The sequence below is a fragment of the Delphinus delphis genome, chromosome 6 (assembly GCF_949987515.2).
Source record: "Delphinus delphis chromosome 6, mDelDel1.2, whole genome shotgun sequence".
NCBI lineage: Eukaryota > Metazoa > Chordata > Mammalia > Artiodactyla > Delphinidae > Delphinus > Delphinus delphis.
The window spans coordinates 63,934,650-64,223,007 of NC_082688.1; the positions used below are offsets into that span (position 1 = coordinate 63,934,650).

The 288,358-nt window shown below is 39.1% G+C and overlaps 2 protein-coding genes across 3 annotated transcripts; both read right to left on the reverse strand.

The window, feature by feature from the left end:
- Positions 1-12,422: 12,422 nt before the first annotated feature.
- Positions 12,423-15,083, reverse strand: CER1 (cerberus 1, DAN family BMP antagonist). Its single transcript, XM_060013461.1, has 2 exons — positions 14,577-15,083; positions 12,423-12,737 (listed from the first exon to the last, which is right to left on the reverse strand). Exons 1-2 carry the CDS (start codon positions 15,081-15,083, stop codon positions 12,423-12,425), a joined length of 822 nt encoding a protein of 273 aa, XP_059869444.1.
- A 22,003-nt stretch (positions 15,084-37,086) lies between these two features.
- On the reverse strand, positions 37,087-190,401 carry FREM1 (FRAS1 related extracellular matrix 1). Of its 2 annotated transcripts, XM_060013462.1 has the most exons (36): positions 190,162-190,401; positions 185,061-185,155; positions 182,050-182,351; positions 180,478-180,674; positions 175,832-176,155; positions 175,328-175,436; positions 156,915-157,046; positions 154,476-154,820; positions 148,534-148,676; positions 136,838-137,034; positions 136,028-136,118; positions 134,514-134,681; positions 130,749-130,957; positions 127,762-127,855; positions 124,384-124,636; positions 114,513-114,692; positions 110,497-110,682; positions 105,056-105,252; positions 101,370-101,592; positions 96,644-96,788; positions 91,753-91,894; positions 88,997-89,192; positions 84,510-84,774; positions 76,359-76,773; positions 70,516-70,717; positions 69,654-69,798; positions 60,772-60,901; positions 58,143-58,215; positions 51,594-51,743; positions 49,888-50,126; positions 49,151-49,198; positions 48,713-48,877; positions 48,405-48,533; positions 47,855-47,967; positions 39,294-39,379; positions 37,087-37,478 (listed from the first exon to the last, which is right to left on the reverse strand). In XM_060013462.1, exons 1-36 carry the CDS (start codon positions 190,399-190,401, stop codon positions 37,279-37,281), a joined length of 6,528 nt encoding a protein of 2,175 aa, XP_059869445.1. In that variant the 3' UTR covers positions 37,087-37,278. The 2 variants fall into 2 exon arrangements, with proteins under 2 accessions (XP_059869445.1, XP_059869446.1); XM_060013463.1 differs by lacking the exons at positions 47,855-47,967; positions 51,594-51,743; positions 84,510-84,774; ... (20 more) ...; positions 185,061-185,155; positions 190,162-190,401 and having other exon boundaries at positions 37,469-37,478; positions 76,359-76,823.
- Between the last annotated feature and the right edge of the window lie 97,957 nt (positions 190,402-288,358).

The window sequence follows — 288,358 nt, forward strand, 5'->3', positions numbered from 1 at the left end:
CTCTACACTGCAAATAATCCAACTCCCAATCTCAATTCGTATCTTCATCAAACATCAGAGATATGCTAAAACCTTCCCTCTTCCCACTCAACTCAGCTGAACAATACTTTGGGAAGGTTAAAATGTTTGCAGTAACCTGGAACTAGAGCTTTGTGACTGCATGCCATGAGAGGAATAATGTGGGAATGGAAGAAATACTACCTGCTACATAAAATCTGAACTCTTTATAGAATGGCATTGAAAGCCATTCTCCACAAACTGGTCCCTACCTACCCCTCCAGTCTTACCTCTAACTAACTTGATTCTTCTGCCCATCCTAGAATGCCCTCCACCTTCCTCTCTGATGATCTTAATTCCATCTGGACTTGGGAGTCAGCTCAAATCCTGCCAGCCCCGAATTCCCTCTCTCTCAATATCACACACACTGTAGCTTATTTTGGACCCTTATGTTACCTTGCATTACTAGGTAGTTTAAAACATGTTATGTCCTGGTTTCTGAATTAATTACCAATACCTCACAACCTTAAAGTCCTACATCAGTGGTTATCAGCATGTGGTTTCCACACCAGTAGCATCAGAATCACCTCGGAACTCATGAGAAATCCACATTCTCCAGCTCCACCCCAGATCTACTGGATCAGAAACTTTGGGGATGAAGCCCAGCAATCTGTATTTTAACAGGCCTTTTAGATGATTCTAATGCATGCTCATTTTAAAATTACTGAGTTAAAATATTATCTGTTAATCCCAAAGGAACTCATTGGTAGGGGTTGATTTGACTATATGCAAGTTTTATTGCTTTTCAGATTGAGAAGTAAGCTCCTTCGCTCACGAATAGCTAGGTTTGAAGGCAGTCACACTTGCTTTTGGAAGAATTATCATTGATTTTCATAATGCTTTTGCTGTTGTAGGATTTTTGTAACTGGGTTTGTTTGAAAAGAAAGAAGTAATAATGATAACTAGTCACTTTGAGGAAGAGGAAACATGGAGTTTTGCCCCCTAAACCCTGGTGCTGAATAGCATATTCTTTTGCTCTCTCTTTGCATACCCTTGTGGGAGAGAATAAGCTGTGGCAAATGATCTCAACAGGTGCCAAAATGAGGCTTAGTTGATGGGCATGTGAATGCACATGACTATTGGAAGTGTACATATTTTTCATGCCTTTTTCTAATGCTAACCTGTTATTAGCCAAGTCAGTTCCACAGAGACTTTTCTAAGAAAGGCATGGAAGAAGTGGCAGGAAAAACATTCTCAAAATCATGAGTCTTTTTCTCATGGGCAGTATCATCAAGGGCCTGTCTCTTGCACTGAAGGTCAGGTCATAGCTGTCTCATTCATGCTCAACATTGACTGTATTGTCTTGCAACCCATATACTTAGACACCTGTGTTAAAGTGAGAGAATAGGAAGATATGGCATCATATAATCCTTTTGAGGAGCTTTTCTATTTAGTCTAAGGATGGAGAAAAGATATATGTCATGCACTACTTTTTCCCTCCAGAATTTTAGTCTTCATGGTGCCTGTGACAGACTGAAATGTGATTATTAATCAAACTAAAATTTATCTGGGAATAGAAAAAGTAGATGAGGACAAGTGGCATTGCTGCCACTGCCAACTTGGCTTCTCAGCAAAGGCACGGTCAGGGCATTTATGTGGACAAACTCAGCCAATGACTGTGCTGCTGTGCCTTGACGGGGGAGGACAGAATTTTATTGCAATTTCCTAAAGTCAGTGAAAGTACAGTCCAGAGTTTAATCAGTACTGGCAAGTAGCCCTTGGCAGCTTTGGGTGGATAGAGTTCTCCACCTGCCCAGCTGGGTACCATGCCCTAAGCACCCACATCTGATGCACATTCATGATTTCTGGGTTGTTTGTATTCCTCTCCCCCATCTGTTTGAGTGGCAGAGTGCCCATTCCACAACAGTCTAATATTCTAATAGTTATTCTTAACCTCTTTGGGGTTACACATCTCTTTGAGCATCTGCTGAAAGTTGTAGACCCTCTTCCCAACAAGTTACACAATTATATAACGTGTACATACAGATGTATACATAAAGTTTCACAAGATACTTCACCTTCCCATGTCCCCAGACATGAAGTCATGAACTTCAGGTTAAGAACGTAGAGAGTTCTATGTTCCCCAGGACGTAGAGAGTCGGTAAAATAACACTTTTCCCCCCAAATATCACGGATAACTCTAAAAAACACTGCGTTCTTAGGAGACCGAAGAAAAGCAATGCTAACCAGAGGCATAAACAAAGTGCTATGGGAATGCTAAAGAAGCAGCTGGTAGTGTCAACAGGCTGATTCGGGAGTGGCTTCCTGGAGAAACTTCTTGCTTCAGATAAGTGAGAATAGGACTTTGATTGGGACAGAGGATCCCTCCAGGATGAGGGAAAGTGTAAGCAAAGGCATGGAAGTGTAGAAGTACAAGGGTCGCTCTGATGTGGCTCAAATGTGAAACACATAGAAAGAGAGGAGAATGGAAAGGTAGAACAGAGCCAAATCATGGTGAGCTTCAAAGACAATGAGATTTCCAATGAGGGGCCATTAAGCTTTCGGAGTAGGGTAACAGACCTGCTCTAATCTAGAAAGGCTATTTGTGAGGGCAGTAGCATCATCAAAAGGCAGAGTGGTGGGGCATTTGGAAAAGTTCTAAATATCCTAAACTGGAACCTGGGAGTGAAACCACATGGCTTTGCCTCAACTTTTTAAGGTTGCTTGATGTCTGCTCTAGAGTTTTCTATTAAGTTAAATCAAGATGAACCCAAATACTTACAATTGGTTAGGTGGGGAAATGTATTTCAGTGAGTTTAGAGTCTGGGATGCTGAAAATCTGTTTGGAATTGAAAGAGGGAAAACCAACTTGGACTGAAAAGAGAAAGAAAGAAAAAAGCCCTGCCACTAATCAGGCTGGGAGGACAGACACAGATGAAGGCAGCTGCAACGTTAATAGAAAACACTGTTTCTGCCAAGATCAAGGAGCAGTTAGAAATTACAATAACGACCCTCTCTTTGGGTGGTTACTGACCAGCGATGCCCCAGACCACGTGCTATTTTCATTTCTTACTAGGGATACCCAATTGCTCAGTCATCTTGACACCTTCACTTCATGAAAACACCCAGTTCCTAGTTAATTGCCTCTTTTTCTACTCGTACCTCAAAACAACAACCAATGCGAAACTGATCCCTGCTTCCCTTAGACCTTCTTCAAAGTCCTTCAGTGAGAGCCCAGTTCACAAAAGATGCCTACCTCTTCCTGCTTGTCTAGCGGCAGGCACTCCTCTGATGTGCCCTCCCTTTTTCCAAGGCAATAAATCTGCTTTTTTTTCATGCTACAGACTAGTTCCTGGTAGTCTTTGGCTGAGTACGTTTTAAGAACCCATTTGATAATGAAAGCTCCCTGTTGTCAGGACTCAAAAGTCAAGGTTCTTCAGGAAAGAGGTCTCCCTTTCTGTGTCAAAGGCACAGCAAAGTAGCTGCCATTCTCAGCAATGAGACTCAGCAGTCTCACACGTGGACTCTTCCAACATGGGAGGAAGTGATGCTTTGGGCAGATCCCCCTGATCCTTCATCCTTTAGAGAAATATGGATTGAGATAGAAGGTTTTTAAATGCTTTTAAAAACTATTTTTGTGAGTGGTATTTTCAGAAAACAGCTTATTCTAAGTAAATGGGATTAACAGAATTCCAAGACAGAAATAAAATGGGTCTAGAAAGATGATGGCAAGTTCTGCCCTGATTCGATGCAAACAACGTATTAAAAATAGGGCAATTTTGATGATGCTGACCTCTTTGCATGACAGAGAAAGATTGAGTGAGATTTTCATCGAGAGATGTTATTATAAAGAAAACAGCAGAAAGAGACGGAGAAAACCGACAAGACAAGACCATAAAAACAGAGAAGAGGAAGACAAGTTAGAATTGGGAGCTTAAACAAAGTGAAAGGCAGGAGCACCAGTAGAATCAAGAGTCCAAATAGGAGGGTTTTCTTTGGTAGAGAAGAAACAGCTGCTTAATTCTCAAAGTCAGAGCAAAGAAGAGCCAGAGGGTGACCAAGTGGGAAATCTTGAAGGGGAGAGGAGGGAGGCTAAGAGTTCAAATTCAATGGCTTCCATCTTTGTGCAGACACAAGAACAGTAGGTGCTGGGCTCTCTGAAAGGGGAAGAAAATAGGGGAATATTCAGCACTAGGAAAGGGGATGAAGAGACTAAAAGGGACAGCCCATGTGACTCATGTGGAGATAATGTTGACTAGGGGGATAAAACAATTTCTGAGTCCTTCAAAGAAAACCCAGATGCCAGAGATAATAAAAATAGTACTTTCTGCTGTTCTGCATAATAGTACTTATGGCTGTAAAACACTTTAGAGGATTTACTTTGGTTGTTTTCTACATATACTAACTCAACAGACCTGGTTTGGATTCATGGAATCTACATCTAATATAGATGAAAAAAATTGAGGCCACGAGGCATTTCACCTTTTGACACCCTGCAGTGCCACAGCAGGAAGCTGTAGCCTTAGGTGGTTAAAAAAAAAAGTGTAATTGACATGGGTGCACCACCAAACAGAGATGCCTGGGAAAATTCCATAGGTAATGCAGGCTCAGAGTGTCACAGTGGAGAAGAGCATGGGGCAAGCTAATGCGTAATTGAAGAATTCAGTGCAAGCGATGGTGAAAGACTGATGTACTATTAGAATGTGCTGACCACATCTTGGGTTTATTAAATACCTGTGCTGCTTTGGATAGCCATACCTGCCAAACTGATAGACATGCACGGCACACACACACACACACACACACACACACACACACACTTCTGTTGATATCTTTGTTCTTTGCTCTCTTAGTCAAGGAGTAACTTTCACTGTAACTGCATTACAAAAACAAAAAGTCTGTCCCAAGCTGTTCTAGCAAGTGACCCCCTTGTTCCCATCACCTTTTCCTAGTCCACTTTTGCTGTTTGGGGAGAACCTGGAGATATGACCCTACAGAACCATGTAGGCAATAATGAAATGGTGCCAACCTTAGGTTTAGAAAATCCTGAACCCAGGAATCGTCCTCAGGTCTGGATTTGTGAATACCAGCATTCTGAGAGACTTTTTCCTGAAGATGTCTGATCATGGTTGTGCTGTCATTCATTACTTGCCACAGAAATCACTGAAATCTTCTACGGGCATACTGTAAATATTAAAGGAGCATGTTAAACTTACACTGTGTGCAGCAGCAGCAGTTGATGCTGTTTTATGGAGAGGATATTAGCAAGCATGCAAAAGTATCACGCTACCACTCCCACCATCCCTGTCCTTTACAGCTCCCCTGAAGCCTGACGCTGGACCACAATTTTAACTCTTTAATCACAGCAGAGAATCATTCAACATCATTTCCACGGAACCAATCTTACCCCTTAAACTGGGATTGTAGTTAATGATTGTAGATACCTTTTGGACACTCACCACCCAACTTTCTATTTTAAACATAAGGGCAGGAGGATTTTCTCTGAAGTTTCCCAAGGCAGGAAACAACATTTCACCTTTCTTATAGTTCAAGCCAGTGTGCGGGAGTGCACCCTAGGAGTTGTATGACCTGTCTGGCTTCTCTTAGGCTTTGTGTCAAGTGGAATGCGTCTTCTGGCCAGCTGGGACATTGGCCTGTCCTGATTTGTGAAATCTACTCAGAGCTAACTCAAGACTTATTTGGGTTGTCTCATAAGTCCTGGTTGCTCCCCTGGGATCTCCTCCACTAGCCCACCATAAAGTCAGAAATTTCCACCTCTATACTTGAGAGAGTGAGCTAGATCCAGGAGACATCAGTTAAAATGCAAATAACTTAGTAACATGTTGGAAATATTGCTAATTTCCTTAGGAGTGATAATGATATCATTATCTTTATTACATAGGAAAACATCCTCATTCTTGGGAGAGGCATACTGGAGTATTAAGGGTGAAATGTCATGATATCTGTGATTTACTTTTGAATGGTTCAACAATATAAAAATATGTAGTGAGCACACACATACACACATTCATACAGAGAGATAAAGCAAATATGGCAAACAACAATTGTTGAATTAAGGTGGAGGCTACGGAGGTATTCTTGGATCTATTTTTTTCCAACTTTTTGGTACGTTTGAAAACCTACATAATGAAAAAGTGGAAAAAATGCAGGCTCCCAAACATATCTCAGACCCAGTGAATCGGATGCCCTGGGTGTGAAACGAAAAACACATTGCTTGTGAGCACCCAAAGTAAGTTTTAGACACACTAAAATATGAGAGTTATTGAATTAAAGTGCTAAATGCTAATGGAAGCATACATGCAATAGGTATAAGAGAAAAAGAGGAAACGATTTGGGGGAGAAAAATCAACTCAATTAAACACCTCTATTTCCTGTGGGCAACAAAGTGGAATTTAGTTAACCGGGTGAGAGTAATGCTACTCATAAATTGCATGAAAATGAAATTTAAAGAACTTAAAAGAGAGTTTTGGTGGAGAACAACAGGAGGATCAAGAAGGTCTGGGAGAACAGCATGATGTTCTTGTTCTAGAAGAAGTCTGAGCAAGTGTTCAGAATTCCTGTGACCAGAATTCTGCAGTGGCTCCCACCTACTCATTATCTGCTCTGGTGGCAAAATCACCAGTGGAGCTTTCAAAAATATATCGACTATTACCTGCTGTACCCAACCCCTACCTCCAACTATTAGAACAGAATTTCTGTATTTAAAATGCTCATGGATAATTCTAATACACAGCCAAGGTTAAGAACTAGTTACCTGTACAATGAAACCCAAACTCTCCAGTCAGTAAATTCTGTCTCCTTAAGGACGGGAAGCTGTCAGAGCCATCCTGGTACCCCAGTGGGTCAATCCATTGACCCACTTAATCCGCTTAATCCATTCTAAATAGATGTTAATTGGATGAATACGCTGATGAGCTACATAGATGAATGGACATGAATTGGGAGCCCTGGGCAACTGTAGATAATTTGAATATCCTAAAATCAAGGTGAGAGAGGGAAGGGAGCTCAAGGGTGAGGCAGAAAGAAGGAAAAGTAGACACCAAAGAAAATTCCACCTGCTTTGCCATTTTCCTTAGAGCTATGCCAGGACTCATGATCTCCTCTGCAGACGAACAGGAGAGTGAGGGACATAAAGCCTCTTTTTTCAATCTCTGCACATGGGGGAGCCCCTTCCATGATAGGTTCACACTGTGTTCTCATGGTCCTGAAAAGCTCCAGGATATTATTTTTGTAATGGTCAAAGATTACTAAATCCCATGGATCCCAGGGCCCCTGATGGAGGCATCCTTAGTTCTGCTGTAAGATGTAAAATCTGTGTATCCACTTAAATATTTATCTATTTCTTGCCTGAGGTTTGGGCAGGATGCAGGTTTCCTTTAGTAATGGAATTGTGACTTATAAAGAAGCATGTACTGGAAACTCTTGTTCTTTGTATATTGAACATAAATAGGTGTGTTTCCCTTAGCTGGTAGACAAGAGGAAGTTGTGATCATTTCCTTGAGAAACATTAACCCAAGTCCCCACCCAGAGATGGGTCACTGGTGATTGTTTCTTTTGGATGAAAGGAGGAGGAACAAAACAAAATAGGAGAGAGGAAGGCAATAAAATGAAAATCTGAGCTCTCTCCCGGATATGTGGGTGGATAAGTGGGGCCTGGCTTTGGAAAACTAGTATTTCAGGAAAGTCCATTCCTTTGCTCAAGGTATTATTACTCACCCACTTCACCATTGCCAACTCCTGAATGTGAACAGTAGATTAAACAAGGTGAAGAGGACCCACTGACTTACACTTAAACCTTGTCCGCTGTTCCTGACATGGAAATGTGACTTTCTTGACATTCAGGCAGAAGAGGTTTGTGCACATGATTTCCAAGCTTTCTTCCAGCTCTTCTGGCCTCCACGCTTTCTCTCCATTCCAATTGACCAGCCCTACTGTTAAAATTTTTGGCTCATGGAAATTTTGTAGAAGCAGAGGAAAATTCTGGAGATCTCCCCTGAAGTATGTCCATATCCACAATATTTGTGCACACTTCAGGTGGGTCATGAGCCCCTCTGAAGCTACTGTTGTAAATCCTTACCACCTAATCTGCTCAAAAACCTTCAAAAACTCCCCATGGCCTACCAAATACATGCTTAAGACCTGGTGGCTGCCTTTCAAAGCGCCCCACACTATGTACCCTACCTATCCTTTCAAGAGCATCTCCCAAAATTCATTTATTTAGCTTTACAGGTAATAAACATCTATTCCTTACAAAACATTAAAGTTATACATTGTAGGCATAGGTGTATGTTCATGTATACATGCAAATATATCAATCTCAGAATATATAAATACATGATATTATAATATATACAGAAATATATCTGATATATCTAATAATACATTACAATAATGTAATATATAAAATATAAAACATATTAGAAATGGAAGAATAACAAAGGTGTATAATATACAGGACTTGCTCACTATTATTGCTTTATAATTTGCATATATTTTCTCTGCTACTATATTATAAGCTACAAGGTAGGGGGAAATGTGTTTTATCTATCTTTGGTTAACCGAGGGTCCTCAGAATACTGTCATGTATAGAATAAATGATCAGTAAAAGTTCAGAGAACACATAACATTCTTAATTAGGAATTAAATTGACAGGTTAAGGAGACTATGTACACCAATAGCTTTGATAAATTATCAAAGCTAAGTTAACCACCCTCTGTAGGGAATACTTAATGCCAACTTCCTAGAATAGAGATAAAATATATGGGAAAAAACAGCTCTAAAAACTTTTGTAAAAACAAACCAGAATCCTACATGGAGAGAAGAGTAACCATAGAGCAATTTATATAGAATATCATGCTTGTAATTAAAAACTCAGCTTTATTGTCACCCTTTCAGAAACTATTCAGTCTAAGGTAACTAATTTCTAGCACACTCCTCTATTTTCATTCTTTGCATATCACTTACAACCATCTGATATTTTTCCTTTTCAGCTGATTGATTGATGAATTGATTGATTTTCAAATTGCTTGTCTCCTCCCACTAGAATGTGAACTCTAGAGGACCAGGGACCTTGTGTGACTTGTTTCCTCGCTATAGACACAACTATACACCTACAGCTATATCTTGCACAAAGCTGGTGGACAAATAAATATCTGCCAAATAAAGGAACACATTCACAAAAATAATACTATGTATTATCTATGGATGTTTATGTACCTTTTCAAAAATATAAAAGGTATTGGAAGGGTAAACAAGAATTTTGGTGGGTGGGGTAAGTATTGAGCGGTCAGAGTCTTGGAGGATAGAACTCAGCACGGTAGTTAAAGGAGACTTTACTTACATGAGAAATGGTTTATTTCTTTAAGAAAATAGACAAGAAGCACGAGATGACAGACATTAACTATTCTGGTGGTGAGAATTTGAGTGTCTGTTATATTGCTTTTTGTACTTTTCTCTATCTTTTAAATTTCTCAAAACAATTTTTTTTAAAGGTCTGAATAGAGAAGAGTGAATTTATCCTAGCTTTACAGGATCTAAAGCTCTCTGATGTGCTGTTACCTATACTTGATCATTACAGTAATTCTGACGTAATTATTACCAGCCTTATTTTATACAGGAGGAAAATGAGACCAAGCTTGATAAGGGGGCTTGCTGATAAGGGCAATGCTCGGCTGAGAACCTGACCTAGGGATGATTTCTCTTTCAAGAGATAACATCACTGCCCCATCAAATATGAGGGCTAGACCAGAGGTAAAAAAAAAATTAGCTTTGAGGCCAATAGGCAAGAGACCTAGAAGAGTTAAATCTAAATTGACAAACAACAAATAGGTAAATATTTTAATACAAATAGAAAATATGCCTCACATGATCTTAGGCAAGTTGCTTAAAATTTTAAGGCTTGTATTCCTCTCCTATAAAATACGGTATTTACTTACCTCATTTGATTCTTTTTTTTTTTTGCACTGGGTCTTAGTTGAGGCTCGCGGGCTCCTTAGTTGTGGCTCGCCGGCTCCTTAGTTGCAGTACATGGGCTCCTTAGTTGCAGCAGGCAGGCTCCTTAGTTGCGGCTCCAGGGCTCCTTAGTTGTGGCTTGCCAGCTCCTTAGTTGTGGCATAAGAAGTCTTAGTTGCAGCATGCATGTGGGATCTAGTTCCCTGACCAGGGATTGAACCCAACCCCCTGCATTGGGAGCATGGAGTCTTATCCACTGCCCCACCAGGGAAGTCCCATTACCTCATTTGCTTCTTGTGAGCATTGTATAATTTAAGTATTTATGTATGACATAAATTATATTATATATAAAAGACACAGCATAGTATCTGGCACTTAATAGATTGTTCAATATTTGTGTGTTTCCTCTCAGTTTCTTATGCTGCCATGTATTATGTTGAACAGTTAGAAATTGCCTTTTTTTTTTTTAATAAAAATCATCGAATATGGACAATTTTGTGAGGTTCATGCTGCTACTCTTTGAATGTGACCTCTGATAACAACCATCATCTACCTCATCTTGAATTCACACATGAGGGAAGGGCAGAGCAGAGTTTGAATAAAACTGATGATTGTTTGGGGCTTGGGCTGGAGAGTCTATTTGCAAGGACAGATAAAAGGGATTTGCAAGTGTGTAAGGAGGAGAAGGATAGTCCAATTGGCAGAGAAGGGTTTACATAATCAAGGTTAGGCAATTGCAAGCTAGACAGCTGCTCAAGAGCTTTTGGCACCAAAATATATTGACCAGCTGGGATATCATTAATGCTTAACAGTTTTACCCTCACGACCATACCTTGGCCAATTAGGTTGTCTTTGACCACCGAAGGGTATGATATACTCTGACGTAAATGCCACATGTGTATCTGTGTAGCATGTATCCTGTTGCTTTGATGTGTTGTAGAATATACACTAAATATAAATGCATTCGTTTCTTCAGAACACACGATTAAACAGTGTGATTAAAGAGGAATAGAATTTAAATAGGCATTAATTTCTTTTAAAAAACAATTATTATTCTGAGAAATACTTTTTTGTATATTCTGAGAGTAAAGGGATTCAAATAATATTATTTTTAAGATGAATTTTTAGAGAATGATTTTAGAAAAAGAAATATGGGTAAGGAAAGCCAGTTCTGCACATTTTTCATACAAATAAATACAGACAGGAGAAATGTAATGACTAAAAGACAGTGATTGAAGGACCTTAACAGAAAGCTGTTTGCAGTGTTAAAAGAAACACTTGGACCAGTGTCATTAGCCTATGAAGCCGTTTCAGAAATGCTCTTACTAGGTAATTTCCCAATAGTGTCTTTAAATTATGGGACAGGCAAAACAAATAAGGGCAAAATATAAGACAACTGAATGCCACAACATTTCCCAGAATACTTCATACACTAAAATTTAATACGTTAGAATATTTGGAATATTTTCAGAATTTGCAACTGTGACATTGGCAAGTAAAATTTGTAATACGGAGTTTTTATACAGTAGCAAAAACACAGTCATCCAAACACAGAACCCTTACTAAACTACCTAATCCAAAATGCATGTGGATAGGGTTTCACCCATAAATTGTTTTTTAAATTTTAAATCATTTGCAGTTTATTTAATTTGACATCTACTGGAATTCCTTGGTCACTTGCATTAGCATTTCTGGATTAACCTTTAAACCTGGTACTGGTCATATATTTTTCCTTCCCCATATTTTAAGTACTAGTTTGGCTACTGATGACTGTTCCTTATCCCTATGTAAACCACTACAAGTAACGTCAATGTTCCTTCTTCAAAGCTGGAGATCTGACATCAAGAATTTTATATGGGGAGTATCAAAAATAAGGAGGCAACCAAACAAGTTACTCCTTCTATCTATGGAACTACTCAATCATCTGATAGAAGTCAAATAAAACACGGCCTGAGGGCAAAGGCAGCTATAAGTATGAGGAATCCTTTCTACAAATACCATACAGATATGTATATATACATGCATATACATATATGTCTAAATATATACATATAGTTTTCTGCTAATGCTTTGATAAGCTATTAATAAACCCATTTTTATGGTCTAGTTTCTTTTCTTTCTCCAGATGGAAGGCTTTTACCAAAACCTGTAGACAATAGATCATGTAATACTAGTAGCGGAAAGGACCTTAGCTATCATCTAGTTCAAGTCCCTCCTTTACAGATGAAAAATTTAAGGGGGAGAAAGCCTTTGCAACTTGTTAACATCCTACAGCCAGTTAGCGGCAGAGTCAAGACCAGATCCCAAATGTGCACCGATAACTAGATGAATGCCATGACCTCTAAATCGTTCTTACTTTGTAAACCACATTTCTCTTAAAATATTACATACCCACTTAACATTTCAGACTGAATAATCAGCAACTTTGCTGATAATAGTGGGATGGCTTTTTTTTATGTTGAAAGTCCTGGGATAAAGGGATCCTGGACGTGAAATTCTGCCTGGAAGCCAGCCTGTTCGGGGTGGCCATGCTGTTGCTCTGTCTTCACCTTGCACTGACACTCCTCCACCAGCATCACCAGCTTGACCACGGGGGCAAGGCCAGTGCAGTTGAGCTGCAAGTGCATCGTGGTGAACTTGTCAGGCAGGCAGTGGGAGCAGAAGGTGTAGGGGTGCTGCGCAGCTTCAGGAAAACGAACAGACCCGCATTTTCCAAAGCAAAGGTTGTTCTGTACAACCACTTTCTCACAGTCTTCATGGGTGATAGTCTAAAAGACAAACACATCTCCATTAAATTACCTTGAGTCATTTCTTCACCATACATGATGCTGAAGCTATAGACTGTAAGCGAGGATAACTTAGACTAAAATTTAAAAGTCTTTCCAAGGACTTCCCTGGCAGTCCAGTGGTTAAGACTTTGCACTCCCATGACAGGCGGCACAGGTTTGATCCCTGGTCAGGGAACTAAGATCCCACGTGCAGTGCAGTGGCCAAAAAATAAATAAAAAGATTTAAAAATCTTTCCAATGTTGGATACAGTTTTCAATAATCAAGTGATGGCATCTCAAGAGCTTGGAGCTACCTTAACTAAATTTTTTATTGGATACATTAATAAATTAGCCTGTAGAAAATAACTAAGGTAATATGAAAATATTTTACTCTACACTTAAATGCCAAACTCTAAGACATTTTGTCTAATTGGGTGTTACCTGTCTGAAAATTCTAATGGTTAGCTTCTTATAAGTAATGTGCCTTACCCTTCTACTCTTCACAGTGCATTGTACAAAATAAATTCTCAATACATGTTTGTTCAATTGCTCATAGAATAGATCAGAACATCCAGAGTTTAATTCTGTCCTATTTTACAGCGCTTATAGTACATTCAAATCTATTAAGTTGCATGGAGCAAAGTTGCAGCACCTGTGCCTCTAAATCATCATGCATGACATCATCTTTGCGTCTCCCATAACCCCATACACCTAGCTTTATGTGCCCTTCAAAATATATGAGCCAAACACCTTATTTTTAATTTAATTAGTGATAGAATTCAAAATAAGAGTTCAAAGGAAATTTGATTGCCCAATTCTTAGGAGCAATTTTTTAATTATACATGGGCCAACAAAGCAGTCATTATTATTTGATCATTGACTTGTCGTTGCTACATATCCTTGCCTTTTCAGAATACTTAACTGCCTTGCACAGTCAATTACCTTATAATACTGCCTGCTTAATTGTGTAGCTTTACTGGACTGTAAAATTTTACTCTATCCTGCATTGCTTTTGGTTCAGTATCTTTGTGTTTAAGGACCTGATGCAATTTCTCAATTTTAATTTAACATTTGGAGTGTGGGCTTTGCCAGGACTGACTGGAGGCAGTAGATAGTAGAATGCTCCTTTGTCTTAATAGTGTGGAATCAATCATAATAACTGCAAATCAGCCAACCAACATGAACTGGGAAACAGGTGTTTCTAAGAGGAGGAAATGTGATTTCACATCAAGATTACTTTTTGAAAGCTTATGAGAAAATACGTTAAATCATTTTTGTGATAGTAATGCTAGAACTAACATGGCAACTTCTGCCTGACAACCTCAACATATTTTATAGACCTACGAAGTAGTTAGGTGTGAAATACAGGGGTTAAGACCACCATACATGCATGTCTGGGGAGGAGTCCAATGTATCCCATCTTATCTACAGATGGAATCCACCTGTTCATCCATGTCCTAATAGAGTGTAGAGATGTAGCTAGAGAGAAGTTCTAGTGATTGCTCTAAATCCCCAACTTCCTAACTGGGGGTACAGTCAATTACCTCTCCAGATAAGACCACCCCGATGTAGAAATAAATAAATACATCCCCATAAAACAAAGCTCTATGCCATCAATATGAAGTACCATCATACCATTCTTGCAGCATTTCCAAGGTTGGAAGGAAATGTAGGGAGTATGATCATCTTTGCCAAATCCACTGATGAAGGCCCAAGGACCAAATCTGGGAATGAGGTGAGACTCGGGCTCCTGGCACATTCGTCCCCTACTTTCCACCTGTCCCAGCTGTCCACCCGCTCCTGAAAACCTGGATCCCCTTCCCCACCCAGAACAAATACCTGGCTGAAGGGCACCGTCCTACAGGTCTCCCGATGCACTTCATGGCTTTTGATGGGCAGGATGATCCCCTGAGAAGCTGGACTCATTCTGAACATGAAATGGTGCCAGAATTTCTTGGCTTCTTCCCGAAGAGGAGATTTCTCCATTGGCATCCCATCCTCTGGCTGAGTGAGACCCTGGGTCCCAGGGAAGAATTGCTCACTGACTGAGCCCTGGGGTGGGTGCAGCTCTCTCTCAGGCTTCTTCCAGAATCTCCCAAACCTGGACAGCATCTTTTCTCTCTGCCTCTGGCCTTCCCCTGCAGTGCTGGCATCTATTAGGTGTGGCACTGCCACAAACAGATCTGGCTTCTCCTCAGCTTCCTCATGGTTGCCCAAGGAGAGCTCTCTGCGATGCCTTTCTAGGAGCAAGAGAGAAACAGAATTCTGACTCTGGCGGCCATCCCCATGCCTTGCAGCTTTCCCTAGAGGCAGGAGTAGCAACAGCTGAAGGAAGAGAAGATGCATGCTGTCGGGGCCGAAGCTTCTTGCAGATTCACAGATGGTGAGGCCCTAAAAGAGGTTCACTCTCTGCAGGACTGTGAACAGGGAGATGCTATATATAGATACCTGCCTTGTGGGATGGGAAGGCAGGTGGTCAGTAGCCAGGCAGAGTAAACACATTCCTTGTTTGCTTGAATTATGTAGTGCTAATGGTGTCCTGCCTTCATTTTGGTTTTGTGTATTTTAGAAGGCCTCAGTGAAAGCCGGGGACCCAGGGGGTAATTAGCTGACACTTTATCGTCTGAGATTTAAAGAGCAGTATTTGTGAAAACAACACATTCTTTGCCCGGATTTCCCATCGCTGTTGTTAGAAGGACCAGAGTAAGGTAATATTTGTGGTGCATCTGCTTTGTGCTGGGATAGAACAGACATGTTTTAAGGAGAGAAGTATATCAGATAAAAATTAACGCATACATTTAGCCAAGATCAGGCTGTTAGGCTCTACACACACACACACACACACACGCACACACACACAGAGAAGCAGCCAAAGAAGTATATAAAAGTTGTAAGAAAGGAAGAAATAGAGGGATGTTAAGTTCGTTGAGCAGAGGACACTCCCCGTTACTGAGATGTGGTTAGGGTTGTTGATTTTTGCATGGTAACAGTAAAGGGAGTATATTCTCCTTTTCCACACGTGGAAACTCACAATTCCCAAGTAATCCCCTCACCTTAAGAATCAAATACTTGGTGCTAAATTTCACAACTGGTCAATCATCAGATAAGCTTTTTCAATTGTTCACAAATTTCTCAACAGGATCCTAAGTAATAGACTGACAGCTCATTAGCCCTCACTGAGGATGGGGAAGTGTCTTTCCCTCAAGCCACCCTATTGACTTTTTTTTTTTTTTTTAATTTCTCTAAACAAAGAGCCAGACTTGAGAACGTGGATTCTAAGAACCAGGTTTGATAGCTCTGGGCATGAAGCTGGCTGGTCCATTCTTTACCTTACAGAATCCACATCATCTTTATTCTGCAGTAATTGATGACCAGGTTAAATAAAGATGAAGGCAAACATGACTTTTCAGGGATCAAAGGAAAATTTGTTAGATGACTATCATTCAAAAATGTTATAAATCAGATGAGGGTATGAGAAAGAAACACATCCACAAAAATGGAACCCCAGAGTTGAGTTCAAGCTACCCTCTACACTAACTGAACAGTATTTCCATTGGGAATTGACTCAGTACTTGCTTGTATTTCTCCCCTTTTAATTTAATCACCATATTGTTTGCTTTCAGTAACACACGTAAGCCTGGAACATGCCCCTCTCTTTTTTTCAGTACCGATTAATCTTTCTTTCCAAGAAGTGATCCATTTGAATATTTTTTCCAGACACTAGTGTTCTTCTTAATAGTCAGGCATGATTTCTGTGAGACAAAGCGTCAAGTCCTTTTACCTACAATAATGAATTATTTTTAAATGAACCATCATTTTTCCAGAAATCTATCAGAAGAGATATACTTTACTTGTACCAAGTACCCATAGAACCTGTGCTAGCATTACTTAAGGTACAGTTGATTCATACTAAATGAACATTAGTATTTGCCATTTCTTTTAAAGTGCTTTTTAAAAGTTGCCTGCTGTTTGAATTTCTTAATTTCCCTCAGCCATCCAATGCAATAGGCCTTCCAGAGCTAGCCACTCTAAATATAAATGACATAATTTATATTAGCTGACCACTTAATTATAAATATGGTGTGGGAGCTAACTATGATAGGTTTCCTGATTCCTTTTAGACTCTACGTTTTCGTGCCTGAAGTTCCATTGCCATCAATCACAGTTTTTCCCCAGACTGAAGACTATTCCAGAAATTCTACTCGGGGTCTCAGGTTGCTTGTCTCTAAACATAGGGTACAATTCAAATAATTTCTTTTGAATTAAAATTTGTAGAAGACTCACTTTGTGGGCCAAGCATCATATTAGATACTAGAATATGATAGAAAATGATGAAAACTTACTTCCTGCCCTCAAGTAGTCTAGTGGTATCACACATTTTATAACTTTATTCAATTAGCTGTAGGGATGTCAGTTACGCCTATTTATCCTTTCCTTAGTCCTAAACCCCTCTTCTTCTGATACTAATTTTGGTGTTTATAAATGTCATTTAAAAATTACTCATGGAGCATTTCCTTTTGCTGTTCTGTCACTCCTGTTGAGAAAATGTGCAAATATCTTGAAGGGTAAATCTAGCAAAGTAAAGCCTTCTGTGACGAGTACTACGGTACAGGAGTCTACCTTCAACCCCTGCCTTTTACAGTTAACAGCAGATGACATTCTCCTTTCACCACTGCGTCCTTACATCAGTTCTAAAGCTGTGTATGTGGTACATTATAGTTTATGCTTAAAAACATAAACATTTTGGTGTGGGTCTTCAGTCATACAAGCATACAGTGACCTCCCAATTTGGATGAAGCCAAATGGAGATATAGGTGTGGAGGGGGTCTCCAGACACAGCAGGGAGCCGCTGTGTGGAGACAGCACCACAAATTGCTGGTGTCCTTAGTACCAAATGCCACAGCGGAAGGCAGGCCTGAGCTTTCATGAGCCCAAGTCTGCCTAAATCTGCTTTCTGGGACCACCTCAAGCCTTCGTGCGAGCCAGAGGGTCCAATCCCATCCTTCATTCTTTCCGATTTATAACTCACGCTCCGCGTGATCTGAACTCTGAGTTCAACTTGACCTGGCTTCCTAGGCACTAGGATGTCTTCAGGACTGGGTGGAGCTCCCAGTGTGCCTGTGAGAGAACAGTAACAGCTATGTTTTCCTGTCCCTCTTACAGACTCTCAGAAAGGAGCTAAAAGCAGTCCAGTGCTCTCTAAGGGGAAACAGAGAAACTCAATTCTTTTGTAAAAACCCCAGACCTAAATCAACAAAAGGTGAGAGGCAGCGTTGGGGTAGGAGATAGGCATTAGAGTTAAAACTGAGAGACAGAAAGGGGAATTTGGGCTGATGGCTTTGTGGAAGAAATCTGTCTAGGGTACATGCCATTGCCTCAAAACTCTCTCTCTTTTCAAAATAGAGAATAACCACAGGACCATGGGAGTTTAGATTATTTAAAAAGAACTCAAAAGAAGGCAAAATCTTTCCCTTCTTTTCCAAAGGACAAGGAAGACAGCAAATTAGGGTACGTGGTTTCCCCTTAAACCTCTTATCATGATTTAGTTTAGTAAATTATTTAAAACATAGTTCTCTCTCCCTCTCCACTCCCCTCCTTTCCACTTTCTATGGAAAGAAAACATTAGGAAGGCCTACCTCCCCAAAGCTACTTCACTTATTGAACTCATGGATACACTCATTCATACAGCATATATCTGAGTGCCAGCTCTGTGCTAGGTCCTGAGGATAAAATAGTGAGGGTGTCCTTGTCCAGGCCTAATGAAGTTTGCAATCTAGAGGGAGAGTATAGCTTGTTCAAAATGAGTTACACAAGGAAAACCTAGGCAGACAACATTCCTAGCACTAATCAGGGACTTTCAGGTAGATCCAAATCCCAAAGGCACCGTGGACTGTCACACTGTGTTTCTACTAATTTTATTCAATAAACATTTGCAAATAAGTATTGCACCAGGTAGTGCAATAGATGTCATGCAAATTTTTTCTTTTATTTTTGATTAGGTAATAAATAGGTGTAGCAACAAAATTGAGATTATACAAAAAATTGTATGGTAAAAAGTAAATATTCCTCTGAACTCCCAGGCTTCCTGTCCTGCCGTGGAGGCCATCAGTGTTGTCAACTTATTTATGTTCAATCGTTTAAAATTGTTACCGCTTATGGGCTGAATTGTGTCTTCCCCCTAATTTACATGTTGAAGTCATAACCCCCAGTATCTCAGAATGTGACTGTATTTGAAGATAGGGCCTTTAGAGAGGTAATGAAATTTAAATGAGGCCGTTAGGGTGGGGCTTCATCCAATAAGGCTGATGTCCTCATAAGAAAAAGAGATTGAGACAAAGACACACACAGAGGAAAGACCATGTAAAGACATAAGGGGAAGACGGCTGTCTACATTCCCAGAAGAGAGCCCTCAGAAGGAAACAACCTTACCAACACCTTGACTTTGGACTTCCAGCCTCTAGAACTGTGAAAAAATAAACTTCTATTGTTTAAGCCACCAAGTCTGTAGTACTTCGTTATGGCAGCCGTAACAAACTAATACATCACTCAAAGAGAAAAAATATGTAGACAATAGAAAAGGACAAATACCAAATGGTGTACCATATTATAAAATTTCCCCATTTCCACTCTTCGGCACTGATCTCAGCATTACATTTTAAGGTCAGATTATTCTGTTAGCAGTTTCAGTGATCTTATTGCTCTCTGTCCAAAACACTCCCACACCGTAAAGAAGCATTTTACTTTTTGCAACTGGGGATGTATCTATTACTATGCACAAGTCATGGACAATACCTAAATTTGACAAATAAGCTACTTACCAGGATCTCATAGAGGGCTCCTACAAATCTGAGGAGGCCAAGGCAGCCAAGGCGACTTCACTATGTGCCCCACCGTCCACCATCCATCCATCCCCCACTGCCTACAGCCTCTATTTATAGCTAGTCCAGGATGCCTTCACTGATGATAAACATCTGTCATGCTCCTTCTTCCTAATCCTTAAAATTTACCTGGATCATTTCTCATTTTGCAGAAAGCTGCTCTCAGAAAGAGTAATGTAAGTGGGAGTAACTCCAGATTTGAAGCCAGAAAAACTTTGGCTCGGCCTGACAGTATATTAAGCCTCATGATCTCAGGTACTTAACTTCATGTCCCTAAACCTTGCCAGAAAAAATACCACCTGCCATGCTTTCCTCATCTGGCTCATTGCCTTTCTTTTCACCCCAGATCCTGTTATTACCCTGGGTAACTTCAGGATTCACATGGATGGGTCTGACCAATAACATGCCATCAGTATTACATGATGTCCTATTCAGTACCCTGGCTGAAATCTGATGATTCCACTCAGCCTGGCCTCTCCATCCCCTTTACATTCGCACCCGTTATTCCCAGGAATTGCTCCACCTCTGACCGGTAAATTTCACATTCCGCTCTCTCAGGACAGACAACCTTCTGTTGTTTCCGGTCTCTCAGCTGTTTCCACAGCATCTGTTTTCTGCTTTGCCCTTATAATAGTGCTACCACAATTGCAGTTAAATAATTACTTCTATGAACATTTGTTTAACATTTGTCTCCACTTTAGATTTTAAAGTCCATGAAAGTAGGGGCTCTGCCTTTCTCGGTCACCATCTCAGGCCCTAAAAGAGTTCCTTCTGTGTAATAGATGCTCAAAATATTTGTGAATGAATGAATATAAATCCTCTGGTCTTCACTTCCTTCCCTACCCAGCTTGTATCCATGGCCCATCACTTCAAATTTTTGCATTATTCCCAACTTCCTCATCCCTTTTTCTTTCTCTTGCATGATCTAGTAAAATTCCAACCCTGGAAACACCCAGCTGTCCCTCTTTCCTGGACCACTTCTGGGCTATGGAATTCTGGCAGAGACAATTACAAAATGGCGAAAATTGATTCCATATAAATGATCTCCCATCTTAACTGAACCCTCAATTCTGCCCAGCAGTCTTTTGTATGACTCTAGTCAACTCTCTCTTCATTTTCCAGGTAGACTATTTAAAAATCTTCTCTGATAATCTCAAACTTTTGACTGCTCTGCCTCTTTCAACATTTTCAGCAAATGAACTCACCCCTTCTTCCACAGAGAAGGACAGAAGCCATCAGATGGGAGCGTTTCCTTTGACTTTATCATCAAACCACAACAATTCATTCCTCCTTTCCACTCTGCTCTTGAAATCCACCCTTTCCAACCTACTTTATTAATAGTCTCGTCCCATATCATCAAACTCCCTTCACTCCACTGGCTGCCTCTTACTAGCATTTATATAGTGTGTGCTTGTTTTCAAGTTTTAAAAATGTCTCTTTGATTTCATAAAGGTTTCCAGGTTCTTTTCTTCAGTATTGTCTTCTGCCTTCCCAGGCAAACTTTGGAAAGAATTGTCCAAACCCAAACTCTACTTTCTGACGTCCACTGATGTATCAACCCACCGAAGTCTAGCTTTTTGCTGCAGCCCTCCTTTAAATCTTTCTTCCCAGGATCACCCATGCCTCCGTGCAGCTATTGGAACTCTCTGCAACATGAAACTCACTTCTCATGAATTTGGCCCTAAATAAAATGGAGAAAGAAAGGGAGGTCAGAGTAGGCAAAAGAGCTACAAGAAACCTGAAATTTTAACCTCCAAGAGCAGATCTGCCATCCAGCCAGCTTTCTGGGGAGTAGAGGATTTACAGGGAGTCACCTCTCCCATAACACCAGGATTTATTTGGGGCTCCGGAAGCCAAGTCCCTTCTTTACTCTGCCAGTTAGCAATTCCTCAGCATTGATTTAATTTGGCTGCCTGTGTGTCTTCCCAACCGGGGGAGAAGGCTCCTTGGAGGCAAGGTCTGTGTTTGCTGGAGACTGCATTGACAGCAGTCTGACACAGACTTCGAGAACAGGGATTTTGCTTAATGTATTTTTGTTTCTTTCCTGTTCCTGGCTCCTTGCTCTACACTTAGGTTAATGAAAGTTTGCTTTTTTTTTTTAATGAATGTTTGCTTTAACATATCAAATCCAGTAAAAATTTTGGACAGCAACTTCTGACATGGGTCCTTGTTGTGCTTTACTTTCTAAGAGGTATCTCTTTGTCCTGGAGAACTTATCCTTAATTCTCTGTGTTTAGACCCTATTTTAAAATCAAATTTCCACTGAGTCTCGGAAGACTCAGAATAAAACTTTATTTCCCAGCCTGGCCACAGTCTCAGAGTAGGTCTTTGAACTTTGTCATACCAGCCACGGTTCCCAGGCAAATCTCTTCCGAAAGATAATTATACTTTGAAAAAAGGCAACTCAGGCCAGTGGACTCTGTGTTAGTTAACTTTATGCAGCTTGTAAATTGTTTCCCTCCAGTTGGAAGATGGGGATGGTGTATCACCAACAGAAATGAATGTAGGGGGCAACTTCTGAAAACTGTTCCCCCACTGGCCACCTTGCCAGTTTCTGCTTATACAATGCAGGCAGATTGGGGGAAACATATTGTCCCAATAAGCTCATAACACATGGACAAATGATTAAAAACACATGGAAAACAGTTCCACGGCTAAGCTAAAATTCAGATGGGAATGGAAAATCAACTTGCAAAGCTTTCAACTGTCTCGGGGCCAAATGTAGGACAGAATGCGAGGAGAAGTTGCCAAAAGAGAGGGAAGTTGGGGAAAAAAGCAAGTCGTGGATAGGAAACCTAAAACAATGGTACATTGTATTCACAACGCTTCTCTAAGCCTCTCCAAGAGTAGGCACCAAAATCAACTCTGGAAATATTAAGACCTTTATTTCACAAAAGATTTTAGACAGATTTATATTTTCTACCCTCTATAAATAAAGGTTGTCTTTGCTCTCTTGGCAACACCTATGCAGAAACATAATGTTAAGTATCTGTAATATAAATATTAAAATATTACACATTTTTCCCTCCAAGGTGTGGGAATTAAGTAACAAGGTGGTATAAGACAAACCGTGAAAAATCGTGACAATAAAATGCAAAAGCAAAGCAGAAACTTCCGGTAAGGCTTGCCTTCTATTGTGTACCTGACCCTGGGTCCAAGTTTGCTATAAAATTGGGCACACCTTAGTCACATGTGCAAAAGTTCAAATGTGACTCTTGATTCAAATCTGAAACTCTTAGAAGCCTGTTATTCGCAGCTAGTCACCAAAATGACCTAAGGATTCTGCTGGGTGGGAAATCTGTAGGCAAGAAGGTGATTTACTGGGAGCCAGTCTCAGCTGGCTTTCTCTGTCCTTCAGCTTCTAGTCTGAATCCTCCCTGACTCCTGTACACCCCAAACCACATTTTTCTCCATCTAGCTCATTTACATATTCATTTGGAGGCCTGATGAACACTCAATATATGCAGCAAGTGTGTTACTTTTGTATGTAAAAGGGAATTTTGAAAATATGGCCTCACTGCAGAGCCACTCTTAGAAAACAACTATCATCCAAGTCCTTAGCAACAAACAATCCTTTAGCAAAACAAACAATCCTTTCTGTCAGGGGAAAAACTATCCCCTAACTTGTCTCTCTTTACAATGAGATTTGTGTATCATAGATCATACCTGAAAGCAAGGCATATTGAGGTTTTAAAAAGAAAGAAAATTCTGGATTTTTCCAACAAATGGAAACATTTCTATATTCAACAAAATATCCTAATACATGGGAAAGTTCTTACCGGAAAATGCAACTTTAAAACCCCAACTGTCTTACTCTCCAGCTCCTCCTTCCCTGCTTACTGGTAAGGACAACACTGCTTGAAGTTGTCACCCTCTTCCAAGTACTGTGCATTACACACACACACACACACACACACACACACACTCACACTTCATAGCTCTTCAACTCTTACAAAGTTACCTTTCATTGAATGCCTACTCTGTCCTAGGCATATTCTTCATAGTTTCACATTTAATTCTCACAATTTTTTAGGAAGCTATTATTACTCCCACTTTCTAGATAAGAAACCTAAGTTTAGGATACATAGCTAGTCAGTGGTGGGATTGAGATCTAAACCTACCTCATGCTTTTCTCTGTGGTCAGTTTGCCTATTGCAATATAGCTATTAAACTTGTGCATATATTATTTTAAATTCTGCTACTTTAACATTATGGGATAGAATTATTATTTTAATGGAGGCAATATTCCATTAAGCATTCTTCTGTCATTGGACATTTAAATCATATAACTTTGCTCCAATATTTTATTGCCCTGAAATAAAGATATCCTCATGCATATAGCTTTCATTTTCTTTTGAAAAATTTCCACTGTGTTGTAGAGATTATTTCATTGTTTCTCTTTCTTTATACTGCTTTATTGAAGGATAAATGATAAACAAAAACCAAAATGTACTTAAAGTGTACAGTTGGATAGATTTAGACATATATGTGCATAATTGTATACACGTGCATATCTGTGAAACTATCACTACAATCAAAATAGTGAACATATCCATCACTCCTAAAACTTTCCTTCTGTCCCTTGGCAATCCCTTCCTCTGCCATTTCCTGTCCTCCTCATTTATTCCCAGATAACACCTGATTTGCTTTTTGTCAACATAGATTAGTTTGCACATTCCAGAATTTTCTATAAATGGAGTACATATACATTATATATTCTTTTTTGTCAGGCTTCTTTCACTCAGCATAAGTATTTTAACAATCGTCCATGTTGTAGCAATGTCTCATTTGTTTTTATTCCTGAATAGTATTTCATTGCAGGGATATGCTATAATTTATTTATCCATTCACATGATAATAGACAATTGGCTGTTGACAGTTTTGGCTGTTACAAATAAAGTTGCTATGAACATTTATGTACAAGTCTTTGAACGGAGATATGTATTTTCTTCTCTTGTATAAATTCGTAGGAGTGGAATGGTTGGATCATATACAGTTTAACTTTTAAACCACCAAATTGTTTTCCAAAGTGGTGGGGCTGTTTTATATTTCCACCAGCAGTATATGAGAGCTCCAGTTCCTTCACATCCTCACCATCACTTAGTACAGTCGGCCTTTTTAATTTTAGCTATTCTAGTAGGAGTGTAATACTACCTCATTGTGGCTTTAGTTTATAATTCCTTAATGACTGAACAATAGGAGAACATATTTTCATGTATTTATTTGCCATCCATATATCTTCTTTGGTGAAGTATCTGTTCAAATCTTCTGCCCATTTAAAAAATTATTATTGATTTCTTAATAATATAATATAGTCTTTTTTAAAAAATAGATCTTTATTGGAGTATAATTGCTTCACAATACTGTGTTAGTTTCTGTTGTACACCAAAGTGAATCAGCCATATGCCCAGCAAATGAAACCATAAACAAGACAAAAAGACAACCCTCAGAATGGGAGAAAATGTTTGCAAATGAAACGACAGAGGATTAATCTCCAAAATATACAAACAGCTCAAGGAGCTCAATATAAAACAAACCAAGCAATCCAATTAAAAAATGGGCGGAAGACCTAAATAGACATTTCACCAAGGAAGACATACAGATGGCCAAGAGGCACATGAAAAGATGCTCAATATCACTAGTTACTAGAGAAATATAATATAGTCTTATATTCTCTATATTGGAGTTTTTAAAAAATATGGTTTGGATACAAGTCCTTTATCAGATATATGCATAGTAAGTATTTTCTCCTAGTCTGTAGCTTGTCATTTTCTTAAGTGTCTTGGTCAAGATGTATTATCCTTTTGTATGTATTGTTGATTTTAATTGGTAAAAATTTTTTAGAATTTTTCCATCTATATTCATGAGGGATGTTGGTCTGAAGTTTTCTTTTCTTACAATACTTTTGTATGGTTTGCTGTCAGAGTAATACTGGCCTCAGAATGAATTAGAAAGTATTCATTTCTCTGTGATTTTCTGAGTTTTATAAAGATTTGGTACTATTTCTTCCTTAAATATTTGCAGAATTCAATAGTGAAGCTATCTGAGCCTGGAAATTTCTTTGTGAGAAACTACAAATTCAACTTTTGTAAGAGTTCTAGGCTTTTTTCAAGTTACCTATTTTTTCTTGACTGAGCTTTGGTCGTTTGTCTCTTTCAAGGAATTTGACCATTTAAGCTGTCTATTGATACAAGTTGTTTATGATAGTCCCTTATTTTTCTTTAGTAGCTATAGAATATGTAGTGCTGTCACCTGATGTCACTTATCATTCCTGATATTAGCAATATGTGTCCTCTTCTCATCTTTTCCTGATCAGCCTGGTTAGAGATTTACCAATTTCATTTATATTCTTAGAAAATCAGCTTCGGTTTCACTGATTTTCCCTATTGATTTCCTGTTTTGCTATTTCATTAGCTTCTGATCTGGTATTTTTCATTTCCTTATTTATGTTTTCTTCTTTTTCTATTTTCTTAAAGTGGAAGCTGAGAGTAACACCTTTATTCCTTTCTAATATAGGCATTTAGTGCTATAAAATTCCTTGTAAGTACTGCATGGTATCCTACAATCGTTGATGTGTTTCCATTTTAATTCAGTTCACATAATTTTTAAGCTCCCCTTTGACTTCTTCTTTAATCCAGCATTAAAGAAGTCTATAATTTAGCTTCCAGACACTTACGGATTTTCCAGAGATATTTCTGTTACTGAATTCTAATTTAATTCCATTGTGGCCAGTGAACATATTTTGTATATCGAGACCCATTTTATGTCCCAGAATATGGTCTGCCCTGGTAAATGTTCCATGTGCACTTGCAAACAATGTATATGCTGCTGTCTGTGGGTAGAGTGTTCTATAAATATCTACTAGGTTAATTTGTTAACAGTACCCATACTTCTCTGTCCTTACTGATTTTCTGCCTACTTGTTCTATCAATCATCGAGAGAGGGGTATTAACATTACCGACTATAATTAGAGATTTGTCTATGTCTCCTTACACCTCTATTTTTAATTTTGTTATTAGCTGCATGACTATTTAGGATTATTATGTTTTGTTGATGTACTGGCTCCTTTAAATTATAAACTAACCTTATTTATCCTTGGTAAATACTCTTTGCTCTAAAATTTTCTGATAACATAGCCACTGCAGCTGCCTTTTTGACTAGTTTTAGGACAGTGTATTGTTTTCCATTTTTCTTCTGTAGGATAAGTTGGCAGTGATTACCTGTAGGAAGCAATAATACAGATGGGGATAGAAGTGAAAGGTGAACTGATACTTCATTGCTTGGAAAAAGTATTGCAGGTTACCATAAGGCCTTTAATGGAAGTGTTGGTTGATTTTTGTTCCTTTCTGTCTTAGGATAAACTAAACTGTATTGCCTAGCAGAATATAAGACCCATAAAAACTGTTCAAAATGAACAGTTATATGTGTAAGTTATGGGGATAGTCTATTCATTTCCTGCGCAATCCTTTCTGAAGACTTGTAAAATAAATTTTAAGAAAATCATGGCATTCTGGATATTACAGACACACTCCGCCATCAGTAACTGTTGTCCCATGATTAATAGCGGGAAAGAGGAGGAAGATCAATAAAGCAGTACCTTAAATTTTAAAATATGTCGAATCAGTATTTTCTTTCCCTTAACCAACTGTATTAACAAATAAAAAACCTAAGAGAGACTTGGGGCAAAGACTGGAAAAAGTATCTTGGATGAATTACGTAAACACACAGCTAATACATCAACACGCTTATAGCTCTCTAAAATACATTTTTATGTGGTGATTTTTACTAGCGTTTTTTCAGAAATATTTCCTATAACATACAACTTACCGTTTTTTAAACATCTTTATTGGAGTATAACTGCTTTACAATGGTGTGTTACTTTCTGTTGTGTAACAAAGTGAATCACCTATATGTATACATATATCCCGATATTCCCTCCCTCTTGTGTCTCCCTCCCACCCTCCCTCTCCCACCCCTCTAGGTAGTCAAAAAGCACTGAGCTGATCCCCCTGTGTGATGCAGCTGCTTCTCACTAGCTATTTATTTTACATTTGGTAGTGTATATATATCAGTGCCACTCCCTCACTTCGTCCCACCTTACCCTTCCCCCTCCCCGTGTCCTCAAGTCCATTCTCTGCATCTGCGTCTTTATTCCTGTCCTGCTGCTAGGTTCGTCAGAACTTTTTTTTTTTAGATTCCATATATATGTGTTAGCATATGGTATTTGTTTTAATCTTTCTGACTTGCTTCACTCTGTATGACAGACTCTAGGTCCATTTACCTCACTACAAATAACTCAATTTCGTTTCCTTTTATGGCTGAATAATATTCCATTGTATATATGTGCCACATCTTCTTTACCCATTCATCTATTGATGGACACTAAGGTTGCTTCCATGTCCTGGCTATTGTAAATAGTGCTGCAATGAACATTGTGGTACATGTCTCTTATTGAATTATGGTTTTCTCAGGGTATATGCCTAGTAGTGGGATTGCTGGGTCGTATGGGAGTTCTATTTTTTGTTTTTTTGTTTGTTTGTTTGTTTGTGGTCCACGGGCCTCTCACTGTTGTGGCATCTCCCGTTGCGGAGCACAGGCTCCGGATGCGCAGACTCAGTGGCCATGGCTCACGGGCCCAGCCGCTCCGTGGCATGTGAGATCTTCCCGGACTGGGGTATGAACCCGTGTCCCCTGCATGGGCAGGCGGACTCTCAACCACTGCGCCACCAGGGAGGCCCTATTTTTAGTTTTTTAAGGAACCTCCATACTGTTCTCCATAGTGGTTGTATCAAATTACATTCCCACCAACAGTGCAAGAGGGTTCCCTTTTCTCCACATCCTCTCTACCATTTATTGTTTGTAGATTTTTGGATGATGGCCATTCTGACTGGTGTGAGGTGATACCTCATTGTAGTGTTGATTTGCATTTCTCTAATGATTAGTGATGTTGAGCATTCTTTCATGTGTTTGTTAGCCATCTGTATATCTTCTTTGGAGAAATGTCTATTTAAATCTTCTACCCATTTTTGGATTGGGTTGTTTGTTTTTTGATATTGAGCTGCATGAGCTGCTTGTATATTCTGGAGATTAATCCTTTGTCAGTTGCTTCATTTGCAAATATTTTCTCCCATTCTGAGGGCTGTCTTTTCGTCTTGCTTGTGGTTTCCTTTGCTATGCAAAAGCTTTGAAGTTTCATTAGGTCCCATTTGTTTATTTTTGTTTTTATTTCCATTTCTCTAGAAGGTGGGTCAAAAAGGATCTTGCTGTGATTTATGTCAAAGAGTGATCCTCCTATGTTTTCCTCTAGGAGTTTTATAGTGTCTGACCTTACATTTAGGTCTTTAATCCATTTTGAGTTTATTTTTGTGTATGGTGTTAGGGAGTGTTCTAATTTCATTCTGTTACATGTAGCTGTCCAGTTTTCCCAGCACCACTTATTGAAGAGGCTGTCTTCTCTCCATTGTATATTCTTGCCTCCTTTATCAAAGATAAGGTGACCATATGTGCATGGGTTTAGCTCTGGGCTTTCTATCCTGTTCCATTGATCAATATTTCTGTTTTTGTGCCAGTACCATACTGTCTTGATTAGGGTAGGTTTGTAGTATAGCCTGAAGTCAGGAAGCCTGATTCCTCCAGCTCAGTTTTTCTTTCTCAATATTGCTTTGGCTATTCAGGGTCTTTTGTATTTCCATACCAATAGTGAAATTTTTTGTTCTAGTTCTGTGAAAAATGCCACTGGTAGTTTGATAGAGAATGCATTGAATCTGTAGACTGCTTTGGGTTATAGTCATTTTCACAATGTTGTTTCTTCCAATCTAAGAACATGGTATATCTCTCCATCTGTTGGTATCATCTTTCATTTCTTTCACCAGTGTCTTACAGTTTTCTGCATTCAGGGCTTTTTTCTCCTTAGGTAGGTTTATTCCTAGGTATTTTATTCTTTTTGTTGCAGTGGTAAAGGGGAGTGTTTCCTTAATTTCCCTTTCAGATTTTTCATCATTAGTTTATAGGAATGCAAGAGATTTCTGTGCATTAATTTTGTATCCTGCAACTTTACCAAATTCATTGATTAGCTCTAGTAGTTTTCTGGTAGCATCTTAGGATTCTCTATGTATAGTATCATGTCATCTGCAAACAGTGACAGCTTTACTTCTTTTCTGACTTGGATTCCTTTTATTTCTTTTTCTTCTCTGATTGCTGTGGCTAAAACTTCCAAAACTGTGTTGAAAAATAGAGGTGAGAGTGGGCATCCTGGACTTGTTCCTGATTTTAGAGGAAATGGTTTCAGTTTCTCACCATTGAGAATTATGTTGGCTGTGGGTTTGTCATATATGGCCTTTAGTATGTTGAGGTAAGTTCCCTCTATGCCTACTTTCCGGATACTTTTTTATCATAAATGGGTGTTGAATTTTGTTAAAAGCTTTTGCTGCATCTATTGAGATGATCATATGGTTTTTATCTTTCAATTTGTTAATACAGTGTATCACATTGATTGATTTGCATATATTGAAGAATCCTTGCATTCCTGTGATAAACCCCACTTGATCATGGTGTATGATCTTTTTAATGTGCTGTTGGATTCTGTTTGCTAGTATTTTGTTGAGGATTTTTGCATCTATGTTCATCAGTGATATTGGTGTGTAGTTTTCTTTTTTTGTGACATCTTTGTCTGGTTTTGGTATCAGCATCATGGTGACCTAAGAGAATGAGTTTGGGAGTGTTCCTCCTGCTATATTTTGGAAGAGTTTGAAAAGAATAGGTGTTAGCTCTTCTCTAAATGTTTGATAGAATTTGCCTGTGAAGCCATCTGGTCCTGGGCTTTTGTTTGTTGGAAGATTTTTAATCATAGTTTCAATTTCAGTGCTTGTGATTGGTCTGTTCATATTTTCTATTTCTTCCTGGTTCAGTCTCGGAAGGTTGTGCTTTTCTAAGAATTTGTCCATTTCTTCCAGGTTCAGTCTTGGAAGGTTGTGCTTTTCTAAGAATTTGTCCATTTCTTCCAGGTTGTCCATTTTATTGGCATATAGTTGCTTGTAGTAATCCCTCATGATTCTTTGTACTTCTGCAGTGTCAGTTGTCACTTCTCCTTTTTCATTTCTAATTCTGTTGATTTGAGTCTCTTCCCTTTTTTTCCTTGATGAGTCTGGCTAGTGGTTTATCAATTTTGCTTATCTTCTCAAAGAACCAACTTTTAATTTTACTGATCTTTGCTATTGTTTCCTTCATTTCTTTTTCATTTATTTCTGATCTGATCTTTATGATTTCTTTCCTTCTGCTAACTTTGGGGTTTTTTTGCTCTTCTTTCTCCAATTGCCCTAAGTGTAAGGTTAGTTTATTTGAGATGTTTCTTGTTTCTTGAGGTAGGATTGTATTGCTATAAACTTCCCTCTTAGAACTGCTGATAGCATTTAAATTTTCTTAAATTTACCAAGGCTTGATTTGTGACCCAAGATATGATCTATCCTGGAGAATGTTCCATGAGCACTTGAGAAGAAAGTGTATTCTGTTGTTTTTGGATGGAATGTCCTATAAATATCAATTAAGTCCACCTTGTTTAATGTATCATTTAAAGCTTGTGTTTCCTTATTTGTTTTCATTTTGGATAATCTGTCCATTGGTAAAGTGGGGTGTTGAAGTCCCCTACTATGATTTTGTTAGTGTCGATTTCCCCTTTTATGGCTGTTAGCATTTGCCTTATGTATTAAGGTGCTCCTATGTTGGGTGCATAAATATTTACAATTGTTATATCTTCTTCTTGGATTGATCCCTTGACATTATGTAGTGTCCTTCTTCGTGTTTTGTAAGAGTCTTTATTTTAAAGTCTATTTTGTCTGATATGAGAATTGCTACTCCAGCCTTCTTTTGATTTCCATTTGTATGGGATATCCTTTTCCACCCCCTCACTTTCAGTCTTTCTGTGTCCCTAGGTCTGAAATGGGTACCTTGTAGACAGCATATATGTGGATCTTGTTTTTGTATCCATTCAGCTAATCTATGTCTTTTGGTTGGAGCATTTAATCCATTTACATTTAAGGTATTTATCGATATGTATGTTCCTATTGTCATTTTCTTAATTGTTGTGGGTTTGTTATTGTGGGTCTTTTCCTTCTGTTGTGTTTCCTGTCTAGAGAAGTTCCTTTAGCATTTGCTGTAAAGCTGGTTTGGTGGTGCTGAATTCTCTTAGCTTTTGCTTGTCTGTAAAGGTTTTCATTTCTCTGTTGAATCTGAATGAGATCCTTGCTGGGTAGAGTAATCTTGGTTGTAGGTTTTTCCCTTTCATCACTTTAAATATGTCCTGTCTCTCCCTTCTGGCTTGCAGAATTTCTGCTGAAAGATCAGCTGTTAACCTTATGGGGATTCCCTTGTATGTTATTTGTTACTTTTCCCTTGCTGCTTTTAATATTTTTCCTTTGTATTTAATTTTTGATAGTTTGATTAATATGTGTCTTGGCATATTTCTCCTTGGATTTATCCTGTATGGGACTCTCTGAGCTTCCTGGACTTGACTATTTTCTTTCCCATATTAGGGAAGTCTTCAACTATAATCTGTTCAAATATTTTCTCAGACCCTTTATTTTTCTCTTCTTCTTCTGGGACCCCTATAATTCGAATGTTGGTGCATTTAATGTTGTCCCAGAGGTCTCTGAGACTGCCCTCAATTCTTTTCATTGTTTTTCCTTTATTCTGCTCTGCAGTAGTTATTTCCACTATTTTATCTTCCAGGTCACTTATCTGTTCTTCTGCCTCAGTTATTCTGCTATTGATTCCTTCTAGAGAATTTTTAAGTTCATTTATTGTGTTGTTCATCATTGTTTGTTTGCTCTTTCGTTCTTCTAGGTCCTCATTAAATGTTTCTTGTATTTTCTCCATTCTATTGCCAAGATTTTGGATCATCTTCACTATCATTACTCTGAATTCTTTTTCAGGTAGACTGCCTATTTCCTCTTCATTTGTTTGGTCTGGTGGGTTTTTACCTTGCTCCTTCACCTGCGGTGTGTTTCTCTGTCTTCTCATTTTGCTTAACTAACTGTGTTTGGGATCTCCATTTTGCAGGCTGCAGGTTCGTAGTTTCCGTTGTTTTTGGTTTCTGCTTCCAGTGGGTTCAGTAGTTGTGTAGGCTTCCTGGTAGAGGGGACTGGTGCCTGTGTTCTGGTGGGTGGGGTTGGATCTTGTTTTTGTGGTGGGCAGGGCCACGTCCGATGGTATGTTTTGAGGTATCTGTGAACTTATTATGACTTTAGGCAGCCTCTCTGCTAATGTGTGGTGGTGTGTTCCTGTCTTGCTAGTTGTTTGGCATGGGGCATCCAGCACTGGAGCTTGCTGGCTGTTGGGTGGAGCTGGGTCTTAGTGTTGAGATGGAGATCTTTGGGAGAGCTTTCGCTGTTTGATATTATGTGGGGCCGGGAGGTCTCTGGTGGTCCAACATCCTGAGTTCTGCTCTCCCACCTCAGAGGGACACCAGGCCAGAGCACCAAGACCTTGTCAGCCACACGTCTTTTGGGAAGTCTGAAGTCTTCTGTCAGCATTCAGTAGGTGTTCTGTAGGAGTTGTTCCACATGTAGATGTATTTTTGATGTATTTGTGGTGAGGAAGATGATCTCCACGTCTTAGTTCTCTGCCATCTTGAAGGTCCACCTACTATTATAATGGGCTGATAATGTGGTTTCTCCAATTCCAAGAGAGAGGCATACTGTACAGTACTATAATTCTTTGAAAGTGACAAATATGTGGTGGTGACAGCAGTTCCTGCAGTCACTGTGAGCTGCTGGTGGCTCTGAGGGCAGCAAGGGCATCTCTAGATGCAAGGCTCACGCAGTGGTGGCCCTTTGGATACAGCCCAGCTGTGCAGTGGCCTAGACCTCGGCGTGCTGAGGGCTCTGTGCGAGCTTTACTATTTTGAAGTGTGCACTTCAGTGATGGTTGTGCAACCATCACCACTATCTAATTCCAGAACATTTCCATTCCCTCAAAAAGGAACCCTGTACCTATAAGCAGTTAGTTCCAACTTCCCCTTCTAACAACCGTCTGGCAACCACTAATCTACTAATGTGGACAATTCATATAAGCAGAATCACTCAGTATGCAGCCTTGTGTCCATCTTCTTTCACTTACAATAATGTTTTCAAGTATATGGTTAACTTCATCATAATCATCATTGAAAGATATCTTACTTGAACATAATAAAACCATTTGCTCAGAGTGGTAATAAACACATGGGATAATTAGAAGAGATCCAGCCTACGATTTGGAAGACTGTAGCTTTAGTGCTGATCTCTTCCTACTTTAACATCTGAGGACTTCAGTCTCCTCTGCTATACAAAAGGGATATTAGATGAGATGACATCAAAGGTCTCTCATTTTCATTCCTGTTACTCCAGGAATCTCAAAGACACACAGACACACGCTGCTTGTCTTCTTGGAAAAAAATAATTGTTACAAAATTAATTACCTAGATTTGAAAACTTTAGTTCCTAACTTGATCTGGAGACAGAAAATCTGAGACAGCTGCTATCAATAACACTTTGACCAGATTATATATTCAGGAAGTTAACACCAGCTTCTTAATCAGTTGAGAAATAAAATAAAAGACAGCCTGAGCTCTTTGTGTCAGTGTGGCTTTCCCTCCAGTTCTGAAAAGGGATAATGTAATCAATGACTTCCTCCCTGATTAAGAAAAAGAGCTCCATGCTTAAAAAGAACTATTAGAAATTTGCATATTTGCACTATGCCTTTATACTTTTACCTTCCTATCTCATTCACTCCACGTCTCCAGTATCCAGAACACTATCAGGTACAGGGTTGGCACTTCATATTCAATATTTGTTGAATGGATGGTGGATGGATGGATGGATGGAATCTGTATAATGAAAGGCTGATCCAAACAGTAAGGATGAAACATACATGTTGACTTTTCTTCTCCGTTTTTTCTTACAATGGGTAGAATAAATAAAAAATGTTAAACACTAAAGGGACAGTGATTCAGAACCAGAAATAAGTTTGTTTTATTAATTTGTATACAACTCTAGATACAGTATATTTAATAAGCTGCTTTGTCACAGAAATTAATCAGCACCAGCTTATGATTTAAATTACACAGAACCATAGTGTTAATGAAAATATGTGCATATTCTTTTTGGCTGTCTTAAAAATAAACACAAACAAAAATGTAAGTAAATGTCACCTACTTCATTTTTACCACTCCTTGGAAGGAGATGAAGTGATTGTCATATGTTTTTTAAGTTTATGCTTAGCAAATATATACTATATATATATGTATGTTTTTGTTGAAGACCAACGGTACAAGATTCTGAAAAGCTACACACTATTGAGCTGAGTTAATGCCCTTGGATTAACTGGGACTTTTCCTGAGTCGGTATTCAAGTCTGGGGAGAAGAGTTGGGTGGCATTCAGGTCCTTCTTTCTGATGCTCTCTTTCTCAGCTACAAATCAACCCTCATCTCTTCCTCCATTCTTCCCTTTCTTCTCCTTTCGTATAACCTCCCATTGCCATTCTACCATCACTCCATTTCCTTCCTTCCCACTCCCACCAGAACCTAAAGGATGACAGTAACCAATCAAGGTGGAAAGACCCATGACCATCATTTACTTTTATTTCCCCATCAGTCAAAGCCCAATCATGAGAAGGAGATGAAGGTCATGATGAATACTGCCCAGCACCTACACTTGCCTGAATTAATGTTTTCATGATCAAGAATATTTTAAATATTCTTCTAGTATTTCTAGTTGCTATAAAAATCAAAGCAGTCTCTCTTTGTGCTAACATTTGCAATTACATTTAAATATCATTGTCATGGCAGGAATGTAAAATAAAATCTACCATGCTGATCAGGTTCTACATAGTTGCCATGGTTCTGGATTTCCAGTTTTAAATAGTTAATATAGTTCTATAGTTCTAGTATATTCCTCATTCCTTGAACTTTTACTTTCCCTCCTAGGATATAGCCCTTTAGGTAAACAGCTCTTCATTTCTTTCTTCGGCATCCCACCTTTCCACATTGCGGAAGCCAGTGGATCAGAAGGGATTTGAACTGATACAGAGAATGGGTTTTACTTCTTTTGGTTAAACACCAGAAACTACTTGTGTCATACAGAAGGCCTGTGTATCACAGCAGTCCAGAGCCTACTTGTGATATCTAAGGTAAGGAGTCTCCCAACTCCACAAAGATGTTGGAATTTAATAAGATGCAGAATGTCTAAATCTCATTCCAACCTCTTTTTGTAAATATTTCTATTAACCAAAATCTTGATAAATGAGCACAAATAAAATAAGCTGGTCATGTTTTATAACCAGAAACGGGACTGAATTTCTTCAGTCACTTTTAGTTTCTCTCAGGGTATTTTTATAATAAAACCTGCACCAAAACTTTGGTCCACTTAGTAACTCCATTTTGATTCTGAAGTGACCCTGGTGCTCATATAGCAAGTCACATGTGGCATAACCATATTTTTCAGGGATTATGAAAAGAGGAAAATTTTGAGTAAATGGTTTAGAAATTAATTTTTAATTTCCTGTAATTAAACCTTGATTTCAGAAGGGAGTCCTTGCAAGGCTGCAACATGCATCACTGCTACAAAATGTTTCACTCAGCAGCCATTATAAATTAATAAGGTACCTTTTCATTAGGGAATCAGGTTAACATGGCATTTCTACAAATATTAAATATTTAAGTGCTCAAAATTGTATCAAAATCCTTTCTGAGAAGATAGGCTTTCAAGAGCTCTGTTTTCAGTATTACTTTTCTTTGTTCATCAGCACAGTTCATTGGGACACTTTTGAGAAAGTCATATTTTTCTCCCATATGTTAATCATCATTCATATATGCTTTTTATTCCAAATGTCCTTGAGAAATGCCTGTCAGTACTATAAACATGAATGAAGAGAAAGGCTCATGTTACTTCAAATTTCTCATGACCCTGTAAAGCTGGGGAAACCCAAACATTTGCTTTGGAATGGTGCACCATTCTTATTAGAAAAGGAGATCTGTCTTGTGAGTAGTGATGGGTAGACCTCAGAAGGACAGGTAGCCCCTGAATTCTTACCTGAACTAGAGCTTTGCAGATGAGTTTCCATCTGCCAGATTCTTCCATCTAAAGCCTTCCTTTTTCACCACAGAGAATTCTCCTTTTTATCCACAGCCTCTCAGCTTTCACATGTGAAAGGGCTCCAAAGGGACAAAGCAACCCTTTGCAGTTCAACCTTGATTTAATGAACTGGCAGGGTGAGCTTCCCTCAGATTGAAGTAGTAGAAGCACCTGCAATATAGATTTCAGAATGGACTCATTTGAGGTATTGGGACCAAAAACATCCAAGGACCATGAAATTCGTATTGACTGAAATATGGAGTGAGGTCTCCGGAATAATCAAATCTTGTGCCATATAATACTTGGGGTTTTATTTTGGAAGGTATTGAGATGCAAAAATTTTATCTCTTCCTATAAGTAACATTCATTTATCAAACTTCCCGGAACTATTTAACTGTGTTTCTTCTTTACTAGATAGAATCCTTCAATCACTATGAGTAAAAAAAAAAAAAAATGTACCAGTCAGTCATGACACCCTGTTTTCTATTGAGCCATGTGCACATATCCTGGAAATAAATAGGTAAGAAATCCCAAGTGGGCACCTGTAGGGCCAGTTACATTTAGAGTTTCCTGGAGCACATATAATTGTGAGATCTGCCCTTCTTACAGTCCTTTGTTTGCCATTTTCCTTGTCTTTGAACCAAAACACAGTTCTTGCCAGGCTTTGAACGTTGAGGAGGCCCTCTCCTCCAGTTGGTGAAGGTCACAGGTTCACCGCCGATCCACTCCCAGTGGCCAGCATGCACTTGGTCATTCAAACCTAATGTGAACCAAAGAAGTGCGCCATAGGATTTTATTACATTTACAATTGGACAGCATATCAACCTGTTATTTGAAGTTAAGTAATCACATACAAATGTAGGCCTACGTTCTAAAACAAGGACTAGGACCTGGGAATCCTATGAGACACAAGTGAGAACACAAGGCTTTGGGGTCAGGCAGACTGGAATCCAAATCCTAGCTCCACCACTTGCTAGTTGAACATCTTTGGGCAGGTTATTTAACCTCTCTGAGTTCTGTGAGTTTTAGTTTTCTCAACTCAGAAGTGTATATCTAAATATATCCAAGCCTGTTTTGAGGATTAAAACAGATAACTCATATAAAGCTCATGACATATAAGTGTTTAATAAATAGCAATTATTATTCATAGTATCCTACAGGCAGAACTCCTATCACACTCTTGTCTATTCTTCTCCCTCACGATTTAAATGTCTCGGTTTTTATATTTGAAAGTAGCTTACTAAGTATTATTTTTAGTCTGGAGCTTAAGGTTTTTTCAATCTGCTACAGTTCTAATAAAAAGCAGCTTTTCTCAACTTGTCTCTCTACTCCCACTGGCAGTTTTTTGAAAATTACACTTCAATGTTGTAAAGCTCTTGTAATTTTTCTTAAAGAAGCATTCCTCCTCCTGTCTTTCAGAATAGAAATAAAAATAATAGCATGAGAAAAGAATCCTCTGCAATAGGATGGCCTGGCAGCTCCCAAACCAAATTTGACCATGAAAACAGTCTTTGTTACATAGCATGTAACCCTCTCCCCACTGGTTCTCATTCTGTATTTTGGGGTAGAATAAAATGAAGTATTTTTGGTTGGGAATGACTGTCTCCTCTGGACTGTTTCTTTGAATTATTGATCAGGTGATGCTATGCCCAAGGACTTTTTGGGGATAGAGCCTTGACATCAGTCATTGTGGACATAGAGAAAATTTATCTTCCAGCCTTAATTTAATACTCTCAGATGAGTTCAGAATTAGACGCTCACTGAGTATTACAGAGATTTTGAGAAGCCAAGAGTGCATTTATTATAATTCCCTGAAATACAATACCTTTAAGGAGAGATGGTAAGAATAGTAACTTCAGTGCACCCTGAGAATTCTATTTCTAAACTGGCTTGAAAAGATTTGTATTACTGTTAAAACTGTAGAAAATATTAAAACTTCAGAAAACAAAGGATAAAATTAAGATCTATAATTCTTAACTGGAGATACAAAATAAATTTCTAACTTTTTGGCTTATTTCTTTTTATGTCTATATATATAAGTATATATGTATATATATCACACATACATACACTTCTTTTTTATTCTAAATTATTTCATGCTTCATATGGCTGTAGACAGTGCTTTTTCACTTAGCACCTTGCCACAAATGCAGTGCATTACATATTTTATATGCAATATGCATTCAACATTGAATGAATTCATAAACATAAGGTATTTTGTCATGTCTTTAATATTTGATGCCTTACAAAAGCATTAAATATTAAATATTCTTTCATATGGCTATACTGTAATTTATTTCACCATCCCCTATTTACAACTGTTTCTAATTTTTTACTTTTAGAAATAACATTTTAAAAATTCTCTTACTTATAAATTGAATCACATTCCACATTATTTCTTGGAGCTAGATGCCTATAAATGAAAGTATTATGTAATTAAGATGAGTTTTAAAAGACAGACTGTCCAACTGTCTAACCATTGCTTATTATTGTAAACCACAATTATTTGGCCTAAGGAAGGGAGACGTTCTCTTCGCGTTCTTGCCTTCCCCCTCAGGGCAGCGCGGATACTTGCCTATCCAAAAGGGCTTTCTTCCACTGATGTCCCAAAGCCATTGCATATGCTGCCTGGAGAGGACAGTTACAAGGCTGCCCAGGTGACTAGGTGCAAACACACGAAAATGAGAGTGTCAGTGACAAGGAATTCAACATTTCTGCTGATGTGAAATGCATAATGCAAATCAAAGATAATTTAAAATAGAAAAAAAGCTATGTATGTAGAAAGAACTTTCCAAGATTTTAATACTCTATTTTTTTATATTAATGAGTATTTGCAGGGTGGGGTAGGTGACAGCAAAGAAAGTGATATTGTGTAATAATATCTGGGCTTTAAAGCACAAATTCAATGGGTTTTAAACATCTTTTGAGAAAATCAGCAACTGCTTACTTATATAGATTAATTACTTAATGCCAAAAAATGACTCTTCTCATGGGAAGTGTATCTCTAAATGGCACAAATTTTGCAATTTCCCAGTTAATTTGGCCAGTAAGGTAACCCAAACTATTCGGATAAAATTACTTGAAGCCGACATTTTGAGCTTTGCATGTTTAGTCAAATATCCCAATATTTGTGACTCTTTCATCCCACCCAGAGAAACAGGCTCAGCCTCACTGTCAAACCTTCGTATGTTGTGCAGAAGTTAAAGCACCTGTTCTTACAAATATATATAAACATTTTCCCCAAAATATAATTCTATTTTTAATAAGTTTAAGGTATACAGCATAATGACTTGACTTACATATATAGTGAACTTTGATTACCACGATATGTTTAGTTAACACCCATCATTTCATACAGTTACAAAAAAAAAAAAAAGAAAAGAAAAGAAAAAAATGCTTTTCTCCTTGTGATGAGAACTCTTGGAATTTACTCTCTAAACAACTTTCAAATCTACCACACAGCAGTGTTAACAATAGTCATCATGTTATATATTACATCCCCTGTATTTACTTATAACTGGAAGTTTATGTCTTTTGATTACCTTCATCTAACTCTCCCACTTCACATCCCTCACCTCTGGTAACCACAAATCTGATCTCTTTTTCTGTGACTTTTTGTTTTTAGATTCCACATGTAAGTGAGATCATATAGTATTTGTCTTTCTCTGTCTGACTTATTTCACTTAGCATAATGCCCTCAAGGTCTACTCGTGTTGTCCCAATTGGCAGGATTTCCTTATTTTTATGGCTGAATAATATCCGCGTGTGTGTGTGTGTGTGTGTGTGCGCGCGCGCGCGCGCACGTGCGTGTACCACAATTTCTTTATCTGTTCATCTGTTGATGGACACCTGGGTCATTTCCATGTCTTGGCTATTGTAAAAAATGCTGTTATAAACATGGGGGTGCAGATACATCTTCGACATAGTATTTTCATTCCCTTCAGACATATTCCCAGAAGAGGAAATGCTGGGTCATATGGTAGTTCAATTTTTAACTTTTGAGGGGACTCAATACTGTTTTCCATAGTGGCTTCACCATTTTACAATCCTACCAACAGTTTACAAAGGTTTCCTTTTCTCCACATCCTTGCCAGTGTTTGTTCTCTCTTGTCTTTCTGATGACAGACACTCTTAACAGGCATAAGAATTCCTTATGAATTATTTTCTCAGCTAGCTGAATTATTCCTATAAGCAATATTTGATTCTATCTAATTCCCCAACAGTGTTCATTAAAAGCTCTTTAAAATGCTTTAAGTAAAAAGCCAATAAATAATTATTCTTTTTCTTTTCTTCTTTTTCTAATACAGAAAGTCTCAAAAAAAAAAAAAAAGAAACAAACAAAATCACCTTGATCTTCTTGCCTGGTTAATATCTACTGATATTTTAAAAAGCAGGAAACATCATTAGTAATACATACTTGTCACAAGTTTAGACTGTTGAATTTTTTTTCATTTTGCCTATATCTTTCCAAACTTTAGATTCATTTCTCTGCTTTTCCAGATCATGTAGAGTGAACATAATCTAACCTGTCTCTTAATGATTTTTTTCCTACTAGTACAGTAGTTTAGTTTTGTATGATGCAGTGGTGACTTCAGGGCCTTCTGAGATAGGTAGGCTCTTCCCCACATTTCTGAATGTCCTTGGGCTGCCGGATTTGGGTTGTGTGACTTGGTTCTGACTTTACTACTTACTGTCAGCTCCTATCTGACAGTTACAGCAGATACGATAGCCAATTTTTCTCCCCTCTCTCTCACATCCAATACGGTAATTCTGAGGTGCTGCGGGTTTAGAACATGGAATATGAAATGTGTATAAAATATAGACTGAGGGAGGGCTTGAGGGGCTGCTTCAGTCAATGTGGTGTATTAGACAGAACATGGGACACCTGGGTTCCACTTCCTGCTCTGTCCCCAATTTCTTTATGGATGTAACTTCTGCCTCAATGTCTTTATCAGGAAGGAACAGGTTTTATTCAAGGATATTTAACATCTCCTCCTGCTTTAAGATCCTTGAAACTGTCTTTAAAAGATACTTTGTAAAATCCATTTTAGCTGGTCAAGTACAAGTTTGATTTCCTTTTTGATGCTATGAGAAGCAAAAAGTCCCAAAAGAGCAAGAGGGGAAAACAGCTGTGTTTAGGCTACGTAAAATGTTAGACCATAGTTATTTACAAAAAAAATATTTAGGCATTTGTATGTTGATTATTTTATAAAAATACCATTCATTTTCTTTTATACCCATATACAAATAAAATAGAGAATATTAACTATATAGATATGTATATATTATAGAGATATAAAAATAAAATATAGAGACACACACAAATAAAAATCTTTTGACAGCTCTGAAAGTTGAAAGCATTCAAAGTGTAGTATTAAAAACAGAAACCTTAATTTTTTCAGCTACAGAAATAAACACCTACTTCTTTGAAACTTTTTGATTAAATATAGATGTATTTTAGACTAAATCTTTAAGGATAGGTCAGCAGGGGTTCCAGACATTCCTGTGGGAAAGCAAAATGGTTTCATAGATAACGATCTATAATAATAGAATTACCAAATGTACAATGACTGCCTAAGGAAATGAGCAGATGAGATTACAGTATGTAAATTCAAGAAATACCTAATCTAGAAGTCTGGCTCCTCTGGGCTAGAAAAATAATAAAACACCAATGGGGAGCAAAGGAGATTGGAGATAAAGATTGGGTTGAGTTAGCAATCTGATTAAGGACAAAGGATAGAGTAAAATTTGCTGTTCTTCTTGAAACACGGGTGCTGTAAATGACCATACGTAAAGGACCATCAGGTAGCAAGGGAGCCTGAGGAAACATAACCGAGAATTGAAAAATGGTCCCTGAGACCAAACAAAAACACTCTAGATGCATATTAATTCTAATTATAGAATCTAAAACCATCTCCTAAAAATATTCATGAGAAGGTAAATAGCCAGGTTATAAAATGTTGAAACTATTAATTTTACATCACAGAAGGAATCGATAATTCCCAGAGGAATATTTATTTTTCAAGAGAAAGAGGTTGGAGAAGAGGACTAAATGAACCTGAAAAGTAATGGGTGAAGGGAAGCAGAGAGGCCCATAGAATGAATGAAAACATGTTGGATGACAGGGGAGGTCTTGGGGTTCAGAGAAAAATATACTGAGGAGGTGGCCTTGTCATCCAAAAGTGTTCCTCTTAAAATGACTGATCCAAAAGAACGTGCAGATCTTTTATTTTTGTTTTAGTTTGCTTTTAATCTGCTGCTAGGCATTTGCTGGAATGCCTGTAACTAGTATTAACTGTTCTTGGGATCATCATTCTTATTGTCCTTTTGAAATAAAATGCATATTGAAGTATCATACAAAAGCCATCAGGTCAAATATTCATACCCATTTTTCACTTAAAATTTGAAAATTAGAAGCTTTTTATGATATTTTTAAAATCTCGGGCTTCCCTGGTGGCGCACTGGTTGAGAATCTGCCTGCCAATGCAGGGACACGGGTTCGAGCCCTGGTCTGGGAAGATCCCACATGCCGCAGAGCAACTGGGCCCGTTAGCCACAACTACTGAGCCTGCGCGTCTGGAGCCTGTGCTCCGCAACAAGAGAGGCCGCGATAGTGAGAGGCCCACGTACCACGATGAAGAGTGGCCCCCGCACTGCAGTGAAGAGTGGCCCACACTTACCACAACTAGAGAAAGCCCTCGCACAGAAATGAAGACCCAACACAGCCAAAAATAAATAAATAAATTTATTTAAAAAAAAAAAAAAGAACAATCTGCCTAACAATAAACTGATTAATTTAGGAAAAAAAAATAAAAATCTCACACCAAATATATTTTATCTCTTACACACCCTGGAATACCGTCAGAAATGGTATTTGATAAATGCTTTAATTTCTGGACCAATATGGTAAATACATAACATGTAAGTCAAAATAGTTTATATTACTGATAGATACATAATGTCACTCTCTAAAATATGATGGAAAAACTCCAGTTGCCCCCTGAAAACTTTCTCTTGTTCTGAAAGCTGTCTCAGTTTTACATCTAAAAAAAGGTCTCAGTACTACAGTTAAAACAATTCCCTGAAACCAGAGGTTTATAAAATTAACTTCACAATGATATGAAAAAGTTAGTTCTGAAACTGCTTATAATGTTTGATCTGCTATATACGATCACTAATCCTCTTGAATTAATAGGGGAGATAGAAAATTTCCGTCACTATTATACTGGATTTTATAATAGTTTACTGCAGAACAAAATACCTATTTATGTATTTCTTAATACCATTATTCTGAGATTATGATCTTCTAGGTTTTTGGTGTCAAAAAACATTTCTTGTGAAATAATGGCAATTTAAGGTAATATTGTTGATGTCTTCATTTTGACAACCCTGTATTAGTCGCCCAATATCTTTTTTATTTTATTGATCCACCTAATTACCCAAATCTGTTGTATTTCTATACACTAACAACAAAATATCAGAAAGAGAAGCTAAGGCAATAATCCCATTTATTACTGCATCAAAAAGAATAAAATACTTAGGAATACCTAATGAGGCAAAAGACCTGTACTTCGAGAACTATAAGATGGTGATGAAAGAAACTGAAGATGACAAACAGATGGAAACTTATACTGTGTTCTTGGATTGGAAGAATCAATATTGTTAAAATGACCATACTACCCAAGACAATCTACAGATTCAGTGCAATCCATATCAAATTACTGATGGTATCTTTCACAGAACTGGAACAAAAAAAAAAAATTTAATTTGTATGGAAACAAAAAACACTCTGAATAGCCAAAACAATCTTGAGAAAGAAGAATGGAGCTCGAGGAATCACACTTCCTAACTTCAGGCTATACTGCAAAGCTATAGTAATCAAAAGACTATGGTACTGGCACAAAAACAGACACACAGATCAATGCAACAGGATAGAAAGCCCAGAAATAAACCCACGCACTTATGGTTAATTAATCTATGACAAATGAGACAAGAATATACAGTGGAGAAAAGACAGTCTTTTCAATAAGTGGTGCTGGGAAAATCAGACAGCTACCTGTAAAAGAATGAAATTAGAACATTCTCTAACACCATATACAAAAATAAACTCAAAATGGATTAAATATCTAAATGTAAGACTGGATACTACAAAACTCCTAGAGAAAAACATAGACAGAACACTCTTTCACATAAATCGCAGCAATATTTTTTTGGATCTGTCTCCTAGAATAATGGAAACAAAAGCAAAAATAAACAAATGGGACCTAATTAAACTTAAAAGCTTTTGCATGGCAAAGGAAACCATAAACAAAATGAAAAGGCAACCTATAGAATGGGAGAAAGTATTTGCAAATGATGCTACTGACAGGGATTAATTTCCAAAATATATAAAGAGCTCAGTATCAAAAAAAGCCAAGCAATCCAATTGAAAAATGGGCAGAAATCTAAATAGACATTTCTCCAAAGAAGACATACAGATGGCCAACAGGCACATGAAAAGATGCTCAAGATTGCTAATTATTAGAGAAATGCAAATCAAAACTACACTAAGGTATCACCTCTCACTGGTTAGAATGACCATCACCAAAAAGCTCACAAATAATAAATGTTGGAGAGGGTGGGGAAAAAAGGAACCCTCTTATACTGTTAATGGAAATGTAAATTGGTGCAGCCACTATGGAGGTTCCTTAAAAAACTAAAAATAGAGTTACCATATAACCCAGCAATCCCACTACTGGGCATATATCTGGAAAAGACGAAAACTCTAACGTGAAAAGATTCATGCACCATGGTGTTCACAGCAGCACTATTTACAATAGCAAAGACATGGAAGCATCCTAAATGTGCATCAACAGATGAATGGATAAAGAAGAAATGGTCTATATATATACAATTGAATATTACTCAGCCACATGGTATATATATATATATATATATATATATATATATATATATATATATACACACACACAATGGAATATTACTCAGCCATAATAAGGAATGAAATAGTGCCATTTGTAGCAACATGGATGCAACTAGAGATTATCATACTAAGTGAAGTAAGACAGAGAAAGACAAATATCATATGATATCACTTACATACGGAATCTGAAAAAAAATGATACAAATGAACTTATTTACAAAACAGAAATAGACTCACAGACAAAGAAAATAAACTCATGGTTACCAAAGGGGAAAAGAGGGGGGGAGGGATAAATCAGGAATTTGGGATTAACAGCTACACACTACTATATATAAAATTGATAAACAATAAGAACCTACTGTATAGCACAGGGAACTATATTCAATATTTTGTAATAACCGATAATGGACAAGAATCTGAAAAAAAGAATATAAATATATATACATATATATGTAATTTGCTGTACACCTGAAACATTGTAAATCAACTATACTTCCATAAAAAATAAATTTGTAAAATAATATTTCTATATTCTAAAGAAAAAAATTAATTTATCAAGAAAAGAAAATTTGTCTATTCCCTTTTTGATGGAGAAAATATACACAATTCCTATAAATCAATAACAAGAAGACAAATGACCCAAACTACTGTTATTAAAAAGGTTACTAATGAAATTCTTGTAAGTGCTTTTTTTTAAACATATATTATTATTTCTCTTGGGTAAATACCTAGGAGTAGAATTGCTAGGTCACAGGGCAGACGCATGTAACTTTATAAGAAACTGCAAGACAGTTCTACAAAGAGGTTGTACCATTTTACAATTCCACCAACAATAAATGAGAATTCCATTTGCTCTACAACATAGTCTTTGTGATTTTAACTATTCTAGTGGGTGTGAAGTGGTATTTTATTGTGGTTTTAATTTGCATTTCTCTGACATCTAATGGTGGTGGGCACCTTTTTTCATGTCTTTATTGACCAACTGTCTCTCTTTACTTGTGAAATCTCAAAGTCAATTGCTATTTTTTTTTAACATCTTTATTGGAGTATAATTGCTCTACAATGGTGTGTTAGTTTCTGCTTTATAACAAAGTGAATCAGCTATACATATACATATGTTCCCATATCTCTTCCCTCTTGCGTCTCCCTCCCTCCCACCCTCCCTATCCCACCCCTCTAGGTGGTCACAAAGCACAGAGCTGATCTCCCTGTGCTATGTGGCTGCTTCCCACTAGCTATCGGTTTTACATTTGGTAGTGTATATGCTATTTTATAAAAATCTGGTTGTCACTGATTTGTAGGAGATGTTTATATTTTCTGGACTTGAGACCTTTATCAGATACATGATTTGAGATGAGCTTTTCCCAAATGTGGTCTAACCTTTCATTTTCTTAATAGTGTCTTTAGATGAACATAACTTTTAAAATTTGATGAAGTGCAAAATCTGACTGATATCCACCAGCAATTTATCTAGTCTCAATTTCTAGCCATGGAACATATTAGTCTAATTGCATTGCTTTGGATAATATCCAGGGAGGCAAAAAAGGAGGGTCAGAGATAGTTACATATGCATTTTTAAAGTCTGCCTCAGCTAGATAAATTTTGTTGTCATTATCTGACCACGAGTCATCTTTCATTGAGTGTTCTGTTATCCAATCACCCTTTGTCCAACTCGTCTGGTTTCATAATCATCAATGCCTCTTACATTGTTATAGGCCTGATGCCATAAGACTTTTCATTGCTATATATTTTCAAATCAGTGGGCAGGAATTACTATTTAATAAATCTAGAATCTGCAACACTGCTGACTCAGAGAATCTCCTTCTGACTTTCTCCAAAAGTTTAAGATAGAGAGGCTAAAAAATAGAACTGTGATATGGGGATATATGTATACGTATAGCTGATTCATTTTGTTATACAGCAGAAACTAACACAACATTGTAAAGCAATTATACTCCAATAAAGATATTAAAAAAAAAATAGAACTGTGGCAATGGCACAGTTTTATCATAAAAGAGCTAAGTCAAAACACATTATTAAGGTCAGCCCAAATCCATTCTGAACTACAGAGCTCCCTCCAAAATCCTAAAACAAAGCCAGGTAGATATCAGACACTCAACGCTTGAATGAATGAAGCAACATTACAGTTCCATGAGAGAACAGAGAAACATCAGCAAAGAAACATCAATCAAATGTGAAACAGGGTTTCTTACTGTTCCCTGCAAGCTTGGGCGGCTACGATCCAGGTGCCCTTCTGCTCTGTGATCAAGGAGTGGCAGTAGCCTAAGTGATGGTGCCACCCAGCTGGGCATGATTTATCTTCCACCTGAAAAATAGTTGTCCATGTTCACATTATAATGGTCTTTACAATCTAGAGTCTGTTCTCAGCATAGCGAGTCCTATGAGTCCCCTAATGTGAGTAATTTTGTCACCAGAAAGGAGGTCAGCCTTAATCCCAATCCTCTACTTTGAGAAATGCAATGGCTTTTTATGGAACACACTGGTAAAGTCAGCAGTGTTTTAATTTTACACTTTGACATTATGATAATTGAATAAAATAAGTAAACATCTTTTCAAATTGTATTGCTTAACTAATGTGTTTTGTGATTTTTAAAACGCCAACTGGCCATCTTTTCCTCTTCACCTTCGAAGTGTAACAGAGCAGGCCGAGGTAGCAGGAGTGGACAGGGCACTCCCTCTCTCTCAGCTTATCATGGGACATGCTGCAAGTACAGGTACTTGGCTGCTCGGCCTGTGTCCCACCTTGGTGTGAGGGCTCCAAGATTTCCAGGCAATTCCATTGCACTTATACAGCTTTTGGAGGCTTTCTTCAAAGTGGAAGAGTCCCTTTAATTCCAGTGTGCAGTTCTTTGGAAATGAGGGCAAACGGTCCTATGGCAAAGAAAGGTGATTCAGACTTGATGTAAGTTGATCACACTTGTACCTCTTTTAGGTCATCCTTTGTTGAGTAGCATTTGTATTGCATCAACTATCCCCAAGCCTGAAGGCTGTTTTATGACCCAGAACACAGCTTGTTGTAAAGTGAATAGGAAGTGAAGAGATTTTCATACCTGTTGGGGGAAGTGTGAGCCAGTTGTGGATTCCTCCTTATCTGCTTGAGGCAGTTCTGCCACTTTGATTGTCTTTTGTGGCTGACTAACAATGGATACTTTGGCCTTACTTTTGTGAGTTGAGGAACTGTCATCCTCCAGTTTCAGGGAAATCATTCCATGATACTTGAGGAAATCAACAAACAACAATAAAGAAAAAATAAACACCAAGAGAGCAAACAAAAACATTTGTTGCAAAAATGAGCAATCCGAAAATTGGATCAAAACAAAAAGATAAAAGGTGTATTTTTTTTTCTGACCACCCAAGCTTCTAAAACAAATTTCAAAACATGTTTTTAAGAGAAATACATAAATATAACAGTTATGAAAGGTAGTTTCACTAAATATTTTGTATCCATAAATACAAGAAATTTAGCAATTCTCTCAGACTATGCTTACATTGTAGATGATGTCTGTTCCATTTCTATAAACAGAGGATGGATGGACCTGAAATCAAGAGAGAACAAAATATGAAAAAAATTGACTTGAATAATAATTAGCAGTAGGGTAAAACCCTTCCAATAAGATATTTTTAATGACTGAAAAATTTTTAAACATATATTTTTCTTAAGATTTTCCATGCCTAAATCATTGGAATTTTTATAAAATCACTGGACCTAATGGCACTTTATCAATGTTGACTCATCTATTCTTAGTCCCAGTTAGAGAGAAAAAACATCCTTATTTTTTTGGTACATCTATACTACACAGAGGTCCAAGAAAACACACACACACACACACACCCCCATGAGTGTGTGCCTGGTTAGAAAACTAGGCTGATAATGTCAAAGCCATTGTTTCCACACCCAAGTAGATCATTTAATCTCATTCTATTTCAGCGTCACTGGTCATTCCCCATCTGTCTTGATCACAAAAGGAACCAAAGCAGAAATCAAATGGATGAGTCAGTACATCTATCACCTCAGTCAGTACAATAAATGAAGTAGGTCGGCATTATGATATTTGTATACGAAAGGCACTTCATGATGGTATAAGGAACCGTGAAAATCACCATGGCCCTCAGTCACTGTGAGAACCAGAACAGCTTCCACAGTGTTTCAGAATACTTATTAAGATCTTTTGATCCTTTCAGTATGCACTCCACACATCAAAACCAAAGAGGTCCCCATCCTTACTCTTTTGCCATTCCCTTGGGTCCTAAGCTTCATGACAGAAAGATCTTCAGAATCCAAGTCCCGCAGGGTGTCTCCCTTGGCGACTGCTAGCTGCTTGGAAGACGGAAGGGGTCTTCTTTCCGGATGAAAGGAACCAGAAGTGGTGCGTGAGGAAGCCCCTGGGGAGAGCAGCCTCCAAATGCCCTTCTCCCATGCATTGGGCATGTTTGCATTGAAGGCATATGAAGGATGGCACTGTCCTGGAGGCGCACAAAATGGCAGGTCAGTTCATTTTACACAAACAGATAAGTGATCACATGGAGAAAGTCCCTGGAGCAGCTTGTCATGAAACTCAGACGGATGATTTTCCCACCAGATGTTGCCTTCTGCCATTTGCCAGAAACCCCTTTACTCTTCATCAGTGTTCATCCAGAAAGGCTGTGCCCTTCTGCACATCTACAGGGTGACTATAAGTCATGAAATTGATTTCACGAACCACAGATGAAAATCACTGTCGTGATTTTATAATCATCCCTTCTACCTGGGCAATAGCCTCCCTTCATATTATAGAACTCCTCCATATTATCGGGTTTACTCCCTGATCAAGTATCATTGCACAAACACTTTAAAGTGTTCATCCTTTCCCCAATCTCCTAGAGGGAGAAACTGGAATTGTTTGAAGATGTCAGTGAAATCAAGTTAACAGTTATAAAAATGAGCATTTAACTGTTACAGAAAAGATCCAGTAAATCTTAATGGAGCTCCTTTGATTAGAAATATTGCCAATTAGTATGAAAAAATGCTAAATCGAGCAGCCTCGTCTGGATACTTTACACTTCATGCGTAAAGTGTGTATTTTATGTATTTATGTACTTAATGTGACCAGAAAATTCTACTGAAAAAGAAATGAATTTGGTGAGGTAAGGTGGTATGGGAGAGATGCTATGGTAAAGGAAAGAGGATAGTGTCTGTTTTTATTATAGGATGAGAAAGAGGAGATAATAAATTTCAGGTAAGAAAAACATACGGCCTGTAGGGCGTGATGTGTCAAAATAGGAAGGTGAGACCAAGCATAGTAACTGGACACTTGTCAACTGCTAAATAGACAAATAAGTAAAAGGTATTTGGCAGGAAAAACGTCAGAGCACCAAGACTTTGGGCTGCTTTTTATTTTATTTAGTTCACACGTTGCTCTTTAGCATATACTATCCAGGACCTATTTGGCCGTGCAACCCAAGGTTATTAATTAATATTCTCCAGCTGCTCCTGAATCCCCAAGCCAGCTGCATCTTTCACATCTATTTTTCTCCAATTCCTTCCTCTCAGAATTTTCGGGGTCACGCTACAGTGGGGACTCAGATTTTAGGCATTAAGAGCTCTCTTTAACAGAGGAAGATAATTACAGCCCTATAAACTCTGGGGGGAAAATAATTGTCGATAGATTCTCAGCGACATTGTTTCCCCCTTGGTGAGAACAACAAACGGGTGAGGAAAAAAACAACGAAGCTCTGACTTGTTGCTTTTCTCAAAACGGTCGTTCTTAGCAGGAGGAAAACCACATGAAGCAGAAACCAGAATAAAGGGCCTACATCACGACTGGGGTTGCTTTCTTGACAAGAAATTAAGCATTTTGATTTGAAGGTGTTATCAAGCACACTGGCTGTTGAAAGCAAGCAACTACAGTGCCAGGACTGCTCCTGATTTCAAGATGAGGATCAAAAGAATACCTCCTTTTGAGTCCAAAATTTTCACTGCCGTTTTTGTCTTTGTGCCAAGAACCGCATTCACGGGGGAGTTCAGAATTACTTCAAAGACCTCATCATCTTCCTCTAATCCGTCATAGGTAATTGCTATATTCCACATCTTAGTTGACATTCCTACAAGAAGTAAACATTTTAATTACTCTTTAATTGCTATTTCAATCACCTAGGTGTCAGAGAAATATATTAATTAACATGTCTACAGCTAGACTGCAGTAGCCTGAGTGAGCTATTGTACTGCTACCAACTCGCTGAAGTCGTGCTGTTCTCCTAAATAATATTAAGAGACCACATTTGTTCCTGGACAATGATGTTTCCCTTTAAATGCAAACACTGTAACCAAAAAAGCAAGCTGCATTAGGCAAGGGATGAACAAAAAATGGTGAGCGGTTGAGATCTAAGACAATTTTTTCCTGACCTGCCCCTTCTCTCCTTAAGAATAAACAAGTACTGCAATCTTTAAATCTTAATAGTTTGAAAAACCTTAAGATGTTGATGCAGACAGTCAGAAGTGATTATTGGATGGTACTTCATGCTATTCACAGAAATGATTGATTTCTAACGACAGCTGCTTCCATCGGCTGCCCTACTTCCTGAGATCCTTCTAGCCCACAAATGCTTTTTCTGATGATGTAATACTCAGGAGTTTGATATCCTCCTACAGAGAATTTATAGGCTGGGGGGGTTCTTGAAATAGACGGAGCCAATTTTTTTTTTTTTTCTTTCTGTCTGCCTCTGTTCATGGAGTTACAATCAAGCTTGGTTCACAGTAACGTTGCGAACTTAATGCAAAAGAGCTTTGATGTTACAAGCATATCCCCAGCTATCCTGTCACCACCAAGATGGGACACAAAGCAACCCCAAAACCACAAAATATTAAAGTGGGAAGAAACTTCTGAAATTGTCAAATCTTGACCAGTTTCCAAGACGTGGATAGCAGGACATCCCCCATGGGTTTATTTAGAAGAGCTGGCAGGAAGGAAAGAAAGTATTGTTTAGGGAAGAAAGATGGCTCAGTTTTAAGGGGAAAAAGATAAACTTATGGTTTAACCTTTGAGGACTAAGTTTTGAAACTTTATTCTGTGTCATTTACTCATTGGCTATTTGAGTGATTTTATTCCCATAAACCCATCTATATAAGCAGTTAAACATTTTTTTCTAGGCTTCTCATCTGAAAATTGGATTCTTTTCTCCTTGCAGGTTGTTTTCTACAGATGTATTTTGCAGGTTGTTTTCTACAGATGTATGCCTCTCAGTTGTGCTAGCTAGATGATGGCCTCCTTCTTGAAGGTATGTTGCTTATAGAGTTCATCATGGAATCTAAGTCTCATCAATCCCCGACAGAATCCAATGGAAAGAGGAAACTGTTCACTTATCCTACTCTTGCCTGCACTTGAGAGAAAAATTAAGGGTCTTTGAAATAATTTTATTAAAAAAAAATAGGCTGACAGGTAAGTTGTTAAGCTTTCAGTATCCACTGAGTTTTTCTTTTTTTTGAACTTTTTTTTTTAATGTTTTCAAGTCTCATCCATGTTGTAACATGTATTAGTCCTTCATTGATTTTTTTTTTTTTTTTTTTTTTGGCTGCGTTGGGTCTTTGCTGCTGCGCGCGGGCTTTCTCTGGTTGCAGCGAGCAGGGGCTGCTCTTTGTTGCGGTGCGTAGGCTTCTCATTGCGGTGGCTTCTCTTGTGGCGGAGCACGGGCTCTAGGCACACAGGCTTCAATAGTTGTGGCTCGCAGGCTCTACAGCGCAGGCTCAGTAGCTGTGGCGCACGGGCTTAATTGCTCCGTGGCATGTGGGATCTTCCCAGACCAGGGATTGAACCCGTGTCCCCTGCATTGGCAGGTGGATTCTTAACCACTGTGCCACCAAGGAAGTCCCTCCAACTGAGTTCTTAAATCAATTACTTTCAGTCTTTACAAAGGCAAAATTTGAAGCATTTAATATAAACTACATAACTCCCACCTCGTGGCTGGATGAATCAGTCCATCAAAATATATATTTTGTATTATGTGCTTGCCTTTGGTGGACGCTAGGGAGAATACTAGAGGTATAACATAAGGAAGCCCTGGCATAAAGGAATTTAAAACCTTCTTGAAGAGACAAGATGTAAATACCAAAAAAGTCAATTATTCCAGGTTGTGTATAATTAGCTGCCACAAGGTACAGAATAGATGGTAAATACTACATGTATGTGGGCTCCAGAGTTGGAAGGACCTGGGAGGAAATGGGAAAACAACAGAAGCAAAGTCAGTTAGATAGCAAAGCAGAGACCTTGATCAGGAGGGCTGAGCAGATTACCCGGCTGGAGTAGAGAGGTCACGCCAGGGAAGAGAGGTGGTAGGTATAGCCAGACTGCAGAGAACCCTCGACACTAGGTGGGTCAGACTCAGACTTTAAACCACAGGCAACAGGGAAGGCTCTTGAAAATGGATGTCTTAAAAACATGAACCTGAAAGTGGTATGTGGGAAGATTTAGGGGCCCGGGCAGACAAGCAGAGAGGCTAGAAGTTGGGAATCCACGTAGGCAGCTGTTGTAATAAATTGGCATGGAGAGAAAAGAGACTTGACAATGAAGAAGGCATATGAATACTAAGGTTTTAATATTCAGAGAGCTGTTTTGACTCTCAAAGCCCATAAAGTTAAGTGTTATTCAAATAAAAATCCAATACAAAAAAAATTTTTTCCCCAAGCCCCAACCATTTGCCTTCTCATTTTAAGAACTGTTGAATAAATTATAGTACCCCTTCCCCCCACTGCCCCACCCACCCCCCAAAAAACCTTAAAGTTTTTGTAAAACCTTATGAAGTAGAACCAGATGGTTAGAGAAGATCTATTCCAAGTTTCATTTAAGTACTTTTGATTGGTTTGCTGCATTTCAACTTTGTTTATATGTCTACCAGGTAGGCACACAGGACCTCCTTTTTTAGGTTAATGAGATTAGAAATCAGAACTTTCTTAGTTTTTCTTTTTCCTTCCTCTCCGGCCTTCAAGGTGCAAAGTATTTGTGAAATCACGGTGATTATAAACAATTTCAGAAGGCATGAACTGGCCCCCTGTTCCCATGAAACAAAAGGTGCTGAAGAGGAGAGAGAGGTGTCAGGTTATGCAGACATAGCCCACTTTACAGAGTGAGTTAATTCCTGGATATTTTCCTGCAAAACACATTTCACTATTGAAAGACATATTCTCAATGTTTTTCAGCAAATGCCACGTGAGAGAGCTGTTCTTTGGAAAACATTTTGACTCAGGCACGATGAAGTCTCAATTAAGAATGCAGCAAACCTCTGAAGAACATTTATTTTAAAGGAAAACAATCATTTTCTTAAGAATATTTGCACTTTGACTCAAGATTATTCACAATAGCAGAAGGCAAGGTAGTCAGGGTTAGCTTTTGGTTTGGTACAAAGCTGCAAGGCAAGCTTACTTGAGTGTAGCTCACTAGACTGAAAAGTCCCTCAGTTTCTCTTCAGCTCCCTCCAAGAGCTCTCAAACCCTATGATATTCCACTGTCTTTGATTTCTCACTCTCTGTTTCCTCACCAATCATGGAAGCTGCTGTTTTTAAAGAAATGAACAGATTGCTTTGGGTGAAAGGGGTGGTAATGGGGATGAAGACACCAGATCTGAAAGAGGCAAGGATGAACAAGATGGGAGTAAATAAGTATTTACAGGACCTGTGGACACGGGGAATTCTAACATTCTCTAAAGGAAGACATCAGCTTATGAAACAGTTTCTGGCTAATAAGTTCCAAAGCAATGAACACCCAAGTGTTGTTTCTTTTTCATTTATAAGCTATATTTATTTATTTTCTTAAAATGTCTAAATAGGGACTTCCCTGGTGGTCCAGTGGTTAAGACTTTGCGCTTCCATTGCAGGGGGCACAGGTTCAATCCCTGGAAATGGAATTAAGATCCTGCATGCCGCACGGCGTGGCCAAAAAAAAAAGTCTAAATAGGGCTTCCCTGGTGGCGCAGTGGTTAAGAGTCCACCTGCCGATGCAGGGGACATGGGTTCGTACCCCGGTCCGGGAAGATCCCACATGGCGCAGAACGGCTGGGCCCGTGAGCCATGGCTGCTGAGCCTGCGCGTCCGGAGCCTGTGCTCTGCAATGGGAGAGGCCACAACAGTGAGAGGCCTGTGTACCGCCAAAAAAAAAAAAAAAAAAAGTCTAAATAATCTCTAAAATTATGACGATTTAGACCCTCAGAAGCCTTTAGTATCTACTGGAAGCAGCATGTAAACTCTCTTGAAAGCAAATGGGCATTCCCTCACCCAGTGGGACTTGCAAGAGTTAGCTTCCAGGAGCTCCTCCAGTGTGATATCTTCTAGTCCCTATCAATCCAAACAGAGAACCTGGTGGGCTGCTCAAAATCCACCAAAAGCCAAAATCACTCCTGATCTTGGGACAAACAGACCTCAAATAATAAAGGTGATATATGACAAGCACTCTTGCCTCTTGAAAAGAGGAAAGGCCGGACCTGCCTTAACATGAAGTACATAAAGAGCACAGAGCCAATGCATCAAATCCTTTCATCTGAGGGTTGATCAGAACCAGAGCCTGCAGCAACCCGAGGGTAAACTTCAAATACATAACAGGAATAGCTCTTCTCCTCAAGGGTGGTCAGTCTGAGGGACAAAATTATGCAAGTCAGAAACTTAAATATCACAGGAAGGAGGCCAATAACAATATCGGGATCGTTCCATGTCAAATGTAAGGCTCTCTGTTATAGGTTGAGTTGTGTCACTCAAAAATCCCTATGTTTAAGTCCTAACTCTCAGTACCTCAGAATGTGACCTTATTTGGAAATAAGGGCATTACAGATGTAATTCAGATGGAGTCATACTAGAGTAGAGTGGACCCCTAATCTATTATGACTGGTGTCAGTATACAAAGGGGAAATTTGGACACAGACACAAACAAGAACATCCTATGGAGATAAAGGCAGAGATCGGGTGATGCAACAGAAGCCAAGGAAGGCCAGAGATTCCAGCAAAGCACCAGAGCATGGAAGAGAGGCATGGAACAGATTCCCTCTCAGCCCTTAGAAGGAATCAACCCTGCCCACATCATGATCTTGAACTTCTAGCGTCCAGAACCATTAGAAAAATAATTCTTGTTTTGAAGCTACCAGATTTGTGATACTTTATTAGGGTAGCCCCAGCAAACTCATACAGTCACTAAACATCGTACAACTTGCGGTGAACTGCAGAAAGGCATTTCTTTTCTACGTTTAATTTTTTTTTTTTGGTTGTGCTGGGTCTTAGTTGTGGCAGGCGGGCTCCGTAGTTGCGGCTCACCGGCTCCTTAGTTGTGGCATGCGGGCTCCTTAGTTGTGGCATGTGAACTCTTAGTCGCGGCATGCATGTAGGATCTAGTTCCCCAATGAGGGATTGAATCCAGGCCCCCGCACATTGGGAGCGTGGAGTGCTAACCACTTCGCCACCAGGGAAGTCTCCTCTATGTTTAATATTAAGGTTGTCAGTTTTGGAGTGGTAATGGTATTCAGGCCATTTTGTTTTGCCTTTGCCCAAAACTTCATGTGTCAGTGGCAGACAATGGCTAAAGTCTTGATTGGATGGCCTGTTCTCAGAATGCAGAACACCTCCTCTGCAGGGGAGCAGAAAGCCACACGCCCTGGCTGCTTCTCAAGGCCTTTTCCTTTTGTCCCTGGACAGGTGATCTAGGTCCATTCCATACCAGAGGGAAAGAGAGACAACCATGCAGTGCAGTGAGGAAGAGCTACTGGTTCCCATCTACAGAAACCAGGGAAAGGGGGCATGGCTCCCGCCTTGGTACTTAAGGCACAGTTAGCCAAATGAATGTCTGTCCTGCAGTTTAAGTCCCCTTCTTCTGCTACCAACTCCCCCAGGAAGTCTTCCAGGATTTTCCTTAGCCAGAACAATGGCACATCCTTGGGGTCACAATGTACTCTATTAGTGAGTTGTTTTCATGTCTATATTTCTCACAGGATAGAACATCCTTGAGAACAGGCCCCATGCTTTTGTATTCCCTTTTGCACCTAGCAAAATTTTTCCAAACGCTTAAAACAAAACAGGTGTTATCTAATTAAATAATAATTTCCCCTGGAATCTGTTCATATCAGCCTATTCCAAGAGAGATAATTTAGAAATGACCCTTTAGGAATCCACATGACTATAACATTCAAAAAATTTCCATTAAAATATGAGGCAATTACATTATTTCAGCTTTGTGTCAGACCTCTGAATAATTTTTTTAAATGGCATTTTATCTGGATTTTTGGATGTTTGCCTTAATATTTTATATATTTTATTTGTTACGATCTCTCTTCTCATTTTAAATAAATACTCACTAGTAATAACATAAAATATGAGGGGCAAAGCCTCAAGTACAAACTCATCTCTCTGGGAGAGGGGTGATCCTGTGCCCTGAGGAGTTTCTAGTTGGCTGAAGTTGCATAATAGTCTGTCTTTTCCACCATCTCCAGACTTTCTTACAAAAACATGAAACAAAGTGTAGACGCAAAACGTACCTGGGTCAAACTGAATCAGCTTAGATGGAGTCATAGTGAAATCCTTTCCAGCTGCAGCTGACACTTGGTTGACCTTAAGAGGGGAAAAACAAAATCTTTTTTTTAAATAAAAATAAATATTCTGTAATAGAAAAACATCTAGTCTGATCTCATACTAGACTAAACTCATGCTTTTAAATCTGTTTTTAACATTAAGTGTTTTTTTTATTCTAATACATCATTTTTGACCCATCTTCCTTAAAGTTAACTTTTTCCTAGACTAATATCAATGGAAGTAAACATAAAACTTTATTTTTTTCTTCTCCTTTATAAATGATTTGGTTATTGGAGAAAGTAATGTGAATTTTAAACAGTATATTTCTCTTTGTTGCAAATATCATTTTATTTCATGGCCTCCCCTCTACCCCAACCAGGTCCTAAAATAATGCCTTGGAGGAAAGGGAGAAGGGCAGTGAAGAGAAGGAAAAGTGGGTACTGCTGACAACCGGGGTGCTGATCTGTCAGCCAGCTTGGTGGTATCCTGCGAGCTCAGGGCACTGAAAGCCTTTAGACCAGATGAACTAAAACAAGTCTGGTCCATTTTCGCATCTGGATGAAACCATTCCTCTTCACAGACATGAATGAGGGCTCTGTGGGAATGACAGTCCTGGGGAACAGCCACACAAAGGCCATCCACACCCAGAACCAAGGGCTTCAGAAGCTCCTTCAAGTAAGTTGTTAAAAAAAAAAAAATTGGTCCAGTCTAAAGAGACAATTGGCTGACCCCTTTTTCCCCATCCCCCAGGGCTAAAGAACAGAGGTGATTTAAGGGCTCTGACATCTCGTGCCCTTAACTTCCCCCAGAGGAGCCTAAATATGTGTGAAGAACACATATTTAGTTTGAAATATGGTTGAAAAGGAGTTTGAAAAAGAAGCTTCAGCTGGTTTGAAAAAGAGGTCCTTGAATGAGATGTTCAGGAAAGTGAGTTACTCTATTCCTTCACTTTCTTACAAAGGGATGAAGGCACAAGTAAAAACTTGCAAATTCCTATTTCTTTGGCCTCAGACATTATCTGCATTTCTAACCAAAGGCCCTAGCATGTGTCAGTGGTCTGTAGTGGAAACGTTTTGCTCAAGAAGAGTACTGCCTCCTAAGCTCCCATTTCTTCTTTCTCCACAATGCCAAGGATCCTCCCCAACAACCTTTCCCTGTGGAAAGGCAGCCCATTGCACACCTGTACCCATCATATGCTGGGAGTTATATTTCCCCATGTGGTTCTTGCACGTGCAATTACCTAGTATTTACCACCACTGAGCTTACAGAATCCTACGTGGGAAAAGGAATGGGCTGAGTCAAGGTGGCTGCAGAAATGAGTCCGGTGCAGGTGTGTGATTCAAACCAGGGCAAACAACGTAGGGTAAGAGTGCTTTCTTCTCCCTCCTCCCAGCCAAGCAGCCAATAGGCTCCAGGCTAAAGCAGCAGGCTGTGCTGTAAGCAGAGTGGTCCCTGAAGGACTCGGGCTGTTTGCGAAAGGCCTGCAGACTCAGCTGGCAGCGTCACTGTGTGCACTCAGCTTAAGCAGACAAAAGGTTCCGTCACACTATGTCTGTTATTTCTACCTGGCATGGTGAACGGTTCTGTGGCCCGAAACTCCAGACTGGAGCATATGGTGCTTTTTATGGAGGACCAGAAGAATATTAGAAAACCATCCAGGCGGGTTCTTTCTTTTTCCATAAACTATCTACTGGGAAGGTAGAGGGGATACCTAGTTATCTGATGATTTAACAATAATAAAACACCCCAGATCAGGGGAAAAGACCCTATGCCCACTAGAAAGATAAATACTGAGTCTGGATATAGTAGGATTTATGTGCACGAGGTTGTGAGGGTGATTTGAACTTATTATTGTAATTGAGACTTAACTGAGATGGCATTTTTTTCCCAGAAGCTAGTATCACTGTTTTTTTCCTTAGATTGAGGAGGGGAGTCTTTCAGGCTCATTCACCAGCATTCGTATGTACAGGATTTTCATGTTCTCGTTCACGTGAAGTGCAATTTTTATAGTGACTCCTAAAAAAATCTTTCAATTCTAGAAGCCATAGGTTGTGCTTCACGGCCCATGGCAGTGTAAAGAAATAGCAGGTGACTAGTCCAAAAATAATTATTGAAAATTCCTTATATTTCAGGATGCCTGTATTGATACATGGTCTCTTAATTTTGCGTGACTTGGGTGAAGCTTACGATAGGTGTGTTCCCTGATTTTTTCATCCACTGAGACCACAGGAAATGGTCCTGGTGCATACTAAGAGAAAGCCATTTGGGGACTTACATTTGCCTACAACTCTCCTTTCCAAAGCAGAGTTTGGCCCAAGTTCACTAGGTTGGGTAGATCTCCCTTGTGAAATCAAACTTCAAGAGTTAAAGACCAGATTTAAAAACTAAAAATGGGTTAGAAATATCCTATCTAGGAGCTAATGCACCTAGATAAGTGATGGAGGGACAAGGAGGTTTTGTACTTAGACTCTTGGGAATAGTGCAACACTCGTGCAGTTTGAAATTTCCTTAGTTACTCTGAATTTTTCTAAGGAAATAATCAAAGGCACCAACCAGTAACCGAGGTTTTAGCTTGAAAATTGACAGACTTGTTACCTTTACACTCACAAAGGCCGAGTCCATGGAATATCCCTTTCTGGTAATTTCCAAGGGCAATACGCCCACATTCTCGCAGACCTCATATTCAGTCTGTGACCACTCGATATGAGACCACTTCAGTTCCAAGCTATGCATGTAAGGAAAAGAAGAAAGAAAATCATGAGAAATGCATAATGGATGCCTGGGGGGCTCCTCTGCTGGGTAGCAAGCTGAACCACTGGTCCACACTGGGAGACAGAAGTGGTTCATCAACCTACACCAATGCTACAAGCTCCTTACACTTGTTTGGGACGTTTTAGCTCACAAAGAACTTTTACTGTCACTGTCTCATTTATTGCTCTTAACAATGCTGTGATGTAGAGCACGGATAAGAATTCCATTTATAAATGCAGAAATAAGGTTAAAAGTCTATCAGAGGTCTTACAATTATTAGTGATAGAAAAGAGACTCCTACTTGCATCTTCAGAAGAGAAAGGAGCAGGTGTTAAGTTCAAGGAGAAGTTCATTTTTGGAAAGGACATTGATATGAAATCTTCTCTATCTTTTGGTCTCCTTCATCAATACAACAAGATCATTTCCAGGCACAGGTCTTCTCTGAACTTGGGTTCAGTTTAATAACGAGATATCTTTGAGGATGTGCCTAGGAGTTAGAATGTGCATGTGTTTTAAAGCATTATCTGTCCCTTCCTCTGTGCGTATAAAAGGGCTACGCTAATATGTACCTTGGATGCAGCTATACAACTGAATAAACTTGCTAAATACAGGGTGGTCTTTTTTCCCCATGCTATATTTAGTAAGCCCGACATTTGATGGAAACTGACTTCTTTAATCCTCATAGCATGGAGAGGGACTTTTTCTTTTCTTTTCTTCAGAAAAGAACACTGAGCTTAGAGAGGTTAAATAACTACCTCGAAGGCAAAAAGCTATGACAAAGCTAACAGACAGCAGAGATGGAATCCCCAGTATAAATCTGAAACCAAATGTACTATTCCTTCTCTACCATTCTTCTTCCCAACTGAAGTTCTTCATGACTCTTGCAGTCTGAGCTCAAGCAGGGGACTACAATTTTATCTTTACCCTGAAGTGTTTCCCTTTCTGAGGTGAGAAAACTTGAAATGTTTCACCTGAACATTTCTCTTCAAATATGTTCTTACATCCTTTACCCCCTGTAACCTTTCAGCAATAAAGACATAAGCAATCTTCACTATGATCATCTAACCCACTTCCATTGCTTGTGTTTTATTCATTTCCCTTTCATTCTCCATTCACAAAACCCTCAGTGGTTGCCTTACTATATTCCCAAACTTTCACTTAGATTCAGGCTCTTTCCTCTAGACTTTTTAAGTTACTTTACAATTTTCTTTTCCTTTCAGAACTAGAAATTCTGGGTGCTACTATGTAGAGCATAGAATTCACAAATTTCACAGGGCTCTCCAGACTTTCCTGTAGATCATTCATATTAGAGAGTAAGTTTATCCTCTAATAATCACTGTATGTCCTTGTACCAGTCATGTGTCACAGTCACATCCTATAGATTAAGTTCACGAGCGAAACAAACTCAGTAGCACTGTCTCCTACTCCACCAACCCTGGGCCAGTGGGACAAGGGGGAGAGTGGGAGGGTGGAATGGATTTGTATGAATGTTTATTCAATCAATACATATGAAATTTATTATTATTGGCATGCTGGGCTTCACAAAATTTTGACATGAAAATAGGATCCTTATATTCAATAGTATTCAAAGACCCCTCATGGGTCTTTGACGCAACTGATTTCAAATCAAGACATAAAGAAATAAGAGACTGCTTAAAGAATCACAAGACAACAAGCAACAAGGATAAATGCTATAGAAATAACATAGCATATGTTATGTTAAATATAGTTATAAATGCTAATAGAAATAACACATTGCAAAGAGTTCCTAAAGGATCCAGATAAATGAGAACGGAGAACAAAATCAGCGAGAGGGATTAGAGAAAGATAAAAGAGGAGGAAACGGGAACAATGGGAAGGGGTGAAATAGATACACAGGGATGGATTTCAGCTAACTCTCAGTAAGGTTCAAATGAGTTTCAATGTTCAACCTTCTAAGAATCCATCCATTGCTAATGCTAACCATGACCAGCAAAAATTCATCAGTGTCACTCTGCAGGTCCAGGTGACCCCAAGGCCTAAAGTGAAATGTGATTTGATTGCTGATCTAGATCCATAAGGGGACCATGCAGAGTGTTGTTCAGCTTCAAAGCATTAAGGGTCTTGGTGTCTGGGAAAGTGCATACATAACCCTGATACACCATTAGAATGCTTCATAATGCGTAGAGGTTAAGATTGTCATTACACAATGTTCTACTTTATTTTCTTAAAACTGCTCCCTACAAATAATAAAGATCTATTGAAAAGCCATGAAATTTAAGCCGGGCTATATATTTTCCAGAAAAATACTTAAGTCACAAAGCACTTGCATACCTAGAGGATATGTGTGACACATGTTTTGAATGTGTTTTTTGTTTTCTGCAGTATTGTATTGAAGAAGATCTTTCTACACTGAGACTGCAGTTGCTAAAACTCTACACAAACACCTGAAAGAAAAGTAAGAGATGTAGCCAATCACTTGGGAATTCTCCCTGAAAGAAGCCACACAGACGTATGCTTGGTATCATGTAGGTAACAAGGTGCAGGACCCCATGAAAGAAATGTGGGAAGCTCTGGATTGCGAGGTGTCATGCAGACAAGAGTTGGTTCAAATCTTCACATTTTAATGATCCCTCCCTTCTATTATCACAAAGTAAAGCTTACTCTAAAGTCAGAAATTAAGTTTATAGATACACTTTCTGTGAAGCCCACAACGCAATCATTTCAAGTCACTTAGCAGGACATGAGAACTCCTTAAGGCCCTAGGTCACGGCTTCTCAAACTTGACGCTATCGACATCTGGGACCAGATGATTCTTTGTGGTGGGAGGCTGTCCTGTGCATTGCAAGAAGTTTAGCAGCATCCCTGGCCTCTACTCGTGAGATCCACCAGATTTAGCCACACCACTCCCCTCTGGTTACAACAATCAAAACTGTTTCCAGAACTTTCCAAATGTCCCTCATGGGGAAAGTCATCCCCAGGGGAGAAACGTTCCCTAAGTGACTGTGGGGACTCAAAACAATAGAACATTTTATTTAATGTATAAGCTAAATTTTGGTTCCCAACAACTATCGTGAATGAAAGACACGGGATGGAGGAGTAGAAATTAAACGGGATGGGACTTCCGGTCCCTCTCTAACTCTAAGTCAAGCACGAGAAAATCCGTTTAATCACTCGATTTAAAATTGCAATCCGTCCCCAGAATCCAGTGTCTGTGATCCCCCTTAATCTGACCAACTTTCATTTTCCAAAGTACGTATCGTGTATACCATACTATTTACTTAGGTACCAAGGAACTTAGCTAAGTATTTAGGTACTTAGCTCCAAGTAAACAGGGGTCTTTGGTTCACTGATGTATCACCAAGTCCCTTCTAGAGTGACTGAGACATAGTAAGAGCTCAATAAGTATTTGTTAAAGGAAATAATGAACCTTGTTTAGCTTCCTGTTTGAAAAGCTAAGTTGACCACTGAAACTTTTTTTCTCCCCAGCCCTATTAACATATTTCACACAGTCTGAAAAAACAGCTAGACTAGATGATCCTCACGTGTTTTTTCTAGCCCTGACTCACTCTGGATTCCTTAGCTCCTATTGGACTAGAGAGAAAGGTGGCATTGGTAAAAGAGCATTCTATCATAAAGCATGATTTCTTGTTTTCTGAGGGCTGTGCACGCTTCTCAACATCAGACAATGTCTAGAGACAGCTTTGCTTTTCACGATGGGAGGAGGGTGATACTGGTTATATAGCAGGTAGAGGCCAGGGATGCTGCTAAGCATCCTTCAATGTATAGGACACCCAACTCACCCTCCACCACTGCCCCACAGCAAAGAATTGTCTGGACCAAGTAGTCAATAGTGTTGAAGTAGAGTCAAAAATATATACTTTCTGATATTTTATTCTGTGGCTACTTGGTTCATTTATATGAAGGAACAATGGACCAGAAGAACCAGTTGGGATTAAAACTCTACTTTGGGATATGGGACATTAATCCAGGTTAACAAGGGTGTGTAAAAAAGGTACTTGGCTGCTCTATGCCTCAGTTTCCTCACTTCCCGAAGCGCAATAATAATGAGTCTGTACTTCAAAGAGGTTAAATGAACCTTAATGAATACTCATTAAGTACTTTGAGCTTCTCAGTGAAAGGTTTTATAGTAGCTAAAATTGTGATTAAATTATTCTTATAACTAGATCTTCACTTATAATCAAGTAGCACATGACTTAAGAAAATAGAAAAGGTAAAAAATATTTTTCCAAGTGTTCAATCTAAGACATCAACTCAAAGGGGATGCTATTAAGCTCAGTAAAAATGCTATGAACACCTGCACTTTCATATTTGTCTTTCTCGCATGATAATGGGGAAACAGTGTTTAGCCAGGAAGCAGCACAGCTAGTACCCCAAACAAGTGCTTTGGAATCAGACACATCTCACAACCACTTATTAGTGTGTGATTATGGTCAGTTAGTCTCTCTGGACCTCAGTTTTCATTATCTTTAAAATGAGGGGAATCATATTCACGTCAAATGATGCAAATTAAAATTTGTTAATATGTATAAAGCACCTGTACACAGTGGGTGTTTAATAAGGGCTATTTCCTTTCCCTTCCTCTGTGGTTTCTTAGATCTCGTCTGGAGATAAATACTTTAACTTCTGGCTTGCAGGTAACATGAAAGCTGAACCTAACTAAGAGTTTCAAACTCTCCCCCTACAATGTGTTTCATAAAAGCTGCTAAAGCATTGCCAGGTTCGCCTGCTAGAAATTCCTTTTCTTTTTTGATTTCTTTGGCTCTTCTCTTTTAAGGCCAAGGATGAGTAACAGAACAGCTAGAATGAGGGTAGCCAAAGGCAGGAGAAGAATCAAAGTGCTTAGAATCATGAAGCAGCTACTGAGTTATGCAGAACTTCAGCAAGGGTCAACTTTTCTTTTGAAGTTCACCTTTTTGCAAAGGGCACAAGAAAGAGGTCAACCCTGAATGCATGTTAAGAAACTGGCTTGGTCAGAAGTCAGCTATATTCTGTGGTCTGCAGAGGTGTTTTACGTGGTCCTGTGTAACTGAGTTTGGGTGGTATGCAGACCACCTTGAGATTCACATCGGACTAGAGAACTGTCGTGGGCGTATGAGCGAATCACGCCAAGGCGTGAGCCGATAAGATGAGCACTCACGTTGAGGTCAAGGTGCACTGTGGCCTCTGCCATTCATTCACTTAGTGACTTCTGGCCAATTACTTAAATGCTTTGAGCCTGATTTTCTTATCACCCTCAGAGGATTGTGTTTTGTAGATTAAATTGGACAACATATGTAAAAGCGCCTAGCACAGTGCCTGAAATTTTGGCACTTAACCAAATCTAAATCTTGATGCAAATTTCCATGGATTTCAGTGTTCTAAAATAACTTCTATTTACAATAAAATGTCTCCCAGATGTATCCCTTGAAAAACTTGTTTCATGAGCTATTCTGGGGTAGGGTGGTCTTGGTTCTATAGTCAAATCAGGTTGAGATATGTTGTACACTATACCCCTCTCTCGAAGATTCCCAGTGCATACAAGCATCTTCGTGACTCTAGCATTTGATGCATTAAGCAGCCCGCAAGCTAGCTAGCAATAACTTGATTACATTAAGATTTGCAAACACTATTTCTAACGGAATATCTATTGACCCTTCAGGAATGATATTCTATAGAAATGCTGCCATGGTAAAAACTTACTAGCAATCAAGATTCTGGGACAATTCCCCCTGAACATGGGTCCTTCTTGTTCTTTAAAGAGCCTCCATTTTGCTCCAGATTGCACGCACCTGTCTCTTCAGCTGTGTTATAGAAGGTCCCACCCCTTTAAACATGCAGAATATTAATCTATTAATACCATTTAAGCCAGAAAAGAACACAAAGTTCCACAGCATTTAGCTGATTGATTAACAAGCATGTGGATTATTCACTTTGTGGATCAACGCAGAGTCAAGTTCTAACTAGAGATGGGCTTGAGCTGGCCACCAAATGTCTCTGGGATCCTTCTTCAGTCAATTGTTGCCCCCTTGTGAATGAACAACAATAGTAATCACCACCACAGGTCCCATTTGTTACTGACTTTAAATATAGAAGATGCTTACATATGTTTTACCTCATTCGTTCCACTGAAGAAATTGTAGTACTCCCCCCACTTTACAGATAAGATAACTAAGGTAAGTAAGCCTTGACCCAGGTCAGTGGGAGAGCCAAGGCTCAAACCCTGTTCTTTGGCTCTCAGTCCAGTGGTTTATTGTATATTATCTGTCCCATAACCCCCAGTGCCTTAGCCATGGAGTACACACTCATATTGAAATGTAATTTACATTTAAGGTCTTGAGGAGTAAGTATTCCCCCTTTCTTGTTGCTTTGGTGGCCAAAGACTGGAGAGAAAGAAGGGAGCTGAGTCTGTTGCTTCTTTTCCTATAGGCCGTTTCCGCACACTCATTAAAAGTGGGCAAAAAGTCCTTTAGCGCAGCGAGGAAAACCATGGACTCAAGAACCGTACTTTCTGGACCTAAATCTTAGCTCCTTCACTAGCTAGGCGTATGAGCTTGGAAAAGTCACTTCCTATCTCCTTTTGCGTCAGACTCTTCACCTGTAAATGCTGGATTATGATAGTACCTAACTTAAAGGTGGTTTTGACGATTAAACAAAGAGCAATGAACTAGAGCAGAAACCTACATTGTAAATGCCTGTGATTTATAATGTATGTGTAAGTAGCTTCCTGCTGGTTGTCATGGGAAGACAGACCACTATTCATAACATTTGTTTCCTGCTGGGAAGAAAAAGTTCTTCTTGTTCCAAAAAACATCTACTTACAAATGAGGTTAGGGCCAACTATATCCTTCAAAATGTATACAGATAAGCACTGAGTAGTTTCCACCTCCCCCCACCCACTCTAGAGGAGACAACTTAATATATGTCAGATCAAATCAAAGTTATCTGGGATTAACCATCAGCAGGCATATTTTACTTTATATTCCACTGGTTCCAATCATTACAAGCTGAATTAGAAACAACTTCAGCGTAAGTACCTGAAAAAAGGTATCCAGTACAAGTAGGAGCCTATTTTAAAAGCCTCAAGTAAGGTTATAAATTCTGTGATTCTGCAATAAGTTTGAGGATTACTTAAAATCATAAATCATCTTCAAAACAATGCCCTTGGTAACAATGAGGACTGAAAAGGGTATGTAGGTGAAGCAGTATCAATCTAGCTCTATTTTGGGAAAAAAATTCTCTGGCACCTATGCTGTGTTCTCATGTGGAAGACCAGCAGTCAGCATTTGATGAGTAGCAAGTCTGATCAATATTCTTAGGTTTTTTAGTTGAACTATTAAAAAGCAAGTGAAATCAATTTATTAATATTTTTGGAGCAGGATTTAAAAAAAAAATTTCCTTGAAAATTGGAAGACATTTGTCTGAATTGCAAGTAGGTAATATATTTTCTATAAAGATTGTAATCCCGAGGCAAGAGCATTTTAATGGTAGGTGGGCAGCTGTTTTACTTTTATAGCGCCATGATTGTATTTTAATGTCAGGGGACAGGACTTCCTTGCTCATACCTATTTCCCAGCTTCTTGTACTGCACACCTGGCCTATAGTAGCCACTCGGTAAAAATCTGGACCAGGTACTGCAGGCAATAGAGGTGGGACCCTGGGAACATGTTTTGTTAAAGACGTGTTTTTCTAACAATGACTACAGAGACCTCTGCTGGCAGATATTGGGACTACAATTCAGGATTAGAAAGAAAAAGCAAGAATGAAGGGAGCAGAGGTGAATTTCTCAATTTTTCTTTTCTTCCTTTGTCCATATTCTGTCATAAAAGCCCCATAAAGGAGCTGTCCTCACTTATGGGACGTAGTTTGACTAGGATAAGGTAAATACTAAAACTAGGATAAATGAACAACTTTCCTTCGAGGTGACTGGGAAGGGTATCAAACTTAAAAAGAAAGAAAAAACACTGCACGTGGAGAACTGGGCTATGACTAACCTTTCTGTGATCATCTGACAGCTGGCAAGTTACTCAAGGTACACCTTCCAAAAAAGTTTAGAATAGGGACCTGGTGAGTGAAATTACTATGGTCTGTGAATATTGTTAATTTTGAGGGTTTGTTACTCTGGTTATTCTGAAAGACATACACTTTATACAAATTCTAAGTATCACTTAATATCTCCCCAAGTCTGTTTTCCTCTTTGTACTGTCTTCACCTTACCTAGGGTAGGTTTACTGACTTACTAAAGCAGTCACTAGTTATTGCTTGGGTTTTTGGGAAGAGAAGATGTTTTGCTAGCATTTCCTGACTTCCTCATTCTTCCCAGTTCTAGACATTTTAGAGATTTAGATTTAGGAAACTGTGGTTACTAACACGGTCCTAGAGTGACCTCTTGCTGCATGGTTTGTACATGAGCCTACAAGCTCAGTCCTGGATGCCAGTGAATCGTCAAGACAGAAACCTCCGTGGGTGTGAAAGGATATGCATTTGTAAATGCATGCATAAAATGAATGACCCAGTTAAGTTAATGAACTTAACTTTTTAACGTTTCCATATTCTGTGAAGCTACTGGCTTTCCCATTATCAAGCAGTAATAGAAGTTTCCCTCTCCAAAATCAATTCTATGAGCTTGTGAAATAATCTATCAATTTGTCCTCTTAGATTCTGATTAAAAAATAACATTTCGCTTTCCTAATAAGATACATTCTGGACATTATATGCAGGACTATTGAATAAGCAAAAGAATTTACATTTGAGGAGTGGCAGAGTTCCCCGTGGGGTCCATGACTTGAAATTCTATGGTATCTGAATTTACTTCCAAAGATGGGTTTATGATGTAAAGAACGGTCTTACTGTTTAAGTCCTTTTGGCTAAATTTCTCGTGGATAAATTCACCTACAAAAAAGAAGTAAATGAGTTTCACTGGTAATCAAACAAAATATTAGGTAAGAGCTGATACAATTTTATGGCTATTTTATTTCAAACTCCTCTTTAAAAATAGCCAAAGTATATTTTTTAAAGAAATTAATAAAATGTAACTATCTTAAAATTCAAATTCAATGAACTTAAATTAGGTTTCCAAATTACTTTGTCTCAGAAATATTGTACCTTAAATATGAAAATAGAGAGGGAGTAGGAAGATATAGTAATAAAATCTAAAATTCTGTGCCATCCTGTTTAGTGACATATTGTGATCATTGTCTTCATAAAGCAGAAATAAGATACAATCCAGAGAAAACTTACACCAAAAAAATTGTTTTTAATGAACTTACATCACCTTGGAATTCATGACAGAAAAAAATGAGTCACAAATATGAATTTGGTCCTGACAATGTGTGTTCCTGTCAATATATTACGATCTGGTTATTGAAAAAAAAGTTGTAAACAATAAACAACTGTGTATCAGTATTTAGTTCTCCCACTCAAGATGAATTTAGGAAAACTCAGCTTCAAACCCTCTTTAGCACCTATATTGATTTATAAACTGCATCTATCAGGAAGCCCTGGGGAGTGTTTACCAAATGGGCCTGCACTTAATTAAATTACTGTCTAGCATTGCCAGCCACTGGGTATTTTAAAATGAGCAATTACAAGGAGTAAGGAAGGCAGTACCTGTTGTTGTATTCTCCAGATGTCCATGTTGGGGGCCTCGTAAAATCTTAAAGATGATCTGATTGCCATCAGTGTCGGGGTCCGATGCCTTCAACACGTGGGAAGTGATGTAAATCCCATAACAACCATTTTTCAGGAGCCCCACTTGAGAAGGGGAATGCAAATGTGTGACGTGGGGGGCTGCTTTGTCCACCTGGTCCACCTGCATGATCAATAATTACACACAGTGTTATACAAAGGCTTCTCATCCCCAAGCAACACAGGGCTTTAATGGTTCAATGATGACAAACGCTCCTGAATTTCAGATTCCTTATTGGTTAATTTCTGCTGAAAACTATCTCATTCACAATATTCTCAGCAAATATCATAGTGCCTGGAAGAGAGGCCAACTTTCTACTGTAAACTTTGACCCAGCTTTATTTATTTGTCCATCGTCTGACTACCCCATTAGGACCTAAACTCCCTGAGGGCAGATACATGTCTTTTTCTCCCCAACTATTCCCTGCACCTGGCACAATGCCCAGCTATAACAGAAGCTCAGGAAATACTTGTTGAATGAATACATTAAAACTGACCCAAGAATTGTATTGCAAACTTAATATTAGTTCTACAGAAGGATTTCCCCTTTTTCCCAGTGTTTGGTGACTTACAGAAGAAAACACGTAAGGGTTTACAAATGCATTGAACATTTTTTTTTGTCATGTCTTTGTTAAGATAGCAAAAACGTTGAGTAGAAATAAAAATACCTCAGTAAAAAAAAGTGAAAGGTGCTTATCTACAGGCACTTGCATATTTGTTTTATTGACAGTGAGAACCGGGTAACTAAACAGGTAGACTCAATCTGTGAAGATTGTGATGGGCAACTACTCCTGAGTGAAAGAGATATATAGTTTCAAACACTACAAAGGGCCTCATTCAGGTATCCTATGGAGCTCAGTCCCTCTTCAAAATGACTCTTATAGGTTACGGAGGGAACATTTTAGGATGAATTAGCACAATTCATCACTGATACCACAAAAGAGGTACAAGGACACTTGTACTTCCCTTCACTCCTAATCATTCAAATTTTAACTTTATTTACCTCAAATGATCCTCTTGTAATTCTACGAAAGAATGTCAATGATAAGACTATATATATTTTTGTGTATGATCAAGTGATAAACTGCTATTCAGCTATTAATAAGAAAAGGAGGCAGGACAAACTAGTAACGAAAAATTCCCACAATTCAACGTTAACTGGTAAAAACCAAACAACAAAACCCAGCGAGTTGCCGAATAGGAGACAACTACACTACCATTTTTGATCAAAACAAATACATATATATGTTCATACAGACAGAGACAAAATTCTGGGAGCATTTGCACAAACCTGTTCATTTGTCTTGGGATGAGGAAAAATTACCGCTTCTCCTTTGAGTATTTCTGTATGGAATTTTGTAACAACCAAAATTTTTTTTTCCTTTTAAGTTGGCAAGCTGCTTTTTGATTAAAGAACGTAATCATACCTCATGTTGGTAAATGTTTGGAAAAACAGACATTTTTATATTTTGCTGGTACAAATGCAAATTAGTGAAAATTTTCTGGAGATAAATTAGACATATATGTATATTAAAAATGTGCACATACTGTGATCCAAAATTTTCAGTTTTTGAATGCATCCTACAGAAATACATATGTACGCAAATATATATATATGTGGATGTTGACTAAAATATAATTTGTAATAGCAATTAACAAAAAATTCCATAAAACATAAAAGTCCAACAGGGGATTTATAAAACACCTCTGCCTGAGATTGAGTGCCATGCAGCCTTTAAAAATTGTGTTTTCAAGGAAGATTTAATGACATGAGGAAATTTTTATGAGTGGAAACAGGCAATATGCATAATAGTACATATAATATCATCCTTTTTTTATTGCAATAAAAGAATGCAAGGAAGCCACTGACAGCAGTAGGATGACGAAGGGTTATTTTTTTGTCCTTTTCTGTAGTTTATGAATTCTTTACAACAATTATTTTATAAGCTGAAATAGCAACAAACACTTTCAAGAGTTAGTCATTCTCCTCTCCTAAAAAAGTGTGGATAGCACCCTCAGAGCTGTGAGGTTGGGTGGGAGGTGGAGGGTCAAACACTTATCATGGCCACTGGGGGAGAAGCTCCAAGATGACTAGTAGGAAGGATGGCCAATGTCAAGAGAGGAAAAATACAAATACTTCAAGCCATGTAAGTAATACTCAAAGTTGGTAAATACTTGAGTATAGGGATTTTTTTTTAATGTTATATTTTCCTTAAAAATAAAAGTATTACAAAATGAATAAATGCCTGTTGTGTTCATTTGTTTTTAAAAAATTGTTAATATCTACACTCCGGTTACATGGTCCCCTGTTGTGTCTTCAGTCCTACTTTGTGTTAAAATCTATTCTAGTCTTATTAAATTTCTAGTTTCTTCAAAAGCAGGTCTTTTGGATCAGTATAACAGAAGCATTTTAAAATATTGGAGTATAAGACATTTTTTTAAAAAGGCTACATCCTTATGATCACTTGTGTTGGATTTACTAAAAATCATCTCACACTTGCCTAAACCTTAGAAAGCAGTGATGCTGGTCCTTTCTCCTTCACCCCCACTCCCATTGTCTCCTTTTAAGAAAGATGACAGGAATCATTACACCAAGACTGCAGAATCTTAGTCAGATATCTGGACAAAACTATATTCAAAAAGAAACATGCATCACTACGTTCATAGCAGCACTATTCACAATAGCCAAGACATGGAAACAACCTAAATGTCCATTGACAGATGAATGGATAAAGAAGATGTGGTGTGTACACACACACACACACACACACACACACAATGGAATACTACTCAGTCACAAAGAAGAACAAAATAATGCCATTTGCAGCAACATGGATGCAACTAGAGATTATCATACTAAGTGAAGTAAGTCCGAAAGAGAAAGACAAATACCATATGACATCACTTATATGTGGAATCTAAAATACGACACAAATGAACCTATCTACGAAACAGAACGAGACTCACGGACATAGAGAACAGACTGGTGGTTCCCTAAGGGAGAGGGGCTGGGGGAAGGATGGAGTGGGAGGTTGGGATTAGCAGATGTAAGCTATTGTATACAGAATGGATAAACAACAAGGTTCTACTGTATAGCACAGAGAACTATATTCAATATTCCATGATAAACTGTAATGGAAAAGAATATTTTAAAAAAGAAGGAAAGTAAATATACATATAACTGAATCACTTTGCTGTACAGCAGTAATTAATACAACACTGTAAATCAACTATACTTCAGTTAAAAAAACGACTGCAGAATCTTTGTCAGATAGACATGATTTCCTACAAAATGAATGTCAGATTAGTGCCTGCTGGTATCAGTTTTGTGTTTAACTCCAGTAGCTTTGCCCTCAGTTAGCCAGGTTGGGACCCTAACAGTAGTGCACCCATGCTTAGTAGACCTATTTGGACCAATTCATCCCTCAGTGGTGGTTGACGTCTTATTGTCTTGCCAGAAAAAGCTCTTAAAAGCAAGAGACTGAGGAGGTCACTCTCCTGCACTGCTGGAGGGGTGAGTCATTTCCTAAACTGTTTGACTTCTTGGCTCAGAGACACCAGGAAGTTCAGGGGAATTGTGGGAGAAAGTTTGAGGACTTCCTTGTGAGGTTTTTTGTTCGTTTGCTTGCTTGCTTTTTAACACACAAGGCAAGGAAACCCTTGTACTTTTAATGAAAAACCTTTACAACATGTATTGAATATTTCCCTATCAGTAAATTCTACAACTTCCAAGAGATAACTCTCCTATGATAACCATGTTCTTTAAGATATTATTGGTGTTGGGAGAAACCTGATTTAAGTTCTGGTACTCTCTTCAAACAGTACCCCCTTTTCCCTCTCTGTTCTGGAGTGTAGTGCGGAACTCTTATGCCTTCACTCAGAATTAGTAACTCCTACAAATTTGCAACCAAATAGACCAGAACATTATTCCAGGTTGGGCAGTACAGTGACATTTCTCTACATTGTGTGGGGGGTCAGGGGTCAAGAAAAAGATATTAACAGACTGAAGAGTGGGATGAAACTAACAACAAGTAAAACATAATTTAAAAAGAAACAGAGTAATTTTACTATGTACAAAGTACTTCTTACATACTGTACCAATATTACCAACACCTTCTCTTTTCTCCTAGTACATCATAATTTCATTCCACTTTCTGGACCTCCCTCATGCCAAAGATTCATCTTGTAACCACTCCATGTGATCATAATTCCCCACCTTCCTCCTCAGATCCCACCTTAGATAAAGACTGTGATGGTTAATTTGATATGTCACCTCAGCCGGGTTTGATGTCCAGTTGTTTGGTCAAACACCAGCTAGATGCTCCTGTGAAGGCATTTTTTTGTTTTTTAGATGGGACTAGTATTTCAATCAATTGCCTTTGAGTCAAGCAGATTACCCTCTATAATGTGGGTGGGCCTCATGCAATCACTTAAAGGCCTTAAGAGAAGACTGAAGTCTCTTGAAGAGGAAGGAATTCTGCCTCCAAACTGCCTTTGGACTCAAGACTGTAACATCAACTCCTGCTGGAATTTTCAGGCTGCTGGCCTGCGCTGCAGATTTTGGATGTGTCAGACCCCACAATTGCGTGAGCCAATTCCTGAACATAAATCAATTGAATCAATCTTTCCCTTTCTCTTTTTCTCCCCCTCTCTCTCTCATAATCTATATGTATATAAATTATATACATCCTCTTGGTTCTGTTTCTCTGGAGAACTCTAAGACAGAGATGAAAGAGCAAGGGAAAATTATTATTATTTTACATAATCAGAATGTATCCTGAATTAAGAGACAGATTTACATCTTTTTTTGCTGTTGGTGGAAGTGTGTAGAACAGGGTGAACTATATCCAAGGAGACTGGATTCAAGGCTTTGAGAGCCAGAACATACTTGATGTGTTTTGACTAAAAAAGAAACACACATTATGCCCTCCAAGAACCATCGTAACAGTCAACACAACTGTGGCAGCGTAGTACCACAGAAAGGACACAGTATTGGGGATCAAAAAGACTTGAGATCTTTATGTGTGTTTGACCAAATTTTTGAACTCCTGACCATCTATAAAATGGAGGTAATAAAACTTAGTTCATTGGATTTTTATAAAAATTAAATGAGATTTATGGAAAGCGGGTCCGACCTACAGTTAACACTCCAAAAATTGTAGCTGCTACCGTTATTATCCCCACCATTAATACATGTGTAATATTGATGCTGCTTCGTAAGTTTCCATGTGTTTACTTGAAAACCATTAAAATGCCAGTAGATAACACAGACCAAAAGGCATCAACATAATAGTGTAGCTAGATGTTGTTACAGTAATCACAAGAGACAGAATATCTGATGTATTTCAGGCAATATGCTAGTACCTCAGATACCTAATCTTATTTAATTCTCACCATAATGTGTAAGGATTGTTTCTCAAAGAAGGCAAAGTAGAATCAGAAGAGTCAAAGAACTCTTTTAAGGTCACACAGCTATTAAAATGTTTAAAACAGAAATTCCAACCTAGGTGTGTCTGACTCCAAAGCCCATGTTCTGTGGTCCTTTCTGTACCACCACTGACTCCAAAGGCCAGTCATTAGCCCGTACACAGGGAGCACAACTGTTCTGTTCATATTAACATGCCTGGTGCCTTCCTTAGTGCCTGGCACACTGTAGACACACACTACACATTTGAATGAAAGAAGGAAGGAAATAAGCCAACAGTTCTCCTGGAAGTTGTTCTCTCCACATCTCTGGCCAAGGACCATGTATTTGTCATACTTGCCTGGATGGTGAATGAAACAGGTTCTTGCCACCTTCTCCCATCCACAAGAAAGCCTTGGTTTGTCCCGTCTGTGGCCACAAAAGTAAAGCGGTCGGTGCGAGAGTGCCCTCCCGAGTGCCTGTAGGTCACATGCCCGCTGTCCACGTCCAGCTGAGTGAAACTGTGTGGAAGCTGCTTTGTCCCCCGCAGGTAGAGCTGGCCGTGTCGTGGAAGCTGGGCCAAAAGGAAGGTGAGGTTCTCCGCTGGAGTGTCAGGGTCGGTCAGCTGAAGGAGGTCAGGGGAGAGGAGACCCGTGGCCCCTTCAGCCAGTCTCAGCCCCTTGTTCCTGGTCACCACGGGTAAGGCTGTGTCCACAGTCTCCAGTGTGATCTCAAACACCCCAGGCTTGGTCTGCAGTCCATTGCTCACGATGAATCTGGCAAAGAGAGGCAAGGTAGCCTTCAACATGGATTCTTGTGTCACCATCTACTGGAATGAAATGATAACAATACACACCTTTACTAAAGGATATGTCGTGTTGGGACGAAAATGAAAACTCAAGGGTGGATCTTTCAGGAGGACACTATTCTATCCATTAAACCAATCACTAGGTAATGCACAAATGGACCATTCTAACTCCCAAAGTATTTTTTCATCAACATTGATGGTAACTCACATGAAGGGGCAGAGTGTGCCAATGATATTTCTCAGGCTTGTCAGTACTTAGTGTAATTCCTTGCCCCAAATAGGAATTTCACATCCTTTCAGATCCACTGCACTAGTTTGAAGAGTACACTCATTTTATATATATAGACTTTTGCAACTGTATTTTTTGGTGAGAATTTAATAAGCTAAACTTTTTTTTTAAACATCTTTATTAGAGTATAATTGCTTTACAATAGTATATTAGTTTCTGCTTTATAACAAAGTGAATCAGCTATACATATACATATACCCCATATCTCCTCCCTCTTGCGTCTCCCTCCAACCCTCCCTATCCCACCCCTCTAGGTGGTCACAAAGCACCGAGCTGATCTCCCTGTGCTATAATAAGCTAAACTCTTAAGACTGATCATCGGAAGCTCATCCAATAAAATGCTGAGTGGGCTAAATTTGGCTAATTCACTCAATTCATGTACTTTTCTTTGAGCTTCCACATTTGCCCCTGACAAGATATGGGGGAAAGCCATTAGATAACGATTATTCCCCTGCTTTAAAGAAAAGAAAATTAGAGCACAAGGGTTCAGAAACGTGGCAGGAGATCATAAGGCAGGTAGGAGACAGAGCTGGGACCAGGACCCAGGTTTTCTGACCTCACACCTTTTGCTCTTACAGAGTTTTTAATGAATGCTGGTTTAGCAGTCCACAAAGAAAGAGTTGTGGTGCCTGAGTACCACTGCAGACCTACAAAGAGAAAACTGAGATGATACAAATCCAAGGCGAGCAAAATCTTTCTTACAATCGCGGGTTCTGTGATACCATAATGTGCTTCTGATTATATTGATCACTAAATCACATTCCACCCAGCACTGCCAATCTCAAAATTAAACTAATTGAAATGATCTTTAGAACATTTCAACATGTAATTTCTATTTGAAGGACAATGGAGACCATCATGAAATTAAGCCCACAGAATGCACTATTAAAACTCCAACAAGTTAGGAAATCACTACTCAAATGGAACTGACACATTCACCGTAGGCCAAAGAAATGTACTTTGAAATAATCACAGAGTTGTGTCTATTCGTTTTTCTCCATGTACCAGGTGCTTGAAATATTCATGGGGGAGAGAGATACTCTTATATTCCATGGATGTAAACATGTCTAAAACGGTTGCAGTGGCATATAACATTAAATTATATAAGAATTTACTTAGGAGGTTCTTTTTCAAAACTAGAGAAGATATGGGGTTTACCTTTACTTTACTAATCTGACAAATGTGACTACCAAGTTTTTCATTCTTTACAAAAATGTGTGTCTTATCCTCCAGGGTTGGAGGGTTGATGCTTTGCTTTTGAACATGAGGGAACCTGAAACCAGGTTGTGTGGGCGTCATGTAGCAACCAGCCTGCCTGAGGAGAAGGACTCAGGGAAAAAAAGCAGCTGAACAAAAGGTAAAAGATGAGTTTGGCTGATACAGATTTTGCTTTGAAGGCTAGGCTAAAAATTTTGAGCTTTCAAATTATCTAGTTGATAAGACTGCCCACAAGGAAAATAGGATGTGATGCATAGAAATTCTTGTCTCAAAAGTTAAAACTGCTAAGTGAAGTACTACAGATAAAGCACATTTTTGACATTTCACACACCTTGTCTTGTAAAGAATATGACCTGGTTTTGTCCACAGCATTATTTTTACAGTTTGGAAAAGAATACTGAATTAACTTTAGAATTGTAGATTGAGCAAAATCACACAGCTTCCTTAAAACAAAACAATACATTTGGATAAATATATTCTAAGCAAAGAGGGTAATTTCGTTGCTGGATCATGAAGTGTTTGCAAAATTCATTATTTTTTAAAAAAGGAAAAAAAAGCACACCTAGAAAAATATTTGTGTGTGTACTTCAACTTTTTACTTACTAGTCACCTTGACAGTTTCAAAGATCAAGCGATATACATTTTTTAGGTACAAAAATCATGGTCTGTTTCTCAGGGGCAGCTTTTCGTGGAATTATGCCTTTATTCCACTGTTTTCCTGTTAACTTTTTCATGTTTCCTCCCTGGAGCCTATCATCTGACCAGAGGTAAAATAAGGAGACTAGGCATTCCCTCAGGGCCTCCAATTTCTCCTTTTTTCACTTAACCCCTCCAGAAACACGTTTCAGGCTTCCAACTTTGCCCTCTTTCACAATAAAGTGGCTGTCTATTCCCTACCAGATCCCTATATCCACACATGCTCTTGTGGAGAGTTTTAAATTAGCCATTTAGAGTTGAGCAAAAATTTAAGCCAGAGGACATGTATTTCTAGTATTAGCATTAATTGTGGAATTCAAGTCTTTGTGCCCCATTAAAAGCAGGTCAAATACTGGTGGAGAAGAAAAAAGAAGGAAGGGGAGAGGCAGCCCTCAGGGGCAAGGAGGTGAAGGGGGAGGCCCAGCGACTGCCACGGGCTCATCAGAGGCAGTCATTTTGAGTATCAGATTCTGACTTTCTTCCCTGGAGACTGAATTCCAAAATGCCCAACAAGGTCCTCCAAGCTCAGTCTCGAGGCGGCCGCATTTATCCTTGTGTGTGTGACCCGTGTGGGGGGCACTGAAGTTTTCTCCTGATCCAGGTGGTCCATCGCAGACTCCTCCCTGCCTCTGATGGGCATTTGACCATGTCGGAAACCGGCAGCCTGCCATCAGACAGATGGGAATGAGGGCGAGCGGGAGAGGGACCATGTAAGAGTAAGAAATATGTTTACTGAGGCCAGCGTTCCCAGCTGGGACCCCAGGGCAGCTGTCTGCACTGACTGAAAGCTAAGAAGCCAGTGGTGAAAAGGACACAATGTCTCAACAGGACTGGATCACACATATCATTCCACCTTCACCAGTAACAATGCAAACTACTCACAGGCAGAGAACATTATCAGAGAGAGAGAGACAGGGAGGATGGTCATGGTTGGCTTCCCAGTAAAAAAAAAAAAAAGCCTAGCAGAACCAGTGAGACAAGGTCAGTGCTTCGTGTCTACAAAGGTTGACCAGATGATCTTACAAATGCTGCACTACCACCCCCCTCAAAAGAAACCTTCCAAACATATTTTCAAGTTCTAAAACAATAGTGCCATTGCTGTTATGGCATCCACTCCAAGCTTAAGAAGCTGGTGGTATCGAGGGAGCAGCTCCTTCTGTGGGTCCCATTTCCTTTATTACCACCCCCCTCCCTTGAGAAGAGACATAGCCAAGATGACCACTGTCTCATGAAATTTGAGGAATGACTCTTAGATTTGTCTGGGGTGCCTGCCTGGTCTGATTTCACCATTACCATGGTGCTTTCAAGCTTTCTGCATTTCCTGGCAATAGAGTTGGCTGAAGAATCTGCCATCTGTCATGGCATTTAAAAGATAAAAATGGAATCATAAATAGAGCCAGTTCTTCAGGAAAAAAAAAAAAAAAAAAAAAGTCCAGCCGGCATGTCAAAATGGAGGACATTAGCATGTTCTTTTAGTCCCCGGCTGCTAGCAGCTGAAGTCAGCTTGCTAATCACTTGGTGTCATCTGTCCCAGAATGCGATGCCAAATCTTTCTTCCAGGCCAGCAGCACCAAACAATACAGGAGAAATTTATGATTCACAAAATAGTTTTGCAGAAGGTAAAAATCTGACCATGAAACTCCCCCGTTTAATTAATGCTGCCATAGCTTACATTAAAAAGAGAAGGGGGAAAATTCTCTGCCGCAGAATTTATCTCTTCTACCCAGCCAAATTCCTTGCCAGATTTAACAGCAAGCAACATAAATTTAGGTGATTAGATTGGTTGCATATATTTAATTTTTAAAAAGCACCATAATCACACTTTCATTAAAACAGGCTTTCAGCTTTGGTTGAGCGCCACTTGACAAACAACACAGCAGTCGATGATTGGGTTAGTGAAATGACAAGATTAAAAGGAGGGTCTTCAGCAGATGCTAGGCTCTTCCACTATAAATATGTAAAACTGCTGGCCAAACGTCAGAATGACACATTGAGAAGGTTCCTTCCCACAAGTACAAATTGTCCACAAATTTTTGGTACAACCAGGTATAATGGAAAGACCTCTCCAAAATGAGATCTCAGCCCAAGTTCAGCTCTGATACTTACTTATGTCAATTTAGGTGACTTTCTTTGTCTCTTGGAAACTCAGTTTTCTCATCCATAAAATGGGAGCAAGACACCTCTCTCAAGGTGGTGGCGTAAGGCTTAAGGGAAATGATATACACACAGAAAAGGGTCTAGAACACTGCCTGACGCATTACAGGTGTTCAAGCAATACTAGCTTTCCTAGATATAAATGAAGGGATTGGATTAAATCAATGCTTTTCAACCCTTGTTGTTCGTTTACTGTCTCTCTATGGACCTGTTCCCTAATCTTAAGTCATTCAAACACCATCATCACAATTGTTGCCATTTTCTAGTATTACCTGTACTCTTATTACCTACTGTTTTGTTTTATATCAACTCACTTTTCTGCTTAAGTAAATGTACTTGAAAAGAAACCTTTTAAATACTAAAAGCTCAAAGTTTTCACTCATAAAAACTTAATCACTACAAATACTATAAAAATAAATACAGGAAGACAAACTGTTCTTCATTCTAGCTAGATATTGTTGGCCAATGGCTTAGAGCCTGAGGCCTGTACGCTCTTTGCTAAAAAGGGAAACCAGTTAATATTGAAGAGCTGCTAAGTACATATGAGCACAGGCCTGAGACTTCCTTCTAGAAACAGAAGGATAGAGAGAATTAAAAGGGAGTAGTTTCCCACTCTTGAATCCCTATTATTTATTGTCTCCTTCCTGTACCAGCCCACATCATTCTGCATCTTTGTATCATTGATGGTACTAATCACTCATTTTAGGAAATAGAACCACAGATTTTTTGCTAAAAGAAAACCTCGCCCAGAAGCTCAGTGTGCAAAACAAACTAAAAGTCAAACCACCAAAAAACTAAACCAAACAAAGTTATCTCAGAAAACTGGGATGTGAGCTGCAGAGTCCCACCAATTCAGCCCCTTCATTTTCTGTCTCTGGGAGGCCCTCAGAAGCCTCCTGTAAATCTTCAAACTCCTCAGAACATACTTGGAACAATGGACTGGACCAGACTGGAGATGGCTAGTCCCAATAGCATCAGAATCACCTAGAGAGCTTTTAAAAATACAGATTCCTGGGCTTGAAACTGGACTTACCAAAGTCGCCTCTCTGCGGTAAGGCCCAAGAATTTGAATTTTTTAAACCTCTCAGGTAAGTCTCTTCAGAGTCTAGAAAGTTAGACATTCCTGGGGTGAATGATTTCTAAAACACCATCTAGTATGACTCTCCCTGCATGTGAATTAGGAAACTGTTATGGTATCACCAATCCTCACATTAGGGATTTTGTTTTTCATTTTCAGCTCATCACTACCATCTGATTAAGACCTAATTGTTATTTCTCAACATCTTTACATGTTCATTCTTTGGCTTCACCAGTAGGATCTCTGGTTTCTCCAATACAGTCATTAATGTCTTCAACAGACTCTCCCATAGGCGTTGACAGGGGGAAGCAGGAATGGACAGGAACAAGAAGTCCCAGAAATGGGTATCAAACGAAAAGCCCTGAATCTGGTAGACCTAGGTTAAGCCTAGAAGCATCCACCCTCCATTAACAAACAGGAAAAACAGAATCATCATTGCTCTTTATACCTTCTTTCCTCCAAGGTTAATCTTAGTGGTGTAAAGATTGGAGAGAAAAAAATGGGGCCAAGGAAAGAATATAGTAAACAATGATAACAACAAGAATGACAACAACAATAATAACAGTACAAATAGAAACCAATATTTATCTTGTTCTTCCTACGTGCCATGTATTGTTTTCAGTACTTTATGTACACAAGCCCATTTAAACCCCTCAGAAACTCTCTGAGGCAGCTAACATGAGCATCATTCCTTTTCATGGAAGAGTTAATGCGAGCACAGGAGAATGTGTGACTTGACGAAAACCAGAGATGTGATGTAATGAAGGCAGGAACTGACCCCAGGCCTATGCCTTCCCAAGCCAAAGAACCAGTGGGAAAAGTATTCCCCACTTCTGACGTTTCAGTTAATACTGAGCAACACTCAAGCACTGAATTCGTTATTGAGAGAGTGACCAACCAAATGATTATCTGCTTGTTAAGAACACTTGTCAAGGGAAAAAAGAAGGTATTAGTTCAAACTCCCCTGGATTTTTTTGTTTAACAGTTGAACTATCCAAATCATCTTTTCAAATCATCATTCCAAATGCCAAAAAGGGAAGCAAAATCATCTTTACTGACATTTAAACACTGTTTATCATAGCAGACATATTGAATTTAGATAGATAAGATATATGATAGAGGAAAGTGGTATTTGGACACGGGTATATCAGTGTAATTGATAGTTTATGGGAGCCGTTCAAATAACACAGGTGTCTGTGACATTTATGTTATTTTATAGCATTCTTTTGAAGGTTGTTTTCTGACATGGTAAAAATTATACTGGAGGCCAGAAGTCCTATGTGTATGGAAAATGAATCAATGCTCTCAGGGCCTCCTTCTTTTTTTTTTTTTTCGGTACTCGGGCCTCTCCCACTGTGGAGCACAGGCTCCGGACGCACAGGCTCAGCGGCCATGGCTCACGGGCCCAGCCGCTCCGCGGCATGTGGGATCTTCCCAGACCGGGGCACGAACCCGTGTCCCCTGCATCGGCAGGCGGACTCTCAACCACTGCGCCACCAGGGAAGCCCCATGGCCTCTTTCTTAATTGGTAAAATTCAGGGTTAGATGTGTACCATGGTCCCCCAAAGGCTAGTCTAAGATTTCCGGGTTCTCATCCCAGCCCTGAGGTCCTTGGGGAAACTCAAGTTCAGCCAGCTTTGCAAACTGCTAAATGATAGATCCTCTGCAGTTTTTCTTGCTTTCTGTGACTGGAAACAGATTTCAGTATTTTAAATGAATGTAGACCTTCATTAATGTTGTATCTTTGCCTTTTCAACAGATTGTTATTCCTTCCAGTGATTTATTTGATACAGAATCCTTGAACAGGTGCACAGCCCCCAATTATAACACGGTTTCTATGGGGAAATACGATCCATTTTATGGCAACATGATTTATGATGTAGTTACCAGAACACATTGTGTCAAAAGGCACTGTCTGCTTATGCCAAATGTTTACTAGCAAATTCCTTTCCCTCAGATAGAAAAACATACTCAAAAAGAGGTAAATTACTTTTCCGCAGCTCTCATTAGCGGGGATCCTCAGGTCTTCACATGTCTCTTCATGGAACAGCTTGCACTGAGATCTGCTTAGGTGTTTATTTTTAAACAACGAGCCCTAATTTCTTGGCTGGCTGCTGTCATTTTAATTGTGCACCTTTCCCTTTCATCCATCGAGGGAGTGGATGAAGAGCATACTCACACCAGAGCTGGAAAAGGACCCATTTTTTCCCTTCGTCTTTCTAAGCACTAATCCAAAGAAGGAGTTCTGAAAAGTTTCCTCAGGGCTCACCTGAACGTGTCTCTGTGGGCAGCTGCCGTGCTCTTATGTACGTAGCAGACTGTCTGTCCTGCTATGTCCATTTGGCTGAAGCTTGTAATGGGGACCCCAGGATAGCGGACGTATTCGACCTGGCCATATCGCGGCGGGGAGGTGATGACGTAGAGAAGTTCCTCAGGCTTGTCTGTTCCGTCCACAGCAAGGAGGGTGGTGGTCATCAGGAAACCTCTGTCACCTTTAGACACCGAAAGTGGTTTTGCCCGGATGACAATATCACCTGCGTGGCAGAAGAGGTTGTGGTCAAGAACCAAATTTTTAAAAATAAAATGTCCAAGGTGAAGGTAAAAAGCAAAGGTCAAACTGTGCAGAAGTCAAAACTAATATGACATAGCAAGATTTCTATAACAAGGATTAATAGAAGAATTCAGCCAAAGACACGAGCAGATACCACAAAGAAGGCGTAACAATATGGCCAACAAAGGCACAAAAGACGCTCAGTCTCATGAATAGTCACAGAAATATAAATCAAGATCACAGTAAGCTGTCATCTTGTAACCCTCTGATTGGCAAGGATGTAGGAGCCTGATGATACCAAGTGTTGAAGAGGACGTAGAATCTTGCATATGAGTCTGGTAGGAGTGTAAACTGGTACACAATCTGGAATTATTTGTAAAGAGTTGGATACTCACCTATGCCTTGACCCAAGGATTCCACTCCAGCTGCATGCTGGAGAGAAACACATGCACTTGTACCCAGGAGATCTGGGCTAGAATGGTCATGGCAGCACTGCTTGTAACTGAGAACAATGGAGACAACCCAAATGCCTTCTCAAAAGGTGAATGTATAAACAAACTGGTCTATTCATACAACTGAATTTTGTACAGCTGCAAAATAGATGCACTAGAGCTATATGCAACCACACAAGATGTAGCTTATTAACATTTATTAGCTGAGTGAGCAAGTCCCAGAAAAGTATAAACAAAAGTAAGAAAATTAACACAAAATTCAGGATGGTGGTTCTCACTGGACATTGGAAAGAGCACATAGGTAGATGTTTGATACTGTTAATATTCCAGTCCTTGTATGTGTGGTGGCTACACAGGTGTTCTTATGTTTAAAAGACTATGAATGGGGCTTCCCTGGTGGCGCAGTGGTTGAGAGTCCGCCTGCCGATGCAGGAGACACGGGTTTGTGCCCCGGTCCGGGAAGATCCCACATACCGCGGAGCGGCTGGGCCCGTGAGCCATGGCTGCTGAGCCCGCGCGTCCGGAGCCTGTGCTCCGCAACGGGAGAGGCCACAACAGTGAGAGGCCCGCGTACCACAAAAAAAAAAAAAAAAAAAAAAAGACTATGAATGAGTGTCTGAATGAGCAAAGGAGAAGAGGATCACACACAGACAAAGGATACAGTGCTTCACAAACTAAGGATTATAATCCAATTTTGCTCACCTGAGGTTCATTAAAAAAATCACAACTAAAATACTATAGAGTTTCTACTTTGTACAGTTACAGGGTTAAGGTATTGTCATATTTCTCAGGCTATAAATGAGGAAACTAAGGTGTAGAAATGTTAACCAACTTGCTAATGATTACACAATTATGAAAGGTGGAGCTTGAATATCTGACCCAAGAGCACAAACTCAAACATTTTATTATTTTGCGTCCTTTCTTTAGTATATAAGGAATTCTTGAAAACTAACACTAAAATGGTGAATATCCAAAAGGAAATGTGTGTAAAATAAATGCCAAGTCATTTCTGAATTAAAAATACAGTCAATAAAACCTTGAAAAGATATTTAGTCCTATAAGGAAATAAAACATCAAGGAGGTATAATTTTACCCCAGTGTTTCTCAATGAGGGACAATTTTGCCCCCCAAGGGACATTTAGCAACATTTGGAGATATTTTGGTTATCCTATCTGAGACATGCTACTGGCTTCCAGTGGGTAGAGACCAGAGATGCTGCTAAAAATCTGATAATGCACAACAAAGACTTCTGCTTTCCAAAATGTCAATATTGCCGAGACAGGGAAACCCTGTTTTAGATGATCAAATTGGTCTTTTTTGTATACTATGCTTTTAACTCAAAATGCTATGCAACTTATGTCCAACCTAAGAATCAATGACCAACCTAATTTTAAATCAAAACCTGAGCCCCAGATTCTTCACAGGGAGTCAAGATGAATATATCAAGGAAGTAAGAAGAATGAACAAGGCTGGGGAAATAAAAATCATGCACAGGAGGTTTCACCAGGAGCAGAAGATACAGCTGAGTGGAGGAAGAGCATCTAGGTTTAGCCTGAACCCAACTTTTCAGCACTGTAATGACAGAGTATGGATCAGGGTCAACTATAGACAATGTCCTTCTCAACTTCTCTCAAAGATGTCCATGTCATTTTTGCCACTGCACATATCAGAAGACACAGCACAATGGGAAGACATAATGTTATTTATAATAGCTCCCAAATGGAAATAACCCAAGTGCTCAATATGCTAATATTAGTGTTGATTTAGTCTAACAATTCAGTATAGTTTCATTTAGAGATGAACAATTATGGCTACAAAGTTACACTGCAAACTGAGAAAACTGATGCTAAGGAAGGGAGGAGGGAGCAAGAAGGGAGGGAGGGAGGAAGGAAAGAGAGAGAGAGAGAAAGAAAAGAAGGAAGGGAGGGAGGGAGAAAGGGAGGGAGGGAGGGAGGGAAGGAGGGAGAGAGGAAGGAAAGAGAGAGAGAGAGAAAGAAAAGAAGGAAGGAAGGAAGGAAGGAGGGAAGGAAGGACAGCAACAGTGAAGGAGGAGGGGAAGGAGAGAACACTGTACAGAGATAAAACACCACTACGTTTAAAAAAGAAAAGAAATTATGAACTTCTGAAAATGTTAACAGGTTAATGCATCTACCTGATGTAAGTTTTCACAAATACTTTTAGAAAATAATCACGTGTCAATTGTAGCAGAGACTAGTGAGGCACTCACCAGTCTCAATGCCTTTTCTTCCTGGATGCATTGCTCCAGTTTCTACAGCCCAGACTCCTTAATGTGGCCCGTGACTGCAGTTCAGCCACAGGTACCCTAACTCCAAGCCTAGCCCATGAAATTCTCTCATTATCCTCCATATCTCACTCTCAAAGTGACTCCAAGGACTTCCGAGACAAATGATCCCCTAGCAGGAAAGAATCTCCAGGTGGCTGCTTGGAACAGAACTCTCCTCCACCATGCTAGGGAATGCATCTCGGTAAGGCAATGACAGGATAACCTGCCCTAATACATTAGGTGCATTTTACTTGTATTACGTTTTGCCTGGACAGATACTTATGATGAATGCAGTCTTACTTTTGCAGAGAGAAATAAATGTGTACAGTAACACGTAGCTTATCTGAGAGTCACTTATTAGACATCTTCAAGGAAACAAGCAAATAAAATATATTATTATACAGCCCCAAAATAAACATCTGAAAATCAATCAAGCTAGCTTAAAATTTTTCTTAAAAAAATTCAGAACTGTAATTTTACCATATATATGAAGTAAGACTTTTACTGTACCTAAGCATCCAATTTAATTTAGCTCTGAGCTTCCTGGCAGCCAAGGCAAAAAAAGAAAGCACTGTCAATCAAGCACATACTGAGGATCTAAGACTATGCTTGGTCCTGGGAATATATAGATCCTGGACTATACAGATGAATGAGATAGGATCTTTACCCTCCTCACATAAGCTCTAAGGAAAAGTATGGGGTAGTGAGTGACATGTTGGGAATCAAGGGCTTACACTCTCCCTTGCTGAGATTCCTTTCCAGTATTTTTTTTTCAATCTCTTCCTTCTGCCATTTATGTGTTGCTGAGTCCTATCATGCAAATGGTCTTTAATTAATTCAAGAAGATAATTATCTTACAGCATTCTCCCTTGTCCCTGAAGAGTATTGTCAGCACTTCCAAAGTGAACAAACAACCTCCAACCTTTACAATAACAAAATTCCTTTCTATTATTTTTTTATTTTAAGACACATTTATTTGTATTTCCTTTATTATTGTTGTATTGAAAATATTTTTCCTTTCAAACTCTGTTTTCAAGTAATAACTCAATCCCTGAAGATAAAACTAGAGTCATCACATTGATTTGGTAAAATTTTACTTAAAGCTTAAAACCCTGACAGTTAAAGTAGCCTGTGCAGCCATATTGTGGGCAAGGCTGGGCTTTTAATAGGCTTTTTGAAATACTGAAAATAACATGAATTGGCTACCCTCATAAACCTCACAGATCCCAGGCAAAGCAAGTGAGGAGTCAAAGGATCAAATCATAAATGATGGAATTTCAAGATAGAGGATGGAAGGAAGAAAGGAAAGGAGGGAAGGAGAAAGGGTGGGAGAGAGGGAAGGAGGGAGGGAGGGAGGGAGGGAGAGAGGAAGAGAGGAAGAGAGGGAGGGGAAAAGCTTTAAGGACTTACACCAGCTCACTTCCGGTTGTAAAAGTTGGTTCCAATAAACCCTGACAGACATGCTTTACCTTTTCCCATATCCTTGATGGTGATGTGACAGTCAAATGCAGGGGACCTATTGTCACCGTCCCAGAGGTAAAAAGTGAAGCTGTCTCGGTTCTGGGAATCCATTGCGCCGGTGTGTGTGTATCTCAGCAAGTTCAGATCCACTTCTTCCTGAGTGCATTTCATGCCAGGATGGAGAGGGACCCAGTCCCTCCCTATCTGAAAGGTGTCAGAATTAGTCAGCTGCCCAGGGTTTTTTTCCCCCCACGTTGTGTCAGTGGACATCTTCCATATCCTCTGAAAACTTCCAATATGAATGATAAACTCTAGATTTAATCTTTTGCCATTCTGCATCATATTTTCCATTTAAAGAAATATATTAAAACAATTTCAGGCCTTGGGGAAAAAACGAGCTTTAACCAAAGGATTTTTGACAAAGTCTTGTGGCAATTCAACTGCAGTGCTATTTCCAAGGTATTTAACACAAGCAATCATAGCTGATTAAGTATTTCAATTATTGAGAGCAGGTGGGTAATCGAGCTGTTGGAATTGATTCTTTAAAAATTAAATGTGTCTCATTTGGGGTTTCCTTTTTTGTTTTTAGTTCTTAGCATTGTACAACTAATAAAACCTATTATTTCATACTGGTTTGTCACTGGGCTTATCTGAAGTAGATAAAACATAAATAGAATGGGTGTATTTACTGTCCACACAGTTTTAGGCTTCCAAAAGACCAAAAATGATCAAAGTCCCTATCACTCCCTACATTTATACCCTGAGTCAGCACGAAAACAACTGCAAATATCATATATGTATTATGTATCATGCTCTTCTAATAATAAGCTGGCATTAGTTAAGCATATATTCTGTACAGAATTCAATGCAGAAATTGTGGCATTTTCAATTAAAAGAGGTCCTTATGCTGAGGGAGAGCTGACAACTGAGACTATTCGAAAATACAATAATAATAAATCTGTCTCTGATTAATAATTCTACTGTTTTCTCTTAAAAATGCATAGCTTTCCCTAAGAAGGGCTCATAAAAGTCATTTGAGGTAATTCAAGCAAAATGTCATCTTAAAAATTTACTATATGATATTATCTTGTGCTTTTCCTGTCTGGTTTAAGAGACTATAACAGAAATTTAAATGATTTTTAAAAAATTTCCTTTGTCACATTATTCCACATGCCTTCTCTCCCCTCACTGTATTACCACTTCCCTTTGTCATTCTATTTGATAAAGTTCCCTCCCTTTAATGCTTGTGCCCATCTGATGTTCGCACACAGGTATGTTCTGCCCCAGTGCTCACTCGGTGAAAGTTAATTATAATAATTAAGCACATTGTTTGTCTGCATCATAAGATCTGTTTGTAAATTTATTTTTTAAAACAGATTCTCTTTCAGGTTTTAAACCAAACGGCCTGCAATTCTATTTAATGTTTTTCTTTATAATCTTTTCCCAGAAGGTAAATACAGAAGATGATATCTTTTGCTCTCTGTCATCTCCATCTAATTCCCCACTTGCATTCCCAAGTGTGAGCTCTGACTTAACAAAATCATTTGCAAGCCCCCAAAGAGGAAGAAAATAAGATTCAGTCTCAAGGTGGGGAAAACGCAGGAAAGTCAACCAGAAAACCAGGACGCGTGAGAAAGTCCAGGAGGCCTGGTCCCTGGTCTTGGAGAGACTTGGAAAAGCCCTAGAGAGCAGGGAGAGAACTCTGTGGCACCATATTGGGAACATGGACCCATCTGGATTTTCTCATAACCAAAACACTTCAGTTCCCATGTCACCCAAATGTGTGAGCTGTCACTGCATTTCTGCTTCATTACTCTTTGAAATGAAATAAGGACACAGCTGCACCTCAATTTAAATCTGTGATTGCTCTTCACTTTGATTCTCTATGGTGCCCACAATCTAAGACAATCAAGCTGTTCTACACAGAATGAATCCTTGCTGCTTTTCTCAGGCTGTACCTACATTACATTAAAAGTTAAGCATTCAGTCAAATAATCACATTGGAGATGGCTGGTGGTTACTGTTGCTAGCCTTAATCCACCATTCAGACAGACATTATGATGGAATACTCAAGTGACCTTCTCAAGTGACTGATCTATAATTTGTACTGGGTTGATTCTTGGACATCACACACACACAGTCTGAATCAGACTGGTGAGCACCATTTGTGAAAAGACTATCTTTTCTCCATTGCATTACCTCGGCTGCTTTGTCAAAAATCACTTGACTACACTTGCGTGGGTCTATTTCTGGGCTCTCTATTCTGTTCCATTGATCTGTTTGTTTATTCTTGTACCAAACCAACACTGTCTGGATTACTGTAGTTGTATATTAGTCTTGAAGTCAGGTAGTGTCAGCCCTTCAATTTCATTCTTCTATATTGTGTTAGATATTCTGGGTATTTTGCCTCTCTAGATAAACTTTAGAATCAGTTTGTTGATACCCATAACAACTGCTCTAAAAAATAAGGTCTATCAGTAACTAGATAACTTGCTTTACCCCAGTAACTCCCTATGCTCCAATTTAGGTACAGTCCCAATGGGGAAGGAGCAATGATGAACCTTAATTTTGGTTGAATTTACCCTGAATTGAGGAAGTAAATTTAGAATAGTGTGAGCTCTCCCCAAACTAGGAAAATTAAAATTTCTACCTCTGAGCAAAATATGGCTATTACAGAATAACTTCAGTTATAGGAATCTGTGCATTCAGAAAATGTATACCTGTTACATTCATTTTGAAAAATAAAAGTAAAAAGGCCACTAACCTTAAGTTGAAGTTGCCCATTTTGGGGAAGACTTTCAAATACGTAGTAAATCTTCTCCCTGGGGGAGTCTTCATCTATGGCTGAGAGAACTGCACTAGAAATAATACGAGTTTCACCCATATTCACTGTAATTTCAGCTTTCCTGTAAAAAGGAAGATGTCTGGGTTGATATAAAAAATAGAAGACATCACCTTAGGAGGGGACACTGATAATGACTATTACAGCGTTCAACCTTAAAAAATTACGGAATGATATTCAATATCCAAAGTACTGAAAATGATGAGTCAGATTTGTAAAATAGGCTTTCATTTCACCTTACATGTGAAAGTCCTAAGGACAATTAGTCAGCAACAATGAGTATGGCACGAGGTAATTACATACTTCTGTCTACTTGTATAGAACTTTATAATTTTCTGTTAAAATTTATTTTATAAACTGATTTTGTTTCCAAAATTTTATCTGATACAACAACAGCACCATGAAGTAAGTGGGCTAGGGATTATTGTTCTAATTTTACAGACAGGAACTTAAAGAAATGAAATGACTTATTCACGGGTGTTCTGGTACCCTTTATGATAGACCATTATGAATTTGGTGATATTTAGGTAATCTGTAGCCCTCTACATTACTCTCCTCCTTGGTGATGTTCTGGGTAACTAGTGTTCTCTTCACAGTAATTCATCTTTTCCAAATGCTACAGCTGCCCGGTCAGCTCCTGGCATCTTGAAGAGAAGGCTGGGACAGAGAGCAGGTGCTGCTTCTACCATAAATGCTGCTGCTATGGGTTTTGTGTCTCCTATAAAGGGCTGCTGCTTTCACAGCCAATATGGTTGTTTTCCCTGGTCCTACCAAAGGGAAGAAGAGATTTCTTTTCACCTGTGTTTCTAGCTCTTGGTTTTGGTCATCACACATGGCCTGTGTCCAACTTGACTTTGTTTCTGAGAAAAACTGGGAAGTTTCCTTGGGATTTAGATTAAGGACATTTGTGTAGCATCAACTGGTCATTCTCAACAGCCTTCCACTCCTCTGCTGACAAGCCATTGCCCAAGCACCTCAGTTCTAACCTCTTTTACTAGGTTTTTCTTGCCTACTCATAACTGACATCTTCCCTGGCCATAGGAGATGACTTTTGCCGACCTCTTTACTAGAGAATATTAATCCTATCATTTTAGAAGGCTAAAATGATCGTTTAGGGCTTATGGAGATTAGTGGTGGGCATTTTTTTTTTTTTTTTTTTTTGGGTCGCGCCACGTGGCTTGTGGGCTCTTAATTCCCTAAACAAGGATCGAACCCGGGCCCCTGGCAGTCAGAGCATGGAGTCCTCACCACTGGACCGCAAGGGAATTCCCAGTGGTGCTTTTTTTTTTTTAAACACATGACTGTATGGAAAGGTCTCTCTCTTTTTTTTTTTTAATATTTATTTATTTGGCTGTGTCGGGTCTTAGTGGTGGCACACGGGATCTTTGTTGCCACAGGCAGGATCTTTAGTCGCGGCATGCGGGATCTAGTTCCCTGACCAGGGATTGAACCCGGGCCCCTTGTTTTGGGAGCACAGAGTCTTAACCGCTGGACCACGAGGGAAGTCCCCCCAGTGGTGCTTTTAATATAGAAACAGATGAATCAAAACAGGAAGCCAATACAATGAAGATGGTAAGGAGTCTGGTAGAAAGAAAGGGTCAGAATTAAATTTCAGAGGGTCCAAGAGAGAAGAAAGTATGTCATAGTCTGAGTTACCCTGAAAGGGACAAAGATCTTGGTGCAGGTAATTTATTTGGGAAGTGATCTCAGGAACAAGCGAGAGGGAGGGAGGAGTGAGGAAGGAAAGGAGGAAAAGGCAATGAAGGGTGTATTTACTGCTCTGGGGCTCAATCCTGCTGGGGATCCTTTGAAGAGCCATGTAGAATATGCCTCAAATTATGCTTCAGAAGGATAGGAGGCTGGGATACTTATCTTCTCCACTACCTTTCATAGGTGGAGGGTTGCCCTCAAAGTATTCTCCCCTGTGCCTGGACATGGGCTGAATGAGCCACTGCTGCTTCAGAGAAAGCCCAGAGGCAAAAAAGCAGAGCACTACAGGCACTTAGATGGGGCACAGACAGCGTGCAGGGTACGTTCCATCATAGCTGCAACTAGAATCAGAGGTGGGCTAAGGGGGTGTAACCCCAGGAGCCAAAAGCACAGCATCTAAAAGGAATATCAAAGGAATGGTGTCAAATGACCTAACAAGGTCCAGCAAGATGAGAAGAGCCATTAGATTTGGTGGGAAATCCAAGGGTAACTTTTAAGGGAGGTTGGAGAGTGGGCAGGAATAGAGGAAGCAAACACAAGCTATTCCTCCAAATAGTCTGGCACTGAAATAAATGAGGGACTGAGTCATCGTTGTAGTTTTAGAATGAAAATACCTGCTTGGAATAACGCTAATAACTGACACTTATGAGAACTTAATAGGTACTAGTCTCTGAAGTACCTTTACATATTTTAATTCCTTTAATCCTTTCAACAACCACATGAAGAGGATACTGCTATTATCGCCATTTACAAAGAAGTTGACAAAGAGGTAGTGAGAGGTTAAGTAACACGTTCAAGGTCACACCACCGATAAGTGGCTGAACCAAGGCAGTCTGGCTCCAGAATCTGCTCCCTTCACCACTAACTATATCCCTGTGTCTTATTAGCAGAAGGAATGAAAACAGAGAGATGGAAGATGCGGTAGGGAGAAAATAATGGAGCAAGTTCTGGGAGAAGGTGAGAGGTGATACGCCCAAGGACACATATGGAAGGGAAAGAAGAAAAGGAAAAAAGAAAAGAAGAAGGAGGAATTTCGAGGCAAAGTTAGAGGAGCTTTGGTGATTCTGTAGATGAAGCTATGCCAGGAAGTTTAATAGCAAGAACATAGCAAGAAATAGTAAATCAGATAGGACTGAATGAGTGCCTTGTTAAGTTATTTTACCTTTCTGGTCTCAGTTGTCTCAGTGAGGATAACGATACCTACTTCACACAGTTTTGGTGAGGACTTAAGGAACAACTATATGTGAAAGGAGCCAACGTACTGCCACATAGTAAGCACTTAATAAACACCAGTTTTCACCTCTCTCCCTCCTTTTTAGGTAAAATGAGGTCATCAGAAAGGAGGTTGCATAATACCACAATATCCTTCATATTTTCATTTTTATAAATCAAGATTTACCAATCCAACATTCCAGCTAGAGAATAAGGAAATAGAAATTTCTATTGAATACTCCTTGTCAAACTCATATCTGAGATGCAATCCTCCAAAAAACTATCTCCAGTATTTCCCATAATGCTTTCCAAGGGCCTTGGTGGCCCGTAGGGAACAGCAGGAGAATTGGCAGAATAAGGAAGGGATTTGTTTAAGGTCCTGTTTTCTGCAAAGCGGACGAGACTTTGGGAGTTTACACACTTCAGGAAATTGTTCGCTTCCTGATAAAGACTTGGACTGTCTACTCAATGCCCCTCACTGCTACACCATTAAAATGGTCAAAGAGGTACCAAGAAGCAGACAATTTTCTCCACCCAGCACCTGAGAAGAGTCGGACTTCCTAAAGTTCTAACCTTGGACAGTTCTGTACAGTTTCCAATAAAAAGAGAAATGGCTAGAGCTATAGAAATATAATTGATGAAGACTCTGTACCCTATGACCAAACTCTGATCAGCTACAGAGGGAGACACCGAGAAAGTCTGCAATTAATAGTATCAGTACAGAATTTTTAAAAAGTGATCATTTTGACAACAGGTGGCAAGGGGGCATTGATCCCTATGGAACACAGTAGAGGACTGGAGGACAATGAAATACCAAGATGATGAAAGAAGTGTCAGTGATATATTTCCCTCAGTCACTCTTAGTTCAAAGTTTGACCAAATCCACAGTGAGGACTGTCTGCAGTTAATATTACCACACTTTAATTGAATCTATATATTAATTACACTCTGATGTGTGTGCATGCATGTGTTTAAATATTTAGTACACTGTTCATTCTATATTGTATGTTTGGTTATTTTGAATTATTGACAAGTAAATAAAACTTTTAGAGGAAAATCAAATAACTGAAAGGTGGAGAAACCATAATTTTAAAAGACACATGTATCCCAGTGTTCACTGCAGCACTATTTACAATAGCCAGGACACAGAAACAACCTGAAAGTCCATTAACAGAGGAATGGATAAAGAAGATGTGGTACATATATACAATGGAATATTACTTAGCCATAAAAGAAACAAAATAGTGCCATTTGCAGAGATGTGGACAGACCTAGAAACTGTCATACAGAGTGAAGTAAGCCAGAAAGAGAAAAACAAATAACGTATAATGTCACTTATATGTGGAATCTAGAAAAATGGTACAGATGAACTTATTTGCAAAGCAGAAATAGAGACACAGATGTAGAGAACAAACTTATGGATATCAAGGAGGGAAGGGGGAGTGGGATGAATTGAGGGATTGGGATTGACATATATACACTACTATATATAAAATAGATAACTAATGAGAACCTACTGTATAGCACAGGGAACTCTACCCAATTCTCTGTGGTGACCTAAATGGGAAGGAAATCTAAAAAAGGGGGGATGTATGTACACATATAACTGATTCACCTTGCTGTACAGCAGAAACACAACATTGTAAAGCAACTATACTCCAATAAAAATTAATTTTTAAAAGGCTAATTTGAGAATTGTTAAGGAGAAGTTATATTAACTAATATTTGCACCAAAGGTTCTAGGTGCCTGACTAGGTGGGGCAAGTTGTAACATGCAGGAGCTGTCACAGACTTGTTTCTCTCTTGAGGACACACATTCCATTTGCATCTAGTCTTCCAGACCTCAGAATTTTATACAGAATTTGAAAGGCACTCTTTTCAGGTAGCTTACTTGCTCAGCACTGGTTTCTCATCATTAACTGGGGTGACCTCTACAGAAATGGTTTTAAGTATCTTATGTTTCCCATCCGACAACTGGATTGTAAAGTCATCAGCAAGGCTCTCTGAGTCATCATGCAAATACATCAACCTCATTCCTGGAAAACGGGAAAAAAGAGAGAAAGTAAATCTTTTTTATGATCGAACCACTTCAAAGCACGTCACAGATAATTTGTTTTAACCTCCAAGGCATTGGTATTAGCATTAGTTCATTAATCAATACAATAAGGTTGCATTGATAAATGCATAAATCAAACTGTTTTATGAAGTAAGAGCACCTGTCCTCGTTCAATAAAAGTTCCTATTTAAATAAGTTAGTATTTGATAAGGATCTTATTTACAATCAGTGAGAAAGTAAATATTATTTAATAAACTGCAGGAGAACAATGGTGACAGTGTTTAAATGAAACAGAAAATTAGTTCATTACATAGAGAAATTCATAGTTAGATCCCTACCTCAAGCCAACAACCAAAATAAACTCTAGATGAATCAAAACTTAATTATAAAACTATTTTTAAAAACCTATATAACATTTATATGGAAATGCAAGAGACCCAGAATAGCTAAAACAGTCTTGGGAAAAAAAAGAACAAAGTTGGAGGACTCACATTTTCCATTTTCAAAACTTACTGCAAAGCTACAGTAATCAAGATAGGGTAGTACCGGCATAGAATAGATACAGAGGAACCTAATAAAAGAGAGCCCAGAAATTAGCGCATACGTATCTGATCAGCTCATTTTCATCAAGGGCACCAAGACCATTCAATGGGGAAAGAGTAGTCTTTCAATAAATAGTGCTGGGACAACTGGACATCCATAGGCCAAAAAAATGTAATTGGATTCCTACTTCACACTATATACAAAAATTAACTCAAAATGGGTCATAGACCTAAACACCAAGAGCTAAGCTAGAAAAGCTGTTCGAAGAAAACATTTGTGACTTTGGGTTAGGCAATGGTTTTGCAGATAAGACACAAAGTACAAGTGACAAAACAAAACGACAACAAAAACATAGATAATTTGAACTCCAAAGGAAACCATCAAGGGAGCAAAATGACAACCCACAAAACTGGAGAAAATATTTACAAATCATATACCTGATAAGGGAGGATCTAGTATCCAGAATGTATTAAAAACTCTAACAACTCAATAGTAAAAGACAGCCCAGTTACAAAATGGGCAAAGGATCTGTGTAGACATTTTCCCAAAGAAGATATAAGAAGATATATAAATAGCCAAAAAACCTATGAAAAGATGCTCAACACCACTAGCTATTAGGGAAATGGAAATCAAAACCACAAGGAGATAGTACTTCACACACACACACTAGGATGGCTATAATTAAAAAGATAGACAATAACAAATGTTGGTGAGCACGTGGAGAAAATGGAATTCTTATATGTTGCCGGTAGAAATGTAAAATGATACAGCTACTTTGGAAAACAGTTTGGCAGTTCCTCAAAATGTTAAACATAGAGTTACATATGACCCAGCAATTCCACTCCTAGATATATAGCCAAGAGAAATGAATATATAGTATATACCCATATAATAAACTTGTACATGAATGTTTATAACAGCATCATTCATAATAGTCAAAAAAGTGGAAGTGACCCTAATGTCCATCAACCGATGAATGGATAAATAAATTGTGGTATGTCCATACAACTGAATATTATTTGGCAATAAAAAGGAATGGAGTACTGACTCATGCTACAATATGGGTGAATGTTGAAAACATTATGCTAAATAAAATAAACCAGTTACAAAAGATCACATATTCCATTTATATGGTTTCACTTATGTAAAATGTTCAGAACAGACAAATCTATAGAGGCAAAAATAGGTTAGTGGTTGCCCGGGGTTTTGGGGAGGGAGGGATGAGAGTGACTGCTAATGTGTATTGTATTACTTTTTTGGGGTAACGAAAATGTTCTAAAATCGACTGTGATGATGAATACACTAAAACCCACTGAATTATACACTTTAAATTGGTGAATATTATGTCCCATGAGTTATATTTCAATAAAGCTGTTTTAAAAGATTTGGAAGAAAATACAAATAAATATCTTATTCCTGGATGTAGAAGATCTTCCTAATATAAAAACAAAAGAAAAATACATAAAGAAAAATAACAATAAATTTTACTACCTACAATTTTGACTTCTGTATTTAAAAACATGAATTAAAGGCAAATAAAACATGGAAAAACTTATTGTAATGTGACAAAAATACAAAGCATCAGTATTTACCAATCCCTTATTAATCAATACGAATTGATGGAAAAATGGGCAATGGATATTATCGGGAAATTCACAAAAGATGAAACATACATATCTGGTCAATAAACATGAAAATATGTTCAATCTCACTCAATCTAAGAACTTCCAATCAAGATAACAATGAGAGACTATTAATGACCGCCAAGTTTGCAAAGGTTTTTAAAAATAATATCCATTATTGATTAGGACAAAAGGCATACCCAGGCACGTGGTAGCAATGGTATTCTTTTTCCCGAAAAGTATTATAAATGCTGACTTTTCTGTACCGAGCAATCTCATTATAAAAATTTATTCAAAAGAAATATTAAGAGATGGGCACCAAGATTTATGTTACATAAATATATGTAAAATATGTTTATTGATATATAACTTATAATATCAAAATATGAAGTTATCTGCATATTTAAAAATAGGAGATAGTTGTATAAAATTACAGTGCAGTATATCCATATAATGAAACACTGTAATTATCACAAATCATGTTCTCAATATTTAAAAGGTAAAAAGATGCTTATAATAATTGATAAGAAAAAAACAGATTACATAATATGGTAGTTTTTAAGTTCTGTATGTTTGGTGGAGGCAGAGGTTAGAATACACTAAAGTTTTTTTTTTTAATGTAGCCATAAATGAACCAAAAATAAAATACAGGTGAAAATCTAATCTCTGAGAATGTCACCAAAATATTAATTTAGATGAAAATTTTTTTCTTCAAAATGATCATGTAGTGCAAACTTCACACAATATGCATACAATACTTATTTAACTTAATAATAAACAATGAATATTATTTTTTTAAAACTGACTTTTAAAAAATTTGTTTATTTTATTTATTTTTGGCTGCATTGGGTCTTCATTGCTGCACGCGGGCTTTCTCTAGTTGCGGCAAGCAGGGGCTACTCTTCGTTGTGGTGCATGGGCTTCTCATTGCAGTGCCTTCTCTTGTTGCGGAGCACAGGCTCTAGGCGCACAGGCTTCAGTAGCTGTGGCATGCAGGCTCAGTAGCTGTGGCACACGGACTTAGTTGCTCCGTGGCATGTGGGATCTTCCCAGACCAGGGATCGAACCCATGTCCCCTGCATTGGCAGGCAGATTCTTAACTAGTGCGCCACCAGGGAAGTCCCAAAAAACTGACTTTCCTGAGAGTAAAATTTGATTTATTATTTCTTTTTCCTTGGCCTTAAATTTGAAGAAAATATTGTAACAATATATTGTATTATTTCCTACACAGGGTTATTCATTTGGTAATACCATCATTTAAGCTCTGGAATTTCTTTCTTTGCAATTGATAAAAACTGAGAAGTATGTTAATTAGCTTTTTCAATTCAAACATGATATGATATTGTGCAACTATTGCAAAATAAACTTTGGGGCAGAGAGCTCTAGTTGGGGAAAGGAAAAATTTAAAGACAGAAAAAAATGTGGAACAAGTGCTAGATAAATCAAACACAGAGAAGGAAGAGTTTGGAGTGTGCAGGTGGGCTCCACAGGGAGGTCGATAGTGAACTGGTTCTGAAGGCTGGTACTGGGTGGCCAGGGGAAGGAGAGGGAAGGACCCCTCAGGCAGGGTGAACAGAATACATGAAGGCAGGGCAGGAAGGAGAATGCAAGTAGGCAGTGATTCTAGAGCCAACACACTTTTCTCAAATATTTAAAAGCATTTATATATATATGTTAAATGGGATAAGATCAATTTTTCAGAAAGAGTAATGAAAGAATAATTCAGGCTGCTATTCCAATGTGTCATTTCCTTAAAGGGCAAATTATCTCCTCAGAGAATAATGAGTTATTATATTTGTTCTATATTTGTTTCAAATGTGGATGTTTGGGCAGACAAATCTCTTCAATTTAGTTCCACAATCTCAATAGTTTTAAAACGAAATTTTTTTTATTATGACATTAAAAGCTTGGGGTAGGGCTTCCCTGGTGGCGCAGTGGTTGAGAGTCCGCCTGCTGATGCAGGGGACACGGGTTCATGCCCCGGTCCGGGAAGATCCCACATGCCGCGGAGTGGCTGGGCCTGTGAGCCATGGCCGCTGAGCCTGCGCGTCTGGAGTCTGTGCTCCGCAACAGGAGAGGCCGCAACAGTTAGAGGCCCGCGTACCGCAAAAAAAAAAAAAAAAGCTTGGGGTAAACTACCAAAAATCACAAATACCATTTTTATTGATGCTCGAAAAGTGAAGGAAAACATATTATTTCCTTTTCAATTACCCACTATCTCTAGCTGGGGCTTCATGCCCTGCATTAATCCAGAGCCCAGAGAAAACCCTTGAGGGATAATGAATGTAGGTGAATGCCATTTCTTCACTTCCTCTTTCTGTGATTTATTATTATCTTTCCTGGGTTAAATTATTAAATCAACAACAACAAACAAACTGAAATGAAGCGTGATATACCATTCTTGAGAAGTTCCATAGAAAAGTTGTAAACAAGTTCATGCTTCTGGCCAGGGTTGGGTGATTGCTTATACTGAGGCAAGTCTTTGCTAAACACCCCGTTGATGAGGAGGCCATGACGTGGCTTCTGAGTGACACTGAACAGCAAGGGGTCCTTGGGAATGTCCCGGTCAACAGCATTAATGATGGAAGAATCCAGCTCTCTCATCTGACCCTCACACACCTAAACAAAAACAGGAAAGTCAGCTGCATGCTAAATAAAACCTGTCTTTCTTTTGGCAAACTGCTCAAAAAATAATTTTAACATATCCTATATAATTTTAAGATACCCATGCAAATTTTCCATGAGATGTGTGTGTAATGAGTCCTAAAAAGAAACTGCTGGTTCAATGTGACCTTCGAAGACAAGAACAAATCTATTAATCTTTCTCACATTTTTCTTTTGAAGATTTCAAAGCACTTTATTTACATGAAGGACTAAAGGAGAGATACATAGAATCTCATATATATATTTCATAACTCAAAGGTTGGGGGAAAAAGCAACCAAAAGGATGCTTGCTTTCTGGAAGTCACCAGGTATAGACCCTGCCTTCAGATCCTAACCTGTTATTTTAATCTCCTGGACCTTGTTGCTTTCATAATTCTTACGTTTCTGTTTTAGAAATGGCACAAATATCTGCTATGCACACTGGGGGTATTAGGTGTTTTTAACTTTTGTCATTGTAGTAAAACCTTCTATGTTTCAATTACAGTCAACAACAGTTGAGAGGATGCTTTTGGATGCACGATAGAATATATTTTAATTCTGGGTCCCTCATCTCTTCCCAGTCTTCACACCTCTAATCTTCCTGAATGACCCTGCACCCCACTTCAGGTTTCATAATCCTTTAAGCATAAAGAGAATTGAATGTTTGTCATTTCATGTAGGATCTAGTTATTTAAAACCATCAGTCCCATTAGTACCACTGACACGGTGCTTAGTCATCTTTATCTTCTTTTTCTCATAGCAAGGGAACAAAGAAGTATTTCTGTTTTCTATTGTGAAATATAGCAAGATCTAAATAATATGAGTGTATAAGTTTAACATGTGCTTATTGGGCATTTGCAGTTCACTGGATGCTGTGGGAATACGAATACTCTAAAGGATCAAAGTCAGATGAGAATGTGATGGCCTGTCCATCAATAACTATAACACAAGGAAGAAAATATCTAGTGCTACTAAATATGGATAAACAAGAAGTGCAAAAGAGTGGAAGAGCCCAGGAATGTCTTCGTGGCTGAGTGGACATTTTAGCTTTGAAGAAGACATACGGTTTAGATTTGTGAAAATGGCCTTTCCCTTCAGCCTCTCTTAAGGACTTTGAAGAGAGCCTTTCTGCAACCACTCTTCCCTGAACGTGCATAAAAAAGAATCATAATATCTGATATTTGGGCTAAAATTATGCTGGTTTTCTTATTAAAAACTGAGATGGCATCATAATTTAATACACAATGATAGAATTAGGGAATCATCTTTGATGATAATTTGCCTTTTTCTCCAAAAACTTTCATAAAGCAACTTAAAAAGATGTTCTAATTATCTGTCTTTATAAAGCTTGGGGCTCCTGGACTCACTGTATGGCAACCTTTCTTATTTACAAAATGCTAAATTCATTCACAAGATGACTGGGAAATTTTATTGAAAAAATGTGGGACTCTTTTTTGCACATTCAATTGTTTATTGAGATTATAAAAAATAGGTTTAGATCAAGAGACGTAAAATACAGAAACTCACTAGTAGACAGCTTTGAAATGGATTATAATAACTTAAACTAAAACCTCAATTTTTTCTTTGCAAGTTGCAGCACAACTTGATGGAAGCCCAGCTAGCTACAAAATAAATACACTTTTTCACAAGAAGGCAAAATAAATATGACTATTTTAAAAAATCACTTGAAGCTTAAAGCCAGCTCTGCCAATAACACATGGGGCTCCATATTTGTTACTCTTCAACAGCTTCTCTAAGGAATGCACAGGGAAAAAAAAAAGCATGATTGCTTTCAGAGAAGAGCAAGAGACAAATTCCCAGTGGCCTAATTATTTCAGAAACCCCAGTCTTAGACAGATACAAGACAATAGAGGTAGGTATAGAAGGAATCATCTGTAATTCTTTTCTCTCTCTCATAATTACTGAAGTGCCCTCTGGAGAAATCCATGTGCCAACAGAAGAGGAAAAGCAGGAACTGGCTCTTAAGTCTCATCCTGAGGTGGCTTTCATATACCATTAAGATTCAGTAGAAAATTAAAATCAAATAAAGACTTTTGCATTTAGAGTTTGATGATTTTTAGCGCAAAATAAGGCAAGATAATGGTTTCAAAATAGATAATATGTGCTTTGGTCAATGTCTGAAAAAAGATGACAAACATAACAAGACTAATATGAATGACACCTATTTATTAAGGGTTTTCTATGTGCCTGACAATCATGATTGTCATGGCTACCCTAAACGAAGATTTGATACACGTTTTGCAGATGAGCAAACAGAAACAAAGAGAAATAACTTACCCAGGGCCCTACAACTAGTAAAGAGCTACACCAGGTCCCTCTTACTCCAAAGCCTGTGCTCATTCATTTAATCAGGATTTGCTATGTGCATGTCTGTTTTAAATAACTGTATAAACATTAGAACTGTTTAAAAAGGATTATATGCTGATATGAAAATATTTACAATATACGTAATTAAGGTTTTTTTTTTTAAGTAGAGAGTAGGGTATAGTATGATCCCTGATTTGTAGGTAAAAACATACAGAAAAATCATATACACACACACATATCACTGGCATGTGCACAAATTATTTCTGTGGAAATTAATTACTAAAACCTCAACTGATGGGGAGTGACTATGGGTAGGGGCTGTTGAAGAGGGAGAATTTCATACTTCACTGTGTATGCTTCTCAACATTCTAACTTATTTAACCATAGATATTTATTATTATTTTTTAAGACAACAGTTGTTGTCTCAGCAGTGATATGCTGGGCCATTTTAAGTATGTCTGAATTTTTAAATAAAACTAACAAATATTATTATATAATATAAAGACATTTTCAAACTGCATAAAAATAATGGTCCAGATTGTATTTTTTCATTTCATATATCTTTATAAATAGCTGTATAAAAAAAGATGCCTGTGATTCACAAATTAAGAGCCCTTGCTATTATAGCACTGGTTAAGAGGGCACTCTGTGGAATCAGAGCACCTGGGCGCCTATCCCCTACTTGCTACTTACTTCCAAGCTCTGTGATCTTGGGCCACTAACTTAACCTCTTAAGCCTCATTTTTTGCAGTTATTAAATGGCAATAATAATGCCATCACTCTAAAAGCCTACTGCGAGGATTCAATATGAATACATGTAAAGGGTTTGGAATAGTACCTACAGCCTAGTAAGTACTACATTCTCTATATATGCAACTATAATTGTAACCATGCAATTGTTATATGTTAGCAATTATTATTATCATTACCAACATCACTATTATTAGAAAAATACTTTTCAAATGATTGCATTACATAACAGGTTACTGCCTTCTCTACTTCTCATCAACTTAAAGTATTAAGTGCACATAGACTAATGTAAATGGGCTAGGTGAAAATAAAAATTAGAAAATGATAAAAGAGAAATTGAAAATTCTGATATCTTTCTTACAGTAACATTCCGCACTATAAAATCAGGAGCTTCGTCATTTGTGGGGTTGATTATAATGTAAAATGGTATCTCCAAGGAGCGTCGTTTCCCATCAGTGACATACACCATGAACTGGTCGGCTGTTGGTTCCATCCTCAGATGCCTGGACTGCACATAGTTAACGTGTAAAGCCTTCATGTCTTTCCACTGAAACGAAGCTAGAGCACACCAAGATGGAGCACATAAATAAGAAAAACGTTTTTTTCCAAGTTACTGGTCCTTAATCCTTAATCCGATAGCCTATTTCTCAGCAGAGGAAATAAGAGGTCATAGCAGTTGACCTAACAATCAGCTTCAGGGGCTGCTATAATCACTATAACCATCAACATAAAAACAGATATCCGTAAATTATAAGGAACAATTAAAATTTTCATGGAGAACGGAAGGGCAATAACTGCTAACTAGGATTATAGGAACTTCATGACCATTCTTTATATACTTGGAATGAATGTCAGAGAGACTTTCCTTCCCTTGATTAAAACCAGTGTTCCTGTGTGAGCAGTTCTTGTCATGCTTGAACAAGAAAGGAACCATCTCTTTCATATAAAGGCAAAACAAGAGTCCATCAATCATCTGCCTACTTGACTACATATCAACTGGTAGGAATGAATGGAGTTAACTGACCTGTTATTTTGGTATTCTGACATTGCCTTAAATCAAAAGATAAAAATGCTCTGTGTTGTGTATGAGTCACAGGAGAAACTGCATAAACTTTAATGCAATTAATCTTTCTTTCTTCCGACTTTATTGAGACATAATGCACATATTGTCGTGTGAGTTTAAGGTGTATGACGTGTTGATTTGAAACATTCTATACCACAAAGTGTTTATCACAATAAGGTTAATTAACATATCATTCACCTCATATAACTACTATTTTGCTGTTGTTGATATGATGAGAACATCAAAGCTCTACTCTAAAAGCAACTTTCAAGTGTATAATAAGTATTGTTAATTATAGTCATCATGCTATACCTTAGATACCCAGAATTTATTCATTTTATAATTGAAAGTTTGTAGCCTTCAACCAGCATCTCCTGCAACTCCTCACCCTTACCCTCAGCACCTGGCAACCACTATTCTACTGTTTCTATGAGTTCAATATTTTTAGATTCCACATATAAGTGAGACTGTACAGTATTGGTCTTTGTCTGATGAATTTCACTTACTATAATGCTCTCAGAGGTCCATCCATGTTGTTGCAAATGGCAACATTTCTTTCTTTTTCATGGCTGAATAATATCCTAATGTATGTATGTGTGTGTGTGTGTGTGTGTGTGTGTGTATATATATATATATATATACACACCACATTTTCTTTGTCCATTCATCCATCAATGGACATTTAGGTTGTTTCCATATGTTAGCTATTATGAATAATCCTCTAATGAATATGCGAGTGCAGATATGTCTTTGATATCCTGTTTTCATTCTTTTTGGATATACACCCAGAAGTGGAAGTGCTGAATCATACGGAAGTTCTATTTTTAATTTTTTGAGGAACTTCCATAGTGATTGTACCAATTTACATTCCCAACTAACGGTGCACCAGAGTTCCCTTTTCTCCACATCCTCGCCAGCATTTGTTATCTCTTACCATTTTGATAATAGCCATTCTAACAGGTGGGAGATGATATATCATTGTGGTTTTAACTGGCATCTCCCTGATGATTAGGGATGATGAACACCTTTCCACCTTACCTGTTCCACCATTTGTACATCTTCTCCAGAAAAATGTTTACTCAAGTCCTCTACCCATTTTTCAATCAGATTGTTTGGGCTTTTTGTATTGAGTTGTATGAGTAATTTATATATATTAGATATTGATCTCCTACCAGATATATGGTTTGCAAATATTTTCTCCCTTTCTATAAGTAACTTTTTCATTTTGTTGATTGTTTCTCTTTCTGTGCAGAAGCATTTTAGTTTAATGTAGTCCCACTTGTTGATTTTTGCTTTTTTGCCATTGCTTTTGGTGTCAAATTAAAAAAATCATCATCAAGACCCATGTCAAGGAGCTTACTGCCTATGTTGTCTTCTAGGAGTTTTATGGTTTCATGTCTTATGTTCAAGTCTTTAATCCATTTTGAGCTAATTTTTGTTGTGTCATAAGATAGTAGTCCAGTTTTATTCTTTTGCATGTGGCTGTCCATTTTTCCCGACACCACTTCTCAAAGAGACTGTGCTTTGCCCATTGTATATTCTTGGCTCCTTCATTAAAAATTAATTTCTAGGCTCTCTATTCTGTTCTATTGATCTATGTGCTTGTTTTTATGCTAATACCATACTGCTTTGTTTACAATAGCTTTGTAATAATAGCTTGAAATCAGGAGGTGTGATGCCTCCAGCTTTGTTCTTCTTTCTCAAGATGGCTTCGGCTATCTGAGGTCTTTTGTGGTTCCATACAAATTTTAGGATTGTTTGTTCTATTTCTGTAAAAAATGCCATTGGGATTTTGATAGGGATTGCACTGAATCTATAGATAGCTTTGGGCAGTATGGACATTTTAACAATATTAACTCTTTCAATCCATGAACATGGGATGTCTTTCCATTTGTGTCTTCTTCAGTGTCTTTCATCAAGACATCAATTCTATGTCTTATGGTTCTTGGCATATAAATCTTTCACTTCCTTGGTTAAAATTATTCCTAAATATTTTATTGTTTTTGATGCTATAATAAATGAGATTGTTTTCTCTATTTCTTTTTCGGATAGCTTATTGTTCGTGTATAGGAATACAACTGATGTTTGTATGTTGATTTTGTACCCTGAACCTTTATTGAATTTGTTGATTAGTTCTAACAGTTTTTGGTGAAGTCTTTAGGAATTTCTATATATCATATCATCAGCAAACAGAAACATTTTACTTCTTCCTTTCTGATTTGACATCCTTTATTTCTTTTTCTTGCCTAATTGCTCTGACTATGACTTTCAGTACTATACTGAATAGGCATGATAAGGGTGGGCACCTCTGTCTTGTTCCTTATCTTAGAGGGAAAATTTTCAACCTTTCACTGTTGACTATGATGCCAGCTGTGGGTTCTGCATATACAGGCTTTATTATGTTGAGGTATGTTCCTTCTATACACAATTTGTTGAGAGTTTTTAATCTTAAAAGGATGTAGAAATTTGTTAAATGTTTGTTTCTGCACCTATAGAGATGATCATAGGATGTTTGTCTTTCATTCTATCAATGTGGTGTATCACATTTATTGATTTGCATATGCTGAACTACCCTTGCATCACAGATATAAATCCCACTTGATCATGTTGTGTGATCCTTTTAATGTGCTGTTGAATTCAGTTTGTTATTGCTTTGTGGAGAATTTTTGCATCTATATTCATCAAAGATATTGATTTGTAGTTTTCTTTTCTTGTAGTATCTTTATCTGTCTTTGGTATCAGGGTAATGCTAGCCTTGTAAAATGAGTTTGGAAGCATTCCCTCCTCTTCATTTTTTTTGGAAGAGTTTGAGAAAAATGAGCGCTAACTCTTCTTTAAATGTTTGGTAGAAATCACCTGTGAAGCCATCTGATCTTGGGCTTTTCTTACTTGGGAGGTTTTGGATTACTGATTAAATCTATTTACTGATTATTGGTCTGTTCAGATTTTTAATTTCTTCATGATCCAGACTTGGTAAGTTTTATGTTCCTATGTTGTCCAATTTGTTGGTGTATAATTGTTCAGAGTAGTCTCTTATGATCCTCTGTATTAGTTGTAATGTTTCCTCCTTCATTTCAGATTTTATTTATTTGAGTTCTCTTTTCTTCTTGTTAAGTCTAGCTAGAAGTTTGCCAATTTCATTTATCTTTTAAAAAATCAATTCAGTTTCATTAATCTCTTCTATTTTTCTGTTCTCTGTTTCTGCTCTGGTCTTTGTTATCACCTTCTTTCTGCTAAACCTGGGCTTAGTTTGTTTTTGTTTTTCTAGTTCTAGTTGATTTACTTTTTTAATGTAGCATTTATCACTATAAAATTTTCCTCTTAGCACTGCTTTTGCTGCATCCCATATATTTTAGTGTGTTGTGTTTCCATTTTTATTTAAGATTTTTAAATTTCTTTTTTAAATTTAATCTTTGACCCATTGGTTGTTCAGAAGTGTGTTGCTTAATTTTCACATATTTGTGAATTTTCTAGTTACCTCCTGTTATTGATTTTAATTTCATACCATTGTGGTCAAAAAAGATAGTTGGTACAATTTCAATCTTTTTAAATTGCTAAGACTTGTTTGTTGACTCATGACATGATCTATCCTGGAGAATGTTTCATGTGCACTTGAGAAGAATGTTTATTCTGCTTTTGTTGGATGGAATGTATGTATATGTCTGTTAAGTTCATTTGGTCTAACATATAGTTCAAGTCTAATGTTTCCTTATTGATTTTCCATCTGGATGATCTATCCATTGTTGAAATTGGGGTACTGAGGTCCCTACTATTATTGTATTGTTGTGTATTATCCTCTTCAAATCTATTAGTATTTGCTTCATATATTTAGGTGTTCCAATGTTGTGTGCATATACATTTACAGCTATTATATCCTCTTGATGAATTAAGACTTTATCATTATGTAATGACCTTCTTTGTCTCTTGTTACAGTTTTGACTTAAAGCCTCTTTTGTCTATTATAAGTATATCTACCTTGCTCTCTTTTGGTTTCCATTTGCATGGAATATCTTTTTCCTTCCCTTCATTTTAAGCCTATGTATGTCCTTGAAGCTGAAGTGAGTTTCTTGTAGGCAGCATATAGTTGGGTCTTTTATTTTTCTATTCATTCAGTCACTCTATTAATGCAATTAATCTTAAACCCAGATTCTCTCATATTTAAGATAGATGTACCCCAAAAGGTGCTTAGAGAATAACTCTAAAGTGGTGCCTTTGGACAACTGTGTTTTTGGTGTCTGTTTTTGTTTTGGTTGTTTTCTTTTTGGCTGAAATACCAGAGATATTTCAGTATCTGAGAGGCATTTTGGTTTCAAAATTAATGTCATTACCTTCAACATTTCCATGGTATGTTTCCTAATCTTTTCTGCCCATATCTTTTAAAAGTGTTAAAAAAAACTGTGAGAATGAGACCAGTGAGCTCCACCAGATTTATTCTATCACAGAATTCTGTGTTGCTATCAGGGCTTTTAAAAACATTATTTCTTCAATATTTATTCTTATAGTTTTCATAAGTGAAATCTCCATTTATTTTGACGTAAACTCCCATACATGGGGAAATTTTAAATGAAAAATTAGAATGAAAAACAATAATACTCAAAAGTATTGGTAATAATAATAATTCCTTGAGTATATACAGTACTTTGAACATTTCTGAAGTCCTAACCCAGTTATTAAACATGTTCTAACCAATCAGTCACAAACACAGGCTAATTATTGCTGGACACAAAGCCATGACTTACCTATGCTGATGCCCATATTGCTTTTTTCAAAACCTGCAGAAGGTAGTGTGTTTTCAAGGTAGCCAAACTGGGGAGGAGCAACCAAAACAAATTCCAAGTCATCTGCTGCAGTGTCGGCATCAGTGGCAGACAAATGGTTAACAGTAAGGGCTGCTGAGAAACCCTCATCTACAAAGAACATGGTACCTGCATACAAATAATAACACAATTATGACTTAGTGTGAAATCCTCTAATCAGAATAGTGAGAACAAAAGGGAGTGATTGAAATTCCAATTCATAGAAGCATCCTACATGCAAATATACTTCCATGGGAGATATTCATTTCCTTTGGCATAATTCTCCTTACAGTGAATATATTCAGGGGTAATGGGGGGAATTTAATTTGACTTAACGGAATTATATTTTTTTCTTGTATAAGCAAGCCAGACAATAATAGAAAGAGAGCAGAAATACTAAATGCTTCAGTACAGCCCTTTAGTCACTCTCAAGGAACTCTGATTTCCCTTCTGTCTACAGAAGTGACAAATGAAACTAAGAATTGCCAAACTGTTTTAATGATAAGTCACTAAATGTGGTCTATGTACTCCTCAAGATCAGTTGTTGCCTCTGTTTGTCAGAGCATTAATTGCCTGAGAACTGTTATGAATTGCTCATAATGAACATTTTTTCATGCCTTGGTGCTTAATTATTCTGCAGGGATAATGCTTCCTCCCCAGAACATTGCTTAGGAGATACTTTGCAAATTATAATAACATTCATACATATGTTTGCATTTTTTTTTGAGACACAGAACATATACACAATGCCTATGAAGAGATGACTTTCTAAAAAGCAAATAAGGTCAAGTATATATAAATGGTCTTGCTAATATACTCACTCAATTCTAATAGAAATTATGGATAAAATAAATTATTGGCTCTCCAGCAGGCAAATGATATTTTCCCACGTGAAATAAAACCAGAATATCTGAGGATTGCAATGTTGTCTTCATTCCCAAGTGTGTGCACACACACACAGATACACACACACATACACACACACACACACTTGCATTCTCTCTCCACGGATTTATCTAAATATTTTTTTAACATCTTTATTGGAGTATAATTGCTTTACAATGGTGTGTTAGTTTCTGTGGTACAACAAAGTGAATCAGCTATACATATACATATATCCCCGGATCCCCTCCCTCTGTGTCTCCCTCCCACCCTCCCTATCGTACCCCTCTAAGTGGTCACAAAGCACTGAGCTGATCTCCCTGTGCTATCCAGCTGCTTCCCACTAGCTATCTATTTTGTCTGATATTAGATTTGCTACACCAGCTTTCTTTTGATTTCCATTTGCACAGAATAACTTTTTCCATCCCCTCACTTTCAGTCTGTATGTGTCCCTAGGTCTGAAGTGGGTCTCTTGTAGACAGTATTTATATGGGACTTGTTTTTGTATCCATTCAGCCAGTCTATGTCTTTTGGTTGAAGCATTTAACCCATTTACATTTAAGGTAATTATCGATATGTATGTTCCTATTGCCATTTTCTTAATTGTTTTGGGTTTGTTATAGTACGTCTTTTCCTTCTCTTGTGCTTCCTGCCTAGAGAAGTTCCTTTAGCACTTGTTGTAAAGCTGGTTTGGTGGTGCTGAATTCTCTTAGCTTTTGCTTGTCTGTAAAGGTTTTAATTTCTCCATCAAATCTGAATGAGATCCTTGCTGGGTAGAGTAATCTTGGTTGTAGGTTTTTCTCTTTCATCACTTCAAATATGTCCTGCCACTCCCTTCTGGCTTGCAGAGTTTCTGCTGAAAGATCAGCTGTTAACCTTATGGGGATTCCCTTGTATGTTATTTGTTGCTTTTCCCTTGATGCTTTTAATATTTTTTTCTTTGTATTTAATTTTTGATAGTTTGATTAATATGTCTCTTGACATGTTTCTCCTTGGATTTATCCTGTATGGGACTCTCTGTGCTTCCTGGACTTGATTGACTATTTCCTTTCCCATATTACGGAAGTTTTCTACTATAATCTCTTCAAATATTTTCTGACCCTTTTTTTTTCTCTTCTTCTTCTGGGACCCCTATAATTCAAATGTTCGTGCATTTAATGTTTTCCCAGAGGTCTCTGAGACTGTCCTCAATTCTTTTCATTCTTTTTTCTTTATTCTGCTCTGCAGTAGTTATTTCCACTATTTTATTTTCCAGGTCACGTATCTGTCCTTATGCCTCAGTTATTCTGCTATTGATTCCTTCCAGAGAATTTTTACTTTCATTTATTGTGTTGTTCATCATTGTTTGTTTGCTCTTTCGTTCTTCTATGTCCTTGTGAAACGTTTCTTGTATTTTCTCCATTCTATTTCCTAGATTTTGGATATCTTTACTATCACTATTCTGAATTCTTTTTCAGGTAGACTGCGTATTTCTTCCTCATTTGTTTGGTCCGGTGGGTTTTTACCTTGCTCCTTCATCTGCTGTGTGTTCTCTGTCTCCTCTTTTTACTTAACTTACTTTGTTTGGGGTCTCCTTTTCGCAGGCTGCAGGTTCGTAATTCCCGTTGCTTTTGGTATCTGCTCCTGGTGGCTAAGGTTGGTTCAGTGGGTTGTGTAGGCTTCCTGGTGGAGAGGACTGGTGCCTGTGTTCTGGTGGATGATAGTGGATCTTGTCTTTCTGGTGGGCAGGACCGGATCCGGTGGTGTGTTTTTGGGTGTCTGTGACCTTATTATGATGTTAGGCAGCCCCTCTGCTAATGGGTGGGGTTGTGTTCCTGTCTTGCTAGTTGTTTGGCATGGTGTATCCAGCACTGTAGCTTGCTGGTGTTGAGTGGAACTAGGTCTTAGCATTGAGATGGAGATGTTTGGGAGGGCTTTCACCATTTGATAGTACATGGAGCCAGGAGGTCTCTGGTGGACCAATGTCCTGAACTCAGCTCTCCCACCTCAGAGGCTCAGGCCGGAGCACCAAGACCCTGTCAGCCACACAGCTCAGAAGAAAAGGGACCAAAAAAAAAAAAAAAGAAAGAAAGAAAGAAAATAATAAAATAAAAAATATTATTAAAAATTAAAAAAAATAAAAAAGTAATAAAAAGAAAGAAGAGAACACCCAAATCTAAAAACAAATCCACCAATGATAACAAGTGCTAAAAACTATGCAAAAAAAAAAAAAAACAACAGACAGACAGAACCTAGGACAAATGGTAAAAGCAAAGCTATAGAGACAAAAGCTATAGAGACAAAATCACAGAAAGAAGCATACACATACACACTCACAAAAACAGAAAAAGGATAAAAATATATATATGTGTATATATATATATATATATATATATATATATAAAAGAGGGAAAGAGCAACCAAATCAATAAACAAATCTACCAATGATAATAAGCTCTAAACACTTAACTAAGATAAACATAAAACCAGAAACAAATTAGATGCAGAAAGCAAACCCCAAGTCTACAGTTGCTCCCAACATCCACTGCCTCAATTTTGGGATGATTCGTTGTCTATTCAGGTATTCCACAGATGCAGGGTACACCAAGTTGGTTGTGGAGATTTAATCCGCTGCTCCTAAGGCTGCTGGGAGAGATTTCCCTTTCTCTTCTTTGTTCTCACAGCTCCCAGGGGCTCAGCTTTGGATTTGGCCCCGCCTCTGCGTGTAGGTCACCTTGAGGGCATCTTTTGGGAAGTCTGAGTTCTTCTGCCAGCATTCAGTAGGTTTTCTATAGGAGTTGTTCCACATGTAGATGTATTCCCGAAGTATTTGTGGGGAGGAAGGTGATCTCCACGTCTTACTCCTCCACCATCTTGAAGGTCCCTCAGATATATCTAAATTTTTAAACAAGTAAATTTTTTTGCCCTGTAATCTTTCATAGATCAGGGGGTTTCCACAAATTTGTACTGAGGCAATTATTGGAAGCAATTCTGTATGGTGGTTTTCTATTTTGACTATATGTAAAGTGCATCATTTCACTGGACCATGGGTATGACACTAGGTGAAATAATAGAACTTTAAAAGAAAAAATTGTCACCTATTGCAATTGAAGGTGATTGGTTGTCCACCGGATACACTGTGATGTTGAGATCATACACTGGAAAGGACTCACGACGAGGAACAGATGGATGAGGTCCATTCACAAAAGGGCCAGCTTCTGTGTCCGAAACTACCAACGTTATGGTGTCAAAACAAGGCACCAGGCCAATCTCACCACCTGGAAGACACAACTAGAGTTTAAGCCTGACTTTTAAAAACATAGAATACCAAGATGAAACCCACTCACATTTGCTCTACAAGCATAAAATGGCAAGGGAAGGAACTTATGTGGTTAAAAGGTAAAACTCAATTTTATCTATGCAATTAAATAGAGTCATAAAAATAACACAAAAATGCTTGCCCATCTGTTGCCTCTGGTGAAATCCCTGCCAGCCATCTATCACCATATGGAGGGGCAAAACAGGGCTAACAAGGGTCTGACAGTTCATAAATGAATAAGGGATAGACACGAAGCTTGACTCGTGATGGCTTTACTCTTCTCTCATAATTATTAGTGTTAGGACCAACCTCAGGGAGAACAGAAGGCACCCTTTTCCCTCTGGTAATTGTCTTCCCATTTGCATTAACCACCTTAAATGAACAACCATTCACTACAGAAGAAGCAGAATAGGTGAAATACAGATATAATCCACATTTTTGTGATTTGTTTCAGTATTTTCCTCATTACATAATAGCCAAGATGTTAGCAAAATAGCAACAGCACCTGGAAAAGAAGTGGCATTTATTTTCATCTTCTGTTTACTCTTTAGAGCTTACAGCTATGGGATTCAAAATGGCCCCAACTTAGGCAACAAGAGGAAGAAGGAAGAAAATGTCAGGACTAGATAGTTTACCAGTAAACAGAACAATCTGCTCTTGGATTACTAACTAACAGCACAGAGGTGGGAATGCTTGCTGTCCAGGGGACAGGAAAGTTCTGCAGATATGCTTTTGATAATTCTCAGGCATCACTCTGAAAGTGCCAAGAGGGAAGCAATTATGTTTGAAGTTTTGATGAGTCTAGGACACGAAAGATCAGGGATGTCATCTCTTTTCACAAGACACATTGGTTAAATCTACAGAGCATTGTGTTTGGCATTATTCTACCTGTTTGAAAAAAATGACAAGGAAAAGCTTGAGATGATATTATTAAGCAACCAAATGATTAAAGGATGAGATAACTGGATTTATTTTTAAAAAACAGTGAAGTTGAGAGAACTAAAATTAAACAATCTGCCTTCAACTTCAGGAAAATTAAAAAAAAAGACACCTCTCATCTATTCATAATTATAAAAAACAAATTGGCATAAAGTTTGTTTATTCATCATTCACTTGATAAATATATACTTAATGCCTGTTATATGAAAATTAGTGTTCTGGGTGCCTCAGCAGAGAAAAAGGCAGACGTGTTGAAAACGTCAAAAGACAGTTCAAAAGAATGTCAAATGTCCAAAGACCTACTATGTGTCAGGAGCTGACACAGTCTAATGGTAGAGAAAGAAATGCAGTTCAGTTAGAACATCACAGATACGTGTATGTATTACGTGGAACCATATGAAATTGCTACTATTAAGCCATTTTTTACCTATTAAATGGAAAATTCATCTATCTCAGCCTGATTATGTACCAGGTGCTGAGGGTGAACAAGGATGAGAATATTGGCTGATGATGGCATAGGGGGCAAGGCACACACACCAGAGAAAGTCAGAGAAGTCTTTTCAGATGGCCTTGCTGGCTTTGTACTGAGCATTAAAGGATGAGTAGTTTATAAGGCAGATAAGGCAGAGAATTGGGAGATGAGGAGAGAGGACGTGTAGGGAGAGGGAGCTGGAAGAGAAGTAGAAAAATCTAGGAAATGAAAACAACTTAATCAAAAAAGCAAACATAGTATATTCAATAACTGTAATTTCAATATAATGGAAGCATAGGATACATTTACAGAAAGAGCTGGAAAATTTGGCTGAGGGTTAAACACTAAAAAGGCTACAGCATTGGTGGAAGAATTCTTTACCTTGAAATGCAATACAGTCTAAAGATATAATTTATACTTAAAATAGTTGACTGTACTGCTATTTGAAAGAAAATTTTTGAATGACCTCATATATAATGTTTGGAGAATAGAAAATTAATAATGTAATTTTATATCATAAAATATTATTCAATTAGTAAAATGTGTTTACAATAACTATATAAAATTTACTAAATATTTTAATAAACATTTTTAGGTGATTATCTAAATGAATAAAGGAATCTACAAAACTGCACATGTAACATGATTGCAACTATGTTAAAAATTATGATTATAAAAACGAAAATACTGTAACACTGAAATGTTAACAGTGATTCTCTTTGAAAGGTAAGTAAGGTAATTTTTTCAAAACTTCGTTATATTTTTTCATGTTCTCTGCAATGAGCGTGTACTGTTTTCATAATCGTAGAAATAAGATAAAATAAATCAATCGATGAAGTAAAATAATGGTGACACAATTGTTCTCTGGTGATCTTTATAACCAATGTATGGAGGAAAGAGCGGGGCCACTGAAACTTTAGATCCTATAGTACTGAAGTTCTCTTTACTCATCCTAGAAGAGCACTAAATTACTACCAACTGAGTAACGAAGTGAACATTACCAGAAAACATAACATTCAAATAACCAAACACCTTTTTGAATACAGTATTTCTGTTAATTAACTTATTTATTTTAACATCTTTATTGGAGTATAATTGCTTTATAATGTTCTGTCAGTTTCTGCTGTACAACACAGTGAATCAGCTATATGCATACGTATATCCCCTCCCTCTTCCATCTCCCTCCCAACCTCCTTATCCCACCCCTCTAGGTGACCACAAAGCACTGAGCTGATCTCCCTGTGCCATGCAGTTGCTGCTCACTAGCTATGTTTTTGGTAGTGTGTGTATATCAGTGCTACTCTCTCACTTCGTCCCAGCTTACCCTTCTCCCTCCCCATGGCCTCAAGTCCATTCTCTACAACTGCGTCTTTATCCCTGTCCTGCCCTAGGTTCCTCTGAACTTTTTTTTTTTTTGATCCCATATATATGTGTTAGCATACGGTATTTGCTTTTTTCTTTCTGACTTACTTCACTGTATGACAGACTCTAGGTCCATTCACTCACCACAAATAACTCAATTTCATTTCTTTTTATGGCTGAGTAATATTCCATCGTATATATGTGCCACATTTTCTTTATCCATTCATCTGTCAATGGACACTTAGGTTGCTTCCATGTGCTGGCTATTGTAAATAGTGCTGCAATGAGCATTTTGGTACATGACTCTTTTTGAATTATGGTTTTCTCAGGGTATATACCCAGTAGTGGGATTGCTGGGTCATATGGTGGTTCTGTTTTTAGTTTCTTAAGGAACCTCCATACTGTTCTCCATGGCTGTATCAATTTACATTCCCACCAACAGTGCAAGAGGGTTCCCCTTTCTCCACACCCTCTCCACCATTTATTGTTTATAAATTTTTTGATAATGGCCATTCTGACTGGTGTGAGGTGATACCTCATTGTAGTTTTGATTTGCAGTTCTCTAATAATTAGTGATGTTGAGCAGCTTTTCATGTGCTTCTTGGCCATCTGTATGTCTTCTTCGCAGAAATGTCTATTTAGGTCTTCTGCCCATTTTTGGATTGGGTTGTTTGTTTAATATTGAGCTGCATGAGCTGTTTATATATTTTGGAGATTAATCCTTTGTCTGTTGATTTGTTTGCAAATATTTTCTCCCATTCTGAGGGTTGTCTTTTGGTCTTGTTTATGGTTTCCTTTGGTGTGCAAAAGCTTTGAAGTTTCATTAGGTCCCATTTGTTTATTTTTGTTTTTATTTCCATTTCTCTAGGAGGTGGGTCAAAAAGGATCTTGCTGTGATTTATTTCATAGAGTGTTCTGCCTGTTTTCCTCTAAAAGTTTTATAGTGTCCGATCTTACATTTAGGTCTCTAATTCATTTTGACTTTATTTTTGTGTATGGTGTTAGGGAATGTTCTAATTTCATTCTTTTACATGTAGCTGTCCAGTTTTCCCAGCACCACTTATTGAAGAGACTGTCTTTTCTCCATTGTATATCTTTGCCTCCTTGGTCATAGATTAGTTGACCATAGGTGCGTGGGTTTATCTCTGGGCTTTCTATCCTATTCCATTGATCTATATTTCTGTTTTTGTGCCAGTACCATACTGTCTTGATTACTGTAGCTTTGCAGTACAGTCTGAAGTCAGGGAGCCTGATTCCTCCAGCTCCGTTTTTCTTTCCCAAGATTGCTTTGGCTATTCGGGGTCTTTTGTGTTTCCATACAAATTGTGAAATTTTTGTTCTAGTTCTGTGAAAAATGTCATTGGTAGTTTGAAAGGGATTGCACTGATCCTGTAGATTGCTTTGGGTAATAGAGTCATTTTCACAATGTTAATTCTTCCAATCCAAGAATATAGTGTATCTCTCCACTGTTTGTATCATCTTTAATTTCTTTCATCAGTGTCTTATAGTTTTCTGCATACAGGTCTTCTGTCTCCTTAGGTAGGTTTATTCCTAGGTATTTTATTCTTTTTGTTGTAATGGTCAATGGGAGTGTCCTTAATTTCTCTTTCAGATTTTTCATCATTAGTTTATAGGAATGCAAGAGATTTCTGTGCATTAATTTTGTATCCTGCTACTTTACCAAATTCATTGATTAGCTCTAGTAGTTTTCTAGTAGCATCTTTAGGATCCTCTATGTATAGTATCATGTCATCTGCAAACAGTGACAGTTTTACTTCTTCCTTTCCGATTTGGATTCCTTTTATTTCTTTTTCTTCTCTTACTGCTGTGACCAAGACTATGTTGAATAATAGTCGTGAGAGTGCGCAACCCTGTCTTGTTCCTGATCTTAGTGGAAATCTTTTCAGTTTTTCACCACTGACAACGATGTTGGCTGTGGGTTTGTCATATATGGCCTTTATTATGTTGAGGTAGGTTCCCTCTATGACTACTTTCTGCAGGGTTTTTATCATAAATGGGTGTTGAATTTTGTCAAAAGCTTTTTATGCATTTATTGGGATTATCATATGGCTTTTATCCTTCAATTTGTTAATATGGTGTATCACATTGATTGATTTGTGTATAATGAAGAATTCTTGCATTCCTGGGATAAACTCCACTTGATCATGGTGTATGATCCTTTTAATGTGCTGCTGGATTCTGTTTGCTAGCATTCTGTTGCAGATTTTTGCATCTATGTTCATCAGAGATATTGGTCTTTAGTTTTCTTTTTTTGTGACATCTTTGTCTGGTTTTGGTATCAGGGTGATGGTGGCCTCGTAGAATGAGTTTGGGAGTGTTCCTCCCTCTGCTATATTTTGGAAGAGTTTGAGAAGGATAGGTGTCAGCTCTTCTATAAATGTTTGATAAAAATCGCCTGTGAAGCCACCTGGTCCTGGGCTTTTGTTTTTTGGAAGATTTTTAATCACAGTTTCAATTTCAGTGCTTGTGACTGGTCTGTTTATATTTTCTATTTCTTCCTGGTTCAGTCTCGGAAGGTTGTGCTTTTCTATGAATTTGTCCATTTCTTCCAGGTTGTCTATTTTATTGGCATATAGCTGCCTGTAGTAATCTCTCATGATTCTTTTGTATTTCTGCAGTGTCAGTTGTCACTTCTCCTTTTTCATTTCTAATTCTATTGATTTGAGTCCTCTCCCTTTTTTTCTTGATGAGTCTAACTAGTGGTTTATCAATTTTGTTTATCTTCTCAAAGAACCAGCTTTTAGTTTTATTGATGTTTGATATTGTTTCCTTCATTTCTTTTTCATTTATTTCTGATCTGATCTTTATGATTTCTTTCCTTGTGCTAACTTTGGGGAGTTTTTTGTTCTTCTTCCTCTGTTTGATTTAGGTGTAAGGTTAGGTTGTTTATTTGAGATGTTTCTTGTTCCTTGAGGTAGTATTGTATTGCTATAAACTTCCCTCTTAGAACTGCTTTTGCTGTATCCCATAGGTTTCGGGTCTTCGTGTTTTCATTGTCATTTTTTCTAGGTATTTTTTGATTTCCTCTTTGAATTCTTCAGTAGTCTCTTGGTTATTTAGTAGTGTATTGTTTAGCCTCCATGCGTGTGTATTATTTACAGATTTTTTCCTGTAATTGATATCTAGTCTCAGAGCACTGTGGGCAGAAAAGATACTTGATAGGATTTCAATTTTCTTAAATTTACCAAGGCTTGATTTGTGACCCAAGATATGGTCTATCCTGGAGAACATTCCATAAGCACTTGAGAAGAAAGTGTATTCTGTTGTTTGGGGATGGAATGTCCTATAAATATCAATTAAGTCCATCTTGTTTAATATCATTTAAAGCTTGTGTTTCCTTATTTATTTTCATTTTGGATGATCTGTCCATTGGTGAAAGTGGGGTTTTAAAGTCCCCTACTATGATTGTGTTACTGTCAATTTCCCCTTCTATGGCTGTTAGCATTTGCCTAAGGTACTGAGGTGCTCCTATGTTGGGTTCACAAATATTTACAATTGTTATATCTTCTTATTGGATCGATCCCTTGATCATTATGTAGTCTCCTTCTTTGTCTTTTTTTTTTTTTTTTTTGATGGGTGGTGCTCTATTCCTGTCTTACTGGTTGTTTGGCCTGAGATGTCTAGCAGTGGAGTTTGCAGGCAGGCAGATAGAGCTTGATCTTGGTGCTCAGATGAGGTCCTCCAGGAGGCCTCACTCAGATTGATATTCCCTGGGGTGTGAGGTTCTCTGTTAGTCCAGCAATTTGTACTCGGAGCTCCCACCACAGGAGCTCGGACCCAACCTCTGGCCTGGGAACCAAAATCTCACAAGCTTCATGGCACGGTAAAAAAAAAAAAAAAAAAAGGAGCAGTACAATATCAAAGAATAAAAAACAAAATAAAATTGGAATGATAAAAAATATATTAAGAAAAATAAAACTATAATCAAAACACCTGCAACAAGGTAAAATAAAACCACAACAGAAAAAAGAAAAAAAGGTGGGGGGGAACAAGCCAAAAGGAGAGAACAATAACAAAATATAAAGCATAAAATAAAATTAGAAAAATAAAAGATTTATTAGGAAAAATAAAAATATAAAAGAATCAACAACAATGAATCAACATCGTAAAACAGAACCCCAATCTAAAAGAGAAAAAAAGCCTTGGCTATGGGGGTGGAGTTTAGGTGGGGGTGGAACTTAGGTAGGGGAGTGGTTTAGGGTGGGGTGGGACTTAGGCGGGTGGGTGGGTGACGTTTAAGTGTGGGGTGGGGCCTAGGCTCAGGACCCACGTAGCCAGAAAAGGCCCTAGGGGCAGGGACTAGGCAGGGAGACATTCAAGCATGGGGCAGGGCCTCTGCTTAGGACCTGCTCGGAAGGGGAGAGGCAGCACGTGGAAAGGAGGGCCTCTGGAGTGTGGAGTTCTGGAGTTGGGAGGTAAAGCCCTGGGTCAGGGTGTGTGGGTGGAGTTTAGACCCAGCGCGTTGGAGGGGGTCTCCGAGTGCAGAGGTGGGGCCCTGGGTGGGGGCGTAGAGGCGGGGCTTGGGCTCGGAGCAGCAGGAGGGAGGCTCTGAGGGCAGAGGATTAGGCCCAAGAGCCCAGTAGGCTCCCCGGTGCCTAACTGGACAGGGAAAGCACTGGCTCCATTCCCTTCCATTCCTCCATTCCCCTCCCCCACCATCTCCCCCAGGGTCTCCCCTGTTGCCGCTGGACCCCTAACTGTGGGTGGGTCCCGCTGGGTGTAGGAACTCCTCCCCTCCCCCAGCTGCCCCTCAGGGCTGCCGGTCCCACTTTTGCTCCCCCTTCCCTCCCTCCTACTCCCTCAGGACCTGCACAGCTGGAGGGGGCCTCAGGTGGTCAGAGGATCAGGCCCCGGATCTCAGCAGGTTCCTGGGGGCCCAAGTGGGCAGGGGAAACCTGGCCACTCTCCCTTTTGATCCTCTGCCCTCCCAATGGTCCCCCAATTTTCCCCTTCAGGCATGGGATCCCTTCCCCTCCCCCAGCCACCCTTCAGCAGGGGCTCCAGTCCCATCCCGCCTCCACTTCTTCTCCCCCTTCACTTCCCCCATACCCCGCGTCCTACCCAGTCACTGGGGGTTCCTCCCATCCCCTTAGGTGTCCGTGGTCCCACTGGTGCCTAGTAGGTGCCCTAGTTGTGAGGAGATGCGAATTCAGCGTCCTCCTAGTATGCCATCTTGACTCTGCCCCTCTGTTAATTTATTAACATAACAAAAAAGTCTATCTGAAACAATTTGCCCCAGTGTCCCACTAGGTCTTATGAAAAAAATGTGTCAACACTCTCTTCTATGGCCACCACACTAGAAGAGAGTTATACGTATGTACAACTGTTGCTTAACGTCTGGAACAAAGCGCAGGAAGAGAAAACAGATTCATCTCACCACTAATTTATCTATGCTGTGTGAGCCTGCCAAAGATGTTAAAATTATGTAAAAATCAACAATCACTGGTCTTTGGATCACTTTTCTGCTAGCCTGAGAACTACTGGGGAAATTAAAAAGAAGCACCTAGCTGTAAACTCTTGAGAGACATTGAGAGACATCGAACAAGTGGGCTAAGCTCCTCAGGACAAGGAAAGAGCCAATGAAACCTTTCCTAAGACTTAACATAAAGAAGAAGATAAGGAGATAGCATTTAAAGAAAAAAGATGTTTAGTTGAGTGATTAAGAACTGATATCGCAATGAATCACTGTTTTTTAAAGTACCCATAAAAATATTATTTCAAAATGTTTTCTCCCATGTCCAAATGAATCCTTTGCTATCTCAATCCCCCTCCTTGAATTCCCTCCCACCTCCCTGCTTGTATTCTCTCTCTCTCTGTCTCTTCAAATAAGAAAATGATTTGAATTCCGATACCTCTTATTTCTTGTATCACTCACCTGGCCTCCCACACCCAATCACACTTCCCCCATGGAATTTCCAGGTTAGAGAGGCATATGGATGAGTAAACGTGAAATTGTAATGGAGTGTGATAAAACTTAGGTAGAGGAAGTAGATGTATTATTACTGAGGAAGTGGCCCCAACCCAGAAATCAGATGTGGGAGGGGTGGTGATGTGGCGATGGGCAGATGTGTCACGCTGTCATCTTTACGTGGGAATGTGTTTGTCTTACTCCTTTAAATCAAAAGTCCTTCATAGTAGGGTTTGGGTTATACTCCTTTGTAAAGCCACAGTGCCTACTACTGTGCCTCGCAGACATCAGATGTTGAATTCACATCTTCTCTACATGAACATTTTACATAAGGAACAAATGCCATCCGGATAACAATATAATGCAATGCCAGAAATGTAACTACAGTGCTAATAAACTAGCATTTACTGTATCTCTCATCTATGTCCACCACTGTCATGTGCTGTGGACAAGTTACACAAAAGTGTAAGACACGATCTTTGCTTTTCAAGAACTCAAAGGTCAGACCGGTTTCTTCTTAGGAGCTAGCTGATAATCAGGAAACTTTTACAGTTAATAAGATAATTATCTTAGGGAGCCTACTTCAGGCATTTCTGTTATGATTTAGGGAGCCAGAAGCTGAGATGGTCAAATAATCTTCTTCATATTGACCAAAATAGGAACGAGGACAAGCCAGGGTGAATTGAAGGTCTATGTGGAAGCATCAGGAGCAGAGCAGCAATAACACTTGATCTTTCTCAACTCTGTGAAATTCATTATATTACTGAGATCAAGAAATACTTCTGAATATGGTGATCATACTTGAAAATGGGAGATGGGCTGCCACTCTTTTAATGGAAGGAAGCATTAAGACTGTTAGATTATCAGAGCCCACAGCAAGGAGTGGGCTAAGACTCTGTCATGTTGCTGCATCCCCACTCTCAGACTAGTCACAGTTCTGTCACTTACCTGTGTGTTTGTACGTCACAGCCCCTGCCGTAACATCTCCCTGAGAAAACTGACGCACTGTGACCCCAGCTTTCCTCACTGTCCCATGCTGAGGTTCTCGAACAATCATGAACATCAGTTTCATATCATCACTGTCCACATCAGTAGCAAAAATGTATTCAGAGGTAATGACCACCTCTTCGCCCTCTGAGCAGTACATCATGGGAATGAGGTCTGCCTTTAGGACCGGTGGCTCATCATTTACAGGCAACACCTAAGCAGGAAAAAAAATGCATGTTTTCAAGAAAAAAGAGCAATGACAAATTGCCCAACTGGTAACTCATAGCTCATAACTGGAATGACAGGCATTTTCAATCTTCCAGACATGTGAAACAATAGCCATGGCATTTGGCCAAGCCATCTGTATCTTTTAACTTTCCCCAGATGAACCAACTTGTAAGAAATGACCCACATGAGAGACATTTTAGGTAGGGATGGGAGAGCATGGTTATGGTTTGGGGCTCAAAGCTCTCGTTTGTTTCAAGACAGACAAAATCTAAATGTGATATAAAGCATCCTTCACCCAAGCCCCTATCCTCCTTTGCTAAATTTACCCATATTCTACGGGAAATCTAGTCCTTGTGGTCTGAGCATTTACGTTTACCACATCAAAGTTATTTATATTTCAAATTACTTGATGATTACAAGGCTTTCCTCTACTCTCAACTTCCTGCCACCCAGGAAGTTTCTTTGGACTTATAATAAGCAGCAGCTGCACTTCAAACATTTTGAGTTAAATCTGAAACCCCATAACCATTAAATCAATGCCAGTTTTCAACTTGATAAAACATTTTTCTCTCACTGTCATGAAAATAAAATTTCCAAGCAGAAAGGGAAAAAAAGCAACATGGGATCACACTGGCTGTCCAAATTTTAAAAGATTTTGTAGAAATGTGAAAAAGTATGTCTTCTAAACAGGAATGAAGGACAGTCCTCCTCTGAGTTCACGACCACAACTCGGCGTGTGCTGCACATTTATTTATCAAGTCTGGCCTGTGAATACTGTCACCCCTACATTTCCTTGCCCCACGCTTTAGCCAATGTGATCTTTTTCAAACGTGGCTTTCATCAAGTCATCTAACTGTGGGAACCTTCAGTGGCTTCCCAGAGCTTCTCCTAGTATGTCTTCGGCTTCATCTCATGCTATGGGGTTCCTTTGCCACTCCTGTCCATTTCTACCCCCAAGACACTGTGTTCCACACATGTCAGGCCTTTGCCCCGTCTTTGCATCTTCTGTCTGTCCCTTGCCTGGTATGTTCTCCCGTAGCTCTTTGCTTGGCTGCCTCCTCCTTCAGGTTACATATGGATTCCTCCAGGAAAACTTCTTGACAACTCAGACTCACTTAGAAACTTCCCTTGTTTACTCTCTTTTAGTACCCTGTTCACTTGTAGAACACATCCACATTTTAACTGATTATTTCAGTGACAATCTGTTTAAAGCCTGCCTTCATCCCTTGCCCATAACTCTAAAAGAAGAGGAAGTTTATTTAGCTTGTTCATCAACACAGCCCAAGAATTTAGCATAGGACATGGCATATAGCAGGCACTTATTAAGTATTTATGGAATAAACGAATGAATGAATGTAACTACGTATATATGCCCTGGTTACCCGACTGTTTCAACAGGCTAACAACTCGACAACAAATATACATGAAATTATGAAGACACTTTCCTTTAACAGGTAGAGAGATGGGGTGATGGAAACCCAGGTTTATTTATTTAACTAAAGATAGAAAAGTATGCAATACTCTATTCCATTTTCTATTGGCTTATTAGGAAACAATATCTTTGTTCAAGTCCTCTGCATAGATTCAGTGAAGACCTTCTTTATCATTGTTCTTGACCCCATCTGATCAATCTCACCAATACATTCATGATCATCACCTTGCAGCAGTTCACAAAATATCCTCAGCTTTCAAATGCATAAAAAGTCCAAAGGCAACAGAATTAAAAACATTCCTCCTGAATGAAAAAAAATCACACATAATTGTCTAAAACTTTCCTGAAGCTCTGATTGGTTTCCAAAGGCTATGCCCTTTTGTCTCAAAAGTAATAATACACAAATTCTTTTCCCCAAATTCACTGCTTAGGGTCATTAATGAGAAGATGGCCATGGACAGAAGACAGAGTTGGGGTTTTCACCATAAATTTGCTTTTCAGGAAAAAAAATTAACTCAGAAAAGCTTTCTTTATATGTAAAAGTCTGCCAATAAAGAAAACTCTCCTTTTTGAAGCTGAAATAACGTACTGCTTTTCATCTAGATACAAGACCATCATTAGAACTAAGTGGAAAAAATGAAAAGAAGTGGCTATGCACTGTGACTGGCATGGATAAGTGCTCAGGAAATGTTAGCGAGCATGGTAATTACAATCACCTGTTAATTTAGATCTGGGCAGTGGTTAGGAGGAAAGAACGCTGGCCTGAGTACCAGAGTGGAGATGCCAGCCCAGGTCTACATGGTCAAGTTAATGGCTTTGGACAAGTCATTGAACCTTCTCAGACCTTTGCTATAGGACGGGGATAATTTCTTTTCTGTGTACTTCTTAAAACACTAGAATGATGTGATCATTCTTAATTATTAACTGTAAAATATCTTACAAACACATTATTATGACCATTAATAATAATTTCATACTACAAAGAACTGACAAAATTGAAACAGAAATAGAATTTGGTACGGTAAGAATAATTAGTGGATCTTCAGGAAGTGTGATAAGTCTTCTGCTGACCCTCCTTTGTCACTAACTATAAATACCTGCAAATCCCATGAGTTATGCTTGTGGACGTGGATGGTCACCCAACAGAGAAACCCGGGGGTTCCCATCAGGCCTTTGAGCATATACTCAACCTTTATGTGCAGATTTTCCTTCATTTTTCAAAAGAGGGAAAATAATCATCTCAAACAGGCCAGGGGTATATAGTACAGGAATTCACAAAGGGTCACATCGCACATATAGATACGGCTCCTTGCACACAACAGGGAAAAGCCCAGCGATGCTAGCCTAACCTGTCCAACTGCTAAATAAATATTTCTGGGCATGACAGATCAAAAATATTAGAAATAATTTATACATGGAAATGACTGCTTTTTAAATTAAGTCTCTGGGTTTGAGGTCAGAGTAGTTCTACCTTTAAATCGATTGGCACAAGAAACTCATATGCCCATTTCACCAATATAACTTTGCTCTCTATTGCCTGTCCTGACATAATCAAAGATGTAAGCAGACACCTTCTTGCTTTGAAGTCCATGTGCTTCAATTTCTATCAGAGACCCCAAGAGGCTTCCAGACTAGAAGGTTTGTTTCTATATGAACCATGGAGGAAACTTACTACGTACCTCAATGTATAGCACACATTCTGCTGCATTTATGCCATCTGTGACCTCCAGTAGCATGTCATCCTGAAGTATCTCAGATCCATCATGCTGATACCTGTGGGGATGATAGCTGTCACTAACCTCTCAAGGCCACTGTCAGAGTGCACTGAGATTCCTGTCACAAGAACTTTCCCATGGTTTTGGCCATATGTTCAACAAATAAATAAATAACCAAACCCCCAGCATAATCATGAAGTCACATATGTAACTACTGTACTCAAGTATCCTTAAATGTAAAATTGCTCCACCCTGGAAAAATGTGTTTATGCATTCATAACTTGTCCCCAAATCAAAAAGCAGCTCTTCAAATTGTCACTGTAAAAACGGGAACCAGTGGGTGTAGCTCTGCCTACTTACCGAAAACACTGCTGGGGGCAAAGGGGACACTGAGACTGAGCAGTGACAGGTAAAAGTGGGACACTACGTGGATTTTGGTAATTCTCCCTCCTCCCCCACTTTTAAGGTTATTCCTTCTGCCTGTGCTCTGGATTGATTCAGCTCTGCCCTAAAACTTTATCTATGCATTATTCATTGCCTCTCTCCTGCCACTTCCCCCTTGCTATTTACTAACTCTTTTCCTCTGAACCTATAAAGATTCTTGAATTTCTCTAGACTTAAAAGTATTTTTTCGGGACTTCCCTGGTAGCACAGTGGTTAAGAATCCACCTGCCATTGCAGGGGACACAGGTTCAATCCCTGGTCTGGGAAGATCCCACGTGCCATGGAGCAACTAAGCCACGTGCCACAACTATTGAGCCTGCGCTCTAGAGCCTGCAAGCCACAACTACTAAGCCCACATGCCACAACTACTGAAGCCCGTGCGCCTAGAGCCCGTGCTCCACAAGAGAAGCCACCTCTCGCCGCAACTAGAGAAAGCCCACACGCAGCAGTGAAGACCCAACGCAGCCAAAAATAAATAAATAAATTTACAAAAAATGTATATATATATTTTTTCTTGGTCTTGCCTTGACCCTATTTCCTTTTAATTCTCAGTCAAGTTTCTTAAAGGAATTGTCTAATTCTAGACTTTCCATTTACTCTTCAGTCCACTGTAGTGATACACAGTAAGTTCTAAATAATTGTTGAACTGAGTCAAATTTTTAGCTTATCAGTGATCCATTCAAGACACTGAGTTATGGAAATAAGTTCTAGGAAATGAAATTAAAAGTTGCTTTAGGGCTTCCCTGGTGGCGCAGTGGTTGAGAGTCCGCCTGCCAATGCAGGGGACCCGGATTCGTGCCCCGGTCTGGGAGGATCCCACATGCCGCGGAGCGGCTGGGCCCGTGAGCCATGGCCGCTGAGCCTGAGCGTCAGGAGCCTGTGCTCCACAACGGGAGAGGCCACAGCAGTGAGAGGCCCGCGTACCGCAAAAAAAAAAAAAGTTGCTTTAAAAATTGTATTGTATATTGAACATATGTAATGTTTACATATGAAAAAATTCCAGGGCTAAAAGGTGTTTTACTCAGGACGAGACTCACCCATACACTAGCTAGGGATTCGATTCCATTGGTGGAGAAAGCCCACCTCCTACTCCCAATTTCCCTCCCAACACTGCCTCCTATGCTTTACTTTGTCATACTCCCTGATATCTTCATCAAAAATAGATTGGTATGTGATAATGTGCTAATTCAAATATACTTACCATGCTAATGCCTCTAAAAGGTCTAGGAGTACACATCCAAATGCATGGCTATGGAATCAAACAGAACTTCTTTCAAAACCAGAGTCCTGCACACACTAGCTAAGTGACCTTAACCTCTTCGTGTCTTAGTTATTTCAACTATAATATGAGAATAGAACCATCTACCTTGTCAGGTTTGATTGCTGTGAAGTTTAATGAAAAAAAACCATAATTGCAAGTCTCTAGAAGAATGCTTGAAATATACGTGCTGGCAAACACTCGTACTTTTTTTTTTTCTATCTATCGTTCATTCCCTAGTAAGAACTATCTAAACAGAGCTCTCTTTCTAACAGGTAGGAAAGAGCTGAGATCTTGGGGAAAAAAGGAAATTTTAATGAGGATAAGAGTAGTGAAAAGAGGTTAAGATATTGGAAACTGTAAAATAAAGCAGTGTAACTAAACTGTTGGATGAAAATGATCTTCCTGTACACAAATTCTCCTTCCCCATCAATTTCTAAATGTAGAACTAAGCATTTGATGCCTAATACCTTCTACTACACTTTATCAAAAAGGACAAAATTCCCATTTATAACTTGAACTTGTACAAGTGAGAAATTAACCAGTATGTTTGTCTACCTGACCACTGCTTTTGAGTACCTTGCATTGTTTTACAAAGAAGATGTTTTACTAGATTTTAAAGAAAAAGTTTCTTACATAACTGCATTAGGTAGAAGAAATGAAAGTCCTCAAGGTGAGGGGAACTACTGTAGGACCATGAGACAGGGATTACTCCACCCCTGACTGGAAGAGACCCAAGTACTATTCCATGTCCTACCTACCCAACCTACCCTACGTATTTGCCCTCAAATCCCCTCCCCAGTAAAATGGATTAAAAATTCACACTAAGGACTTCGATCAACAGAATTCTATCCCAGAGTTGCCAGGGTTAAGAAATTGGCTTTTCTTAAAACCAAGTTCAATTATGTAGATTAGCCTTATAGATTATCTCAGACTCTATTCATCTAGTTTGATTGTTACCCCTTGTGATACATGCAGTTGCAGCAAATTTAATATTCATGCTAATCGAGTTTTTGTTGCTCAAATATTCATAATGTCACTCCTACCAGTACAGCAAGCCGGAGGGAAAGAAAATGCCTTGGGGGGAAACTAAAGGATTGTCATTTCTAATTTTCAACTGACCCTGGAAAAGTATTAGGTGGCATGTTGCTACCCCTGAAAGAATTGGACAAACTTCTTACACTGCCTCACAATTGATTCAGATGGGAGCCAAAGCACGTAAAACAAAGAAGCCAGGAAATGTTCTGACCTAACTTTTAAGGCCTGGAGGTCTCCCCAAGAAAATATGGCCCCTGTGTTTAGAGGAAATCCATTCAGCTCCACCCTTCCGTGCTGAGGCTGTCTCTGCAGGGAGAGGTGGATGTTGTCCAGTTTGGTGTCCACGTCAGAAACCAGGACATGCTCTGTGCTGATGACACACTGACTTCCCTCAGCCACTCTCAGAGGGTTGGTAAATACCTAGAAAGAAGGAAGGAAACATTTAAAGCCTTGTTCCATGAAGTGTACCTGAAGACAGAGCTCATGAAACCAACAGAAAACTTCCAGCACCATTTTCACATGTCAATCAAACTCTCAAGAATGTGCTCAAGGGAACAAGTTCATAGCTGAACATCCTGGCTGAAAAGTATTTTTCACTAAATGCTTCCAATTCTAAACATTGATGGACACAAAGAAACAAGGCAGCTCTAGAAACCTGAAAGCATCTGCATTTCACTGATCTCAGACCCTGTAGAGTAGAAGCAGCAGCCAGATTTACCATCACTGGTGCTAAACTGAGAAAATAACAACATTCCTCATCGTGTCCACACCTGCCATTGCTCGGCACATATGTACCTTAATCTACAAAATGAACAAAACCTACATCAAATTCCCCTAGAGAAAGAATCCATCCCTTTTTACACCCTAAAGATTCTTAAAGACTTGGGAAATTGACTGGAGCTTTTAAGCATCAGGGTAGTGAGTGTTTTAGATATGGAAGTAGAACAGGGAAATGAAAGACTAGAAATTGAAGATTTCATAGGAAATAGATTTATTCAAGCATTAGACTTAAATATTAAAGCCATAAAGATAATTTTCTCTAACAGAAAAACTCACCGCTCAATAAAAATTTACTTGAAAGTAAAAAGCAAGTTAGAAGGGCTTGGGCTGTTTTATCATCACATTGGGAGTTGGCAAGAAGTGTTCCATGGTCAAACACATCTAGAAAATAGTCACATACGGTATCTTCACCTTGGAAGTTTATAAGATTCGTAAGTGTATTCAGCACTCTGAAACCCTACAGTAGGAAAATCTACTAACTTTGTTTAACCTATCATTTTCTCAAATTTGTATTACTACACAGAAGCAAAAACAGGGAGATACAGTTGGGCTACCAAGTCATGGGCTCTGAAGGCTCCTCACACACGATCTGGGGTGAGCGCTCTGCTAACGTGAGGACACAGGGTTCTCTGAGGAAGTAGCTACTCTCTTCAGAGCAGCTGCCACTCCTAGAAAGGAGAGCACTCCCTAAGGCAAGAGCTGGTAAAGAGGACGGAGGCCTGAGAAATGAGCAGAGGAAAGGGAAGTGAGCAAGAAATCACAGCCTCCACCCACAGACCTGCTCCATCCTCCCACCCACCAGGGCACAGCCGCCCCAAGGGCAGTTCCTTGGATCATGGAAATGATGAGACCATGCTCCCTGGGACAGCTGCCTTGTATTCTGTAATAAACTACTTCTGCCAGCAAAGGACGACATAAAGTAAGAGCCTTTTCTCCCTACAGCCACTCACCCGCACCCTTCCTAAGTGCCTTACTCTGATTTTGCCAAACCTACATTTTCACTGTTTGTAGGAGAAAGAAATAAATGGAGTTCTTATTTAAAGAGGATTATTACCACTGAAACATGGTCCATGTCCGCCAACCTCATTTTGTCCTGAGTTGCATCGATTAATATCCCAAGATGCTAAGTTTCAAGGAATATACTTTGCCTCATTAGACGATTTTTAAATATATATGTATTTCAGGACAACTTTAAAAAACTAAAAGCTAATTTGCCCCCCCCCCCATTAATTATTCACTTTCTAGTCCCTGCCTGAACCCAGTGCTTGGATTTCTGGAACTTCAGGCCAGCATGGTGTCAAGATCCCCTAACGGTTATCACTTAGCCCAGCGATAACTGTGGATTTTCACACCAGGGAACCACTCCCATGACTAGGTTCACTGAAGCCACTCATTTAATTTTATTTCTACTACTCTCAGTTCTCTACAGTACTATTTCATTTGTCCCATCCACTGTAGAAAAAAGACAGAAGCCACTAAGCCTCCTGAGCCCCAAGTCCTCGTAACTATTCCATTTACCTTCAAATGATGGAGGTAACTATTCACTTCACCCTTTCTGGTTTTTACCACAGATCATCTTTCTCTAGCAAGAGGCTGGACAGCTTGGCATAAAAAACTGTTTCTCTGTGATTGTTCTGTAACACACATTAGCTTCTTTAGATGCTGGGCTATTTCAGGGCACGTATCTCATACATAGAAAAGGATGGTCTGAATAAAATCTAATCAAATTAAGAGACATTCCTGGGCTTCCCTGGTGGCGCAGTGGTTGAGAGTCCGCCTGCCGATGCAGGGGACACGGGTTCGTGCCCCGGTCCGGGAAGATCCCACATGCCGTGGAGCGGCTGGGCCCATGAGCCATGGCCGCTGAGCCTGCGCGTCCGGAGCCTGTGCTCCGCCACGGGAGAGGCCACAACAGTGAGAGGCCCACGTACCGCAAAAAAAAATTAAAAAATAAAAAATTAAGAGACATTCTAAACTATTTTTTATACAGGGAACATGACCTGGTCCCTGACAGGGAAGGAGGCAAAGAACATAGTTTACATTCCTTTTTTGTGAGCTCTTGGGCCCAGCTTCTACCAAATATTGCAAGCTCAGAGGCTGGTGGGGTCAAGCCAGTGATGTAAATGGGTGTCTTGAGTTGGGTGGGGACTTGGGTGACTGGGGAATGTGCCCTGTTCAGCTGCTGTGGGGTGGGGGTAGGGAAGTGGACTCAGTGTTGCCAGAGCTTCCAAATTTTCAAGAGAAGCCAGAAATCCAAACCTGATACAAAACCTCCTGATGTTTAAGCGTTGGCAACTCATTATTTTCAAATATTATTTAGACTCATCAAAACAGTTGTGTGGTTTGGGTAAGCCCCTTGGTCCTGCAGGGTGAGACCTCTGCTCCACAACTTTGGGCAGCTTAGAGATGGTGAGGAGAGCAAAGGAAAAGAAGCATCCGTGCTTTCCTGGCCGTATTCCAGGTGGCTGCCTGGGAAGGTGGCCTCTTTCCTTAGGGATGAGACACATGTGAGTTCTAGTCCCCTCTGGTTCCTAATGAATGGGTAATCACACTTTCCGCTTTTGAGGGAAAAAGCAAACCTAGGAATAGCCACCCTCATTAACTCTAGTGCTCTGATGGGGAGGGAGCAGGTAGGGAACAAATTCTCACCATGAATCCCAGCCTCGCAGATAAGATGCACAAGGTAGCATCGCCTTTGTAATTTGATTTATAATGAGAGACCCAAGTGCTTTAAAGCTTACACAAACATTGGGGAGTGGAACAGCATAGGATGCAAGGGTCCATCTTAATTCATTTTAGAAAATTAAAGAGCTTATTTAGATGACAGAACAGCATAGCTGGCCTGCGGAGAGAGCAAATAAGCCTATCTGGTTGCTAAGAGACTCCTAATTTAATCCTCTTCACCTGATCAACACATGAAACTCAGCAGAAAGGAAAGGAAAGAGATTTTGATAAAGCTTTGAAAATAATGCCAAATTCAGCAACTAGAAAATCTCATCTTTTAGATAGAAAGTCCCATAGGAGGTGAAGGACTCCCCCTCCCCATGCTTTCTTTTCCTACACTGTAGCTGGAAAATAAAAAAGTTCTTTGAAGGAGCCTAAAGAGAAGTTAGCATTTTGAGTAAGTCTTTCAAAAATCTTTCTTTCCTTAGTTCTTCCCCGCCTTTTCATCCTTCACATCAAGCATTACGCCTACCTCAGGGACCTGATTGTCCACCGGAAGAATCGTGATGTTAAAGCAGATCCCGAACAAAGTGCCGCCGTGCTGGTTACTGACGGAGAAGGCAAACTGCACGTGTCGGGGGTGGGGGCCTATATCTTGCATGGGTGGCATGTAGGCCACTTTCATATAGTTCACAGCATGCTGCAAAGCAAATGAAGACGGACATGTGGGTGCCAACTTCCCAGGATGAGAGACATTTAGAGACCTAAGTCTAAGATACCCATCTCATTCACTGATAGGGAACATTGTAAATGCCACCATCCTCAATTTGAAGATCATAAAAAGCTCTATCTTACAAATCACATTTTCTAAAAGCAGGAGGGAAAAGAACAAAGAAATTAAGTGACTACGTCAAGTGCTTGAAGCCAGGCAACTCTGTGAAAGACAGGAGACTTGCATTTTAACCCAGCTGTGTCACAAAGTAGCTGTGTGATATTAGTCAAGCTGCTTAAACTTGCGAGGTCTCTGTTTCCTTACCTACAAAATGAAAAAAATAATAGTACTTAGCACATAGGTTGACATACTCATTTAATACAACCTCTAACTACAGTGAGATTCAGCAGCTCAGGGGTAGCTGCTGCCTGATCACTCATCATTACTGGGCCTCTAGTCAGGTCTGCAGAGCAGAGGCCACAGGAGCAGGGAGAGGGCTAATGAAGGATTTTGGAAAGCAGTAGATAGCATGTGCTGACTTATGTCCCCCACAAAAAAAGACACGTTGAAGTCCTAACCCCCAGTACCTCAGCATGTGACCTTACTTGGAAGCAGGGTTGTTGCAGATGTAATTAGTTGAGGTAAGGCCATACTGGAGTAGGGTGGGCCCTTAATCCAATATAACTTGTTCCTTATAAGAAGAGAGAGACTCAGGGAGAACACAGCCATGGCGTGACAGAGGCAGAGAGTGGAGTGATGATCTACCAGTCAAGGAATGTCAGATTGCCAGCAAACCACTAGACGATGGAAAGAGGTAAGGTAAGACCCCACTGCCCCCCGACCAAACAGGGTTTTGGAGGATGGTGGCCCTCCTGAGACCTTGGTTTCAGACTTCTAGCCTTCTAGCCTCTAGTTTCAGAACTGTAAGACAATACATTTCTGTTCTTTTAAGCCACCTAGTTTGTGGTACTGGGCTATAGCAGCCCTAGGAAACTAAGATGGTAGGATATTGGACGAACTGACTTTGATGGAGTAAAAACATATGCACCAGGTCCCTAAATCAGAGCCCTAAGCCAGGGACCTAAATTGATGCAAAAGACTGTGTTGAATTATAACGAGATTTTACAATCATATCCAGCTTGATCAAGCATTTTCAAATGTTACATGTCACTTGCTTAATGGAAATGTGCAAGCAGAAAGAATATAGACATCAAGTATTTGTTGCTTGTGACAGATGTCAAAGGCCAATACTCTCAAGTGCAACGTTAGGAGCACCATACCTTCTCAGAGGACACTTCCATCATGTTTGTCAACACTTGAGCATAGCATCATACCTGAGTGAATGACTTCAACCCTGGAGCTGCAGGGTTTTTGGTTAGCCTTGGTATGCTGTCTACCATGAATAATTTCCCAGCATCCAAGTGTCTAAACAAAAATACAAGAGAACACATCAGCTAACTTTCCCAGTAAGAAAAATTAAATCAAATAGTAGCCCACAACGAAATTTTCTGAAGCTAAAAGTATTCACTGTAGGAAGAAATCAAATGTTCCATCTTTATATTCTCTCTTTATATCAAGGCGGGGGAAGGTTCTAGCCTTAAGTCTAGTATCATGAATGCCATTCTCATCATGACTGCAGAAAGTATGTACAGAATTTCTGCTCTGACATGATGAAAGGGAATCTAACTACAATAAGATGTAGTTAGATACTCATCCTAAAAACATTTCCTCACTATCCTTTGGTAGATAATACAAACCTAAGGTATATTCATGATATTTTCTGGATTGGAATCAGAGAATATGACCACTTTTGTGGGCTGCAATATCTAAAAATAAAACAATGAAGACTCAGTACATTTTACTAAAGAGAAAAAAAGTATTCTCTTTAGAAAAAGGGATTAAAGACTGTTTTAAGCCTCCCTAAGCTGAAGACACTACAGGCTGCAGGCCACTTACCAATTAATATAGCTTTTGAAGGGAGGTATGAGACAAGTTTGAGATCAGAATAGATACTGAATTGAATATAAGTTCACGTGTGACCAACAAAGCAAGTGAACCACAGAAGTACACATTGACACTTTCAACTCAATCCTAGAACGCAACCCTCAACTAATAGCCCAGGTGATGACTCTTCGTAGAGGTACCTGCGGCTAGAGGAGAAAAACGGAGGAGTGGTTACTGTGTAGAGCAGCTCCCTGTCATATGATTCTGTATCTACAAAATGCAGATGTTTCTTAGTGATACAGGCCACCTCCGTTTCCTTAACAACCAAATGTCGAGAAACTCCAGGAACCTCTTTTGGAAGCTGGTCATCTACTGGAGTGATGTGGATTGTCACCACCTGGAAAGAAATTATCTTTACCATTAATTTGAAATACCAAAAAGACACCAAAGAAAGCCACCCCACTATCATCCAGTCACAGTTATGATTTTCAAAACCTGCCATTTTGTAAAACACTTCCAGTGAAAAGATTGGGGAGTTAGTAGGAACGTGAAAAATGGAACATTCTCCACCCATTTTTCATTCTAACTTAAGAATATGATTATCACAATTATAGTTAATGCAGTCATGAGTGCTATAGAATAGGCATATAATACACAAAATATGTTCCTGGTTTTACTTCTACACCTCCCTTTACCAGCAACCTGGGCTTTCTCTTCCTCTTTCCACTCAGTCATAGATCCTGGAAACCTCGACATTACTTTTGGTTCCTCTTTCTCTACCCACATATAACACATCACCAAGTCCCGGAGTTTGTACTTACAAAATTTTCTAAACAGTAACCACACCCTAGTCCCACAGCTGTCATTCCCACTGTTTCTGACTTTGCTCCAGTTTTCATAGTTTCCTTACATCATCACAACGGCTTTCCATCAGCCCTAACTCCAATAACTCATTTTGACTTTTCATACCTCTGGTGTTATCTTTTAAAACATACAAGTCAAATCAGGTTATTCACTTCCTCAAAAAGCTATAAAAAGATACAAATGAAGTTATCGACAAAACAGAAATAGACCCACAGACATAGAAAACAAATTTATGGTTACCAAAGGGGAAACGCAGGGGAGGGATAAATTAGGAGGCTGGGATTAACACATACACACTACTATATATAAAATAGATAACCAACAAGGACCTACTGTATCACACAGGGAACTACACTCACTATTTTGCAATAACCTCTAAGGGAAAAGAATCTGAAAAAGAATATATATATATATACACACATATATATGAATAACTGAATCACTGTGCTGTACCCCTGAAACTAACACACTGTAAGTCAACCATACTTCAATAAAATTTTTTTAAAAAGAAAGTTAAAAAGAAAATCTTAACCCCCCAGGAGGGATAGAATTATTCAAACTCCTTAGCATGGTATTCAAGACCCCTCACAGTTTAAACACACTCTTTATTTCAACTTTATCTTTTATGACCTTTCAACATTAATCCAGCATCCTGATTGCACTCAGTGGACCCAGACCTAGTCCTCAAACATGCCTCTATGCTCTGAATCCTGTTGTTCCTTCAGTCTGGAATGGTTTTCTCCTGCTCTCTCCAGCAACCTGAGTCTTTCTTACCCTTGAAGGTTTTTCTTGAAACGTTCTCCAATTTCTCAGTTGGAATTAATTTTTCCTGAATGTTGGTTATCCCTTGGTAAACATCATTATTTCACTGTCTTGTATTATTAGTTAGTAGTTTACATGTAAATCTCTCCTAGACTGAAAGTTCCACGAGGAGGATCATAGTATAGTGCAAACCACATGGAATTTGGCAGTGAACAGACAGTTAAAGTCCTGGGTAAACCACTTGGTAGCTGTTACTGATCTTGAACAGGTCACTCAACTTTTTTGAGTGTCAATTTTCCTATCTGTAAATTAAGCATAATATCAACAACCTCACAGAATTTTATGAAGATCAAATATCACCATGAAGATAAAATGTCTGGCATATATTATGTGCTCAACAAATATTTTGCTCATTTCTATAGCTCCACCACATCTGGCACGGTATTTTGTAGGCAGGAGGCACTTTATAGGTGTTTCCTCACTGAATGAGTCAACATGCCCTGTTTGTGATGTTAAGAATTTTCTCAAATATTCATAGGTTTGGATCTTGCAAGAGGGAAAGGAGACTTTGCCAAACAGCTTTTTACCATCACATTTATTTTTTTTTTTACAATAATCCATGATTGGCTGGGAGAAAGCAATTACTCTCTCTTGAAATGGTACATTTGCTTGGCATCATGAGTCGTTGCACAGCCTGATGCATGAAAGTATTCTGACTCTGGTTTTGATTTATTTTAATACTGTCACTGAAGTACAGATCAGCAATGCCAATTTTTTCTAAGATAATGGTGTTCACAATAACCAATTTGAAAATGAAGAGAATTTCTTTTTTAAGTTAACATACAAAGCAAAAACTAAAACATGGTTAAGCTTTTGCTATGATACGAAAAAGACTGGAACATCAGCTCAGCCACCTACGAACTTTGCTGCCTGGGGCAAATAATTTAACCCTTTTGGGGCTCAGTTTTTCTCTCTTTACACTGGGAATAATAAGGATGACTATTATAGTGAAGTGCTGTCAGGATCAAATGAGATAGCTGATAGCACAGTGAGTACCTGGTAGTAGGTGCTCAATAAATTAATTCCGTCTCCATCCTTCATTACTTTTACAAAAGCATACAGCATATTTACTATTCCATTATGAAGCATTTCAATAATTAGAAACTAAACTCAGTAATCAAAACAAAGGAACACAATGACAGTCATTTCTCCAGTTCCTGGAATCTGTGTCATGATTTTTTTCCAGTTACAGTTTTTTGCTAATCTCTAAAGTTCAGAAATTCTCTATGGGACATCCCAGCCATGGTGTGGATCAGTGAAGCTCCATTTAATTGAAAAACTAGACTTAATAAGGAAACAATAGTTATTGTGCCTTCAAAGAGACCATTTTCTATGCTAATTTATTCTCCAGTGCGTTCTTTGTGCAAAAAGAATGTACAAGCGTGCTTTTCTATACCCCAGTAGTAATTCATGGTGGGCACATTTTTCAACATGCTTTCTGATCGCTTAAGTTGATGTGTCTTTACGTATTTATGCATGTCCAAATAATTATTGTGTCTGTGTTCTGCGGGCGAGAAAGATCCTATTTTAACAAACTCCATAGAGAAATAAAGTCTTCTCGTTTTTACTGAAATTTGGTTGTAAAAAAGACCTAATTAAATACCCATTCCCACAAAGTGGAAAACTAGGGCCCATACTAGGCACTGGGCTCTTGCTTGTTGCCTTCCCCTACATGCATCCAGTCTACTTACGGCCACAAGCACCCACAGACAGATCTGCAGGGAACTGGAACATAAAGTAATAACTCAGTATATAAAATGACAACCACTAAACTTGACCCTCAGAATCCAGCTCACAATATGATACTCCACTGGCTACTATCTGCCTTCCTTGTAGACCTGGGTTCTTGATCCCTTCTCTGCACTGAGCTTTGCTTTCTGCCTGATTCCTTCTTTTGCATCTTCCTTTGAGATGATCCAGTGCTATTTCTCACCCCCAGGAGTTATTTCCAATGCTAGTTTTGCCCACTCCCCTTTCGGGTCTGACTTCTGATAAATGCCCACTCTGGGTGCCTGTTCTCTCCTCTGGTCATGTTGCACTCCTTCCTCCCACTTTGCCCCCAGGCCTTTGTGGCATCTGCTCCTTTCTTCCTGTTTCTTAGTCCTCTTTCTCCATTTCTCTTCTATCCTTAGGTTTCGCTCTCCATTTTACTGCTAACGTTACTCTCCCCCGGGTTAAAATCTAAGGTATAAATTCTACAGAGCCCGCTACTGAGAGGAATAAAGAAGAAAACATTTTTCTTTTTTTTCCTTTTTCTGGTCAGGACTACTTTACATACAATGAACTACATTCAGTTTAAGTATATAATTTGATGAGTTCTGACAATCTTATATACCTGTCAAGGCACCACCACAGTTAAGATACAGAATATTTTCCATGGATTTACTGGTATTTTTGGTTGGTTTGTTTGATAGTATTTCATCGTATAGATATAGTTTTTTAAACCAGTCTTCTGTTGATAAGCACTTGGGTAGTGATACAAACAATTCTGTAATAACCTAATAAAATATTTTTCAAAAGCAAATTGAGTAGGTGAGGCTTTATTTGATGACAGTCATGGCAACCAAGGTAGAAAGAGAGGGGGGTTCTTGCTAATATCTTGTTGATGTGCAGGTAGATCTCTCAGTAGGAGTATCTAGATGGAAAAGATGAGAAGAAGCAAGAAGCATCTCCACTTGTGTAACTTCCTTCCTGTTTTAAATAGATTCTCACCTGAGATCTTTGATTTCTGCCCCTATGAAAGGAGGTGTTCTCACAGTATGGCCAAAACAATCCTGGGCCTGAGTTTAATCTTCAGTGACTGGGGAACCTTCTGATCACAAAAGCTCCCATCAAGTAACCATTTCATCTGTACTTGTAGTTGAACAGCTGAAAGTTACAGATTTTGTTGAATACTTTAAATACATTTATATTTGTAAGACATGACTGGATACTCATCCACACTGAAGATGCAGTCACCAAACAGACCAGCTGATCATTTGAGTCCCTTAAAAATTGGAGCTTCAGTGATGATATCAGGGTTTTACAACACAGTAATTCTTAACAGTGCACACACATACAAAATATTTGTTTTTTTGTTATGCACACAACTAATTCCTGAAAACTCTGAAAACTAAAGCTTTACACTTATTACTTCCGCATCTTACTCCTTCCCCAGTCCCTGCCACATGTCTGGGTCTTCTTATTTCCCCCTCATTTCAATAAAAGTTGAAAGAACCAGAGTTTATTCTGGAACCAACACACATTTCTGGAGGTTCTACTCTGAGTCAGATACCAAGATCTGAAGACAGAGAGATGAATAAATTAGGATCCCTGTCATAAACGAGCTCACAGTTGATCCAATAAAATAATGGCCTCACATTATAGTAATTTCATATCAGATTATATAAAAGGACCAGATGGTCAAGCCTGGGGAAACAGGTATGGAATAGGAGCATCAGAGGATGATTCCTGGAGCAGGTGATTCTATAGCTGAGTGCCAGTCCACAGTCTGAATGAGCTAAAGCTGCCACACATCAGAAGAGGGAGAGCTGGGAAAAAATGGACACTAGATGTACTCTACTAAACATACTGCTACTGCAACAATGAGTTTTAATTGTCCTAAATTAAAAGGATGTGGCTGGGCTTCCCTGGTGGCACAGTGGTTGGGAGTCCGCCTGCCGATGCAGGGGACACGGGTTCGTGCCCTGGTCCGGGAAGATCCCACATGCCGCGGAGCGGCTGGGCCCGTGAACCATGGCCGCTGAGCCTGCATCCGGAGCCTGTGCTCCGCAATGGGAGTGGCCACAACAGTGACAGGCCCGCGTACAGCAAAAAAAAAAAAAAAAAAAAAGGATGTGGCTAATCTCGTCTATTCTTAAGAGACCATATGACAGATGTGGAGGATAATCTAGTCCAAAAAGGATGAAGGCTGAGACTAAAGCAATGACGGTGGGGTGGGGAAGTAGAGACAGATGAGAGAAATTTCTCAAGTAGATTTATTAAGATTAGCTGACCAACTGGTTATGCAGATACGCGAGAGAAAGGGGGTAGGGATGACTTCAAAGATTCTAGTTACAGTGGTTTCATGCAAATTTTCAGGGAAATATGCTAAATGTCTTGTGAACATGTTGAGTTTAAACTGAATGCAGACGTCTGCCGGAGCCAGCGAGAACAGCCGCCCGACTTCACCGCCACCTGGAGATGGCTGGCTGCAGCCGCCCACCAGCCAGAGGGGGCACCTTCAAGATGGTGGAGGAGTAAGACATGCAGATCACCTTCCTCCCGACAAATACATCAAACTACATCCACATGTGGAACAACTCCTACAGAACAGTTACTGAACACTGGGAGAAGACTTCAGACTTCCCAAAAGGCAAGAACCTCCCCACGTACCTGGTCATGTGGCTGACAGGATCTGGGTACTCTGGCCGGCTGCCACCCTTAGCATCTGAGGTGGGAGAGCCAAGTTCAGGACACTGGTCCACCAGAGACCTCCAGGCCCCACATAATATCAAACAGCGAAAGCTCTCCCAGATATCTCCATCTCAACGCTAAGACCCAGCTCCACTCAATGACCAGCAAGTTGCAGTGCTGGACACCCTATGCCAAACAACTAGCAAGACAGGAACACAACGCCACCCATTAGCAGAGAGGCTGCCTAAAATCATAATAAGGTCACAGACACCCCGAAACACACCACCAGACACAGTCCTGCCCACCAGAAAGACAAGATCCAGCCTCATCCACCAGAACATAGGCACCAGTCCCCTCCACCAGGAAGCCTACACAACCCACTGAACCAACCTTAGTCACTGGGGGAAGACACCAAAAACAACAGGAACTACGAACCTGCAGCCTGCAAAAAGGAGACCCCAAACATAGTAAGTTAAGCAAAATGAGAAGACAGAGAAACACACAGCAGATGAAGGAGCAAGGTAAAAATCCACCAGACCAAACAAATGAAGAGGAAATAGGCAGTCTACCTGAAAAAGAATTCAGAATAATGATAGTAAAGATGATCCAAAATCTTGGAAATAGAATGGAGAAAATACAAGAAACGTTTAACAAAGGACCTAGAAGAACTAATGAGCAAACAAACAGTGATGAAAAACACAATAAATGAACTTAAAAATTCTCTAGAAGGAATCAATAGCAGAATAACTGAGGCAGAAGAACGGATAAGTGACCTGGAAGATAAAACAGTGGAAATAACTACTGCAGAGAAGAATAAAGAAAAAAGAATTAAAAGAATTGAGGACAGGCTCAGAGACCTCTGGGACAACATTAAACGCACCAACATTCGAATGATAGGGGTCCCAGAAGAAGAAGAGAAAAAGAGAGTGTATGAGAAAATATTTAAAGAGTTTATATTTGAAAACTTCCCTAATATGGGAAGGAAACAGTCAATCAAGTTCAGGAAGCAGAGAGTCCCATACAGGATAAATCCAAGGAGAAACATGTCAAGAGACAGATTAATCAAACTATCAAAAATTAAATACAAAGAAGAAATAATAAAAGCAGCAAGAGAAAAGCAACAAATAACATACAAGGGAATTCCCATAAGGTTAACAGCTGATCTTTCAGCAGAAATTCTGCAAGCCAGAAGGGAGTGGCAGGACATTTTTAAAGTGATGAAAGAGAAAAAGCTACAACCAAGATTACTCTACGCAGCAAGGATCTCGTTCAGGTTCGGAGAAATTAAAACCTTTACAGACAAGCAGAAGCTAAGAGAATTCAGCACCACCCAACCAGCTTTACAACAAATGCTAAAGAAACTTCCCTAGGCAGGAAACACAAGAGAAGGAAAAGACTTACAATAACAAACCCAACACAATTAAGAAAATGGTAACAGGAACATATGTATCGATAACCACCTTAAATGTAAATGGAATAAATGCTCCAACCAAAAGATACAGACTGGCTGAATGGATACAAAAAGAAGGCCTGTGTATATGCTGTCTACAAGAGACCCACTTCAGACCTAGGGACACATACAGACTGAAAGTGAGGGGATGGAAAAAGATATTCCATGCAAATGGATATCAAAAGAAAGCTGGAGTAGCAATTCTTGTATCAGACAAAATAGACTTTAAAACAAAGACTATTACAAGAAGTAAAGAAGGACACTCCATAATGATCAAGGGATCAATCCAAGAAGAAGATATAACAATTGTAAATATTTATGCACCCAACAAAGGAGCACATCAATACATAAGGCAAATGCTAACAGTCATAAAAGGGGAAATCGACAGTAACAAAATCATAGTAGGGAACTTTAACACCCCACTTTCACCAATGGACAGATCATCCAAAATGAAACTAAATAAGGAAACACAAGCTTTAAATGATACGTTAAACAAGATGGACTTAGTTGATTTTTATAGGACATTCCATCCAAAAACAGCAGATTACACATTCTTCTCAAGTGCTCATGGAACATTCTCCAGGATAGATATATCTTGGGTCACAAATCAAGCCTTGGTAAATTTAAGAAAATTGAAATCGTATCAAGTATCTTTTCCGACCACAACTCTGTGAGACTAGATATTAATTACAGGAAAAAAATCTGTAAAAAATACAAACACATGGAGGCTAAACAAGGCTAAACAATACGCTACTAGATAACCAAGAGATCACTGCAGAAATCAAAGAGGAAATCAAAAAATGCCTAGAAACAAATGAAAATGAAAACATGACGACCCAAAACCGATGTGACGAGCAAAATCAGTTCTAACAGGGAAGTTTTTAGCAATACAATACTCCCTCAAGAAACAAGAAACATCTCAAATAAACAACCTAACCTTACACCAAAAGCAATGAGAGAAAGAAGAACAAAAAACCCCAAAGTTAGCAGAAGGAAAGAAATCATAAAGATCAGATCAGAAATAAATGAAAAAGAAATGAAGGAAACGACAGCAAAGATCAATAAAACTAAAAGCTGGTTCTTTGAGAAGATAAACAAAATTGATAAACCATTAGCCAGAGTCATAAGAAAAAAAGGGAGAAGACGCAAATCAACAGAATTAGAAATGAAAAAGGAGAAGTAACAACTGATACTGCAGAAATGCAAAGGATCATGAGCGATTATTACAAGCAACTATATGCCAATAAAAGGCAGCCTCTTCAATACGTAGTGCCGGGAAAACTGGACAGCTACAGTAAAAGAATGAAATTAGAACACTTCCTAACATCATACACAAAAATAAACTCAAAATGGATTAAAGACCTAAATGTGAGGCCAGACACTATAAAACTCTTAGAGGAAAACATAGGTAGAACACTCTATGACATATCACAGTAAGATCCTTTTTGACCCACCTCCTAGAGAAATGGAAATAAAAACAAATAAAAACAAAAATAAACAGATGGGACCTAATGAAACTTAAAAGCTTTTGCACAGCAAAGGAAACCATAACCAGACAAAAAGACAATCCTCAGAATGGGAGAAAATATTTGCAAATGAAACAACTGACAAAGGATTAATCTCCAAAATATATAAGCAGCTCATGCAGCTAAATATCAAAAAAAACAAACAACCCAATCCAAAAATGGGCAGAAGACTTAAATAGACATTTCTCCAAAGAAGATTTACAGATTGCCAACAAATATGAAAGGATACTCAACATCACTAATCATTAGAGAAATGCAAATCAAAACTACAATGAGGTATCACCTCACACCAGTCAGAATGGCCATCCTCAAAAAATCTATAAACAATAAATGCTGGAGAGGGTGTGGAGGAAAGGGAACCCTCTTGCACTGTTGGTGGGAATGTAAATTGATACAGCCACTATGGAGAACAGTATGGAGGTTCCTCAAAATCTAAAAATAGAACTACCATATGACCCAGCAATCCCACTACTGGGCATATAGCCTGAGAAAGCCATAACTCAAAAAGAGCCATGTACCACAATGTTCATTGCAGCTCTAGTTACAATAGCCAGGACATGGAAGCAACCTAAGTGTCCATTGACAGATGAATGGATAAAGAATATGTGGCACATATATACAATGGAATATTACTCAGCCATAAAAAGAAATGAAATTGAGTTATTTGTAGTGAGGTGGATGGACCTAGAGACTGTCATATAGAGTGAAGTAAGTCAGAACGAGAAAAACAAATACCATATGTTAACACATATATATGGAATGTAAAAAAAAAAAAGGTTCTGAAGAACTTAGGGGCAGGACAGGAATAAAGATGCACATGTAGAGAATGGACTTGAGGACATGGGGAGGGGGAAGGGTAAGCTGGGACGAAGTGAAAGAGTAGCACTGACATATATACACTACCAAATGTAAAATAGATAGCTAGTGGGAAGCAGCCGCATAGCACAGGGAGATCAGCTCAGTGCTTTGTGTCCACCTAGAGGGGTGGGATAGAGAGGGTGGGAGGGAAACGCAAGAGTGTGGTGATATGGGGATATATGTATATGTATAGCTGATTCACTTTGTTATAGAGCAGAAACTAACACCACTGTAAAGCAATTATACTTCAATAAAGATGTTAAAAAATAAATCTTCCAAATAGAAAAAATAAATAAATAAATAAAATGAATGTAGAGATGTCAGGTAGAGATGTTGGTACACAAGTCTGAGCTGGAGAATATTTAGGAGTCAAAAAATAGGCGGTACATGAAAACAGAGCAAAAGTCTTTCTGTTTCTCTGTTTCTCTGTTTCTCTCTCTCACTCTCCCTCTCTCCCTCCCTCCTTTTCCCCTCCCTCCCACTGCCCACCCTCCCTTTCTTTCTCTCTCTCTCTCCACCCTTCCCTTCTTTCTTCCCTGCCTCCCCTGCAACATAGACTAAGAAGATGAATAAAAGTAGAGAAAAATATGATTATGACTTCTTTAGAAGCCCATCCATCATGGGGAATAACTGGATCTATAGAATTCAGCCTGACATATTTGCCAAGATTTAAAAATAATTTTATTTCAATAAAGTTTTCATTACTGTGGTCTTTACTGTAGAGGAAACTGACATCTATGTTTGTGGGTATGAAAAATATGACCTATAAAATATACAATAGCAGAAAAGGAAAAAGGAGTCCTGAATTTTCTGTTTTTAAAAAGGCCTATAGTTTGCTAAAAACGATACAGTATTCTAGTCAGAAACATAGCTCAGTTTGAATGGATACAACAAAAGATTTAGAAATAAATCCTATTAATAGTTTCCACTTTGGATTATCAAATCATCTAAGGCCTCAAGCAAAAATGTAATCTACAAATGGCATAATTGTACGCATTGATGAAAAGAGGAGGCTGTTATTTATAAAGGAATTGATTTCTTTTCAGTCAATAAGCAGGTGAATTGAGAATTTTCTGATTCATTTTCCATTCCCTCTTAATAGGAGCACCTACTTCCTTCAGTTTCTGGGCTCTTCCATTTGTTACCTTTATCTTGGCAGACAGATGAATAGCTCAATCATCTATGCATTGGCTAATGTCAGTGACCATGACACTATGAGATGATATTATATAACCAACAGGGACACTATATGTAGTGGGTACCACTAATTTTCAGAAGCCTTTTTTTCCATCCTTACCACCAATCATCCTCTTCTTGCAAGGAGTCTACCCCTTTAGAGTTGCCCAGACCCTTCCTCATCTGTAATTTGTATAGGATGATGGCTCCTTAAGCCTATTTTTGTATTCTATATATTTAAATAATATCCTTGAGTGGTAGTAAAACTCTTAGTTCTTCAAAAGCAATGATAAATAATAGCTAATATATTTATTGAGTACTTACTATGTGCCAGAAAGTTCTCAATACTTACATGTATTACGTCACTTACCCTCACAATCACTTTATAAGGATGTTGTTTTACAGATAAAGAAACTGAGTCACAGGTCAGTTAATGTCAAGAACAGGACAAAAACAAAGACAGTCTAACTACAGAGCCTATGTTTTAACCACAACACACAAAATAAGTCAGTGGGTTTTTTTTGTTGTTATTGTTATGAAGCAAGCAAATTTTGTGAGGTGCTCTTTATAGAAGGGTCTGATGGTTAAATAACCTTGGAAACACTGCATACATGGTAATTTACATAACTCTGTGGAAAAGTAAGAGAGCAGTTATGTTGCAAAGAAACTGACTTAATTTTGCTTACTCCATTGCTTCTCAAACTTCGAGCTTTGAAATCTGTTTTCCTGTAGTTTCTAATTACATCTTCTAGAACTGATATCTGTGGACAAGACTTTGGGAAAGAGTTCAGAGATGGACTCTTACCTGTGGCTCTGAGAGATTTGGAGGTTCATGGCTGTCCCACAGGACAAATTCAAATGAATCTTCAAAGATTTCTCCACCAAAATGACGATAGTAAATGATGCCATTGAACAGATCCATCTGAAGGAAGCCAGGGACAGGATAGCCTATTGGGTCCACAAAATATCACATACCTTTGTAACAGTCTGCCAGGTGTTGGGGTATAATGATATTGGATTTATCTCCAGAAGTTTTCTCAGTCTAGTATGTTGTATGTACCCAAGGAATCCTTTTTTTAAATTGAAGTATAGTTGATTTACAACACTGTGTTAGTTTCAGATATACAGCAAAGGAATTCAGATATATATATAGAGAGAGATAGACAGATAGATATAGATATAGATATATCCAGATTCTTTTCCACTAAAGATCATTAGAAGATACTGAATATAGTTCACTGTGTTATACAGTAAATCCTTATTGCTTATCTATTTTATGTATAGTAGTTTGTCCACGGAATCATTATTAAATGCTTTTATCAAAGCTTATAAATAATAAAGCAGAAAAATTAAAGTACTACATCTGCCTTAATATATAGAAAAATTAGCATTAGAAAAATATTTTCAAGAAATAGTCTTAACATCAGCCAAGATGGCAGAGGAGAAAGACCCTGAGCTCACCTCCTCTCATGGGCACACCAAAATCACAGCTATCTGCAGAACAGCCATCAGTGAAAAAGGCCAGAACCTACCAGAGGAGAGCTTCTACAACTAAAGATATAAGGAAGGAACAATAACAAGATGGGTAGGAAGGGCAAAGTCACAAAATAGTCAAGTCCCATACCGCAGGGTGGGCAATCCACAAACAAGAAAATAATTACAACTGCAGAGTCTCTCAAAGGACTAAGAGGTCCAAGCCCCAGCCCAGGGGTCCTGCACTTGGGAAGGTGAGCCTCCAGGGCATATGGCTTTGAAGGCCAGTGGGGTGACTTTTGGGAGTCCCAGAGGGCTGGGGGAAATAGAGACTTCACTCTTAAAGGGTACATAAAGAATCTCTCATGCTCCAGGACCCAGGGAAGAAGCAGTAATTTGATAGAAGCCTGGGTGAGAATCACTTGCTGATCTAGGAGAATCTTCTGGAGAGACAGGAGGCAACTTCAGCTCACCCTAGGGACATAGACACTGGCAACAGCCATTTTGGGAACTTGTTCTACCACATGGATACTGGCACTGGCAAACGCCATTGTGGAATCTTCTCTTTAGCTTATTAGGGTGAAGACCCAGCCCTGACACAGCCCACAGGCCTGTAGACTCCAGTGCTAGGATGCCTCAGGCCAAGCAACTAACTGGGTGGGGACACAGCTTTACCCACCAGCAGACAGGCTGTCATAAGACCTCCTGCATGAACAGCTGCTTCTGGACGTTGCCCTGTCCACCAGAGAGCTCAGGATCCAGCTGCACCCACCACTGGGCAGGTACCAGCTCCAGAATAGCCTGGGCCCCAGCCCCACTCTCCAGGGAGCCTGCGCTAGCCTCCAGACTAGTTTCATCCACCAAGGGGCAGACACTAGCTGAAAGAAAGCCACAGATATGCAGCCTGCAGACACGACCTGCCCACTAATAGGCCAGGACCTGCATGGGGACCAACTGGACCATGGTCCCGCCTACTAGTAGACCAACAGAAGCTTTAGGACTCCCTGGACCCTGCACCCAACTGTGTCAGGAAGTAGTCCCACCCACCAGTGATCCAAAACCAGCTCTAGGACCCCTGGGTCCTGCAAGCAGACTTCAGGACCTGGCTCTGCCCACCAGTAGGCCAGCATTAGCCCCAGGACCTGGTTCAACACACCAGTGGGTGGGTAACAGCCCTGGAGTCTCCTGGACCTTGACTCAACCCAACAATGAGCCAGCACTAGCCCCAGTGCCCCCTGGGGTTCTGTAGTCAGCACCACCTTGTGACCCGGTCCCACCAACCAGCAGTCAGCAACCTCCACACAAGGCAGGACCTGGCAACCAACTGGACAGGGGGCAAATCAACCCTACAAGACTGCCTACACAGTCAGCCCACCACAAGAGAAGGACACAGTCAGTCCTCATTGGGGGAACCCCTAGAGCATATAGCTCAGGTGATGAGAGGGGGATGTGCTGCTGGGACACACAGGATGTCTCCTTCAAAAGGCTACTTCTCTAAGATTGGGAAATGTAACTAACCTACCAGATACATAAAAATAAAAACAGCAACCTAGGCAAAATAAGGCAACAAAGGAACAAACGTGTTTCTAACAAACAAGATAAAACCCCAGAAGAAGAACTAAGTGAAGCGGAGATAGGCAATCTACCTGAGAAAGAGATAAGGGTAGTGTGATGATAAAGATGATCAAAGAACCCAAGAAAAGAATGGATGCATAGAACAAGAAGTTAGAAGCTTTTTAACAAAGAGTTAGAAAATATGAAGAACAACCAGAGATGAAGAATACAATAACTGAAATGAAAAATACAGTACAAGGACTCAACAGTAGACTAAATGATACAGAGGAAATGACCAGGAAGCTGGAAGACAGAGTAGTGGAAATCACTGATGCTGAACAGACAAAAGAAAAAAGAATGAAAAGAAATGAGGACAGCTTAAGAGACTTCTGGGACAACCTCAAGTACACTAATATTCACATTATAAGGGTCCCAGAAGGAAAAGAAACAGAGAACCTATCAATATATTTGCAGACATAATAGATGAAAACTTCCCTAACCTGGTAAAGGAAACAGATATCTAAGTGTAGGGAGTACAGAGAGTCCTATACAGGATTAATTCAAAGAGGAACACACCAAGATATACTGTAATTAAAATGGCAAAATTGGGACTTCCCTGGTGGTCCAGTGGTAAAGAATCAGCCTTCCAATGCGGGGCATGCAGGTTCGATCCCCGGTCGGGGAACTAACATCCCACACGCCACGGGGCAACCAAGCCCACACACAACAACTACAGAGCCCACGTACCCTCTAGCCCACTCGCCACAACTAGAGAGAGAAAACCCACATGCCACAACTAGAGGGAAGCCCGAGCGCTACAATGAAGAGACCGCGCGCCATAATGAAAAGATCCAGAGTGCCTCAACAAGGATCCCGTGTGCTGCAACTAAGACCTGACACAGCCAAAAAAAATAATAATGATAAGGAAAATAAGTAAATAAAATAAATATTTTTAATAAAATAAAATGGCATAATTAAAGATAGAGAATATTAAAAATGGCAAGGGAAAAGCAACAAGTAACATACAAGGGAACACCCATAAGGCTATCACCTGAATTTCAACAGAAATTCTACAGGCCAGAGGGAGTGGCACAATATATTTAAGGTGATGCAAAGGAAAAACCTACAACTAAGAATATTCTACCCAGCAAGGCTCATGTTCAGATCTGATGGAGAGATCAATAGCTTTACAGACAAGCAAAAGCTAAAAGAGTTCAGCTTAACAAGAAATGTTGAAGGACTTCTCTAAGAGAAAAAGAAAATACCACAACTAGAAACGTGAAAACTGCAAAAGCAAAATGCTCATCTGTAAAGGCAAACACACAATATAAAGGTAGTAAATCATGCACACACACAGATAGGAGGAAGATTAAAAGACAAAAGTAGTAAAATCATCTACATCCACAATAAGCAGTTAAGGGATATACAAAAAATTAGATGTAATATATGACATCAAAAACAGTAGCTGTGAGGGGAGGAGAGTACAAATGCAGGGTTGTTAAAATGTATCTGAAATTAAGAAACTGATGAAAGAAATTGAAAACAACACAAACAGATGGAAAGACACACACTGTTCATGTACTGGAAGAATTAAAATTGTTATAACGACCATACTACCCAAGACAACCTACAGATTCAATGCAATCCCTATTAAAGTATCAAGGGCACTTTTCACATAACTAGAACAAATAATTTTAAAATTTGTATGGAAACACAAAAGACCCTGAAGTGCCAGAGCAATCTTGAGAAAGAAGAACAGAGCTGGGAGGAACTGCACTACCTGACTTCAGACTGTACCACAAAGCTACAATAATCAAAACAGTATGATACTGGCATACAGCAGACACATAGATCAACAGAACAAAATAGAGAACCAGAGATAAACCCATGCATTTATGTTCAATTAATCTATGACAAAGGAGACAAGAACATACAATGGAGAAAAGACAGTCTCTTCAATAAATGGTGCTGGGAAAACTGGACAGCTACATGTAAAAGAATGAAATTAGAACATTCTCTAACACCATATAAACAAAATAAACTCAAAGTGGATTAAAGACCTAAATGTAAGATCTGAAACCATAAAACTCCTAGAAGAAAACAAAGGCAGAACACACTTTGACATAATTTATAGCGATGTTTTTGGATCTGTCTCCTAAAGCAAAAGAAACAAAAGCACAAATAAACAAATGGGACCTAGTAAAACTTAAAAGCTTTTGCACATCAACAAAACAAAAAGACAACCTATTGAATGGGAGAAAATATTGCAAATGATATGACCAATAAGGGGTTAATATCCAAAATATACAAACAGCTCATACAACTCAACAGCAAAAAAACAAACAACCTGATTAAAAAATGGAAGAAGAACTGAGTAACCATTTTTCCAAAGACATACAGATTGCCAACAAGCACATGAAAAGATGCTCAACATCACTAATCATCAGAGAATTGCAAATGAGATATCACTTCACACCTGTCAGAATGGCTATCATTGAAAAGAACATAAATAACAAATATTGGCAAGGATGTGGAGAAAAAGGAACCTTGTACACTGTTGGTGGGAATGTAAATTGGTGAGCCATTGTGGAAAACAGTATGGAGGTTTCTTAAAAGACTAAACATAGAACTACCATATGTCCCAGCAATTCCACTCCTAGATATATGACTGAAAAAAATGAAAACACTAATTTGAAAAGATATATGCACCCCAATGTTCATTGCAGCACTATTTACAATAGCCAATACATGGAAGCAACCCAAGTGTCCATCAACAAATGAATGGACAAAGAAGATGTGGTGTGTATACACACACACACACACACACACACACACACACACACACACATATACATACAATGGAATACTACTCAGCCATTAAAAAGAATGAAATTTTGCAACAATGTGGATGGACTTAGAGGGTATTATGCTAAATGAAATGTCAGAGAAAGACAAATAATGTATGATATCACTAACACATGGAATCTAAAAAATACAACAAACTAGTGAATATAACAAAAAAGAAACAGACTCACAGATATAGAGAACAAACTAGTGTCTACCCATGGGGAGGGTGAAGGGGGAGGAGCGATACAGGCATATAGGATTAAGAGGTTCCAACTACTATATATAAAATAAATAAGCTTCAAGATATGTTGTACAACATGGGGAACACAGCTAATATTTTATAATAACAATAAATGGATTATAACATTTAAAAATTGTGATCACTATGTTATACACCTGAAACATAAAATATTGTACATCAACTATATCTCAATTTTTAAATAATTAATTAAAAATAAAATTAAACATGTTTAAAAAAAGAAACAGTCTTAAGTAAAACTGCTTGATACCTATTTTGTCAAGCTCCTGACCTACCTACTTCAAAAAGTAGTTATGAAATTATTCTAACAAAATGTAAATAAATGTTATTCATGAAATTTCTTTATCAATAATGTAGAATAGGTCAAACATATCTCTTCAACCTTATTTGTTCTCTTACCTTGCATAGCAGACTTAATTTTTCATGATGTAATGGTTATCTTGAGGCCCAGCTCTGGAACTTTCTAGATTCCATATGGATAGATCAACTTAACCTAAATCTCAGGCTTCCCATCTACGAAATGGTAATAATAATAATAGAATCTTACCTCATAAACTTGATGTCCCCCTTAGCACAAATTCTGACACAAATGATCTTAACTGCCCAGAACTTACCTATCAGTCCTGGTGCTGGCTTCTTCATGATCTCTCCAGCCTGCGGGGGTTTCGTGATATTAAAGAAGATGTAGTCATCACTGGAGTCCATGTCTGAAGCTCTCAGCTTGGAACCCTGGATCAGTATGGTCTGCCCCTCCTCCAGTTCAATCACAACATTGGTTATGAGGAATGGTGGACTATCATCTTTGGGCAAGATGTTGATGGGAAACTTATGTCGGATGCTGTGTTGGCCGTCGAATATCCTGAAGACCACAAAGTCTTTGGTGGAGTCACTGTCGTCATGATGATACTGAACGACTCCAGCCTGAAGGTCAGCCACGGTGAAGAGAAACCCCTTCCCCCCTGATGGAAAGAACAGAGGTGGAGCGGAATGAAAAAGGTGTGGAGGCAGCAGGTTAGTGAAAGCAGCACTGCAGGAGAGGGTGTGAAATGGAAAGTGGTGCAGCCGATGCTTCCCTCGCCTGGAAAAACCATAGATTGTTTAGTGGGTTCTGGGGCTCCAAAGACCTGGTTTTGAATACTGGCTGTAATACTTATTAGCTGGGTGGACTTGGGCAGGGTATTTAATTTATTTGAGACTCATCTCTAAAACAGAGATAATAATACCTACCTAACATTCCCTCTTAAGGATGAGAGAACTCAAACAACAGTGTACCTACAATAAGTATTAATTGTTCTTTGACTCATTATCATCATCTGACAGCACTTCTTAGAGTCGTGGTCTCAAACTAGCAGCATCAGCACCATCTGGGAAGTCATTATAAATGCAAATTCTCAGGTCCTACCCCAGACCTACTGAATTAGAAATTCTGCTGGTGGGTCCCAGCAATTTATGTTTTACCAAGCCCTTCAGGAGTCTAATGCATGCTAAAGTTTGAGAATCACTAGCTTAATGAGCAAGAGCTAGAGCTCTGGTAGCAACTGGCCTGGGTTCGAATCCCAGCTCGGCCATTTTCCAGACAGACAAGTCAACTTCTCTAAGGCTCAGGTTCCCATTTGTAAAGTGAGTGTAATAGTACCTTGCTTCATAAAGCTGATGTGAGATAAAGTATGTAGAATGCTTTGTACGATCTGGCACAAAGTAAATGCTTAATAAACGTTTAAACTATTTTCTTCCTCTGAGCCAGAACATCATTGCATTATGGGCTATGACTCTCCACTTCATTTCTATAGTACTGATAAACATTGCTTCACTCTGCACAAACTATTACAATTCTTGATGGCAGGTGTCCTATTTCTTTCCCCACTCCATATGGTTTTATGGATTAAACATGAGTATAATGAACACTATGAGTTACTTGCCCAACAGGAACTTTCTGTTTCTTCCTCAGTACAAGAATCCTAGTTTTATTTAGAATGGTAACATGACTATTTAAAAATACTCAGGTTCCCAGACTCTGTTGCACCTAGGGGGATAGTAGGTAACTTGATGAGAGATATAATCAGACTTCATTGTATCAGGCTCCTAGGAAAAGTGTAAAATAGAGCAAACTTAGATGGCCTTATTTTTTTTATTGTTCCTTCTCTTTCTTCCTTCCCCTAACACTGATTAAAAGCCTAGAGGTGTAGGCACCATCCTGTGACCACGGACAGAGCAGAAAAGAGCCGCTGGCATCATGGATACAGAATACCTACCTCTGTGCAACTTGTCACAAGGAGAGAGTGACTCCTGAATTTTTAAGCTGCTGTAGTTGTGTTTTCCTTACATGCAGCTGAACATCCATCCTAACTAATACATCCAGCTTAAGCTAAACTCCCATTGTCTTGGGATTAGGCAAGAGAATTTATCATTTTATTTTTGATTTTATTTTTTTCAGAATTTCCTAATCACAAACAATGATAAATAAGAGCTCTCTTTCTACTTTACAATTTGGCAAACTAAGAGGATAATAGAATTAAATCCTCTGAGCTCATTACAAGGAATGGACTATATTATCATTAAGTATGGATATTTGTATTAGGGCCATTACCTTGTTAACTACCATCCGTATAACTATAAATTCATTTCTTTTAAACCACAGCAACTGCTACTAATAACATAATAGCATAATTATTACTAACTAATTAAAAAACGTAAGTTTTTCTGTTTTTCACTGCATTTCTCTGAAGCAGAGAAATGAAAAATTTTGTCTTTGAACTGGGATAAGATAACCAGTTAAGGAGTATATTTAGAAGGAGCCCTACATGGCTCCAGAAAGCAAATCTGAGATTTAAACAATGACTCAAGTACAAAAGTCCATTCATAAAATGTCATCCATTGATTTGAGCATCCTAATACAAAAGCCAATGGTTTCAAGATCTCTGGATCTGGTGATTATGATAATTCATTTAGAAATGAAGCCCAAGAGATACTACACATATCCTGTTAAATATGATTTGCTTTTGGAGAAAATACTTCTTGGGTTTTTTTCTAAGTTACAAAGTTTGTTCACTCACCTCTCAGAGTAAGCTGTCCATGCTGCAGGCCATCCACAATGACTACCTGGACAGCATTAATGTCATCATTGTCAACAATCTGAAACTGTTCCCAAGTGATGGCCCGAGACTGTCCCTCTAGGAGATTCAGACCTACAAGAGAAAGCACAAAAAGTGTCCTGGAAAGTTCTATGACATGCCAAGATGCCTACTTTAAGACAAGATTAAAGAATTTTCACTCACAAAACTAGGTAAAAACTGTATCTTCAAAAGCTTCTCGAGAAACTGGAATTTAGTGTTTATTTTAAGTAATATTTTTACTATTAGGACTATTCACTCCAACCTGACAACTGGTTCCTTATGACATATCCTTTAGGGGCATGATGGTGCCAAAAATAAATATTAGAAGGAAATAACAGATGTTATGCTCACAGTGGTCTCTAGTTCAAAAAGGTCCACAAGGAATTTTTCAAAGGCTGCATTCACATATTTTAAGTGGGCAAGAGTCAGAAGTACTTTTACACATAAATTATAAGAGCATAAGTGTCCCACGGGATAGAGAATTCAAGTGGTTAAATACACAAATACAGAGTTACTGTGCTAGGGAATATTTAATGATGTCAGACAGGAAAGGTCTGACACTTTATAATGAGGGCTGTGTTTTAATCTAGACTCTAATAAGGAAGGGACTTTTGTAACTAAAGAAATTAAAAATAAAACCTTCTCCTTGGACCCAGCACGCTGGAGGGAATATGGGGAGAGAATGCGTGCTGCTCAGAGCAAGAATACAGATTCCAGACTGAACACTGCCGTTAGAGACAGGCAGCATCGTCAACCATTCCCATTAGCCAGTAGAGCTGGGGGCCAACAGACTGAAGAGACTCTCGAAAAGGAGCAAAGCCTTTTAAAGAAGCAGGGTGATGAAATTTAAAGACAGTGCACTGGTGGACCCAGTTAATGCTTCCCCTCAAATCTACCCAGCTCCCCTTCCTCCTGATGCTGACCATGTGCCTGCTTTCTAGCTGCAGCAGCTCCAATAGGCTTCCCACAGTCCCCACATTGTAAAGCCCTGGCTGCCACCACTGCCTCATCTTCTGATGTTGCTGCCCTCAACTGCCCACCAGACGAGGTTTTGGCGTGAACTTCCCTGTGACCATGGCCAGGTCCCACACCATGGGACTCAAGGAGTTTGTACAGTGGCTGTTAAGAAGAGCCAGGTAACACAACCTAGGCATGTGGGGAGTTAACATCCAGTGAGGCAAACTGACCAGGGTGAGAGAGGAGATGGAAGGAGCTGACATGTGTTTGTTCACACTTTCTCAACCCCACCCCTGACTCTTCCCACACAGAGTGGGTTCATCTCCTACTGGAGATATCAGCACTATCGAGCACATCAGCTTTATTTTCTTGTAAACTTATGACCATCTCAGTCACACCACCTTTTTATTTGCTGCCCCCAAACCCCCAACTTCCCTTCCCCTTACTCTAGTTTTCAGTAAAGCGTTAGTGCATGTAATCTGCCTAAGGGGCTGTTTGCTATGGTACCTGGGCTAAGACATATGGCATATTGAAAGAAAGAGAGAAAGAAAGGAAGGAAGGAAGGAAGGAAGGAAGGAAGGAAGAAGGAAGGAAGGAAGGGAGGGAGGGAGGGAGGGAGGAAGGGAGGGAGGAAGGAGGTAGTGGGGGAGAGAGAAATAAGGATGGGTAGAAGGAAGGGAAGCAGGGAAAGAGGGAGAGAGGGAGGACAAGCACATATAAAGAACCTCTGCGACTGGTAATGAGGGTTTTGAAGCCAAAAGTGCACAGTACAGCACAGGACAAGGCATCATGGGATACAGGAGAGGAGCAAGTGAGAACACTAGAAATTTATACAGCAAGATAGTAATGGTGTTTATGTCTTTGTGGTGAAGTAATGAGTGATTTTATTCACTCATTATTATTATCATCATTTCATTCATTTATTATCAATATTATCATTATTTATTATCAATATTATCAATATTGATAATTATCAATATTATCATTATTTATTATCAATATTATCATTATTTCATTCATTTATTCATTACTATTAACTCATTATTATTTATCCTACTTATTGTGCTTTCCAAGTTTTCAATGATGAACTTAAGTTCATAATAAATAAAATTTCATTTAAAAAAGAATTCTGGTGTCCAAACTAGTCAAAACCAGATTTGGAGCTCTTAACAAACCTGTTTTCACAGATCACACATACACATGCAGACCATTAAGTCTCTACACTCAAGCAATAATGTAATTAATATTTGATTATTACTAAGCTTTAGATCACTAATTCATTCTTTTCTCTCATTATCCCTCAAACAGAGGTAGAGTAGTACGGAGAGGCAGATTATAAATCAAGGATGCCCAACCAACGTTGTCCATCTCTACTGAAACTCACATACATACAAATACACACACATGGTATGTTACCCATGTGCAAGCACACACACAAGCACAAGAGGTAATCAGTTTAAGCTGCCACCTGAGTATTTAAATCACACAGATATTTTCTGTGTTAACTGAACCTACCAACACTGTTTATAAGTATGTTTTGAATGCTCTTGATGGTATTAATGGGAAAGGAAAAAAAATCTTCATTTACATTTCACATTTACATTTTATCTAAATATATACATTGCATTTTAAATCTACTCAGGAATGAGAGGCAGTGCAAAGCCTTCTTTTAAAAGAAATAAAGCAGGAGGAGGTCAAGATAGCAGAGTAGGAAGATGCAGAATTCACCTCCTGTCCTCCTCCCACCCCTGTGAATGCATCAAAAATACATCTACATGTGGAGCAATTCTCACTGGAAATGGACTGGAGACTGACAGAAAGACCCTTATGCAACCAAGGCTATAGGAAAGATCCACATGGAGTTGGGTAGGAAAGGAAGAGAATCAATCAGGTTGGGACCTGCACCCCTAGGAAGGGACACAGAAGAGGAGGGGGATTACAAGGGTGGAGATATCCCTGGGGAGTGGCTTGAACCACATACTGGGTCCCCCAGCCCTGGGGTCCAACAGAGGGAGGACGAGTGCCCTTAGAAGGTTTGAAAACCAATAGGACTGACAACAGGGCTGTAAGAAATCTAGACTCTGCTCATGAAGAACACACACATTCTCGCTCACTCCCATGACAAGAGAGAGAAAGCAGATTGAAACTGCCCAGGACTCTGGCTGGTTTCCCACAACTGCCTCAGTGCGTGCCCTGGCCCATGCCAGGCACCCTTTCCAACCCCTCTTGCTCTGAGGCACAGTTCCCCACTAGAATCAGGGCTGCCACAGCTGAGGAGAGTGCACAGTTGCGGGGGAGGGAGCTGGCTTGAGCCCAACCCAGGGTTTCCGCTCCAGCTCCAGGGTCGTGTTGGCCACTGAGCAGAGGAGAAGCTCCCACTCACACCTGGCTCTGGCTCTAGCTCCTCCATCTCCAGCCCCAACCCCTACAAAGTTGATAGCTGCCAGCATGCTCTGGGGAAAGACATGACTTATGTTCACACCAGATCAAGCTCTCCTGTGAAATCCACTGGGAACACACAGACTGTATAGGGATGCTCTCACACAAGGACACACATTCAAGACCAGGATAGGTAACTTTTACCTAATTTTATAGAGACAGAGAAAGTTAACCAAAACAAGAAGACAGGATTTTATTTCAAACGAAAGAAGGAAAAAAACCTGAAAAACCAACCAGTGAAACAGAGATGAATTAATTACCAGAAAAAGAGTTTAAAGATTAGTAATAAGAATGTTAACTTAACTAGGGAATAGATGAACTAGAAAATATGAAAAAAAACAGTCAAAACTGAATATACAATAACTGAAACGAAAAACATACTAGAAATAATTAATGACAGACTAAGTGATACAGAGGAACACATAGTGTTCTGGAAGATAGAATAATGGAAAACATCCAATCAGATAAGCAAAAAGAGAAACAAATTTTTAAAAATGAAAATAGTTTAAGGGACGGTTGGAACAACATCAAACGTAATAACATTCACATTACATGGGTCCTAGAAGGAGAAGAGAGAAAAAAAAGGGGTCAAAATTTATTTGATGGAATTATAGCTGAAAACTTCCCAAACCTGAAGAAGAAAACTGATATCCAGGTACAGGAAGCATAGAGCATCCCAAACAAGATGAAATCAGAGAACCACACCAAAACATATCATAATTAAAATGGCAAAAGTTAAAGATAAAAGAGAATTCTAAAGGTAGCAAAAGAAAAACAAAGAATCACCTACAAGGGAACCCCCATAAGGCTACCAATGGATTTTTCTGAAGAAATTTTGCAGGCCAAAAGGAAGTGGCATGATATATTTAAAGTGCTGAAAGGGGAAAAACCTACAACCTAGGATATTCTATCCAGCAAGATTATCATTCAGAATTGAAGGAGGGATAAAGAACTTCTCAGATAAGCAAAAACTAAGAGTACATCAACACTAAACCAATTCTAAAAGAAATGTTAACGGTTCTTCTCTAAGTGGAAAAGAACAGGCTACAACAAGAAGTAAGAATCTGTAGGAAAGGAAAAATCCCACTAGTAAAAGCAAATATATAGTAAAGGAACACAAGCATACCACTAATGAAAATCATCAAACACAAGGGAAACAACTAAAAGAAGAAAAGAACAGAGAGGAACAACAAAAAGAATCAGAAAACAAGTAACGAAGTGGCAATAAGTACATACCTATCAATAATCACTGTAAATGCCAGTGGACTTAATGTTTCAGTGAAAAGACATAGGATGGCTGATTGGATTAAAAAAACACACACACAATAAAACCCAAGATCCATCCATGTGCTGCTTACAAGCGGTCCACTTCAGAGCTAAAAACACACAGACTGAAAGTGAGGTGATGGAAAAAAGATCTTCATGGAAATGACAAGAAAGCAGGGGGTAGGCATACCCATATCAGACAAAATAGACTTTGAAACAAAGTCTTGCCAAAAGACAAAATGGGCATTATATAATGATAAAGGGATAAACAGAAGAAAAGGATATAACATTTGCTAACAAATATGCCTAATATAGGGGCAACTAAGTATATAAAGCAAATATTAACAGACATCAAGAGAGAAATTGACAATGATACAGTAATATTAGGGGAATTTAACACCTCACTTACATCAATGGACAGATCATCCAGACATAAAGTCAACAAGGAAATAATAGTCTTAAATGACACTTTAGACCAGTTGGACTTAACAGATACCTACAGGATATTTCATCCAAAAACAGCAGAATACACATTCTTTTCAAGTGTACAGAGAATGTTTTCCAGGATAGATCACATGGTAGGCTACAAAACAAGTCTCAGAACATTTAGGAGGATAGAAATGATATCAAGCATTTTTCCAACTACAATGGTATGACCAGAAATCAATTGCAGGAAGAAAAATGAGAAAAACACAAAGACTAAAAAACATGCTACTAAAAAAACCAATGGGTCAATGAAGAAATCAAAGAGGAAATTAGGAAATACTTTGAGAAAAATGAAAAAAAAAATAAACCCACAACTTTTCAAAATCTGTGTAACACAGAAAAAGCAGTTCTAAGAGGGAAGTTTATAGCAATACAGGCCTACCCTAAGAAACAAGAAAAATCTTAAAAAACAACCTACCCTACTACCTAAAGGAATCAGAAAGAGAAGAACAAAGGAAGCCCAAAGTCAGCAGAAGGAAGAAAATTATAAAGATCAAAGAGGAAATAAATAAAAATAGAGACCAAAAAAAAAAAAACAACAGAAAAAAAAATCAATGGAACCAAAATCTGTTTTTTTGAAAGGTTAAACAAAAACAATAATCCTGTGTCCAGGTTCATCATGAAAAATAGAGAGGACTCAAATAAACAAAGTAAGAAATGAAAGAGGAGAAATAACTGATATCACAGAGAAAAAAATCATAAGAGAATAATACAAACAGTTATATGCGAACAAATTACACAACCTAGAGAAAAAGGATAAATTTCTAGAAACATACACTCTTCCAAGACTGGATCAGGAAGAAATAGACAATCTGAACAGATTGTGCACCAGTAGTGAAACTGAATTAGTAATAAAAAAAATTTTTTTTTAAACAATAAAAAAAAACTGCCAGAAAACAAAAGCCCAGGATTGACAGCTTCACTGGGTAATTCTCCCAAATATATATAAAAAAACAGCTAATACCTATCTTTCTCAAACTATTTCTAAAAAATTGAAACAGAGAGAACTCTCCCAAATTAACTCTACAAGGCCACCATGAATCTGATACCAAAACTAGACAAAATTACCAGCCAATATCTCTGATGAATATAGAAGCAAAATTCCTCAACAAAATATTAGCAAACCCAAATCAACAATATATTAAAAGGATCATACAACATTATCAAGTAGCATTTATTTCAGGTAAGCGAGGATGGTTCAAGATCCACAAATCAATCAATACGATACACCACATTAACAAAAGGAAGGTAAAAATCCCATGATCATCTCAATAAGTGCAAAAAAAGGATCTGATAAAATTCAACACCTTTTCATGACGAAAATTCTCATCAAAGTTGGCATAGAGGGAACATATGTCAACATAATAAAGGCCATTTATGACACATCCACAGCTAACATCATACTAAACAGCGAAAAGCTGAAAGGCTTCTTGCTAAACTCAGGAACAAAACAAGGATGACCACTCTCTCTACTTCTATTTAACACAGTAATGAAAGTCCTAGCCACAGCATCCAGACAAGAAAAAGAAATAAAAGGCATCCAACTGGAAGGGAAGAAGTAAAATTGTCACTATTGGGCTTCCCTGGTGGTGCAGTGGTTGAGAGTGTGCCTGCCGATGCAAGGGACACGGGTTCGTGCCCCAGTCCGGGAAGATCCCACATGATGCGGAGCGGCTGGGCCCGTGAGCCATGGCCGCTGAGCCTGCACGTCCAGAGCCTGTGCTCCGCAACGGGAGAGGCCACAGCAGTGAGAGGCCCACGTACCACAAAAAAACAAACAAAAAAACTGTCACTATTTGCAGATGACATGATACTATATATAGAAAACCTTAAAGCCTCCACCAAAAAACTATTAGAACTAATAAGTGAACTCGGTAAAGTTGCAGGATACAAGATTAATATACAGAAATCTGTTGCTTTTCTATAAGCTAATAATAACAATCATAAAGAGAAAACAATCCTTTTTAAAACTGTATCAAAAAGAATAAGATACCTAGGAATAAACTTAACGAAGAAGGTGAAAGACCTGTACTCTGAAAACTACAGAAAGCTGAAAGAAATTGAAGATGATACAAAGAAATGGAAATATAGCCCATGTTCATGAATTGGAAAAATTAATATTGTTAAAATGTCCATACTACTCAAAGCAATCTACAGATTTAACATAATCCCTATCAAAACACCCATGACATTTTCACACTAGAACAAATTATCCTAAAATTAACATAAAACCATAAAAGACCCAGAATTGCCAAAGCAATCTTGAGAAAAAAGAACAAAGCTGGAGGTATCATGCCCCCTGACTTCAGACTATACTACAAAGCTATAGTAATCAAAACAGTATGACACTGGCACATAAACAGACACATAGATCAATGGAACAGAATAGGAAGTCCAGAAATAAACCCACACACTTATGGTCAATTAATCCATGACAAAGGAGGTAAGAATATACAATGGAAAAAAGAAGTGGTGCTGGGAAAACTGGACAGCTATATGTAAAAGAATGAAATTAGGACATTCTCTAACACCATACACAAAAATAAACTCAAAATGGATCAAAGACCTAAATTTAAGGCTGGACAATATAAAACAGTTGGAGGAAAACACAGGCAGAATACTCTTTGACATAAATCACAGCAATATCTTCTTTGATCCACCTCCTAGAGTAATAAGAATAAAAACAAAAACAAATGGGACCTAATTAAACTCAAAAGCTTAGGCACAGCAAAGGAAGCCATCAACAAAATGAAAAGACAGCCCATAGAATGGGATAAAATATTTGCAAATGATGCGACTGACAAGGGATTAATCTACAAAATATACAAATAGCTCACATAGCTCTATGTCAAAAAACAAACAACCCAATCAAAAACTGGGCATTAGATCTAAATAGACACCTCTCCAAAGAAGACATAAAGATGGTCAATAGGCACATGAAAATCATCACTAATTATCAGAGAAATGCAAATCAGAACTACAATGATGTATCACCTCACATTGGTCAGAATGGCCGTTATCAAAAAGTTTACAAACAATAAAGGCTAGAGGGGGTGTGGGGAAAAGGGAACCCTCTTGCACTGTTGGTGGGAATGTAAATTGGTACAACCACTATGGAGAACAGTATGGAGGTTCCTTAAAAAACTATAAATAGAACTACCATATGATCCAGCAATCCCACACCTGGGCATATATCGAGAGAAAAACATAATCTGAAAAGGTACATGCACCCCAATGTTCACTGCAACACTACTTATAATAGCCAAGACATGGAAGTAACCTAAATGTCCACTGACAGAGGATTGGATAAGAAGATGTGGTACGTATATACAATGGATATTACTCAGCCAGAAAAAAGAATGAAATGATGCCATTTGCAGCAACATGGATGGACCTAGATATTACCATACTAAGTGAAGTAAGTCAGACAGAGAAAGACAAATATCATGTGATATCACTCATGTGGAATCTAATTTTTAAAAATGATACGAATGAACTTATTTACAAAACAGAAACAGACTTACAGATATTGAAAACAAACTTATGGTTACCAAAGGAGAAAGAAGGGGGGAAAGATTAAATCAGGAACTTGGGATTAACATACACACACTACTATATATAAGATAGATAACCAACAAGGACCTACTATATAGCACAGGGAACTCTTCTCAATATTATGTGTTAACCTATATGAGAAAAGAACCTGAAAAAGAATGAATATATGTATAACTGAGTCATTTTGCTGTACACCTGAAACTAACACAACACTGTAAATCAACTATACTGCAATAAATTTTTCTGAAAAAAGAAATGTAAGTAAATAAATAAATAAAAAATGAGGATGTGGTAAGACTGCACCACTCTTTTCACATCTTTGGTGGTGGTTCTAATACCTGAGGTTCCCCCAAGGAATGTAGTATTGCTTTTGATTTATTATTTTTTTAGGCAAGTGAAATACCACATGCTTCCTTTGGCCTTTTAGACCATAATAGCCTTTACTGTAAGAGTCTGGGAGCTAAAGTGAGGATTCTACTATCTGCTGAGGGTCGCTATTTAAACTACCACACAGAAACTACAAAATAAACCATGAGTGATAATCAGGGTTCCACTGAGACCGCTGAGAGATATCCTGGTTAAAAATCCATTTATCTCCTAAACGCAGACTCTGTGAACTCCCACTACAATGGCATCCTGTGTCCCCAGGTACCAGTGTTGTTGCAAAGTCACTGTTCAATAATTCCTAGAAGTTTGAGGTAGTTGCCTAGTCTCAGTGTGCAGTGACCATGAAAAATGTCTACAGGTCCCACTGGGGAAGGGGAGTCCCCTTATATGTTTGTGATATTACTGAAGTGTCTTCCTCAGGTGTGCCTGCCTCCTTTTCAAAGGGCTCTGGGTCTATAAAGTAAGTCAGTCTAGAGATTGAAGGAACAGTAACAGTTCCCTATACCACTGGCTCAATTCAGGCAAAGTCCTGCAGTAAACCAGGCCCCTACACGTAAGAGAATGAAATTATAACAATATCTCATGTCATATACAAAAATTAACTCAGAATGGATTAAAGACCTAAATGTAAGACTGGAAACCATAAAGCTCCTAGAAGGAAACATAGCAGAACACTCTTTGACATAAATCATAGCAATATTGTTTTGGCTCTTTCTCCTAAGGCAACAGATACAAAAGCAAAAATAAACAAATGATATCTAATCAAACATAAAAGCTTTTGCACAGCAAAGGAAACCATCAACAAAATGAAAAGACAACTTACTGAATATCCAAATATATAAACAGCTCACACAACTCAACAGCAGAAAACCAAACAATCTGATTTTAAAATGGTCAGAAAGAGGAGCTTCAAGATGGAGGAAGAGTAAGACGTGGAGATCACCTTCCTCCCCAAAGATACATCAGAAATACATCTACATATGGAACAACTCCACAGCACACCTGCTGAACGCTGGCAGAAGACCTCGGACCTCCCAAAAGGCAGAAACTCCCCACGTACCTGGGTAGGGCAAAAGGAAAAACAGAGACAAAAGAATAGGGACGGGACCCGCACCAGTGGGAGGGAGCTGTGAAGGAGGAAATGTTTCCACACACTAGGAAGCCCCTTCGCGGGTGGAGACTGCGGGTGGCGGAGGGGGGAAGCTTCGGAGCCACGGAGGAGAGCACAGCAACAGGGGTGCGGAGGGCAAAGCGGTGATATTCCCGCACAGAGGATCGGTGCTGACCAGAACTCACCAGACAGAGAGGCTTGTCTGCTCACTCGCCGGGGCGGGCGGGGCTGGGAACTGAGGCTCGGGCTTCAGTCGGATCCCAGGGAGAGGACTGGAGTTGGCAGCGTGAACACAGCCTGAAGTGGGCTAGTGCCCCACAGCTGGCCGGGAGGGAGTCCGGGAGAAAGTCTGAACCTGCTGAAGAGGCAAGAGACTTTTTCTTGCCTCTTTGTTTCCTGGTGTGCGAGGAGAGGGGATTCAGAGCGCCGCTTAAAAGAGTCCCAGAGACGGGCGCGAGCCGCGGCTAAAAGCGCGGACCCCAGAGACGGGGATGAGACGCTAAGGCTGCTGCCGCCGCCACCAAGAAGTCTGTGTGCGAGCACAGGTCACCATCCACACCTCCCCTCCTGGGAGCCTGTGCAGCCCGCCACTGCCAGGGTCCCGTGATCCAGGGACAACTTCCCTGGGAGAACGCACGGCGCGCTTCCGGGTGGTGCAACGTCACACCGGCCTTTGCCGCCACAGGCTCACCCTGCATCCGTGCCCCTCCCTCCCCCCGGCCTGAGTGAGCCAGAGCCCCCAAATCAGCTGCTCCTTTAACCCCGTCCTGTCTGAGCGAAGAACAGACGCCCTCAGGCAACCTACACACAGAGGCGGGTCCCAATCCAAAGCTGAACCCCAAGAGCTGTGCAAAAAAGAAGAGAAAGGGAAATTTCTCCCAGCAGCCTCAGGAGCAGCGGATTAAATCTCCACAATCAACTTGATGTACCCTGCATCTGTGGAATACCTGAACAGACAACGAATCATCCCAAATTGAGGAGGTGGACTTTGGGAGCAACAATATATATATATTTTTTCCCTTTTTCTATTTTTGTGAGTTTGTATGTATATGTTTCTGCATGTGATTTTGTCTGCATAGCTTTGCTTTTACCGTTTGTCCTAGGGTTCTGTTGGTCCTTTTTTTTCCCTTTTTTTTGGTATAGTTTTCAGTGCTTGTTATCATTGGTGGATTTGTTTTTTGGTTTGGTTGCAATCTACCTTCCCTTTTAATACTTAAAAAAATTTTTTTAATAATAACTTTTATTTTAATAACTTTATTTTATTTTTTCTTTCTTTCTTTTATTTTCTTCCCTTTTATTCTGAACCGTGTGGATGACAGGCTCTTGGTGCTCCAGCCAGCCGTCAGGGCTGTGCCTCACAGAAGGGAGAGCCAAGTTCAGGATATTGGTCCACAAGAGACCTCCTAGCTCCACATAATATCAAACGGCGAAAATCTCCCAGAGATCTCCATCTCAACGCAAAGACCCAACTCCACTCAACGACCAGCAACCTACAGTGCTGGACACCCTACGCCCAACAACTAGCAAGACAGGAACACAACGCCACCCATTAGCAGAGAGGCTGCCTAAAATCATAAAAAGGCCACAGACACCCCAAAACAAACCACCAGACAAGGACCTGCCTACCAGAAAGACAAGATCTAGCCTCATCCACCAGAACACAGGCACTAGTTCCCTCCACCAGGAAGCCTACACAACCCACTAAACCAACCTTAGCTACTGTGGGCAGACGCCAAAAACAACAGGAACTACGAACCTGCAGCCTGTGAACAGGAGACCCCAAACACAGTAAGTTAAGCAAAATGAGAAGACAGAGAAACACACAGCAGATGAAGGAGCAAGGTAAAAACCCACCAGACCAAACAAATGAAGAGGAAATAGGCAGTCTACCTGAAAAAGAATTCAGAATAATGATAGTAAAGATGATCCAAAATACTGGAAATAGAATGGAGAAAATAAAAGAAACATTTAACAAGGACCTAGAAGAACTAAAGACCAAACAAATGGTGATGAACAACACAATAAATGAAATTAAAATTCTCTAGAAGGGATCAATAGCAGAAAAACTGAGGCAGAAGAACAGATACGTGACCTGGAAGATAAAATAGTGGAAATCACTACTGCAGAGCACAATAAAGAAAAAAGAATGGAAAGAATTGAGGACAGTCTCAAGAGACCTCTGCAACAACATTAAACACACCAACATTCGAATTATAGGGGTCCCAGAGAAGAAGAGAAAAAGAAAGGGACTGAGAAAATATTTGAAGAGATTATAGTTGAAAACTTCCCTAATATGGGAAAGGAAATAGTTAATCAAGCCCAGGAAGCATGGAGAGTCCCATACAGGATAAATCCAAAGAGAAACACACCAAGACTTAAACTAATCAAACTATCAAAAATTAAATACAAAGAAAAGATATTAAAAGCAGCAAGGGAAAAACAACAAATAACACACAAGGGAATCCCCATAAGGTTAACAGCTGATCTTTCAGCAGAAATTCTGCAAGCCAGAAGGGAGTGGCAGGACATATTTAAAGTGATGAAGGGGAAAAACCTAAAACCAAGATTACTCTACCCAACAAGGATCTCTTTACAGACAAGCAAAAGCTAAGAGAATTCAGCACCACCAAACCAGCTTTACAACAAATGCTAAAGGAACTTCTCTAGGCAGGAAACACAAGAGAAGGAAAAGACCTACAATACCAAACCCAAACAATTAAGAAAATTGTAATAGGAACATATGTATCGATAATTACCTTAAATGTAAATGGATTAAATGCTCCAACTAAAGACACTGACTGGCTGAATGGATACACAAACAAGACCCATATATATGCTGTCTACAAAAGACCCACTTCAGACCTAGGGACACATACAGACTGAAAGTGAGGGGAGGGAAAAAGATATTCCATGCAAATGGAAATCAAAAGCTGGAGTAGCAATTCTCATATCAGACAAAATAGACTTTAAAACAACGACTATTACAAGAAGTAAAGAAGGACACTCCATAATGATCAAGGGATCAATCCAAGAAGAAGAAATAATAATTGTACATATTGATGCACCCAACACAGGAGCACATCAATACATAAGGCAAATACTAACAGCCATAAAAGGGGAAATGGACAGTAACACAATCATAGTACGGGACTTTAACTGCCCACTTTCAGCAATGGACAGGTCATCCAAAATGAAAATAAATAAGGAAACACAAGCTTTAAATGATACATTAAACAAGATGGACTTAGTTGATATTTACAGGACATACCATCCCAAAACAACAGAATACACTTTCTTCTCAAGTGCTCATGGAACATTTCCCAGGATAGATCATATCTTGGGTCACAAATCAAGCCTTGGTAAATTTAAGAAAATTGAAATGAGACTAGATATCAATTATAGGAAAAACTCTGTAAAAAAAATACAAACACATGGAGGCTAAACAATACACTGCTTAATAACCAAGAGATCACTGAAGAAATCAAAGAGGAAATCAAAAAATACCTAGAAACTAATGACAATGAAAACACGATGACCCAAAACCTATGGGATGCAGCAAAAGCAGTTCTAACAGGGAAGATTATAGCAATACAATCCTACCTTAAGAAACAAGAAAAATCTCAAATAAACAATCTAAACTTACACCTAAACCAATTAGAGAAAGAAGAACAAAAAACCCCAAAGTTAGCAGAAGGAAAGAAATCATAAAGATCAGATCAGAAATAAATGAAAAAGAAATGAAGGAAATGATAGCAAAGATCAACAAAACTAAAAGTTGGTTCTTTGAGAAAATAAACAAAATTGATAAACCATTAGCCAGACTCATCAAGAATAAAAGGGAGAAGACTCAAAATCAACAAATTAGAAATGAAAAAGGAGAAGTAACAACTGACACTGCAGAAATACAAAGGATCATGAGAGATTACTGCAAGCAACTATATGCCAATAAAATGGACAACCAGGAAAAAATGGACAAATGCTTAGAAGTGTACAACCTTAAGAAACTGAACCAGGAAGAAACAGAAAATATAAACAGACCAATCACAAGTGCTGAAATTGAAACTGTGATTAAAATCTTCCAACAAACAAAGCCCAGGACCAGATGGCTTCACAGGCGAATTCTATCAAATATTTAGAGAAGAGCTAACAACCATCCTTCTCAAACTCTTCCACAATATAGCAGAGGGAGGAACACTCCCAAACTCATTCTACGAGGCCACCATCACCCTGATACCAAAACCAGACAAAGATGTCACAAAGAAAGAAAAGTACAGGCCAGTATCACTGATGAACATAGATGCAAAAATCCTCAACAAAATACTAGCAAATAGAATCCAACAGCACATTAAAAGGATCATACACCATGATCAAGTGGGGTTTATCCCAGGAATGCAAGGATTCTTCAATATACCCCTATCAATCAATGTGATACACCATATTAGCAAATTGACAGAGAAAAACCATCTGATCATCTCAATAGATGCAGAGAAAGCTTTTGACAAAATTCAACACCCATTTATGATAAAAACCCTGCAGAAACTAGGCATAGAGGGAACTTTCCTCAACATAATAAAGGCCATATATGACAAACCCACAGCCAACATCATCCTCAATGGTGAAAAACTGAAATCATTTCCACTAAGATCAGGAGCAAGACAAGGTTGCCCACTCTCACCATTATTATTCAACATAGTTTTAGAAGTCTCAGCCACAGCAATCAAAGAAGAAAAAGAAAAAAAAGGAATCCAAATTGGAAAAGAAGAAGTTAAGCTCTCACTGCAGATGACACAAAACTATACATAGAGAATCATAAAGATGCTACCAGAAAACTACTAATGCTAATCAATGAATTTGGTAAAGCAGCAGGATACAAAATTAATGCACAGAAATCTCTTGCATTCTTATACACTAATGAAAAATCTGAAAGTGAAATTAAGAAAACACTCCCATTTACCATTGCAACAAAAAGAATAAAATATCTAGGAATAAACCTACCTAAGGAGACAACAGACCTGTATGCAGAAAAGTATAAGACACTGATGAAAGAAATTAAAGATGATACAAACAGATGGAGAGATATACCATGTTCTTAGATTGGAAGAATCAACATTGTGAAAATGACTATACTACCCAAAGCAATCTACAGATGCAATGCAATCCCTATCAAACTACCACTGGCATTTTTCACAGAACTAGAACAAAAAATTTCACAATTTGTATGGAAACACAAAAGACCCCGAATAGCCAAAGCAATCTTGAGAAAGAAAAACTGAGCTGGAGGAATCAGTCTTCCTGACTTCAGACTATACTACAAACCTACCCTAATCAAGACAGTATGGTACTGGCACAGAAACAGAAATATACATCAATGGAACAGGATAGAAAGCCCAGAGATAAACCCACGCACATATGGTCATCTTGTCTTTGATAAAAGAGGCAAGAATATACAGTGGAGAAAAGACAGCCTCTTCAATAAGTGGTGCTGGGAAAACTGGACAGCTACATGAAAAAGAATGAAATTAGAACATTCACTAACACCATACACAAAAATAAGCTCAAAATGGATTAAAGACCTAAATGTAAGGCCACACAATATGAAACTCTTAGAGGAAAATATAGGCAGAACACTCTATGACATAAATCACAGCAAGATCCTTTTTGACCCACCTCCTAGAGAAATGGAAATAAAAACAAAAATAAACAAATGGGACCTAATGAAACTTAAAACCTTTCCACAGCAAAGGAAACCATAAAAAAGACTAAAAGACAATCCTCAGAATGGGAGAAAATATTTGCAAATGAAGTAACTGACAAAGGATTAATCTCCAAAATTTACAAGCAGCTCATGCAGCTCAATATCACAAAAACAAACAACCCAATCCAAAAATGGGCAGAAGACTTAAATAGACATTTTTCCAAAGAAGATATACAGATTGCCAACAAACACATGAAAGAATGCTCAACATCATTAATCATTAGAGAAATGCAAATCAAAACTACAATAAGATATCATCTCACACCAGTCAGAATGGCCATCATCCAAAAATCTACAAACAATAAATGGTGGAGAGGGTGTGGAGAAAAGGGAATCCTCCTGCACTGTTGGTGGGAATGTAAATTGATACAGCCACTATGGACAACAGTATGGAGGTTCCTTAAAAAACTAAAAACAGAACTACCATATGACCCAGCAATCCCACTACTGGGCATATACCCTGAGAAAACCATAATTCAAAAAGAGTCATGTACCACAATGTTCATTGCAGCTCTATTTACAATAGCCAGGACATGGAAGCAACCTAAACGCCCATCGACAGACAAATGGATAAAGAATATGTGGCACATATATACAATGGAATATTACTCAGCCATCGTACAGAGCGAAGTAAGTCAGAAAGAGAAAAACAAATACCGTATGCTAACACATATATATGGAATCTAAAAAAAAAAAAAAAAAAAAAAGGTCATGAAGAACCTAGGGGCAAGATAGGAATAAAGAGGCAGACCTACTAGAGAATGCACTTGAGGATACGGGGTGGGGGAAGGGTAAGCTGGGAGAAAGTGAGAGAGTGGCATGGACATATATACACTACCAAATGTAAAACAGATAGCTAGTGGGAATCAGCCGCATAGCACAGGGAAATCAGCTCGCTGCTTTGTGACCTCCTAGAGGGGTGGGATTGGGAGGGAGGGAGACGCAAGAGGGAAGAGATATGGGGATATATGTATATGTATAACTGATTCACTTTGTTATAAAGCAGAAACTAACACACTATTGTAAAGCAATTATATTCCAATAAAGATGTTAAAAAAAAATCGTCAGAAGACTTGAATTAACATTTTTCCCAAGAAGACATACAGATGGCAATCAGGCACATAAAAAGATGCTCAACATTGCTAGTCATCAGAGAAATACACATCAAAACCCCAACGATATATCACTTCACACCTGTCAGAATGACTATCATTCAAAAACAATGCAAATAACAAATGTTGGCAAGGATGTGGCGAAAAGAGAACACTCGTACACTGTTGGTGGGAATGTAAATTGGTGCAGCCACCGAGGAAAACAGTATGGAGGTTTCTCAAAACACTAAAAAATAAAACTGCCATGTGACCCAGCAATCACACTACTTGGGTATACCTGAATAAAACAAAAATGCTAATTGGAAGAGATACATGTGCCCCAATGTTCATAGCAACATTATTTACAATAGCCACTATATGAAAGCAACCCAAGTGTCCATTAATAGATGAATGGGTAAAGAAGATGTGGTTTATGTATACAATGGAATATTACTCAGCCATAATAAAGAATGAGATTCTGACATTTGCCACAACGTGGATGGACTTAGAGCATATTGTGCTTAGTGAAATAAGTCACAGAGACAATATATCACTTATATGTGGAGTCTAAAAAATAAATGAATATGAAAAAAAACAGAAACAGACTCACAGATATACAGAACTATGGGTTACCAGTGGGGAAAGGGAAGCAGGGAGGGGCAAGATAGGGAGAGGGGATTAAGAGGTACAAACTACTATGTGTAAAATAAATAAGGTACAAGAATATATTGTACAGCCTAGGGAATACAGCCAATACTTTATAATAACTTTAAATGGAGTATAATATATAAAAATATTGAATCACTATGTTGTACACCTGAAACTAATAGAAAATTGTAAGTCAGTTACACAATTTAAAATAATAAAACAAAGCAGTTTAAACTCTTATTTATGCATTTTCATTTCCATGCAACCCAACTTAACAATAAGACAATGGATTACAGTCTACGCCTTCCTTCGATGCTTCTGAACAATTTTGAGTTGGAGACCTTTTCTCTCCCAGTCCAGCTATGCTCAATATCACAAATGGTCACTTTTTTGCCTCAATCAGAGGAAAGGGATCTTTGGCTTATCTCGTCTAAAGGAAAGAACTTAGTTTCAGGACACAAGAATCCTGGATTTAAATTTCTCACCCTGACAGCAGGAAAAACAAAACCAAAAAGATAACTATCTGATACCCTTAACCTGTCTGGTTTCAGTTGCCTCATGTGTAAGATGGGAATAAAGCTACCTTTTTTTCCTGACCCATACACTTTCTTGTCTTCCCTTCAAGGCTATGTTGCTTGACTCCTATATTGCACTTTACCTGTGTTCCAGGACACTCTCGGGGCATTTGTGTCTGCTGTTCTGATGGAGATGTGGACGGTAATAGGTGCACTCCTTTCAAAGAAGAAGTCATATACTTCCAACTCCACCTGTAAACAAACAATTGCATATGAACCACACATTGACCATTTATAATATAAAATACCATTATTTCTGGGCTATACACCACAGATGGAGGCAAAACTGATTCAGGTTTCTGCTGTTGCCTGATCTCATTTTTGACAACCTAATCTCACTTTTTCAGGCTGTAGGTCTTGTTCCTTAGTTTATCAGTATTTTTAACTTTTCCTCTCTGTGAAAGAAGTTCTTAACCCCAAATAAGCAAATATGCTAGACATGTTTCCCTGCATTTGCTCGGAAGACTATGTCAGTCCAGCATCAGACCACTAGAGCCTCTCTCAAAGCAGTGGTTCTCCACTGGCGGAGCCTCTTCAATGACTCTATGAATACCAAATAGGCTAGCAGCTTTGTCTCTCTTCCTTACCTCATAATGTCTCCTCTCAGAATGGCTGCTTTTTGGTGGCTGATAGGCAATTTGCATGTCACTTAGGTCTTTCCAGGTGAAGGAGGACACCGGTCTGGTGTGATCCCACAGGTGAGTCACATAGCCTTGGCGCGGGGCTTTAGTAATGTTGAACACCAGCAAGGGTTTGGGGGTCTCATCCTCTTCACAGTCCAGAACTGATGTAGTCAAAGAGGTCAGGATGAACTGATCCACTTCCAGAATAAACATGGCCATGAATGCAGCCCTTGGAATCTGATTAGGGATGCCAGCTCTGATATAGACGGGTAACCACACACTCTCTGACTTTTGAAGGAGAAAGAAAAGATGAAGGGGGAAACAATATAAATGATGCTATAAAATCAGGGTAAATAGTATGATATTTAACACACTCCTATTTCCTTCACGCCAGCCTGAGTATGTGTCTTTTACTGGTGGGGCACACAGAGAACTAATGCTGGGCTCGTACCTCAGGAAGCTCAGTGGCCAGAGGCAGAAGAATAATGGTATCTGTGCTGGGATCAGTCTCTAGTCCTTGTTTGCGGCAGGAAGGAATAAACAAGTGTTCTCAGATGTGGACCAAGTGGGACAGAGTGTTGGTCTAGGGTCATCCTGGACCCTGACCTTTAGGGTGCCTCTGTGAGAAGCCAAAGAATCTGAGCAGAAAGAACCTGGAAGTGGAAATCATATCCTAGGAGTGTCGAAAGGAACTGCAATTGACCAGTAAGGCTAGAAATGTACTCTCCCAAGATGAGAGGCCTTCGCAATGGGGGATCTCCAGAGGAACCATGAAATTGCCCCGAGACTAAGAAGCAGCTTGAAACATCTGCCAGACTCAGAGAACATGAAGTCATATTCCATCAGTGCCTGGTCCAATAAGATCTCTCTCTCCAAACTTCTCCAAACCACCCACCCCCCGGCCTGGAAATTCAGAAACTAGTCAGCAAGGCTCAAAGAAAGAGAGAAACAGAAGAAGACAACCCCACCCCCTTCTCACTGCGTGATTTATAAAGACAAAGGAGTGATATGCTGAGACAGCACAGAGTTCACACTATTTAGTCTTCACGAGCCATTGAAAAACATTTGAAGATTTACAATTTAAACAAGAATGGGGAAATTACAGTATGAAAGGACTGGTGCCGAACAATAAGACCAATTAAACCTAGAGTTAAGCCTAAATAAATGTTATTTGAAACATACTAACAAAATGGATACAAATGTCAAAAAAGTGTACTTGAAATAAAAGATGATGCAAGCAATCATAAGGTATAAAAATGATAAACTGGAACTAAAGTTGCAGATTATATTAACCAAGCCTGCTGGTGAGTAACTGCAGTGAGATAGATAGGATCAATCCTCATAATATATAGGAAGGATGCAAAAGACTTCATTTTTTACTTTAAATGTTAAAAATATAGGTTAAAGAATTTTTTAAATTTAGAAATAAATTTTAAAGTGGGATAAAGATTTTTCAAATAAGTAAAGATAAAGGCTAAGAAAATATAAACTAGAGTGCAAGATAATTGCTTTTAACTAGCAAGAAAGCAGAAAACAAGATGATAGAAAAAAACCCACAGATATCCATTATTATAGAAATATAGCCTATATTCTCTTGTTCAAGACAAATATTCTGAAATTTAAATATCCAATTATATCTACCTTACCAGAGAGGCACTTAAAATTATATACAAAGATTAAAAGTAAAAGGATGATCCTAACTTATCATGTAAAGTTTGCAGTTGTAACCACAAGAATTTCAAAGAGAAATGAATTCAAGGCAAGAAACATTAAAAAGGACAGTGTGGGCAGTTGACAGTGATAAAATGTACAAGACAAAGATTCTTATAAGCATCACTATATTTAATACTATTCTGGCCAAACCAGTGGAAAAAAGAGTAGAAAAAAGAGGAATAATTATTGAAAAAGAAAGGAAAAAATTATCATCATTAGTGAAAGATGTAATTATGGTCTTTAAATGCCCAAAGAATTGAAAAATTTTTAGAATAATTGAATTCAAGAATGAAGCCAGACAAAAGAAGATTAGTCTAAGAAATAGCTCTCCTATCTATCATCGGTAACCAATGAGAAGAAATAGTGGAGGAAAAGACTAGTCATAATAATTTTACAAAAACAAATTGTCTAGGACTGGACTTACGTGTGCACAACTGACATGAAGAAAACTACAAACTTTACAGAAACATATAAAATATCATTTGCCTCGATGAAGTTAGATAACTTTTGTCTGGATGAGACAACTCAATATGGAAATGTTCCAATATTCTAATTCTTCCCAAAATAATTTACAGTTTTAATCCAATCCTGATAAAAAATATTTAGGGGCTTTTTTAAAAAACTAACATAAATATTTAATTACTTGCCTAGAACTAAGAATAGGTGAGAATGAATAAGAAAATTTTGAAGAGGAAGGACTCACGTCTATGAGGAAGGACTTGCCTGTAAAATGTTAAAGTCTATTATAGACCTTTTATATTTAGAATAATATGGTACTGGCACAAGAATAGGTAGGCAAATCTAAGGAACAAAAGAGCTAGCCTTGAAATAGACACATAATATCTTTCTATACAATAGAAGACTCATCTAAAAACATGTCCATTATTCAACAGTGTTGAAAATTTTGGCTACTTGGAAAAAACTGTTCTGTGTTTCAAAATATGATAAAATTCATTTCAGGCAGAATAAAAAGGCAAATATAAACAGGAAAATGTTTTTAAATCTATAAGAAATTACGGGTGAACAGTCATTTAGTCACTTGATGAGGAAGGACTATACCAGCATAAAAATTAAAAAATAGCAAGATACAAAACTTCAAATACAGTATAAATTCAGTTCCATAAACTAACTCTGGTGTGCATGCCTCCCCACTCACTCTGTATGTGTGTTTGTGTATGTGTGTGTAAGGGTGTATATATATAAAAATGGTGGAAATACCCCTAGTTTTGTTTTCTTATTTTTCTTTCTGTGCTTTTAAAAAAAAAATCCTCTGCTGTTGAGTATATTACTTTTATATCTGTTTGTGACATGCCAAATTGACTATGGAATAGGTTAATTCTAAATAATACAGGAGGTTATTTTAAAGGGGAAACTCCTAACAAAACTGATCTGAAAACATAAAACCCTTTATCAATATACAGAGGAAAAAGAAGAAAAATCAATTAGGAAGAAAAATGGCTCTAATTTTTTTTTACAGATACAAAAAAGCATTAAAAGGGAAAGGAGTTTGACGTCAAAACGAACAGAAGACACATACTAGTCGTTAAGAGACGTAGGGTTTAGTCTTGACTCAGCCAGGCATGTAGAGTCAAGGTTCGCGAGGTTCATGATTTCTCTGGCTACCACTATAAAACAAGGGGCTTGGGCTAAGCCAATTACTTCCAAACCTGGCTGATGATCAGTTTTTTCACTAGCAAAATATGTAGAGAGGTTATTACGTGTCCAACTTTGTGCCAAGTGCTTTGTAAGCATTATCTCATTTAATCCTCTCAATAAGAAGTAAGTACGACTATGCCCGTTTTAAGATTTTTAAAATGAGGCATAAAGTACAAAGTCACACAGCTAGTTAACATTTGAACCCAGGCAACCTGGGCCCAAAGTCATGCTCTTAACTGTTAATGTTAGACTCAAATCTATTCTTTCAAAGCTCCCCAAGTGATTCACCTGATCAGTTTGACCAGACTACCTCAGGGTTTTTCCAAATCTCAATTATAAAATTCTATAATCCTGTTTACTCATTTCCTTATCATTCCGTGTTTTATTAATTCCTGTGGTAATAATGTTCAATATTTGACTGGGTCTGTTAGGAGAAATCCTAGTGAGAAGTCAGCCTGTGAAAGACGGAGGTCTTCCACAAATGTCATCTCAGATCACCTTAAATCAGCACAAAATCTGAGCTGTTTCAGCAGGTACACAGTCACCCCAGCTTCCCAAATAAACAAGTTACAGCATACATGAATTAAGAGAATAGCATGTCAAATCTCTTATATAGGCTGATTTCACTTTCTGTCATCGTTTCCATGGGAAGAGATCAAAGGAAAGAAAGGGCAGGAGAATGTAAAAGAGATTGGAAGATGCAGGAAGTCCTTGGGGGGCTGTCTCCTTGACAACCCAGTCCTCCAACTCAAAGTCTGAAAGAGTGAAAATGATATCATCTGCTACAGCCATAAAAGTAGGACTGAGCTCCCCCTCTCTCCCAGATTCCTGTGGCCTTGCAGAGTGGGTGGGTGGACCCTCTGATTTCCTCTAACAGATGAAAGGAGGTTCTAATAAAGGAGTAAATGAAGCATCCAAGAGTAGGAGTTACAAGCGCAGAAACGGGAATCTGAGGAATACTGAAGGGAACGGGAGAAGAAAGTTAGCATGTAACCTGACCCAGGTCCTTTCTAAGCTGCTTCAGTGATGATAGAGCTACAAGAGAGCCAGAGAAGGGAAACTATGTACTGATATTATATACAAAAGCTACTGTTTCAAGCACGTACTGGCAGAACAAGTCTGCAGTTCGCTGAGCTGTTCTACCCACAACCATACAGGAACCAGCACGAGCGCCCCCGTGGAACTGGCTTTCTTGCTGTGGATCAGCTGGGGACACAGACACATAACCCCACAGACTCTACCTTGTATATGATTTTACTCCTGCTATCTGTGAGGTCCAGTCGGATGGAGATGTAATCAATGTGCGGAGAAGGGGGACTCAGATGTTGATATCGAAGCCCCGACAGCAAGAACTCCTCACAGCTCACTTTGAGACTTCCTATTTTCTTCAGTCCCAGGGGACATCTGCCACCAGGACACTTCAGTTCTGTTCCCAGTTCTAGAATGTACAGCAGTGAATTAAGAGAGTCACTTGTACATTAATGATTGTAAAATTTAAAAACCCATCCTCCCTCCCATGGGTACTCATTCCCTCTCACTGCCCAAAGACTACTCACATGTACCCTCCAATCATTCACTGAGTAGGTTGTCATTTTCTTGAAAACCTGTCATTGCCTTTACTGAAAAGAACAGTTGACCAATTATCCAATCAGGTTCTTAACCACCAAAAGTGACCAAGAGAAAAAATATATAAAATGCATTTTCTGGTGCTGGACCATCTTTGACTAACAGGCTCACTGTAGGCCTTCCACTGTCCTGCTCTGGTCTTCCTTTACAGCATCCACTTCCATGGTACCATCATGCCATCTCTGCTAGAATATTCTACTCACTGAAATTCACTCCCCTTAGTGCTTGTCACACACTCAAATCCTGAAAACCTTTTCAGGTCGATTTAATCTTTTTTCTAAACCTTTCTTCAAATATTCATTGACCACCTGAGCCAACCTGCTGTCTCCCACTGAAAACCACAGTCATCTCTCCAACACATAGTCTTTTGTCTCTGTCCAACTGCCTTTTTCACTCCTGCACAGTATATGATACTCACAGGCCACTTATTTGTCTAGTGGCCTTTTGCACATTTCCCTGATGTACAAAATGGGTATCCTACTTCCTACCCTGTGAAGGCTGTGAAGACCAAATGAGATGACTTATTGTGCATGTTTTCAGCTATAAATTTCTGTCCAAATTCAAGGTATTACTGTGATTATGATTTTCCCTTATATTTTTTGGTCTTCCCACAGTGCTTGAAACACTATTATGCATCTAGGAGGTACCCAAAATGTGATAATTAAATGAATAACAGAAAGAACGTTATCCATTAACTCTTCCTGATTTAAACCATGGCTGCTGCCCACCAGCTCTACCTCAAACCTGCTCCAAGTCTAGTAATACTTAGTAAATTCACCAGCTACTTTTGCTACCACTGCCATTGCTACCTACTATTAATAATAACAGCTGACAGTTACCGAGCACTTGCTATGAGCCAGACACTGTGTTAAGCACTTTTGTGTCTGTGTGATCTCATTCACTCCCATCTTTATACAATCCTATGGAACAGCCACTATCCTTGTCCATTTTACAGAGACTTAGACAGGTTAAATAATTCGCCTAAAAGCACACAGGGAATAAATAGCAGAGGCAGTTTTCAAGCCCGGGTTTTTCCAATTCCGAAGTCTACACTCTTAACCACTAACTTACATTTTTCAACCAGCTACAAATTATATTAAGTAAAAATCTTTGTCATGGTAGAAGATGACCATTTACAGATCTGTCAGCTTTAGTAACATCCAGATAAGTATTAAAACATATCATACGAGACTCAGGGAAAAAACTGTGTGGTTGATCTCCACGAGGTTCTTCCGGCCAGGGCTCCACCACAACCAGCTGGCCATGGGCTGGCAGCCGAGTTCCCACAGGGTCCAGCCTGACTGTACACTCCAGACTAGTCGTCCTCTCATAATCAAATCTGAGCAGGTTTTTATCAATGGCTCGGGACAGGCCATAGAATTCAGACACCTCCAGTACATTGTCACTCATACGGATGATGTTACAGTCTGGTTCCAGGAGATAGACCCGCAGGATAAAGGTTTCCGTGAAGGTGTCTGTCTCAGTCAATCTGTGGACAGAACAGAGCAAAGGCAATATTATTGGTGCCCAGGTACTTCTGATATTGTGTACTAACTTGGCTGGAAGCTTAAAGATTGGCTTTCACACAATCAGTGTGTCACGCAGAGTGTGGATTTTATTTTATACTCTACTCCCAACCTCTCTCTTCTTTTCCCTTCTTCTCCTTACCTTGGTGACAACTCCTTTTCCTGTTTCTTCCCTTTCCAATGACCCTTCTTTTAACACCTTCTCTCAAATCCATCATCGATACTGGTATTTAAAGACTGCGATGAGCTCAGAGTCCCTTCTCTAGCATGTGTGCAACTTAAGAGTATCCAGCATGTATAATTTATGGATTGACTTTTAATTCAGGGGTGAGGGGGTGAGGGGTTTCTGAAGCACCAAGGCCCTTTTGCTCTTCAGAAATGCCACCACATGAATAGTCATCTACAGTCTAGTTGGGGTGCTCTGCTCAGCGCTTGGCATATAAAGGGTATTCCGTGATTGTTACCTCCATTGCCTTCATTCCCTTAGTCACTCTGTTTTCTGGATATTTACAGAGACCAGCAGATAGGGGTTGTCACTCTTTACTGAAGGGAGAAAATTAATGGGTGATGGGTGTGTATCAATAATGCAGCTCCTAACTGACGTGCTTTCACGATGGCCCGGGCAGATACTAAACTCTATGAAGAGTATATCATTCAGTCTTCACAGGAATCTATCATAAGTGTGGTTAATCCCATTTTACAGATAAGGAAACAGGCACAAGGAGGTCAAGTAGCTTGCCAAAAGGGCTAGAGACGAGGTAAGAGGGTAATAAACATGCTCCCTGGTTTTCTGCCTCCAACTCCTCTGAATATTCTATTTTAAATCCTCAAGACCAGGGAACTTGACAGGTCCTCTAACTCTGCCCTTCATGTGTGCTCCTCTACCCTCCCCATCCCTCAGAAACTCAAGGAAGAAAGAAATAGGAACAGCTAGAATTCATTAGCTTTTCCAGCCCTTCCCAGCAAGCTCTTTGAAGCTAATTTGTTTTTTAACTTTAAAGTCTTAGGAAACTCAAACAGCCTTGTATGCTGATTGCATAGCTTCCTAAGGAACCCTTCGGTGCCATCGCATTTCCTGAGCACAGCATTCGGTTCACCCCTCTCTTTCGGCGCTTGTCATTCTGAATCACAGTTAGCGACCCATCTTTTGCATGAGACCATGAGAACCAGTCTATGTCTCCTCATGTTTTTGTTTCCTATGTCTAGCATGGGCCTAACCTATAGCAGATGATCATAAGTGTTTATAGGATGATTCACTGTGCTACAAAACTCTAGACTCATATTAGTCTAGTACTTAAGGGAAATTCATGCTGCCGTATTTTACTCTTAAATACTCTTAAAAGCAACAAAAACCAAGTAAAATCTATATAAGGCCTACTCCACCTACACTGAATTCTCAGTTGCTTCTATAAAGTGAGCAATACCATAACCATGAGCTTATATTTTTTTAACATCTTTATTAGAGTATAATTGCTTTACAATGGTGTGTTAGTTTCTGCTGTATAACAAAGTGAATCAGCTATACGTTTACATATATCCCCATATCCCCTCCTTCTTGAGTCTCCCTCCCACCCTCCCTACCCCACCCCTCTAGGTGGTCACAAAGCACCAAGCTGATCTCCCTGTGCTATGTAATTTTAAATTAACTTTTTATTTAGATATACTACACAGACCCTAAAATTTACCTTTTTAAAGTTTATAATTCAGTGGTTTCTAGTATATTCATAAGGTTATGCAACCGTCATGCTCCCTAATTCCAGAACATTTTTATGACCCCCCCACCATAAAAATCCACACCCATGAGCATTCACTCCCCATTCACCCCTTCCTCAACAGCTGGCAACCACTAATCCACTTTGTCTTTATGGATTTGCCTTTTCTAGGCATATCATATAAATGAAATTACACAATATGTGACCTTTTGTGTCAGACTTCTTTCACTTAGCATAATGTTTTCAAGGTTCATCCATGTTGTAGCATGTATCAGTACTTCATTCCTTTTTATGGCTGAATAATATTCCATTGTATGGATATACCCCATCATGTTTACACATGCATCAGTTAGATTGTTTCAACTTTTTGGCATTTATGAGACATGCTGCAGTGAACATTTGTCTATAAATTTTTGTGTAAACATATCTTTTATTTCTCTTATGTATATATGTATATTTAGGAGTAGAATTGCTGGGTCATATGGTCACTTTGTCCAACTCTATAATTGATTTTTTGAACCTTTTTAAAATATAATATGTTGAAAAATAGAAGATATTGCACTTCTAATAAATAAGCAGTTGATAATCAAAAAGAAGAATTTCATTCACTTTTGGAATATATTTTCCTCCTAATTCTCATTAAAAATTTGTAGTTTGTAATCTCCATTTTTTATCATAAGTGGGGAATTGAATGACCAGAGATACCCATACAAGAACTCTAAAGAGAAACAGGAGAGGGCTAATAATTTGCCACAGTAATGCCCCAAGGAAGATGATATAAATAAAAGTAACTGAAAGGTTGCTACAATTCTTGCCTCACCCACTCAGGTCTCCAGTTCCTACTGCGAATTACTTGTTTGAAATCTAGTAACTCCCATCATAATAATACCTATCCAAAGAAAAAGAAGTACACAGAGTGGTTATCTGCTAAGGAATGAACAATGCTTCTATGCTGCTTACCTGTAAAGTCTAAGCTTCACTGTGTCTTCATCAAGAATTGGGCAACCGTTGTGAGTATACTTTACTTCATTGGGGAGGAAATGGCAGTCAAAGACCTAGTTCACATGAAGAAATGGATACATATCTGTGAGAAAACTGGTACATTTTTTAATTTTTCCAGCAGTAAAGTACTGCCTGAAGAAATTACGGTCTCTTAGTATTGTGTGTGTGTGTGTGTGTGTGTGTGTGTGTATGTGTGTGTGTGTGTTTTAACCATCACCACCTCTACCCACCCCCATGCCTATGACCATCCTGCTTATATAGCTGTGTTTTGCTTTGAGAATATCTAAATTATGAAAATCCAAGCAGATCAGGCAGATAAATTAAGCAGTGATTATCTCTAAATAACTATCTTTTTCCAGTGTATAGTACATTTAAAATATGGTTCCATTTTTCAAAATGTTATTTACCAACACCATAGCAACTGAGTCAGAGAGGTCTACCTCTGTGTATGTAGAAACAGGCATGCATTACCCCACATACAAACACGCTGTATTAGCTCTGTATTTTTTTCTTCTCCTTTTATTGCTTTCTTTTCCAAATAGTATATTTAAAAATGAAGCCACTTACTACAGACACTATTGTGGTCGATCAGAGCCAAACACGACCCACAGATGTTTCTCATTTACTTGCAAAAGCCTGCTTTTATTAGTTATGTAATAGCAGAAATGACTGATGAGACAAATAACAATGTCAAGGCAATTTTCTCTATTCAAACAAAATTATAAGTAACTGTATCACCTCACTCAGAACTACTAAGGATTGCTAATTGTTATATTCTGGGAGTCATAGTTTTTAAAAGAAGAGTTTTCTCTTCCATTCACACCATGACCCTCATTCTGCCCGATCTGACTTGGTAGAGTTCTAAGAAATACCCTCGAGGTATTCACATATCATCACTGTTGAGTTCATGCTATTTAGCCTGTACCTTGTTACAGCCTCAAACATTTACAAACAACATAATCCTCCCTGAGAAGGCTTTCTCACTAATACAAATGATCGTTTCCTACTAAGACTTTCTCACTAATACAAATGATCGTTTCCTACAGACATCTTTGGTTCCTCTTTTTAATTGACAACAAGGAAGGAGATAAAGGAAAGACCTTTCCCATATCATTGACAGATAGTCACTGTAACAAAGAGACAATCTGCTTTGTTAAAAGAAACATCTGTTTTATGTTTCATAATATGTTTTCCTTTTATAAAAGGCGACAACCATAATTCCATAAATTTACTAACTAAAACAAAGGAGAGCTAAATCCTTTTCTAATTACTGTCTAGCTTTGTTTTTTTCCACTTCAATTGCTTTTCAATTACAATTTATAATTAAATTGTCACACATTCCTAACTCATTACTCACTTTAATGACAGCAAACTGGTTCAAACTAGAGATATTTTCTTACTTCTGCATTTCCTATTCAAAAGAGCGAGCTCAGTGCTAAGCGGGGGTGCTTTTCCACCCAGGAAATTTCTCGCTTTGGGTCAGGGGTGAGAAGTACTGTGAGTGCGTAAGTCTTGTCCTAAAACATGAGGAAAACATATTGCCATCAACCTTCTCTAATTGACTATCTCGAGAAGGTTATCGAGACAGAAGGTACTCGTGTGCACCAAGTGAAATCCCTTTCCAAATAACCAATAGGAAAATGAACCTGTTGGTCCTACGACAAACTTCAGTAATGGAATGAAAACACTGATTGAACAGATGTCAAACAAAACATTTTCTGTACAACTCACATGAAACGGTTCATTACACAGCAGGGTGTTGTTAATACAGTCATCTGGCTAGGAATGGGCTCAAATAAGCCTGCTTTCAACTTACTAGTAAGCTCTATTAAAGAGTAATGTTTAGGATGTGTGTGTGTGTGTGTGTGTGTGTGTGTGTGTGTGTGTGTGTGTGTGTGTGTGTCTGTGTGTGCATAATTGGCTTGGCTATGCTTGGCTGTGTTTAATTTCAAAAACTCCATAAGAAATCAATCCCTGGGGAGAACTGCATCAACCTGAATTTAGTACAGCTACATATTGCAAAAAAGCAGTTTTCACTTAGGGATTTTGTTTTTGTTGAAATTATCATAATGAAAAAATAGGATCACCAAGTGGTTTGAGAAACAAAGTTTTCCGGACATACAGATTTCATGATAGTACACAGTTCTCATATTTGACCAAAAGGCAACGAAACTCCACATTTTAATGGACTGCTTTCCACAGAATAACTGTTAGCAGCTATATATCACATATTTACTTTAGATGATATAAATCTGTTTGAGATGTCAGATGTACCTCTGGATAGACATACACTAAACATTATCTTTTAATCAGCACGTTAGAGGACCCTTTGGGGATGTTTGCCGCCCTGCCCCTTTGCCTTGCAATGCAGACTTCCCTAAATCAGACAGATATGTTGTTTCTGTTCCACATTGTCTTTCTAGTAATGGATTTTTGCCAGAAAATCAGAGAAAGTTTGAAAATGAGACAACTTAGAGATCTATCACAACACTTGATCCTTGTGACCAAATAAATGTTTTACCTAGTTCTAGTCACGTGGATCCCTTTTTGCTCTCCAGTGCCTCAGAGCTAGCCACATAGTGAAGACTATTAAAATATCACTGAAAATGATGCTATTTTTCATTACTCTCATAGAAAGTGCTATATGAAGCACTTTAGAAGTCATAGGCTATTTGGGATGGGGAGAGGATATCCCCAGAGGCTGGTTTAAGTAACAGGAGATCCTCCCCAAAATGCTTTCTAAGGAGGGAGAATCTGGTGAATAATAGGCCTTTGGTTTTGCATGCTTGCGGCCAGAGCTTAATACAGCTGGACCATAGATTACCCCAGTGCGCTACAAGGAGGAATCTTTCCTCTCTTCTTATCTCACAAAATATATTCAGCCTTACTTCTAAATAAATGTTGCACACATTTTTTTGATATATTGATTGGAAGGGTTACCAAATTATCAGTTCATCAGTCTTTATAAGGCATCCACCTTTTTCCATATAGCCCTGGGTCTCTGCTCTGTCAGGGATCCCAGACATCTAGGATTCGGGTCCTATTTTGCTGCTCCCCAAAACTCCAAGGATTTGCTTTTGACCCCCGTGCCTGTAGTTAGGGCTCCACGGCCTGCTGCTGAGCCTATTCGCGTCACCTACTCATCGCATTTAGTGCATTGGGGCTCCAGACATGAGCTATCCCAGGCGTCTCCTTTATCCCTAACTTATAGGTGCCAATCAAACACACTTTCCAGCATAAGTTATGTTGGGTGAAAGTGGGGAGATGTTGCACTTACCACACACATGGGAAAACCAGGGTGACCTGGGTCCATGAGCACATACTAACATTTTTTAGATGCCCATCTGAAGCTCATTGACTGACAAAAGAAAAACTCACAGGAAACCGGAGGGAGACATTTAGTCACAGTCACATGAGCCATACTCCCAAAGTGAGAGCCTGCCATAGCATTCTGATGTGTTTCAGAATCAGACTATAACTGTAATGGAAGTAAAGGAAATGTCCAGAGATGTCAACTTGAGCTAGCATCTATCTCAGTCTCTTTAGTTCATCTTTATGACATCTAATACCACTTTTGAACAAGCCGATAGAATAGTTTTTTAGCCAAATAGAGAGGAAGAGGAAGAACATTAATGCTCACAGTTCAGCAAACAGAAATGCTGTATTTTGCTAGGAGCAGCAGCCATACCCAGCATTGAATATTCTGAAAACTGTTTGCCTTGAGAAGAAAGTTCAACCACAGTAGGAACAAGTAATAAGACCAGAAGCAATTTTCTATTGTGTATAAAGATAAGCTCTTTAAGCAAATGTATGATAATACAGACTTTCCTAAACCCAAGGAATTAGAGGGTAACTCCACCCTACAAAAGGATTGAGCACAGAACACCCTTAAATGACAAGGTCTCCATGGTAGTGATTAAAGGGAAAAAAAATTTTTATGAAGACATTTTTGAAGAACAATGAATATTTAAAATGAAGTGTCTTCATATATCGTTTCCAGATCTCATCCCTTACTCAAGGGAACGTTCAAGGGATGGTAATAGATTAAAATGTCTTCGTGTTTAACTTTTGCTAATCTGCAGTCACAAATGTGTCCTAAAGATGTCCTGAAACCCTGATATCTTATCCAAAGGCACTCTGGCCATGGGTGAGATAATTTGGGGGCAGGAATAGTCCCATAAAGACTGACCTTATCACACCACACAGGAGACTGCCCACTCCAACCCGTTTTCATTCTCTCTCCCTCTCGTTTACTTCTCTCTCTCTCTCTCTCTCCCCCTCGCTCTGTTTTTTTCTCTCTCTCCCCTAAGATTCTCATAGAGTGGCCATGTACCTAAAATAAGATGCGATTCCCTTACCATTATGCCTTTTCCTGGCTGATTAGCTGTTTTATAAGGTCAAAGAGCTGGTAATATTTACATAAGATTTCGTCAATAAGAGAGGATAAATTGGAAAGACTTGTCAATTTGGTGTATTACTAATTTTAAAAATGCATCCATCCATAACTGTTCGAACCATTCTTCCTCCAGAGGGGTTGACATAAATAGGAGTGACTCCTGTTGGTTTCAAGGCTGTAATCCACAGTCACCCAAGAACATTCAAAAAACAGGTTTGACCAATCTCAAATCATTACCTCGTACACCTGAAACTAATGTTATATGTCATTATACGTCAAAAAAACTTTTTTTAACAGGTTTCACCTTGCATAGAAAAAACAGTGCAGTATTATGCCCGCTAACTGCAACTCCACCGTTTCAAATTTGAACACCTTACAACACTCACCTCTGGTAGCTTGAAGGAAGAGCTTGATCTCTCTCTCTCTGTCTCTCTGTCTCTCTGTCTCTCTGTCTCTCTCTCTCTGTCTCTCTCTCTCTCTCTGTCTCTCTCTCTCTCTCTCTCTCTCTCTCTCTCTCGCTCTCGCTCTCGCTCTCGCTCTCGCTCTCGCTCTCTCGCTCGCTCTCTCGCTCTCTCTCTCGCTCTCTCTCTCCCTCACCCCCAACATTATCACACACTCTCATTCATACACACTACTAAATAGCAAATCTCAGATATGACCTACCTGTGGAGTGAGTTTCCCAACCCTCTGGGTTATTGGTTCATTCATCACAACTTCCACTTTGCAGGCATCTTTCTCTTTGGGGATGGCGAACTTCAGGTCATCCTGAGACAGGAAGGCGGAGCTGCCCTTCATCACCCTGACCCCTCGGTTAACACGGATGAGGGTGAGGCTGGCCCAGCCTGGGAGCAGCCTGAGCAGCAGCAGCAGGGCACCGAGCCCACCCCAGCGTAGAGAGCTCATGCCGACAGGGGCCAACTCGTTTCCATCCACCAGTGAAATCCCTTCAACAAAGGAGGGCTTCTGTGCCTTCTCCGGGGGTGTCAGCTCATAGTCCAAGGGGCAGGGCAAGGGGTCCCGACAATGTGCCCCAAGATCTTAACACGTCCCTTTCATTTCAAACTCAGACAAGGAGGTCTTTCAGGCAGTCCCAGAGCTTTTAATAAAACTCGCTGATCACTCCTGACAACGCCCGGCAAGATTAATGTGCCTCCCAAGTGCTTTTTTAATCCTGCAAATGGGACGAGGAGTTGGAGGAAAGTGAGAGAGAAACAAAAAGGTTTATGTGGCTTATTCAAAAGACCCCCACCGACAAAGGAATCTTTCAACCAGCCTGTAATTTCAGCTAAATTAAAAACAAATAAACTAACTTGACCTCCAGGGGCATCTGAAAGGCAATGCAGCCATTTCATTCCCCGGCGGTAACTCCTGCTTCCGGACTCAACGGGTCCCAGCAGGGACGTCAGTTGTGTGGTCCGACAGGAGGCAGCCCGCCTCACGGCCAAGGGCAGCGTTTGCTCCTCTGCGTTCAGAGAAAGTTGTTGAACTCTTTGCTTTTGTCTTCTCACTTGATAAATGAGGACTGTAACCTCATTTGTGCAAGAGAGCTGATACAATTACTTGCCCACTGTTTGAAAACATGATTAATTCTAAATCAGTACAACCCACTCAAAAAAAAAAGGCTTAATAATTTGTCACATGGGCACAATTTTGACTTTGCTGGACAATGAAGACGCCTAAGAAACGCTTGAGTGGAAACTGGAGAAAAGATATTTTTTCTAAGTGATCATTTGGGGTTTTGTTTAGGTGTAACAAGGGCTAGGAATCCAGTAACGTAGTTTCAACATACACAGCTAATGACACGGCAGATGTACGTGCATTTATACATCATCTGCAATGCTAATTACATAGAAAGTATAGAATTCACACAAGTGGAGTCTTTTTTTCTATTTTAACCACTTAGAATTTCATGATTATTTCTCTGTGTCCCATAAGAACAGAAATGATTTTATCCAAAGTGCAAGGTATTGAAATATATCTTTAATTCCAAGATATGATTAGGTGAACCAGTCATATCCACGATTAGTTATCCATGATAGACCATAATGGTGGTTTATTATGCCCATTGGAAGGTCTTGCATTTTCATGATTTTAATGATTTCTGCACACGGATACTGAAATGTTTGTCAGAAGGTGTAGGCAAAAATGCCACTATTGCCCACCTCTAATATATTAAGGGAAGGCTCATTCTCTTGTCCCTGTTTGAAACCTTTCACTTTTGAGACAGTGCGTGACATGTCACCTAACACCTGGGGGCGGGCGGGTGCACACTTCACAGAGCAGCCTGTTTTTTATGGTGTCGGTCCCCACATAAAACAGTCCCATCCTCCCACTGACCATGTTGCCCACGCTCAGGCTGAATTAGGTTGGCTTGTTTGGGCAAGAATGCAAACCTGCTGGTTGAACTTTCACAACTTGTTTCCACTCACCTTTGGCATCTAAGACCATTCAAAAAAGCAGCGCTTTCACAAAGAAGAGAAGCAACAGGGTGGGTAGGCATCACCCAAAACTAAGAGATAAGAGAAAAAAACTTGGCTTTCTGAGATTTCAATGCATTAAATTAACCCATAAAGGCTGCAAGGACTCTATACTCTCAGGCATTCTTCTCATCTCCCTTCTTCTCCTTTGCTGCTTCTTCCTAGAATCCCTGACTTTTTTCATGTTGGGGAGCCTAGGGTCCAGTACTGGGACCTGTTTTTTGTCTACCCTCACTCCCTAGCGACCTCGTTCTTCCTTTTTTTTCATGGATTTATCTTTACGCTTCTCTCCCTCTTGTTACCCAGACTGAGGAGGCTGCCCTGCACATAAAAAAGAGAGCCACACCTCAGGCTAGCAGAGCTGTGAGCCAGAAGGAGCCTGGGTGTTTGGGACATTTGCAAAGTGAAGTCACCACACCAGCCCACTCTGCCAGAATTTTACATGGCAGAGAATGTAAACTTCTTTCCTGTTTAACCTACTGTTAAACAGGAAAGATGGCATTTTTTTCTACACCTTCTGACAAATATTTCAGTAGCCATGTGCAGAAATCATTAAAATCATGAAAATGCAAGACCTTCCAATGGGCATAATAAACCAGTGTAACTTTACACTGTTAATAACTACCTTATTCTTCAATTTTTTTGTTAATTTTGTTTAGTCATAAATCAGGTAAATATTTTAACTTCTTACCTACAGCATATGGGGAAATAGCTCATTCTCTAATTATAGCATAGTAAGTCCTTAATGAGCAGATAAGGTCAAAGACCAAGATTCTAATGTTCATCTACCAGGAAGAAACAAGAGAGAAAGAAAAGGAAATCTATTTCTGTGGCTTCCCGTGCCACAGTGATGTGGGAAGAGAAGACCTGAATCTGAAGACCTGGATTCTAACCCTGGTTCTTCTGAACATCTGTTTTCTCTTTCAAAAATGGGGCCATCTGTCTTGCCTGTTCCAGTTCCCCTGTGAGGCCAAACGAAATAGTCCATGTGGAAATATTTCCTTAACTACAAAGCCCCATATAAATGTAATGTTATTATTACAAAATATGTCAAAGGAATAAGAGGGTAAAGCTTGTCTCAAGAAAAACAGAATGGCAGGACCTGGTCCTGGATGAAGGGGGCAGAATTAGGTTCAGTAAAAGTCAAAGTGTGTTTTAATGACATTCAAAATGTCTCTTTTTCTTCCTCACAGTCTTAAAACAGGAGGTCGAAGTAAGAAACTGAATGCTAATATTTCAGTATTACCTCAACACTGCTGGGAGGTAAACAGTGCAAGAGTAACAATTTCTAAGTTCAAAATCAAACAAAACTCAGCCTTCAATCAACTGGGCTACCAAATTAGGTGCCATAAAGATCAAAAAGAATATGCTTTATTTGTGTTTTATTTACATTCTAATTTTGCGCTTGCATTTTTCTGTTGGTGTTAGGAAATGCCAAGTACGTAGACATTCCATGGAAAATATTGCTCTGATTTTTCACAGGAAGAAGGTGGCAGTGGAGGGGAAAGAGAAAAGGATTTGGATGAACAGAGAGGGAAAAGGCAAAACAAAAAAAATAAAAACCACACAGAACAATAGCAATGGAAATCAGGATTCTAAGTCAAACAAGATTTCAGATGATGATGGATTTTTTATCTCTACCAAAGAAGATGACAGAATTGTCTTGTTTCTGGTACAAAATTACAATGTCCAGAGGCAGCCAACATTTACTTGACAACACCCTAGTGGGAAACCTAACACATCTTGAGAGCTCTGTTTGCTTAATCCCAACATAGGGCCAAGTCAGATCCTCAGAATCCAGCTGTCTGTAGCTTGCTCTCATCACTGATGTGGGCAGCCACAGCATCAGCAGAATCAGTGGGAGCTTTGGAAGGGAAGTAGAAAGGTGGCCAGATTCTACAAGGGAGCTTGTAAGCCAACTGACTTTTAGCCACATGGGACTTAATTTGATGCTGCAATAGAAACAAATCCTGTCTGCTTGCTTGTGTGATTCAGCTGCTTCTCAGCATTTCACAATCCTCACGTCATCCTGCAAATCAGTTATGCTCTTACAGGCCATTTCCCACCCTTGCCTTTTTTCTTCATGTGGAAATCATGTATTCGAAGGATATCTCTACAAGCCAACAAAAAAGTGAAAAGATGTTTTGGAAAGTGGAAAACCATCCTGCTCTGAGTTCTTCCTTATAAAAATTCAAAAAGTGTTCTTTCTTAGTAAATTTCTTTCTTTCTTAGTAAATTCCTGAACAGAAGAAAATGATTCAGTAATATTTCATCTGGTATAGCTGAGCTGGTTTTCATTTCATAATTACACATTCAGTTTAACCACAGGAGGATGTATTCTCCATGCTGATATAAACATGGTACTCCTGTCATTTATCTTAGGTAATCTGTGCACAACAGGAAAAGCAGGATCCCAGCTGTCCTCCCAGGCTCTCTCTGCGATGGAACTTCTTGATGGTCAATGTTAACGATGTGCCCTGAAGATAATCATATTTACTATTGTTCCTCTGTGGAATTTTACAATGGAAGCTACATGACACAAGAGAAGCACCTTCCCCATCCTGCACCCAGCACAGATATCAAGATATCAATAATCAGACTTCCCTGGTGGTGCAGTGGTTAAGAATCCACCCGCCAATGCAGGAGACACGGGTTCAAGCCCTGGTCCAGGAAGACCCCACATGCCACGGAGCAACTAAGCGTGTGCACCACAACTACTGAAGCCCACGTGCCTACAGCCCGCGAGCCACAACTCCTGAAGCCCGCGCACCTAGAGCCCGTGCTCCGCAACAAGAGAAGCCACCGCCATGAGAAGCCCACACACCACAGCAAGAGTAGTCCCCGCTTGCCGCAACTAGAGAACGCCTGCGCGCAGCAACAAAGACCCAACGCAGCCAAAAATTAATTAATTAATTAATTTTTAAAAAACAAAAGATATCAATAATCTATCCTAACCTTTTGCTGGCTTGCTTTGCTATTTGCAGAACTCCTACTGGTCTGATACTCTTCTCAGCACTCCAGGTAGTTATTACCAATCAACCAAAGATGATGTAAACAATGGAACATTTTATCTTCCCTGTGCTTGAAGCTATTACCTCATGACTCACAGCTTCAGATCCTACAAGTACCCTATAGTCTTTAAGAAAGAAAATAAACTAATAGAGAAGTGGCATTTTGAGTAAAAAAAGAAGTAGCCAACTCAGGATCAACCCATTCCCACCCACTCAAACAGAGATTCTGATATCCTTGACTAGACTGATAAGAAAGCCCGTGACTTGTATTCTACATTAAAGTCTTTAAAATACCAGTCAGAAGAAACATAGAAGCCATCGTGGAATTACTTATAATGAATTTTTTCAATCATCATGATTTTCACTCAAATTGATTTCCAAAATAATTCATATGAATCAAATGTAAAAGTTTCAGGCATAAACTCATAGCTGCATATAATTATCCATAGAATAACTGAAATGATTCCGAATCATATGTGACATAAGTTGATTCACCCAAGAGCAATGAACTGGAAATGAGGAGAACGGTCCCCCAAGGGAACAACTAACTGTCTAAACTCAGAGAAAGTGGCTCTCTTCTTTGTGTAGCAGTTGAGGAAATTAAGACTTAGATTTTACCAAGGACTTCAGATCCACTGCCTCCTCTGACTTTCCTTCCCTGAGAGAGACAGAGAAGTCTAACTGCACCTTGTCATAAGCAACAAGGAGTCAGTCTAAGGCTGGCCCAAGGTCACAGCCGGAGGCAGCACAGCCTGGGAGAAGCAGGTCTCTGGCACCCTGGGGAAGGGCTCTGTCCTCCTCTATGCTGACAGTCTCACTGCAAAAGCAGCCCTGGGAACACACAAATACAAAACAGGTTCTTCTCTTTCAAGAAGCTCATCACCTCTTATGGAGCTTTAATTGTTCAATGCCCCCCACAGGGGTGGAGAATCCGTGGCGATCTTACCCAACACAGGATTTCCGGGGAGAATAGAATCGTGGAGAAGAAGCCTTCTAAGATTGATTTTCTTCTAAGATTGATTTTCCTCAACAATTTATAGTACAGTTGCCCCTCAGTATCCACAGGGGTTGGTTCCAGTAACCCCCCAACCCTCCACAGATACCAAACGCCACGATGATGCTCAAGTCCTTTATATAAAGTGGCGAAGTGTTTACGTATAACCTATGAACATTTTCCCACACACTTTAAATCACCTCTAGATTACTTATAATACCTAATACAATGTAAATGCTATGTAAATAGTTGTAAATACAAGGTAAACGCTGTGTAAATAGTTGCCAGGCAAATTCAAGTTTTGCTTTTTGGAACTTTCTGGAGTTTTTTTTTTTCAAATATTTTCAATCGTAGTTGGCTGAATCCACGGATGTAGAATGCACAGATATGGAAGGCTGACTGTATCTTCCTTTTCTCATTTTATGTCTACTAGTACTTTTTACTTACTGTATACAGGTACTGGGCTACATTCTTTATATATTTCTTTTCATTTATTTCTCACAACAAACCTATAAAGCAGTTTCTATTATTATTCTGATTTTATAGATAAACAGTGACTTAAGGAAGTGACATCATAATCATAATAAAAACGAACATTTATTAAGTGCTTCCTATGGATTAGGCGTTGTTCAAAGGACTTTACATACATTATCTTGTTTAATTCCTATAACGGTTTTAGGAAGTAGACAGCGATTTTACAGATTTGGAAAATGAGGTACAAAGAGGTTTAAGTTACCTGCCTAAAGTCATCAGCTTGACTCCAGCGTCTTATAACCCATATTTGCCGACCCCAGGACCTGTGCACTTAACTGCTATATTATACCACTTTGCATTACAACAAAATCATATACTCTTTGCAATTCCTTCACTATCCCTGGAGTCTTTTTCCTACAGTATGCAAACCCTTAACAACTTCCTTTATGGTCCCAGACAGCAACTGATGGCTGTTGCAGGAGTTAAAGTTTCACTGGAGGCGGTCTTCCCTAGTGGCTCAGTGGTTAAGAATCCACCTGCCAATGCAGGGGACATGGATTCGATCCCTGGTCTGGGAAGATCCCACATGCTGCGGAGCAACAAAGCCCGTGAGCCACAAATACTGAGCCTACTCTCTAGAGCCCATGAGCCACAACTACTGAGCCCACGTGCCACAACTACTGAAGCCCACGCACCTAGAGCCCACGCTCCGCAACAAGAGAAGCCACCACAACGAAAAGCCCGCACAGTGCAGCAAGAGTAGTCCCCACTCACCGCAACTACAGAAAGCCTGCACATAGCAACAAAGACCCAATGCAGCCAAAAGACCCAATGCAGCCAAAAATAAATAAATAAAATAAATTACAAAAATAAATATTTCAGTGGAGGCAATGTTCTCTCAAGGAAGTAGCTGTTACTTTAAGAACATATAATTAATGCAGATACCTTGCCTACCAGCATCTGAGTGTTCCAACTCCTTACACTACAAGCACAGTTTAAAGGCCTCAAAGCAAACAGGCCACTTCAAAATTCCAGTCTATTAAATTAATAAAATACATGTTGATTTTGTTTATAACATTCTGCTTCCTTCACTCTGCAACTTTTTCTAAACTGTAATCTAAATCACAGATGTGTGGTTTACGAGAAAACTCAGAAATCAACTAGTCCGTATCCTTCATTTTATCTATTTACCTGTTTTTTCCTGAAAATAACTTCCTTTTATGTGTATAAAAGAAATACATGCTCATTAACTAAAGGATAAAAATATAAACACATAAAGAAAAGGAAAACATTACACTTTCCCAACACCCAAAGAAAATGCCCTTCGGTTTTCATAAGTAAGTATATGTATCTACAGTTTTTAAACTTAATTAGAACCACACTACAAAAAGAGTAGTGTACCATTCTTTTCCAGTTACATAACATTCTATTCTAACCATTTTCCGTATTATTAAACGTTCCTTGTGATCTTACTTTTCATCTGTGCACTACATCCTCTACATGGATTTCTAGAGTCATTCCATTGTGGTGTTGAACTAGTTACTATGTCAATAGATTGTGATGAAAAAATCCTTCATTAAATCAGCTTATTTTTCTAGTTATTTCCTTCTGATAGTTTTTTGGAAGTGGAATCATAAGATCAAAGGGTATAAAACTTATTTTGAGGCTCTCGATGCATGCTACTTGGAAAGATGGTACTAATTTACACCCTAATTTTCACTCTGTGGAGAGAAAGTGTCCCTCAGGCTGTACCATCCAGGGCAAGATTGCAAAGATGAATCTTTGACCACCACACAAACTCATCAGAAGGTCTCCTTTCCTAGATTTTTCAACACTTCAATGTCTATCTGGCTGATAAAGGCCACATTTTTCAAACTGTGTTTTTTAAAATGCACATGTTGGAGACGTTAAAAAGTTTTCCACATAAGTCTGCTATATCCAAATATATGTGAAGCACAGAATGCCAAAATCTTCTTTTAAAGATTTACAATGTAATATGAGCTTACTAAAGGCTCTAAGAATTCCTGCAGAAAGAAAACCTTTAAGCCCAAAGTTTGCAAACTTATAGAAAACCATCTTTTTTAATTAAAAAACCCAGAAAGTGCAAAGGTACTCCTGCTTGAGGAAGTTTCTCTGTCACCTCATCCTGAAGACAAACTCTAAATCCAGAGTGCACTATAAACTGATTTTTTTTTAACATCTATAAAGCAGAAACTAAACTGATTTTTAAATGTGGGTTTATGTGGCTACAGGTTTCATTCTATTTTCTTTTGCTGCAGTAATGTCTAGAGAATTTGGAAGATCAGCTAATTAATGCCAGGAGGAGGCCTTGATGTGCTGGTATGGTGTTACAGGCTGAATTTGGTTCCCCCAAAATTCATATATTGAATTCCTAACCCCCAGTACCTCAGAATGTTACTATATTTAGAGATAGAGTCCGTAAGGGGGAAAATTAAAATGAGGTCATTAGGGTGGGCACATCTAAGCACATTGTTATTGCGACTATTAACTACTAATCCTCATCAAACATTTTCTTTTCCCCTTTCCCATTATATACCTCGTCTTGACCAACTATCCTATCTCCTTAAAATGCTGTCTCTACCCACTCCTTCACCAGCCTTGTATTTCCTAAAAGGACCCTTGATTTTGATTGCCCCCAGTCCACTGAAATAGCTGTCTCAAAGGCTGCCAGTGACCTCCTAACTGTTACAGCAAATTGAACTTTTCTCCAACAATCCTCTCTGATCTCTATAGCGCCCAACAATGCGCTACACCCACACTTTCTGCACAATTTCTTCTCCCCTAGTTTATGGACTCAGTATACTCCCCGCTTCTCCTTCTACCTCACCAATGCTTCTTTCTCTTTTATCTTCTCTTCCTTTTCTTTCCACCCTCTGTTTTCTCCTCTCTTGGTCACATTGTATCATTGAAAATACGACATTTTAAAAAAATCTGACTTCCACTGGCTTCTCACTACATATCCACTCCCATGGTCTTTGGCCATCACCTCTAGGCTCATGTAGCCCCAAATCACAGCCCTCCCTCTCCCGTAACCTCAGTTACACATTCACAGTGACCTGCTTGACACTTCCCACCTGTAAGCCCCTGCTCATGTCTGCCCCCTGCATGTCTTTGCTTCCATCCTTATTAAAATCTTCCTCACATATCAATGCCTTGTGAAATGCCTCCTCCAAGATGCCCTAAAACCTGATCATTCCATTTGGTTTCTGCGATTGCAGAAAAGTCACATTTTACTGAAACCCATCATGGGGCATTTATCATATCCTACATGATGGTGTGACTATGTGTTTTGAAAGCAGGAGGACAAAACTGTCTGTTGCATGTGATACACATTCAACACATGTATCAATAAATGAAATCAGCAATGATAGTTGAACTGTGCTTTTAGCATTCTTGTCAAAACAAGACTATCAACACACAGTAACATCTTTGAGCTCTTCTCATTTATACCTGGACATTTCTGTGAGTAACATCTTGAGTGGTGCCCATAGATCCATTTTTGGCTCCTTCTGGTTAAACAATTTTCCAAATTCCTAAACAAAGATATAGAAACAAGCTTATCTGATTCACAGACAGCAAAAATCCAGGAAGGTTAACTGTTACCACTGAGGGCATAATCAAGATCGACGTCCTGGATAATGGAGGCTGGAATGATGGGCTGAAGCCAGCAAGTTCACTTTCAACAAGCACAAACATATAAATTTACATCCCAAAAAAATCAATTGCAAATATATGGGAAAGAGAAGATTTACTTGGGCAGTAATTTATGAAAAAAAAGAAAATTGTCTTCAAACACCTGCAGGAGGAGTGACTTTATTCTGTGGTTCCCGTGTGCAGAAACAGGGAGGATGGGTGAATCTCAGCTTCCCCTCAGAAAGAACTTTCCTTCAAAGCTGTCCAGTAATGGTGAGGGCTGAGGTACAGACACAGGAAGGGATCTTTGTCTCAGGGAGGGAGTGTGGGTTAGGTGCTTTCTGGGGTCCCTTTTAACTGTGAGACTGGATTTCCCTGTATGGTTGCCCCCTTGCCACCTCTCCAGCCTCTTCTCACATGACTCTCCTCCTTGCCACGGACAACCTAGTCACTCAGGTCTTCGTTCCTTCCTTAAACTCGCGGCACTGCCCATTCTAGGCCTTTACATGTTCCATCCATGTTGTCCCATCTGCCATGAATGCCCTTTTCCCCTCTCCCACCTACCACTCCATTTGGCTAAATTCTACCCATCCTTCAGGTCTCAACCTCCCAGACCAGTTTTAACTGCTTGCATAGAATCCTGCAATACCCCTTACCACATGTTGCACACCTACAGGCATTTAAATGTTTATTTGCAGTCATTTATACATGTCTGCCTTTGACCTTAGTCTGTAAGCTTCTTGAAGATAACAACCATAATTGTTCTGCTCACTCAAACATCTCCAGTCCTGGTCACAGGGCTTGGCACAGAGAAAATCAATACGTTATCAGTTGAGAGACTGACTTACCCCAATGCAAACTTTGGACATAAAAGAAAAACTGGTAGAAGAGTGAGAGACAGAGAGAGACAGAGACAGAGAGGGAGAGCAAGAGCTCACATCACATGCTTGAATGGCTGTGTCTTTCCACTTGGTGGTAGCTCGTAGGCTGACCATGGGGCAATTGCAGAGTTTCAAAATCTCAAACAAATACTTTCCCCTGAGGTTAGGCCACTTGCTACCATGGAGAAAAATCCCAAGAGAAACAAAATGATTCTTCTCCTCAGATATTTATGTGCAATGGCTATACAAGTCTCCAGTTCTGAAGGGTCAGGAAGAAAAGGACAGAATGATATTCACATTGCCTTTGTTTTCTCCTTAACAAATCCCTTTGGTAGTGTGTGAGCTCATGGATTTGTTTCATGCTTCCACTTAATCTGGAAGAAGGAATCAAGGGAGTACAAGGCTGCTGCCCAGAGTTAGAGGCAGAGGAAGTGGTGGATGGAGATCTATCCTGCCCAGTCCCTGAGGTCTGGAAGAAAGTTCTATTTCCCATTTCCCTTTTCTTTTCACCTATAAATTGCCTGGCTCCCCACATGTTTGATTCTTTCCAGCCCTCACACCTGTTAGTCCTCTCCTAAAGAAGAAATATTTATTGAGAACTTATCATATGTCATGCACCATGCTGGGTGCTTTCCAAATGTCTTTTAGCCCTTCCAAACACCTGGTGAGGTAAGTATAAATGTATTTGTTTTACTCCCAAGGAAACTGGTAAGTAATTTGGCCAACATCACAGAACCAAAGAACATCACAGCCTAGGGTTGGAACCCAGCTGAAATTTATTCAAAGGCCATTCTTTTTTTCTACTACACCACACTCTGATTCAATATTTGATAGGGCTCTCCTATCAACGCTACCTTCTGGTTTCAAACAAATCACTAATGCCTATTTGACAAACTATTTCATCCTACCATGTTATAACAAAAGAGAAGATTTATATAAAACAGAACTAAAGCACTGCTCTTCTGTTGTTGCTGTGTTGTTTTTATGAGAAGAATCACTTTCACAGAAAAAAAAAGGAAATCTAGGCAATGAACAGGATTTGATAGGAAACAACAACTTTTAAACATTTGGATGAATCCTCATCTGGGAATTCTGATCCTTTCTGAAATTATCCTAACTACTTAATGATTTTGGCTTATATCAATAATTTATAAGAAATATATCAATAATTTATTAAGAATTTTTGTGCTAACAAGAAATGTAGACTTTGGAATGAAAATACCATGGCATTGAGTGTGACCCCATGAGGCAAAGCCCTGGTTTATTTATTGTAAGAGAAGGATTCAGGAAGCATCTCTAAGGACTGAGCAGCTGGTAACACTTGATAGGATGCAGAGATGGGATCCCAGGGAAGTGGACTGCACCAATGGAAGGACTTGGAGCTTAGTGAGTCCTGGAGTGTTACCTGCCCCCGTCTCTAAGGAAGCCAGATAGGAAGGTTTCAAGGATAAAATTGAGAGTGAAGAGTGACAAACAATCTTGGCAGTTTTTGATGATGCACCAAAGGAGTATTTTGACGCCGTATCAGCAAATCCAGAACTAGGGAGGGATAAAAGGGAAACGAAAGTCTATTTTGCCATCTCCATTAAGCTTACCAATGAGAAGCCAAGAATGTTTTGTCAAAAATATCCTAACTTTGCAAGACCCCTGTACTCTGTCCTCCAGTGAGCACTTTCCCATCCAAACACGGTATCTTCAGACAGCTGGAGGCTATGTTTGTCAGAAAAATACATAGATCACAGCTATATTTTGATATTCTTATCTTGATGGCCAAGTTTTAGAACCCTTTGAAATGTTGCCCCAGTCACTGCAGTAAGAGAAACTCGAGTACAGACAAAAGGCGAGATTTCATTAGGGAGTTGTTTTTTTTTTTTCCTCCAGCCCCTCAAAGGTCTCTGTTTGAGCCTCTCACCTAGTCGTACAAAAGCTATTAAATCACTTGAATGAAAGGGTCAGGGAGCAAGCTGTGCAAGTATGGAAGCCAGCAAGCCCTGTTCAGACCACCCAGCTCTCCAAAGGGGGAGCAACACCAGATTCAGACAAGATAAGAGGCTGCCATCCCATGTAACCTGGTCCAGGGAAAAAGCCTTTCTAGAGAGTTACAGGATCCCATTGTGTGGAATGACTGTGTGCTCTGAAAGGTGGCATTTGTCTAACTCACTAGATCAGTGGTCTTGGTTCTTTGTGAGAGAAAAAAAAAATTAAAGGGTATTTTTTAAAATTTTTAAGAAAAGCTGTAAGCCAAATCTTTGGGCCTGCTGTCAAAGCAAACAGTGAAACTGAGCTATATCCATCAATGTCAGAATGTCAGAGCTAGAAAGATATCAAAACTCACTGAATTCAACCCTTTTGTTATATTAACAGAGGAAGAGAAGGTTAGCAAGAATAGGTGATTCCAAAAGACTACGTATTACATGGCTACATTTATATGAAAAGTCAAGGATAGGTAAATCTATAGAGACAGAAAATAGATTAATTAGGGGTTGCCTAGGGGAGGGGGTGGGGAGGAATGGGGAGTGACTGTTAATATAGGGTTTCTTCCCGGAGTGACAAAAATGTTCAAAACAAATTGTGGTGATGGTTGCACAACTTTGTGAATATACAAAAACCACTGAATTGTACATTTTATAATGAATTTCATGGTGAATTTCATGGCATAGAAATTATATCTCAATAAAGATGTTGTAAAATGTGAAAAAATAAATAAAAAGAATAGGTGATTCATCCAAGATTGGTTAGCAACACCTAAGATGTGAAACACGAAGAAGACAGAGTCTATCCATTTATACACACTGATCTTTCTAAGTCCTTGGCACTAACACAGTGCCTGCCATGTAGCAGGCACCTACAAATATTTGGAATGAGGCGAGGGAAAAAAAGGAAGGGGCACTGGTGACCACATCCTATTTTCTTTTTACTATAAATATACAAGCCATTCAATGTCATTGGGGATGGGGATGGAAGCTGAGTTCTTACTGTCATATGCTGTCAAACGAGGACCTCAACATGATGGAGGTATCATTTCCTATTTCTCCCGATCCTTGTGGGTTGGTCCCATCAAAACAAATTTCTAGGAATTAAACTGCTCCTGAACGGTCCCCAGAAATAATCCAGCTCGGTTCAACCCAACTCAGCCCCAGGAGCACAGTATCCCCTGCAAGTTGATAAAGAATTAAGAATACCCTCGGGTTTAAAGTTTCCAAGACAAACATAGCTTATCCATGCAGAGCAGGTCAGACCACATAGCCACATGGAATTGGGGTACCTTTCCCTGACTCCCTTTCTCACTCATGGGAATGGAGAGGCAGGATGGAAAGGGGGAGCAAAGGAAAAAAAAAAAAAAAAAGAGTTTGGTGGGAGAGCTGGTTAAAAGTTCTGGTTTGCCGGCCAAGCATGCCAAACCATGCTTCATGTAACTTATGTTCAACATCAGCTCAAACTCAAGTTTATTATTTAGGTATGAGGTTTAACATTAACCAAGGACGTGACAAGAATTTAATTGCCAAGGACGGACGATGCAGAGCACTGCTAATCCAAGTGTGATCGCGCCTGCATCAGAATCACCTGGGTAAATTCTCGGCTCTACCCAAAATGTAAACTCTTCTTGGGGTGTGGCCTAAGCACCTGCCTTACACCAAGCACCCAAGTGGTTCTTAGGTACACTGGGTTATGAGGACCTCGGATGGAGAGAAAGAGGAAAAGTAGTTAACGTTTTCTTAGTGTTATGCTGAAGGCACTTGTATCACACGAAGGCAGGGGACTAAGAAGCAAATCTTCAAGCTTTAACCGGAGCAGCGTATGGTGGTATCAGTTTTGTGGAGCAGAAACCTGAAAAGCATTTGGATCTCTAGCTCTGGTCTGTGAAACAGTCCTGAAAAGGTTAATCTCTCCAGCAAGATTCCCAGGCCATAAACTCCAACCAGCCCTCGGAAATGCTCTTTTGAAGCTTTCTAATTCACGCCACACAAGAAGACTGCACACAATCGTTTTAAAAAAAAAAAAAAACAGAAACAAAAATTAAATGCCTTGAAAATTATTTTGGGGATCCAGATGACAACTAAAGGAAACTATTTACTACAGCACCAAAGTCTCTGGACCAAATCCGAGGAATGAGAAGAAAGAGCTTAAAAATCGGTCAGAAACTTCAGAACAATATTATTTCGTTACCTCTCCAACACCGGCTCTCATCCCCATAAAAACAGAAACCATGCTTTAAGAAATACATATCCAAAGATAACTAAACTAAAGCAAGGGTATCCGAAAATCACCTCCTCCAAATTTCTATATCTTTATACCATGAGAATATTATCTATTTTGTTAATTTTGGCATCTTTTCTTTTTACCATTTCATTTCGCTGAAAAGAAATATTCTGATTTGAGGGGGACAATTACAGAATGGAAAAATGTTTATTTCACTGGTGAGTGCTACTGGGGATGGATTCAGAAGAGAGTTATAAAGTTGCGTTACATAATAAAGAGCCTCCCACTTGGGGCATATGGCTTTTTAACACCGCAATTTGCCACCTTGGGAGTTTACATGAGAATTAAACTTTTGCAAGCAGACTCGAGTGAAGCTACCACACAGATAACCTCTGGGGCATTCTAGCAGAACATTCACAGTCAAGATGAGAGGAAATACATAAAGCAGATACTTACAGGTAGTGGTTTTCCTTGCCAAGCCAAAGAGCTAGAAACCATTGGCGCAGGCAGGCAGGATAAGAGTCACTGACCCGGTAATCTCTGGTTTAAAGGGCTTTGAGAGGAAGGGGGAGGAAAAACAGCCCAGGGAGGGAAAGAGAGCTGAAATTCCAGTCTTTCAGGTCAGCTGAGTTTTAGCTTTCTTTGTACTAAAAATCCATTAACCCACCCAACAAGAAAACAGAAAACTGAAGGTCACATACACACTCCACTGTCTTTGCTGGTCTTCTCCGGGGCTGCAGCTTCTGCGGCTTTGAAAACTTCCCGATTGCCAAGCTCAGGGCTCCCTGGGAGGAGGGCATGATCAAGGATGCCTGCAACTGCTTGCAGGGAGCCCGACCTCCCTGGCAGAGAGCCAAGCTCTCCAGTCCCTTCTGCTGGCTGGGTCCGCAGGGACAAAACTGAGCTTTCGTTAATAAGGTTGGTTGCGTCTCTTCCTAGTCTCTCCCCAGCTTCCTTTCTCACTATTAGTTCTGTACTAACTGCTCCGCCACTGGCTGAGCTGAAGCTGCCTCTCCCGCCCTCAGTGCACAGGCACACGCGCTCACAGACACACACATGGGCACACACCCACACCCCATACACACAATCACCCAAACACACCACACACGGGCATCGACACACGTGCACGCACACACACCCACATACAAACGAGTTCACAGGCACACGTGTGCACACCCTCACACCCATGTGCGTGCAAACACACATACACGTAGGTGCACACACACATTGCTTATACCCACCCACACTCATACTCACACAAGTTTTTTTCCAGAAACTTCAAACTCTTCCTGAACCTTTCTTGGAACAAATTCCCATCCTGAAAGATTTTTATTCAAATTCAGACAAGATGTCCAGCATTCAGAAGGGAGGAGAGAGGAGACCTGGCCCCTCTGAAATTTGGTCACAGCCTTTAAAGGAAAAGAGGAGATTCTAGGGCTGTTTTTAAGTACCACCTTAGTTCTTCAGTTTATAAGGCTTTTAATGTGTCTGGTTCTTTTTTAAAAATCCAGGAAAACGCTATTAATCTCATCTCATTTGCATATACTTTATGACCCCACTGATTCAGCTCTATCACAGGTCAAGACATGTCCTCTCAGCACAGATTCATTCAGTGAAACTGGGCAGGATTCCGTGGGTGGGTGAAAGTCTTGTTCCTTAACAACTGCATAATAAAATGCTTTCCTGTATTTCATCTCCACCAGAAAAAATAAAAATAATGGCATAGTATCTGGGCTAACTTTTAAACTGACCATAAATAGAGAAGTAGGAGTATTATCTTGCTTTGGGGAAAATGTTTATACGGAGACACGTCTGGCTATTCTAAACCTTAACCAGAAGTACAAGGCACTGTAAATCCAATTCAGCCTAGATTGTGGTTTCCTTTAACAAGGTCACCACATACTACCCTCTCTCTTGGAAAAAATGAGAGGAAGAGAAAAGAAAATGGAAAAGAAAGGGAAGCAGATTATGTGAAGAAGGAATAAAGCAAAGAAAAAAATGAAAAAGAATTCAAGAGGAGAGAGAAAACAATTATTTCATTTTAAAACATGCTTTATAGATACTTTAGCAAGGAAAGGTACATATACACTTACTCAAGGTCACAAGAAATTTAAAATCTTCTAGAATCTCTTGATTCATTCCATGTGCTCCAAGAATAATGGGTGAAACCTCTCCAAGAATCACTACGTTCTTTATAAGTAAACAAACATGATTTACTAAACACACAAAATATAGTGACAGTGTATGATTCATGTACTGATCTTGAAAAATAAGAAATAAAGCCTTAATGACAACAGGAAACACAGTGTGACAGACAATCTTTTCTCAGATAAAATTTTAAAATTTCCCAGCTTGTGAGAAGCAAGAAGAACGACAATCCTGCAGCCTGTGGAATAAAAACCACATTCACAGAAAGACAGACAAGATGAAAAGGCAGAGGGCTATGTACCAGATGAAGGAACAAGATAAAACCCCAGAAAAACAACTCAAAGAAGTGGAGATAGGCAACCTTCCAGAAAGAGAATTCAAAATAATGATAGTGAAGATGATCCACGACCTCAGAAAAAGAATGCAGGCAAGGACTGAGAAGATGCAAGAGATGTTTAACAAAGAGCTAGAAGAATTAAAAAACAAACAAGCAGAGATGAACAATACAGTAACTGAAATGAAAAATACACTAGAAGGAATCAATAGCAGAATAACTGAGGCAGAAGAACGGATAAGTGACCTGGAAGACAGAATGGTGGAATTCACTGCTGCAGAACAGAATAAAGAAAAAAGAATGAAAAGAATGAAGACAGCCTAAGAGACCTCTGGGACAACATTAAATGCAACAACATTCGCTTTATAGGAGTCCCAGAAGGAGAAGAAAGAGAGAAAGGACCAGAGAAAATATTTGAAGAGATTATAGTCAAAAACTTCTCTAACACGGGAAAGGAAATAGCCACCCAAGTCCAGGAAGTGCAGAGAGTCCCATACAGGATAAACCCAGAGAAACACACCGAGACACATAGTAATCAAACTGGCAAAAATTAAAGACAAAGAAAAATTACTGAAAGCAGTAAGGGAAAAATGACAAATAACATACAAGGGAACTCCCATAAGGTTAACAGTTGATTTCTCAGCAGAAACTCTACAAGCCAGAAGGGAATGGCATGGTATAATTAAAGTGATGAAAGGGAAGAACCTACAACCAGATTACTCTACCCGGCAAGGATCTCATTCAGATTTGATGGAGAAATCAAAAGCTTTACAGACAAGCAAAGGCTAAGAAAATTCAGCACCACCAAACCAGCTGTACAACAAATGCTAAAGGAACTTCTCTAAGTGGGAAACACAAGAAAAGAAAACAACCTACAAAAACAAACCCAAAACAATTAAGAAAATGGTCATACGAACATACATATCGATAATTACCTTAAACGTGAATGGATTAAATGCTCCAACCAAAAGACACAGGCTTGCTGAATGGATACAAAAACAAGACCCATATCTATGCTGTCTACAAGACACCCACTTCATACCTAGGGACACATACAGACTGAAAGTGAGGGGATGGAAAAAGATATTCCATGCAAATGGAAATCAAAAGAAACCTGGAGTAGCAATACTCATATCAAATAAAATAGACTTTAAAGAATGTTACAAGAGACAAGGAAGGACACTACATAATGATAAAGGGATCAATCCAGGAAGAAGATATAACAATTATAAATATATATGCACCCAACATAGGACCACCTCAATACATAAGGCAACTGCTAACAGCTCTAAAAGAGGAAATTGACAGTAACACAATAATAGTGGGGGACTTTAACACCTCACTTACACAAATGGACAGATCATCCAAACAGAAAATTAACAAGGAAACACAAGCTTTAAATGACACAACAGACCAGATAGATTTAATTGATATTTATAGGACATTCCATCCCAAAACAGCAGATTATACTTTCTTCTCAGGTGCACACAGAACATTCTCCAGGATAGATCATATCCTGGGTCACAAATCAAGCCTCAGTAAATTTAAGAAAACTGAAATCATGTCAAGCATCTTTTCGAACCACAATGCTATGAGATTAGAAATCAATTACAGGGGAAAAAAACATAAAAAGCACAAACACGTGGAGGCTAAACAATACATTACTAAATAACCAAGAGATCACTGAAGAAATGAAAGAGGAAATCAAAAAATACCTAGAGACAAATGACAATGAATACACGACAATCCAAAACCTATGGGATGCAGCAAAAGCAGTTCTAAGAGGGACATTTATAGCTACACAGGCCTACCTCAAGAAACAAGAAAAATCTCATATAAACAATCTAACGCTACAACTAAAGGAAATAAAGAAAGAAGAACAAACAAAACCCACAGTTAGCAGAAGGAATGAAATCATCAAGATCAGAGCAGAAATAAATGAAAGAGAAACAAAGAAAACAATAGGAAAGATCAATAAAACTAAAAGCTGGTTCTTTGAGAAGATAAACAAAATTGATAAACCATTAGCTAGAATGATCAAGAAAAACAGGGAGAGGACTCAAATCAATAAAATTAGAAATGAAAAAGAAGAAGTTACAACAGACACTGTAGAAATACAAAGCATCCTAAGAGACTACTACAGGCAACTCTATGCCAATAAAATGGAAAACCTGGAAGAAATGGACAAATTCTTAGAAAGGTATAACCTTCCAAGACTGAACCAGAAAGAAATAGAAAATATGAACAGACCAATCACAAGTAATGTAATTGAAACTGTGATTAAAAATCTTCCAACAAATGAAAGTCCAGGACCAGATGGCTTCACAGGTGAATTCTGTCAAACATTTAGAGAAGAGCTAACACTCATCCTTCTCAAACTCTTACAAAAAATTGCAGAGGAAGGAACATTCCCAAACTCATTCTATGAGGCCACCATCACCCTGATACCAAAACCAGACAAAGATACACAAAAAAAGAAAATTACAGACCAATATCAGTGATGAATATAGATGCAAAAATCCTCTACAAAATACTAGCAAACAGAATCCAACAACACATTAAAAGGATCCTACACCATGATTAAGTGGGATTTATCCCAGGGATGCAAGGATTCTTCAATATAGGCAAATCAATCAATGTGATACACCATATTAACAAACTGAAGAATAAAAACCATACGATCATCTCAATAGATGCAGAAAAAGCTTTTGACAAAATTCAACACCCATTTATGATAAAAACTCTCCAGAAAGTGGGCATAGAGGGAACCTACCTCAACATAATAAAGGCCATATATGACAAACCCACAGCCAACATCATTCTCAACGGTGAAAAACTGAAAGCATTTCCTCTAAGATCAGGAACAAGACAAGGATGTCCACTCTCACCACTATTATTCAACTTAGTTTTGGAAGTCCTAGCCACGGCAATCAGAGAAGAAAAAGAAATAAAAGGAACACAAATTGGAAAAGAAGAAGTAAAACTGTCACTGCTTGCAGATGACACGATACTATACATAGAGAATCCTAAAGATGCCACCAGAAAACTAATAGAGCTAATCAATGAATTTGGTAAAGTAGCAGGATACAAAATTAATTCACAGAAATCTCTTGCATTCCTATACACTAATGATGAAAAATCTGAAAGAGAAATTAAGGAAACACTCCCATTTCCCATTGCAACAAAAAGATTAAAATACATAAGAATAAACCTACCTAACGAGACAAAAGACCTGAATGCAGAAAACTATCAGACACTGATGAAAGAAATTAAAGATGACACCAACAGATGGAGAGATATACCATGTTCTTGGATTGGAAGAATCAATATTGTGAAAATGACTATACTACCCAAAGCAATCTACAGATTCAATGCAAGCCCTATCAAAGTACCAATGGCATGTTTTTCAGAACTAGAACAGAAAATCTTAAAATTCGTATGGAGACACAAAAGACCCCGAATAGCCAAAGCCGTAATGAGGGAAAAAACAGAGCTGGAGGAATCAGACTTCCTGAGTTCAGACTATACTACAAAGCTACAGTAATCAAGACAATATGGTACTGGCACAAAAACAGAAATACAGATCAGTGGAACAGGATAGAAAGCCCAGAGATAAGCCATGCACCTATGGTCAACTAATCTATGACAAAGGAGGCAAGGATATACAATGGAGAAAAGACAGTCTCTTCAATAAGTGGTGCTGGAAAAACTGGACAGCTACATGTAAAAGAATGAAATTAGAACACTCCCTAACACCACACACAAAAATAAACTCAAAATGGATTAGAGACCTCAATGTAAGACCAGGCACCATAAAACTCTTAGAGGAAAACATAGGAAGAACACTCTTTGACATAAATCACAGCAAGATATTTTTTGATCCACCTCCTAGAGTAATGGAAATAAAAACAAAAATAAACAAATGGGACCTAATGAAACTTAAAAGCGTTTGCACAGCAAAGGAAACCATAAACAAGGTGAAAAGACAACCCTCAGAATAGGAGAAAATATCTGCAAATGAATCAACTGACAAAGGATTAATCTCCAAAATATATAAACAGCTCATGCTGCTCAATATTAAAAAAAACAAACAACCCAATCCAAAAATGGGCAGAAGACCTAAATAGACATTTCTGCAAAAAGGACATGCAGATGGCCAAGAGGCACATGAAAAGTTACTCAACATCACTAATTGTTAGAGAAATGCAAATCAAAACTACAATGAGGTATCACCTCACACCAGTTAGAATGGGTATCATCAGAAAATCTACAAACAATAAATACTGGAGAGGGTGTGGAGAAAAGGGAACCCTCTTGCACTGCTGGTGGGATATAAACTGACACAGCCACTATGGACAACAGTATGAAGATTCCTTAAAAAACTAAAAATAGAATTACCATATGACCCAGCAATCCCACTACTGGGCATATACCCTGAGAAAACCAAATTCAAAAAGACACATGCACCCCAATGTTCACTGCAGCACTATTTACAATAGCCAGGTCATGGAAGCAACCTAAATGCCCATCGACAGACGAATGGATAAAAAAGAGGTGGTACATATATACAACGGAATATTACTCAGCCATAAAAATGAATGAAATTGGGTCATCTGTAGAGACGTGGATGCATCTAGAGACTGTCATACAGAGTGAAGTAAGTCACAAAGAGAAAAACAAATATCGTATCTTAACGCATATATGTGGAACCTAGAAAATGGTACAGAAGAACCAGTTTGCAGAGCAGAAATAGAGACACAGAAGTAGAGAAAATACATATGGACACCAAGGGGGGAAAGCTGTGGGGGGGTGGAGGGGGATGAATTGGGAGATTGGGATGGACACGCATACACTGATGTGTATAAAATGGATGACTAATACGAACCTGCTGTATAAAAAAATAAATTTAATTTAATTTAAAAAATAGAACATGTCATGGGGTAAGGAAGTTAATTATCTAAAGTTCAGCATAGCTTTAATTTCTTTTCTTCCAAGTAAAATTCTATTTTATTTATTTCAAAATTTTATTATAGTATGCTAATTTTGTTCTATCTTTTTATCTGCAAATAGATATTCTATGTCTAGAATAAAGCTAAAAAAAACAAATTTCCAGCTTGTAAATATCTCACCTGAAAAGAAATGAAGATGATTCTAGATGCTATTAGTTGAGACACAAAACTCTTTTTTTTTTTTTTTTTTTTTTTTTTGCTGTACTTGGGCCTCTCACTGTTGTGGTCTCTCCTGTTGCGGAGCACAGGCTCCGGACGCGCAGGCTCAGTGGCCATGGCTCACGGGCGCGCAGGCTCAGTGGCCATGGCTCACGGGCGCGCAGGCTCAGTGGCCATGGCTCACGGGCCCAGCCGCTCTGCGGCATGTGGGATCTTCCCGGACCGGGGCATGAAACCGTGTCCCCTGCATCGGCAGGAAGCCCCACAAAACTCTTTTGATAAAGGAATGATAGGGCTTCCCTGGTGGCGCAGTGGTTGAGAGTCCGCCTGCCGATGCAGGGGACACGGGTTCGTGCCCCGGTCCGGGAGGATCCCGCATGCCGCGGAGCGGCTGGGCCTGTGAGCCATGGTCACTGAGCCTGCGCGTCCAGAGCCTGTGCTCCGCAACGGGAGAGGCCACAACAGTGAGAGGCCCGCATACCGAAAAAAAACAAAAAACAAAAAACAACAACAACAAAAGGAATGATGTGTTGATGTGCTTCTTCTAACATCTGGGCTAAATAAAGTTTATGGATTCATCTAGAAACAGAAATAAATGTTTCATGCCACTTCTATGGGGAAAAATAACTTCAGCATTCTAAGCAAAAAAAACCCCCAAAACTTAAATGGCAAAATGTTTCAAAATATCTGCAAGAAATGTAATTTTCATTAAGTTAATTATATACATGATGCTTGGCCTAACTTTGTGCTGAACATATTCTAGAATAAACAGAGCTAGACTTAGGTTAGCCCAAATATCTTGAAATCTTAAGTGCCTGCTTATATAAATACAGTCTTTCTCTTATATCTTCCACAGATGGATAGGGGCTGTTGAAATAATACAATTATCAACTTTACTAAAGTAATCTTTAAACAAGTTAAAATGCAAAGCCAGAATATTTTAAAAGAGCTAGCCATAGAAACAACAAAGAATTCTTTCCCTAAAAGCACCATGTGCTGTTGAACTTAGTGCTGAAATGAAACACATTTTAAAGAAATCATTCTATTTCTAACCTTAGGGTTGACATGATATGAGAAATATAAAATGTCATGTGTTGGAGATGACCATACCTTTTTGGATTGTAAACATGAATGATTTTGTTGAACTGCTGTAGAATACAGCATTCTGTAAGGAGTACAGCCAACACCTTCACCAACAGCCCATATAAAAATATTAGGACTGGGTCTATTAAATGTTGTTGATGGCACCAAGAACAGAGGTGTTATCCAACACATTGTGAAGATGGTTTTTTACTGAATCTATAAAACCTGATGGCTATGGGAAGCAATGCTGAAACAAAAAAGACTATTGGCCGGGAGTGGAAGCGCTCACACTTTAAATAGATCAACTTAAAACAAAGAAGTAAACACTGTAAATCAACTATACTCCAATAAAAGTTTTGTTTTAAAAGTCAGTGAAATTAAAGTAAGATCAACACCCCTGTGTACCAGAAAAGAACAGAAACGCAACCCAGCGAGTGTGTTTAGAGACAGAGACTTGCAGACCTCAAAGTTCAGGGTGGCTAGGGGATAACAGGGAATGAAACAAACCCCAGAAAGGAAGGAAGAAGAGCCATGCACTCTGCTTGAAATTTGAGAAGTACAGACCAAGATCACTTTTTTAAACATAAGTGCAAAATTCTAAATAACACATTTGCAAATCTAATCTACCTATGTGTTGTTAAATATATTGTACCCAAATAGGGTTTATTTCATGATTGCAAGGATGGTTCAAAAATAAAAACATCTAGCAGTTTAATATATTGAAGGAGATAAAAAGCCATCTGATCATCTTAATAAATGCAGAAAAGTGGTATTCAGTAAAAGTCAACACTGATTCACTAAACACACAAACCAAAAAACACTATTAGCCAGCTAAGAATAGAATGGAAATCTTTTTACCAAATCAAAGGCCTCTATCAGAAATTTCATCCTTACTGGTAATTTTTAGTAACCACTAAAGAGGGAACAGGACAAAAATGCCTGCTATAATGCCCACAGTTCAATATTGGATAGGAGACCCTAGCCAATACAATAAGTCAAGAAAAAAAAAAAAAATGAGGCATGAGGATTGGAAAGGAAGAAAATAAACCTTATATTTCTAAAACTTTTTCTTAAAAAAGAGTTTTTTAAAAATCTAAAAGATATTCATAAAAGATTTCTAAAAGAATCTCCTTATAAAATATATTAAAGAAATCTTCTGAATGAGGGTACTGGAAGAGAGTGTACTGACAAGAGAGACACTGAAAGGACAGCCTTTTCCGAATACACACATGTACACACTCAGCACTACAGCTGTTAATAAAAAGAAATCCTTCTCCTAGCACTTTGTTTTATGTCTGGAGCCAGTGGTCCAGCTGGAGATCTGAAAGAATGAAAGATTCAAGTTCTTTCATTTTATGAGGACTAATACTCAGATTACATGTGCTTCATGGAATCTATTTGAGAAAATGTTTCCCATCCTCCATATTCAAGGCTATTGCTTGTGGAAATGGAAACTTTAGACTAAAAATTTTACTCATCGCATTATCATTTCCACATTTGTCCACTAAATTGAGACAGGAATCACAATAAACTGACTCATTTCATTCCAGTGTGCTGCATTTTTCTCATTAATAATTAACTTGAACACAGCTTCAAATGCTAGCATTAAAGTAAACAGACATCAGGGAACTATATTCAATATCCTGTGATAAACCATAATGGAAAAGAATATTTAAAAAGAATGTATATATGTGTACAACTGAGTCACTCTGCTGTACAGCAGAGATTGGCAGAACATTGTAAATCAAATATACTTTAATAAATAAGAAAAAAGTAAACAGACATTAGGATTACCACACATACGTTAAAAACATGAAAAAATCATCAAGAATCCTTTTTATCTCCACCTTTTACAGCAAAGGGGGAAATGCACCAAAAGCAGCATAAACAATTTAATTTTAAGATGTTTTACATTTCACTATCTTTGTGAGATTTGGGAGTGATTCGCTCTTTACAAGCTTAGCACCAAGAACAATTTTATATTTCCAAGCATAACTCAAGCAGTTGGGAGTCTCTGCTTACTGATTCTGAAAAAAAGTCTAACTCCTCTGTCTCAAAAGACAATGTATTTTGTAACATAAAAAGTCAAAATAGGGCTTCCCTGGTGGCACAGTGGTTGAGAGTCCGCCTGCCGATGCAGGGGACACGGGTTCGTGCCCCGGTCCGGGAAGATCCCACATGCCACGGAGCAGCTGGGCCCGTGAGCCATGGCCGCTGAGCCTCCACGTCCAGAGCCTGTGCTCCACAATGGGAGAGGCCACAACAGTGAGAGGCCCGCGTACCGCAAAAAAAAAAAAAAAGAAAAGAAAAAGTCAAAATAAAAACAGTTATTACATTTAAAAAATTCATGGCAGCTTAGTCTAAGCGGGGTACACTGAAAGTACCAAAACACACCCACAGGCAAAAGATGATTTTCTCATCGTAGGAGTAAACGGCACAAATCTACTAACTAAATCCAAGACTTGTTTAGAAAGATGAGGCTAACGTCACACAAATATGTCTCACAGAAACCAGAACATGCTGATCTGTTAAATTCTCTTCAACAAGAGTTACTGTACCTTGGTATAAGGTAGGCCGCGTGCTAATCTTGGGAGGAACAGAGATGAGTAGGACCTAGCGCCTGCTCTCAAAAACCTTACAATGCAGTTGGAAAAACAAAACTATATAGAGATGTTATATACTGAGATATGATTAAGGATCACTAATAATTATTGAACATGTATCCCTAATGTACATTTTTACTTACACGCATTTATTAATTCATTTAATCTAGACAATTCTCTAATACCTTGAATGGATCTAGGGGCTCAACAGGACAAGGTAGAGTGGGGAAAGATTTTCTGAATGGGAACAGGGAATAGGGATAGGGAAGCAGCTGGGCAGGACAGTCAGGCACCATGAGAGACATCCGTCTCAATCTTTGAGGCAATAGGAGCCCTTTCTTATTGAAATATTTCTGACATATAATGCAGCGTAAATTGAAGGTGTACAACATGTTAATTTGTTAGACTTATATATTGTAATATGATTGCTATTGTAGTGATACTTAGCACCGCTATCACTTCATATAATTACCTTTTCCTTTTAGTGGTTGGAATAATTAAGTTCTAGTCTCTTAGCAAGTTTGATGGTTATAATACAAAATTATTTTCTCTTTTGACTACACTGTACGTTAGATCTCTAGGGCTTAAAAAAGAAGTGAGTAATCAAGCCATGAAAAGACAGGGAAGAAATTCAAGTTCATGATTCTAAGTGAAAGAAACCATTCTGAAAGGCTACATACTGTATCATTCCGACTGCAGGATTTCTGCAAAAGGCCAAGTTATGGAGACAATAAAAAATAAGGGGATAGGGAAAAAGGAGGGATAAATAAGTAGAACACAGAAAATTTTTCAGGCAACAAAACTACTCTGTATGATAGATAGATGTCTTTATAAATTTGTCCAAACCCATAGAACATACAACACCAAGAGTGAACCTTGTGGGACTTCCCTGGTGGTCCAGTGATAAAGAATCCGTCTTCCAATGCAGGGGATACAGGTTCGATCCCTGGTAAGGGAACTAAGATCCCACATGCCGCGGTGCAATTAAGCCTGCACGCCGCAACTACTGAGCTTGTGTGCCTCAATAAGAGAGCCCAAGTTCCGCAAACTACAGAGGTCATGCACTCTGGAACCTATGCACCCAACTAGAGAAGTAGTCCGCATGCCACAACAAAAGATCCCTCATGCCTCAACGAAGATCTCACATGCTGCAACTAAGACCTGATGCAGCCAAAAGTAAATAAAATAAATAAATAAATAATAAATAAATCTTAAAAAAAAAAAAAGAGTGAAACTTAACATAGACTATAGACTCTGGGTGAATCTGATACCACTCTGGTGAGGGATATTTATAATCGGGGAGGCTATGCATATGTTGGGGCAGTAGGTATAAGGAAAATCGCTGTACCTTCCACTCAGTTTTGTTGTGAACCTAAAACTTCTTTAAAAAATAAAATCTAATAAGCATATTTTTAAAATTCAAAAGTGTCGAAAAAAAAAATGGTACCTCTGGTCACAATCCCCAGAGAATCTCTCAAGGAGGAAAGAAAGTCTTTAAGAATTACACATGGAGAAATTGGAACCCTTATGCACTGTTGACGGGATTGTAAAATGATGCAACCACTACAGAAAACAGCATGGAGGTTCTTCAAAAAAGTTAATCAGGGCTTCCCTGGTGGCGCAGTGGTTGAGAGTCCACCTGCCGATGCAGGGGACACGGGTTTGTGCCCCGGTCTGGGAAGATCCCACATGCCGCGGAGCGGCTGGGCCCATGAGCCATGGCCGCTGAGCCTGCGCATCCGGAGCCTGTGCTCCGCAACGGGAAAGGCCACAATAGTGAGAGGTCCGTGTACCGCAAAAAACAAAAACAAAAACAAAAACAAAAAAGTTAGTCATAGAGTTAACACACGGTCCAGCAATCCCACCTCTAGATATATACCCCCCACCAAAAAAAAATGAAAGCAGGATCTCTAAGAGATATTTGCAAACGTGTATTCATACCAGTACTATTCACAGTTGCCAAGAAGTGGAAACAACCAAAATGACCATCCATATATAGTAAAGTACATTCACCTTAAGTATAGAGCATGATGAATTTACATGCTCACATTCACTCATGTAACTACCACCCAGATCAAGTCAGAGAACATTTTCAGCACTCTCAATGGTTCCCTCATTTCCCTGTCCAGTCAACACCCTCCTCCCCAACTCAGAGGTGTCCACTATTCTGGCCTCAATCACTATAGATGAGTTTTGCCATTTCTTGATCTTTGTATACATGGAATCATATAGTGTATGTTATCTTGTGTCTGTTTTCTTTCACTCAGCGTAAGTTCTGTGACATTCATCCATGTTTTTCACCAATAGTTTCTCTTTTTTTATTACAGTATATTATAGCATTGTATGAATATTCAACAATTTATTTATTTCTCTTTTTTGGGCTGTTTCCAGGCTGGGACCATTATGAATAAAGTTGCTGTGAACATTCTTGTACCTGTTTTTAGGTGGACCTATGTACTAATTTCTCTTGGGTATATTTCAGGTCTGAAATTGCTATGTCATAAAGTAATGTATATTTTAGCTACAGTATTTTAAGCAGAATTTTAAATAATAATATTAACTTCCAAGTCCAGTCAAACCTAACCTGACTTTAAATTCTGTGGATTCTGCACAATGCTATTCACTCCATAAAAATTTGTTCAGAGTCTGCTACATATCAGGAACATAGCAGTGAAAGAGGCAGATGTGAACCCTGCCTTCGTGAAGCTCACCATCTCGTGGGTGGTGAACAGTGAACTAGAAATTAGAACATGATGGGTATTATGAAGGGGGAAGTGCAAGGCACTATGGGAGCATACAAACAAGGGGTCTGACTGGTCTGAAGCCAGGGGCATTTCCCTGCTTCTACTAAAAGAGTTCCAACAGAGTTAAGAATGAGTTGTGATATAAGTGGTAAATCAGGTGTCAGATCAGGTTCTATTGTAGTTTTCCCATCAGGCAGCTGTGTGACTTGAGGCAAATCTCTTACCTTCCTGGGTCTCACTCACAATAATAATACCATTTTACATTTGTATCAAAGTAAATTGTTCCTCTTAAATTGTTTGGATAAATAAGTCTATAATCTAGTCACCAGTTATACAAAAAGCCACTAGAGAAATAAGTCAGAGAAGTACTGATAGTTCTCTGACAATAAAAAGATAGTTTTAATCCCTTTATATACAAGTGAAGTACAGAAAACTCAGTTCCCTGAAAACAAATTAGTATGTTTAGCTATAAGAATAATTGTTAAGGGTTAGCTAACACTACAGTGGTAATCATTTCACAAAATACAAATGTACCAAGTCAACCCATTGTACACAAACTTACAGTGTTATAACTCAATTACTTCTCAATTTTTAAAAAGAATAATTGTTAAATTCATAGGAGATTATCATTAACGGGTCTTTAAACAGTAGCCTAGAAAAATGTTTTTGATTACTAAATCAGATTCAGGTATCATGCTAATAGGATTTACCCTCATCACAACACAGGATGAATGTTTGTTTTTAAGTACCTTCTAAACCAGCAGTCTCAAAAGTAGCCAGGAGGGCTCCCCTGGTGGCGCAGTGGTTGAGAGTCTGCCTGCCGATGCAGGGGACACGGGTTCGTGCCCCGGTCCGGGAAGATCCCGCATGCCGCGGAGCGGCTGGGCCCGTGAGCCATGGCCGCTGAGCCTGCGCGTCCGGAGCCTGTGCTCTGCAACGGGAGAGGCCACAACAGTGAGAGGCCCGCGTAAAAAAAAAAATTAAAAAAAAACAACAAAAAGTAGCCAGGAATACCTGGAGGTTCCCAAGATCATTTCAGGGCCTCTATGACATCAAAATTATTTTTATAATATTAAGATAATCTCTTCCTTATTCATCCACATTCTCTCATGAGTATAAAACATAGTTTTCCAGAGGCTATGTGATGTTGCAAGAGATTGAATGCAGAAGCAGCTGTGAAAATCCAGCTGTTTTGCATTGTCAGATATTAAAGTGATTTGCAAAAATGTAAAACACCACCACTTGTTCAGGGTTTTTTGCTTTCAAAAGTATAGTTATTTTCCACCAAAATATTTATTTATGTTAACATATAATAAATTTATTGTTGTTCCTTTGAAATTAATAGGTATTTAAATATTTCTCAGTTTTAATTTCTAATATACTAAATATAGGTATAACTCAAATAAATGAAGGCTCTTTAGGACCTTCAATAATTTTTTTTAATATTTATTTATTTTGGCTGCCCCAGGTCACCTGGGAATCTTTGTTGCAGCATGCAGAATCTTTTAGTTGTAGCATGCGGACTCTTAGTTGCAGCATGCATGTGGGATCTAGTTCCCTGACCAGGGATCGAACCGGGGCCCCCTGCATTGGGAGTGTGGAGTCTTACCCACTGGACCACAAGGGAAGTCCCAGGACCTTCAATAATTTCTTGAGTGTGTAAAGCAACCCGAGACCAAAAAGTTTGAGAACTATTGATCTAAGCCAATGTCTTGCAAACATTCCCAATCTCCTTATGTAACAAGTCCTGGATCAACAGCCTGGCTTTAGCTGTGATTACATTAGCCAAGATTGAATCAAAGAAAATAGGGCTTCTGCAAAGCAAGGAATAAATTAAAGAATATAGAGTTTATACTTTCTCCTCAAAGAATATTGGGCATATATTTTTTCCTGTCTCCATAAATAGTGTTATGGTTCATGATTCCACATTTACATTCATGATTTTATTTAATCCTCAAAACTTTGAGGTTAATAGAGAAGGCATTATCCTTCCAATTTTACTGATGATGAAACTGACCTAGAGAAATTCATGATGGATCCATGGCCGTGAGTCCAACTGGCTGGACTGGGATTGGAATGTAGATGCTTATGATTCCCAATCTAGTGTGCTTTCCATGTAGCAGAAGGAAGGAACTGTATCTGAATATTCTCTAAATAATCAAGATCATCTTTTCCCTAAAACCTACTTTTACCAAACCTGAAAGTATCTTCAAAGAAGTGAATTATCTGAAAGTACCTTTATCCTTCAAGGGTAAAAAAAAAGAATCACATGTCCATTTTGTCTTTGCATTCACTAGAAGTAAGTATGGTCTAATTTGGGTTAGAAGCAAATATATATCTTCTGAGACAGACTACATGTTAAGCTTATATATTGGATAAAAAGAATGCAAGCTGTCTCTTTAACACAGCAAACTGATAGCAGTTAAATACCTTATGAAAACCAAGTGAGCTTTTAAATTTAAAAAGTCAGATTTTGCAATTATTTTCTAAAATCAGCCATTTGTTCTTTTGTGATATACTGATAATTTCATTTTTTCTCTAATGTTCTGCATAGTTTGATGGATTTTCCCCTATAATATGATTAATTTCCTAAACGAATGATTAAGTGATGCCTGATGCTTCTATTTCTACTTGAGATTAATGGCATGTCAACTTCTAATTTAAGGAATCAACAAAAAATGGCATATAAATAGAAAAATTTAATCCTCTTTGCTGACTAAGGTTGTCTGGCTTTAAGCAGACAAGGATCTTACTTTCAATTTGAGGTTAGGTGAACAAGAGATTCAAATCATGAAGACAAGTTCTATTATTTCTATATTCACAGGAATACCAATAAATTGAAGAGACTGAACCAGGTAGAGCCAGGAGAATCTTTAACATAGGTAAACGACAAGGTTGATAGAAAGGCTTCAAATATTCTTAAATATAAAAGAATTTTAACATTTTTTCTTTCATTGTTCCATATTTTTTATTTTGTAAAATTTCTTCTAATTAAGCTTCATAATCATTAAGATTTTTTTTTCTTTTTTTAAACTTTTTATTTTATATTGGAGTATAGCCGATTAACAATGTTGTGATAGTTTCAGGTGCACAGCAAAGCAACTCAGCCATACGTATACGTGTATCCATTCTCCCCCAAAATCCCATCCCATCCAGGATGCCACATAACATTGAGCAGAGTTCCCTGTACTATACAGTAGGTCCTGGTTGGTTATCCATTTTAAATACAGCAGTGTGTACATGTCGATCCCAAACTCCCTAACTATCCTTACTCCCCACCTTTTCCCCCTGGTAACCATAAGTTCATTCTCTAAATCTGTGAGTCTGTTTCTGTTTTGTAAATAAGTTCATTTGTATCATTTCTTTTTAGATTCTGCATATAAGGGCTATCATATGATATTTCTCTTTCTCTGCCTGACTTACTTCACTCAGTATGACAATCGCTAGTTCCATCCATGTTACTGCAAATGGCATTATTTCATTCTTTTTAATGGCTGAGTAATATTCCATCGTATATATATACCACATCATCTTTATCCATTCCTCTGTCAATGGACATTTAGGTTGCTTCCATGTCCTAGCTATTGTAAACAGTGCTGCAATGAACACTGGGGTGCATGTATCCTTTCGGATCATGTTTTTCTCCAGATATATGCCCAGGGGTAGGATTGCAGGGTCATATGGTAGCTCTATTTTTAGCTAAGGAACCTCCATACTGTTCTCCATAGTGGCTGTACCAAGTTACATTCCCACCAACAGTGTAGGAGGGTTCCCTTCTCTCCACACCCTCTCCAGCATTTATTCTTTGTGGGTTTTTTGATGATAGCCAATTTGATTGGTATGAGGTGATATCTCATTGTAGTTTTAATTTGCATTCTCTAATAATTAGTAATGTTGAACATCTTTTCATGTGCCTCTTGGCTATCTGTATGTCTTGTTTGGAGAAATGTCTATTTAGGTCTCCTGCCCATTTTTTGATTGGGTTGTTTGTTTTGATGATATTAAGCCTCATAAGCTGTTTGTAAATTTTGGAGACCAATCCCCTGTCAGTCATGTCATTTGCAAATATTTTCTCCCAATCTGTGGGTTGTCTTTTTATTTTGTTTATGGTTTCCTTTGCTGTGCAAAAGCTTTTGAGTTTAATTAGGTCCCATTAGTTTATTTTTGTTTGTATTTCCATTATGCTGGGAGACAGATCACAAAAGGTATTGCTGCGATTTATGTCAGAGAGTGTTCTGCCTACGTTTTCCTCTAGGAGTTTTATAGTGTCTGGTCTCACATTTAGGTCTTTAATCCATTTTGAGCTTATTTTTGTGTATCATGTTAAAGAATGATCTAATTTCATTTTCTTACATGTAGCTGTCCAGTCTTCCCAGATGCTGATGAAAGAAATCGAGGAAGGCACAAACAGTTGGAAAGATATACCATGTTCATGGATTGGAAGAATCAATATTGTCATAATGATTATACTACCCAAGGCAATGTACAGATTCAGTGCAATCCCTATCAAATTACCAATGGCATTTTTCACAGAACTAGAACCAAAAAATCTTAAAATTTGTATGGAAACAATAAAGACACTGAATAGCCAAAGCAATCTTGAGAAAGAAAAACGGAGCTGGAGGAATCAGGCTCCCTGACTTCAGACTATACTACAAAGCTATAGTCATCAGAACAGTATGGTACTGGCATAAAAATATAGATCAATGGAAAAGGATAGAAAGCCCAGAAATAAACCCACGCAGCTATGGTTAATTAATCTATGACAAAGGAAGCAAGACTACACAATGGTGGAAAGACAGTTTCTTCAATTTTAACACTTACTAATGAATTATCGATAACTTTTAAAATATGTCAATACCTTGGACTAACATGGAGCTTTTCTGACTTCTCCAAATAAATGTCAAACATGTGAAGTGTGAATTTCCAACTTTTATATTTGAAAAACTTCAGATGGTATTAGTCATCTTGGTATTATAATTAAAACTGGAATTAGAGAGAAAGAGTGGGGTTTGACAGCTGGAATGGAAAGTGAGGTAATAATTTTTCTTTTGAAACTACTTTCTCAAATTTGACTAGAGTAATCCCAAACTATCCCCATCATGATTACAATGGAAGATGATGAATTTGCCAAATTTTGGTGCTTTGGAGCTGTTTTTATAACAGAATGATGCAACACTCAACTTGCCAAGAACAAAACAAGAGAGTGGGAAGGGAGAAACCCCTCAGTCTCTTAATGAAGTGCTCTTAGATTTGCAAGGGAATGGCTGGTCAACACCAAGTTGTACTCTCCCCCAAGCAAGTCACAACATTTCAGAAGTAATTTAGTTTCAGCAAAAATAATCATAAATTCCCTTCTTCGAAAGGCCAACCACCACAGTCACAGGTGGGGCCATTTGATCCCTGGGGAATTTGAAGATAATGTAAGCTTTGAAATTGTGAACTACACTGCTTTTGCACACTCCCCAAACTACCACCATAATGAAATGCTCCTGGATATTTAGTGAGGGAGGCAATTCACTAGAGACGCTGATGAAATTTTCCATCTCTTTCCATAGCTTCTCACAAAGAAAGGCCCTTCACCTTGGTATTTTCAGGTATCACTGAGTTTATCTCGACATTTAAAACAAGTTATCATCAGTGTAGATTAATGGCACCCTATTCCACAGATTGAAAAGGGAATTCAAAAAAGAGGCACTATCCAAAGAGGGATGGAATTTCTTTTTCAAACCAAGTTCCATTTCTACACCTATGCATCAGTGCATATTTCTGGCACACTGTCTTACCACTCTACCTTAGAAGTTTGTAGCATGTGTTTTCAAATTATTCACTAGTATGCATAAATATTAATCAAATAGATTATTTCCCTTAATATTAGACTTAATTTCAATGTGTAACATAAATCTGGGCCAAGTAAATATCCTCTGACATTTGTAGCAGATTCTGCTCCATAGGCTAAGGCTTTGGGGGCATATTTTGTGAGGGATTAGTAGCATCTGCTAATTATCAAGAAGCAAGGGAATGTATCTGTTTCCTGGAAAGATAAATAGAAACTTAATTTTTCAACATCCATTCCCTTTAAACCTTAAATTAAGAGCACTTTTACAACTGATAATCCAGCTTTACGATGATAACCTAGTGATAGGGGAAATTTTTTTTTTTCCAGGCGAAATAGACAATCGCCTTTTGAAGAGGTCTTTTGGTGGTGGAATATATTACACATTTTTTCAGTCTAACCCCAAGGCAATGTTGATTTACAGAAACTTGAAATGGCCATATCTTTTCTAACATGTTTGATTCCTAAGCAATCTAAGTACCATTTTACAGCATTTTTAGATACAAACAAAGCTGTTGGTTTTGTTACTTTCAGAATCAAATCAAATCAATGTTCTCCTATCTAAAAGTCTTAGGTCAGCATCAAATTAGCAAGAAGTTGTTTTTTGGTGGTCTCTCTCCTGGGCAAGTGCAGGAAGATAATTAAACATTTAGGATGTGGTCATCCGACCTGCAGACCTTTGGTTCAGTGCATTATTAAACTACAATCACTGGAGTCATGGATCCTGATACCAGGACAACTTTTAACCTCCCAGATAATTCACTTTCTGAGTTACACTTTGGCAATATTCTCCTCCTGACTCAGATTAAGAGACACTGCCTATAAGCTTACAGTACCCACTATTTTATTTATTATAAGATTGTAACTGAAAACATTGTCAACTGCATGATAAATTTTTAAACTAATATTTATAAAGCATTCAGTAAGTTACCAAGCATTTTTCCCACATTACTTAAACTTCCCAAAAATACTATGAGGTAGGTGGTTTTATTCTTATTTTGCCAGTAGAAAACAAAAGCTTAGAAAAGTCCAATAACTTGCCCAAAGTGAGAAGCTAGTAGATGAAAGAATCAAGATTTGAACCCGTGCCTATCTGATGCCAAAAACCTATTGTCCTCATGGGGAATCTATCTCAAGTCTAGTCACCTGTGAAGCTAATTTTCCTTGGTGACAGCATGATTTTCCTTGTGAATATAGAAACCATACAATCTACATTGGTCCCATTATTACTTTGGCCTACTAAGCTCATCTTATTTTTTTTAAAATTATTTCATTGGGGTTCTTTTTTGGTAATTCTTCTTAGGAAAATGTCAAGCAATAAGCAGAAGTAAAATGGAAAGTTTTAAAAACTAACAAAATTCTACCACTCAGAAACAGTTTAATTCCTAAAAATCAGCTCATTCTAAAGAGCCAAATAATTGATAATATGCAATGTTGGTGAGGACAGATAAAAGAGACATATTTATATCCTGCTAGTGAAAGAGAAAGGGGGAAAAATCTTTCTGGAAAGCCTCTGGCAGCTAACAAAAGAGTTTTTAAAATGTCTGTCCTTTTGACTTTGCAATATTACTCCCTGTCCTACACAATCAGGAAGAGGGACAGAAATTTATATTACTTTAATAAATTATTTTATAAATTTATAAGCAAGATGTTACTTATAAAAGAATTTAAAAAGTAGAGACAACATAAACATTCAAAATTAGAAAAGATTTTCATTGTGAAATATACAAACAATAAAATATCACACATCATTAAAAATCAAATTACTCATGATATAATTTAAGTGAAAAAGCATAATTATTTTGTAATATTATTTTAATAAAATTAGCTACTGCAACAGTAAATATCTGTATATTGATACTAGTAGTAGTAATATTAATGTATCAATGCTATTATCAACATAGTAAATATATATGTTGATCAAATACTAATATAATATTGATATCAAGTGTTTTGATATATGTTGATATTAATATATTGATAGTGACTATCAATTGCTATATTAATAAAATATTAATATGGTGATATTATATTCATTTTAGTTTAATAATATCTAGCAATTAATTGAGTTTTCCCCTCTATGCCAGGCCCTGTGTTAAAATACTTTTATAGATTATTCTATTTAGTCCTTATAAAAATAGTATAGGTACTCTTATTCTGCCTTTAACTTTAATAACTATTTTGAAATAACTTTGCACTTAAAGAAAACTTCCATGAATATTACAAAGAACACTTCTATACCCTTCACTTGGATTTACCAATTAACATTTTGCCATGTTTGCTTTATCTTTCTCTTTTTGTGTCTCTCTCCACAGGCACACATACATTTTCTGAACAACTTGAGTAAGTTGCATACATCATGCCCCCTTACTCCTAAGCACTTCACTGTGTGTTTCCTTACAACAGGCATTTTGTTTCATACCCACAGTATAATGATCAAGTCAGAAAATTTCACATTCGTACTATACACTATATTGTCCCCATAATGTCCTACATAGCACTTTTTTTTTTTCAGATCCAGGATCCAATCCAGGATCACTCACTGCATCCAGATGTTTGTACCAAAGAGTTAGTCTCCTTTGATCTGAAGCGGCTCCTCAACTTTTGTTTTTCATGACATGGACATGTTTTTAGTGCATGGGCCATGTATTGTGTAGATTTCCCCACAATTTGTTTTTCTTTCATGTTTGGCAAGAATGCTATATATGTGATATTGTGTCCTCAGTGCATCACATCAGGCGGTACATGACGTCCATTTATCACATAATTGGAGATGTTAAATAAAGCTGAAACCATCAGGTAGTGTCAGCCAGATTTCTCCACTATAGTTACCTTTTTAGGGGGATTCTTTGAGAGTATGTATATATGCATCACCTCATCAAACTTTCACCTACTATTGTAATATTTATAGATATTTGTCTGAATCAGTTTTTACTATAATGGTCATAAAACAGTGAGCTACCTCCATCATTCCTGGCTTTCTCATTTAATGAAGAGATTTGCTTTTTCTTTTACTTATTTGTTTATTTATTGTCTCTATGGACTCACAATCTATATTTTATTCAATGAATTATAATCCATTGCTCTCATTATTTTCTTTTTTCATAGCTCTTAGGATGGTTAATTTTCATTTCAGTTTGACTCGGCCACAGGGTGCTCACATATTTGGTTAAACATTATTCTGGGTGTTTCTGGGAGGGTGTTTTTGGATGTAATTAACATTTAAACCAGTAGACTGAGTAAAGCAGATTGCCCTCCATAATGTGAGTGGGCCACCTCCCATCACTTGAAGGCCTGAATAGAATAAAAATTGCTGAGCCTTTCCCAGCTAAGGAGAATAATTCCTGCCTGGTGGTCTTCAAACTGGGATATCATCTTTTTATTGCCTTTGGATTCGAACTGAAACACTGTCTATTCCTAGGTCTCAAGCCTGCCAGCCATTGGACTGGAACTACACCTCAGCTCCCCTGAATCTCCAGCTTGGTTACTCACTCTGCACACCTTGGGACTTGCCAGCCTCCATAATCACATGAGCTAATTCTTTACAGTAAATATACTACCAAATATATTCTTAAATTCCTTCTAATAAATATACAAAATTTTATATTATATAAATATATAAATCCTATTGGTTCTGTTTCTCTGGGGAAACCTGAGTAATACAAGTTCCCATTATTCCTTAAGTACATCCTTACTTTTTAGACAAAATTATGTCCCATGCCCTGTTTCTCTTCCCTGGCCCTGGAATTGGCCATTAATTCAAGAAGCACTAACTATTTTTAACGTGGTATGATAATTTGAAAACCAAAATCTGTTGGGGGCAGGGGTTGCTTCTAAGTCTTTTCAGTGTGTATTTAAGAAATGTGTGTGTATACATTCACATATGTATGCATCTACATATGTATAAATATACACTATTTATATATGTATATATAAATAGCGTGAGTATATATAAATACCTAAGTATATATAAATACACTTACATATGTATAATATGTATGTATGTATGATTACATACATTTGTATTCCCTCCAGAATTCTTATGTTGAAACCTAATGCCCAAAGTGATGATAGGAAGTGGGGCCTTTGAGAGGTACTCAGATCATGAGGGTGAGGCTCTCATGAATGGGATTAGTGCTTTATAAAAGAGGCCCCACAGAGCTCCCTAGTCCATTCCGCTATGTGAGATTAAAGTCGGATGACAGCTGTCTATGAGGATGCGGTTCTCACCAGACACTGACTCTGCTGACTCCTTGATCTTGGACTTCCCAGCCTCTGGAACTGTAAGAAAGAAATTTCTGATGTTTACAAGCCACCTACTCTATGGTAATTTTTTATAGCTGTCTAACAGACTTAAACAACACATATGTATATGTATAGATATATAGACATTCCTACTGATACCTCTAATTGCAGTCCAACACCAATCACCACAGTGTTCTTCCCAGCCTTCCCCTGTTCCATACTTGTATCCCTCTTCCCCAACTGTGAGAAGTCTGGCTGCCAGCATCATCAATATATTTACTCAACTGCTCAGTCCTACCATATACAGAAAGTAATTTCAGAATTGCTAAACCCATACAATGCAAAAAAAAAAGTAATCTAATAAATATAGTTCAAAAATGTCTTTTGGGGCTTCCCTGGTGGCGCAGTGGTTAAGAATCTGCCTGCTAATGCAGGAGACATGGGTTCGAGCCCTGGTAGGGGAAGATCCCACATGCCGTGGAGCAACCAAGCCTGTGTGCCACAACTACTGAGCCCACATGCCACAACTACTGAAGCCCACGCACCTAGAGCCTGTGCTCCACAACAAGAGAAGCCACCTAAATGAGAAGCCTGCGCACTGGAATGAAGAGTAGCCCCCACTCACCACAACTAGAGAAAGCCCACAAGCAGCAACAAAGACCCAACACAGCCAAAAATAAATAAATAAATATATAAAAGAAAAAAAATGTCTTTTGACTAACAATAGCCAAAATACCATGTTCAAAGTTACTCGATTTAGCTCTTCTTCACCCTTCTAAGCAGTTATATTAATTTATTGAAAATTGCGTTCATCTACTTCTGTTTATATTCCACTTTAAGGTTATTTTCCCCTACATTCTTGTTGATTCAAATTTTTTGAGAGTGAAATAACATCAGCATGATGCCCAAAATCAAAACTACACAAGAGAATATACTCAAAGAAGTGTCACTCACTGTCCTGTACTTTCTACTCTGTTCCCATCCACCCCCGTAGGTAATCAGTCTCATTAGTTTCCAATTTATCCTTCTTGCAATGTATATTTTATTATTACCTACATTTCTTACACAAAGGTAGTATACTGTATATATAGCATTCCCTTGCCTTTTGCGTCTTTCACAAGACATTACTTCACTTCTGTTTATGGAGTTATTTATCCTTTTCTCTTAGACTTGCATGGTTCCTCTTAATTTAAATGTTTCATAGTTTATTCAATAAAAATTTCCTACATCTGAGGCTTTAGCTTATTTTCAATATTTTACAATCATAAATAATGTTGCAATGAGTAATCTTGTGCATGTATATTTCATATTCTGAAGTTACATCTTCAGAGTAAATTCTTCGCAGTAGGACTATTGGATCAAAATGTAAACATATGTGTAGTCTGTTTAAGAATTGCCACATTCCTCTCTATAAGGGTGTGCAGTATCTGAGAGCACCTGTTTGTCCCCTACCTCACTGACAAAGTGTGTTGTCAAGCCTTAAACTTTTTGCCATTAATTTGCATTTATCTTATTGAAGATAAGAGAAATGGAATGTTTTTTCATATGTTCAGTAGCCATTTTTATCTGCTTTTTGGTGAGTTATCATTCATGTCTTTTCCCATTTTTCTATCAGGTTTTTGTTATCCTCCCTCTTTAACATACGAGGCTACAGACTCAGGAAGAGAAGTAACCCAGGGCCCTACATGTAGGAGTCGCTGGAGCTGAAACTGGATGTTGACTATACAAGGGACAAAGTTACACAAATTATTTTTGTTGTTGTTTTTGGATCTTTAGACTTAATTCTCCAAATTTTCTGCCACAGTAAACATACATAAATTTGACAATTAAAAGTGAAAATAAACTAAGGTTTAAATATTTTAAAAAAGAAAGAAGGAGAAGAAAAACCAGCTGCTCCTTAAGTCACAACAACTTTCAACAGTCTGCCAGGATAATCTGTACCTCCAAGGTGGGAACAGCCAGGTTTGCAGGCTGCCAGCTACCAGAGGCTGCAGGAGTTTGCCATATTTGTGTTTATTTTAACTGAAAAGGTAAAAACATCGGGAGAAATAGGAAGAAAATATTGAGAAGGTGACATCTGAGAAGACTGAGACTGCATATTGAGGCCAAACAGCAAATGGGGAACAAAGGCACGTCTTCTAAAATCAACAGCTTGAGATTCGTAAGAGAAACAAGAGAAAAGGAGGAGAGGCAGCTTACCAATAAGACATAAATCTCAGAGATGGTTTCAGGGTCTCAGAGGTGATGAGGGTGAAGTGGTCAGCACAGAGAAGAATGTAAAAGTAACACAGTCAGTCTGCTACCTCGAAGAACTGAGGAATGGCAAAGTCTGACACGGTGAGCTATAAATTAATTCTTCTGCTAAGCAGTGGTCCTCAGCCCTGACAGCAGATTAATGCCACCAGAGGAACATCTAAAACATACAGAAGACTGGGCCCCATCTTCAGAAAATTAAAGAGGAATCTCAGGGATGGGCTGCTGGCATCTTTTTAAGAACCAAAGGTATAGCCAATGTATAATGCAAGAGGGACCTTCTTGAACATTTTCAGACTTTCTTTCAAGGTTTAGAGAAAGAGGTCAGCTCTATATTTAATTCAACAAGTCCACTCAACAGTGCCTGTAAAGAGATCATATTACCATCATCATCTTCATTGTCACCACCACCACCACCACTACCACTACACAAACACCACCGTCATCATCATCATAGCTCCCATTTAGTGAATCCCTACTGTGCCCCAGATCCTATGCCAGGTACTTTACACTCTTCACATATATTCTAATCTTCATAGCAACTCTTCAGGGAAGGTATTATCATTTTTATTTTAAAGCAGATGAAACTAAAGTTCAGAGAGATTGAAAGATTTACTCAAGTCAGGTCTTGGCATATTTTCCATTCCATTCAGTACTGTGATTGCACCATGTTGTTCCATGTTTGTCAACTTCACCAACTATACTTACTTTATAATACAATTCCATTCTTAGATAGACTCCCAAGAGAACTGACTGCCTGTATCTAAAAAAACATTTGTGCAAGAATGTTCATAGCAACCAGAGCAATTCTATCCATAATAGCCCCAAAGTAGAAACAACACAAAAGTCCATTAGCAGAAGAAAGGATAAACAAATTGTGGGATATCCACACCCTGAAAAACTACTCAGCTATTAAAAGGAACAAACTTCCAAACTGATATACACAACAACATGGACAAATTTCAAAGACATTTCAAAGAAAATAAGACAGATACAAAAGAAAACATACTGTGTGATTCCATTTATATGAATTTTGAAAGACAAAATGAATTCATGGTGCCAGAAATCGAAGAGTGGTTACACTTGGGGGGGAGGGGTTTCTGTGGTCACATAGGTGTGTACATATGTAAAAGTTCATTGTTAGACATTTGAGACCTGTGCATTTTATTGTATGTAAAAGAGACCTCAATCAAGTACTGTAATTACAAAAATAAATAAAAGGAAACTCACTCAAGGCACAAAGCTAGCAGTTGAGCCAACACAAGAGAACCCAGGCTTGTCTGAGACAAAGTCTAAGAGCTATAAATAGGACCACTTTCCTTCTAGCTGTGTATTAACTGCTTCCATTCAAGTCTCACAGTTATTCAAAAGAACTCATAATAGCCCAAATGCCTAATCTTAGGAGAATGATTAAGTAAATTATGGTATGCCCACATAATGAAATATAATTCAGCCACTAAATGACGATTATGAAGATTTTAAAGCAATAAAAACAAATGCTTATGATATAATATATGTGAAATAAAGCAGAATATTGAATTATATCTATCTAAATGATTATAATTATGTAAGCATTAGGAATGTTAATAACTAAGAGCTAGATGGGAGTGTTAAAAACTCTTAATCTGTTGTAATTGAGAGACTGTGGCTGATTTTTGGGTATTCGATTATCATTATTGTTACAATATTGTCTTGACAATGAATTATAAAGGACACAATATATATAAAATCTTTAAAATCATTATGCAACATATTTCCAATTAAATGAATCTAACAGTTTCTATCTAGAATCCACCCTATTATTATGATCCAGAATTATGCTGGAGGGTGAGTGGGGCTGTTAAATTAGTCTGATTCTTCTAGTAACTGAAGTTTCTTGGGGGCGACCAGTTTTAGAGCCAGCCCTCCCTAATTTGAAAATTAATGATGACGTAACATATAACTACATGTAACTGAAAAGTAAAAACAAAGAAATAAGAATAAAGTATTTTAAAGGGGCTATCTGAAAATCCAACTCTAGTATATTAAAGAATATGAATATGAATTTTTGATAAGGAATACCAGTATGAGTCATTATTTGTTGCTTGCAGCTGTGGTCTGTTAGAGGACAATGCCCATCCCAGGTTGTTTCGTACAAGCTCAATGTTTTATTTGTGTGTTGTTCAAGAGAAGCACAATATGTCTGTATTGTTAGTTTAAAACAATGGCATACACTTTGGGTTAAGCATGGCAGATTGGAACACATACATTTTTCTTTGCTTCTTTCCCAAATCCTACAAAAATGTCAATAAAAGTATTAAGTGGCACAAGTCCACTCAGCCAAACAGAATAGTAAGATGACAGCAGATGAGTCTATCAACTGATGAATGGATAAACAAAATGTGCCACAGCCATACAATTGAATCGTATTCACCCGTAAAAGTAATGAAATGCTAATCCATGCTACAACATGGGTGACCCTTGAAAACTTAACACTAAGCGAGAGAAGCCAGTCACAGAAGTCACATATTTTATGGTTCCATTTACATGAAATATCTAAAAAGGTACATCTATAGTGACCAAAAGCAGATTAGTGGCTGCCAGGGGCTGGGTGGTTATGGGGGAAATAGGGAATGACTGTTTAATGGGTACGGAGTTTCTCTGAGGGATGATAAAAATATTTTGAACTAGATGGAGGTGGTGGTCACACAACATTGTGAATGTACAAAATACCAATGAATTATATACTTTTAAATGGTTACTTTGATGTTACGTGACTTTTATCTCACTTTTTTAAAGATGACACCAGATGAGAGATGAATACAAAATCTAGAAGATGGCAAATAAATGGACAAATGACAATTGACTTACAGAGTAAATGAAAACTTACATGGGCGATGTAGGAGGTTTCTTCTCTAGGGAAAATTAACAGCTGAGTAAAAAATAACCACCCATGAAGTCTTAGCACCTTCTTACCTGTCAATAAACCATACACAGAAATGACCCTTAGATGCCTCACTCTTAAATATGAATGAAATTGATAGCCAAAAATCCACAAGACATTTGAGGAAATATTACACCCATGAAATAAGAACACAATGCCATATTTTAAAGAGTATTAAGAAAGCAAGAAGTAATATTGGAAACTAAATATATGACAGGAGAAATTAAAATTTCAAAAGAAGGTTTAGAAAATATAATTGAGAATAAGAAAGACAGAAGGTAGAACACAAAGACAGATGAGGAAACTAGGAGAGAGGAGGTAAGTAAAGAGTCAATCCAACTAGTTAGTGTTCAGAAAAAGAATAAAGATAGAGGTGGGGGTGGGTAGACTGAATAAAGACCCACAAAGACATCCAGGTCCTCATTCCTGGAACCTGTGAATGAATTGCCTTATATGGGAACAGAGACTTTGCAAGTGTGATTAAATTCAGAATTTTGAGACAGAGAGATTATCCAGGTGAGTCCTAAATGCAATCACGAAATCTCTTATAAGAGGAAGGCAAAGGAAGAATAGACACAGAAAAGGAGCAGGTGACATGACACAGAGGCAGACACTGGAATCATGTGGCCACAAACCAAGGGATACCTCTTTCCCCTTTGGAATTGGGGATATATGGGATGATTTTTGTCTTTTCTTTGGGGGATTTTTCTTGGTTTGTTTTGTTTGCGTGTTTCTTTTTTTTTTTTTTTTCTTTTAATGCCATCAGTAGAAGAATCCCTGAAAAAGTTTAATACAATTTTTGTGGGTTCATCAGAGCCCTTCTGACTTGCTAAGCTTTTACCTACCCTTTATGTCATCCTCTCACTCAGTTTTGCACTAACTCATTTTTTTTTTTTTTTTTTTGCAGTACGCGGGCCTCTCACTGTTGTGGCCTCTCCCGTTGCAGAGCACAGGCTCTGGATGCACAAGCTCAGCGGCCATGGCTCACGGGTGCAGCCGCTCCGCGGCATGTGGGATCTTCCCGGACCGGGGCACGAACCCGTGTCCCCTGCATCAGCAGGCGGACTCTCAACCACTGCGCCACCAGGGAAGCCCTGCACTAATTCTTTCCTACACTACAAATCTGTTACAACACCTACGATTTGCTAGATAGCTTCTAGTGTTATAGAGGGTATAGCAGGGCAGCCTCCAAAATTGCTCAACACACATAGAGATCTCTAGCTTAATGATAATCCTAATTATTTTCTACTTATTGAGTTAGCACTGGCAAGCATTATCTACATGTTTTAATAATTTTTACTGGAAAACACCTATAATAAAACTAGAAACCAGTCAATATTTTTCACGCAATACAAATGATATTATTCTTCCCGCGGTTAAGTTAGTAACAATTGTCTATTTCAACAAGTATAAAGAAATTGGAGCAAAAATAGCTTGTTCAGTCAGTTAGAGCCAGTTCTGCACACAAACAAATTGAAAGAATCATTAGTGGCGCTTATTAAATATGTAGTTCATGAGTTATAGACTCTAAAACTTTCTTTCTGATGGAGACAACAACAAAAACTCGTAAGCATGTAGCCAAGGATTGTAATTCAATCTCTATATACCATAAACCTGAGTCGTGTATGTAATTACACAGAAGGAATTACACAGACAGTATCAAAGACTTTTTACCCATGATAATGGATGTGATCTTAGCTTACAATCCTTTTCATGACATGCAGGGTTTCATTGCTTCCAGGAGCTTGTACGCTCCTGTTTTATCATTCAGTGAGAAAATCTAAAAACAAAAAACTAAGATATACCAACTGAACACCTGAATGAGAGATATCCAGAGTCTCTCCCATCCCATACAATTTCCCATAGTAATCAGAGTTTGCAGGCACTCAGAACTGCTAGCATTTGATGGAATCTGGGTGGATACTTTTCATTGCAAAACAGAGTCTGCAAACTGAGTTAGAAAACATATGAAAAAGGAAATGGAGACTTGCCAGAAATCCCCACTTCACTCAATATGTATTTCTATTTGTAAATATGCATGTCCACCTTCTTCCAGGAAGAATTGAATGAATCCTTGACATTTCTCCATCTGTACCAAGCAATTCGTTCTTAGTTCTTTGCACAACCTGCAAATATTTACTTTTATCCCTAACCCAGGGAAAAGCAACAATATCTAAATCTTCAAGAAGTTTAATATTTTGGAAGAAAGGGTTTTGCCTTTCTAAATAAAAAAATGCAGAGAATGAAAACGTTTGGAGAGGTGGGGAGTATCGGAGATGTTGGCTGCTATAGTGAAAAGAAAAAAACTTTGAAGAAATCAGGAAAGTAGTAAGAGCCATTATTAAGATGTGTACAAGATCCTTATAAATCTAATGTGTAGGATCTATTTCCAAACAAAATGTACTGTAGATTCTATACATGATTAGCTCATAACTGTATTGTGTTTCCCAAGAAAAGTTTTTAAAACAACGATCCCTGTCAACTAAGATAACATGACTTTAATTTCCCTATAATTGCTAATTTGGGACTAATATTTTATTATGCTACTTATTTTGTTTAGTCTTTCCTTAAAATCACATATTCATATGGCTTTCTCTCCAATTAAGTTATATAAGTCTTGATATCAGAGGCTACGTTACTCTTTCTATATTTACCATAGTCTCTGGAACAATGCCGTTCATACTGCATGCACTTAATAAACAGTATTAAATAAATTTTGTAGACATAGCTGATCTTAAATAATCAACAGCAAAACCAAATCAGGACTTTCTGAATGTCTCCAATATATTAGAATACACTTCTGAGTGTATGTGTGCGTGTATGCGTGTGTGTGTGTGTGTGTCTGTGTCTCTGTGTATATATATATATATATATATGTATACACTTTTGTGAATATTATAACATCTTTGACAAAGGTCCTTTGCTTTTTCAACTCTAAGATGAGGAAAGTAATTATAATAGTAGCTATAATATAGAATAGTTGTGAAAGCAAACCAGATAATGAGTGTAAAAATGATCAGGAAAAAAGTCACAATACCATATAAATGTAATAATTGTATTTAAAAGATAGTGTTAATGACTGACAATATTCATTAATGTAAGGTTTTATAAAAATATTATCTCTAATTTCATGTTTCTTCATCTGTCACCTGTTATACTTTTTCAAACCCTAGAGTCTATAGTATTCTTCCCGTCTAATAATGAACTTTATAAAAGGAAAAACAAAAAACGGTCCCTGGGAATTAGTAAAAATTCCTGAGAGATCTTCAGATCTCCAAAGGCTGTGGAAATGGTGGTGTCCAAACCTGTATTTTGAAGGAGTAAAAGGGAACCAAGTAGTAACTGGATTATAGGCGGAGTAGAGAGAAAATTACACTAAGGTGTGATGAAATAAAATTATTTTAAAGCAGGACAAGAACATTTTTAAACATGAAATCCCCTCTCTGCCCATTTGAGCCACTACCCCTTGCCCTTTAGTGTGCAGTGTGCATCTGATTATACATTAACTAGATCCCCTTAGGAGACACAGGGAAGTCTACTCGCCAAAAACAAAAGCAGTTTCCTCCTGACACCAGCAAGGTAGCTCCTTAATAGAAAACATTCCTGTCTCAATCCTGTAAGGGGTCACAATAACCTACTACTTGCCTTGTTGGACTATGCAAACTGTCAATATGTTACTCTGGTATATAACCCTTTGTCTCCAAAACTCATAGAACTGTGCCTTGACCTTTAACAGTAAGAATAGTCCTCAGAGTTTTCTGAATGACCATCTCCTGGATTATAATCCTCCGGTTGGCTCAAATAAAACTTTCCATTACTTTCTTAGGTTGACTATGATTAATTTTTTTTGTTTTCAGGTGTATACATATAAATTTACAGTATGCTGAGGAAAACAGGAAGGACCAGGGGAGGGTGGAGATATCTAGCAGCCATGAGCTGGTGGTGGGATGCGCTAGGCTGGATGGTGGCAGAGGGGCTGGCCTCTCATTTGTCCTCAGGAGCCCTTTGCAACTGTCCCATAGCCTTCTGATGGGGGCCTGGAACCTCAGACTGAAGCACGCATTCTCCATGCCCCATCACCTGAGACAGCAATGCACGTCAGATGGTGCAGAACGTTGGCTGGTTTCTTCTGCCTTTTAGTGAGTCCTGGAGCTTTTGTTTTGTTTGGGGTCAGGGTCTTCCTTCTGTCTTGCTACTGAATTCAGTGGCATTCCATGTTTGAAAAAGACCATGACACCAATCAGGTAGAGGAACTCTAGGTCCATTGCACAGAAGAGACTGACTCTTGTTTCTTTTTCTCTTCCTGCACGTTTTTCTAAATCAATCATTGAAACAGAATGACATCAGGAATGGGAACTCCAGGGAAAGATGAGGACATCTAGTCAAGGAGAATAGCTGGGAAAAGGCAACGGGGACCAGGGCTTCTTTCCAAAGCTCACAGACCATCCACCTGCATGTGGCAGAGGGCTCCAGAGTAACCCCAAACACTGTGATTCAGGGGCCATTGAATGGCTTATTAGGAGAGTTCAGAACACCTGAGGTGAACGGGTCCTCCAAATGGCTCATCAGCCATCTTCTCATCTTAGGTGTCTGTGAGCCAAGCCTCCCCATTTTGTTAGAGCTGATCTGTGAGCAATGCTGAGCCCCTGAGATCAGATACTACTCCACCTGTGCTAAGAAAGCAGAATCCTATAGAAAGGAACATACATGTTGCTGAAGACCTGAGATTCTATCTTTCTCTGGTAGAGGACCACTCTCTGAAATACCCATCAGGACCACATGCAGAAAACCCTTCTTCATTTGAATTTTCCAGGAAGGTCAGCAGAAAATATTTTTATCCACTTTAACAATGAAGAGCATGGAAAGAGTCACAATTAAATCAATGCAGAAAGTCACATAATTCATTAATGAACATCACATCATTCATTCCATAATGAATGTCTTCTACCTGCTTAGAAAGAGGAGAGTGAATAATGGGTCCCAGCCTCTCATTTTCTTTGTCTTTCAGCATCAATGTAGAGGCAGGAAGAACAAAATGGGAACTTTAAAAGGTAAGGTTCTACTATTCAACCCCTGTCTCTAACAGGGTTATCTTTCATCTCTCCTTTCCATGAGGTCCCAGGGCCACCATGGCTGAAGACGTCAATTCCTAGAGCTGGTCCTTAAAAAGCAGAGCCCTTCAAGGAGAGGCACGCAGGAAGGAAAGCACAACCTGACACCCAGGTCCTGCCAGAGTTTCCATCAAAGAGTAAATTTTACAATAGCACGAGGCATTTGTTTCACAGGTTTCATCCTTAGATGAAAGAGAAGTGACAAGAAGACCTACAGCTCAAAGACTAAACAACGGCCATCTCTGTGCCCAGCCCAGGCCCACTAGATATTGGAGTTGCCTCTCTGAGCCAAGGGAATATTGAAACTCACAAAGAACAAGTCCATCTAGGGCCAGATCCTAAGGAAGAAAGTGGCACTTGTGTGTGTGTGTAAAGATAACGCAAGGAAAGAGAGTTCTTCCTTGAGTGAACTGGAGCACCCAGCAGAGCCAAATATACAAATTCCTGCAATGACAGGGCTCCTTCCTTCCCTGAGCAAAGGTAGGGTTGAGGGCCACATCCTGCAACCTAAGGGTCTGAGTGCACTAAGCATAATGCTGATCACAGAGAGAGGCAGAAAACTACACGGCATGAGCATCTATGTTTCAAACAACCCTCTTCCATGCTCCCTGGGACCCTATGTCCCCAGCTAAGCCTTGACAGCCTAGACCAGGGATGCCCAAGCCATAATGCCACACTCACCAGAGCCCCAGACTCTGTCTCTTGGGTGAGTCAGCAAATTCTCCTCCAACCCCTACCTGTAGCAAAAGTTTCTTCAAAGAAATGCAATTAGAGAAAATGAATTTGTTCTCACGTTACCACATCCTCTTTAGAGGAAGGTCTCTGTTTCTCCTAACCAGCAATATTTATTCCCAAACCTGTTTTTTCCAAATGAAAAGTGGTGTCCTCTGTGGCATGTTTTGGGGAAAGTTTAGGGAATCCAAGGAATGGGCTTAGAGAAAAACAAAGGCTCTTGCTTCAACTGTTACTGAGAGCCCACTATAGCTTCTCAAAGGTGACCAAGTTCAGGAAGGGAGTTTGACCGCGGCATTGCACACACACCACCATCCTGGCTTCCTCCCTTTGTACCCGTGAAGATATCCCATTTTCAAAATTTGTAATTATAATACTGCTATTAAAAAACATACATATGCACAAACACCCTACTTTACAAACATTCAGAGGTTTAAGCAATGAGAAAATTCACTGAAGACCAAGCCCCAGGATCTGAACCAATCAGTCGTTCCTCTGTTCCCTCGTTGTCTTGAACATTACACAGCTATGGGGTGGAGTGAGTGGGGTTACACAGGCATCAGAGGACCAAGGATTACCAACTCAGCCTCTAGGAAACTTCACACGCCCTAAAAATGGACTGGAAGTTTGGGAGTTGTGAGGCCCTGAGTTCAGAAGGGTAAGGAGAAATCCCAGTGACCTTGAGTCATCTGGTGGAGAATAGCTTCCACCTGCTCCCAGGAACCCTTTCCATTCCTGATGGAGGCTGGAGAAATGAGCACTGCTCCCTAGTTCTTAGTTTACCCTTAATGAAAGGGTATAGCTGATGCCACCTCACCTGTCTTCCAGCTTCTGGGGATTTCAGCTCAAAGGAAACACACTCAAAGTGAATTGTAAAGGGGGGAAAACGCAAAAAATAGAAAACCCAGAGAGATGTCCAACAACAATAATTAGAGGAGACAGAGGGAAGAAAACACTAAAAAAAAAAATAGGATTTTTTTCCCAAGTCCACGTACAAAATAATGACAAATCTTCTGAAAAGGGGCAGAGAAGTTGACACCCAATGTTGTAGAGGTGAGGAAAGAGGAAAAACAGTGAAACTATCCAGAGTGAGATAGTGAGATGTCTTCTGACCGCGAATCGCTGAGGTAACAAGCCAACAGCTAATGTAACAGCAAAAGCAGTTTCTAAAGACTGACTAATAAATTAAAGAAAGGGACTGGAAAAAGTAAGTGAAATATAATTACCTGTGCTCCTCCTCTTCTTTGTTGTACCATTTCTTCTAGTTCAGGGAGCTACACAAGAACTGCTATTTTAATAAAGTTCGCCTGAGTTTCCTGCCAGTTAAAGCCTTGTGACCTTCACCAGAGCTTAAAATATTCTCCAAAACATTGGGCCTTTATAAGGGCTTCAGATGGATTATAAAGCAAATCATGTGTCCCATTTCATACTCAATCACAACTCACATGGGCCTTCTAACAGGCATTAAATCATAGTATCAATATTTTGAGAACTTCTGATTGGAAACAGTCATTTTGACGTCTTGCCTGGGGCCACGACAGGGCACCCACACCCTGTATAGTCTGGCTACTTGCTCCTTTTAACTGCTTCAGGGGATGTGATTTCTTTATTCTCCACCTGGAGACACAGCATTTCCTCTATTAGGATACACTGCCAGAAGATTCTCTGTAATGCTTGTCTCCTGCTCTTAATATTCTAATATTTCTCATTAGTGAGTTTCTCTACCACCCTCAGAGAAGGAGTTCCCCCACCAGGAAAGAAGGAAGCTGTGAATAATGGGGATGGAGATTTTGGAAAGAACATAGAAACTGGGGACCAAAATATGTCTGGAAGTAAGTGGGTTGGGTTTCCTTCTTGTTCTCTAGAAGCCCAGCATTCACCCCCCTTCCACCCCAGGATTTCTCTGTATTGTTCTGTTTATTCCTATTTCTCCCATCCAAGTGCAAGTACCCAGTGTCCACAGTAAATACATGTTACACGTGTACTGATGTGCCTGATGAAGAGAACTTAAATTCCTTTATTATGGTAGGGAAACGACTGGGTTTTGCTGGGTAGTTTTGGTTTCCAGAGGTGGAAAGGATAACTCATTTCGGAGTAGAGATCCTTTTATCAGGGCCAGATACCAGAATGATCCATTGGTCACAGTGTTCTGGCTGAGAACATGGTAGCAGCCTTTGGGATTGAACCAGACCTCCAGCTCTGTCTCTTCAGACAGAGGGACCAGGATGCTCTCCTCAAATTACTGATGCCTCAGCCTTGCCTCCTGCGCTAGTGGGAAAACAGAAACCAACAGACAAACCTTCCAACATGCTTTCACCACGAAATCCCTGGCTCGTTCAAGGCTGTGGCTCCCCTTTGTTAATTGCTTCCTGTTAAGAGAGACTATCAAAGGCCACTTCGCACTGTGGGCCAGGATCCCACCCCCTCTCCCTCTCAAGAGCTTCACTTTTTCACTTTGTTGCACCCCATCCAGAAGTATACTCCTCTTTCCTTTCCATAAGATCATTCCCATAGCATCCTCCATGCTCTAGTGCAGTAGTCCCCAACTTTTTGGCACCAGGGACCAGTCTCGTGGAAGACAATTTTTCCATGGACCAGGGTGGGGGGATAGTTCAGGCGATAATGCGAGCGTGGGGGGCGGCAGATGAAGCTTCACTCGCTGGCCCACCACTCACCTCCTGCTGTGCGGCCCAGATCCTAATAGGCCACAGACCTGCACCAGTCCACGGCCTGGGGACTTGGGGACCCCTTCTCTAGTGAGTTCAAAACACATACAAAACAAACTGCCCTTGACTTCACAGTCCCCTAAGTACATCAGCTGTTCTCCTTCACAGCCGAGACTCTCAGAAATGTTGCCTACAAACCTTCTCTGCACTTCCTTACCTCAACTTACTCTTCAGCCCTCTCCAAGATACCAGAAGTCACCAAAGCCTTCCATTCTGTCTAGTCCAATGAACAACTGTCTTCTTAAAAAGTCACACTCTCCTTCACTTTCTCCCACTTTCTTCTGTTCTCCTCCTACCTCTGTGTTTGTTTCTCATTCTACTGTGCTGGTCCCACCTCCTCTACCCTAACCGTATAACAGCTGGAATGGCTCAGGGCTCAGCCCTGTGCTCCCTTCTCCTCTTGCACCATCCTCTGTGCGTAGGTGATTCCATCCAGTCTCTTGACTTTAAATAAATATACTGATGACGCCTAAATTTCTATCTCTAGTCCTGATTCTCCGGACTCCAGAGTCATTCACAACTGATCATTTAACATTTCCACTGGCATAAGAGAGATCTCAAACTTGAGATCTACAAAACAGAACTCCTGATTCTCCAATTCTTCCCCCAGCACTCACCTAAGCAAGTCACTCCCCAGCCTTTTCTGTCTCAGCAAATTCTCCCCAATCTTCCCAGTTTCTCAAGCCTGAAAACTGGTTTTCCCATCTTCCCATATCTAACTCAACACCATACCACATTGATTCAGTATCCAAAACATATTTCAAATCTGTCCAATTCTTTCCATCTTATAGCCTGTAAATAATCTTCCTGCATTCACTCCTGTCTCCTCCAATCCACCTTCCACACATCAGCCAGGTTAGTCTTTTTAAAAAATTATCTGACTTTGACAGTCTCCTGCTCCCCCTTGTATTCTACATAGAATATAAATTCCTTAACATAGCCCAAAGGCCTTCGTGATGTGGTCCCATCTACCCTTCCCCATCACTCCTGCAGTCCAGCCCCACTGGTGAGCTGGAGCCCACGGACTGACTGCCCACTGACGGGAGCCCACTCCCGTTGAGCATGTCTCCCTGCAACGCATGTCAGGAAAGCTAAGAACTGCAGTTCCTGGATCCCCTTTGCTGCTAGAAACCAGCATGTCATTTCATTGTACCAATCACAAGCACTTGTGTGAGACTTGACCTGAGGGCCCAGTTAAGCAGGGGAGAGGCAGAGGATGAGGCATCCCTTTTGCTGGTACAAACTGGGCCAGAATCAGCACAGTTCTGCAGTCACTGGTTTCCAGATTTTATTTGCTGCTGCAGCAGCAGTTTTCCTAATCACAGAAGTAACAATGTGGTTCTGGGGGTAAGAGGTTGTCTCTGCAAGCTTGGCCCGGACTCTAAGCCCAGGAGCTTCCCTTTCAGCTCCTTCAGTGATTTTGTAAACCACTGAGTACCCGGTAAATCTCTCCTTCCTCAAACTAGCTAAGGTGGTTTCTGTTGTCTGCAGCTGAGCCCTAACAGATGGACTGGCCAACTTTTCCTTATTTAGCTGAACCAAGATCATGGCTTAGAATGTGAGTTTGTAATCATCCTGGTTCCAGGACTTACATACTATATGACCTTGGATAAGACACTTCATCTCTTTAGCCTCAGTTTTCTCATTTGTAGAACAGGAATAAAAATAGCATCTACCCCAGAGGGCATTTGAGGCTGAAATGAGATAATATTGGTAAAGCACTTGGTATAGTAGCTGGCACACAAATCAGAGTCCACTAAATGTTAGCTTTTATAATTACTATAATTAAGTATTATTATTATTTCCTTACACTGGGCCTTCAAATTTGCCCTTATGCCTGGATTATGCTGCCTGCTCCGCATTCAATTGACCTCTACTCAACCTTCAAGTTTCAGCTTATACATCACTTATTCAAAAGTTACTTCCTGGCCCATTTGAATTAGGCCTATTCTCCTGGTTTTCTCTCAAAAAAATGGCAGATTTCCCTCTTGGAGAAGTCATCAAAATTTTCATATATATATATATATATATATATATGCAAATTTATGGATTTAATCCTAACCTCCCCCATAGAGCTACAAGTTCCAGGAAAGCAGGTCTGCCCCATCACATAGCAGGCAACCAGCATTTTGCTTGACACACAAATGAGCTCAATAAACGTTTCTCAAATGTGACCAGTGGCCTATTCATCTGGTGGCAAATATCACAGAAGTTGCTGAACATGTGTAGAGCTGTGTCACCAACAGATTCTAAGGGAGGGAGCCCAGGCCTGCTTTGGCATAAAACAGCTCACTTTATGAGTTTGGGAGATCATATGTAAGTTTTCTTTATAATATTAAGTTATATATTGATAGCACTCTACAGTTTTCCAAGCCCTTTTAAATGTATCAATTCTTTTAATCTTCACAACAACCCAATTGTCTTTTTTTTTTTTTTTTTTTTTTTGCGGTACGCGGGCCTCTCACTGTTGTGGCCTCTCCTGTTGCAGAGCACAGGCTCCGGACGCGCAGGCTTAGCGGCCGTGGCTCACGGGCCCAGCCACTCCGCGGCATGTGGGATCTTCCCGGACCGGGGCACGAACCCGCGTCCCCTGAATCGGCAGGCAGACTCTCAACCACTGCGCCACCAGGGAAGGCCCCCAATTGTCTTTTTATCCCATTTACAGAAAAGGAAATGCTGTCTTCAAGGTGTCTACAACATCACACAGACAGGAAGAAACACGTTTCATGAATCACTGACTGGTAGACATGAGTTCCAACCCTGGCTTTGCCACTTTTTTGCTGTGTGGACTTGAATAAATTGCTCAGTCTCTCTGAGATGACTTCCTCTTCTGTGAAACGGTAATAATAGTACGTGTGTTGTTGGGAAGATTACACATATAACAGCTGAGATGGGCACTGGGTAAGTAACAGATAACCCAGATGTTATTACCAGCAGCAGTATCATTGTTAAATCACTCAGCTTTACTAAGGTGGTGAATCAGCCTTCTCCCTCAGACCCTTGGATTCTTGACCAATGAAATCTTAGAATTACATATGAATCAAAGCTGCAGCATGAATTCCATCTTCCACTGTATTAACTGAGGGATTTAATAGCCCACATATCAGCCACAGATGGACAAATTACCATTCATACAGGCTTGCTCCGTCTCTGCAATTAGATTGTAACTCCTTGATCACAGAGAATAGAGCTTCCTTTTTCTAGAGTGCTTTGGATATAGGTTTTGATTATTTATCAGTAGATGAGTAAGAAGCAAAAAAAAAACAAACCTATGGACAGAAAGTCCAAAGTGTTTCAAGAAACTGAAACTGGGGCTTCCCTGGTGGCACAATGGTTGAGAGTCCGCCTGCCGATGCAGTGGACATGGGTTCGTGCCCCGGTCCAGGAAGATCCCACATGCCGCGGAGCGGCTGGGCCCGTGAGCCATGGCCGCTGAGCCTGCGCATCCAGAGCCTGTGCTCCTCGACGGGAGAGGCCACAACAGTGAGGGGCCCGCGTACCGCAAAAAAAAAAGAAACTGAAACTGATATTTCAGAACAAATTCTGCAAAGCAGATGATCCAGATCAGAGCCAAAGGTTCCTGGCCCTACTCTTAGAACTTTTTTAAACCTTAGGCCAGAAAAACCAAACAGTCTTGCATCCTATTTCTGGATGAGCAGACTGTTAGGCAGAGCGCCACAAACATCAGTCATGGTTTTTGCTGTTGTTCCAACTGACCTGGTTAGGCCATCATGGAGCAGGTATGACTCTGTCACAGGGAATCAATGAAGTAAGGACAGATGGTAATAATTAGGAGACCAGGTGACAGGGGTGAGTACTGACGTTCATGTTTCCAGCATCCTTTAGATGCCATATGCTAAAACCACAACTAAATTGCATAAAACCAATGCTTTTCAAAGGGATTATGAGGGTTCCCAGTTCTTTCTCAGGGCTATGACCTCAACATCTTGAATACCCATATTAAAAAGGATCCCTGGTTTGAATCCTTTGAGAATGACCACATCATGTCCTGTTTGCAACACAACTGAGCACAGTGAATGAGATTCAGACCTCTGGCTCCTTCAGGACAGCAGATCTCATGTCTTGACTGACCCTCTCATTGAGGTCCCTGGCCACTGTGTTTCCCCACTGACAAGGGAAAACCCCTTCCTTGCAGTAGAAATTCTGCTCAGATATGGTGAGGCTCTAAAAAGCAGTGAATGTGTGCCCAAACCATAAATGACAAGAAGCCAAACTTATTAGTAAGTCTCTGTGGTGTTGCTTTAGAACTTCATATCTTAATCATAAAAGTAACAGCTGCTATGCCAGGAAAACAGCTAATATGTCTTGAAACAATATAGCCAATATTTATTTAACACTTAAATTTTGCCAAGCACTCTGCTAGATTTTGGAGAAATTAGCTCCTCAATCTTCACCACAGCCAGGTGAAGTAGGTACCATAATTATGCCCATTTCACAGATGATAAATAAAGGCTCAGAGAAGTTAAGTAACTTCTATGTGGTCACACAGCTAGTTAGCAGCAAAAAGAACACTCAGTTCAACTTGACCTGAAAACCATGCTTAGTGTAGCGCTATACAAGGTCCTTTCACTCCCCTGGGCCAGCTGTCCCTGAAGTCAGCTCTAAGGGGATCACATTCCTCTTGTCCTTTCATCCTTCAGGTATCAACTTAGAAGTCCCCTCCTCCAGGAGTCCCCCTTGATTCCCTACTTGCTTTAGGTTTCCTCATGTACTCCTATAGTGTAACTGAGCAGGACCATATGGGGCCTTTCCAGGACAGATCCCCTCGCCCATACCCTCTGCTGTAGCTCCTCTCTGAAGTGCCTAGATAATAGTATCTGATGCACATTTCCTGAGTTGTTTTACAGATGCTAAAACCACCACCAAATGGAAGAAATTAACTACTTGATGACCATGAGCATGTAGCTCCCAGACCTAAGGATTGATGTTAACCCTATGACACCACCCTGTTACCTCTCCATCAACCAATCAGAGAATTGTGCACAAGTTGATGACTTACCCTGGGACTCCCCTCTCTCACCTTGTCTTTAAAAATGCTTTCCTGAAACGCATCAGGGAGTTTGAGTGTTCTGAGCACTAGCTGCCCCGGACTCCTTGCTTGGTGCCTGCAATAAACGCTGCACTTTCCTTCACCACAACCTGGTGTCAGTAGATTGGCTTTACTGCACACAGGGGAGCGAACCCAAGTTTGGTTCAGCACTCAATACCTCTTCCTCACGGCACCTCTTGTAACATCTGATCTCTCCCACCAGACTGGGGGCTTGGAGAGAGCAGGGGCCAGGTCTGTCCTGTTCATGGTTAGAACCCCAGTGGGTAAGAGAGTGTCTTGCACCTCATAGGCACCCAAAAGATATTTGTGGGATTTATGGATTCATGAATAAAGATGACACTCCATAGTGGTTCTTTTTATAAGGTGAGAGCAGGGGCTCTCACTGCTTCTCTACAGAATTTCCTCTGTGCTGGGAATCAGGAAAGCATGTGAACCTGGGGGCATGCTTTTTGAAAATGCTGTAAATCCCCTAACAATGCTGATCCTGCAATTTTAAAGGAGCTCAAATTTCTTTGTGGTATGTGAAAGCCAGTTATGTCAAACATACCACAAGGCAATTATTTTTTAGCTCTCTTGTAGTGGCCACAGAGGGAAAGGAAGTTTGGTGTGCTAACACACATTCACAAAGGTAAATCTTTAGTATATTAAGTCATGTTACTGTCAAAAACAATCATGGCGTTAAATGACAGCACTTGGGAAAAGCATGGTCTTGCCTCTTTACCGCTAAGCAGAACCAGCTCCAGGATGTGTGGGATGCAGTTACAAAATGAAAATGTGGGTCCCTTTATTCAAAAATTATTAATAATTTCAAGACAGTGACAACAGGGCATCAGACTAAGTCCAGGTTTCTGGGCAAATTCACAGGACTTCCACCCACAATGTCAATCCTGCGACTGACATCTTCAAAATTCTTTCTAAGTTCTTCATTTATTTATCTCACTGCATTCTCATTAATGCATGAGGTAGATACTTATAAAAACTAGACATTTAGGCATCAAACAAAGAAAGGTTTTGCTCTAAGTGAATGGTGGAAAGGGACTGACAGAAGGACCAGAAGAGGAAGAGAGAGAGAAGATGGAGAAGAGGAGCCAGAGGTACCTGTGCCACTCTGACCAATCCCCAAGGCGGGCGGGGGGGCAATATAGAGGCAGAGGTCCAAACTATTACGTATAAAATGAACTACAAGGATATATTGTACAGCACAGAGAATGTAGCCAATATTTTATAATAACTATAAAATGGAGTATATAACCTTTCAAAATTGTGAATCACTATATTGTATACCTGCAACTTATATAATATTGTACATCAACTACAATTCAATTTTAAATATATTAAAAAATAAATAAAACTCAGCTGTACCTTTCTTTTTTTGCCCTTTGATAGGGAAAGAGGGATTGAGGTAGAGTAAATGGTTTCAGATAGTGTAACCCAAGGAAATAATTATCAGCCCAGCACGGAGGATTATAAATATTATTCATCTTCTCTCTCTGTTTCTCATGAAGCAAGACTATTGAAAGTCACAGATACTCTCCCCAGTAGTTGTACCAGTAGTTTTTTCAGCCTATGATCGGACTAAACTTCAATACCTAACAGCAGTCTGCAGCCACCCTCGCATTTGGCGTGGGTGCTTGAGGATCAGATGAGTAGAAAATGAAGGAAACCAAAAGCTATTTCTCTCTGACCACCATTTCACTCTTCTTACAGCTGCATAAGTGCTTTCTCCTCCAAGGAGGCCATAAACTGTAGGTCTGAGCAGGGCGGGGGAGAGAATTCATCCTTTCCAGGGCACTGCACTTTTAATTAAAAGCTCCAGATTTGGCAGGAGAAGCCTTTAAGTACTTGAAAAAAAAAAAAAGAAAGGAAATATTTCAAAACAAGGCTCAGTCTCATTTGTCATGAGATTTACATAGACTCATAAAGTTTAACTAAAGAGCAGTCATTAATAAAACTCATGCGGTATTACTCAAGGTCTCTAAATGCGGGCACTGGCCTGGACTCCTATGTTAGTAAGACGGAGCAGAATCAACCATCAACTAGAGTGTTGCTTCCTCACTTACAGAACGATTTCAGTAAAAGAATATGAGACTACTTTTTTCTTAGGGTTTTTTTTTTGAGACTGCTTTTTAATTGCAAAGAGTTACTTTTAGTTTTTAGGTTAAAAAATTATTAGGAATGGAAAAATCCCACAAAGATTAAAATCCTAGTTTCACTGCTTCTTTGCTTTATAACTTTGGGTAAGTTACTTGACCTTGCTAAGCCTCAGTTTCCTCAACAGTAAAAATGACATAATAATTAAAATAGTATAACAGTACCCCCCAGGAGTGTCATAAGGATTACATATGATAATTATGTAAAACATATGATAATTATATAAAACATTTTGTATGGTAGCTGGTACATAATAATCACTGAACAATAGCTATCTGTTACAGACATTGCTATGACACTAAGGTTTCAACTTACAATTTCAAGGTTGGTTAATGGTCTCAAAGGTAATACTTTCCTCGTTGTTAACATAATTTTGTTGCCTAGAACTCAGAAAAGTACCAGTCAGTAGTAGACACTTAGGGCTTCCCTGGTGGCACAGTGGTTGAGAGTCCGACTGCCGATGTAGGGGACATGGGTTCGGGGCCTGGTCCGGGAAGATCCCACATGCCACGGAGCGGCTAGACCTGTGAACCATGGCCGCTGAGACTGCGCGTCCGGAGCCTGTGCTCCGGAACGGGGAGAGGCCACAACAGTGAGAGGCCCACGTACCGCAAAAAAAAAAAAAAAAAAAAAAAAATAGTAGACAATAAATATTTGTTGAATAAATGATTCACTGAAAATCAGTGCCTGTTTTCAACACTAGATTTCAAGCTTCACTGAGATTGGGACCAAGAATTAACCATCCACCTATTTTTTCAAAACATATTTATTAGGCTTTTATTGTGTTCCAGGTATTTTGCCCACGTAGGATCTATTTCAGACAAAGCAGAAGTTCAATAAAATTTATTTAAAAGAACTCTTGATCCTGGCCCTAAAACTCAATTGCAATACAATGGTCAGTTCAGTGAACCTTTAAAAAGCCCTGTTGTGCTCTCTTACATGTAGCCCGTTGTTTCCTGGAATTCTTTATTCCAAAGAAACCAAAAGTCTGTAAGAAGCCTATGAAACAACTAGTTTTCCCCAGGAACATGGCTCCTGGATTAAGTACCACCATGTCAAAAGTAAATAGATGCTCCTGAGGGTAGAGGTGTTGTGTTTTGGTTTTTAATTTTGTTTGTCTCTTTTTTAAAGATGAATGAATGAAAACACACACATACACAGATCCCGAAGGCCATACTTAATCAGGATCCCTTCCCAAACCTCTCTGAACTCTGAAGGTCTAAGAAAAGGGCTCTCACTCTACAGAGCAAAGTGAATTTTAATAGTCACTGTTCTCATCCTCATGCTACTACCCAGTAAATGAAAGAAAAGGAAAGAATGCTCAACTCCACTTCTGCTATAACCTCAACTCTGCCGCCAGTGACCTCCCATGAGAGGTCATTGCACATTGCATCAGAACCAGAAATGTGCTCAGAGGAGGCTCCCAATCACCCAAAATGCTTTCTGAACAGAGGAGGCATAAAGAAATTAATTTTGCAATGAATACACTCCTTGAGAATAAACAGCCTGCCACAGAATACAGCACATAGTACAGTCAACCCTCAATATCCATGGGCGATTGGTCCCAGGACTCCCGTGGATACCAAAATCCACAGATGCTCAAGTTCCTTATATAAAATGGCATAGCATTTGCATAATAACCTAGGTGCATCCTCCCATATACTTTAGATCATCTCTAGATTACTTATAATACCTAATACAATGTAAATGTTATATAAATAGTTGAAAATACAATGTAAATATCATGTAACTAATTACCAGCATGCAGTAAACTCAAGTTTTGCTTTTTGGAATTTTCTGTAATTTTTTTTTATGAATATTTTCTATCCATGGTTGCTTGAATCCATGGATGCAGGATCTTGGAATATGAAGGGCTGATTGTAAATACTTGATACATAGTGTGTTGGGGGTTTTTTTGGCTGCATTGGATCTTCATTGTAGTGCACAGGCTTCTCATTGCAGTGCTTCTCTTGAGGAGCACGGGCTCTAGGCACAAGGGCTTCAGTAGTTGCAGCACGCAGTCTCAGTAGTTGTGGCATGTAGCCTTCAGTAGTTGTGGTGCACAGGCTCAGTCGTTGTGGCACGTGGGTTCAGTAGTTGTGGCTCGTGGGCTCCAGAGCATAGGCTCAGTAATTGTGGCACATGGGCTTAGCTGCTCCACAGCACATGGGATCTTTCCGGACCAGGGCTCTAACCCGTGTCCCCTGCATTGGCAGGCGGATTCTTAACCACTGCGCCACGAGGGAAGTCCCAATACTTGATACATATTTATTGACTGAATGAATGACCAGTCATAATGGAGATTTTTCTGGTCTTCTGGGCAGTAGTCCAATCTTTAGTAGCTATTGAGTTATATCAAAGCCTGCAATCTCTTTCATTTCTTTTTTGTTCTTTTTCTTAAACAAACTATAGTATTTTGCAGTAATCACATATACATTCTGGCCATTTCAATTAGAAGCCTTAGAATTAGAATGTCAAAATATATGCCTGGGCTTCCCTGGTGGCGCAGTGGTTGAGAGTCCACCTGCTGACGCAGGGGACAAGGGTTCGTGCCCCGGTCTGGGAAGATCCTACATGCCGCGGAGTGGCTGGGCCCGTGAGCCATGGCCGCTGAGCCTGCGCATCCGGAGCCTGTGCTCCGCAACAGCAGAGGCCACAACAGTGAGAGGCCCGCGTACGGCAAAAAAAAAAAAAAAAAATGCCTGACTTAACCAGGCTTAGCTCTGGTCTGGACATAACAGAGTTATCAAGGCAGTTGCTGTCTGTGAGGCATTGGTGGGCTTTCGCTTGTCAGACTCTTACAGCTTTTTAATGAAAAATCACACAGATAAGGTAAGTCTCTCCATCTAACTGCAAATGGTGGAAGGCCATGTAACGGTCTTTCCAGACTCCTCAAATAAAATATTTTTTAAATAAACACACTAGCTATTCTTCACATTGTATATGCAAACCTTACTATTTTTAAGAATTCCAGAAAATAACATGGTACTGGAATAACATGATAGGCTATAAAATGTGGGTGTGTCATATTCTCTGATTTGCTTTAAGGTGTTAGTAAAACATCATCAGAATGAATCCAGGGGTGCAACATTGCCCTCATTACTTTGGTGCCAGTTTCGTTCATTTTTCTAGGCCAAGTGGGTGCAAAATAAAAGGCAAACACAAAGCAGATATTTTTCTCTTCAGTTTAAACCAGCAACTTGTGCCTCCCTTTGGAAAGAAAATAAAATATTTTTAAACTTCTGAATAAAGAGACCAGTTTTTCTACATATAGAGCATGTTTAGTGAGAACCCTGCAAAGGAGAAAAGTTCTAGAGGCCGTGCTTTTTGAGTCTAGTGGAATTATTTTAATAACTTCCAGGATTGGTTTAACAAACGATTTCATGGTCTCTGTATAGCTAAGTGTGTTTGGGAGATAAAAACACACACATACACACACACAAAAAAAGAGAGGAAAATTCCACAAAAGGCAGCATAGTATGGTATAAGCTACATGGAGTTCAGAATCAGAACTCTGGATTCAAATCCATACTCTGACACCTCCCGGCCATGTGGCCTCTGACACCTTACACACTCTTGGAACGTCCTTTCCGCTATAAAAAACAAAACGTGGATACCAGTACCTAGAATGTAGGGCAGGGGTTTTCAAAATGCAATTTGCTACACATTAGCAGGTCATAACACCAGTTTGAGTTACAATCAACATTTTAACCAAATGAAATGGTATAGAATAGAAAATATCAAGGCTTCATTTCATGGCATAAGGGTCAGTATTGTTTCCTGAAATTTTTGCTTTAACTTCATATATAATTATGTTACATATGTACACACACATAATTCAAATGTATTTCTTGCTAAGGGTCACAGGCAAATGTTTAAAAATAACTCTTGTATGTATTTCACATTGATTAGAAAGAGGGTATGTGTAATGAAAATACCTAGCATGTAGTAGACGGCCTGATATTATTGGTGATTTCCTTTCCAAGGAGAAACTACCAAATGTGGGCAAATTCGGTACAAAATCACCATTTGTTGCGGACTGAATGTTTGTGTACCCCTGCCCCCCACAAAATTCATTGTTAAAATCCTAAACTCCAGTGTGATCGTATTAGCAGGGTGGGGCCTTTGCGAGGTAATGAGATCATGAGAGCAACACCCTCATGAATGGAAAAGGAACCCCAGAAATCTCACTCACTGCCTTCCATCATGGGAAGATCCAGTAAGAAAATGACAGACTGCCACCCGGAAGAGGGGTCTCGCCAAAACCCAGCCATGCTGGCACCCTGATCTCAAACTTTCAGCCTCCAAAACTGTGAGAAATAAATTTCTGTTGTTTATAAACCACTCAGTCCTTGAACTAAGACACCATTTGTTATGTACATGCCCAGTGTTTCTCATTTTCTTCCCCTTTAGCACAATATGAAACTTTTAGCATTTTCTTAAAACTAACTTCTATGAGACATGACACACCAAATTTTCAGAGAGACCTCTAAGATTATGTAGGAGGGGAGTTCATAGAATAAAACTCCTTGCATTGAGAAAATAGTCGCCTGCAATTTACTGTAGATGATTATTAAGAGAAAATCAGCTCTTGGGAGTTTGTCTTCACTAATTTTCTGGATGTTAGCTTTCCTTCTTTGCAAAAAAAAGCAGCATCCACAAAAGAAAGGTGTTCAATGAAGCCCTTTTAGGAGGCAGGCTCTGTAACTATCCCCTTTTTACAATTCAGTGAGGTATGTACTACTTTTGCCTTCATACTCATGAAGAAACAGAAGCTCAGAGTAGGTGAGTAACCTGCCCAAAGTCACTCAGCTAGTGTGTAATAGAGCCTGGACTGGAACCCAGGTCTGAACCCAAAGACCACGCCTTTCTCATCCACCAGGTAATGGCCATGACCCCACATTTTCCAAAGCAATTGATTATTCCCTTTCACTCCCAGAGAAAGATGGGTTTTACCCACCGGAGTGAAGCAGTGGAGGCCAGACTTCTACCTATACTGTTATTTGTACCAATAATGGAATCACTTATTCTCCATCAGGAAAAATAACCCACCCATTTTATGAACAGCTATTAGGACTTCACTTATTCCTAAACATATGAAGACTCTGCTTTCCCAGGCTTCTCATCCTTCCTATGGGTGAACCAGGAAATTCCCATGTTTACTCCCAACTAAAGTATTAAACTGAGATTTAAAGAATGGAGAAACCAAAGACCTCATGTACACACACACACACACACACACACACACACACACACACGGCTTCCCCCATTAGTTCTTCTCAAAGTGCTACCCCAGGGGCATAAAGAAAGTCTCCATCGTTATCTCTCATTTGGCAAGGGCTTGACTGATCTGTCTTTTCTAGACAAAAGCCAGACCAGGCAATGCACAGAATGGAAATGTCTGTAAAAACCTGTGTCTGGAAAATAAAGTATCCTTATCACTGAAATGTTAGGGGATGAAAAATCCTCACTTAGCTCAAAATACCAGAAAATAAAACACAACTGGATTCTCAAACAGCTCAGCATGAAGCACTGTCCTAAATAAATATTATAAATGAATAAGGCTTGTCCCACATCTGAATCTAGGGAGGAAAACATGAATTTTACCAGTAGGGTCAGATACATTTGGTATCTTAGCAGGAAGTGGGTGAGTTTATCTCCCTAACCTCTCATTTGCACTTTTCTTGGTCATAGATACTTCTGACTTTAACATTTCTTTTCCCCTCCTTCTATCAAAACCAACTCTCAAAGAAAATACCTTTGTTCATTTGTTCCCAGTAAGGTAAATATTAATGGTATGACTCAATAGGCTACCTTTTCTAGGAGCTTCTGATTTATAATCAGGGACAGTACAGCAAATATTTTTAATTGCTTCCTAATTTTTTTTCCTTTATGGAGAAGCTAGTTTTTCTTCCTGATCCCCTTTTACCATAAAAGCTAAACAAGCCATGAGGCTAGGAAGGAGGAGAAAACGAGAGAGGCAAAGTTCCAGCCTATCAGGGAGGAGAGGCACAAAAATATCCACCCTTCCTGGATCGAGGAGGAGATGGAATATAGAGGGAAACTGAGGTACAGCAAGGAGGTTAAGCTCCAGAGAGCTTTTTCTCTTCCATCAGCTACTTCAAAGATGAGGCAACTTCAGAAACATCCAGAAAACTGGGGCTAGTGGCCCATCTTACCCAAGCATTGTGTTGGAGAGGCCATAGTCCAGTGATGGACCTTAGCCTTCAAGTATGCATAAAATACACTGTAGTAAGCTGGTTCTTTGAGAAGATAAATAAGACTCAAATCAATAAAATTAGAAATGAAAAAGAAGTTGCAACTGACACCACAGAAATACAAAGGCTCATAAGAGACAACTACAAGCGACGATATGCCAATAGAATGGACAACCTAGAAGAAATGGACAAATTCTTAGAAAGATACAACCTTCCAAGACTGAACAGGAAGAAACAGAAAATATGAACAGACCAATCACTAGTACTGAAATTGAAACAATGATTAAAAAACTTCCAACAAACAAAAGTCCAGGACCAGGTGGCTTCACAGGTGAATTCTATGCAACATTCAGAGAAGAGTTAACACCTATTCTTCTGAAACTCTTCCAAAAAATTGCAGGGTAAGGAACACCCTCAAGCTCATCCTATGAGGCCACCATCACCTTGATACCAAAACCCAACAAAGATACCACAAAAAAAGAAAATTACAGGCCAATATACTGATGAACATGGGCATAAAAACATTCAACAAAATGCTAGCAAACAGAATCCAACAGCACATTAAAAGGATCATACACCATGATCAAGTGGGATTTATCCCAGGGATGCACGGATTCTTCAATATCAGCAAATCAATCAGTGTGATACACCACATTAACAAACTGAAGAATAAAAACCATCATATGATCATCTCAATAGATACACAAAAAGCTTCTGACAACATTCAACACCCATTTATGATAGAAGCTCTCCAGAAAGTGGGAATAGAGGGAACTTATCTCAAAATGATTAAGGCCATATATGACAAACACACTGCTGACATCATTCTCAATGGTGAAAAGCTGAAAGCATTCCCTCTAAAATCAGGAACAAGGCAAGGATGTCCACTGTCACCACCTTTATTTAACATAGTGTTGGAAATCCTAGCTATGGCAATCAGAGAAGAAAAAGAAATAAAAGGAATACAAATTGAAAAAGAAGAAGTAAAACTGTCACTGTTTGCAGATGACATGACACTATACATAGAAAATCCTAAAAACGCTACCAGGAAACTAATAGAGCTCATCAAGGAATGTGGCAAAGTTGCAGGATACAAAATTAATACGTAGAAATCTCTTGCATTCCTATACACTGACAACAAAAGATCAGAAAGAGAAATTAAGGAAACAATCCCATTTACCACTGCAGCAAGAAGAATAAAGTAACTTACAGCCACCCTGACTGCAACCAGTTTGTTGAGCAGTCTCAACCGTCTAGCAGTATTCACAAGAAAGAGATCAATTTCTTCCATTAGATACCCCCTGATTGTGTTGTGCCCCCTTTCCCACCGAGTTGTAGGTCCCTTGGTGACATCTGGGACAGATTCTATACCTTCCCGGTTGCTCTCAGTTATCAGAACAACTTCTTCCCAGTATTCAAAGCCTAATCCTATTCTCAAACTAACACCAATTGGATTGAATTCAAAAAATGTTATATGTGGCTCCTGCTGTGACGAATGCAAAGAACTCAGAGATGGCTAAGTCATGATTATGATCCTTACAGTAACTCAGGGTAACGCTGAAGAAGATAGACAAGGAAACTGTGAAAATCTCAGCTGCAGAAGCTGTGTTCAAGATGCAGAGCTTGGGTAGGCAGGTGAGATGATTAGCTCCTTAGAAGGGGGACGGCAAGTAAGAGGGGACTGAGCTGAAGGAAAGGTTTAGACAGGCGTTCACAAAGAGAAAGACATTCCAGGCAGAGTTCGTCAGACAACAAAACTGCTCTGAGCATTAAGTTCCAATAACTCTTTAGAGCAGCTCAGGAAAACAGAAGGAGCAATGTCTCAAAAGCCATTTTGAGAGGAGGCAGAAAGAGTCCTCAACTGATTATTTCTTACATGGACTCGACTCCCTCAACAGCATGGAGAAGTGAAACTCAAAGAAGGAACTTCAGCCGGGAACTAGGTGAAGGGAATTTAAGTGCTTTGTTTTCAGGCAACCTCATTGGATTCAAGGAAACGTGGAAGATCTCTCTCTCTCTCACTAGTCACTCATCTTAATTTCGCTTTCAGGAGGAACAGAACCACAAATGAGGTAAAATAAATAAATAAAAGTGCTAGAAAGGCATTTGTTCAAGCTTGCTTCAAAATATAATGAGCATTAAGCCCATGTGACTCCATGACTAATTCAAGCGTGGAGACAGTTACTTCTGTCCTTTTTCAAATCCATTTCTGGAGGCTGAGATGCTCAAGGTGATTGGTGAAGAATGTTTGCCCGATGTGTTACATGGGTAAGTGCTTAAAAACTTTGAAAATTCTTTCCAGTCTGACCAGTTGATTGGTAACTACGATTACTGATGCGATAGAAGTGAATTTCCAGATTATGTATTTCCTTGGTAACAATTCTCATTAATTAACATTTATGGGCAATTCTTACATCATCTGCTAGATATAATTGAGAACTTTATTAGCCCTAAACACTAATAATGTCTTATTTAGTTTTATGTGACAATAAAGATGATAAGAATGACATTTTTTTCTGAATTAGATTCTCCATTTGTCACGTGTTCTTTAATGCGGGTATTTATGTGCATTTGAGCTTTTTACTGTCTGTCTCCTCCCATTGGAATGTGGTCTGGGGGGGTCTCATCTGCTCTCACTCCATCTCCATCATTTAGAACAGTGCCTGGTCTGTAGTAGAAGCTCAATAAACACCTGTATTTCACCAAAAGAACAGCTATAATAGAAATATAAGTTGAGCTATGAAGTCAAACCTGATGCAAATCTTACTTCCACCGTTAGCTAGTTGTGTAAACTTGGGTGAGCAAAGTCACTTAATATCTGGAAGCCTCAGTTTCCTCATCTTTATTGTGGAATAAAATAATTCACTGGCCAATTTATCATTACCTGAAATCATGAACATGAAAAGTCTTGGCACAAATGTAGGGGATCAATAAATACTAGTGGAATGGAAAGCTTAAGCAGTACTAAAACTGTTGTTACCGAGATAACAGCCCAAGGATTTCAATAGGCTAACAATTTAACAAGAGGAAACCTTTAGCTAATACTAAGTGATTGGAACAGTAGATCTCAAACTTTTGTGTGCTTGGGTATCTGGTTAAAATGCAGATCCCTGAGCTCTACCCATGAAGGTATGGATTCGTTAGGACTGGCATGGAGCCTGGGGCTCTGCATTTCTAATACGCTCCTTGGGTCATTTGATGCAGGGGGTCTATAGATCACACTTGGACAAATATGAGACTAAGGGCAGCAGCATAATTTAATCTGAAATTAGATTAAGAAGTTGATAGCTCTAGTTAACTTCCACCGTAAAATAAGGAGGGCCAGGGGGTAGGAGGTAGATGGAAAGTGAGCAGGAAAGTTTCCAACCAATCCCCTACAGCTGACTAGAGTTGTAGGATTCTGGGTGAATGGCAGGATAACTCAAAGGATGAAAACATCTGTGCTGCTGGGGTTATGACTGACCCCAAATATTTCTAAGTGTTTTGATGTTAGAAAAGGCCAGAATGTATCTTTCTCTCCCTCTGTTTGTGCTGTTACTGCCGCAGACAAGCCTTAAAGCCATGTTTATTTCAAAACAAATATAATCCATATGTTTGTCTTGTTCAGACTTGAGTCAAAAATATTTTGCCTGTTAATCTATAAGCAAGAGAAACACTTAACCAAGAAAACTGCAAAGAAGAATTAATCTATCTTTGGTAAGTATATTTTAACAATAAATATTCAGAATTGAAGACAGGAGGCCTAAAATGGGGAAAACAGGAAAAAGGAGGTTGCAATTCAAAAGCAGTTAAGAAGCGTTTTTTTCTATTGCTGCTTAATGTTTAGTTCGGTTCAAAGCGAACATTCCCAAGTATTTTGAACTCTTAATTTACTGCTCTAGTGCATCCATCCTTTCACTGGGGGCAGATATAAAGGGCACATTTTAACCAAGGGTAAATTACTTTTGATACTTCATCAGGACAGTTGGATTGCTTTAAGCTCTTTTTTAAAAGATCGACTTTTTCATGCAAGACACTTGCCTTTAATCATAAACAAGCTACAGTGCTATGTATGTTTATTTCTTGAGGATGAGGTAAATGCATTAGGAAGTAGGACAGCTTTCCTGTCCTATGGCTCCGAATTTAGTCACCACTTTTATAAAGTCTTTTTCACAATCAAAGCTGACATTCTAAGAGCTTTATAGACCAAAGACAACCAAATTATTTTTGTCACCAGGGACAGAATGAGTACTTGCCCATTGCCCAAAGTGGTCCTCTACCCTTCATGAAGGTAAAGCAGAAGAAAGAGGAGTGGTCATCTATCAAATCCTAGACTAGAAGAAAACCCGCCCCCTGATATACTGTCCAGGCTGCCTTGAGGAGGACAGGGCAATGTACTGGGGACAGAAAAGGTTTTCATGCCAAGGTGCTGGGTTGAAATCTTGACTCCGCTCTTGTCTCCAATAAAGTTCTTAATCTCTTCAAGGCTCGTCTATAATATGGGATGACAATGCCTTGTAGAGTTATTCTAAATGGTAAAACAGATAATACAGAGAGCAGTGGCATACCAAAGGGGTACTGGGAGCTGTGCACTCAGGTGCAAGTCAAAAGGGGGTACATTATCTGCAGAGAATTTTAAAACAATAATAAAACTGACTAAAATTTACTTGCTTTTTATTATTATAATCCACAGACAGCCCTAAAGAAGTTCAGTGATCAGCTACTTCTCTCACCCAGGCAGGCAACTCCCACTGTGCTCCTCCCCCACCTTGGTACGCAACTGGCTTAGTGACTGGTGCATTGTAGGACCTCAGGACATGCTACTCCTTTCTTGGTGGAAATGGGCCAAATCTGTGAAAATAGATGTATCTTAAGGAAAGAGCCTCTGAGCAAGAATCCTACTAGAGCTCAACTGAGTCTCAGTTAAGGACAGTGAAAAATGACATTTACAGGATTTTATAAATATGATTTCTGTAATCCAAGTGTTGACTACCTTTGCATGTTGTCTCTATTTTCACCCTACACTTCTCCTATCTCCTTTAAAATAAAGAGACTTCCACCCACAGGCATCAGTAAGCAATATGGAATTTATGACTTCTTGGGGGAGATGGAGATTGTTTTTATCACACACAAAGTATTTCTCTCCAAAAATCCCCATCCTACGCCTCCATTTCTCCAAAATGTATCCTCAGCTACATCCAAAGGGTTGCCTCTCTCTCTATCTTTCCCCATGTAGACTTCAAATCTCCTCAAGCTGTAGCACCTGGCTGTGATCTTTCCTCTGGGCCTCCTTGCATCTCTCTCTTGTTTTAACCAGATCCTTCATACTATCTTCATGTGTGAAAAGACCAGCAAACATCAGATCCTTCAGTCACCGAGCGTTAAATTGAGTTAATAGTATATAACAATAGTAACAACAACAACAATCAAAATCTTGCTTTTTTCTTGCTCACAAAATTTTCTTGTGGAAATTTTTACATTCTGCCTTTGTGGTCATTAACAACCAGAACTAACCTCCTGATAAAATGTCACACCATTAATTCTAAAATAAATCACCCAGTTGGGTTTTAATTAATAAAATTATTTCAAAACGTCCAGTAAAAAAAGCCTCATGAGTGCTAAGAATCATACTGATGTTTACAAATTCTCTGCTTTTTACACACATCTTCTCAAAAGACAACCTCAAGAAAAATTAAAAACTTAAGTCTATTAAAGCATAACTTCTAATTCTTTATTAACTATCATCAAAGTATAGTTGATTTACAACATCATATTAATTTCAGGTGCTTTTATTTCTTAAAAAAAACTTCACAAAAGCATACCCATTGATGAAATGGAAGAGCATAATAATAGACTGAAAAAAAAAAGATGAGGTAATCATTGCAGAGGTCATTCAGTCTAACTTTCTTACTTTACAGAGTCAGGGTTCAGGGTGGCAAACAGCAGAAACTACTTAAGCAGAAAAGTCATTGGAAACAAGTACTGGAGAGCTCATAGAATCAACATGAAGACTGAAAAACAAAGCTGAACCAATGGTCAGGAACCAAGGAAGGAAGCCAAGTGAGACACAGTCAGATTCATTCCACAGGAACTGTTTTGGACTCTACCGCTGGGGGCGCCAACACTGAACACTCATCATTACACCCCGGGACTCTTACCTCCACTACCGTATGAATAATCTCTGGCTGTCCCTGCATCTCTGTGCTACGCCTGGAAGAGTCAAAGTCCTAGGCAGGAGTGGCCAACTGAATTAATCCAGGGCCACATTGCTATGGAGCCATAACTCCCTCACCCTAACAGCTTACATATGCATGAATGTCACAGTGGCACCTGCAGGTATCCCGGGTAAGAGTGTGAGAGAATCTCCAGTGTGAGGAGTCAGAGGCACGTGCCAGAGGCCCAGGGTGAGGCACTGTCAGGTTGTAACTGCGCGATGCTGGTCACTGCCCACACACATCTGGTGATCTTATTCTACAGTGGTCAATGAGGCGGAGAGGATTTAAAGTATAAACAAGAAAGCCCTGTATATTTTAGGACTTTGTTTCCTACCCTTTGACACACAATTGTCTCACAACCAACACATAAGTGTATTACCAAAGCATCCATGGTGTTCATTACTTCCTGCACCTCAGGTCTTACCAGGATGACATCATCAGTGTAGTGGGCCAATATAACATCTTGTTGAAATGTGGGAATGGCCAAGGTCCCAAGACCACTGTGGAGTGGCATAAAGTCATGAAGTTGGTATCACCTGATGTGATTTAGGCAAAGTTTACTGTTGTTCCAGTTGGAAGCAAATGTTTCCTGATATTTTCTACTAATTGAATACTGGAGAGAAATGCCAATTCAATTGTTAAATCCAGTAGCCAAGACAGAATCAATTTGTTCCAGGTAAGGAAACTATATTAAGGATGCAGTTGAAGTCATCTCTTAATTAAGATTAAGGAAATCCATTGTTAGTCTCCAAAATCCTTCTGTCTGTGGCATTGGCCAAACAGGAGATTTAAAATGTGGATGTGGACCAAAGAAAATATACAAATTCAGTACAATCCCTATCAAATTACTAATGGCATTTTTCACAGACTGGGAAGAAAAAAAATTTTAATTTGTATGGAAACACAAAAGATGCTGAAGAGCCAAAGCAATCCTGAGGAAGGAAAATGGAGCTAGAGGAATCAGGCTCCCTGACTTCAGACTACACCACAAAGCTAAATCAATCAAAACAGTATGGTACTGGTGCAAAAACAGAAATATGTATAATGGAACAGGAGAGAAAGCCCAGAAATAAACTCACGCACCTATGGTCAATTAATATATGACAAAGGAGGCACGAATATACAATGGAAGAAAGGCAGTCTCTTCAATAAGTGGTGCTGGGAAAACTGGACAGATACATGTAAAAGAATGAAATTAGAACATTCTCTAACACCATACACAAAAATAAACTCAAAATGGATCAAAGACCTAAATGTAAGGCTGGACAATATAAAACTGTTGGAGGAAAACACAGGCAGAACACTCTTTGACATAAATCACAGCAATATCTTCTTTGATCCACCTCCTAGAGTAATGAGAATAAAAACAACAACAAATGGGACCTAATTAAACTCAAAAGCTTCGGCACAGCAAAGGAAACCATCAACAAAATGAAAAGACAGCCCACAGAATGGGAGAAAGTATTTGCAAATGATGCGACCAACAAGGGATTAATCTCCAAAATACACAAATAGCTCACACAGCTCTATATCAAAAAAACAAACAACCCAATCAAAAAATGGGTGGAAGATCTAAATAGACACCTCTCCAAAAAAGACATACAGATGGCCAATAGGCACATGAAAAGATCCTCAACATCACTAATTATCAGAGAAATGCAAATCAAAACCACAATGAGGTATCACCTCACACTGGTCAGAATGGCCGTTACCAACAAGTCTACAACAATAAATGCTGGAGAGGGTATGGAGAAAAGGGAACCCTCCTACACTGTTGGTGGGAACGTAAAGTGGTACAACCACTAGGGAGAACAGTATGGAGGTTCCTTAAAAAACTATAAATGGAACTACCATATGATCCAGCAATCCCACACCTGGGCATATATCCAGAGAAAACCATAATCTGAAAGGATACATGAACCCCAGTGTTCATTGCAACACTACTTATAATAGCCAACACATGGAAGTTACCTAAATGTCCACTGACAGAGGAATGGATAAAGAAGATGTGGTACATATATGCAATGGAATATTACTCAGCCAGAAAAAAGAATGAAATGGTGCCATTTGCAGCAACATGGATGGACCTAGAGATCATCACACTAAGTGAAGTCAGACAGAGAAAGACAAATATCATGTGATATCAGTCATATGTGGAATCTAATTTTTAAAAATGATTCAAATGGGGCTTCCCAGGTGGCGCAGTTGTTGAGAGTCCGCCTGCCGATGCAGGGGACATGGGTTCGTGCCCCAGTCGGGGAGGATCCCACATGCCACGGAGCGGCTAGGCCCGTGAGCCATGGCCACTGAGCCTGCGTGTCCGGAGCCTGTGCTCCACAATGGGAGAGGCCACAACAGTGAGAGGCCCGCGTACCACAAAAAAACAACAAAACACCTTAAAAATGATTCAAATGAACTTATTGACAAAACAGAAACAGACTTACAGATATTGAAAACAAACTTATGGTTACCAAAGGGGAAACATCGTGGGGGGGAGGGTTAAATCAGGAGCTTGGGATTAACATACACACACTACTATATATAAGATAGATAACCAACAAGGACCTACTGTATAGCACAGGGAACTCTTCTCAATATTATGTGTTAACCTATATGAGAAAAGAACCTGAAAAAGAATGAATATATGTATAACTGAATCATTTTGCTGTACACCTGAAACTAACACAACACTGTAAATCACCTATACTGCAATAAATTTTTTTGAAAAAATAAATGTAAGTAAATAAATAAACAAATAATGAGGATGTGGTAAGACTGCACCACTCTTTTCACATCTTTGGTGGTGGTTCTAATACCTGAGGTTCCCCCAAGGAATGTAGTATAGCTTTTGATTTTTTTTTTTTTTTGGCAAGTGAAATACCACATGCTTCCTTTGGTCTTTTAGACCATAATAGCCTTTATTGTAAGAGTCTGGGAGCTAAAGTGAGGATTCTACTATCTGCTGAGGGTTGCTATTTAGACTACCACACAGAAAATAGAAAATAAACCATGAGTGATAATCAGGGTTCCACTGAGACCGCTGAGAGATATCCTGGTTAAAAATCCATTTATCTCCTAAACGCAGACTCCGTGAACTCGCGCTACAATGGCATCCTGTGTCCCCAGGTACCAGTGTTGTTGCAAAGTCGGTGTTCAGTAATTCCTAAAAGTTTGAGGTAGTTGCCTAGCCACAGTGTGCAGTGACCATGAAAAATGTCTACAGGTCCCACTGGGGAAGGGGAGTCCCCTTATGTGCTTGTGATATTACTGAAGTGTCTTCCTCAGGTGTGCCTGCCTCCTTTTCAAAGGGCTCTGGGTCTATAAAGTAAGTCAGTCTAGAGATTGAGGGAACAGTAACAGTTCCCTATACCACTGGCTCAATTCAGGCAAAGTCCTGCAGTAAATCAGGCCCCAATTTTTCAACTTATACTGAGCATATCTTGGTTGCCTGCCTTTCAACTTAAATCTTTAGGACTCCATGATCAAACAGTCACTTTAAAGACCCTTGTGTAAACAAACAAAATATGACAAAAAGATCATGATATTTCATACCAGAATATTTCCTCAAGCCATCCTAAAAACAAAGGACGTTATCTAACACCACCACAATACCGTTATCACATCTACCAAAACTAATAAAACTCCTTAATATCATCTAATACCTATTATAGTTTCCTCTACTATAATTACATAGCCTTAAAGGATATTTTGTGCGTAACACAAAAAATAAATAAATAAATAGAATAAAATATGATACAAATGAACTTATTTACAAAACAGAAAGAGACTCACAGACATACAAAACAAACTTATGGTTACCAAAGGGGAAAGTGGGTGAGGGAGGGATAAATTAAGAGTCTGGGATTACCAGATACACACTACTATATATAAAATAGATTAACAACAAGGTCCTACTGTATAGCACAGGGAACTATATTCAATATCTTATAATAAACTATAATGGAAAAGAATATGAAACACTTTGGTGTACACCTGAAATTAATACAGCACTGTAAATTAACTATACTTCCATTTTTTTTAATGTTTTAAAAAACCTGACCAATACTCTTCAAAAGTGTCAGGGCCATAAAAAATAAATAAACAAACAAGGAAAAGGCAAGAAACTCTCCTAGACCGGAAAGGAGACAAAAAAGACATGGCAAGTAAATGCAATGTGGTGTTCTGGAAGAGAAAAAGGGCTTTAGCTGTGGAATGACTGATGACATCCAGATAAAGTCTGTAGTTTAGCTACTAGTAGCACTGCACCGAACTAATCTCCTAGTTTTCATGACTGTACCTGATTATATAAGATGTTCACATCAGGGGACACTCCTAAAATTAGGATGGCCAAATAGTCTCCATTGGCCTTTAAGGGCTCTAGGACCCCAAAAGAGCTATGCCAATGAACAGAAGGACTGGGAACTGCTTCAGAGACCACATAAGTATATTAAAGATAGGTCTTCAAAGCAGAAACATTTCCATAGAATAAAACAAGGACCAGGTATTTATTACTCCTCAAATTCTAAATGGTGCTTTTTTTCATGTACTCCAACGTTACATTCAGTAATACTGAGTTTTCCACAATATGGCAAGATCACCATAAGCCCTACTGGGTTTTATTGACCCTTTCAACAACTGAAAAATATAACTCTGAGCAATACATCCCACATCAGTTGTCTAGGTACTAACAATAGAAAAATTGGAAAATGGATATGAGAAAAATGAAGAAAATTTAAATCATCACTTATGTTTTTTCATATTAACAACAGTCATTCAACATCATGTTTTTTCTGACTTCATTTAAACTATTAAAAGTTGGCTGAATTCAGAGGCAGAATATAATGTTTTAATGGTCAGTGTATTGATAATGACACCACTTAAAATGGTTGACTATAGTCACAGCCAAAGTAATACTTCTAAGAGCAGAAATAAAATTCTGCTAAGTACCTAATTAAGCAGAGTTTTAATGATCTCTCAGGGTCTTCTCCAAGGCCTCCTTTGCACAATTTTCCCCACTCATGTTAACTCCACCCCTAACCCAGGAAATCCTGTGCCAGAGAAGTGTCACTAAGGAATTAAAGAGGAAAAAATAAAGAATTTATGGCAAAGAGCTACATGCTAAATTACTATACTCAATCAGATAATTAAATCTCAGCTGCCTGCACAAGGTAAGGCCCAAATAAACATGTGAGAGGCCCACGTACCACAGAAAAAAAAAAAAAAAAAAAACTTATGTTGGAAATAGCCTTAGAACTTGATCATTCCAGTGTCCCAATTGAGGGATCCACTTAATACAATCCCTAGAAGATGGTACTCATGGAAGTCTCTGGCAGAAAAAGAAAAGTGTATTAAGGATTAGCAGGCTGGAAAGATCTTGAGATGGTATAAGTTGAGTTCATTTCCTATTTTCCCTGAAGGAACCAACAGAGAGAACAGTAATGGGAATGAAATTCACAGAGAAAGATTTTTTTTTTTTTTTTGGCGGTACGCGGGCCTCTCACTGTTGTGGCCTCTCCCATTGCGGAGCACAGGCTCTGGAGGCGCAGGCTCAGCGGCCACGGCTCATGGGCCTAGCCACTTCGCAGTATGTGGGATCTCCCTGGACCGGGGTGCGAACCCATGTCCCCTGCATCAGCAGGCAGACTCTCAATCACCGTGCCACCAGGGAAGCCCACAGAGAAAGGTTTTTAAAGAAAATTGGAACACCATTCAGCCTTGAGAAAAGACAATGACACTGAACTCCATGAGGTTTTGTTCTGTCTTTCTCTCAGGGTCTGACCAATTTTCTAAATACCCACAGAAGTCCACAAAAGGAAAAAAATTTTAATGATAAGCCTTTTCATTCTATTTAAATTATAAAGCAGAGAAATGCCCTAAAAGGGAAAAGGGAAAATGTTACAACAGACTCCTGAGGGAATGTGGCTAAACGCACTCACTCTTTGGAGATGTTTGAAAATTGGACTGACTTAAGCATAGCCTGAGGGCAAGAAGGTCTGCCTGACCTCTCCAAGACCCCAGTCGCCCACTATCAAACACACTGCATCAGTGCTCTCATGGCGTCTTTCTTGTGCCTGTGGAAGAATTCAGGAAGTTCAGTGACTTTTGAGGTCAAATTTAAGGAGTCCAAGAATTCTACAGCTTTGCCAATAACCTCAGAGTTTATTGTTGGTTTTTAAGGATGGGTGAGCAATTTCATGAAGGACAGGGAAAAAGAAAGTGCTCTGGTGAAGGCTCAAGTTTCAAGACATTTCTATAAACTTTTGAATTCCTTTCCTGTTAGGTGTGAGATTTGATTTTAACCTGTCTACAAACTAACAAGTTACCCTGCTACCATTTTCGTGGATGCTAGCAAAAGACACGAGATATCTGGTTAGAGAAAGGGGACTTTACTCATGGCATAGCAAGCAGTGTGAGCATTAGTATGTTTGCATCAGTTCCACTTGGCTTCCAAATAGAGGTAACACGGAGGCCAGATGGATGCCCACACAGAGTGGGTAGCAGGCACTCCTCTACCGGAGAGGAACACTGAGCTCCAGGAACTTACCATGTCATAGGAAGCAATAAGCAAGCCTGCTTCGTCCCAGAGGGAGATTTTACTTCATGCTTCAAGCCTGTTCACTGCAAACACCGTCCTGAGCAATGGCCTGGGTATAAAGTGATGTTGGCCTTGCATTCTTGGCATGCTCAGCAAAGATGCATAGGCGTACAGGATGCCTATGGAAGACTGTCTCTCCCATTATTTCCTCTCACTATTCCATTCTCTTACCCGATCCTCCTGAAACTGTAGGAAAAAGAAAACTCTACTGAATAGACTCAGACCCCTTCCCCAGACTAACTCATCACATCTTTGAAGTCTGCAGTCTGCAAAGAATCCCTCAAACTCAGAGGTTCTTATACCATTCCAGATTTGAGAAATGGGTCATCATGTCACAGGATCTCTTCTATGACCACGGAGGAGGAAAGGCGGCTGTCCTTCCTTCTCTTGGCTTCCTTAAAGACTAGCTGCCTGCAGATTTAACCTGCTCCTCTTCTGGTGTCTAACTTTTATCTCTCCCCTGTTGTCCTCACAGAACTAGAAACATCTTACACCTCCATATACAGATCCTCCAAAAGATCTATTTCCTCAGACTGTCACTCATCATCAAGACACTGCATCTATAGGCATACCTGAGAAAGATGAATCTGAGTAAGCAAAACAGTGAATTATTAAAGCATTATGGTTTCACCTCAGAATCAATAGTGGCCCAATGCATCCCATTTTCTGCCAGGTTCATCTTTATACCACTCTTTACGACAGCCATGACCAATGATGTTCACATCTTGGGTCAAGAAAGATTCCCACCTGCCAGCCACAATGCCAACCTCTTTTTCTTCACCCAGGAAAGCATAATGAAAGCAAGTGAAAGTGAGGTCATTATAGAGAAAATTTTGAATTCATTTTCATCTATTTGGTTAGAAATTAAATCATTTGCAAGCTTGATCACTTTAACTACTAATCATGTTACTATTAAACAGTTGGCATCCATGCAAACGGAAATCAAAAGAAAGCTGGAGTAGCAATACTCATATCAGACAAAATAGTCTTTAAAGACTGTTACAAGAGACAAGGAAGGACACTACATAATGATCAAGGGATCAATCCAAAAAGAAGATATAACAATTGTAAATATATATACAACCAGCACAGGAGCATCTCAGTATATAAAGCAAATGCAAACAACCATGAAAGGGGAAACTGACAGTAACATAATAATAGTGGGGGACTTTAACACCCCAGTTATACCAATGGACAGATCATCCAGACAGAAAATTAATAAGGAAACACAAGCCTTAAATGACACATTAGACCAGATAGACTTAATTGCTATTTATAGGACATTCCATCCGAAAGCAGAATACACTTTCTTCTCAAGTGCACACAGAACATTCTCCAGGATAGACCACATCCTGGGTCACAAATCAAGCCTTGATAAATTTAAGAAAACTGAAATCATATCAAATATCTTTTCCAACCACACCACTATGAGATTAGAAATCAATTACAGGAAAAAAACTGTAAAATATACAAACACATGGAGGCTAAACAACATGTTACTAAATAATCAATGGATCACTGAAGAAATCAAAGAGGAAATCAAAAAATATTCAGAGACAAATGACAGTGAAAACACGACAATCCAAACCCTATGGGAGGCAGCAAAAGCAGTTCTAAGAGGGAGGTTTATAGCAGTACAGTCCTACCTAGAGAAACAAGATAAATCTCAAATAAACAACCTATCCTTACACCTAAAGCAACTAGAGAAAGAAGAACAAACAAAACCCAAAGTTAAACAGTTGGCAGTGCAGCTCACAGGTGATGGCAGGCAGCGCAGCAGTGAACACTGACCTGCAATTAAGAACCACTGAAACCTTAGGAGTGTATCCAATGTACATTTTTATAAAAAACATTTCCTGCCTGGATCAGTTTTGGTCTCAGCATTTTTAGGTTATTTTGAGGAAAGTATCAAGAAACTGTACCTGAGATTAAGTATTAGGGGCACTTCAAGTATTGCTAAAAGAAGGGTTTAATTCTATTACCTTGTCTCACACACACACACAGGACATTGTCTTGTGTAACCCTTATGCTTGAAAAAGAGACAGTTTATCACCTTTGCTTGGTTTCTCCAACAACCAAGATACTTGTGCAATGCCTGTGGGGAAATGGAGGAGGGGTAACCCCAGGGGCAGACCCTCCTACACAAGATTTTTTGAAAGAAGTCAGTTCAGCAAATGATAGGCCCACTACTTCTCCTGGCTCTATGTTGGGAAGCCCCCAAGTTTAGTCACTCAGGTGCCAAAGAGGCGGTCTCTGTGCCCAGAGGCACAAGGTATGTAGGCCGATTGACTGTCTCTGTTTCTCCCTCTCTCTCCATAACTAATGATCTTTGATCTCTCTGATTTTAATATTCCCAGACCACACTCATTATTTATGGGTTATGTAGAGGCAGGAGAGAGAATTGGTAGCATTTTCATGAGAAGAATCTCCCACCGTGGGAGCTCCAGGGGTTTATGCTACCATTTATCAGGATCTCACCACACACAGGCACTATGCTGTTTTGTCAGCTTGGATTTCTTTAGTTATCACAACAGTCCTCTGAATGTTTCCCAACAGATGAAGAATCAGATGCTGAGAGGGTTAAATGCTTTGGCCATGGACTCGAGTGTAAGGCTCCAGAGCCCATGCTCTGTCCGTGGACTATGCTACAACAGGTCCAAAGGTGGCCTAAGAGCCATTTTCTAGAACTTGGACTGTTACCTCATGGAGGCATTATTTATTTGTTCTTTCTGCTAAGGCTCAAACAAAAGAAAGTAAGCTTAAATTACGTGGAAAGAGTTTGGGTAGACAAGTTAATACTGATCCACTGAAACAGGGGGCTGGAAAAAGGGTGAATGCTCCATCCTTAAGAGCATCTATAAGGGCAACAGCAAGAGCCCATCTTGATCTGCTTAAGGAAAATAGAGGAAATCTTTTTTCTTTCAAGGCTGACCGATCCAGAGAGAAAAACTGAATCAAGGGAATACTAATCGCCGAGATTTAATGTAGTGCTTTTCCTGTGCCAGCCTTTATTCAAGTGCTTTATATTAGGTAATAAAACTAAGATCAGAAAAAGTGGAGCACAATTTTTTCCTTGGAAAAATAAACACTTTCCTCAAACTATTTTTAAAATTACAAACAGTAAAATTCTTTTTCACAATTACCATCAAAACAATACTTCAGCTCCATGAAGTTAAAAAGTTGGCAGTTAAAAACCGGGGAGGCGTGGAGAAGAAAGGGGAAGTCATAAGAGAGAGAGGCAAAGGGCAGCAGCAGTGAGGGAGTGGGGGAGAAGGAGGATAGAGGAAAAAAGGAGAAACACATTTAAAGGTGGGAGAAGGGGAGAAAAGAGAAAGAATCGAAAGGAGAGAACAAGAGAAAAAACTGAGAAGCAGACAAAAAGAGGAAAAGATAAAGGAAAGGCAAACCTAGGAAGATTATTTTTACGTCACACTCTGCTATTCAGTTAGGTTGTGAGTGGACTTTAGGCCAAAATATCCATAGGTTATCTCCCTTTAAGATGCCTAGTGAGCTGTTTAACCATTGTTTACAGGTCTCCAATGTCTCTTATTATGTTTTCAGAGTCTTGGCTCCAAGTGATGTGTAGCCAGGGACTACCATTTTCACACTGAACAAAACCAAAATGAAAGCGAAATTGACACTCAAATCCGAAGCAACTTCAATGCTATCCTACAACGCAGATTGGACTATGTCGTTTACACTTGAGCTCAAGGCCAAAGAATAAAATTAAATTAAATCTACCCAGAAGCATAATATAACCGTGACACAATCCCAACTGACAAAAAGGATATTCTTGGCTAGACTCTAGATTTCTTCCCTTTCTGGAGCAATTCTTTGCTACAGCTGTTCCTCAAGTTAGTCATTGTCTATTTATCTTCCTTCTGGTCAATACGGCCAGGCTCATCACCTCCTTAAAGAAATTCCCTGAGGTGTTTACTACATCAGAACAATACGTCAAGTGGCTCTCCTCACCTCAATTCATCTTTACTCTCCATTCATCACTATTTTCCACCCTAGGTCAAGGGACGAGGAAAAGTAGCACATTTTTCAAGTTAAATTGAAAAATGTCCAAGTTTCATAAGTCTCTGCCGGCAACTTCACAGATCTGTATAACACAAAATGGAATTTTGAAGGCAGAGTGAAGCTGTTTGGGAATAGTTAGAAAGTCACCACATGTTGCTGTGACAAAGAATCTAAAATGCTTTCTTCTAAATGTGCATGTGATTAGATCTCGGGGAACTACTCTATCATTATCATAATGGGGTTTTCTTTTCCCTCACAAACTTGCATTTTTCCTGCTCAATCTATTTGACTAAATGAATTTCATATGTGTAATCAAAGCATTATGCATGTCACTGTGCTTGGAGTTAACTGGAGCAATTTTTGTTAAAATTTACCCCATGGTAAAATAATCTTTGAAAACAATTTCATGGAAGAGACTTTTTAAAGTTATTATTTTAAACGTAACCATGCACCTTTACTTTAGCTGCAGTATTTTTTCTCTTGGACCAAATGGGTATCCTTAGACTCAACATGTCTTTACGGGACTTCCCTGGTGGCGCAGTGGTTAAGAATCCGCCTGCCAATGCCGGGGACACAGGTTCAAGCCCTGGTCCACGAAGATCCCACATGCCACAGAGCAACTAAGCCTATGTGCCACAACTACTGAGCCTGTGCTCTAGAGCCCACAAGCCACAACTACTGAAGCCCGTGCACCTAGAGCCCGTGGTCTGCCACAAGAGAAGCCACCACAATGAGAAGCCCGTGCACCGCAACGATAGTCGACCCCGCTCTCCAGCACTAGAGAAAGCCTGCGCACAGCAACGAAGACCCAACACAACCAAATATTAATTAATTAATTAAAAACATGTCTTTACCTCAGTGTAAGAATTACATTTTGGTTCTTAAGCAATAATTAGAAGGTTAGGGAAATTTCAAAACCTCCTGCAAAGAAAGGTATTCTTACTTACTTACTTACTTATTTATTGGCTGCATCGGGTCTTCATTGTTGCGCGCAGGCTTTCTCTAGTTGCAGCGAGCGGGGGCCACTCCTTGCTGCGGTGTGCGGGCTTCTCAGTGCAGTGGTTTCTCTTGTGTGGAGCACAGGCTCTAGGCATGCGGGCCTCAAAAGTTGTGGCATGCAGGCTCAGCAGTTGTGGCTCACTAGCTCTAGAGTGCAGGATCCACAGTTGTGATGCACGGGCTTCACGGCTCCGTGGAACGTGGGATCCTCCTGGACCAGGTCTTCAACCCATTTCCCCCGCACTGGCAGGCAGATTCCCAACCACTGCGCCACCAGGGAAGCCCAGGAATTCTTAAAAATATGATTAAAAGTGACAAATTTGAAATAACGTCAATAATATTCAATCATTCAGCAAATATTTATTGAGGACCTACCTTATGCTAGCCTGGTCACAGTACTTGGAACAGGACCCATCTCATGAAGTTCATATCCTAGAGAAACAGGAAAGTGGTTACATAAATTACAGTATATTCAAAGAGCTGGAATACTGTATGGTCTTATAAATGATGTGGTACAAGCATATTTATTAACTAAAATACTGTTCACAGTATAGTAAGTCAAAAGTTTACAAACATTACAGTATGCTGATTTTTATTTAATATACATAGTAATATAAAGCTAACAATTCATATTTCACTATAGGTGGGCACTTTTCTAAGTACTTCACACAAATTATTTCATTTTATCCTCTTTACAACTCTGTGCAGAGTTTGGGGTTAATATCAGTATTAACCCCATTTTAAAGATGAGGGGATGGCCACTGAGGCACAGAGATATTAATTAGCTTTCCTAAAGTCACACAGCTTGTTAGTGAAGGAAATAGAGTTTAAACCCAGGTAGTTTGGCTCTGGAGAGTCACACTTCGATCACCATGCTCTTCTGACTCATGTGTGCTTGGGCTCACACTGTGTGGGTTCAAACCCAGGCTAAGCTACTTGTCAGTCATGTGATCCTGAGCAAGTCATTTAACCTTCCTAAGCCTCAGTGTCTTCCATCCTGAAATGGAGAAAATAATAGTTGCCCTCTCACACAGTGTTAACGTGTGGACTGAGTGAGAAAATCCACATTAAGTGTTTAGTACAATGCCTGGCACACACAGTGAGGACTCAATACATATTCTTCTTCACCATCTTGTTCTTCAAATTCTGGAAGAATATATGCCCACATATTAACAGTGGCGATTTCTGGGAAGTGTAATTACAGAACACTTTACTTTTATTCTTTTTATTTAACAGTATTTTCTACTTTTTTCATAATATATATGTACTGTGTGATTAACAAACTATTGGATATAAAGTAAAATGCATATTTCTCAATTGTAGCAGCCTACAAATATAATTTCTGCAATGAGAGGAATAACAATGCTCAACTTTTATCGAGCACATTCTATATATCAGGCATCACTGGGGGTAAAGAAAACATAAAAATGAATAAGACCCAGAGGGAGCTCCGACAGAGCTTGCAGTAGAGTAGGCAAAAAAAAAAGAAAGTATAGAGGGAGAACTGTCAGGACGACAAGCAACTATCCTGAGAGAGACACAGGCATGATGCTAGAGACTGGGAACCTGCCCAAGAAGAAAGAGAAGGCTTCCCACTGAAGGGGATGGCAGTATGAGCCCCCAGGGCTCAGAAAATGTGTACTCCAACTTCTCAGATGGAAACAATAAATTAAAAGTATAGTATGATAAAATGTCAGAGGTAATGAAATCACCTGCATAGATTGTAAGCCATGAGTCACTTAGCTTTGGTTCATCTGGGACTTCAAACTTATATCTAAGGATTCTGTGTACTTCTCCCCTTGACAATCAACTCACCTCGCATCAGGCTTACAAGTGGCCTTTAGCTGAAGTCCTAAGAATGAGTAGGAACATTCCAAGCAGATAAGTGGGGCTGGGAGTGGAGGGGACTTTTCTGGACAAACTAACTGAAGGTGGGAGCAATGACAGAAAGTTGTTAGAGAAAAGGTTTGGGGACAAGGAGAAGCCTGACTCATGGGAGGTGTCTATGCACGAGCAGGACTGGTGGGAAATGAAGTGACAGGCCTTATTTGAATTCTCAGAAAACCACAAGCGAGAGAAGGTAGGGCTTCGAAAGAGAGAAGAGTCCTGCGTTGAATTCTGCACCGATGGGAACATGAGCTGGTAGAACACAGATTATATGTTTCATTTTCATGCCCTTGCCACGCCCTGAGAGACCAGTATTAATCAGAAACTCATCTTCTGATCGGAAAGAGTTGGAGGGTTTGAGCTAAGTCTAAGGGTAAAGATTGATTACCAGGGCAGATATCAATTTTGGATGTTACTTAGATGCTGCTGCTCATATACTCTTATGCTTCCAATTCTTGGAGAAAAATTTTTTTAATAACACAAAACTTTCACACTCTCTTAACAAATTAAACATAAAACCTCCAAAGTTGTCAACTGAGAAAATAATCTCAACACGGGGACAAGACTGGGAACCACATGAAAGACTTGATACAAATCGCAAAGATAAATGGGAGCACTGCCAAAAGTAAAAGGTGTGAAAGTCATAAGCAGGTAATTTACACACACACACAAAGTAAAAACAGGTAATAAACATGAAAAGACTGCTACTCTCCTCAGTAATAGAAGCAATGCAAAAGATACAACAACAATGAAGTATCATTCTTTTCTATCCAACTAAAAAATACTTCTAAAATTTTAACAGCCAAGAGTAATGTTAAGAGAAACTTTATGGAACAGTTTGATAATATGCATCAAAAAATATGCATACACTTTGAACAAACAGGTGGTTGCCAGAGGGGAGGGGATTGAGGGGAAAAAAGAAATAGGTGAGAGAAATTAAGAGGTACAAACTTCCAGTCGTAAAATGAATGAGTTACGGGTATGTACAGCGTGGGGAATATAGTCAATAAATATGTAGTATCTTTGTATGGTGACATACCATAACTAGACTTATAATGGTGATCATTTTGAAATTTGATCATTAGAAATATCAAATCACTATGTTATGTAACAGGAACGAACACAGTGTTGCAGGTCAATTATATTTCAAAAACAAACTATAGAAAAAGAGATCAGATTTGTGGTTATCAGAAATCAGGGGGTTGAGGGAGGAGGAATTGGATGAAGGCAGTCAAAAGGTACAAACTTCCAGTTATAAGATAAATAAGTACTAGGAATATAATGTACAACATCATAAATATAATTAACACTGCTTTCGTATATGTTGTATATGAAAATTAAGAACAAATCCTAAGGATTCTTATAATAAGAAAAATTTTTTTTTCTATTTCTTTAATTTTGTATCTGTATGAGATGACAGATGTTCACTAAACTCACTGTGATAATCATTTCATGATGTATGTAAGTCAAATCATTGTGCTGGACACCTTAAACTTATACAATGCTGTATGTCAATCATATCTCAATAAAACTGGAAGGGGAAAAAATATGTGCATACACTTTCACCCAACATTTGCACTTCTAGGAATGTATTATAAGGAAATAGATAGGATATACACAAAAATTTATGGCAGAGATATTCACTACAAAGCTATTCAAAAAAAGAAAATTTAGAAACAGTCTAAAGGTCTAACGATCAATAATTAGTTGAATAAATTATATTATTTTTAACTTTTTATTTTAAAATAATTTTACACTTTATCAAAAAGTGTTTAGCGGTACAAAGAGGTGTTTATAATAATTCTGGAACAAATTCAAACTGAACTCATAAAACCTAGGAAGGCATTTTGGTGGGTGCTTTCTTGAGTAGCCAAAGGGGAGTTTGTCTGACAATTCTGAAAGTCTTTTGTGGGGAGGATATGGACAAAGTACACTTCTGTGCAAGCTCAGAAACCCAACAGTCATTTTGACTTTGACCAGGCTAATGTAGGACTGTAAGCTCCCATACTGCTGATGGCTTGGTTACAAAATTGCAATACTAACCCTCCATCCCCTGTGTATGGTGCTGCCTGTAGAGGACAGTTAGAAAAACCTAAATGATTAAAATAACATTCAGAGATCTTGAAAAGTACAAACCAGTGACAATCAATTCCCAGGAAAATTCTAGAACTGACTGCTACTCAGAATTTAGAAAATTTTGGTAAAGAAAAGAGCAACACCATGAGACAATGTAGGCTCACAAAAAATGAGTCCAGCCAGATTAACCTCTTTGAATTTTTTGTCAAAGGGCCCCAAGATTCATAGAATAAGAAAACATCATAGACTAAATCTAGATCTCATCCAAGTACTTTATGTCTTTTTTGATGTCTGTGACCAGTAGCAATTCTGTCCAGTGACTTACTAAAGCACTTATAATTTATTAAATGCATTTTTATAGATGTAGCGTTCACTACCATCTTTTTATTCCTTCCATAATACCTGCATATAGTGGGCACTTAGTGTTTGCTGAATTGGTAAATAAATGATGCTACATTTTAATTTTCTTTAGAGATTCTGGTAAACTTTTCAGCGGAAGGTTAGTTTTTAGAGAACAGGTCCTAAAGATAAATATGAACAAATGGCTCTGGTTTTCTTTAGCAGAGGAGGGACAAATAGATTTTTCCTCTCAAGGTCCTAGATGAGAACAAACCATATTTCACTGGGTCAGCCGAGGGGAGGAATCCATCTGTTGATGTTTATAAAACAAACACTTGGGGTTCCATTAGATTCTATCAGTTCACAATTATTACCCTTTGCACGCCTCTTCCCAGTCCCCAAACCTGAGTGGTGGTGACCCAGCTCACTTTCCCCAATGTCCTTGGAAGTCACTTTTTCAGGATAATGAAATTTAGCATGATTTGAGCTATAAAAAAAAAAGTAAGGGAGCTGAGGGAGACACATGATATGATCAGCTTGGGGCTCACGAACCCACAAAGAAATGTCCTGCTCTTATTTAGAAAACCAGCTGGGTGAGGTTTTCCTCATTTGCTTATGCTTTTATGGATTGAAATTAAGTATATGTTCACATTCTAGAATGTTCCCATTTCAATAATTCCAACTCTGTTCCAGACAACAGAAGTCCTGATTTTCCAACTGCCTTCCTGGTGCTTAAAAAATTTGTAGGAGTTGAGCTTTAAAAAAAAAAAGAAAAGAAAGAAAGAAAGAATTCAGGTCTTTAAAGGAAACAGCTCATCTTCCCAAATGTTTAAGTTAGAACATAAATTACAGGTAACTCCCACCATAAACACAGCTGCACTCTCTCTCTCATGACATTAAAGACAAACACTCTTCCGTCAGGATCTCAGGAAGAGCAGCAGAGATCTCCCTTTGTGGGGAGCAAATGAAAACAGTCCTGTTGGCATCCCCAAAATGCAGTGCGTTTGAAGATGTGGGCAAACAAACTCCTCCCTCCCATCCACTCTCTCTGGCTTTGAGAGAAGTAGGAACGTTTCCTTTAAAGAGCTTTGACATGAAAGGCAAGGCTTTCCAGCTGGAATGGGAGCCTGTGTGTCAATGACAAACACATGCATTGAATGTCAACAACACAACAGTTTGAAACATTACAGAAAGCGCCTCAGATGACTCTGTTCACTGTGGGCCTGACTGGCCGTGCTGTTGAGACATAATTATAAGGGGCCCATAGGCACAGCTCCAGAGCTGGGCCCCATATGAGGAAAGACTGGGCTGAGCTAGGATAAAGAGGCAACAGACTAAGTAACTCATTCTTTTGATAACCTCACTGTCACTGAGATAGCCTCCAAGCATCTAAGGGCAATTAAAATTAAAATGAAGAGAAAATATTTTGTATTTATTCATTTTTTTAAAGATTTTTTGATGTGGTCCATTTTTTAAAGTCTTTATTGTATTTGTTACAATATTGCTTCTGTTTTATGTTTTGGTTTTTTTGCCACGAGGCATGTGGTATCTTAGCTCCCCAATCAGGGATCAGACCCACACCCCCTGCACTGGAAGGCAAAGTCTTAACCAATGGACCACCAGGGAAGTCCCTTGTATTTATTTTTTAACAGAACTCTGGCTTCAATATCTCTCAGTGCAAGAGCTAGAAATAGAAAGAGGGAAGGGGAATAGAGGAAAGAGCAGGAGAAAAGAGAGGTAAAGAGTAGGTAAACCTCCTACCAAATCTTGGATTAGAACCACAGAATTGTAGATCTGGATGGAACGTTCATGATGGAACCCTGTGGTTCTTAAGTCTAGTTGTACCTCAGAATTACCAGGGGAGCTTAAGAAAAAATGAGTGAGATAAGATACGTGATAGGTACGTAGGTAGGTTGATGATAGATGGATGGATAGACAGATAAATAATGATGATGACAGATAGATAGACAGATAGGCAGTCCCCCCATTTCCCACCTTGAGATTCTGAAGGACTTGAGCTAGAGTAGAGCTAGGGCATGGGTATATTTTAAGTTCCCGAGCAGAGGATTCTCTAGTAATTTCAGGGTTGATAAACACTAATTACCAAAAAAAAAAAAAAAAAAAAAAAAGGGTGTTCAGGGCTGGGATAGCAGAGGTTTAAGGTACTCTGGAATCACAGACAAGGAATCCCTAACCCAGTTTGACAGGCTAGAAGGAAGTTGTGACGTGCTGACTAAATTGAACCCTAGACAAGTTGTCAGTCAAAAACAGAGAGAGGCAGAAATAAAACCATACAGGTAGATGAGGCATATGTAACATGCTAAGGAGTTTGGCAATTATCCAAAGGCAGCTGGGAGTGGTGGCAAGACTTTCAATATGGAATGTCATGTACATCTGTTGTGTTCGCCTGCCAAGGCTCCCTTCTCCCCTTCAGCTGATAACAGAACCCATTCATGGGGTTTGGGTGGAGCTGACTCTGTCCTCCAAGCCCAGTTCTACCCAAAGAAAGGCCTGCATGACTCAAGCTTCAGTGATTGGTTGACGTACAGACCCATGACTCTTCTTGGGACCTGTTCTGCCAAAACCATGTGGGAAGATGTCCTGCTTTTGCTGGGCTGTGCAGCTGGTAGAGTCTGAGTCCTGGGCTCCCAGTGACCAACATACGCAGCATGTATATCGGAAACCCTACATCACGCTGAGCCTTTAATCAGACCCATCTTTTGGATTTCCGAATGATGTAGCCCAATAAATCCCTACATCATTTGTTTAATACAGTTTGAATTGGGTTTCACTCACTTGCAAGCAAAAAAACCTAATACAAGATCACTATTTTAGAAAAAACAAGCCAGCTGCAAGGTAGAGAATGATATACAAGTTCAGGGCTACTAGAGTCATCTAAGTGAGAAATAACGAGGGCCTGAGCTAGGTTTGGGGATGGTGATGTGATGAGAGAGAGAGAGACAGAGACAGAGAGAGAGAGACCAAGTGAGAGACAAGAGGGAGGGAGGGAGAGAACTGCCTCACCACGATGTTTGGGGGTTGATTAATGGAAAGGAAACAAGATGTGATGGATTTATGCAAGTGTCCCTTTAATGCTTACTGTATATAAAATGGGCATAACACCTCATGAAGAAGGATTTAATGAGCCTGTACATATAAAGAATATGCTTCCATAGCCACTGTGTAAAAGATAACTTGAGTTATGATGGATAATATATCCATCATATTATGTTATGATGGTTATGATGGATAATATATCCATCATGTTAGTGTCTTTGGTTCTGCAGGCAGTTTCCCAGTCATTTTTTATTCAAGTATTGTTTGATGTATTTTTGAGACATGGTGCAAAAAAAGCTAGTGAAATGGGAATTCAGGTAATGAACTTTTCAGGAAGAAATACTTTTTTCATATCTGCCAGTAAGATTATCTCTTCACATATTGTGAAAAGATATTAAAAATGATTTCATAATTTAGAGGAACAATTTTATATTGATGAATAATTTTTAAAATAATTGTATTAACTGAAGGTGTAAGGTAATATCCAAGGATAAAAGAATCAAGCTTGATAAAAATAAATCATGCATTTCTAGAGATTCCTGTACAACTCACTTCAAAAATATGAAGAAAAAGACCATTCTTGTCTGTCCTGAGATGAATTTACTAACAGAAAATTAATGGACACCAGTACTGAAAATTATAAAAACAGGCCAACCTGAGGTGTGAATAGTCCATGTAAATTTTTGAGGAGTTAAGAGAAGTCTATGTCAGTGAAATGCAAGCAATGAGGCATGATTGACACAATTAGAAAGACAATGACTCAGAGAGCCCCAAGAGATCCAAGACTGTGCACCAAGGCAATAACATCAGAACTGGGGCCTGGAAAATCAGATCTCCAGTTTTAAATAACAAGCTCCTACAAGCTCAATAGGCTTACTCTGCTGTTCAAGGAAAGTGAGAAGTCACCTGAGGCTGACAGGAACAATGAAACACTGCAACACGGCACAGCAAATGTTTTCTTCAGCATAAGCCAAGATATCTCCATCGTGGTCCTTGATCATCAGCATGGAGCATTCAGTGTGATTTATGCAGGAAAATCCAGAATCTTCTCATCTATTTTGTCCCATGCATCCTCTGTTATTCAATAAGATATTGTCAGCCACCTACTGGATATGACTAGTAATCCCTCATAAACTGAAAGTGTGTTTACAATGTATAGATGTATTACAAACAAACAAAAACAACTCCGAGCCTTAGCTAGATCCACCAGGTTTGGGTCATGCCGACAATATTTCCACTTGGGGAAATTTTGTATTATCTCTTGATTGGTTTCATGATCTCTTTTTCATCATTACATGATATTCTAATTGTCATAGCCCTTCTATTAATTGTAGCTTCTATATGCAATGATCATGAATTAGAATCCTTCCGGGATCATAAAAACCCTGACTCATACAGTTGTAGGACAGCTTAGCCCAACCTTCCTTCTAGGGTAGGAATCCTTCCCCCAACACCGTCAAGTGATTTCTCTGTCTTGTTTAAATACTTGCAAAGGTAGGAAACTCTCCCACCTATGCTATATTCTGATGCCTACTTTACGTTTTCCCTTCTGTAGAATAAACTCCATCGCTTCTTCCTAGGAAGCAACTACCTCGGGTACTTCTGTCATCCTCTCCCATAAGCTGCTGCATAAAGAAGTGCTCTTCGAATCTCCCCCAGCACAGAGGTCAGCTTGTTTTGTCATAGGTATAACTTTCAATATGCAGCCAGATGCCCTTAGATTGCTGAAGCTGATCCCTCAGAGTCTCCACTTCCTAAGGATCAAATGAGCCAGGGTTCTTTCCAGCTTTCTCCAGAAATTCCCTGTGAACTGCTACAAAGGTTGCCTATTTTTCTCACTTCTCTCACTAGATTGAAATTTCTTCTCTCCTTACTTAGACTCAGATTCTACGAGCCAGAGTCAGTAAAGGTGTCTCTTCACTGTAGATTCTATAATTTTCATCTTAATTCATGTAGTATTCATAGAAGCACCGGTTTTTAGCCAGAGATGACTTGATAATCACCTGGTGCTTTGGTTCTTCAAACTTCTGTGGAGCCCTTTGACGTCATGTATAATTTCAGAGTTTCAGAGTCGAAGGACACTCCCTTGGGGAGATCCCTCGGTAAGAATTGCTGATCCAGACCAAGCTTTACACTTCAAAGATAAGAAAATAAGGAACATAGAAGACAAATCATTTGTCTGAGGTCTTAGAGCTTAACACTGTTAAAGCTTGCATTAAACCCCAAGTTTCCTGATTCCTGGTCTGGAGCCCTTTCTACCACCTCATGTTGTTGCTTATGTTGGGTGCTAAATTATTAAAGTTTGCACAGAAAGTGGGATTGCAATTCAGTAGCAAGAAAGGCCTCAGCAAATCCTCTGAGGATCTCAGGTGCTGGGGTGGCCATTCATAGTTGTCCTGAGTTGAGAAGGGGGATGATAGAGGGTGAGATGGGGAACCTGAACCTTCATATTCCCACACTAACCAGCCAATAGATGTGGACTGCTCAAAAGACATGTGACCTTGGGCCAGGAAGATCTCTTCAGGGCCTCCGTTGAGAGTTACCTGCCATCAACTCTCCCAGCAGGATAGTGGAATGAGTACCTTTGTCCTAGAGAGGGAGGAATCTGGATGGGGCACCATCACATCCACTACAGTGGACATGAGAACACTTGCAACCGGCCTCCTATTCCTTCTCAAATAACCCTCAAATTGTGGCCTCTCCCATTGCGGAGCACAGGCTCCGGACGCGCAGGCTCAGCGGCCATGGCTCACGGGCCCAGTCGCTCCACGGCATGTGGGATCTTCCCGGACCAGGGCACGAACCCACATCCCCCGCATCGGCAGGCGGACTCTCAACCACTGCGTCACCAGGGAAGCCCCAACCCTCAAATTTTTAAGGTAACATTTTCCTCTCTCTCTTTCATTCTTCTTGGAAGAACTAAAATCAGCCCACAGATCATCGAGAGCAGAAAGAATGCAGCTACAATGCCCCCAAACATATCTGTGCTAGACTAAGGACTCCTCTAAACACTGTAATGACAATTGACCTTGACAAAATGGGGAAAGTCCTTTTCCTAAAATAGTCCCTGGGGGATCCCAAAAGTAACGGGATGAAATTGATTGAGCAATGCACCGTTTCGCTTTATAGGCTTTCCATTTGTCATACAAATTATAATGAGTACTTATTTCTTGACTTACATTTCGGCCTTCACACAGTTTGCAGCTCCTGCCATGTTTACATGCACCATCTGGAAGAGCTAATGAGCCAAGGAGCACCAGAAATTACAACTTGCTTTGACTAAACCTGGAAGATTTTTACTGGCAATAAAATGATTTTAGTTTCTTTTCTTTCTGGATTTGCAAGGAGATTAAAACTTGAGTCTCACCGACTGTAGGGCAAAAATATGCAAAGCTAGTTTTAATGGAGTGAACCTGAAGGCAGCTGGCATCCCTAATCAATTCAGAATAATTTAGCCATTAGAGTAATAGTCATGATAGAACGTCTCTTCTGACATTGGAAATTTTTTAAATTACCTAGCCTATACGCAGAGGTCTCAGTGGGTCTCGGAGGGCAGAAAAGGAAACACTAAATGACATAGAGTCTAAGAACGTGGACTCTGCCTCCTCCCCACCATGGGCTTGGACCCAGCTCTGTCACTTAGTATTGATATGACTCTAGACAAGTTACTTAACCTCCATAGAGATCAGGTGCCTTGTATATAAAACAGGAACAATGAAAGGAACTATATGATGGGTTATTTTTAGAATTAAATGAGATAATGCAAATAAATTAAATTGAACTGTTAAGGCAAGACATTAAAGAATCACTCAGTAATTGTTGGCAGTTATTAAATATTTACTGTCTTTAGATAGTTTACCAAACAAAAAAAGTATAATACAAATTCTTCTTTCAAAGGCAATTTAGTCTGTCTTGGTCAAATTTGCCCAGTGTAGAGGGAAACTAGATATAGCATGGATGGATTAAATACATCCATAATTAAGTCCAACCACTCATTTTGTTCCATGCTGAGTGTGAAGGTCTTCAGGGTTAGCCCTGATCTAGGAGGCTAAGTCCAAAGGGACTCTAGGAAATATAAATGGGTATACAGACGGGGCCAAATACTTGAAAGACATTTCACATTCTAGTCTTCGAAAAAGTTAAATTTAGAAAAGGAAAGAAGTGACTGTTCTAATCACTTCTGTTGCCATAGCAAACATCTCCCCCACTGGCAAAGTGAAGGAATGAGGCAAATATTAGGACTACGCACTAAATCCAAAAAGGTGTCATTATAGTCCAAGAAAGGCTCTTCTAAAAATAACATACTCAATTTGGCATTAATTAATGTAATTTTTATAGCTTTTATAAATGGTATTTTTATTTATGATTATAAAACAAAAAAATTGCATACTGTAGAAAATACATTAAAGTATTGAGGAAGATAATAAAAATCACCCAAATGCTACAATTTAGAGATTAAATACTTAACATATTGATAGGTTTCCTCTCAGGTTTTTCTCCCCTACGTACAAATAGGAGGGTTTTTTTTAGAATTGTGGTCATACTGTCTATTCAGTATTTGACTCTGCTTTTTTCATTTACTGATTCACGTAAACACTTTCCAGCATTTTTACCTATTTCTTGAAGACATGACTTTTAAAAATATGTGATAGGGCTTCCCTGGTGGCGCAGTCCGCCTGCTCATGCAGGGGACACGGGTTCGTGCCCCGGTCCGGGAAGATCCCACATGCCGCGGAGCGGCTGGGCCCGTGAGCCATGGCCGCTGGGCCTGCGTGTCCGGAGCCTCTGCTCTGCAACGGGAGAGGCCACAACAGTGAGAGGCCCGCGTACCGCAAAAAAAAAAAAAAAAAAAAAAAACGTGATATTTCCTTATATAGATTCCTCCTATAAATCATTAGTGTTTAATTTTTTACTCTAAAAAATGAAGCTGCAGGGCTTCCCTGGTGGCACAGTGGTTGAGAATCCGCCTGCCAATGCAGGAGACATGGGTTCCATCCCTGGTCTGGGAAGATCCCACATGCTGCGAAGCAATTACGCCCTGTGCGCTACAACTACTGAGCCTGTGTTCTAGAGCCCGTGAGCCACAACTACAGAGCTCACTTGCTGCAACTACTGAAACCCGCGTGCCTAGAGCCCGTGCTCTGCAACAAGAGAAGCCACCGCAATGAGAAGCCCACACACAGCAACGAAGATGCAACACAGCCAAAGATAAATAAAATAAATTAATTTTTTTTAATGAAGCTGCAATAAACATTTTGCACATTAATCTCTGTCCAAATCTGATTTTTTTAAAGGATGCCTAGAAGTGGAATTACTGCAAAGACTGTATTTTTAAGTCAATTATTGCCCATCAGTTGCTTTCCACAAAGATGATACCAACTTTCATTCCCACTGGCAATGTATGAGTACCCACCTTACCAAACTTTTGCCTATACCGAATTTCAAAACTTGTAAAATTGGGAGAGTATTAATACGAAATAATTGATTCTTGGCAATAAGACTATTTTAATTATCTAACTTAAATTTTGAAGTTAATTCATGATGTTTGAATCAAAGTTAGTTATATTTGCTATTATGGTCAGTCTCGTGGTTGAATTATCTGCATATTCCTTCATCTTTTGCCACCATTAGTAGTTTACGAGCCTCTAGAGGGCAGCAAAGGGTTTTATGTACCTCCCACAACACAGTGTCTGTACACAGTTTATGATCAACAATGATTTGTGAAATGGAAATGATTGAGCTATCTAGCCTTTACAATGACTTCAGCCCATCTTGTGAAAGGGGGAGATACAGATTACAAAACCCAGAAATGTCTATCTCCCCATCACCACAGTCTGACTTGATCAGAGAAATATAAAACAAACTACAGAAAATCAGCCCTACAGTGATAACACTGACACATCTTGGCTAGAAAAATAGCTTTCAAACTTTTTTTGACCATGGCTCACAATAAGAAAAACACACCATGACTCAGCACACATACATATATAGAGATAGATAGTTAAAATAAATATTGCTTCTCTTGTTAACCTGTGATGCCCACTGGTGTTTTCTACTCTATTTCAATTTTTAAAGAATGACCATCACAACTTACAAAATTATTTCACAATTATTCAGTTTAGAAAACAGTTCAGTAGAGCAAGATTAGAACTGGCTACCAGTTGCATGGCAGCCTCGCAGGCTGTCAGCTTCCATACCTTTCAGGGGTTGGGGAGACCTTTCTTGACCCTCCACTGCTCCTTCCCACATGAGCAAGTCTGTGGAGGCTGCCCCCACACTGTGTGGTCCCACTGGTGTACCCTTGTTTCCTTAGACCACAGATCCAGGGAACAATTGGTAACCTGTACTAGTATGGTAGTCTGGCTTGTTATTCAAAGCAGTCCAATGAGAAGAAATCCTTAACTGTTAAATGCGAAACTTCTGTAATGAGCATGAATGACAACTTATAATCAACTGAAGTGATGAAAACCTTAGGAAAGAGGTGTAGATTTCACGTCAAAACCTCAGATTCAGTTAATTAGTTCACTCTAGAGATCAGAGCACCTCAGAAGTATGAGATCCCAGCTTTATCAGATACCAAATGTCAGTGTCTAAAGGTTGACAAAGACCATAGCACCCTTCACTGGGTTCCAGAAGCTGCCTCTTTCTTTTTT

What these genes read in the sequence shown, in the direction of transcription:
- FREM1 (XM_060013462.1), bottom strand. Translation starts at nt 190,401, where the DNA reads ATGAGCTCTCTACGCTGGGGTGGGCTCGGTGCCCTGCTGCTGCTGCTC. An exon ending in AATGTGTGCTATACATTGAG is followed by an intron (nt 124,637 to 127,761) that starts GTACGTAGTAAG and finishes TTTCCTGCTTAG; the next exon opens with GTGTTGCCTGTAAATGATGA. An exon ending in GAGAAACCAGTGCTGAGCAA is followed by an intron (nt 91,895 to 96,643) that starts GTAAGCTACCTG and finishes TCCTTTTTACAG; the next exon opens with GAAAGCTGAAATTACAGTGA.
- CER1 (XM_060013461.1), bottom strand. Translation starts at nt 15,083, where the DNA reads ATGCATCTTCTCTTCCTTCAGCTGTTGCTACTCCTGCCTCTAGGGAAA. An exon ending in GGACGGTGCCCTTCAGCCAG is followed by an intron (nt 12,738 to 14,576) that starts GTATTTGTTCTG and finishes TTTGTCTTTTAG; the next exon opens with ACTATCACCCATGAAGACTG.